Below are 288358 nucleotides of genomic sequence, written 5' to 3'. Positions count from 1 at the left end.
TGAGCTGCCTGGGGAGGACAGTCCGACGACAGCTGGAAAAAAAATTACTCACTTTGGAAAGTGACTCTAATGATCAGTTAAGTAATTAGCCTATCATTTGATATCAATGACGTGCCGCGGGACAGGTGAAAGCGAGGGCTAGAGTACCACTGATAGGATTCAGGAGTTGGAGTGGTAATCAGGCTCTTTGCCTTGTGACGAGATTTTTAACGAAATTTCAATCTCCCACCTACACAGGGAGAGATGACCATCGTAATAAATTCAGCTACATTACCGCATTTATAATGTGTGTATAGTATAAACATGATATTTATAACTTAACTGTGCTGCTACACTAAAAGACTGCATTATGACGAAGCATTTGGTTACTTTAAAATAGTTCGACAGTGATGAAGCATCCTATGACAGAGGTAGAACATGTTCTTAGCACTCCATCAGTCCTGTGGTGCAAGATATAACAGATATTAAGCTGATTAAAGAGATTTTTTTTTACCTGGTGAGAGAAACATAGCCCAAGCCATACTGTTGAATAATTTTCACAGCAAGTAACTGTACTTTAACTATCTGAAAACGCGTGTATCCACTAGATTTTTCTGCCTTCGATAATAACTCGAATGAAAGTGAGTAATCTACATTTCCTGTGAGAAATTCGAGGTGTATGGTCAACAACACCCTTGTCTCGATTGAGTAAAGTGGATTTTTTAAGCTGGGCGATCTATGACAGGGTGGAATTGGTTAGAACTACTGTGTAGGGCCGGCCGCTGTGACTGAGCGGTTCTAGGCGCTTCAATCCAGAACCGCGCGACTGCTACGGTCGCAGATTCGAATCCTGCCTTGGGCATGGATCTGTGTGATTCCTTAGGTTAGTTAGGTTTAAGTAGTTCTAACTTCTCGGGGACTGATGACCTCAGATGTTAAGTCCCATAGTGCTCAGAGTAATTTGAACCATTTTTACTGTGTAGGTCCAAGCCGCTGCTGGTGAGTACGAGGTTTCGGTCCACTGGAAATCATGGATTAGCTTAGCCTCACACGACTAGCAGATACAAAGAATGCTCCGACCTGCCGGTTCTTGCCTGCGGCCACAGGGGCAACTCGCAGCAGCGGCCCTCCGGCGCCATCTGGATCAGTGATAGCGAAGTGACCAGTATGCTGGGTGAACGGCGACAGAAGCGGACGTGTGTGTTGTGCGTGAAGATTCAATATGGCGGGTGTTTGCGCTGGACGATTATTCCCCCATGTAAATTGATCGGTTGACTGTTTGGAGACAGTCTCTCTGGTCTCTGAGCATGCTGTAGGAAAGATTCATTGCTGTCGCAATTTCTCATGTGTTCTATGATTCTCATGCTGAAGTATCGTCCCGTTTGACTGATACAGAAATTAGCGTAATTCTGTATCTGTCAAACTGGAGGAGTTAAAGTATACACAAGAATTTGCGACAGCAATCAATCAAGCTTTTATCTACACGTAAAAAACCAAAATCACAAAGCAGAGCCGGCCGGGGTGGCCGAGCGGTTCTAGGCGCTACAGTCTGGAACCGCGCGACCGCTACGGTCGCAGGTTCGAATCCTGCCTCGGGCGTGGATGTATGTGATGTCCTTAGGTTAGTTAGGTTTAAGTAGTTGTAAGTACTAGGGGACTGATGACCTCAGCAATTAAGTCCCATAGTGCTCAGAGCCATATGTACACAAAGCAGAGCATCACACATTCTACACAAAATAACAATAAGACATCCTATGAGAAATCTGGAAGAATTTGGAATATATATGCACACATAAAATCATCCAAACGATATTCCCAATGAACAAATCGATCTTAAATACAAAAATTATAGAAAATTTTACTGACGTTTCGGAAATCGAGAATGGATAAAACACACAGTTAAAGAAAATATGAAAATGGAGTATTTCATTATACGAGGGCTATTTAGAAAGAAGGGAATGTTTCGGTCTGACGCCGCTAGACGCGCCGATCGCGTATATTTTGGCACTGCGTGCTCGGCAGCTCAGTCGGCATCCAACCGTGACAGTGGGAACGTCTCTCCACATCTGGTTTTTTCGATATTCGAATTTGAAATACACTCTGCAATCGAAAATCCCGCCAGTTGTGAGGTGCGTTCTGTGATACGGTTTTTGTTGGCAAAAATCCTAAAACCTATAGAAATTTACCGTGAACTGTGCGAAGTGTACGGAAACAACGTAATGAGTCAATGTTCTGTCCGGAAATGGTGCATTCGGTTTAAAAATGGCCGAACCAACGTTCATGATGAATAGAAGAGTGGACGCCCGAGCATTGTGACTGACGACCTTGTCGCTAAAGTTGATGAAACGATTCGTAAAAACCGTCGCTTCACAATAATGGAGCTTTCGCTTTCTTTTCCACAAATTTCTCGGACTTTGTTGTGTGAAATTGTTACTCAAAAGCTAGGCGGGCGTGACTCACTGGCTGAAGTGTCAGGCGGCAGAATTTTACGACGAAGGTCTTTCAAAGCTTGTCCACCTCTGTGATAAGTGCCTCAATATTTTTGGTGACTATGTGGAAAAGTAGCATGTCAGTCGCTTTTTCAGATGTACACTCCTGGAAATTGAAATAAGAACACCGTGAATTCATTGTCCCAGGAAGGGGAAACTTTATTGACACATTCCTGGGGTCAGATACATCACATGATCACACTGACAGAACCACAGGCACATAGACACAGGCAACAGAGCATGCACAATGTCGGCACTAGTACAGTGTATATCCACCTTTCGCAGCAATGCAGGCTGCTATTATCCCATGGAGACGATCGTAGAGATGCTGGATGTAGTCGTGTGGAACGGTTTGCCATGCCATTTCCACCTGGCGCCTCAGTTGGACCAGCGTTCGTGCTGGACGTGCAGACCGCGTGAGACGACGCTTCATCCAGTCCCAAACATGCTCAATGGGGGACAGATCCGGAGATCTTGCTGGCCAGGGTAGTTGACTTACACCTTCTAGAGCACGTTGGGTGCCACGGGATACATGCGGACGTGCATTGTCCTGTTGGAACAGCAAGTTCCCTTGCCGGTCTAGGAATGGTAGAACGATGGGTTCGATGACGGTTTGGATGTACCGTGCACTATTCAGTGTCCCCTCGACGATCACCAGTGGTGTACGGCCTGTGTAGGAGATCGCTCCCCACACCATGATGCCGGGTGTTGGCCCTGTGTGCCTCGGTCGTATGCAGTCCTGATTGTGGCGCTCACCTGCACGGCGCCAAACACGCATACGACCATCATTGGCACCAAGGCAGAAGCGACTCTCATCGCTGCAGACGACACGTCTCCATTCGTCCCTCCATTCACGCCTGTCGCGACACCACTGGAGGCGGGCTGCACGATGTTGGGGCGTGAGCGGAAGACGGCCTAACGGTGTGCGGGACCGTAGCCCAGCTTCATGGAGACGGTTGCGAATGGTCCTCGCCGATACCGCAGGAGCAACAGTGTCCCTAATATGCTGGGAAGTGGCGGTGCGGTCCCCTACGGCACTGCGTAGAACCCTACGGTCTTGGCGTGCATCCGTGCGTCGCTGCGGTCCGGTCGCAGGTCGACGGGCACGTGCACCTTCCGCCGACCACTGGCGACAACATCGATGTACTGTGGAGACCTCACGCCCCACGTGTTGAGCAATTCGGCGGTACGTCCACCCGGCCTCCCGCATGCCCACTATACGCCCTCGCTCAAAGTCCGTCAACTGCACATACGGTTCACGTCCACGCTGTCGCGGCATGCTACCAGTGTTAAAGACTGCGATGGAGCTCCGTATGCCACGGCAAACTGGCTGACACGGACGGCGGCGGTGCACAAATGCTGCGCAACTAGCGCCATTCGACGGCCAACACCGCGGTTCCTGGTGTGTCCGCTGTGCCGTGCGTGTGATCATTGCTTGTACAGCCCTCTCGCAGTGTCCGGAGCAAGTATGGTGGGTCTGACACACCGGTGTCAATGTGTTCTTTTTTCCATTTCCAGGAGTGTATGTAATAAAACGTATCTCTTGTACTTCGCATTTTTTAATGCCAAAACGTTCCCTACTTTCTGAATAGCCCTCGTAAAAAATCATATTATGACGTATTCTATGCTGCGCGCCCGGCCCAAAATAGTATTACGTAACTGTTTTTTTGTGTATTGGCAGGTAATGGTAAACACTGAAATCCCGGCACCACATTACCGTTGGATGTAGCTAGGGGAGCCGAAACAAAATGGCGGATATCATTAATTATAAAGTGGAATATCCAGTGGTAATTCGTTGCAGTTGTTCCATGACAATCGAAACGGCTAAGGAAGTGATCTGGATTGGTATGACACAGCTGCAACATTTCTGCTGCCGTCGAAAACGAATTACCGCACGATACACCACTTCATAATTAATAATATCTGCCTTTTTATTTTGGCTCCGCCGCTATTGTGCGGGACTTTAATATCTACCCGAAACGCAAATGTGTAGTAGCAAACAAGTAATTTAATTTTTTCGAGTTATATGACAGGAGGTAGAACCAAAACACACTCAGATGACAAAAGATAGGTGATATATCTTAACATTGTGTCGGACCTCCTTTTGCCCAGTGTAGTGTAGCAACTCGATGTGACATGGACGCAATAAATCGTCGGAAGATCCCTGCAGAAATACTGAATCATGCTGCCTCTATAGCCGTCCATAATTGAGAAGTGTTGCGATGCAGGATTTATGCACGAAATGACTTCTTGATTATTTCCCTTAAGTGTTTGATGAGATTCTTGTTGGGCGAGCTGGGTGGCCAAATAATTCCCTCAAATTTCCGGAATGTCTTCAAACAAATCGTGAATAGCTATTTCCCGGTGACATGGCGCTTGTCATATACAAAAATTCCATCGTTGTTTGGAAACATGAAGTCTATGAACGGCTGCAAATGGTCTCCAAGTAGCTGATCATAACCAGTTCCAGTTAATAATCATTTCAGCTGGACCACAGGACCCAGTACATTCCATGTAAACGCAGCCCACACCATAATACAGCCATCACCAGCTTGCACAGTGCCTTGTTGACACCTTGGCTCCATGGATGCGTGGGATTTGCGCCACACTCTAACCCTACCATTAGCACTTAACAACTGAAATTGGGACTCATCTGGCCAGACCTCGGTTTTTCAGTCGTCTTGGATCCAGCCGATCTGGTTGCGAGCCCAGGAGACGCCCCGCAGGCGGTGCCGCACTGTTAGCAAAGGCACTCGCGTCGGTCGTCTGCTACCACAGCCCAAACACCAAAGTTCGCAGTGCTATTCTGTCACATTCGTTTGTCCTATATCTCACATTGATTTCGGCAGTTATTTCACGCACTCTTGCTTGTCTGTTAGCACTGACAACTCTATGCAAACGCCGCTGCTCTCGGTCGTTAAGTGAAGGCCATCGGCCACTACACTGCACTTGGTGTGAGGCAATGCCTGAAATTTGGTACTCTCAGCACACTCTTGACACGGCAGATATCGAGATAGTGAATTCCCTGGCGAATTCGGAAATGGAATGTTCCATTCACTAGCTCCTACTACCATTCCACAGTCAGAGTAAGTTAATTCCCGTCATGCGGGCATGATCACGTCGGAAACCTGTTAACATGAGTCACCTGGGTACAGGTGAAGCTCCGTTAATGCACTGCCCTTTTATATCTTGTGTATGCGACCCTACCGCCATCTCTATATGTGCATACCGCTGTTGTGTAACTTTTGTCATCTCAGTGTAGGTTTGCAATTCATCTAATTACTGTTTTCTCTTTACGATTGATTCAGCTTAGGAAAAAAAACTGGAATGGTCGTGTGGCACTGATGGCCAGGAGGTCCCATTCGAGAAAGTTCGTCCCCGGGTTGCAAGTCTTATTTCAGGTAACGTCGCATTGGGTGACTTCCGCGTCGATGACGATGAGATGACGACTAGAACGCGACACCCAGTCCACGAGCGGAGAAAATCTCCAAACCGGCCGGGAATCGAACCTGAGTCCGTTGCATGGTAAGCAAACAGGTTACCTACTCAGCTAAGCAGGCGGACTCTGGCTAGATAAAGGTCCAGGGAAGGGAAGGGCATACCACCACCTCACATAGGACCATGTCTAGTAAACGCTTTAGTTCAACTTTCGAGTGGAGACTACTTTAATTATAGATTCCTACTCACGTGGTTATCATTCAGAGTTAAAACTAAAATGGACTCTAGCTAGCATCCTTACTGATGACAGAAGAAACAGAAGAATCCTAAACAAGAACTGCTTACAAAATTTGGTTTGTAGGACATCCACGAGTGAAAAACTTTTTTAATCGAATAACATCCGCTTCACTTCCAATAATGATTTATTGAGTCAACGACTGGTTTAGGAATGTTAAAATCCCATCTTCAGGTGTAAAAAAATTATTGTTCTTCGCCACGCATAACAAACGATCGGGCCAGTCAGCACAAATGCTCCAGATCGCTGCGTCTTGGGACGGGACTGTCCACCGTAGACCAGCCACGCGCTGTGGACGCCAAAAAGTATTTGGGGGAAAGTAGACTTTTCAACAATATCGTACATTAAATTACAAACCTTCCTGCAGTGTCTTATGTCATGATGGAAAGTGCTACTGGTGCTGCTGATCTGCCCGAAAACTGGGGACGTTAAGCTCGTCTATTTGACAGGGCTATTCGAGAGTTGTAAGCTATGTGCCAGCATAAGATTCCATCTCCTCTCTCTCCCTTACTTACGGGTCACCAAACTACGGCCCGCGGGCTGGATCCAGCCTGTGACAACAGTTCATTCCGCCCGCCGATGGTACTTGAATCTGTTTGAAAAACCGTGTGGACCACTAGAAGTACACATTTTTCCTTTTTTTTTCTTTTTAGTCATCTGTCTTCTGACTGGTTTGATGCTCCCCGTCACGAACTCCTCTCCTGTGCCAACCTTTTCATATCAATTACTTGCTGGATATATCCCAATCTCTGTTTTCCTCTACTGTTTTACCCTCTACAGCTCCCTCTAGCACCATGGCAGTTAGTCAGTCATTTCGTAATAACAGACGTTCTATCGTCGCGTTTCTTGTTCTTCTCAGTGTATTCCGTCTATTCCTTACCTCGCCGATTCTGCAGAGAGTCTCCTCAATCCTTACCTTATCAGTCCACCTAAATTTCAACATTCTTTTGTAGTACCAGATTTAAAATGCTTCGATTCTATTATGTTCCGGTTTTCCCACAGTCCATGTTTCACTACAATACAATAATGTGTTCCAAACTTACATTCTCAGAAATTTATTCCTCAGATTAAGGAATGTACAGGGTGAGTCACCTAACGTTACCGCTGGATATATTTCGTAAACCACATCAAATACTGACGAACCGATTCCACAGACCGAACGTGAGGAGAGGGGCTAGTGTAATTGTTTAATACAAACCATACAAAAATGCACGGAAGTATGTTTTTTAACACAAACCTACGTTTTTTTAAATGGAAGCCCGTTAGTTTTGTTAGCACATCTGAACATATAAACAAATACGTAATCAGTGCCGTTTGTTGCATTGTAAAATGTTAATTACATCCGGAGATATTGTAACCTAAAGTTGACGCTTGAAACCTCCGGCGTTCAGTTGCGTGTTGTAACAAACACGGGCCACGGGCGTTTCATAGGATGTGGAGGACGCATAAATTGGCCAGCCCGTTCTCCTGATCTTACACCTCTGGACTTCTTTCTGTGAGATACGTTAAAGGAGAATGTGTACCGTGATGTGCCTACAACCCCAGAGGATATGAAACGACGTATTGTGGCAGTCTGCGGCGACATTACACCAGATGTACTGCGGCGTGTACGACATTCATTACGCCAGAGACTGCAATTGTGTGCAGCAAATGCTGGCCACCACATTGAACATCTATTGGCCTGACATGTCGGGACACACTCTATTCCACTCCGTAATTGAAAACGGAAACCACGTGTGTACGTGTACCTCACCCCTCATGGTAATGTACATGTGCGTCAGTGAAAAAGACCAATAAAAAGGTGTTAGCATGTGGACGTAATATGCTGTTCCAGTCTCTTCTGTACCTAAGGTCCATCACCGTTCCCTTTGGATCCCTAGGTAATTCGGTGCTCTCCGATACACACGATCGAACAGCGGAGGAGTGGTACTCAAGCGTCAACTTTAGGTTACAATATCTCCGGATGTAATTAACATTTTACAATGCAACAAACGGCACTGATTACGTATTTGTTTATATGTTCAGATGTGCTAACAAAACTAACGGGCTTCCATTTAAAAAAACGTAGGTTTGTGTTAAAAAACATACTTCCGTGCATTTTTTTATGGTTTGTATTAACCAATTACACTAGCCCCTCTCCTCACGTTCGGTCTGTGGAATCGATTCGTCAGTATTTGATGTGGTTTACGAAATATATCCAGCGGTAATGTTAGGTGACTCACCTTGTATTTGATACTAGTAAATTTCTCTTGAACAGGAATGGCGTTTTTACCAGTGCTAATGTTTTTTTTATGTCCTCCTTACTGCGTCCGTTATGGGTTATTCTACTGCCTAGGTAGCAGAATTCCTTGATCTGATCTATATCTACAGCTACATAAATACTCCGGAAGCCACCGTAAGGTGCGTGGCGGAGGGTACCCTGTACCACTGCTTGTCATTTCTTTTCCTGTTCCACTCGCAAATAGAGCGGAAGAAAAACGACTATCTGCACGCCTCCATATGAGCCCCAATTTCTCATATCTTATCTTCGTGGTTCTTACGCGCGATGTACGTTGGCGGCAGCAGAATCGTTAAGCAGCCAGCTTCAAATGCCGGTTCTCTAAATTTTCTCAATAGTGTTTTCCGCCTTCCCTCCAGGGATTCCCACCGTTTCGTTCGAACCTACCGGTAACAAATCTAGCAGCCGACCTCTGATTTGCTTCTACGTCTTCCTTCAATCCGACCTGGTACGGATCCCAAACACTCGATCAGTAGTCTAGAATAGGCTGCACTTTTACAGGTGAACCACTCTTTCTTAAAATTCTCCCAATAAACAGAAGTCGACCATTTGCGTACCCCACGACAGTTTTCACATGCTCGCTCCACCTTATAACACTACCCCTGCTACTGTTATACCATAACTTCAAAGGCTGGAGACAGTACGTATAATGAAACTATGTTGTTAAACCAATTATGGAATTTAGAAGCAGTGCAATGTTACCCTCTGAAAGTAATTTTGTAGTTTGACCGTGATGTGTCTAAAGGAGGTTGCCTGTCGGACGTGAAAGTCAGAATTACACAACAAGTAACAGATAATATTTTACCTGTTTAAACAGTTCAAATGATAAAGGAAAATGGTCGCTAGCCTAATTAGGCATAAGAAAGAGAAACATTCCTGTTAAAAAAAAGGTTTAATTAACTTCAATGGATAGACACAGCCTATACTTTCCCACACGAGAGTGCAATGAACCCAGTCACAAGCATATGTTAACGTTAAAGAGAGTCCTGACAGCTATAGCAGAACAAACCTATTTGCATAAGCACAACATATAATGACACACACTTTTGCATTCAGGGCTTAGTCAAACCGAGTAGTTTCAATAACATTACTATTAAAATTTATTGTACAATTATAAAATCGGGCATGAATTTAGTCCCTCTTTATCAAATACTTTTCTACCTGACATGAAAATTAAATAGAGTTCACTAGCAAACAATTTCTCACAGCTCGCTGAAGAAAAGGTAAAGGTAAAGTTGTTTCTGTTAATAATTTTCTATCAGTGAGCACAAAAGACAGAATATGGATCCTGTTAAACTGGTAATATATTCTTTAACACATATAGGGACCAAGAATTTACCAAATATGAATATATAACTTTCAACAGTGATAGTTTTTAACTTTTACTGCACTGGGGGACAAACTGACGTAATTATAAGACAATGACTTACCGTTTTACATTTTTCAACAGGCTGCACTATGATTCTTTACTATGCAAAACACTATGAGCCACAGTTTTGAAAACACTTACTTTTGAAAGTGACAGCATTGTTTCAACATCTTTCATTACTTTAAAATCAGTTATTCACTCCATGATTTTTGAAAGCCCACAAACATTGAAATAAGCAGTTTCAGTTGCAAAAATACCTTCAGAAAACATCATTTACTATCTCACACACTTTCCCACATTATTTTTTAATTTAATTACTTTCTTCTTACTATATTTAAGTGGCATTATTTAGTTAACAATTGGTCTTTAATATTTTCACAACATGGAAACCCGGTAAGCATATTTAGCATGGAAAGGATCTAAGTGCTTATGTGACTGGGGATAATTCAAGGTAAGATCTCAAAGTATAGTTTTTGGATTACCTTATTATTGGAAACAAATAAAACATCCACACAAACTGATCCTTCACTTTACATTTCTACGATTCCTTGTTTCCGTTACAGTGATTGCGCAATGTGGTGGCGAGTACGTCCTGGCAGGTGGATCAGCAGTTTATACTGGTAAAGCTCTGTCATTTCTTGGTGGCAATGACAGATACCGCTTCCAAAACAGAGCTAACTTATTAATCCATCCATCATGGGCTTTGGCACATTGGAAAACGACACAAAAAGCCTCTCTCGGCACCAGCACAATCCACTGTTGTTACGTGAGCTGTTGGCGGTTCAGTAGCTCGTGTCCGACTGACTCCTTGTCCACCTCTTCCTTCATGCCAACCACATTTCGTGGGCGCTGCATGATTCCGTTCCCGAGGGGAACCACAACGTCTTTTATACATACACTCCTGGAAATGGAAAAAAGAACACATTGACACCGGTGTGTCAGACCCACCATACTTGCTCCGGGCACTGCGAGAGGGCTGTACAAGCAATGATCACACGCACGGCACAGCGGACACACCAGGAACCGCGGTGTTGGCCGTCGAATGGCGCTAGTTGCGCAGCATTTGTGCACCGCCGCCGTCAGTGTCAGCCAGTTTGCCGTGGCATACGGAGCTCCATCGCAGTCTTTAACACTGGTAGCATGCCGCGACAGCGTGGACGTGAACCGTATGTGCAGTTGACTGACTTTGAGCGAGGGCGTATAGTGGGCATGCGGGAGGCCGGGTGGACGTACCGCCGAATTGCTCAACACGTGGGGCGTGAGGTCTCCACAGTACATCGATGTTGTCACCAGTGGTCGGCGGAAGGTGCACGTGCCCGTCGACCTGCGACCGGACCGCAGCGACGCACGGATGCACGCCAAGACCGTAGGATCCTACGCAGTGCCGTAGGGGACCACACCGCCACTTCCCAGCAAATTAGGGACACTGTTGCTCCTGCGGTATCGGCGAGGACCATTCGCAACCGTCTCCATGAAGCTGGGCTACGGTCCCGCACACCGTTAGGCCGTCTTCCGCTCACGCCCCAACATCGTGCAGCCCGCCTCCAGTGGTGTCGCGACAGGCGTGAATGGAGGGACGAATGGAGACGTGTCGTCTTCAGCGATGAGAGTCGCTTCTGCCTTGGTGCCAATGATGGTCGTATGCGTGTTTGGCGCCGTGCAGGTGAGCGCCACAATCAGGACTGCATACGACCGAGGCACACAGGGCCAACACCCGGCATCATGGTGTGGGGAGCGATCTCCTACACAGGCCGTACACCACTGGTGATCGTCGAGGGGACACTGAATAGTGCACGGTACATCCAAACCGTCATCGAACCCATCGTTCTACCATTCCTAGACCGGCAAGGGAACTTGCTGTTCCAACAGGACAATGCACGTCCGCATGTATCCCGCGCCACCCAACGTGCTGTAGAAGGTGTAAGTCAACTACCCTGGCCAGCAAGATCTCCGGATCTGTCCCCCATTGAGCATGTTTGGGACTGGATGAAGCGTCGTCTCACGCGGTCTGCACGTCCAGCACGAACGCTGGTCCAACTGAGGCGCCAGGTGGAAATGGCATGGCAAGCCGTTCCACAGGACTACATCCAGCATCTCTACGATCGTCTCCATGGGAGAATAGCAGCCTGCATTGCTGCGAAAGGTGGATATACACTAGTGCCGACATTGTGCATGCTCTGTTGCCTGTGTCTATGTGCCTGTGGTTCTGTCAGTGTGATCATGTGATGTATCTGACCCCAGGAATGTGTCAATAAAGTTTCCCCTTGCTGGGACAATGAATTCACGGTGTTCTTATTTCAATTTCCAGGAGTGTATAAAGAACTAAGAACCCTAAGTGAGGATCAGTGTATACAAAGCAGCAACAAGACATTTTGAACAAAACATATCGTTTGCACATATTGAAAATCAAAGAAAAACTATCAAAACAAATTTTTAGTTATATGTAATAATTTTTGTTTCCCTCCAAGTGAGCCAAAGTAATTAACTAATAAAGACAATACATTACATTGTATTTTACCAAGACATCAAAGTTTTTACAAAGGAAAAAAATAAACACTCTCATGGTATCGATTCAATGCAACAAAATTTACAGAAACTCAACGATATAATATTAAATAAAACAAAAGGCAAAATAAATTAGTAGAGCATTAGAGCTATGGTGTTACAACCTCATGTCCCACTGTAACGTTACGCCCAGATATTTAAACCACTTGACTGTGTCAAGCTGAACGTTAGTCATACTATACCCGAACATTACAGGTTTCTTCTTCCACTCATATGGATTAACTTCCATTTTTCCACATTTAGGGCTAGCTGCTATTCATCACACCAACTCAACTTGAACATCTTACCGTACATCACGGCGTCATTAGCAAACAACAGACTGATGTTTATGTATTGGAGAACAACAGCGGTCCTATCGTACTTTCCTGGGGCACTGTTGACGATACCCTTATCTCTGATGAACACTCGCCGTAGGGGACAACATGCTGGGCTCTATTATTTAAGGAGTCTTCGAGCCACACACATATCTGTGAACTTATTGCATATGCTCGCACCTTCGTCAACAGCCTGCAATGGGGCACCGTGTCAAATGCTTTTCGGAGATCTAGAAATATGGAGTCTGCCTGTTGCCCTCCATCCACAGTTCGCAGTATATCATGTGAGAAAAGGGCAAGCTGAGTTTCAGAAGAGCGATGCTTTCTAAAAACATGCTGATTCGTGGACATAAGCTGCTTAGCCTCAAGAGTTTATTATATTCGAACTGAGAATGTATTCAAGGATTCTGCAGCAAGCAGAAGTTAGGGATGTTGGTGTGTAATTTTGCATGTCCGTTCTTTTACCTTTCTTATATACTGGAGTCACCTGCGCTTTTTTCAGTCGCTTGGGACTTTGTGCTGGGCAAGAGATTCACGATAAATGCAAACTAGGTAAGGAGCCAATGCTGTAGCGTCATCATCATCATCATCATCATTTAACAGTTCCAGTTTCCCAGGTACTGGTAATGAGCTTCTTTCACTTCGTCCTGCCCAAATACACCTGTTCACGGAGAACATTATCCACTGTCCATCCTTTGGTCTCTATATCAGCCTTAATCAAGTCCATCCATCGGGTTCGAGGTCTTTCTTGAGGTCTTTCCCCATCCACCTGTCTTTCCAAATTTATTCTGGCTGTTCTAGTTGGCTCCATTCTCATCACATCCCCGTACCACCGAAGACTAGATGCGCCAATTCAATCTAATAGGGATGTCTTTATTCCGGCTTCTTTCCTCACCTCCTTATTCCTTAACTTGCCCATCTTGGTCTTCTGGATGGTGGACCTAAGAAATTTCATCTATGATGCTTGCAGCCTTGATGATTCTCTTTTTGTGAGGGTACACGTTTCAATACCATAGGTGAATATTGGTATGAAATAGCTTTTGAACATCATCAGTTTGGCCGTTTTTGGAATCAAGTCATCCCATAAAAGTTATCTTACTTGTTGGTAGAATTCAGATCCTTTTTGCACTCTGTTGATGATTTCAATTCTGACCAAAATATCACTGGAGGTTTCACTTCCAAGGTTAGGAAAACTGTCCACACAGTCTAGTTGGTGGTCTCCTAGTTTTACGCTTGCTGATTGTCCATCTCTGTTGACTGCCATCACCACTGTCTTGGTCTTGCTGATGTTGATGTTTTATTTCTGGAACTGATATTTACATTCATCGTGTCTGATCTGTACTTCCTCTTCAGTTTCACACCATATCATGATGTCATCAGCAAAAGCAAATTCATTCAGTTCACCTGACTTCTTCTTGATGTTCTTCATTATAGTATCCATAACAGTGATGAATAGTAGTGGGGACAGTGCACTTCCTTGCTGAACTCTACACTTGGTCGCAAAACATGATGATCGTCCTTCCCCAATTTGTACACAGCTAGTACAGTTTTTGTACAACATCTGAATGCTTTTTATTAGTCCTTCAGGCAAATTCTTTTTCCTCGGGCATTCCCAAATCTTATCTCTTGTAACACTATCAAGGCTTTTTCTATATCCAGGAATGCAATGACCATGTTCTTGCCTTTCTCACAATACTTTTCCATCAACATGCAGGTGCTGTAAATTAGATCAATTGTTGATCTGTTACTTCTGAAGCCATATTGTTCCTCCTCCAGTTGTAGTTCTTAGTTCTCAGTCTCTTTTCTATGATCTTTTAAAGTATTTTCAGCCCATGAGACAATAGGGTTATTCCTCTACAGTTGGTGGGTTTCGGCCTGCTATCATTCTTAAACAAGAGAATTATTACACCCTAGCTCCAATCCGCAAGTATCTCGTTATCTGCCCATATGGCATTCTGTACTCGGTGCAGCCATTGTGTGCTTTAGATACCTGCTGCCTTTACCATGTCTGCGCTCACTTCATCTGCACCTCAAGATTTTCCTTTAGGCAAAGATTTTAAGGCTGCCTCTGTCTTTCTCCAGGTGATGGGAGTTTCCTCATTGTAAGTGAGGATTTCCAGTTCTGTATTTGGTTCTTCAACTGATCTATTTAATAGGTGGTCAAAATGGTTTTTCAGGACTTCTCTCATGTCAGTTTCTGCCCTAACCATTTTCATTTTCAATTGCTTTTATGGTATTCATTGGTTCCTTTTACCTCTGATTACCCTATACAACAGTTTCTTATTGCCTCCTACTGTCTTCCTCCACTTACTGAGTGAATATCTTCCATGCCTTGGTCTTTTCTTCCACAACTTTTCTTTTAACTTCCTGTCTCTTGATTCTGTACATTTGTTTGAGGTTTCTGATCTTTGCCTCATCTCTAATAAGTTCCGGTTTATTTTTCTCCCGATCCTTCTCTTTACTGAAGAGATTTCTTTCCCTGATTACTACTGCTCTCACACTTTCATTCCACCAAGATGTTTCCTTCTCTCTTGTCATCATATTTTTTTTCCACAGACTTCGGTGGCTTCCTTTACCAATGTGTACCTTAGTACTCTTTGTAAAATCAAACTGGGTTCCATCCGGACATGGTGATTTATTTGTTTTCAAATCTTGAAGTTGCTTCTCTATACCAGGTATGCGTATTTCTACGTCGTCCGTACGGGAGGCTGTCCGATGGTCAAATGACGGTATGTTTGTATGGTTCTCCTGCGTGAACGATTTCTTGTCGTGAAATTTAAAAATTCGGCTTTCGTTTTGCTATCTTCAACTGTCACACCAGACTGGCCAGCAAACGACTGATCTCCTTCGTGATCACCAACTATGATGTTAAGTTCCTAACTGTTCTCATTTCTGCTGCTTCTCATTACTTTCGTCTCTCTTCGATTTACTCTCAATCCATATTCTGCACTCACTGGACTGTTCGTTCCGTTCAACAGGTCTTGTAATTGTTCTTCCACTTCATTAAGGACAGCAATGTCATAAGCGAATCTTAATGTTGGTATCCTTTCACCTTGAACTTTAATCCCACTCTTCCTCGGCTTATAGATTGAACAGTAGGGGCGAAAGACTACATCAATGTCTTACACCCTTTTTGTGAAACAATTTAAATTTATATATTATGGTTAGAATACTACAAGATCTTCACATGTGCGGATACCTCCTGGCTGCTTTTTGCCTTAAATATACTATTTCAATTATCAGGGCTCACCTGCAAGATTTGCAATTTCCAGGCGCTCTGTTCATGCACTGCACCGTACATCAGCGAGCACTCTGTGGAAACGCTTAGATCTTCCTTGCGTACTGAAACCAGTGTCTCCGGTCTGAACTTAATTCGGGGACATGCACTCAGTCACAGTCACTTCCAGGTTTTCCTTGAAGAACTTGAGTCTGAATTCTGTGACTTGCTTTACCGTACAGCAATGAGGTGGCTCGGCTGCAGTAAGTCCTGTTTCTTTTTTACGTTCAAACACGACTGGAGGGAGAAAACATTTTTCATTTTCACTCTTTGAAAGAGTTTTGTGCTACAATCCCCGAAGATTTCAACATTGGTTTTCCGTCAAAAATTATTCAGGGCTTGAAGCAGCATTTTTGGAGGAAGTGGCATTCTTCTGTTCTACAATCCATTTGACTGTAATCTTGATGATGTGCTAGTTGATCTACAATTGGATCTCATTGATCTGTAAGCAAATTACTTCTCCTATAATAATTATATTGAATCCAATTGAAAACATTTATCTTCACTATTATCCTCCTTAAGGGGCTCCGGAAAGGCTCAAAATCATGAAAAGTTCAATTTTTACTTTTTTGCGTTTTCTGAATCTGCAGACTATTACCTTTTAATAGATATATAATTTATTCAATTCCGAAGACTACAACTATTTTTAAATTTTTTTTTAAATGTGTTCTACATGGGCGTGACCCACTGTGGCGCTGTTAAACTGCTGTCAAATGGTGTTATTATTAACGTCCGTGTTCATCAGGTACATTTTAGTGATGTGAGATAAAGTATGTGTTGTGGCTAACCTGTGATGGGTCAATATATATCGCTGGTGTGATTGTCGATTGTTTCATGTTTATTTACTCTGTCGTTATCTCGAAAATATTCGTAATTAATTCTGTTTCTTGAGTCTCTGTTTTGTTGAAGTATAATAATGAGTAAAAGTAAAGTTATTAGAAATCCTCTGAAGGCTTTTAAGAAAAGGAGAAATGTTGGAAAGCCAAAGGTATGTGTTATTACTGTAAACAATGAAGATAGGTTCTAACATGGTACGAGCGATGCTTGCTTTAGACAAGGAACGCCTTCGGGCTGCAGACAGGGCTGTAAAGAGTCTAGAAATACAAGCAAGAGTAAACAGGAGGAGGAACAAGAGGAAGCTGGAGGAGGAGTTTGCAGAGGATGAAGATAATCCATCCTATGGACCTGGAATGCACTAAAAAGTTAGTCCAATCTTTGTCGCTCGATTCCCAAAACTTTTATTTTCTCATACTAATTACATGTTTTCTAAGGATCTTCCAAACATATTTGTTTCAAACTTTCAGTAAATGTTACACAGTACTTTCTGCATAATTTAACACAGCCTTTTTCCAAAAAACTGTATATTTTTGAATATATAAATAAAAAATTGCAAAAAAAATGTTGTGAATTTTCATTACAATTGAAAAAAAATCATCTTTAATAACTGAACTAAAATTTTGTAAAATCCCTGTGTTAAGTTGTAGCCCATATTCCAATAAATAATCTGTAAAAAGTTCAACTTCCTACCTCAAATACTTTGTGAGGAAAGATGTAATTTATAAGCGTTATTTTAACATTGCAAGTATAGGGCGTTCCGGAGCCCCTTAAAAAAGTAGAAGAACAAAGAAGAGAAATTTGTTGAATTTTATTGCAGCTTGCTTGACGTTGAGTTTTGAAAATGAAAAAAAAAATTGTTGCCAGCATGGCATTAGTGTTTGGGATGACTTATGCCTGTGAGCAAACCATTTCGTAATGAGGTTTATTAAGTCAGCACATCGAATGAGATTGGCTGATGAGCTTTAGCAAGCACCTATTTCCGACGCTGGCGATCGAGCGCTGTTTGCACTCTCAGTTAGCTACGCATCACTTTTATGGCTTTCCAATCAGATGAGAGAAGCCGAAGGAAAGCTACCGCGCAGACTGGTGGACAGTGATCACAACAGCTGAAGGCCGAAACAGAAGAGACGACAGTCGTTTCTCCTACACATAAAGTGCAGCGCTGGCGTCTTGTTTTTCTGCTGTCGGCAACAAAGCTGGTTACATCCACGACGTAGCATAATCTATATGCTGCCCGAAAAAGTTGTGCACCGTCCTCGTGGCACTTGTACCCCAGTCATAATAACAAACTGGGAGGGGGATGATATTGTCGGTACACCTGTTATGAGCACACATCTGTCGGCAGCAGCAACAGCACGATGTTACGGTTCGGGATACATTCACAAGCTGCCCGATAATGTACGATATTGTGTTTCCTTAACACAGTGGTAACAGTCCTGTCACTCTTCTGCTCACTTTCGCAACTAATTAGGATATTCTGTCGCTTAAAATAATCTCGCCGCACGGAGAAACAATTCAGGCGTAGCGCCTTGCGTCGTGCCAAAGCATGACAGATGCGCTCGGATCCAAATGTCAAGTGGTTACGACTGTGGCCACAAGATGTCAGCATCTTACGGTCAATGAAATAATACATAGATAAAACATATTTAAGAACAAAACTGTTTATTGCAATTGCGGTGACGTTCATTACTAATTTTCTTAATTATTGGTTTGAATGGTGGTGTGAATGCAAAGTATTAAATTAATGAATAATTATATAAATTAACTGTGTATCATTAGCATGAGAACTGGGAACTGAGAGACAATCATACGGTACCCCGTAAAGTGCAACTAGCCAACTTATGGGAATGGGGAAACAAGAAACATTTTACGATAATTTTGTAATTTAAAGAGGGATTTATTTTGACGTTTGTTGATTTTGTGAATCTGTTGTTTTGATCAGTTGTTCATGAAAGCCATTAAGTTGTGACTGTTCAAAAGTAAAGGACGCGAGATTGCGCGGTTTAGTACTGGATTGTTTACGAAGTAGAGATGGGCAAACTGAAACACTTAACTGTTTCGAAACAAATGAAACAGTACAATGTAATGTTTCGATACGCTGTTTCGAAACAGTGAAACAGTTTGTGTTTTGTAATCTAATAAACGTACACATTTAATCATCTTGAATGTCTGCTGTATGAGTATGTCCATATAAACACAAATGAGGTGCGAGAGCGCTAATCATTTCGCAGAAAGTATGAAACTATCACCTGGGCGTCTTGGCAGTTTCGTATTTCCTGCAGCAAATGCGCTGCTTTCGTGTTGTGTGACTTTCATACTTTTCAATTGGCTGAGGACAGCCATAGCTGAAGACAGAAGAACCACCACGAACGGAACTGGACATAGGAGCAAACTGCAGAAACAACGGATATGCTACTGGGATTCCCACATTCCGTTAGTATGGGTAATATACCCATCCTGATAATTTCCATGCACACAAAGGGAATCATTGTGGATAATAGGCACAGTGACTATAGACTCACAAAAAACGCCAAATAATTCGCATAAATAACAAAATATAACAGAAAAAAATTTTGTCTTTCAAGGTGTTTCGAACCTTTACTATAAAGTCACCATGCTTGCCAGCCCTTCCCGTTCACCATTACACTATCAGTGATATGTCAAACAGATTGCTTGCAACTATACCTAGATCAAATTTATGTATATGTCTAATAACTGTCACTCTAAGCCTTTTTGTATTCAAAATGTTGTAGGCTTGCTTGCGTTTCTTATATGATTACTGTACATGAAAAGAGAAGCGTATGTTATAAAAAAAAAAGTGTAATTTAATCGAATGATTTTCACATATTTATTATTTTGAATGGGAATAGTATGCGTTGTTTCATTGTTTGGTTAGTGTTTATAAAGCAGATGTTACGCCATTTCGTAATAGGACAGTCAGCTAGAAACGAAGCTTTATTTTCGGATATCTTAAGCTTCATTCTAGTGCTTGTCAAAAAGAATTCGACAGTCTTGAATGTGTTTCATGAAGTGTTATGTTGTGTTTCAGTATCTGTGCCGAGCCCGAGTATCGTACGACACAGAGCGGAATGAAACATCACTGTTTCGATACAATTAGTCCGTTCCAAGCGCAAGTGGACTGAAACAGCCTTATTTTGAAACAACGATACAGTTTCTGTGTCTGGCTCGAGATCTAATCTGGTGCGGTTATCCGAAACAGGGGCGGAATGAAACACCACTGTTTCGATACAGTGAACCACAGCCGTTCCGAAACACTGAAACAGTTCCACGTATCGATACACTGTATCGAAACATAGAAACAGTGGCCAAGTCTATTACGAAGTATATCAGCCAGTCAGAAGACAGTACGTTCGCGCGTATTTCGTGGACTTAGAGAATTGCTTTGTGAAGCCTAGGTAAGTGCACTTCGAATCACAGTCGTGATGTTCATACGTGGATTACGGAGCTATGAATAGATGTAAAAAATTTTACGGAATAATGGTTAAGACTTGACAGTGAAGTGCTGCAAAGTGGACGCGAACGTGTGAAAAAGACGAACATGTGAAAATTCGATTTTAATATGTAAACTGTGACTCCTGAATAACCTAAATCTACGTGGCATTTTGTACAAGCCGCGACAGCAAACAGAAAATTCATGGTGGTCAAATTGTGCAATACTTGAGCGAGCACTCTGCCACAATCCGCTTGTTAATCCTTCTGGTAATGGGTTTGATTGTTTACCATAAGCTGGCTATGAGGAGTGACTATGAGTGCGAGTTTAAACGAGAACTAAAGAACAGCACGGGCTTGCCAGTGCTTTTTATCTAACAAGTGCCAATACATCAAAGTTTTCATTCACAATCTACCTTTCAATTGATCGCTTAGTTAACCTGATACTGAAAAAACATTCGCTGCACCCGTTGGATTCGTATAATGCTTCTGGTACTGTTACAGCTTTTCCAGGAGAGAAACGTTATTCATTTTTCATGGGGAAGGCGTGTGGAACGGACTGCAGAAGAGGAAATCACCGCAAGGTGAGCGGAACTGTTTTCTGTTGGACAATATACAAATAATCGCGCCATTGCACAGTGCAAGTAACGGAAATGAATCGTGAATTTACCGCTCGGAAGCGTCGTCTGCAACTGAATAGCATGTGGAGCAGCAGAGCAATATAATAACAGTGAACATAAGGGAGGGCGTGGTGACACTCATTCTATGTGTCGTTGTTGCCATTGTAATTGCTGTGTAAACAACTAGCCGTTAGTCAGTTCGTTACTCTGTTTGAAGTTGTAATTATAGTTCCAGTTTGAAAACGCTGTAGAAAGAGAACCACTGCTCACAATGTCGTTTGATTTGAACAACATATTACTGAGGCGGGGAGAGTCTTCGTTGAACAAAAAAAATTTAACGATATCATTATCGAACAAAAAAACTATCGAAAATTTTACCAATAGATGACGCTGTAATCGTCTACAAGTAAATAGAGCCAGCTACAAATGACAGATAAATCACAATATAGATGCTACGGTTTGAGTTACAGCTTGTGGCAGTGTTAGCTAGGTAACCTATCCATTAGGCCAAGGTCGTACCACGTCGGATGGGATGAACAATAAAGAAGTAGGTTGTTAATAACATTCGTTTTATTGAAAAAGCTTGAAGAGTTTTCACATGAAAAAGTTGAAGGCATTACTTTACAGCACGCCCACATACTATTGAGTAAGAAATGAAGTGCACAGGTTATACTGTCGAATCTGTATAAGGAAAACCTGGATAAGCTAGAAAATGCTATGAGATTAATCGTCTGGCCTCTCATTTCTACTTCTCTAACACCTGTAGAGCTGAGAACGTAGGAACTTCTAAAAGTGAGAATCGGTTTTTCATGTCCGGACATCTGCAAGAGGAATTTTATGGAAATGCGGAGAAATAATTTATCTAATCATTTATTTTATCTGGAATTTTGAATAATATGTGTAATAATCATGAGGGTGTTGTTAAACACTTTCGAATGCGAATACATTACGACCACACGTATGTGGATAAGCAGAATGTTTGTTAATTTGAGTAGTGCAGCTTTGTGCATGTCTGGACAGATCAGACACACACGTGGTTATTGTTTCGCTTTATCATGAACAGTGCTTCAGGTGACAAAGACGAATTAGCTGACAAGCATCATTCTTTGAGTCGCGCCGTGTTCTCAGAATGTCAAAGCGAAGAGTTAAAGTGATTTCTTTAAGTGATATAGTAAAAATTTTGATTTTGTTAGAAGACGAGATGTTGCGAAGTGAGATTTTACGTGATTCTGGCTTACTTCAGTCCTCTTTTTAAAAGTTCATAATACACCAAGATACCAGAATCTCTCAGTGTCCTGAGGGACATTTTATGAGAAACAGAGTTGTTAAATGTCCTATCATTGAAATGTGTCTCGTGGAATGGATTAAATAAATCCTTGATAAAAATATTCCTGCATATGTACCATTGTTAAAGAAAAAGCTCGTGATTTGCCAAAAATGTAGGAATACTGATTTTTGGAGCTATTAATGGCCAATCAGATGTTTTTTAAACAATCGGTATGACTTGATTTTTAAGAAAGCGGTGAGGGAAAACAAATCTGTGGATCGAATTGTGTACAAACAATGGAGTGAATATCTGCTGATACTTCACACGTCATCCAAACGACCAAATGGGAAATGTGCTTGCAGTCAGAACTTGGGAATACTGAAATAACAAAGCTACGTATATGGAACGATACTTCCCTCACGACGTTATGTACTTTCTGTACTGTATCGTTATGTTTTTAAACATTCTAAAACTGTACATAATACTAACGTATGATACTGTACTTCGAAGACAACGTCTCTCCTTCACCAAAGACCAGCTTACTTACCCGCGGCCGCTGACACATGCCCGTGTAGTCGCGCTCAACATTAGGATAGCCGGTTCTGAAGAAATATTGGCTACTAAATAGTGCAAAGCTGGTGGCTTGAAGTGCCTGATTGACAAACTTGGTACCAATGTCCTGGTTTCAGTTCCAAACCTCTCCACAGCGTCTCATGGAATGAGGGTATGTGGTGATAGTGAATCGTTCGTTTGATGTGGACGTTTTGCTCTATTCACCTAACACATTGGGTGACACTGAATGATCCACTCCAAATTTTTTTAAATATCGCACTCTCCTGGAAAACGGAGTTTCTCCATTTCTTCCCTGTAGTTAGACATTACAAGGAAAGCTTAGTAAAACACTGCCTGAAATGACGAAACATAACGTCCGTTATTGAAATAAGGAGCTATACTTGCACCATATGAGTTATCAGCATTAAGTATTACAGGTTCTCACTCTATGAGACACTCTGAGAGGTTTGTGACATGACCAAGATACTGGAACAGAAATAATGCGTCAGCACCTCTTCTCGCCTTGTCACCGAATACAGGGGTGGAATTTCTCCAGTCATCAGGTCGCGAACCGGCTTCCTCCGAGTGAGCTGATGCTGCACAAGAGTGCTTTAGAGAGCACAGTTACAGACGCAGGTTACAGTCTAGTAAGCAACCAATAAATCTATACTATCGTTTCAACATCAGTAAACTATCCACCAATGTGTCATTTACAAAGGTGTACGTCTTCATAATTTTAATTTTCATAATAATCCCCTTACATATCGTAATCGAATCTATACTAAATATTCGACAAACAGTTGCATATCTACAAATTCATCTACATACAAGTTCCGCAAGCCAACGCATGGTCGGCGGCAGAGGATACCCTGTACTATTACTGGTCATTTCGTTTCCTGTTCCATTCACAAATAGAGCGAGCTGAAAACGACTGTTTATATGTCTCTGAACGAGCCCTAATCTCTCTAATTTTCTCTTCATGGTACTTACGCGAAATGTATGTTCGGGCAGTAGAATCGTTCTGGAGTCAGTGTCAAATGCCTGTTCTCTAAATTTTCTCAATAGTGCTCCTCGGAAAACAATGTCTCCTTCTCTTCAATGATTCCCATGTCAGTTCCTGAAGCATCTCTGGTAACAAACTTAGCAGCTCGCCTTGTCTAATCAGATTTGGTGCGGATCCCAAACGCTCAACAATGGGTAGCGCCTGTGTCCTATATGAGGTCTCTTTTACAGATGAACCACACTTTCCTAAAATCCTCCGAATAAACTGAGGTCGACAATTCGGCTTCCCTACTACAATCCCTACATGCTCATTCCATTTCATACTGCTTTGCGACCTTACGCCTAGATACTTAATCAACGTAATTGTGTCAAACAACACACTACTAATGCTATACTCGAACATTATGGGTTTCTTTTTCCTAGTCATCTGCGTTAACTTACATTTTTGTACATTTAGAGCTGGCTGCCATTCCTAACACTAGCTAGAAATTTTGTTTAACTCATCTTGTGTCCTCCTATAGTCACTCAACTTGATACCTTACCGTACACCACAGCATCATCAGCAAACAACCGCAAATTTCCCCCCCACCCGGTCCGCCAAATCATTTATGTATATGGAGAGTAATAGCGGTCTTATCACACCTCCCTGGGATACTTAAGACGATACTCTTGTCTCTGATGAACACTCGCCCTTGAGGACTACATTATGGGTTCTGTTACTAAAAAAGTCATTCGCGTACCTGGGAACCTATTCCATATGCTTGTACCTTCGCTAACACCCGGCATAATTGATGCCATTTAATTATTTTCAAACATTTATTACCATTTTAAAAACATTAGCCATAAAAATAACAGGTACTAGATACACAGTAAGATGGCCTACCATCACGAAAGATAACATCCTTGATGGTGTTTACACTCATCAAAAAACAATTGGTCTGTCTTGACAAGTTTCAGATACTACGATATGCTTATATACAAGGCGTACAACTTTGCTTCCGCCGTTTTTCCCTAACATTTGAGGCTTTAATGAAACAAATTGGTTACACATGTATCATTCAAAGTATTTTCCATCTCTGGCCACTACTTTCTCCCATCTTTCGGACAGTGTACGAATCCCGTGTCGAAAAAATTGTTCATGTTTTGAAGCGATCCACGAATCGATCCAATTCATGGCTTCTTCATGAGATCGGAAGTGTTGGTCGTCCAGGCCACGCGCCATTGATCTAAACAGTTGATAGAGGGAGCAATGTCTGGAGAATACGGTGGGTGTGGTAGGACTTCCCATTTTAACATTTCCAAGTACGTTTTGACCTCTTTTGCGACGTGGGTTCGAGCGTTGTCGTGCTGCAAAATCACTTTATCGTGCCTCTCGTTGTATTCTGGCAGTTTGTCTTTTAATGCTCTGCTCACACGCAGTAATTGCATTCGATAACGAGCACCTGTGATTGTTTCACTTGGTTTTAACACCTCGTAATACACGACGCCGAGCCGGTCCCACCAAATACAGAGCATGATCTTGAAGACGTGAATATTTGGTTTGGCCGTCGACGTGGAAGCATGCCCGGGATATCCCGATGATTTTTTGCGTTTAAGGTTATCGTAATGAACCCATTTCCCGTCCCCGGTCACAATGCGATTCAGAAATCCCTTCCGTTTTTGCCTCTGAAGCAACTGTTCACAAACACATGAACGACATTCAACGTCTCTTGGTTTCAGCTCACACGGGACCCAAGTTCCTTCTTTCTGAGTAATGCCCATAACCTTGGGACGTTTTGAAATGGCTTGCTGTGTAACTCACACTAATCGCGCCAATTCTTCTTGAGTTTGACACGAGTCTTCACTCAGCAATGTCTCCAATTCTGCATCTTCGAAGACATTCTCTCTTCCACCACTATGCCGGTCTACGATGTTAAAATCACCGTTCTTGAAGCATTGAAGCCACTCACGACAAGTTCTTTCACTAATAGCGTCCTTACCATACGTACTTGAGAGAATTCTATGAGACTCAGCCGCTGTTTTCTTCATATTGAAACGAAACAGTAACACCTCCCGCAAATGACGAGAATTAGGCTCGTAAACTGACATTTTCAATCAAGAACAACTTTATGATGAAACTTCCTGGCAGATTAAAACTGTGTGCCCGACCGAGACTCGAACTCGGGACCTTTGCCTTTCGCGGGCAAGTGCTCTACCAACTGAGCTACCCAAGCACGACTCACGCCCGGTACTCACAGCTTTACTTCTGCCAGTACCTCGTCTCCTACTTTCCAAACTTTGCAGAAGCTCTCCTGCGAACCTTGCAGAACTAGCACTTCTGAAAGAAAGGATATTGCGGAGACATGGCTTAGCGAAAGCTTTAAACTTTATTATGGAGACACAAATCGACTAATGTTGACCGAGGTCCAAGCTAACTGCCTGACGCCTGCGATCTGTTTCTTCCGACCGCTACTTAGGCTCATAAACTGACATTTTCAATCAAGAACAACTTTATGATGGAGACACAAATCGACTAATGTTGACCGAGGTCCAAGCTAACTGCCTGACGCCTGCGATCTGTTTCTTCCGACCGCTACTTAGGCTCATAAACTGACATTTTCAATCAAGAACAACTTTATGATGGAGACACAAATCGACTAATGTTGACCGAGGTCCAAGCTAACTGCCTGACGCCTGCGATCTGTTTCTTCCGACCGCTACTTACCGTTATCGCCACCTATTGGCAAACGGCGGAAGCAAAGTTGTACACTTTATACTTTTATATTAATGACCACACGAGTTACAGAATATCGCAGAAAGATTTCTCAGATTCAGTGTTTTGCTCATTATGGACAGTGACGCTCCGCGACAGTACTGAACTACAGCTTTTATTGCAACAACAGTAATTAGACGATATACTAGGGGGACTTTATTCCTATAAACCGTGATCTACTTCGAGCTCACTTTGAGTTCTTCCAAAACCACCTACATCGACATCCATACTCTGCAAACCACAGTGACTCGTATGTAGCGCGGGAAGAATGGCTGCTTAAATACCAAGTAGACTGAGGCGTGAAAGGGAATTTCGATTGAGGGAGGGAGGCATGCTAAAATAGTCTGTGCTGTTGTGGAAAGCTACTGTGCCAGAGTGGTGGAATGGTTAGCGCTTCTAGTGAAGGGGAGACCCGGGTTGGAATCCCCCCTTCATAGAAATTTTCATTCGTCGCTTTAGTCTGCATACGTAGTCTACACAAAAATTAAGTCAGCAGTAGCAGATCATGCATTGGGAACAGGGAACTAAATCCGATTTAGTTTTGTCAAGATGCAGTCGTTACCATCTTGAAGAGGCTAACAGTTCAGGTTCTTCAAAAGTTCCATGACACTCTCTGATGGGTCAAACAAACCTGTGACCATTTATTTATTTATTTGGTCCTGTTGATTACATATTATACAACCAGTGTACAAGTAATATAGGACAAGTCAACTGATACAATTACAGTAGCACATGAACATTATACATCACATTGCACAGACATTTGTTTATTTACCAAGAACAATTACATGCATACAGTATTAAAGCCTGCATTATGCCAAAAACAGTTTAAGTGACTGTTTAAAATAGTAGAATAAGTGATAGTGCATATTTTTATGCTACTGACATATATAAGCAAGTAAATTTGCTTCATGGTCATGGTTTTAATACAAATTTTAATTGCATTCCTTAAGAAGACGTCTGTGTGAATGCTCAAGAGTGTGGGATACATGGGAGTTCACATTTTCTCGTAATGATGTAGATAAATTTACATTTTATAACCACAGTTTCAGTTAAACTACGAGTAACAGCATCAAACTTTTATTTCCTTAGGCAGTTTCCCCCACTCGTATACCTTATAACTCTACGTATTCATTCATTTTATAGAAAATTTGTTCGATGAGGAATAATTTTAGTTTCCTTTTGAAAAGCTGTACATTATTTATTTCCTTTTTTATATTGATAGGGAGCTTATTGAAGACCTTTATACCTGACTCAGTAACTCTCTATGTACTTTAGTGAGAGTTGCAGAGCCTTGGTGAAAAGCCGGCCGCGGTGGTCTCGCGGTTAAGGCGCTCAGTTCGGAACCGCGCGACTGCTACGGTCGCAGGTTCGAATCCTGCCTCGGGCATGGATGTGTGTGATGTCCTTAGGTTAGTTAGGTTTAAGTAGTTCTAGGTTCTAGGGGACTAATGACCTCAGATGTTAAGTCCCATAGTGCTCAGAGCCATTTTTGAACCTTGGTGAAAATTTTTTACCTGCCTTGTGTCATGGTTGTGGATGTCACAATTTTTCTGAAGCAATTCCCTGTTATTTGCTACAAATAACATTAGTGAATATATATACTGACCTGTGATGGTCAGTATCCTGAGAGATTTGAAGAGACCTCTGCAAGATGCCCCATTAGGGACCCCACATATTAGTCTCACTGCTCGGGTTTGTATTCTGAAGACTTTTTCAACACCTGCAGCATTTCCGCAGAAGATTATGTAATAGGAGAGAACAGAATGGAAATATGCAAAGTATGCAACATCATTATTTCTCTGTCCACTAACTGATGGAGAGCTCTTAGTTTCAAACACGATGAGCTAGGTTTCTTGACCAGTTGATCAATTTGTTCTTTCCATCTTAGGTGACAGTCTGTCTGGATACCTAGGAATTTTTTGTGTGATTTCATTAATTTTGTGACTGTTAACATGTATTTCAGGAACTTTTTTTTTTATTTTTTGTCGGATATTGTATCATATTGGTTTTTGAAAGATTTAAAGTTAGGCTATCCGCAGTGAACCATTTGTGTACTTGAGTAGAGACTGTCATGGCTGTATGCTGCATTGTGGAGTTGGGTCCTTTTACGAGGATACTTTGTCTCGTTGGTAAACATTACTGTTTTTGTTCTGTTATTAATTGTGATTGGTAGATCATTAATGTAGATTAGGAAAATCAGTGGCCCTTGAATTGAGCCCTGTGGGACTCCATACTTTATATTTACGCAGTCTGATTTTTTCGTGTTGCCGTTTGTTGCGAACTTTCAACATCCCCTGTTAGTCCTATTTATTAGTCATATCTGAGACAGAAACCACACACTTGAGCAACATTGTAGCAAGCCTACACAAGTGCTTTTCAAGCGTTCCCCTTTGTAAACAGATTGCATTTTCCAAATATCCTGGCAAGGAACCGAAGTCTGCTCCCTGCTTTACCGATCAATCCATTTGATAATCCCACAAATGGTTACAACTAGGTTCTTTTTTATGAATGGACTGATTCCAGTAGTGACTCATCGATATTATACCATTTGTTTGCATTTTGTGAAGATTGGTGAAGATTTAAAGTACTATAATTTGCCAATCTTTGCACCAGTGAACCCAGTGCAACGTTTCTGTGGAAGGTCGCTCACAAATCGCCTGTAAGAATCATACGACTGCTACAAGTTTATCGAAAGACCTTGTGATGATTAGCTAAAGGAAATATGACTTTGTTTCTTTCCTATGGTTAAGAGGAAAGTGTTCAAATGTGTACGCTAGCGAACCAGCTTCCATTAAGAAAGTAAGAAACCCACGCTGTTTCGTGACTCAGAAATAGTCACGCGAGCGCTGGGATGTATCTGTTGGCTGTGAAGGTTACGTGGCCGTTACAGCACACGCTCCGGCCGGCTCAGTGGTCTAGGGGTATGATTCCTGCTTTGGGTGCAGGAGGTCCCGGGTTCAAATCCCGGCTGAGCCCTTACATTTTATATTAATAACTTTATTAAACACAATAGCTACATAATACAGCTGAGTCATGCTTTCATCAGTCTTTTGTTAATGTGCTAAATGGTTAAGTTCTGCTTCCACAATTCACTAAGAGGTATTTGGGACATGGCATATTGCATAGTTTACAGATGCAGTCCTGTTTAGGGTCGTGATATGATCCTTTCTGGCATATCTTCCAGTGGAAGCCATGGGCGGCAAAATGTGTGTACAGGTGACGGAGTTGAAAGCTCGATTCTTTCCAGGTATCTGAATTCACCCCTTCTGTTTCCACGACTTCCTTCTGTACCACCCTGGCATTGTTCTGTCGTTCGTATGCTTTCGTCTCTGAAAGATTGAAGCATTGGCTAATACGTTCTATGAAGAAAGATTCCTGCGCTGTTATGTAAGTGTAGCTATTTCTTAGGAATGTTGAGATTGATAGAACTCTTTTTAGGAATCTGGCTTTAACATCCTCTACTTTGTTGACGTTTTTCATCGTCAGGTCGGTCCATATTAGTTGAATTGAGCTTGATCAGTATTACCACAGTTGGCAGGGATTATCTTCTTACCTTGGGGATGTCGTAAATGGCTTTTCTGCGGCTGTCACACGTTCTTTTATAGTGTCCAGAAAGAAAGTATTTTCAATTGTTTGCAGCGTTACTCCCAAGCATTTGAAATTGCATACGAATTCTAATGTTTATCCAGCACACCTGAGACGGCCTTTCTTTGATATTCTACTCCCTCTTCTTAATTTTTTTGATTTCGTCTTTGTGCTCATTTTTTCCATCACGTTTTCTAGTGCCTATTTTCTGATGATCTCCCTGCTTCGTTGTAGGTCTTGTACGCTCCTGGAGAAAGTGATCTATATAAGCAGTTTTACGTTTCTCGTGTCTGTAGCCTGCCCAATATCTGCTGTCATTACATAAAATAGTACCGGACTGATCGGCTCTCCTTGCAGAACACCGATTGTTTAGATAATGTCCCTCGACATCGATATGCCATTGTCTTCATTAATGAGTATCGCTTCGAATTGAGCCCCGATGACTGGTGAAGACTGGTCTGGAAACGTCCCGGACCGCGGTGGGATACTAACTTCACTGTCGACCGCCTTACGGCCAGACAATCAGGAGTGATGGTCTGCTTTTCATAACAGGGCTGTTTGGTTGTCACCCGCGGCACCCTTACACCACAACTGTACGTCGATGACATTCTACGCCCAGTTTTATTGCCCTTCATAGCAAATCATCCTGGTCTTATATCGGTATATGTACATCGCAGCCACTGATTTCCGTCCTATTCGGGAATTCCTTCATAGTGCGACGCTTTTTCTGTCTTAGAGCGCACAACAAGCAGAATTAGGTTTTTGCAGATGACACTAGTATTGTAATCAATTCTAGCATACGTACAGCAACAGAAGAAATGGTAAATAATGTTCTTAAAAGTACTATTGAGAGGTTTTCTGCAAATGGTCTCACTCTCAAATTTAAAAGGACACAACATATTCAGTTCTATACATCTAATGTTTAGCACAAGGTGAGGGATAATAAATAGACTGGAAACTTCAAAAATTTTAGTTGTCCATACTGATGAGATTTAAACTTGAAAAAAAAACGCATATTGGAACTGCTAAAAAATAAATAAATAAAAAACTTTAGTTGAGCAACATTTTCACTTCGAATCATTGCAAATATTGCGGCGGCGCAAATTATAACGTAAATATATTTTGTGTGTTTTCATTTTCAATGCCATATGGAATAATGTCCTGGGGCAAATAATTTTTAAGAAAGAAAATCTTTCATTTTTACTTCTGCTTCAAACATAATCCACCACAGTTCAAAAGAAGCAAAGATGTATATAAATGCAATCCCAAAGAAAAAAATAACATTCATTATTCAACAAGAGGGCTGTCTTAAGGACAAAAAGGGACGCTCAAAGCTGCCACCAACACTTCTGATTTTCTACCCAATGATACAAATCGTCTTGCAGACTGCAAATTTAAATTTATTTTTGTAGCTTGTACATGTGTATTAAAAATAAATAAAAAACACTTGTATATTGCCAGCATGTACCCATATTTACATATGAATATGTAATGTGAACGCAAAATGATTCGTTTCACATCATTATGATTAGTCATACAAATGATCCATGTAACATGAAACTAATAAACTAACCAAAAACTAACAAATTTTCCATCCATTTTTATCTTCATACATGCAATGTAATAGGTAAGGCATGGACACTAAGCGATCATGACCTCAAGGATGTCCTTTTCGGTATTAGAGATCTGGGTCAAAAAAACTGGGAAGTGGCGCGTTCTTTAATATTTCCTCAACATTTTAAACGACCATCACCCAGTTATGTTCTTCACAGAAATTTCTCTCGTGAACTATCTCATTGACGGCGATACTTCAGGTAGCAACACACGCAATCTTAACGTTTATGAGATATTTTCAAGAATGACGTTGAGAACACATAATTTTTGTGACATTAAATCAAGCCGGACATAATATTCGGGCTAATGTAACAAAAATATAGCCATGTCTGTGCTGTCCTGCGTGCTATGATAATAACAGTGTAATGAACAAAAATGGCAACACCAACAATCAAGCTGTCATGTTTGTATTGTGGAAACTAGGGATGAAGAAATCATTATAGCAATATCTGTAAAGGTGCCATCAAACCCCAAACCCCTCCTTTCCCCATCCCCCGCCTAACAGCTGTAGTCTGAGATAATATATTATTTCGGTCTGCCATACAGCTGGCGATAAGTGGAAACAAGAGAGGATTCTCCGAGTGTCATTGTAATTTTAATTTCTGTGACATCATCAAAACCCAGTCTTATTGTGACCAATAGAGACTAGTTCAAAATGGTTCATATGGCTCTGATCACTATGGGACTTAACCTCTGAGATCATCAGTCCCCTAGAACTTAGAACTACGTAAACCTAACTAACCTAAGGACATCACACACATCCATGCCCGAGGCAGGATTCGAACCTGCGACCGCAGCGGACGCGCGGTTCCAGACTGTAGCGCCTAGAACCGCTCGGCCACTCCGTCCGGCAATAGAGACTAGTGATATAATCGATATATATCAGAAAAGTAAACGAGTCCCGGAACGATCAAGGGAGTTACATGGCGTTGTGGTCCTCTATCCCCCATCCATGAGGAAGGTGCCCGTTTTTACCTGAAGGGCGTGCTTTTGAAGATATATTGGCTGGGAAGCTTTGCTCTCTAGAAATTTCTAGAAGATCCCTGAACATTCGAGAGTATTCGAGAACATTCCAGAACATTTAAGAGTATTCAAGAACATTCTACAGCATTCCAGAATGCTCCGGAATGTTCCACAATGATCCGGGATGTTCTAGAAAGTTCGGAAATAGTCTGGAATGTTCGGGAAGATTGCAGAATGTTCGGGAACATCCTGGATCATTTTGGAACATTCCAGAACAGTCTAGAATGTCTTTGAATGTCCTGGTACATTGTGGACCATTCTAAGCCTTACGTTAGTTTCTTATCAGTGACGAAGGAAGGAACCGAAAAAGTAGTGCAGTGAGTAGTGAGTAAATAAAAACGAATAGTGAAGTGTGAGCAGCCCGAGTGATACATTGACTGGATATAAATTGAAAATAAAGAGTGTAAAGTGTACTTAGTGTATTTGTTGATAAAAAGCTGACTAGACAATGCCCATACGTAAAAGAGGAGATCTTGCCAGTTTTGAAGCAAAATGGGGAAAACAGAAACAACAGAGAAAAAACGAAGCATGACGAGCGCGAAGCACGTTTAAGTTCCCAACGAACGACAATGAGCACCGTGAGCTGAAGAGAAAACGCAGAACAATTACATGAACGGAATGAAGAATCAAGAGCTGCGACACAATCTTGTAATAAAAGACTGCGGGCTCAAGCCAAGCCAACCGTGAAAATACGAGAAGCGCGCGAGGGCAAGTAAACATTAGGACCTAACAAATGAAACATTCCACACTGACCAGACGAAAGAATGCCTGATGCCAAATGACTTCTTTCGGTGTCACTTCTATCAACACTAACAGGGATGAAATCAATTATGCTTTTCACATACAAGGATGAATCTGTCACAACTTGGGATCTGTAAGGCAACAGAGATAATATGCTGGGCAAAATAGACCGGAAAATACTTGTTTTGTGTTTTGATGGGCGTTGTATTTCCGTTGCATAGTGTTTTAGTTTTCTATTAATTGCTACGTATTATAAAAGTGTGGTGATAAATGTGTAAAATTATATAATGTATTTAGATTTAAGTATTTAAATATTATAAAATGCTGTAAACGAATTGTGGCCATGTTTAGGGATTATTTTGACTAGTGTGGTGTCATGTGACCCGACTCAGGACTGTGGATATGAGCGGGAAAACGAGGTCTTTTGGTCGTTGGCCGTTGTGGTGGCGAGTTGGGGGCGGCAAAGTGCCGCGAGTGGAAGCATGGACGCGAGTGTATGCGAAGGAACAAAGTGAAAGTGTACGGGTGTGAGGCAAACAGTGTACGAATTGCACCGATTATTATTTGTGAACTTAAAAATGCATGGCCACAACGTTAAAGTGTTTCTTTTGAATAAATAAGTTTCAATCTGAACGTGTATAGTTCAATTCACTGCTCTTCAAAAGCCAGCCTACATCTGACTCAATAATAGGGGCGCAAATGCAACCGTTTACTACCAACCCCCTTTGCAGATGAGCCACGTGAAAAATAGGTACTAAACGAGCCCGAGTTCAGTTGCAGATCGCTATTACCACTAACCAACTAAATTTCTGCAAGTACATTTCATCGGAAATGAAGAAACAGAAATCGATCAACGTTGCACAAATTTCAGTGGACTGAGACGAGAAGTGGTCCTAGATGTACAAAGGATCTTACAATATCGAATGATTCCCATATTCGAAACAGCACTAGACCAAATGATTTCTGATGACTATAATGTTATAATTCGAGCCGACAAAAGACCACCTGGAGAACGCGAACGTCTGTTTAATGCACCTCAGACAGACAAGGTCGCCATCGTAATTGTGGACAATGAAAACACAAGCCATGACGTAATTGTACAACGAAGAAGAGAAAGACTACAACGCATTGCGGAGACACAGCGTTCATGTGATTCCCTCCAATATCCATTAATGTTTTCGCACAGAGAGGGAGGATACCATCGAGACGCAGTCATAAATGACGGCAACATTAATGACATTGGAACGATGGTAATCTTACCCTCATCGTGTATAGGGAGTCCGAGACACATGCACGAGTACACTCAACGTGCCATGACCTAAATAAGAAAATATGGACGACCTGACCTCTTCATAGTACTCACATGCAACTTGTCGTGGCCAGAAATCAAGGAACAACTAAGATACAGACAAGACCCCATGAATGGACACAACATAATAGCCCGAGTTTTCCGGCAAAAACAAATGAGATTTACTGAACTCATCACAACATCTTTGGAACCGTTAGATGCTGGATGTACATAATCGAATGGTAAAAACGAGGACTGCCTCACCACGCAATCTCATATGGCTACACGACAGAATTCATCCCACAGACACCGACAAAATCATCCAAGCTGAATCTCCCAATCCACAAGAAGATCCGGAACTGTACGACATAGTAATGAGAAACATGATTCATGGATCATGCGGGCCATTAAACCCCAATTGACCATGTACGAGTGATGGAAAACGTACAAAAAAATACCCATAACCATACTTGGAGTTGATGGCTATGCCATATGCAGAAGACGATCACAGGGGCAGCGACGAACCGGAATTAAATAATCAATGGGTAGCACCATATAACACACTACTTTTCAAAATGTCCCAAGCACACACAAACGTAGAACACTGCTATTCAGTGAAATCCATCAAATATGTCTGTAAGTATGTGAACAAAGGCTGTGCCATGGCAGTATTTCATACAGCCAAAGACAGAGAACAACAAAACAGAAGCGACGAGATCTTCATGTATCAAATAGGAAAATACATCAACAGTAACGAAGCAGAGTGTCGGATTTTCGGTTTTCTCATATACGAACGCGAACCAACTGTACGTTTTGAGAATGGACAGACAGTTTACTTCACAAAAGACACCGCGAGAAAAATTGCAAGCGAACCACCCCTGAACACATCAACAGTTTTTTACCAACTGTGCCAAACGGATTGATTCTCGAAAATATTACTATATGTCGACACCCCTACCTATTATACGTGGAACACAACAAGAAAAATCATTCAACGACTAAAACAAGGAATTCCAGTGGAAGATCATCCAGGAATCATTAAGACTGGCGCACTAGATCGAGTATACACCGTACATTCGAACAAAGTCGAATGTTTCTATCTCTGGATGCTGCTACAAGAAGCATAGGGACTAACAAGTTTCACAGATCTCAAAACTGTTGACGGTTACCTATGCCAGACGTACAGAGAAGCATGCCAACGCTCAGGACTACTGCAAAACGGGGACCACTGGGAATTAAAACTACACGAAGCCTCACTCACAGCCTCAGCTGAACAAATGAGAGACATCTTCGCCATAATTCTAACATGTAACCCATCGAATCCAAGACAGCTATGGGACTTCTTCAAAGAGAGTATGAGTGGTGACATACTGTACCAAATCCTCCAAGCTCATCGTGAACTGACCATCGAATTCAACGACGACGTGTTCAGTGAAACACTCATTCGCCTAGAAGATAAATGTTTAGCAATAAACAACCAGACCTTGTACAACTTGGGATGCAAGCGCCATGGAAAGATACTATCAGTGTGGTAAACTACGAAATTACAAAGGAAAATAGCCAGGACATCAATGAAGTACTTCAATACATTGCTCCCAACAAATCAATCCTCAGTGAGAACAAAAGGAAATTTTCAGCGATATCGTGGACTGCATCGACAACAAGACGGGCGAAATTATTTACTTGGACGCACCAGACGCCATTGGTAAAACGTTTCTAATAAATATATTGCTGGCGGAAATATGTGCTAAACAATACATCGCACACGCGCTGGCATCATCCGGCACTGCAGCCACATTTAGGAAAGGAGGACGAACTGCCCATTCCGCCCAACATGTTGAATATAGCCGAAGAACAATTTCTGGCATGTAAAATCTCAAGAGCATTTGGACAGGGTGAACTTCTGAAGTAAGCGAAAATTATCTTCTGGGACGAATACACAATGGCACATAAAAGTTCATTCGAAGTCATGGACAGAACATTACAAGACTTGCGAGGAATGTCTGAAGTGATGGGAGGAGCTCTACTCGTAATCTTACGAGATTTTCGACAAACACTTCCAGTTATCCCCAAGTCAATACCAGCACACGAGATCGATGCATGGTTAAAAAAGTCACATCTCTGGCTGCACTTAAGATACTGCGACTAACAAAAAATATGAGAGTTGAACTACCGAAAGACGAAACAACAGCACACTTTGCTCAACAACTTTTACAAACAGGCGAAGGCACATATCATACTGACCCGACGGCCGACCTCATTAAATTCAGTTGTGGTTTCTGCAACATAGCCTCTGCTAAAAGCGATCCCATCTACCAAATTTACCCAAACATTATTCACTAATATACCAATCGGGATTGGCTACTTAAAAGGGTGATTTTGGCAATTAAAAATAATATTGTCGACAATATCAGCTTTAAAATTTAAAAAATTTCCCGTGAAGAGAGAGCATACAAATCGATCGACACGATAGTAAACGTTGAAGAAAGTGTGAACACTTTGTAAGCACCAAAAAACCATTACACTGCCTTCGACTTAAAATTGGATCTCTGATCGTACTACTTAGAAGTCTTAATTCACCAAAAGTGTGTAATGGAACAAGGATGATCGTCAAAGAGCCATTAAATAATGTCATCGAAGCTGAACTTATGACTGGTAAGTAGAAAGGACACTCACTACGTATTCCCAGGATACCACTGATCTTTACTGAACTGCCATTCCAATTTGAAAGACTGCAATTTCCAATCAGATTAGCCTACAGTTTTACAATGAACAAAGCGCAAGGACAAACTTTAAAATATGGTCAACTATACGTACCTTGCTCTCAAGTAGGAAATTGGAAATATTTGTATATATGAACCCCGTATAACAAAATGAAAAATGTTGTTTACTGTGTTGTCGGTAGTCACGACTCCAGAGAGTACCGTACCACAGTCGATAAGCCGCGCTCGAAACACTCGTAGCGCAGCAGCTGTGTGGGTTGGCAGTGCGAACTATACCGAGGTCTACCATGAGGTGCAGCTTCCTACCCTTGGGCATCACACGTGTGGATATCGATTGGTCGATGCCCCGTTAAGTACCGGAGCACTGAGCTATGGCGGACAGTTCTCCTCAGTGTGCCGACTCGTGTACATTCTCCAGTTACCGGCGAGTCTACAAGTTGTCCCCCAGACTTAGGCTCTGCAGACCTCGTAGGCCAGTTCTGGGCTCTACATAGACGACCCTCAGAGGCACAGTGACAGGATTTTAATATTTTATTGGACTCGTAAAAGCTGAGTATTTCTTCATATTTACTGCATATCATTTTATTGCAGATTGTTGGGACCCTTTCTGATTGAAGATAACCTACACTGTCCTCCTGCATTCTCAACACTTATAAACAGATATTCTAAATAGTTAGAATACGTTTTCAATAAATTTATCTTTTATTCCTTAACAAGTGAAATTGCAGTGAAATTGGGATTGTGAGGCCGAAAGTGCAGGAGGTCAGGTCCATATGTAGGAGGATAAGAGTGGAGAAACTTCAGGATAAGGAAATCAGGCACAAGTACATAACAGCGATCTCAGAAAGGTACCAGTTAGTTGAATGTAGTCAATTACAGTCATTGGAAAAGGAATGGACAAGGTACAGGGACACAGTACTAGAAGTGGCTAAAGAATGTCTTGGAACAGTAGTGTGTAAAAGTAGGATGAAGCAAACAGCTTGGTGGAATGATACAGTCAAGGCAGCCTGTAAAAGGAAAAAGAAGGCGTATCAAAAATGGCTACATACCAGAACCCAGGTAGACAGAGAAAGTTATGTTGAAGAAAGAAACAAAGCCAAACAGATAATTGCAGCATCCAAGAAGAAATCGTGGGAAGACTTTGGAAACAGGTTGGAGACTATGGGTCAAGCTGCTGGAAAACCATTCTTGAGTGTAAATAGCAGTCTTCCAAAGGGAGGTAAGAAGGAAATGACAAGTATTTTGGACAGGTCAGGAAAACTGCTGGTGAATCCTGTGGATGCTTTGGGCAGATGGAGGGAATATTTTGAAGAGTTGCTCAATGTAGGTGAAAATGCGATCAGTTATGTTTCAGATTTCGAGGTAGAATGGGATAGGAATGATGATGGAAATAGGATCACATTTGAGGAAGTGGAAAAAATGGTCAATAGATTGCAGTGCAATAAAGCGGCTGGGGTGGATGAAATTAAGTCGGAACTCATCAAATACAGTGGAATGTCAGGTCTTAAATGGCTACACAGGATAATTGAAATGGCCTGGGAGTCGGGACAGGTTCCATCAGACTGGACACAAGCAGTAATCACACCAATCTTTAAACATGGAAACAGAAAAGATTGTAACAACTACAGAGGTATCTAATCAGCGTTGTGGGTAAAATCTTCTTAGGTATTGTTGAAAGGAAAGTGCGAGTATTAGTTGAGGACCAATTGGATGAAAATCAGTGTGGGTTTAGGCCTCTTAGAGGTTGTCAGGACCAGATCTTTAGTTTACGGCAAATAATGGAGAAGTGTTATGAGTGGAACAGGGAATTGTATCTATGCTTTATAGATCTAGAAAAGGCATATGACCGGGTTCCTAGGAGGAAGTTATTGTCTGTTCTACGAGATTATGGAATAGGAGGCAAACTTTTGCAAGCAATTAAAGGCCTTTACATGGATAGGCAGGCAGCAGTTAGAGTTGACGGTAAATTGAGTTCATGGTTCAGAGTAGTTTCAGGGATAAGACAAGGCTGCAACCTGTCTCCATTGTTGTTCATATTATTTATGGATCATATGTTGAAAACAATAGACTGGCTGGGTGAGATTAAGATATGTGAACACAAAATAAGCAGTCTTGCATATGCGGATGACTTAGTTGTGATGGCAGATTCGATTGAAAGTTTGCAAAGTAATATTTCAGAGCTAGATCAGAAATGTAAGGACTATGGTATGAAGATTAGCATCTCCAAAACGAAAGTAATGTCAGTGAGAAAGAAATATAAACGGATTGAGTGCCAAATAGGAGGAACAAAGTTAGAACAGGTGGACGGTTTCAAGTACTTAGGATGCATATTCTCACACGATGGCAACATAGTGAAAGAACTGGAAGCGAGGTGTAGCAAAGCTAATGCAGTGAGCGCTCAGCTACGATCTACTCTCTTCTGCAAGAAGGAAGTCAGTACCAAGACTAAGTTATCTGTGCACCGTTCAATCTTTCGACCAACTTTGTTGTATGGGAGCGAAAGCTGGGTGGATTCAGGTTACCTTATCAACAAAGTTGAGGTTACGGATATGAAAGTACCTAGGATGATTGCAGGTACTAGTAGATGGGAACAATGGCAGGAGGGTGTCCACAATGAGGAAATCAAAGAAAAACTGGGAGTGAACTCTATAGATGTAGCAGTCAGGGCGAACAGGCTTAGATGGTGGGGTCATGTAACACGCATGGGAGAAGCAAGGTTACCCAAGAGACTCATGGATTCAGCAGTAGAGGGTAGGAGGAGTCGGGGCAGACCGATGAGAAGGTATCTGGATTCGGTTAAGAATGATTTTGAAGTAATAGGTTTAACATCAGAAGAGGCACCAATGTGAGCACTGAATAGGGGATCACGGAGGAACTGTATAAGGGGGGCTGTGCTCCTGATTGAACGCTGAAAGGCATAATCAGTCTTAAATGATGATGATGATGATGATGATCCTTAACAAGTATTGCAAATAGAATATGTTTTCAATAAGTATTTTTGCCTCTTATATTTAAAGTTCATCCTTTTATTCCAACTACCACACAATATCATATCAATTCCCTGAGCGAAGCCAGTTACCACAGCTAGCTAAAATTAATTTTTGTACAACGACGTCTTGACATTGTCGTTATGGACAAACTTAATAAATTATGACGTTTACTAAAGCAGAGTAAATATATAATCACCATCTAGTATTGTAGGACATGAAATTAATAGCTCGTGAATATCAGAATAATATTAGTAAAGCTCCAAGGAAGGAAGAAAAGACAGATCTTGTCCATCGATATCGAAGTTATAGGACACTGATCACAAGCGCAGAAACAGAGAGGACAGAGAAAGAATTTGACATTGGTCTTGCTTATAAGTAACCGCTCCAGCATTCTCCGTAACTGACTTAGGGAAAATATAGGAAACAAAAATCTACATGGCTGTATCTGAACCGCTTGCCTCCCGAAAACGTGTGACTGTCTTTGCGCTGCCTCCCAATCACGAAGTTCCAGGGTTTGTTCTAAAAGGATAGTGATTGAGACAGAACTACGTTATTGACTCTTCTCTTCACTGAGAAATCTTTTCTGTTGACGTAAATGCTCATCTTACAGCATTTTGCCCTTATATTATTACAGATATTTTCATGATTACCAATATAAGAAGCGCGATAGGTCTGTGGAAGGAAGCTTAGGATTATTGAGTGGCAACCTATCTCCATTAGCTGGAAGAAGAAGTTCGAATTCTCGTATGAGAAATTAGCCAACGACAGGCAGGAAAATATTGTAACGCGCTTGTGGGAAATGTCATCCATTGTCAAAGCCGAATTTACTTCAGTAAGTTGTTCTTCATTGAAACTTGGAGATTTTTTTTATTTGTTACCTTGTAAAGTACATAACGCGTAACCAGTACCTTACTGCATAAGTGGTATGTCTGATGGTTAAAAAATGTTGCGTAAGGCTCTGTAAAGTACACAATGTTTGATCAGGTTATCATAGTGACACAGGAGACTAGGCAAACTGCATTGAGGTAATACTGTGGCGATCTAGTAAAAACTTATTATATATTTTCCCATCACGTTTCTGAAATGATGTCATGAGAAACAAATCTACTGTCCTTTTCCAATACAGTATGCCTGATACGTGTAACAATGAATAACCTTATAGGTCGGGAAACCACGGTTAAAAACTTGTACAAAATGTGAAGTACAATCAAACAATTTAAAATCTCTATTAAAACTGAGCGACAGTCCAATTCGCAATAGTTGTTTATTGTCTTTTCAGTGTGTGACGACCGGACACTGGAGGTGTATCTTCAGGTCATATCTGCATATAGAATAAAACTACGTAAATGAAAGCACTAGTAGTCAACATAACCTACCGAACAAGTAGGCAGTAAAGCGATGTACACACAAAACTAATACCTTATGTGCCACAAATTCCAAGATATAAGTGCGCTTAAAGACATGTCACTCCTCGGTAAAACCTCTGATAGTTCGGCAGACGGGCATCCGATCCGAACCATGTGTGATCACTAATACATCTCCAAATCACAATCAAAATACGAGTCCGGACAACACATGACAATCCACGTATGCTAGGATAAAACCTGTGAGCACAAAAGATTGCAGAATGAACGTCAGTAACGTATAAAAGAGAAGAAACCTACAATCGTCAAAATCCGCGGAAGAAATAAAGAATTAAAAGACACACAATCTTTGGGGGTCGTCAGATTCTAAAATATTATATATTGGCATGCGTCAAATAGAGCGAAATGTCACAGTTATAGCCACACACTGAATACTGTCAAGCCAAGGTGTACCTCCAGGGTATGAAACCGGTCGTCAGAGAGTGAAAACACAATAAACAGGTATTGCGGATTTGGACTTTCACTCAATTTTAATATAGACTATTTAATCATCTCTGTTGTTAAATTGTTTGATTGTACTTCACATTATGATATGTATCTGACTGTACCTGAGATACTGTATACATTGTCCTGAGAAACTCAAACTGATGAAAGTCATCTGCTGATGAGTTGGTAATAAGTTGAAACCGATAATGATACCATTTGAGTGACTTAAAAGTGAAACATATTATAATGAAGAAATCATGAGAAGTCATGGTTTGCAGTCCGAAGACTGACTTGATGCGGCTCTCCACGTTTGTCTATGCCGTGTAAGCCTTTTAATCTCCGATGATTAATTACTGCAGCCTACAGCAGTTTGAACGTGCTTACTGCATTCATCCCTTGGTCGCTCTCTACAGGTTTTACACCCCACACATCCTTTAGTTACTATATTGACGATTCCTTCAAGACTCAGGATGTATCCTAACAACCGATCACTTCTTTTAGTAAGGCTGTGCCAAATTTCTTTGTTCCTTACCCCACTCTCCCTAAGTTTGGAAACACCTTGCTGCATATTACAACGGAGCAACATGTTAGTGACCTACGTGAGTTACTGATTAGAATACTGAATAGTATGCTGAAATAACGATTAATAATGGCACATTATTTTACACGTCATGTTGCGCCAATAGGCGACAGGAGTGTAGAGGTATGTCGTTTACAGTTCCGATCAGTTGTAGTTTTATATGTATGAAGGTATGTCATGCCGCGAAAGAAAGTAGCATGCGCAGCGAAAGTAATTGAAAATGACCCCACAGTGCCAGGTTCCTTGTGATTCAAGGGCAAGGATAATCACTTTGCACCAAGAAGGCAACAGTACCCGACAAATATCAAAGAAACTGAAGATTTCCATTGTCAGAAATGTCAAGACCATACACCGGCATCGAGATACAGGCTCCCATGATGATTCTCCTCGCTCAGGAGCACCCAGGAAAATATTAGAAAGCAAGGAAAAGCATTAAATAGTGACCAGTAAATGTAACAGATTCACAACTATCCGTGAATTGGCTGCTGAACTAAACACAGCGAGGGGTAAAGCTTTCAGTGGGCTACGGTACACCAACATTGTACAGCAGGTGACTGGGGCAGAGTCTTATTGATTGATGTATCCAAGTTAGAAATATTTGGAAGCAAATGACGTCAATTTGTACGCCTTTTACCCCATGAACACTTGTAATCCTCAGTACGTAATTCCAACCAAGAAGCATGGGCGGGGCTATGTGATAGTATGGGGATGGAACAAAGTCAGAGATTTGGTGAAAGCAGATGGAAAAATGAACGAAAAGGATTATGCCAATCTCCAGCGACATGCCAAGACATCTGGTTATGCTACTGTTTGGGAAGGGTTTGTCTTGCAGCTAGACAACGACCCAAAACATACATCTCGCTTATGTCGGAACTATGTGACGTCTCTAGAGGTTCAGAAAATCGTGAAAAAATGGAATGGTCTCTCCACTCCCCTGGTTGTAACTTAATCGAGCTACTACAGGATGGGTTGGAGAGGAGTATCCGAAAACGTGCAATTATGGGTGGGGACGCACTTGTGGTAAGTCGTGCAGCAAGAATGAAGATTCTTTCCAACTGAAACCCTCGCAGAACTAACCTGTCGCACGCAAGGCAGCGATTAAATCAAAGAGTGGCTATTTTGAGGTATCTAGAATTTAACAGATGCATTTACCTGTGTAGTGTTTGAGCTTAATGAACATATAAACAACAATAAAATGCAATTTTATAATCTACTTCCTTTCCTGTTTCCATAATCACTTGGTGTTTCCAAACTTATGAGGCGAGGGGGAGGGGGGGGGTGTACTTCTATTCAATGCCTCATCATTAGTTAATCTATCCATTTTCTTCGGTATTCTTCTGTTAGCACCACATTTCAAGAGGCTCCATTCTCTTCTTGTGTGAACTGCTTACTGTTCACGTCTCATTTCCGTATAAGGTGTAAAGGGGAAAAGGTTATAACGGGGCTTGGAGCCAGAGATGGAACACAAGGATCGTAATCAGAGCATACTGGGCTCAGCCAAGTGCCACTTCAGAAATCCACGTACTGAATGTACCAACACTTCCTCGTCACACCCTACCACACTAGGAAACCAGGTCAATCACCAGGAAGTACTACGTCCCGAAGCGCTGCCGGTTACGACAGCTGGTCATTGCCTCTACTCCAGATAATTTGCCGTGACACACAAACACCGCCACTGCCGCGGTCAGTGGGGAGATGCAGTATTTAAGATCTCCTGAACCAGCCCTCAAGCATCAGTAGAGCAGTTACGTGACATCGAACGTGTGCTGCTCTGCCGATGACGTAGAGGTATCTACCACTGTCGGGACACGAACCTCTGGCTGCCGCTTAAGCATCTGGGCGTCAGCGCAGTCCCACACTTTTCCGCCATCCTAAGAGTACGACGTGAGGGCCCAGCCGTTCCTGACCTCGTCGGGTATCAACAGAACACCTGCATGCTCTGGGCACTGGAACGTAACGCAGCAGACGTTCTCGCAACAACCACCATAGGTCACATCTTATCCGACAGAGGAATCCGTGAATCCGGCGACGCAGTGGCAACAGCAGGGCGCACGGTCGGCAGCCAGGGACTGACACACTGGGAAACTCCGTGATACTCACCTGGTCCACCGTCGTTACTTGCAGTTCCAACACAATTATTGTGAACAAGCTGCAATAAAGAAGTTACTCTAATTTTTACCGGATCTGCTTCGGCTGTACACCTCAGCCTCCTTCAACAGAGAATCTCAACCAGCAACCAGCCATCCCGCCAATCCCATTGTAATCAACCGTGGAGGAGCCAACCACTCTTGGCACGACTATAAAGGCTACACACCAAACAAATACCTTCGAAAATACCTTCCCTACACTTTAAAGTGTATCAAATGTTAAGGAATTCCTCTTTGTCAGAAACGTGTTTTGTGCTATAGCCAGTTTGCATATTACATCCTCATTACATCGGCCAACATGAGCTATTTTGATACCCAAATAGCAAAACTTATCTATTTTTAGTGTCTCATTTCCTAATCTAATTCCTTTAGCTTTGCCTGCTTTAATTCGACTACATTCCATGACCTTTGAGACATTATCCAACCCATTCAAATGCTCTTGCAAGTATGATGTCTCTAACAGAACGATGATGCCGTTGGCTAATCTCAAAGTTCCATTTCTCCTGTCTGAACTTTCCCTCCTTGGTTTCCTTTACTGCTCGCACAATGTACAGAGTGAATAACATCGGGGACAGAAAAAAAAAACACCGTCCGGACAGGCCTTGAAGGCCCAATGGTACTGACAGGCCGCCGTGTCATTCTCACCCCTTAGGCATCACCAGATGTGGATACGGAGGGGCACGTGGTCAGTACACTGTTCTTCCGGACGTTATCAGTTTTCATGACCGGTGCCGCTACCTCTCAATCAAGCAGCTCCTCAATTGGGCTCACAAGGGCTAAGTGCACCACAATTGCTAACAGCACTCTGCAGACCAGGCCAGCGAACCACCAAGTGATAGACAGGCCCGACAGCGCTTAACTTCGATGATCTGGCGGGAGCCGGTGCTAACACTATGGCAAGGCCGTTTACAACATTGGGGACAGGTTGCAACCAAATCTCACTCCCTTCTGAACCACTGCTTCCCTTTCATGTCCTCTGACTCTTACAAATGCAGCCAGGTTTCTCTACAACAGTGGTTCCCAACCTTTCTGTCGCTCAGTACAATCATCTATTACCTGGTACCCGTCCCTCGCCTCGCCTTACTCCGCCATCACTCATGTTTTCTCTTCACGTCTTTATTTTCTGAAAGATAAACAGTATTTAGTTTTTGTAGGTATTTTGTTAAACCACGAACTAAAGAGTCAAAGAGACAACTGGTAGTGCCTATTTCTAACAACCTTTTTTTTTAATAGGATGTTGTGGAGCATACTTCAAATCAACTAAATTATAATGCATGCAGTATGCGTAGTTCAGATATCTGTAAATAAGCTGATTTGTGGACGTCTTACTTATGAACTGGCTGAAATTGAAAGACTTCAGTCTGCCAATGTGTCTAATCACTATCACTAACAATAACTACGCTAATAATAATAAATAATAAAAAGACAGTATGCGTCCTTCAGCAGTAAAGCAGCCATTGTGTAGTTACCGTTGTGTGGTGCTGTCAATTAGTTCCTGTATTTTTGCTAAGTGAATAATGAAGCAGTTCTGGTCTACTGCAAGAACTACTTACAGATTGGGGAAGACATTTTCATGAAATATTTAAGCATGTCTAATGTATATGTCTTGATGTTACTGTCACAGATGCATGATACAAAGTATGTGTACAGTTGGTGAGCTGTGTGAGGAAGACGTTGGTCATTCATTCGTTTCACAAACTATAACCGGCGCCTCACTGTGTCATGAATTTGGAAAAATGTAGTTATTTAATTATTGGTAACTTATGTAATCAGTACTATAGTCTTATAAAATAATGCCAATATTAATGATCTTTTAAAATTAATTTAATATCCTGACCGAAAAATAATTAAATCTTTTTGTTTTAACCCTTAAGAAAATTACATTTTACCTTTCAGGATGAGATGGGGGAGGGGAGTAATGACGCCCTGGTTGGCAACCACTGCTCTACAAGTTGTAAACTACCATTTGTTCCCTGTGTTTTATACCTAATTGACTCAGAATTTCAAAGAGTATATTCCAATCAACAATGTCATACGCTTCCTCTAAATCTATAAATCCTACAAATGTAGGTTTGTTTTTCCGTAACCTATCTTCTAAGACTAATTGTGGGGACAGTACTGCCTCGTGTGTTCCTACATTTCATTGGAACCAAAATGATATTCCTTGAGGTTGTGTTCTAGGCGTTTTCCAATTCTTCTGTAAATAATTAGTGTCAGTATTTTGCAAGCATAAAACTTGAAATGGGTCCATCTGAAGCGTTCGCGATGGAAACGGCTCTCGCTGTGAGCATTATCTGAAGCTGACGCTACAAATTATCCTTAAATACTTGCTGGTTGTGTTCCAATCTCTGTCTTCCTCTCCAGGTTTTATCCACTAGAGCTCCCTCTAGTACCATGGAATTTATTCCCTAATGCCTTAACAGATATCCTGTCATCCTTCTTCTTGTCAGCGTTTTCCATATATTCCTTTCCTCGCCGATTCTGCGGAAAATCTCTTCATCCCTTACCTTATCAGTCCACCTAATTTTCAACATTCTTTGGGGCACCACATCTCAAATGCATCGATTCTCTTCTGCTCCGGTTTCCCACATTCCATGTTCCACTGATATAGAATACTGTGCTCCAAACGTACATTCTCAGAAATTTCTTCCTGAAATTAAGGTCTATGTTTGATACTAGCAGACTTCTCTTGGCCAGGAATGCCCTTTTTGCCAGTGCTAGACTGCTTTTTATTCCTCCTTGCTCCGTCTGTCGTGGGTTACTTTGCTGCCTAGGTAGCAGTATTCCTTAACTTTATCTACTTCGTGATCACCAGTCCTGATGTTAAGTTTCTCGCTGTTCTCATTTCAGCTACTTCTCATTACCATCGTCTTTCTTTAGTTTACTCTCAACTCATTTTCTGTACTCATTAGACTATTCATTCCATTCAGCAGATTGTGTAATTCTTCCTCACTTTCACTGAAAATAGCAATGTCATCAGCGAATCTTATCATTGGTATCCTTTACCTTGAATTTTAGTTCCACTCCTGAACGTTTCGAAAGACTACATCCCTATTTTACACTCTTTTTAATCCGAGCTCTTCGTTCTTGGTCTCCCATTCTTATTGTTTAGGGTACAGTCTCTTAAATTGTGAATGGCATTTTTGTAAGTGGTTATATAGGGTGCTTCAGAAGTGATGGTCAATACTCAGGGATATGACAGGAATGATCATTCGAAACAAAAAAGTCAAGTAAACATCGGGTCTAAAACGCATACCTTAAGAGGTAAGAGCAATTCTTGATCTTCATAACGGTGAAAAAAATCTCTTCTACTGCAAGCTCCTTGCTTCCCACATTTTGGAAAGTGGTAGTATGGAACAAAGCAACAAAAAAATGTCCAGCAAACATGTGGTCTAAAATGCATACCTTAAGAACTATGAGCACTTGTTCATCTTCGCTATTTTGAAACAAAACTCTTCTAATGAACAAGTGCTCTTAACTTTTAAGGTATGCATTTTGGAGCGCATCTTAACTCGACATTTTTCCCGTTATGGTCCATACTACCACTTCCCAAAATATGGAAAGCAAAGATCCTGTAGTAGAAAAGATTTTGTTCACAGTATCGAAGATCAAGAATTGCTCATAGCTCTTAAGGTATGCGTTTTAGAGCCGATGCTTACTTGACTTTTTTGTTTCGAATGATCATTTTTGTTATATCCCTGAATACTGACCATCACTCCTGAAACACACTGTATATTCCGTTGAGAGGATAGCGTTAATAATTTAGTGAAACTAGTGTTTCAGATTGGTTAGACTCTTGCATAAAGTGAATGGCCGGTTGCGACGCCACCGACAGAAAAACTTCATCTAAATAACTTTCCGATGTTAAGACACACAAGCAAATTGAGAAGACATCAATATCTATTCTGTATAGGAACAGTTTCTATTAGGGAAGCGCATATTTTTTATGGAACTGGGTGCCGGGTACAGCAAGCAGTCCGTAAATCACAATCTTCTGTTGGGAGTAGGTTGCAGGGTTTAGTACAGGCAGCCTCTGTGCAATGTTGTTCCTTCTCTCTCTTCTCGTAGTACATGCCCTACGTAACGCTTAGGGATATGTTTGGATGCGTGAAAATCGGAGTTCAAGAAGTGTCGGTTGAGTTTTGTGTCCTTGTAGACGAGGTCCACATACTCATTTTGTTGAGTGCTTTGATGTCCCACAGTTAAGTTCAACGGAGTTCCATTATCGCTACACCTCAGACACCTTCTGCATTATGTCGGAAAGATAAATGTTGTTGTCTTGAATGGTAGCAGTAATCTTAAAGAATAAGATATGATCACACTCTCAGCTCTAGATGTCTGATGAACTGGGCAGCTTAAATAATGGTCAATTTCTCTGCCATAAACACTGATCTGTACTGAGGGAGGCAGTATGGCCGTTTTGCAAGGAGAAGGCGCTTCCCACATTATACGATATTGTACGATATTGCAGTGCCTGTTCAGGAGTACAATGCAAAGTTCCTTTGAACATGCATTAAAACCTATGTACGTGAATATACATAATGAATGTACGACTGCAGTTTGTAGGCAAATGGTTGACGACATATGGAAACTGGAGTCTGACCGTGAATCGTGGTCGGATAAGGCCACCAATCGCGATAAGCGTGAAATCCGTGTTAGAGTCTCGGTCAGCAGGAATTTTCACTGTCGACATTCCATTGTACAGTTGATGGTTGTCTATATTCGCAATTGCGAACACATTTTGTGTACTCCCCCCATAAAATCGGTCAGATATGAATATTTTCATCGCATCTGGCCATTGGGTTTGCACAGTTGTCCTGAATACGTTATTTATGTTTGATGTGTCACATGTGGTGGAAAAGGGGGGGGGGGGGGGTGAGAAGGTAGTCGGTTTTTGCAGGAAGAAGATAATCTAGGGAAAGGAGTTTCGAAGTACTCATTCAACTTGTGAAATGGATAGTAAGGGAGCGTTCTGGTTAAACAGCAATTAGTATACAGCGGCTCACTTTTTGTTCCCACAGAGAACTGATCATTAATGCGTAGAAGCTCCAATAGGTCTGCTAATTTCTAAATACGTGGGAGCTCCTAATTTTGGGTCCTCGACCACATAAATTTCTCCTCCACGTACTGAAGTCGAATATGGAGAAATGTTTCCACTACTTCCCAGAGCAGAGTCGGTGCTGATACAGATTCTAACACAGCTATACTGCGTTTTGTCCAATTATGTGTGTGCTATCTTGATGCTATGGTAGTAAAAGACTGGGTTAGAATGTAATTAAGGTATATTAACCACGCATGAGCCTGTCTATGGAGAAAATTTATCGCTTGTTCTAGCCTCGCAAGAGGCATACCAAGCCCTGAGGCAGAGATTAGTCCAGGAATGTACAGTCGATGTTACTGTATTCTATGTTCTTCTAACTTCATCTTCGGAACTTGGTGATGCATACGATCATGATTAAACTCCATTACTTTGAATTTACGACTTGATATTGCTATTCAATTTTTTAGTCAATGATATGGCTGTCTGATCTAGTATATGGCACACATATCCGGGAGTGGCGCATCCTTTAAGTAGAGGCATACTATTATCGTCTTTATATTATACCAGTTTAACAGTGGTGGTAGAGAAGATTCGATACTGCAGTATATACGCTGCACATTCTTCTGAGGACCTCCCTTTAAGGGAATGAGGGAAGCGGGCTTCCTAGTAGACCCATATCATTGCTCAAATAGATGTATGCCCATTCAGCAGTCTATAGGTAACTGTGATGAATGTATCTGAAATTCTAAGAGTGTAAAAGTTCTGTATTAGTGTTGGAATTTGTTCTTTATCATGCTCAGCTGTGGCAGAGCCGAGATGTGTTTCTAGAAGCTTGAAGAGTGATGCGCTAATCTGTTGACAATAAGATAGCAAGCCCCTTGCAGGTGAAGCTGATTACCGTAATAAGACACGTGATTATCACGCAGGCAGCTGCAAACACCGTTACTAGGCGGCTGACGAGAGATATGTGACACTGGTAATCAACAGGAGAATTAACGCCATTCCATTTTCTGGTGCTGTGTATTTGAGTGATACTGTAACATTACACATAACAGTCCTGGGTTGACCAGGCAGATTATTGACATTAGCAGTCATTCTTTGGTCCCACCAGTCTCCCCTGACATTTCCTCGTCAGAGTGAGTATGAGGTATGACGTTTGTTGATTCCAATGACGTTCACTGTGTCCAATGAAAACATAGAAGAAAGCTAAAAACCAACTTGACTGTAGTGCGCCGTACGGCCCGGCAGTCAGTCGGGGGTGACATTTCTTTTCACAGTAGAAACCCTTTGATTGTCAGCCACGGAACCCACACAGCACAGCAGATATTTTATGCCCTGTTTTGTTGCCCTTCATGGCAAGCCATCCTGGACTTACATTTCAGCAAGATAATTCCCGCCCAGACACGGTGAGAGTTTGTGCTGCTTGTCTTCGTCCTTGTCAAAACCTACCTTGACCAGCAAGGTCACTGAACCTTATCCCAAGTGAAGGCGTTTGGAGCATTTAGGAAACGGCCCTCCAACCGGCTCGGGGTTTTGACGACCTAACGTGCCAGTTTGACTCAAGACTATCCCTCAAGAGGACAACGAAGAATTCTGTCAATCAATGCCAAGCCGAACAACTGCTTGCATAAGCGCCACATGTGGACCAACGCGTTCTTGATTTGCTCAATTTATGTAGCTCTTTCTCTTGAAAAAATCATCCAATTCTTCTGAAATTACAATAATTTGTTCATCTGTTGATATACGTCACATCTATAGATTTCTGTCTCATTCGGGTAATTACTTAGTGGTACGTCTTTTTTTCTCCTTAGAGTGTATTTACAAATTACTATTAAAACAGACTTGATTACAATTTATTTATTATGGCGACCGGTTTCGACCACTACTGTGGTCATCTTCAGACCTACAAGTCATATACAAAGCTTTAATTAGAGGGCTACATACATTGAAGAAAATACATAAAGTTACAGAGCTATAAAACTATGGATTAGCAATGAGTAGGAACCTCCTTCTGCTGGAGAATCACTACTGGAGAAACCAGTGCACGTCTTACTATATATAATGGAGGCTCCGCCCACTTCTGATGGCATGATGTCATTAGTAACCAATGAGTTATAAGTCGAATAACAATGTAAAATTTCTTAGTTAGAAGAACATTGTCAATAAATAAAAACAAACACACACTAAACTTAGCTTATTTAACAGCTATTGTCAATTAAGAAGCGTTAAAATATTTAAATATGTAGGATAAATGAACTTCGTTTTTACGGTACATGGGTTGCCCTCTCAAGGCCTGTTAGTGAACCATTTGGAACGACTGGTTGCCATGGTGAAATTGGACGCCGTTCCAAAGATGCAGCAGGCTTCTTTCCACTGAAGTTGTTGTAAAGTCGATAGGCAAACTAGTGGTTGCCATGGTGAGGATAAACGCCAGTGCAAAGATGTGGCAGCAGGCTTCTTTCTAACGAAGTTGTTGTGAAAGTGGAATGGTGAACACTGTTACGTCCGGCGATATATTACTGAGCAGCAACATGTCTTTATTTAAACGATTTTCAATGAGTAGGCTGCAATAATCTGTAGCTGACATGTATAGTACATGCTGCACAGAAACGATACGAAATAGTTGTCCATATTTATGAAATACTGTCTATGAGGTTCGTATGTAGATCGCAATTTTTTTTAAATTACATGTGACAATTTTTAAAAAGGCATTGCTATTACTTAAGTTGCATGCCAGTCTTACAAACAAATAAAAATAATGAAAATGGAAGGAATTTAAAATTATAATACTATGAGCCATAGTGTCAAAAATAAAAGGATGTGAATTAGCAATATGCAGTTTAAAAGCATATAAGCAAACATTCTAAAACAGATAGTTAGTCATAAAATAACGCTTCTTAATTGACAATAGCTATTAAATAAGCTAAGTTTAGTGTGTGTTTATTTTTATTTCTTGACAATGTTTTTCTAACTAAGAAATTTTACATTGTTATTCGACTTATAACTCATTGGTTAGTAATGACATCATGCCATCAGAAGTGGGCGGAGCCTCCATTATATATAGTAAGACGTGCACTGGTTTCTCCAGCAGTGATTCTCCAGCAGAAGGAGGTTCCTACTCATTGGTAATTCATAGTTTTATAGCTTTATAACTTTATGTATTTTCTTCAATGTATGTAGCCCTCTAATTAAAGCTTTGTATATGACTTGTAGGTCTGAAGATGACCACAGTAGTGGTCGAAACAGGTCACCATAATAAATAAATTGTGATCAAGACTGTTTTTAATAGTAATAGTAATTATTTGTAACACAATTGATCACTGTCACTCCCATAATGTATTCGAAAGTAATTAATGTATTTACAAATGCTACGCAAGACACGGCCTCATATCTAATAACAGAAAACTTAGAAAATGGTGGAAACTGCTTATGGCGGTCTCTAGTGCCTATTCCTTCATGTGATTCTAAAATCAGTCACTACACTGAAGTATCAACAAAAAGCACCGTCCTCTAGATATAACACTCTCCCCTTCTCTCACTATAATGTGTATGAATCCAAGTTTCATCTAAATAAACTATTACAGCTTTATGTCTGATGATTCACTTTGTTTTATTGAAATCTAATGTCTTGTGCCTTTTTTTGAAACTGTGTCACCTCGTTCGCATATGACCTTTTATTCTGGCACCTTCTAAAACCAAAGCTTAGAGAGAAAATTTTTCTCGGAAATTTCTTTCTGGACTTGATTTCCAGTTCTGTGCAAAACAATTTGTGAACTTCTCGCAAAGTTGGTATTTCCTTGAGATCATCAATTGCATGTACTTGGTCCAGTCACATTAATGTGACCACCTATGTTCGACATCAACTCACAGACGGCAGGTGGCAGCACTAGCAGTGGAGGGTATACTAAGTGTGTCGGGGGGACGCGGCAAACAGTGCAGAGTGTGCGCTGATATGAAATTTCCTGGCAGATTAAAACTGTGTACCGGACCGAGACTCGAACTCGGGGACTTTGCCTTCGTGGGCAAGTGCTCTACCAACTGAGCTACCCAAGCACGACTCACGCCCCGTCCTCACAGCTTCACTTCTGCCAGTACCCCGTCTCCTACCTTCCAAACTTTACAGAAGCTCTCCTGCGATCCTTGCAGAACCTTCTCGGTTCAGCACACAGTTTTAATCTGTCAGGAAGTTTCATATCAGCGCACACTCTGCTGCAGAGTGAAAATCTCATTCTGGAAACATCCCCCAGGCTGTGGATAAGCCATGTTGTTGTTGTTGTTGTTGTTGTGGCCTCCGGTCCAGAGACTGGTTTGATGCAGCTCTCCATGCGGACCATACAGTAAATCTGCATGCCCTCGGGAAAAATGCTGTAGTTTCCCCTTGCTTTCAGCCGTTCGCAGTACCAGCACAGCAAGGCCGTTTTGGTTAGTGTTCCAAGGCCAGATCAGTCAATCATCCAGACTGTTGCCCCTGCAACTACTGAAAAGGCTGCTGCCCCTCTTCAGGAACCACATGTTTGTCTGGCCTCTCAACAGATACCCCTCCGTTGAGGTTGCACCTACGGTACGGCTATCTGTATCGTTGAGGCACGCAAGCCTCCCCACCAACGGCAAGGTCCATGGTTCATGGGGGGGATGTCTCCGCAATATCATTTCCTTCAGGAGTGCTAGTTCTGCAAGGTTCGCAGGAGAGCTTCTGTAAAGTTTGGAAGGTAGGAGACGAGGTACTGGCAAAAGTGAAGCTGTGAGGTCGGGGCGTGAGTCGTGCTTGGATAGCTCAGTTGGTAGAGCACTTGCCCGCGAAAGGCAAAGGTCCTAAGTTCGAGTCTCGGTCCGGCACACAGTTTTAATCTGCCAGGAAGTTTCATGTCGGCGCACACTCCGCTGCAGAGTGAAAATCTCATTCTAGTGCAGTAGTTGTAATACGGAGCGATTTAGCTGACGTCCAAAAAGGCGTGATCATAGGCTTTCAGGCTAACGCTACAAGCATTGCCGAAATGGTCAAGTTTGTAAACTGTTCGCGTGCCGCCTTGTTTAAATTGAGCCGACCATGGCAAAATAGTGATATTCAAAACCAGCGCCGAGGAAACTGTGGTGCACCACGGGTCGTAGATGAGAGGGATGAACGACGGCTCCGGAGATGTGTGCGAGTGAATAGGCGCGCAACTGTTAAGCAGCTGACCCAGATGAAGCAAGGGGCTATCAATAGTGTCTCCTCAACGACTGTTTAGCGAAACGTGCTGACTGCTTTCATCGGCGAAGAACACTAGAATTTGCACGCAATAACGCCAGCTGGACTTCCACTGAGTGGAGGCAGTTGGCTATTGACTATTATTTATTTTATTTCAGTTACACATCAAGTTCAAATGGTTCAAATGGCTCTGAGCACTATGGGACTTAACTTCTGAGGTCATCAGTCCCCTAGAACTTAGAACTACCTAAACCTAACTAACATAAGGACATCACACACATCCACGCCCGAGGCAGGATTCGAACCTGCGACCGTAGCGGTCGCGCGGTTCCAGACTGTAGCGCCTAGAACCGTTCGGCCACCACGGCCGGCCACACGTCAAGTTCCGTAGTACTAAATTGAGGAACAAATGCCCAAGGTCATGTAACGTGTCAGTACATGAAATTACAACATGAAAGTAATAAAAGATAAAAATAAAATGTTTATGAACCCGAAAAAAGTCAGTCCATAAGTTTAAGTAAACGCAATCAACAATACGGCAAGAATCAGCTTAATTTTTCAAGGAACTCTTGGACAGAATCGAAGGTGTGACCTATGAGGAAACTCTTCGGTTTCGATTTGAAAGCGCGTGGATTACTGCTAAGAGTTTTGAATTCGAGTGGTAGCTTATTGTGAATGGCTGCAACAGTATTCTGCACACCTTTCTGCATAAGAGTTAGGGAAGTCCGATCCAAATGCTGGTTTGATTTCTGCCGGGTATTAACCAATATTGTTAACAAGAAATGACAGTATATATCGAGAGGCCAATGTCAAAATACCCAGATTCGTGAATACCGGTCGAAAAGAGGTCCGTGAACTTACACAACTTATTGCCCGAACCGCCCGTTTCTGAGCCAAAAATATCCTTTTAGAATCGGAAGACTTACCTCAAAATATAATACCATACGACATAAGCGAAGGAAAATAGCAAAGTAGACTAGTTTTCGTGTCGAACAATCACTCACTTCAGATACCGTTCGAATAGTAAAAATGGCAGCATCAAGTCTTTGAACACGATCTGGAACGTGGGCTTTCCACGGCATTTTACTATCTATCTGAACACCTAGAAATTTGAACTGTTCAGTTTCACAAATCATATGCCCATTCTGTGAAATTAAAACGTCAGGTTTTGTTGAATTGTCTGAGTCTTACTGTGATTTAGCGTTAGTTTATTTTCTACAAGTCATGAACTTAGGTCATGAACTGCACTATTTGAAACCGAGGCAATGTTGCACACAACATCTCTTACTACCGCCGGCCGAGGTGGCCGAGCGGTTCCAGGCGCCTCAGTCTGGAATCGCGCGACTGCTACGGTCGCAGGATCGAATCCTGCCTCGGACATGGATGTGTGTGATATCCTTAGGTTAGTTAGGTTTAAGTAGTTCTAAGTTCTAGGGGACTGATGACCTCAGATGTTAAGTCCCATAGTGCTTAGAGCCATTTGAACCATTTTGAACTTACTACCAAGCTAGTATCATCAGCAAACAGAAATATTTTCGAGTTACCTGTAATACTGGAGGGCATATCATTTACATAAATAAGGAACAGGAACGGCCCCAACACTGATCCCTGGGGCATGGGGCACCTCTCCCCCCAATTCACTGTACCACACTCAGATCCCACATCACAGCATCACAGCTATTCTCAATATTGCGAATAACGACCTTTTGCTGTCTGTTGCTAAATTAAGAGGTGAACCTATTTTGAGCTACTCCCCGTATTCCGTAATGGTCCAACTTCTGGAGCAATATTTTCTGATCAACACAATCAAACGATTTAGTTAAATCAAATAAATATGCCTAGCGTTCGAAACCTTTTGTGTAACCTCACAGAGAAAAAGAGAACATAGCATTTTCAGCTGTTAAAAGACTTCTAAAGCCAAACTGTACATTTGTTAGCAAATCGTGGGATATAAAATGGTCGAATATCCTTACATACACAGCATTTTCAGTAACTTTAGCGAACACTGATTGGATAAAAATAGGTCTTCAACTGTCTACATTATCCCTTTCTCCATTTTTATAATGCGGTTTTACTACTGAGTACTTTAATCGTTCAAGAAACTGACCATTCCTAAAGGAAAAATTGCAAATATGGCTAAATAGAGGGCTAACATGTGCAGCACAGTACTTTAATATTCTGCTAGGCATTCCATCGTATCCATAAGAGTCCTTAGTCTTCAGTGATTTAATTATTGACTCAATCTCCCCCATATCTGTATGACAGAGGAGTATTTCAGACATGAATCTCGGAAAGGCATTTGCCAAGAAAATTATATGATTCCGTGTATAAACTAAATTTTTATTTAATTCACCAGCAATGCTCAGAAAATGACTGTTAAATTCTGTACATATATCTGGTTTATCAGTAACAGAAATATTTTTACTACGAACTGACTTTATATCGTCGACCTTGTGCTGCTGACCAGACACTTCCTTCACAACTGACCATATGGTTTTAATTTTATCCTGTGAATTAGGTATTCTATTTGCATACCACATCCCCTTGCCTTCCTAATAACATTTTTAAGAAGCTTACAATGCTGTTTGTAATGGGCCACTGTAGCTTGATTGTGACTATTTCTAACATTTTGATATAATTCCCACTGTGTTCTGCATTATATCCTTATCCCACTAGTCAGCTACCTGGGCTGGCTATTACTGCTAGTACCACGTTTAGAACGTTCTAATGGAAAGGAGCTCTCAAAGAGCATGAGAAATGTGTTAAGCAAAGCATTATATTTATCATCTATGTTATCGGCATTATAAACATCTCTTGTTCTTTGACAAGGGTTAAAAAACTCTCTATTGCTGTTGGGTTAACCTTACTACATAGTTTGTAATAATATGTGACATTTGTTTGAGTACTAAAACCTTTTAGCGTTAAAAATTGTGCATCATTGTCTGAAAGGCCCTTTTACTGACAGAATGTCATTCTAGTAATGAAGAATAAATAAACATATTGTCTATGGCTGTGCTACTGTTACTCTTCCCCTGCACCCGAGTTGGAAGAAACACAATCTGCATCAGATAGTATAAATTTAGGAGATCTACCAACATCCTTTTTCTTGCACCATCATATACAAAATTTATATTGAAGTCACCACATATAACTAATTTCTGAATCAAGAGCCCTCTCTAGCTTGAGCAGAAATGCTCTGAAGTTAGAGTTAGGTGCCTATAAACAACAATTAGAAGTTTAGTTTCACTAAATTCAACTGCCCCTGCACAACATTCAAATATCTGTTCAGTGCAGTGTCGTGATACGTCTATGGACTCAAATGGAATACTGTTTTTTACGTACATAGCCACTCCCCCCCCCTAGGAACTCCTTGAAAAACAGCCAGCTAATCTATCTCATATGAATTACGTTTAACGCTCCATCAGACAGATGACTGTCGGCGTGTACGGCCCGAAACGTTTGAAAGCAAACATCCTGCAACCAGGAGGGAGCTCAGGTGTGGGGAATATTTTTTTGCCGCATTCCCTGGGTGATCTCGTGATTCTAGAAGGCACAATGGATCAACCAGATTATGCATCTATCCTTGGGGACCATATCGACACCTACATCAAGACTGTTTTTCCTCAGCATGATGGCATCTACCAGCAGGACAACACAACGTGTCACACAGCTCGCATTGTGCGTGCGTGGTTCGAAGAGCACCAGGATGAGTTTATCGTACTCCCCTGGCCACCAAACTCACCGGATTTAAACCCAGTTGAGAATCTGTGAAACCACCACGATCGAGCTGAGCTCGTCACGGACCCTCAATCGAGAAACGTAGTGCAACTGGCCGTGGCACTGGAATCGGATGGCTTGACACCCCTGTCGCTACCTTTCAGAACCTCATTGGTTCTTTTCCTGCATGTCTCGCAGCGATCCGCATTCCAAAAAAGTGGTTATTAAGTTATTACGTCCAGCATCATCAAATATGGGGTGTCTAGGAATCCTGTGTACTCGGTTTGCTAGACAACATCCAAACAAATCGTATTAATGAGTTTAATTACAATATGTAAAGATGCAATAAATTACAATAAGTAAAGATACAGTACTTAACTTTGCAAGCAAACCTCTTCATTATAAACACTCACAAGTCTGTGCTACATAGCCAGTAGAAATGAAGCAACTAGCGTTCACACAGCTATACAAGTGCCTAGTGTCGAAGCTGATATTCAGCTGGGCCGTCACCAGTCTGTCATGGCACTTATATCCTCTTCACATAAGGGCCGCTGCTGCAGCATTGTCGTTCTGGAGAGGGGTCGGCCAGCATGAGATTGGCTGACGTCATCTCACAGCCATCTCTATCGTTTCCGACTGACGTAACGGCACATGACTTTGCGCCGTAACAGTAGTTATTCAGGCTTTTGACTGGTGGTAACATAAATGTGACTGGTCAGTATATATTGTATACACTTTGTTGTCTTCTTGTCCGGAATAGATACTTAAGTCCCACTCGGCATGCCATCCCTCCTACAACCAGCGCACGAACGACATACGCGGCTTTAACATTTCGCTTGCAGGTTCTACCACCTTTTCCGTTAGTACTGTCATTTCTTCCCTCTTCTCATCAACAATAAATTTAATGATACTGACAGAAAACCATCGCGGCCGCCACACGACATTTTTCGTGATCACTTTCCTTTGTTGTACTCACAGGTAACATCTCGCGCTACTTTGAATTGGAAGGTGGCTGCACGTAGTAATGCCACCGGATTAGACACCACCATGGCCGGGTCTACAGTTTGCACTGTCGAGTAATTCATTACCCTACACAGTTTACTTAATGACTGGCAATCACTTATTTCTTATTTCTTCAGCTCATTGAATGCATAACATTTTGAAACGAACATCTTTTAATTAACTTGCAGTTCATTATGTTTTCAAGTATAACAGCTGTCGTCCACAGCAACATCTTCTAAAAGCACAGTGCTGAATAAAATAAACAATTCTACTGTTATAGGTGACGAATAGTCTCCATTAAAATAGACAAAATAAATATTTGCCCTGTTAGAATTCAAAAAAATCCATAGGCAGTGCATTGCTGTCTTGTGAACATTTTTTTTTTTAATTGCGGCACGCTCCATGACTGTATTGCAAATTACGTAAAACTGCAATTATTGTGAACATTCACTGTTTTACAGGCAGGTAGCGAAATTACTGTGGTCGGGAAATTCGGGGCCAACTAAAGACGAGAAAACTAGACGAAACCGGTAACGGCACAACATATTTCTTCATTTGAAACTGATTGGCGATAGTAAACAGCGATTGGTGGCAACAGGTGGAACATTATTTACTGATAGCTTTCATGCGAATTTTACAAATAATGTTCCGTAATGCTGATTATTCACTGTACATTACGGACAAACAAACTCCTTAAGAACGAAATTAACTGTCATGATAAGGATGCTATCTTTGGAACTGAGGTCCACTTCCTACTCAAGTGTCAGCTTCAGTATTTGAGAAATAGTCCTGTCACCTTGTCTATTTGAAGACGATTTTCGGCAGCCGTCGAGAAGAGCTCTCTGTCGCTTTCAGGTCAGTACCGACGACGAGAGGACAGTGAGAACTAGTGTGGTGGGGGGAAGGATTGCAGTTACAATTGCTTCAATGCTAGGCGTTAGGTCACGGCAAAATACCGTCATGATCATCCATTTTGACAAAACTTGTCACATCGAAAGGGATAATCCAAGGTTGAAAAACAGCCACGCCCTAACACGCTGCGACAAACAGTATCTTAGTGATGATAACTGCCTCGTACCTTCTCGTAGCATCCATGAAGCTTCCAATGTACGCTCCAACGTCTGTGTTCTTTGGTGGTTACAGAATATGGAAGGACGGAAGAGGCTGAAATCTGGCTGAAACATCTAGCCATCTCCACTAGAAACGGCCTGACCCTAAGGATTCCCATCAGTGGTATCATAGTCTACCGGGTGATCAAAAAGTCAGTATAAATTTGAAAACTGAATAAACCACGGAATAATGTAGATAGAGAGGTAAAAATTAACACACATGCTTGCAATGACATGGGGATTTATTAGAACTAAAAAAAAACAAAGTTCACAAAATGTCCGACAGATGGCGCTGGACAGAAAAACGTCAGTGACTGCGCATGGCAATCGTGTATAAAAGGAGCTGTAATGAGAGAGAGAATCATCCCTCCAAAACCCAGGCGACCATTGTAGGCAAAACCACCCCTTCCTTCCGCCTCCTTCATTTCTATCTCACCATCTATGGCCGTCCTATCGCCCTCACTCCCACCCTTAAGTACCTTGGCGTCACCCTCGACCGCCGCCTCTCCTGGACTCCTCACCTCCGGACAATCCAAGCCAAGGCACGCTCCCGACACAGTCTCCTCAAGCTCCTCTCCGGCCGTACGTGGGGTCTGGACCCCTCCACCATCCTCCACACCTATAAATCCCTCATCCGCCCTATCCTTTGTTATGCCCATCCAGCTTGGATCTCCGCCCCCCCTACCTTTTACAAATCCCTCCAAATCCTTGAACGCCATGCTCTCCTCCTCGCCTATCACATCTGTCTCCCCTCCCCCACGCGGATCCTGTAAGATCTCATCCCCTTCCCCCACCTCCTCCTTTTCCTTGAAAGGATACGGATCCTATACACCTCCCGTAAACTCGATCCTCCTCACCCGCTAGTCTCCCCGATCCTCTCTCACCCCCGCTCACTGCCGCGCCTGTATTCCCACGTCCCACCCGGTCTCCATCTCTCCACCCTCCTACCCTCTCCCAAGGTGGCTTCCGCCAGCTCCCTCTCCCTGATGATGTCCTCCTCCCCTCCATCTACCCCTCCTATCAACTTTGATCCTCCCCCCCTTCCTGTGTCCTTTCCTTTAGGCACCCTCCCTCCCTCCCTCCCTGCCTTCCCTTCCCTTCTCTTTCCTTTCCCCCCTTCCTCCTCCCCTCTTCCCCCGGGCTTCCCCTCCCCCTTCCTCCCTCCCCCTCTCTTCTCTGCCCATGGCATCTCTGCTCTCCCCTCTCCCATTCCCCTCCTCCTCCTCCTTCTCCACTCTTGGCAGGTCCCCGGACTCGTGCACGCTCAGTGAACATTCGCGCGCCGGAGATCGTCGCCGTCAGTGTTTCATGTGTGTGCCTTCGTTTGTGTGTAGTGTTGTTCGCCGTCACGCCACCACCGTTCACATGCCGTCGCCATCATCCATGTTCTGTGCACCGTGTCGCCTAGTGTTAGTGCTGTTTCTCGTCCAGCATGAACGGCTCCATGTTTTTTCGATTTTTAGTGTCTATATTTTTTGCCCACCGTTTTGACTGTCCTCTCTGTGCCACCTTTATGTACTACTTGTTGTCAAACTCGAGGCTGAAGAGCGGCGTATTGTGCTGCTGACAGCCCGCCTTTGTATAAGGTGTTTAAAATCACAATAAAGGAAAAAAAGAGAGAGAGAGAGAGAATCAGATGCGCCATCAGTCGGAGTATGTTGACGTTACCTGAAAAGGCGCTTTTAGTGAAGCTGTATTATCAGAATGGGGAATGTGCTAGTTCAGCGTTAGATCCTATCGCCATAGGAAGGGGATTCGAACGGCTAAAGGCCCGTTGACAAACGCAGCTGTGGCGTGAATGATTTCGAAGTTCGAAGCCACGGGTTGTTTAGACGATAGATCCCGTAGTGGCCGACCGAGCACAAGGCGTAATGCTGCTGAGACAGTTTAGGAAGAAATGGTAACTGTTGCGGGTTCGTCTATGCACGGGGAAGTCAGTGCTCCTGCAGTCGCACATCGCACCGGCATTCCATACACTACTGTTTGGTTGGCACTGAGGTGTACCCTCCGGTGCTATCCGTACAAAATCCATCGGCATCATGAACTGTTGCCTGGCGATTTAGTGAAGCGGAGGGCATTTGCAGTGGGAGCCTTTCAAAAGATGGCGGAAGATGACGATTGGTTGAGTAACGTGTTGTGGACAGACGAAGCTCATTTCACGCACCGAGGTTCTGTCAACGCCCACAACTGCAGAACTTGGGCTACCGAAAATCCTAGAATTGTCGTGGAAACTCCATTGCACGACGAGAAAGTCACGGTATGGGTTGGGTTTACCACATCTACCGTTATCGGACCTTTTTTCTTCGAAGAAATGCGTGATTCTGGTTTTGTAACTGATACCGTGACGGGTGAGAGGTACGCCGATATGTTACAGAATCGCATCATCCCCAGCCTGGCTGATGAACACCTGCTGGAGCGTACGATGTTTATGCAGGATGGCGCTCCACCCCATATTGCTAGACCCGTGAAAGATCTCTTGCGCGCGTCGTTTGGTGATGATCGTGTGCTCAGCCGCCATTTTCGTCATGCTTGGCCTCCCAGGTTCCCAGACCTCAGTCCGTGCGATTATTGGCTTTTAGGTTACCTGAAGTCGCAAGTGTATCGTGATCAACCGACATCTCTAGGGATGCTGAAAGACAACATCCGACTTCAATGCCTCACCATAACTCCGGACATACTTTACAGTGCTGTTCACAACATGATTCCTCGACTACAGCTATTGTTGAGGAATGATGGTGGACATATTAAGCATTTCCTGTAAAGAACATCATCTTTGCTTTGTCTTACTTTGTTTTGCTAATTATTGCTATTCTGATCAGCTGAAGCACCATCTGTCGGACATTTTTTGAACGTTTCTATTTTTTCTTTTTTTTGGTTCTAATAAAACCTCATGTCATTCCAAGCATGTGTGTCAATTTGTACCTCTCTATCTACATTATTCCATGATTTATTCAGTTTTCAAATTTATACTGACTTTTTGATCACCCGGTACCTTCTACGTTCCCTCACTGCACGAGACACTCGATACAATACTGGAATTAGCCCAGTACACTGGCGCATAGCATGACGATCAAGTATACACAATCGCATCTCTTTCTATGATCGACCATATACCTGTGATGAAAGTTTCTACTACCAATTAAATTCGAACTCAATACTTCTTGTTCATAAGAGATATTACAATGAACCTGAATCCGCCCGAAGACGGAGCTAATTCTTCGAAACGGGTCGTGACAAGTAAATGTAAATTTTACTGATTATTTCCGGATTTTTTTTCTAAGTGGACCAAGGTTACTTACATAACCATGTTACTACAGAAGAATGCAGAACTAGTTTCCAATAACGCTATCTCCAGGAGTTTTACGCGAACTGGAAACTATTGAAGTAGCGAACGCCACGCGTAGTTGGTCACTGTATGGCGCGTGTGAACATGCGAATAAGTATGCAGGCTCTTCTGTGGGTGCACAGTTATTGCAGAGTTCGCACGCCACATATAGCTCGCAGGTATGACGAATGGTCGATTGTTCAATTCTAACTGCGTCGTTCCGTAACGTACTAGTGCGTGTTTATCGACTAAACAGCAGTAGTGTACCAAACTTTTTATCTTGAAAATAGTAGGCGAAGGCAAAAAAGTAGATTGTTACTTTCAACTAATAAGTGAGATACCATCATAATATTGTCGGAAATACGTGATTGGCTCAACAAACAGGAACACAGCTCGCTCTGTTCGTCCACGAGACCCAGAAAGCAGTAGATACAGGCCCCCAGACAGACGTCGTGTTCTTTTACTTCCAAAAGCCATTCGTCGAGTGAACAAATTACGATCGTATGCAAAGTCAGACCAACTGTGTGACTGGACTGAAGAGTTTCTAGCAAACAGAACACAGCGTGCCATTCTGAACTGAGAGAAGTTTTCAAACGTAAAAGTAACTTCGGGCGTGCGTCAAGGGATTGTTATAGGCCTATTACTTGTCACAATATACATAAATGACCTAGTAGAAAGTGTCGGAAATTATATGAGGCATTTCACAGATTATGCTGTCGTACAGAGAGAAGTTGCGACGCTAGAAAATTGTAGCAAAATGCAGGACCGAAAGAGGTGGTGCAGTGGTTAGAACAATGGGCTCGCTTTCGGGAGGGCGACCGTTAAAACCCGCGTCCGCCCATCCTGGTTTAGGTTTTCCACGATTTTTCTAAATTTCTCCAGGCAAATACCGGAATGTTCAGTATTTACAGCCGAGCTCTTCGCTCTTTATCAGGCCACGGAATACATCCGGCGGCACAGCCTTTTCAGTTGTGTCCTCACTCAGCGTCCTTCAAATTCTACGTGCGCTGTACACTGCTCATCCCTTAATGCAGCGGATCCAGGAAAACTGTCACTTGCTCATTCTTGGTGGAGCCAGTGTGAGGTCTGTGGGTTCCTGGTCACGTCGGTCTGCCAGGAAAAGAGGGTGCTGACGCTGCTGCCAAGGCTGCAGTCCTCGAACCTCAGCCCACTAGTTCCCATATTCCCTCCAGTGATCTCTGTGTTGCCGTCTATCAGGAGGTGGTGTCCCTTTGGCATCGCCATTTGGTCCTCCCTTCATGGGAATAAGCTCCGGATTATTAAGCCTCTCCCAGCGACTTGGACGACGTCCTCTCGGTCCTCCCGCCGGGAGGAGGTCTTTTTAACTAGGCTGCGTATTGGGCACTGCCTTTTTAGCCATCGTCATTTGCTAAGTAGCGCTACCCCACCACTTTGCACACATTGCGCCCAAGTTTTAACTGTCCGCCATTTCCTAACGGAATGCCCATTTTTTTAACCGTTTACGTTCCCGCTTGGGTTTGCTGTCTGAGTTATTGGCCGTTTTAGCAAATGACGCGCGGGCTGTCGATCGCGTTTTACATTTCATCCGCCAAAGCAATATGGCGAAGGCCATCTAATTTTTAGTTTTGGACCTCCGTTTCTGTATGGCGTCTTTTTTAACCCTTTCTCCACGTGCCTGTTTTTAGCTGTCTTATGTCAACTGGGACTGGCGTATAGTCGTTTTTTTTTAACTCCTCTCTGTCTTCGTGTGCTTTAGTTTTGACTTGGACGCGTATGACCCAAGTTCTTTTTTGCGCCCTGAAGCAAAACAAAACCAAACCTTTGAAAGGGCACCGCCGACTTCCTTCCACATACCTCCCTAATCCGACGGAATCGAAGACCTAGCTGTTTGGTCCCCTCCCCCAAATGAACCAACCAACCGAGATGCAAGAACACCTGCAGAGGACCAACGCTCGGTGTAGGGAGTGTCAACTGACGCTCAACATAGACAAATGTAAAGTATTGCGAAGACATATATAGAAAGACCCATTATTGTATGCTTTCAAAATTGTAGAACAATGACTGGAAGCAGTTACTTCTATAAAATATTTAGAGTATGGATACGGAGCGATTTGAAGAGGCACGACCATAAAAAAATAGTCGCGAGTAAGGCAGATGCGAGACAGATTCACTGGGAGAATCCTAGGGAAATGCAGACTGAGGCCTGAATGGTCAAGGGAAGGCAGGATTCGGTTATGATTGTCGACGGGGCCGTAATGAGTTACTATTGGTTGCCTTTTACAGCTATACACATTTATTTTTAAAACAGTAATTTCAGACTCAACAATAAATAAAAAATACCACACATTATTAATGAAGGAATAATATCTGTGTAAATAATAGTGTTTTCAGAGCTTTACATTTTAGCAAATCACCATAAAATACAGATACAGATAATGTTTTTACAAAAAAAAAAAAAAAAGCCACTGTGAACACGGCTGAAGGCCTTACACGCCAAGAATGACAATAAATTAAGAACTTTTAAGAACTCGCTGCAATTACAACTTACAGGTACCGAAATATTAAAAAGTAAGTGGCCACAAACACAGCAGAAGGTATCAGACGCCAAGAATGAAAGTAAATAATGTTTTAAGGCTTACTGCTAAAATACAAATATCGAATTTTTTTAAGCAAATGACCACTATTACGGCTGAAATATTTAGAAACCTGCTGTAAAACAGCAAATAAAAGCAAAGATTAATTAAAGGAAACAAGCAACTGACCACCAAACGGGTGAAATAAGATGATGGTAACCTTGTAGCACAACCCTTACACTGCTAGATTTAGTCCAGAAGGCGACGGGAACCATTAACTAGACATACATAACCCTTTATGTAGGAATTACAAGGTATGGTTATAAATAATACAATAATAAAACACAAGGATCAGTCACAGACGGTGCTCCAGGAGTCGACCTCTGAGAAGGTCTGGCAACAAACACTTTAGCGAGCGATGAGATAAGCAGCCAAGATGGTAACTCAGACTAGTGGCAGTCTAACGAATGACTAATGATAATCTTGCTGCGGCTACCTGACGTCCAATAAGCCAAATGCAAGAATGGAACAACGCGCCAAGGCCGGAACTGGCGGACTGCACTATGTCCCCAGAATACTGTGCTTAGAGCGCCCGAAACGAGAGTAGAGTAGAAGAATCACAAACGGCCTACAATCAAGAAAGATGTCAAATCTACACGCCTTACCGGACAGCAGCGGCAAGGCGAGGAAACGTACACCCCCAGGGCAGGTAACTGGGGCGTTAGCGGCCACCAGGCAGGAAAAATACCGCTGGTTGAACTTAACAAATTGTAACAAGCTGAACGCAGTAAATAGTAATTAGAAGCCGAAGAAAGCTAATCAGATCCGCTTTCCCCAAGCACTCCCCTCGGTGCTCTTCACCTCGGCGACACAATGAGCAGCAACACAAACCCAAGTCACTGGAGAAACGCGAGATGTCACATTGGTAGAGGTTGAGAGGTGGCATTAACCCCCTCTCATATTTCTATCTTACGATTTTCCTCTCTAATTGCATGCAGTGAAAAGTCGCTATTCCTTCACACGCGGACTTCCCACGCAGCGTCTCTCGTCACCCGGGTGGTCCGGTGACAGGCGGGCTCTGCTGATCTGGAAAGCGTTAAGCCGACGGGTGTGAGGAAGTCGAGTGAATGCTTTGCAGACGCCGACATTGTCAAAAGACACGCCCGGAGGGTTCTGAAGTAGCGGCTGGGCTAGAGGTTCCGTTACTTCGCAGAAACTTAGCGAAAACACTTTCTGGCGGGCTACCAGCGAGGCGTGGGAATGACTTGTGTACCCAGGCAGTTGTGGCGGGAAAATTCCCGCGCTTTCTGCAAAATAGTAACTGTGATTGGCTTGCTCAGGGCATAGCTCCGTGACGTAGCAAAATCAGCGCATAAATTGGCGCCAAGAATCTCCATTGGTGGAATGGTAGTGCTCTGGCAATAGAGTGGAATTTTCCGCCGGTTTTCGAGTTGCTGATTGGAACGTTTAACCACGGCCACTGTCGTGGGGGTGGGAATGTTGTGTGTTCGGCCTGTACGGGTGCTCTAGGTAGTCGGCTCTCGCCTTTCGGTCGAGGACGTTGAAGCAACCAGCCATCGCCTCCGGTACGCCAGATCGTGTTCTGGCAGCTAATAAGACAGTTTGGTAATGTATGTCCGCAGCACCGGCAGATAGGGATTTTCCTAGGTGATAATCAGAGCTCAGCAGAGCGCGCCTGTTCGTCTTTTTCTAACTTTGTTCTGTCTTGAGTAGCAGCAATTAATGTTGGGTTAGCTGTGTGTCTCTCTTAAGATTTGAGTGGCAAGGAATTGGCTCCACATACCACTTCGTCTTAAACCTCACAATCTAGTTTAGGGACAACTTCACCTTCATAGCGTTTGTTTGAGTATCCAATTTGAGCCAATTTGATGTATTATAAATGTTTCATGTGTTTTTGTTTATTATTTTGTGTTTAGTCTTAATAAATCATATTGTTATTTTGGACAGAACTTTCATTCTGTTAATCGGTAGAGCAACCCATCATTTCTCACTACGTTAATGAAACCTTCCTTTATTTAACATATTTATCAAATTAAATTATTGCAGGTGCCAAACTCTTTTCTACTCCACTTGCAGGGTTGATTACAGTCAGTTCACGTATATTTTGTAATCCATGTGCAACAGCAAAAGTCGGAGTTAGAATAGGGGGGGCTTAGAGCATCATTTACATATGGAGATTCTAGAAGAATTTAGTGTTAAATACACTGCTTGCCCCGGCACCTCGCAAGGTTTCTGTGCTTGAATTGAAATGCACTCATCTTAAAGCCTGCAGAATATGGTTTACGACGAGGTCGTGCACCCTTGTGACCGCAGGCCTTCCATCCAGCTGTCCATGTACGCCACCAGCGGTCCCGGCGTGTTCACGCACTGTGTGGACCTGACTCCTGAGTCCCCACCCGATCTGCCACACTCACACGACACGGAGAAACGACGACGTCGTCCCAAAGATAGGGCAACAGTTACTACATATCGATAACCGCGGCTGCTGCCACTAGCGGACAGGCAACGAATGCGAAACCGAGTGGCGCCAGTCAACACGAGAAGAAGACGAACAACCGCAACCATGCCAACTAAACGATACCGTCTGGCCTGCAACAGAGGGCGGAAACTTACAAACAGCACCAACACGAGCCGCAGCACGGCTCATAGACCATCAACGAAGGAAGTAGCTTAAAACGCACTCGTGTGACCACTACTTGAACACTGCTCGACAGTATGCGATCCGTTCCAGATTGGATCAGCAGCTGACTGGTTTGATGTGGCCTGCCACGACTTCCTCTCCTGTTCATCTAAGAACATACTGAATTATTTGTTGGATGTATTCCTGTCTAAATTCCTCCCTCTAGTACTTTGGAAGTTATTCCATGATGTTTTAGCTCATGTCCTGTCATTCTGTCCCTTCTTCTTGTCAGTGTTTTCTACATATTACCCTCCTAGTCAAGTGTGCGGAGGACCTCCGCTTAATTTTCGGCGCCCTTCTGTAAGACCACATTTGTACAGCTTTCATTTCGCTCTTTCCCGGACTTCCCACTGCTCATGCTTCGCTTCCATACAATGCTGTCCTCCAAACGCACGGTAATCTGTTTCTTATATTCTCTTTGCTCTGTCCACTATGGGTTATTTTGTTTACAAAGTAAAGTACCGCATTTGTACAGCTTTCATTTCGCTCTTTCCCGGACTTCCCATTGCTCATGATTCGCTTGCATACAATGCTGTCCTCCAAACGCACGGTAATCTGTTTCTTGTATTCTCTTTGCTCTGTCCACTATGGGTTATTTTGTTTACAAAGTAAGAGAATTCCTTCTCCTTATTTTCTACGTGGCGCGCAGTTTTGATCTTCAGTTCACCGCCAATCTCATTTATGCTACTTCCCATTACTTTCGCCCGCATCTCGTGGTCGTGCGGTAGCGTTCCCGCTTCCCACGCCCGGGTTCCCGGGTTCGATTCCCGGCGGGGTCAGGGATTTTCTCTGCCTCGTGATGGCTGGGTGTTGTGTGCTGTCCTTAGGTTGGTTAGGTTTAAGTAGTTCTAAGTTCTAGGGAACTTATGACCACAGCAGTTGAGTCCCATAGTGCTCAGAACCATTTGAACCCATTACTTTCGTCTTTCTATGATTTACTCTCAACCCATATATTGTGTGATCAATGGACTGTTCATTTCACTTAACACCTCCTGTAATTCTTCCTCAGTTTCACTGAGGGTAGTGATGTCATCATCGAATCTTACCACTGATATCCTTTCATCCTTTATTTTAATCCTCCTCCTTATTCTTTATTTTGTTTCCATCAATGTATCTCCGATGTACATAATGAACAGCAGGAAAAAATATTGCTTTCTTGCTATATGACATTTTTAATTTAGGACATTCTTATTACTTCTTCAGACGTCCCTATAGCTATACTGATTACTGGATATCCGCATACGTCTTCCAAATGAAACCTAACTCAAGAATTTCGTTTCATTCAAACAGGCAGTCAGTAGAGCTGTAGAGGCCAGGACACAATTCTTAATAGCGGGCCTATCAGTCGCATGCGGTAACCTTGGAGGTACGCTATATTTGACATTAGTGAATGCTATTTACTTTTATATGACGTCTGTACACTTAATTAGGACAACCATCCAGACATCTGAAGAAGGGACTGAATTTCTGAAATGTATAATGCAATATGTTTATTTTAAACAAAGCTAAACTCTTGATGTACGTCATGTTTAAATATTTAGGGGTAATACAACAAAGCGGTACCAATTCGAACACTTAGAACAAGCGGCAGGGGAGGCGAATGGAAGTGTAGTTCCCCGGTTACGGAGATTGCATCTAAGACTCCAGTGTAGCTTATTCTCGAGTACTGCTACAGTGGAGTCCTCAATACGCCTGGAGGATGATGTCGAAGGATTTCAAGGCCGCGCTGCTAGGATCGAAACAAGGCGCTATAGTCAATAGGAAAGTTTAACAGAGGTGCCCTAACGGACATCGTTGGAAGAACGACACGCTACTCCCGCGGAAACCTACTGGACTAACTTGGAGACCAATCTTTCGAGATAGACTGTGCGACTATTCTTCACCTTAAATCGCATATTTCAAGTATGGATCATGAAATAAGGGGATTCAAACATACAGTCATTTTTCGATGTCTCCAAAGAAGAACAGATGTCATGGCTGTTGAAGTTTGTTAATATAAGAGGTCAAATTTTTATTGTAAGAGGTGTCATGGTTGTCAAATTTTATTAATGTAAGAAGTGGCTTAGTAGTATCCTACGTCATGTACTGCACAGTAGTTCGCAGAAAATCCACTTAGATGTGTGTAGTAAACTACCTTCAAAGAAACGTGAAAACTGTTGGACAGTTACTCCGACAGTTCACATTTGTAAACTGCTGACCGGAATAACATACATAGGAATAGAAAGAAAAATTGTAGGAACTTAGACGAGGATCAGTTTCATTCCATGAATTGTAAACGTAACAGATATGTAGTACTGATATCACGCTTAATAATGTAAGGCAAATTGGGGAAATACTAGGATACTTTTCTCGCATTTGTAGACCTGGAGAAAGTCTACGACAATGTAAGATGAAATAATTTGTTCCTACTCTTTAGAACGTAAAAGCTGAAGTACAGATAGCCGGCCGTAGTGGCCGAGCGGTTCTAGGCGCTTGAGTCTGGAACAGCGCGACCGCTACGGCTGCAGGTTCGAATCCTGCCACGGGAATGGTTGTGTGTGATGTCCTTAGGTTAGTTAGGTTTAAGTCGTTCTAAGTTCTAGGGGACTGATGACCGCAGATGTTAAGTCCCATAGTGCTCAGAGCCATTTGAACCATTTTCGAAGTACAGGTACAGATGAGTGAACTAAAACATTTACAAAACCAAAGAGGGAGCAACAAATCTGGAACGTCAAGAAAGATAAATGCTTATAAAGAACGGTTTAATGTAGGATTATTGAAAGAGTTATTCAACTCGTACGTCGCAGAAGTGCAATCAAATTTCAGAAGAGGAATCTAAGTTCAAGAGGAAAAGATATCGATGGTAAGTGTCGCCAATAACACATCGCTTCTCGCCGGATAAAAGGGAGACTCAAGAGGTCTCTTGAAAAGAATGGAGAGCATATGTAGCAAGGTATCTTAAAGATAAACAAAGCAACGACAAATGTGAAGGAAGGTAGCAGAAAGCGGAATAACGACTTGATCAGCATCAAAATTGGAAACGACACAGCAGTGAAAAATTTGTCCTATCTCGTAAGATTACGCAGGATGAACGAAGCAAACGATGTAACAGTAACAGATTTGCACAGACGAGAAAAGCTTTCTTTAGTAAAAGGTCGTTACTGGTATCAGCTACTGGTGAAAGAAGTGATGGAAGTGTAAGTGCGAAGTGCAACATTGTATGAAAGGGAAACGTGGACCATCTATAACCTGGAAGAAGACGCTGGAAGCATCTCAAATGTGAAGCAATCGGAGAATGTAAAAAAGTAAACAGATAAGGTACGAAATGAAGAAGTGAGCAAAGAATACGTGAGAAAATAAGCCTATGGAAGATAGTTACCAGGAGAAGGAACAGGTTAGAGGGACTTCTTATACGGCATCCAGAAATAGTTAACTTGGCACTGGAGATACCAGTAGAGGGGAAAATGGTAGGAGCAGACAAAGACAACAATATGCAAATAGATGATGTTGGATGTACTTACATAGACATCAACACGGAACTACAGCAGTAAATGAAAAGCACTATGTTGGTTATGTTTAAAGGATTGATGTATTGCGTTAACCGGTTTTCGAATTACAAGGGCATCATTAGACTTTATCTGACCATCGGCGTCAAAGATGTTAAAATGTTAGTAAACAACACTAGAAAAGATGTTACACGTTTACATCGCAGCACGAAGACACAGTAAATGATATCTTTGATAGTGTGGTGGTAAATCGTTTAAAAGAAAGTAGGCTGGCTGACTCGAAAGCTGGTAGTGGTTGCAGAATTGTGATTCCACATCTGCCGAGCGCGCACAGAGTGAGGGCCACAGCTGCCAACCACAGTTTCAAGACCTTCACTCAACAAACAAAGGCCGAACGCTGTCTGCTGGAAGCGCTGTAAATCAACAGGCACCTCGCCCACAGCAGTCCTGATCTAACCTTAAATGACCAAACACACCTTAATACTTTCCATCTTCTAAACTTGACATAATCCTCTGTTTTCTATTACTTCGCACGCTGACTATTCATTCATATCCCTCTAGTTTCCTTTATATATTCATTTCAGTTTATCTTATTGAGGTTGGTTGTGTACTCCATATATTCTGTTGTTACAACTGTTAATTTATTAAATAAAATCTTTTAGGGTAAAAATCTTTTAATGCCTAGACCGCAATTTTCCTATTGCAGTTAAAATACGATAACTAGTTTCGGTTGCTACCTGCAACCATCTTTAGATCGTTGAAAATGTGAAAATGCGGCGAATAAGCACTGGAAAGCTACATTAGCTGTAGTCATACGATAACATACATTCGTAGATAGCAAAATTATAACAGAATGTAGTTTAAAAACATCACCGTGAGCAGGCCGGGTTGTAGATAGTGATCCTGCAGGATGACGGTAATATAGGAACGTGTCCAGTTGCATAAGTAAAAGTTCGATCAAAAGCTGATTACTTGCAATAGTATAGCAAATAATGAGCTTTTGAATCAACTTTTACTCGTGCAATTGGACATGATCCTATATTACCGTCATCCTGCGAAATTATGTTCTACAACCTGCCTTGCTCACGGTGATGTTTTTAAACTACATTCTGTTACTGTTTTGGTACTTACGAATGCATGTTATTGCATGACGACAGCTAATCATGCTTTCCAGTGCTTATTCACCGCCTTTTCACATATTTTACGATGTGAAGATGGTTGCAGGTAGCAAACTACTAGTCACACTTTGATTGTGATAGGAAAATTGCGGTCTAGGGATTAAAAGTTTTTTATTTATTTATTTGATAGACTGCAACAACACCGTCGTCTCCTCCCTGACAATGTCAGGCTTCACTAACAGCTGTTAATTCTTTCTTTTAATTGGTTTTTGTATCACTGTCCATGTTTAATACCTCTTCAGTTAGCCTTTTCGATCACTAATTTTAGTTTACTGTGTTTGTTTAACGTAAACTGTTATTTAGGCACAGTTTTCCAGTTTAGTGTTAACGTTTTTCCTGTTTGCTCCCTTTATATTTATTTATCGTTCAACTACGTATCTTTTAAACTGCATTGCCACCACTTTGCCAAAGATGTCATTTTATGTGTCTTTGTGCCTCACTCTAGATGTGTAACATCTAACTTATTTGCCGACGATATTCAGTTAAAGTCTGATGAATGCTTTACAAGCCGAAAACCGGTTAAAGCAATACATTAATCCTCAAGACGTAAGCAGTATAGCGCCTTTCATTTATTACAAGCTGTTTTACCAAGAACCGATGGAGGACTCAGTTAACATTAGTACAAGGTAGAGAAAGATGAAAGACAACATCAAACCAGTCGATAGGCGGATGCTTAAAGGAAAAGTGCAGACTCTCTGGGAATCATTGTGGCTGTTGGTCAGTTTACAAACTGAACGTATAGTCTGATTAAAATTGCTTGGTAGTTGACACTTCACGCGTTGGAGCTGGTTTCCTCCAACCAAAGAGCTCAACATCACGCTCGAACAGTTCACTGCTGCCAAACTGCCACAACAATTGGTCAGTTCGCTTCCAATTCCTTGTCCGGCATTCTTTCTTGATGTTTATCGGGCACATTTATTACGTACTTCATCATACAAGATAACCACACCACAAACAACACACACACATAACGATGCTAATAAAAGACACACGTTTCATAGACAGCGCTCACTAAACACTATTGGATACTTCCGCACAAGACGCGATTCAGCGTCACATATGCGGTTATCATAATCACAGAGCTCGACTTACATTAGATAAGCGTCGTATGACATTACGTGAAACCGAATTTCTGAAGGCTGCAATTCATCATTGCGACTGGGTGATCGTAGCAAAAAAAACTGAGCTTTGTACTTCAGCGCAATGGTTAACGTAAAAACCTGCGATGTTGTTGATGGTCACATGTCGTGAATTGAATGAAAAAGAGTTTGAGCATCATTTTTATCCAATTTATTGGTTTAAATGTATTTTTTATTTGCAACTCTTTGCCGCTTCATTTTCACTATCAAATACCTTTTTAAATAGTTTTTTTTATTTGCTCTTGTTTATCTATCATTCTTTCTCGTCCGGAATCCGCCTGTGTGGTCTATAATCTGCAGCCAAGGGCCAACGAAGACTGCTCATTGATCGGTAACACAGCAGCTCATGTAACTAATGACAGCTTTTAGCGCTGAAACTTATCTTTTAATTAAAGCGATAGTGATTTTGGTTCTGCCGCAAGCTATTGACCACCCCTTCCCCGGATAATTGCACTTCAGTTGGTTGTAGTTAGCTTAGGACGTGAATTTAAGTTCAGGGCTAAGGCGCTGCAGTCATGGACTGTGCGGCTGGTCTCGGCGGGGGTTCGAGTCCTCCCTCGGGCATGGGTGTGTGTGTGTGTGTGTTTGTCTTTAGGATAATTTAGGTTAAGTAGTGTGTAAGCTTAGGGACTGATGACCCTAGCATTTAAGTCCCATAAGATTTCACACACATTTGAACTTTTTTTTTTTTAAGTTCAGAGCTATGAAATCCGTCTCCTGGCGCAGTTCAGTCATTGGTCACTTAAAACTGGCTGTCGACAGAGTATCTCGCATTTCCGACATACCTGATAAGCCAAAACATTGTGACCGCTGCCCACCACGAGGTTGAATGCGTCCTGGTAGTGTTGCTGGCACCAGACGCAGTAAGGAAAGAACGTTAACGGGAGAGAGACGAAAGAGCTGTCATTATAGCGAAGATACGGGCCGCAAATGCGGAAATCTACTGGCATAAGCGGTTTTGACACACATTGTTGTGGCGCCGCGGCTGGAAACGTGAATATCTCAAAACGGCGAAGCTGGTCGCCTGTTAACGTATTACTGTCGTGAGCACCTTTGGAAAGTGATTGAAGGATGGTGAAACAATCAGCAGGCTGAATGGTATTGGACGACCACGCCTCATCACAAAAGGCAGATGTCGGAGGATCTCCCACTGTGTAATCCAGGGTAGGCAGCGATATGTGGCAGATCTGACGACAGAGTACAATGCTGATGCAGGCACAAATGTTTCGGAGCACGCCGTTCAAAAACCACTGTTGACCATGAAGCTCCACATCAAACGACCCCTACATGTCCCTGTGTTGACCCAATGACATCGTCTACAGTAGGCACAGCAGTTTTCGCCGTGGATCAATAGAAACGTGTCGCTTGTCGAATGAATCGCATTCCTTGTTACACGAGGCCGATGGCTGGGTCCTTACACGCCGTTATCCAGGCGAATGGCTATGCGAAACATGTACCGCGCCACAGAAGTAGGCCGGTGAGGGCACAATTATGCTATGGGGTACTCTGAGTTGGGCTTCCAAGGGATCTGTGGAGGTAATTGAAAGCATCATGACAGCAGTGAACTATGTGAACATTAATGCGGACCACCTGCATTGCTTCGTGCTTGAAGTCTTCCCCTACGGCGATGACATCTTCCAGGACAACTGTCCTTGTTGTAATGTCAGGATCGTACTACAGTGGCTTGAGCGAAAATACATTGATGTCTTGACCAACCAATGAGCCTGATCTGTAACCATTGGAACACCTTTCGGTCGCCAGCTGCGTGCCTGTAACCCACCATCTCGTAATCTGCGTTAAGGGGGGTAAGACGTTAAACGGGCCGACTTGGAGCAGAATAGGCACCACAGGACATTTCAATTTCCACTGTCTATACTTTTACAAATAAATTTCTAAAACTCTGTCAGCATGACCAGGAAGAATTCAGAATTCACACTCTTAGAAATTGAAGTTGTAAAACATAACGAAATAATTTTTTTACATGTGAAATTTCATCATTTTTTTCACTTACTAATGGCAGCATTTGTTGCTATATGTACACTTTTCTTCATAAATAAGAGAGATTCTTCGATGAATTTTGCACAGGATACAAACCATACTTAAAGGCGTATGAAACTCTAGAATTTTTCAAATCTATTAAAAACTGTGGTAAAAAATTGAGGTAATTGATTACAAAATTTGTGTTTTTCCTAAACATGAAGTTTAAAATACAACAGCTCATTCGTTTTTTCATAAATTAAATAAATTCTAGAGTTTCATACACCTGTAAGTACGGTGCAAAATTCATCGAAGAATCTCTCTAACTTGTGAAGAAAAGTGTACCTATAGCAACAAATGCAGGCATAAGTAAGTGAAAAAAATGATGAATTTTCACACGCAAAAAAATTTATTTTGTTATGTTTTCGAACTTCCACTGCAATGAGTGTGAATCCTGAATCCTTCCTGGTGATGCTGACAAAGTTTTATGAAATTATTTGTAAAAGTATAGACACTGTAAATTAAAATGTCCTGTGATGCCTCGCCTCTCCTCCTCCAAGTCGGCCCGTTTGACGTCCTATCCCCCTAAATTGCTTGACCTGTGCGTAGACATCGTATGCCACATACTTCTATGGTTCAAATGGCTCTGAGCACTATGGGACTCAACATCTGAGGTCATCAGTCCCCTAGAACTTAGAACTACTTAAACCTAACTAACCTAAGGACATCACACACACCCATGCCCGAGGCAGGATTCGAACCTGCGACCGTAGCAGTCCCGCGGTTCCGGACTGCAGCGCCAGAACCGCTAGACCACCGCGGCCGGCCCACATACTTCTGGAATCCAGTCAAGACTTACAGAATCCATGCCAAGCAGAATCCCTGTTGTATTGTGTTTGAAAAGTGGAACAAGACGCTATTAGGCAGTTGGTCATAATGGGTTGTTTTGGGGGGAAGAGACCAAACTACGAGGTCATCGGTCTCATCGGATTAGGGAAGGAATTCGGCCGTGCCCTTTCAAAGGAACCATCCCAGCATTTGCCTGGAGCGATTTAGGGAAATCACGGAAAACCTAAATCAGGATGGCCGGACGCGGGATTGAACCGTCGTCCTCCCGAATGCGAGTCCAGTGTGCTAACCACTGCGCCATCTCGCTCGGTGGTCAAAATGTTGTGGCTCATCAATGTACCTGACGGCGGCCACTTCCAACATTGCTTCGCGTTACACATAACATCACTTGTGAGGTGACTTGTGTCTGTGTACGTATTCCCTGTAACCGGGAGGTAGCCGGCTGCCGATGTGACAGACCTCAGCCATCAAGTTATTTTAAACGAAGTATAGTGCTTGAAAGAGGAAGCCGCCTGATAGAGTTTTGCACAGAGCATAACTTAATCATAGATAACACAAGTTCAAGAATCATGAAAGAAGATTGTACACATGGAAGAATCCTGGAGATACTAGAAGGTATCAGATAGATTATATAATGGTAAGACAGAGATTTAGGAGCCAGGTTTTAAATTGTAAGACATTTCCAGGGGCAGATGTGGACTCTGACCACAATCTGTTGGCTATGAACTGCAGATTAAAACTGAAGAATCTGCAAAAAGGTGGGAATTTAAGGAGATGGGACCTGGATAAACTGACTAAACCAGAGGTTGTACAGAGTTTCAGGGAGAGCATAAGGGAACAATTGACAGGAATAGGGGAAAGAAGTACAGTAGTAGAAGAATGGGTAGCTGTGAGGGATGAAGTAGTGAAGGCAGCAGAGGATCAAGTAGGTAAAAAGACGAGCACTAGTAGAAATCCTTGGGTAACAGAAGAAATATTGAATTTAATTGATGAAAGGAGAAAATATAAAAATGCAGTAAATGAAGCAGGCGGAAAGGAATACAAACGTCTCAAAAATGAGATCGACAGAGAGTCCAAAATGGCTAAGCAGGGATGGCTAGAGGACAAATGTAAGGATGTAGAGGCTTATCTCACTAGGGGTAAGATAGATACTGCCTACAGGAAATTTAAAGAGACCTTTGGAGAAAAGAGAACCACTTGTATGAATATCAAGAGCTCAGATGGAAACGCAGTTCTAAGCAAAGAAGGGAAAGCAGACAGGTGGAAGGAGTATATAGAGGGTCTATACAAGGGCGATGTACTTGAGGACAATATTATGGAAATGGAAGAGGAAATAGATGAACATGAAATGGGAGATACGATACTGTGTGAAGAGTTTGACAGAGCACTGAAAGACCTGAGTCGAAACAAGGCCCCGGGAGTAGACAACATTCCATTAGAACTACTGACGGCCTTGGGAGAGCCACTCCTGACAAAACTCTACCATCTGGTGAGCAAGATGTATGAGACAGGCGAAATACCCTCAGACTTCAAGAAGAATATAATAATTCCAATCCCAAAGAAAGCAGGTGTTGACAGATGTGAAAATTACCGAACTATCAGTTTAATAAGTCACAGCTGCAAAATACTAACACGAATTCTTTACAGACGAATGGAAAAACTGGTAGAAATCGACCTCGGGGAAGATCAGTTTGGATTCCGTAGAAATATTGGAACACGTGAGGCAATACTGACCTTACGACTTACCTTAGAAGCTAGATTAAGCAAAGGCAAACCTACGTTTCTAGCATTTGTAGACTTAGAGAAAGCTTTTGACAATGTTGACTGGAATACTCTCTTTCAAATTCTAAAGGTGGCAGGGGTACAATACCGGGAGCGAAAGGCTATTCACAATTTGTACAGAAACCAGATGGCAGTTATAAGAGTTGAGGGACATGAAAGGGAAGCAGTGGTTGGGAAGGGAGTGAGACAGGGTTGTAGCCTCTGCCCGATGTTATTCATTCTGTATATTGAGCAAGCAGTAAAGGAAACAAAACAAAAATTCGGAGTAAGTATTAAAGTCCATGGAGAAGAAATAAAAACGTTGAGGTTCACCGATGACATTGTAATTCTGTCACAGACAGCAAAGGACTTGGAAGAGCTGTTGAAAGGAATGGACAGTTTCTTGAATGGAGGATATAAGATGAGCATCATCAAAAGCAAAACGAAGATAATGGAATGTAGTCGAATTAAGTCGGGTGATGCTGCGGGAATTAGATTAGGAAATGAGAGGCTTAAAGCAGTAAAGGAGTTTTGCTATTTGGGGAGCAAAATAACTGATGATGGTCGAAGTAGAGAAGATATAAAATGTAGACTGGCAATGGCAAGGAAAGCGTTTTTGAAGAAGAGAAATTTATTAACATCGAGTATAGATTTAAGTGTCAGGAAGTCGTTTTTGAAAGTATTTGTATGGAGTGTAGCCATGTATGGAAGTGAAACATGGACGATAAATAGTTTGGACAAGAAGAGAATAAAAGCTTTTGAAATGTGGTGCTACAGAAGAATGCTGAAGATTAGATGGGTCGATCACATAACTAATGTTGAAGTATTGAATAGAATTGGGGAGAAGAGGAGTTTGTGGCACAACTTGACAAAAAGGAGGGACCGGTTAGTAGGACATATTCTGAGGCATCAAGGGATCACAAATTTAGCATTGGAGGCAGCGTGGAGGGTAAAAATCGTAGAGGGAGACCAAGAGATGAATACACTAAGCAGATTCAGAAGGATGGAGATTGCAATAAGTACTGGGAGATGAAGAAGCTTGCACAGGATAGGGTACCATGGAGAGCTGCATCAAACCAGTCTCAAGGCTGAAGACCACAACAACAACAGTGCTCAGTGCGAATTAGTCGACTGGCTCCAAGTTCATGTATCGTGTTGTGGATTTACACAGCTAGGTGACATAGTGCAAAGACCACACTGACGTGTATCGTGTTGTTTTTGCGTGATGATCAGATTGGGCACCTGCGGTCACGTGGTAGGACGTCGCGAGAAACGTGACGCAGGGATCCGCCGCCCTGGCCGCTCCTTATCGCGCACCAGCTGTTTGCGCCCGTGGAGCCGGACGCGGACGCCAGCTCGAGTCGCGTGACGTCACGAGGCCGAGGCTGGTGGCAGGCGCTGGCCGCCGCCAACAGCTGACACTCGCCCGGCGCTCGCCGACCAGACCGCACAGCCAGGGGGACCACTCCAGCAGACAAAGCCCGCCACACCAGCAGCTCCGCCGCCATGACCAAGTTGCTCCACCTCGCCTCTAGGTAAGCACTGCTCCGCCTACGCTCTGCGACCAGCTGTCACCGCGTGGAACTGCGCCGCGCTACGCTCGCTTCGCTGTTTGATACTTTGTTAGCTCATTACCAGCTAGTTCAGCGACTGAATGGATACGCGTTGAAGCTACTTTGTACGCTCACAACTGTTAATACCATCGATGCATACAACTGGTTAGGTTCTGTTATCATCGACCTGCTGTCGGTTTATTTCCCAGCGTCTGCAAACATGCGGTTCCATGTAAACAACGGCCGTCGCGGACAGTCATAACCTATACATTTCAGTCTCAGGGTGGAGAACATTGCTCCTTTGTAAATGATTTACCATCACTGTGTCGACTACCTTGTTCCCATTAATACTTCGAATTTCTTGTACAGAAAACTTGTAGGTTTTACGGCCTACCCAAATCTCCAACTTTTTTTTTTACACGATGGGAAAACATAAGCAGCATTAATCACAAATTGTTTGGACGAATAATGCCAATGCTGGGGCTCGAAATGACGTTAGTTACTAAGCTGGACGTAAATATAATAAGACGGTGAACTCCTAACTATAACATTGTTTTGTGCGTAACATTCGAAAAAAGCCATGTTGTGGAATATTGTCCTTAAAAAAAGTGTCTTAATAATTGAAAGCTACACAGTAATGTCTCAGCTACAGTGTTTTACTCCGTATACAAAACATGCTACAGAAAACTTGGAAGCTTGTATATAACGTTTAATGTAACTTTCTATTTACCGGCAGGATTTCCGAAAACTTGCAGGTAATGTGGGTTCATTCAGTGGGCTATAGTGCACCAGGCGGCTTGTAATGGTAAAGCTACGATAATTATTAAACCGCTATGCCTTCTTGGTCTGGGAATTTCGACGAACAGTAGAAACAGTGCAATCGAACAAATGTTTATGAAACCCGTAGAGTATGGATGAATAAACAGTTCGTTCAGTCGTAATTAGTTTCAGGGGTAATGACAGACGTAGCCAGTGGCAGATATTTCCTCTACAAATTACATATTGAAGGGATTTACTTTTATTATTTTGCATATAACTTCTTCACGCTAATCAATGTGTTACTCGCCCTTGAAATGCTTACCACCGCCTGAAGACAGGTGCAGACTCGAAACCAGTTAGCATAAATAGCATAATATTTAGAGAACATTGCGTCTGTTTTGTGCTTTTCTTCCATAATTATTAAGTAATGAAATTTTGTAGCCAAACCCGAAAAAAATAGATTTTGCAGTATACCTTCGTGCTTCCATCAAATGTCTTGATAATTCCTTTTATGTTAATCTAATTTTTCGAACACATTCATTTATGGACATGGTTGAAACGCTGTCCCAAGTAAGCTACACCCTATCATGGCGGTGGTTAATTCAGTCGACACAATCATGAGAGAAGTTACGGAACTAAGCTGGTATTGTTATATTGACGCGTTCACATCAAGTTTCGGTACTAACGTCCAGATTCTTGAGTCTCTCTTGTGTATTGGCACCCGCGTCTTGCCAGTGACTAAAACCGGAGCGAAGCGAAAGCGCACAGCCAGCCTTCGAACGAAACACCTGGCAGTTGCTACTGCGGCTCCGGTTAAATATACGCTGCACACAGCTGCAATCGGTATGTGGGGGCATTACGTCTACATACTGATTGCGAAAGATAACGTCTGTCCCCTTGTGGGAACGTGACGCAGTGTCTGGCACGCGCTTCGCGCCCCCGTTCCCGCGGAACGTTTTGAGTGAGGACGGACGACAACGCGCTGCGCTACCATTGGTCGGCACTGGGCACTGACCTGCGCAACGTGGCCAATGGCGGGGCGCGCTCTGGCACCCCGCAACAGTGGCGCCAGATTACGAAACCTCCCACGGGGCTAAGGGTCCCCCGGCAACCCCGCAAGTTCACCGCATTTGCCTTTTACGTAAGCTTCCCCTTCCTATCGATTTGCCGAAGTCGGATTGCGGAATGTTGTACGGCTTGTGATGAAAATAATCTTAGTTACGCGACACTAGTTGGTGTATTCAGCTGTCTCGAGCTATTTTCTTCCTGATCTCCAACGTTTTGCTTTGGCAATAGTTAAAGCCTGTGCACGGATCCTTTTAGACTACCACACACTTACCAAAGAAGTACATCAAACGCAAATGTCCATGGTCTCTTTAAGTGTCCCAAGGAGCATCGTTGACGGCCCCACATCCTTACCGTCCGTTCCAGCAACCTGGAGCATTTTACAAGTTGCGCCTCCGGCTGGTCTAAAATTCTTCTCTCAAAGAACCACGGGTTTGCGAAAGAAACTTCGTGGGCACAGATCTCTATGTATGCGCTATCTTGCACGTGAAAGGGTCAACAGAACAGTCAGACACAGTCACAATAGATCTTTTAAAGGCATTCGACTGCACGGCTCGAAACATTTTAAAAGATATTTTTTAACGACTAGCACCACGTAAATCGCTTAATATAGTTTCATTTATAACGCCGTATCGGCTATGCTACATCCGATGTAAAGAGAACTTGAAAACAGAGGTTCAGTGTCAGTTGTAATAATACCAATGCATAAGTGAGTCTTAGATTTTACTGTTTACGTCTGCTTCGATATTCGGCAAACCATTGTGAACTGCACTACAAACAGTACTGTAAGAGACATCAGGGCTGCTTCTCGTTTCATTCACATATGCAGTGCGGAAGCTGGCTGCTTAAACGCCTGTTTGCGATCTGTAATTAGTCTACTCCTATGGGGGCGATGCGTATGGGGTTCTAAGGGTTCTAATATATGCCTAGAATCATTATTTAAAGCTGGTCCTTGAAACTTTGTAAGCAAGCTTACTCGACTTATTTTGCGTCTATCTTAAAGTGTCTGCCTGTTCAGTTGCATATTCATCTCTGTGACACACTACCACGGGCGAAACAAACCTGTAGTCATCCGTACTGTTCTTCTCTGTATACGCTCAGTATTCTGTGTTAGTCCTATTTGGTATGGGTCCCATACACTTGAGCAATATTCTAGGATGGGTCGCACGCGAAACTTGTAAGCAAACTCCTTTGTAAACTAACTCCATTTCCTTGGTATTCTATCGCTGAACCGTAATCTGCCATCTGCTTTACTATAAATGGAGGCTTTGTGATCGTTCCATTTCATATCCCTGTAGTGCTATACCCTGGTAATCGTACGAGTTAACCAGTTCAAACTGTGACTCGTTGATATTGTAATCATGAGATAGTATGTTTTTCGTTTGTGAAGTGCAAAATTTTACATTTCTGGACGTTTAAAGCAAGTTTTCAGTCTTTGCACCACTTTCACACCTCCTCAAGGTCTAACTGAATACATGTGCAGCCTTTTTCAGACAGTATTTCATTACAAATAACTGCATCGTCTGTACAGTTCGAGCTTACTATTAATATTGACTGCAAAAGTCATTAATATAACATGAGCAGCAAGACTCCCAATACATTTTTCTGTGACACACCTGATGTATGTCTGTTGATGACTCTCCATCCAAGACAGTGCTGCGTCCTTCCTGTTGCACAGGCTGATCCAGGCTACATTAAGTTAATTTTAAATAACTTTGCTTACATACAGACTACCTGAAGAAAAAATAAAGTTTGCGGTACTGAAACACATTAAACATTGGATAACTCGAGGAACATGCACACAGATCTTACGCATGTACCTCAGTGAACGGTTCAATCAGAAGTTTAGCTTTTCTCCAAATGAAACCAACATGATTTCGAGGGAACGATGTGGTATTTTTGTTTAGAAGCGCAGGTAATTCACAGAACAATAATTTATACTCCCATAATCCCGTTTGCGAGATAGTTCTTTGGTGGTCATAGTCACGTACTGAAAATGCATGGGCCGGCCGTAGTGGCCGAGCGGTTCTAGGCGCTACAGTCTGGAACCGCGCGACCGCAACGGTCGCAGGTTCGAATCCTGCCTCGGGCATGGATGTGTGTGATGTCCTTAGGTTAGTTAGGTTGAAGTAGTTCTAAGTTATAGGGGACTGATGACCTCAGAAGTTGAGTCCAATAGTGCTCAGAGCCATTTGAATCATTTTTGAAAATACATGGGTCTGTAGTATTGTGCCCTCGGTTTCTTTTTGAAGACGATGGCAGAGTGACTTGTCGAAAGCTCGAGAATTCTAATTTGAAATGGCCGAGTAATTGTTATTATGTCTAAAAATATTGTCTTAAATCGTTCAGTTCCATAAGTATTAAGTTACAACACACGGTGGCATTTTGGACATATCACCTTTCACACTAATTTCGTTACAGCCACATAAGTCGATGTGAGCGCCTTTTTTTAGCATAAAAAATTAGCATAAAGTTTTGTCAAATGGTGAACAAGTATTTCTTCGTAACGATACAAAAACAAAACACATGAGAAACAGTAGCAGTTGCGTTCTTTAATTTTTATTTATTTACATTTTTTGTAGTTCATAATTTCTTACGAAAGAACATAGTAGAATAAAATTATAGAAGGCACTAGAGCTTTCTAAAAGTGAGAAACAAATCAGTGCAGTAATTAATGTTTCTGGTGTGTCAGTCTATTAAAAGCATTCCTGCCTGAAATGATTTTCTGTCCATTCTTAAATTTTTATTCCTGTATTGTGACTCAGGAGTATTCTTGAAGATCCCATAAAAGAGTGAGACTATTTGTCTGTAGGAGAGAAAAAGAGGCGAAAAACTTCGGAAGCTATTATTACTAAAGAAACTCCTCGCTGTATTCTGCTGCCATCTTACAAGCGTTATCAGACCTAACTGTACCCCACTGACACGAAATAAAGAGCTGTCGTCTTGTGGGCCGTTTGTATTGAGTGTAACTTCATACCATTAGGCAAAGCAGGTGACACCGCAGCGACTACCAAATATGCTGAGCGTGAATTCCTCCGTGCCTAACTGTTTCTCCCAGAACCTAACAACGAATAAAATTTCATCTTCCGTTGTTTTATAACCGATAAATAATCCTACACCTTGGTTAAAAATATTGCGAAGTTCTTCCAAACACCTCGTTCGTATTTGTCACGTAAAGGCGAAACCCTCCCCCTTTTCTCGATGCCTCTGAGTAACTTCTGCTGATCAGTCTTTCGTTAAACTCAACGAATGTATCATTTCTTTGCTAAAATAAATAAGATATTTCGTATTCTGGTCCCACCAGCGGTCTACTTCAAAGGGTGAATTTAATTTTCTTTATGAATGAAAAAGAAAACACGCAACACGCAACACTTGTGTAATATTCTATTGTAGGATATTACACCACTGTCAGGTGTTTTTTCATTCACAAATATTAAAATATTCTACCAAGAAAAGACGGAACAGGCAGTTAATGCTACCAGTTTGCAAAAGTAACACTTGTTAGTACAGAAAATTAGCATTAACTGTACTAACAAGAGTTTGTGCAGTTTGGTTAGCATCTAAGACTGATAATTTTATTTTATGAATATTCACTACTCACATACAAGAATACTATCATGTTTTGGACACTGCAGAATGCCACTAACGATGGATAGAAATAATAATGCATGGATACAAAATAAATTTGTTGACCTACGACAGATGTGATAGCAAAAAAGATCTATTTTTTATTGTTCTTGAGCAATGCTTTCTGAACAGCACTGGCAGCGATTCTTTACTTTCTCGCGAAATGAAACGTACGAAAATCAACATCTCTTCCAGGGGCAAATGTAGTTCGATGTGACCAGTCTTTTAGAGAGTATTTGCTTCTTTCGTCTAGCGATAGACGCCGGCTGAAGTGCCCGTGCGGTTCTAGGCGCTGCAGTCTGGAACCGCGAGACCGCTACGGTCGCAGGTCCGAATCCTGCCTCGGGCATGGATGTGTGTGATGTCCTTAGGTTAGTTAGGTTTAACTAGTTCTAAGTTCTAAGGGACTAATGACCTCAGAAGTTGAGTCCCATAGTGCTTAGAGCCATTTGAACCATTTTGTAGCGATAAACGTCCAAGATGTTGTACTGAGGCAGAGCAGGCAACTAATTTTTAATAGAGGTTCCGTGATACGTGCTGGACATAATCTGGTTTGATAACAAATTTATCCGTTCTGAACTCTGAGAGAAGACGTTGAATACGTATATTACAATACAGGAAGTTAGCTACATTTATGAAAGAGAAAGTAATCATCCACCATACAGTTAAATGCTGACATTTCCCTCTAGAAAATTAAACAACGTAGCTTGTCGATGTGCTGGTGAAGTCACGCGTCATGTCGACTGAAGAATACTGTCGAACAGTGAGTTACATTGTGAAGATATCGTTGATTCCAGCTGTATTTGGTGTGACTCGCACACACAGAGATGACATTTCCCACGCATCGGAGGTCTGTGGACACAGGATAACGAACTTGTATTGTACAAAATCGTTTATCTGTGTTCAGTTACGTAGTTCCAATCTTAAATGTTTCCAGAAGCATGACCTCTGTCATTGAACTGAATACCTGTAGCAACTAACATCTGGTAAACGGAAGCATAGCACGTGGAAGGCATTCTGAATTTGGAATTGTAGCTTTTACACCGAAAAAAAATAAGCCTTATAAAGTTGTTAAGTAATATGCGACCATACAAATTATTCAAAGTGATTTATTGTAGAGGCTCAGTAGCGTTACTTTCGTATGCCAGCTGACTTACTTGTTTTTGTAGCCCATGTTTCGGTGATAAACAGCAAATTGTTACGACAGGAATACTCTTAAAAACTTATACTTGAGGGTCAGATAAGGCAGATACAAGATAACGTCAGTATTTTTGATTCAGATCATAATAATTATCATAATGTCAGTTTGTTCACCTTTATCTTAAATGGAACTTCTTGAGTACAAGGATCACAGGTCACCTCAACCGTTCGGTACAGAAGTACACCATGAAAAAGGGGCAAAATACAGGGCAACATGTATGTGAGTCATTGTTACCATGTCGTGAATGAACGCTTTTCAGTAGTACCAGTACCAGATTCCCAAAGAATTCTTGACGCGTTGATTTACTTTTGATTATATTGCAACCATAGGTGCGCACTGGTTGAGTTTTGACAAAAAAGATGGGCACGAATGGGACCTTCTCGGAGAGAGCTAGGCGCCGTATTCAGCTAGAGGCAAAACCTGACGCAAATTGTTGTACAGGAAGTGGAACTAGGGTCGCCTATGTTTCTGAAAGGAGGGTGGGAAAAAGGAGGGAATAAACGTAATGATCATACGAGTGCAGGGTGTAGACTTGGTTGACATTGTGAAAGTGTGCGTGTGCCCGTGAGGCGTGCTTGGGTAGCGTAATGGAAAGGAGACCGCTCGCGATAAGTGGGAATTCCGGGTTCGAGTCTCGGTGTCGTACACATTTCCACTGTCGTCATTCTATTATATAGCTGATGGTGGTCCCTATTCACAACTGCAAATACCTTTCATGTAGTGTACACATCAGTCTTTACTATTCTAATGTAAAAGGGCCAGTCGATTAAAAACGGGACAGAAGGACAAAATGTAAGTTAACCATTTATTATATCAAAAGTATTCGCTTTAAATATATCCCTCTGTTAGACGAGACGGTTATTACCTCCATGGAAAAATGTTTGCGGTTACGTACAGAACCATGACTGTACTCAGACTTGCACAGCTTCGAAGTAAATCGGGGTCCACGAATATCTTTCTTCAGGGCTCCAAAAATATTAACATCTCATAAGGAGATATCAGGACTGCATGAAGGATGTGTAAGGGCTTCCCAACAGAATTTCTGCTGGGAATTTGTTTAGAATACGCTGCTGAAGTGTCGCAGGAACGCCCTTACGCATCTTCCATGCAGTCCCGATCCCTCCTTATGCGATTTTAATATTTTTGGAGCCCTGAAGGAGGACGTTAGTGGCTCTAGATTTACTTCGGACGAAGAAGTACACCTGGCGAGGCGGCGCAGTGGTTAGCACACTGGACTCTCATTCCGGAGGTCGACGGTTCAAACCCGCGTCCGGCCATCCTGATTTTGGTTTTCCGTGATTTCCCTAAATCGGTTCAGGCAAACGCCGGGATGATTCCTTTGAAAGGGTACGGCCGACTTCTCCAACCTTCCGTAATCCGATTGGACCGATGACCTCGCTGTTTGGTCCCCTCCTCCGAATCAACCAACCAACGAAGAGGTGCACTCCTGGATATAACCAAGGTTCCTTAGGTAACCGCCAACTTTTTCCGTGGAGTCACTGACCGTCTTTTCACGCATTTGGATACATGTATTAACAGTTATGACGATAACTGTTAAATAATACTGTTAACTTATTTCATTTCGTCATTTGACTGACCCTTATAGCCAGCTGGAGTGGCCGAGCGGTTCTAGGCGCTTCAGTCTGAATCCGCGCGATCGCTACGGTCGCAGGTTCGAATCCTGACTCGGGCATGGATGTGTGTGATGTCATTAGGTTAGTTAGGTTTAAGTAGTTCTAAGTTCTAGGGGACTGATGACCTCAGATGTTAAGTCCCATAGTGCTCAGAGCCATTTGAACCATTGCCTCAGTGCGCAATGCAGTCACTCCAGTCGGGTCTTCGCGGACACTACGGGAATGATATTCGCTGGTTTTAGTATATTCCTAGATTCCTCACTTAATACTGCTGCGTTAAATTCTGTGAGTAGGCTTTCGCTGGACAGTTGGCTCCCATGTTCAAACGTCTGCCAGCTCTGGCTTTTCAGTATCTCCGTTACGCTCTCACATGCGTCAAACACCCGATCATACGTGCTGTCCCTCTTTACACACCTGCAGTATGCCCTGTTAGTGCTATTCGGTACGGGTCCCACGCACTTGAGCAGTATTCTGGGATTGATAGCACGTGTGGTTTGTAAGCAATTTTCTCTGTAAACTGATAGCATTTTCCGCAGTATCCTGCCACCTGCTTTAACTACGTCAGAGGCTGTCGTCTTTCCATGTCATATTCCTGAAAATCGTTACACCCAAGTATTTGAGCACATAACAGATAAATGCTTCAACTGCAAAAAGTATGAGGCTGTTATTAACACAGGGCGTTTGAAAACGAATATCGGGGTTGTAAGGATTTGTAGCATTTATTACATTCATCTTACAGTTATAAATAATATATCAGATGAAAGAACTCAGTCTTTCTTACAAGGGTTCAGTGTGAGCAACATTTTTCACACGGCACACATCAAGTCGATAGGCGAGTTCTTCCCAAACCTTCATCAGTGTGTCTGGAATAATTGTTAAAACTGCTCCAGTCGTGTTTCTTAAATCGGTTAGATCAGCTGATAGCGGACGTACATAACATGCATTTTTGAACCCCAAAGGTAAAAATCCTATGGCGTCAGATAGGGTGAACGTGGAGGCTACCTAACCCCTTGCGGCCAAACCAGTGGTCGGGTATAATGCCATTTAACCAGTCGCCTATTGAGTTACGCCGAATAAAGCGCCGCACCGTCTAAGTGCCAAATAGTTCTGTGGTTCAACCTCTTACAGTTAAGGAAACAGCCATCGTACTAGCGCAATAACAGAAGAAACATCAGTTACACTTGCTTCACCGGAAAAGAATGGCCCATAAACTTTCTGCCGAGATATGACACAAAAAACATTCAATTTAGTAGAGAATCGTTGCAGCTGTCCCAAATCGTGGTGATTTCCTAACCCTCCAGATTCGCGCATTATGTGGGTTCACATTTCCACTAAGGTGAAACGTCGACCCATCACCAGAGACGACACAGTCCAGAAAATCTTCGTCATGAAGCAATATTTCATTTGCAAAGTTGGCACGTAAACCATATCCTGTAGGCTCTAGAGTATGTGACAGGTCTACTAACAAAACTCTTGGATTTGCTCTTTCATTTCATGTATTATTTATGATTAGGAAACGAGACACTTGAAGTAGTAAATGAGTTTTGCTATTTGAGCAGTAAAAGAACTGATGACGGAACGAAGTAGAGAGGATATAAATGTAGACTGGCAATGGCAAGAAAAGCATTTCTGAAGAAGAGAAACATGTCAACATCGAAAGTAGTTAGGAAGTCTTTTCTAAAGGTATTTGTCTGGATTGCAGCCATGTATGGAAGTGAAACATGGACGATAAATAGTTAAATCAAAAAGATAATAGATGCATTCGAAATGCGGTGCTACAGAATAATGTTGAAGATTAAATGGGTCTATCACGTAACTAATGAGAAGGTACGAACAGAATTGGGGAGACACTTGATCAAAAGAAAGGATCGGATGATAGGACATATTCTGAAACATCAAGGGATCACCAATTTAGTATTGGAGGGAAGTGTGAGTGGGAGGGAGGTGGAGGGGGGGGGGGTAAAAACCGTAGAGGGAGAGCAAGAGATGAATTCCGTAAGCATATTCAGAAGGATGTAAGTTCCAGTAATTAGTCGTAGATAAAGGATAAAGAGGCTCGCGCAGGATAGATTAGTTCGGAGAGCTGCATCTAATCAGTCTTTGGACTGAAGATCACAACAACAAGACTGAATGTAATAAATGATACTATAAGCTCCCCACTATATGTTTCTGTACGAAACATGGCCCAAATTAACCTCCGACTCTACAAAAATCTACGTATTATCAAAACTATGTACCCACAAACTGTTATTCAACTTGAACTCGTATACTAACTTTTGGCTACACGGAATCTAACTTGAATTGAACTGCACTTGATCTGAATACAATTTGTTTTTATGTTAAATGCGCAACTGAAGTAAAACAATGATTTGGCCCTGATCAAAATTTCCACTTACCTCGCGTCTTGACAACATTGTTGCAGATGTCAGGAAAACATAAGAGCAAACAGCAAGCAGGCAGCGGCTAATCTAGATTCCTGTTTTAAAATAAAATTTGCAAACAATACTCAAACTGTTGCTTACCATATGGTGCAATGTGATGATGCGTAATTGTAAGCCTTTTTTTAAACAGTGGGCTGGGGAGAGTAACTATTCCTATGAAACACATTTCTTGTAGTGGCCATTTTCGCAGGAGCTGTATATAAATTGCAGTTGTTTCAAAGAAAATGCCTTTTTTGGATGCTGCACATCGAACTTTTTATTTTTATTCATGCACCCAGACGCGTTATGCCTTTTTTACAAGGCATCTTCAATGGCTGTCCTGAAATATTACATGATTGGTCCATTTCTACATATAGGTTATGGTTCATATCTAGGTTATAGATTTAAACAGTTTTTAACTTTTTTTATTGGAAAGGTACTTACAGGTAACTTCTAAGTCATTGCATCTAAGCAAACTGCTTTTTCTCATCTGGCAACCAGGTGGACATCTTACAGTTCACTTTCTTTTCACTGTTTACGTTACACATCACCGTAACTGCCATCTTTTTAATACAGAGTTTCAATTGTTTTTCAAAGTGTTACCAACATTCTCAGTTTTCTGCATTCAACACACACACATTCACAAAACAGCTGTGCCACAACAAGACCAAAGATTGTTTAACAGTAACATAACTTGCTTTCTCTCTGACGTGCGCATCGATGATATGCCGGCCGGCCGGAGTGGCCGTGCTGTTCTGGGCGCTACAGTCTGGAGCCGAGCGACCGCTACGGTCGCAGGTTCGAATCCTGCCTCGGGCATGGATGTGTGTGATGTCCTTAGGTTAGTTAGGTTTAATTAGTTCTAAGTCCTAGGCGACTGATGCCCTCAGCATTAAGTCTCATAGTGCTCAGAGCCATTTGAACCGTTTTGATGATATGCCAACCTTACAATGCAAAGCCTTAAAACCTTGATATTCATTTTTAAACACCCGGCGTTATCTGCCAAATCATTAATATAACATGAGCAGCAAGTAGCATACTTGCAAAAGGCACGCCTAAAGTTACTTCTACATGTGTCGATGACTCCCAAAAAACATACTGGGCCTTGCTTAGCGACGTAGTGGTACGCCAATACGTACAAATTTCTTTGCACTGGTGGAACAGTCCCGCCGCTTGACCAACGCCTTACGTCGCCCGAGAGAGATCTGGCAGTGGACAACTTGTGTATGATCGCGGTTCAAGGTCGCCTAACGGGACTGGCGTAGCAACAAGTGTGAACAGTCCGGTCCAGGCGTGGCAGCGATTCGCCACACAGCTGTGGGCCGCGACGCCGCCTCGCAACTTCTACTGGACCGTTACGGCAGTAGAACACACACAATACTTATAGACAACCTACAAGGGTTAAAAATTGTGGGAGGTTGCACAGGACACCACAACAAACATTTTTCTCTAATGTCTTAATTACCTGTGAGCATTTTTTAATCCGGTAGAGGGCGTAATCGTTCTAAGCAGTCGTGGAATTGCCCACAATATGGGGACGAATCAACCTGGAACCAGACGATTATCCACTCAGAGCAGTTTTCACAGTGGTACCTGGAGCAGTGTCAGATGAATCCTGCACTTCCGGCCTCTATGCTGTTTATAGCTGAAGCAACGTTCGGGCGAAATGGGGTCTTTAACATCCACAATTCGCATGTGTTTGACTGAGGTTAATCAACATGCTACATTCAGTAGCGCTCTTCAAGTGTGGTTCTACTTGACCGCGTGGATAAGTGTTCTTGGTGACAGCCTAATTGGGCCGTATCTCCTACTTAGGCCATTAAATGGCATGCATTATTACAATTTCCTCGCCTGAGCATTGCCACTCGCTACAAGAGAGCGCATGTGGATACAGCAAGATGAAACGCTGATACATTTTACTCTCCCTGTGCATCGATTCCTGAACCGACAGTTTCCAGGATAGTGAACTGGGAGTGGTGGTCCTGTACCGAGGCCTACTCGATCCCTTGGTTTGACTCCTCTGCACATTTTTGTGTGAGGAGAGAGATGCAACCTTTTTCATAAAACCCCTGTTGAATCAGAAGAACATCTGATTGCCCGGACAGCAGCAGCAGCAATGAGAAAAAACACATCAGAAGAAGTGTTCTCGCCATATCACGCAATCTCCCAGTGTTCGTTAGCTTAATTAAATTTCATCTAGTGATAAATCTTTCTACCGGTTTAAAAAAATCCTCACTGGAAAACGCGGCATTAGCGAAAAATATTTACACTACTGGCCATTAAAATTTCTACACCTATTCATTGGACAAATATATTATACTAGATTACAACATGTGATTACATTTTCACCCAATTTGGGTACATAGATCCTGAGAAATCAGTACCCAGAACAACCACCTCTGGCTGTAATAACGACCTTGATACGCCTGAGTATTGAGTCAAACAGAGCTTGGATGGCGTGTATAGGTACAGCTGCCCATGCAGCTTCAACACGATACCATAGTTCATCAACAGTAGTGACTGGCGTATTGTGACGAGCCAGTTGCTCGGCTACCATTGACCAGACGTTTTCAATTGGTGAGAGATCTGGAGAATCTGTTATCCAGGGCAGCAGTCGAACATTTTCTGTATCCAGAAAGGCCCCTACAGGACCTGCAACATGCGGTCGTGCATTATCCTGCTGAAATGTAGGGTTTCGCATGGATCGAATGAATGGTTGAGCCACGGGTCGTAACACATCTGAAATGTAGCGTCCACTGTTCACAGTACCGTCAATGCGAACAAGAGGTGATAGAGACGTGTAACCAATGGCACCCCATACCATCACGCCGGGTGATACGCCAGTATGGCGATGACGAATACACGCTTCCAATGTGCGTTCACCACGATGTCGCCAAACACGGATGCGACCATCATGATGCTGTAAACAGAGCCTGGATTCATACGAAAAAATGACGTTTTGCCATTCGTGCACCCAGGTTCGTCGTTGAGTACACCATCGCAGGCGCTCCTGTCTGTGATGCAGCGTCAAGGGTAACCGCAGCCATGGTCTCCGAGCTGATAGTCCATGCTGCTGCAAACGTCGTCGAACTGTTCCTGCAGATGGTGGTTGTCTTGCAAACTTCCCCATCTGTTGACTCAGGGATCGAGACGTGTCTGCACGATCCGTTACTGCCATGCGGATAAGATGACTTTCATCTCGACTGCTAGTGATACGCGGCCGTTGGGATCCAGCACGGCGTTCCGTATTACCCTCCTGAACCCACCGATCCAATATTCTGCTAACAGTCATTGGATCTCGACCAACGCGAGCAGCAATGTCGCGATACGATAAACCGCAATCGCGATAGGCTACAATCCGACCTTTCTTTCAAAGTCGAAAACGTGATGGTACGCATTTCTCCTCCTTACACGAAGCATCACAACAACGTTTCACCACGCAACACCGATCAACTGCTGTTTGTGTATGAGAAATCGGTTGGAAACTTTCCTCATGTCAGCACGTTTTAGGTGTCGCCACCGGCGCCAAATTTGTGTGAATGCTCTGTAAAGCTAATTATTTGCATATCACAGCATCTTCTTCCTGTCGGTTAAATTTCGCGTCTGTAGCACGTCATCTTCGTGGTGTAGCAATTTTAATGGCTAGTAGAGTATTTCGGTGTCCCGTGCAACCTCCTAGAGTTTCTCGGCTTAAATAATTTTCTCTCTCTATATTTGATCACTCCACTAAGATACTCGGCTTGTAGGGCGAGGGGGGGGGGGGGGGGGGGGAGGAATACTAGCGCTGAATGGATACGAAGTCATCGAATGCACTCGATCGGCATTGGCAGCTTTCCCTCGATGCTAACCTAATATACTTTCTTACTAGATAGCTGTCGAGTTCACCATCTCGTCTGCTTTTGTATACGAAAGCAGAGGTGACGCGTCGAGCTGAACGGCACACCAAATAGAATTTAGCACACGGACGGCAACACAGAATGGCGAAATCATTGCGGTCTACACTGTGTTGTATGCTCGGCCAAGGTTGGTAGTGGCCCGAAACAATTGAATGTCGGTCCACAGTAGTACACTGTGTTTAAGGGGGGGGGGGGGGGGGGGGGAGAGAAAGGTTAGAGTTTAACTTCCCGTTGACAACGAGATCATTAGAGGCGATCCACAAGGCCGGATTAGGGAAGGACGAGGAAGGAAATCGGCCGCGCTCCATCCAAGAAAACGTTGTCTTCTCTACCAACCTACTGGTATACCAGCATGTGCTACATTTCTTCGCATAGGTAGAACAGTCCCGCCGCTTGACCAACGCCTTGGCATCGGTGGAAGGAGAACTGCCACACATGTACAATGTGACACATGTAAAAGTCATTTTATATGCTCGGGCTGGCCCAAATTTATTCATTTAGGAGACCTGTTGATACTGAGTTGAAGACTAGGAGAAATGCCAAAAGCAACACTTCTATTTATTACTTGACAACAGATTAAAGCAAACGCCATTCCTATTTGGCAGTAAACGAAGCAGTTTGTTGTTAAGCAGCGTACATGTTCGGTGACAGCCATAATTACGAAAAATCAGTCGCGTTATTCAATGTTATGGAAATAATGAGAACCATCCAGAAAGAAGATTAATTTGCATCATTTCAGAGGAATTAATGCAATTTCAATTTCTTCTGCTTTGACATTCATCGTTCAAGCTAGTATCAAATAAATTCTTAAAATCTGTTTTAGCAGTCTGAGTCTGCGTGTATTATTGCGTCTTCAATAACGCGTTGTACTGAGGAAATCCAGGTACAGTTTTCCTGTACTTCTATTAGGAATCACTAAACCATAAAAATCGTGATGAGTACACAGCCAAAGGTAACAAAAATATATAGTTAAGAGCTACAAATTTAATCCTGCTGGAGTAAAACTGTCTTATCGACGTTAAATTACATTTAATGGTTTTGATGCGAGACATGCAGTGGTGAGGCGAGAAGTACCCTATTTCCATTCACAATTAATATACGAAGTAATCGGTACGTGAAGCACTGTAACAGTCTACAACGGTAGCGCTAGCAAGACAAACTGACAGAAACAAACGACAGGTAGAAACATCGCATCCGGAGCTCTCAGTTGATCAGGGGCGGTATCTCCGCTGACCACACTGACTATATAGGCTGTCCCTTCACGCGTGATGTCTTCCACGACATCGGTGGCATCTGTCATCAGTGCAATTTGCACGTGATATCCTGCCAAATGTGTAGTATCGGAATCAATTTGTTATGTACACTAGGAAGCAGACCGATATAAGTACCTTAAGACATAACTATCCGTTATTTCCGAAACGACCAAGGCCCTAGCGTCTAGGGGCAAATGGTCTAGAAAATAACCTGATAAGCCAGCAGTAGCTAGGAGACTAGTTAATGGTACAATAATACTCATCGTACTAAAAAATAGTGTTTGCATGTTATACGTACATAAACCGCCAAGATACATTTAGCTCTTTGAAACAAACTGCCATGCGATTATGTTGTGACATATCCGAAGGTAATTTAGTTTCCTAGAACAAATATGCTCGGGCCGGCCCGGTTTTCTTGGTTTAGTAGACTTGTAGACACTGGATTGAAGACAAGGAGCCAATGAAAGTTTCACGTAAGTTTCCGGAAATGGCGAAGAATCGTATTTTGCAGAAGTTGATTGCATCATGCATTGTAGTAGGACCACACGATAAGCGTATTACCCCAAAATCGACAGCGTTTTCGACCATATAGAACAGTAATGAAAACAGGTTGAGTGAAAGTACTAAAAGCGAACAACCTCCTGTTGTGTACTCCCTCCATAACAGAGCATGTCAAATTGAATGTTCATATAGTCGTGTAATTCTCTAATGGTGATATTTCATTTCAAAGTATTGTTGTATATTTATGGGCACTAGAAGATTTCTCTGACCTTTTGTTGTACATTTGTGTTGCCTTACAGAGAAGCTCCATTTTATGAAGCTATTTGCAATGTAACTACTCCATAACAAATTTATCACTGTTGTTACTGCTGCTCTCTTTTCATAGAGGGCGCCTGCGTCCCGTCACGCGTGACGTCTTCCAAGACATCCCTTCCCTTTCCGAAGTCCCCTTACAAACATGTAACATTAGAGTATAACGCTGATGATTTCCAACGTGCTTTCCGCTTTCAGCGACACAGTCACACAAATTTGCTTCTAAAATATTGTAAGATGTACAGTTATAAACAACACGCATAAAAAATTTACATAACTATTTTTGACAATTGTTGAACGTTGCCACAGAATGGAAAGATCGTTCCTTTTTACACTGAAACGAGCAGCAGAGGGCGAATTTGTGATGTTAGACCCGTATTAGACTACACAAAACAGGTTTTCGATAATGGGGTGTGGAGTCGTTGTCCAGAGCTAGAACGGTTAGCAAAAGAGTAATGACTGAAGACTGATGACAAAAAATGTAAAAGCTCTCCAGATTCACCTACATAATCACGGATGTCTTGTCTCGCTACACTGCGACATCGTTGTCCATCTTTGACAGTGATCATAAGTTTGTGTGTGTGTGTGTGTGTGTGTGTGTGTGTGTGTGTGTGTGTGTGTTTTAAGAAGGACTTTGCTACAACTTGCTTGCTTTTTTTTTAAGATATACTTGCATCAGAAAATGCTAATACTGAGTGATAGAATTTGTGGGATTATTCACTCGCAATGTTATCACTTAAATACTGACGCAAGATCGTTGGAGTTCCTTCGAATAGCAACAGTTTCGCCACTGCTTTTGTTTTCGTTGTCAGCGTTCCTCTTGGTGTAATGCAATGTTCTGTTAGTCAACTCCGAAGATACCTTGCAAGCTTTGTTTCCGACATTTTATTTCTGTAGTATAATCTTCGTTGTCAGCGTTCCTCTTGGTGTAATGCAATGTTCTGTTAGTCAACTCCGAAGATACCTTGCAAGCTTTGTTTCCGACATTTTATTTCTGTAGTATAATCTTTGTTTACAACATTTGTTAACACCACCTGTCCATCCACAATGCTAAGAGATTAACAAAGTTTACAGTGGTAATCAACCGAACTAGTACAATTTGACAATGATTTTGGCACCAATCTAACGTAATCATTCCGCTCTCCTAATGTTTGTAAAGTTTTACGGACGTCTCTATTTGCTGAAAACCTTGCCAGGTTGTTAGGATTTAAGGTCTTGTCGGTATACGAAGTCTTTGGATGTTTCTGTCCGCCTCTTAATCACCAAAGAATCATAGCCAGCGGCCGCAGCTGTCGTTCAGGCTGCCCTTGTTTACGTGGCCTTGTGAGCCATTATGGTCGGTCAAAGAACCCTGCTGTTGTTACAGTCGAAATTCTCATACCTCTCCTTGCTCTGCGCCAACCACTAATATCTACCAGTAGTAATGTGTGAGACCTCTGAAGGGGGGGCGGGGGGGGGGGGGGGGGTGCACGGCCCCCAAATTGAATTTTTCTGCCATTGAAGTAGTTGACACTATTCATTCGCATGATGCTGAGACGTGGGATGAGCCTAAGCTACTGATGATGAAAACTATTGACAAGGTAGATAAAAGCGGCCAGTCCATGGGCTGCCCTGGAAATCCCCTAACATTGCCTCCAAACTCATCGCCGCAATGTATAACTGATGATCACAAACAGTGTATGATGTCCTTACTACACATTGCGTTGTTGGGGAGTGGGGATTTGGATATCGAGAAATTGATTTAGACGTCGATAAATGCTCACTGTCCCCATTCCTTCGCATGTACGCGGAAATTTAGGTGATTCCCCGACTGGGATTCGAAATGAATCCAAAGTCTGTAGCTTCACACGTCTCAGGTTGGTTGGTTGATGTGGGAAAGGGGATCAAACAGCGAGGAGGGAGGGAAGGACGGGGAAGGAAATCGGCTGTGCCCTTTCAAAGGAACCATCCCAGCATTTGCCTGAAGTGATTTAAGGAAATCACGGAAAACCTAAATCTGGATGGCCGGACGCGGGTTTAAACCGTCGCCCTCCCGAATGCCACGTCTGAGGGACCTCGCGCATATGACGGCTAGGTATTTATATCGTAGAGGAAAACTGAGACATCGGATTCGTTTCTGATGTTACTGTCTTTACCTCTCAGCTCCTTAGCTGAGACTAAGATAATGCCACAGAACATCAGTACATCGGATATAATGTGCTTTTTTGCGACTGGTGAGTTACAAATTTCCGAAGAACTGACTATGAACGGGGGTGTGGGGGTGGGCGGGGGTGTGAAGTGGGAAGGGGAAATGCAAACTGATAAGATTGTAGTTTTGTGGTGCGCATAATATACGCCACACACAAATATGGAGGTCTGGTTCATGTATCTGTTACAGCGTTAGGTCGAGGACTTGCTCGACATTTATAGTAGTGTACCTCTTATTGTTATAAGAACACAGAGGTATGCAGTTTGTGTGCTGTAACGAGAACGGAAGTCCATCATTTACGTGACGTATTTTTATTTATTTATTTTCTTAATTGGACCCCCCTGCTAATGTGGAGAGATGTGGGAGGAGACCCACCCTCCTCAACACGTGAAGTTCCCTATAATTTTTAAATAATTAAATTTATTAGATATGTTGTTGTTTTTGCTTCATACCTCTAAAAGTACCTATTAAGTTGCTGTGAAATAATTTTGTAAAACAAACTGTTATCCATTACAATAATAGATATACTCTGAATATTCTCTGCCATTTGGGAGCTTTCAAGAGAATTAATTCAATTAAAACTCTTTAAATTGCTTCTTAAATGTAGTTATCGTTTTCACCTCTAATTTCACAGAAGAAACGTAGAAGCTAGATTCGGAAAGTGTACTGAACGGTGTAGTCGGAGAGACACACAAAAAGTCTTCGTAAAAATACTATTGACTGTTTTCACGAAAAAAACGGACCATTTATTGATACTTTATGTACATTAAATGTCACTGAACCTTTAGTTTGCAGATGAAACTTTCCTTTGAACCGTACGATTACTGAGCTTTTCAGTCTCTTGATTTATATGATCCTTAAGAAAATTCTGCTCGGCTAACTTCAGCTTAGTACCTTCCACAAACGATTAACTTCTTGCTGGTGCATTAGCTTAGGCTCGTCGCCATGCCGCTTAACACACGCATTGTAAAAGTTTTGATGCAAATTCGTTTTGAACACAGTAACATCGGCTTTATATCCTTTGCAGAATATCACGACTGACTCGATGACTGACACGCAGTGACTCCGACTGACGCGGCAGGAAATTACTCTACTGAAATCTGATAGATCTTCGTCTTGTGCGACAGTTGTTTCAAATCAGGGAATGCTGGGAAAGCACACGTGTAAAGCGTCCAGTTTAGAGAGGCCACAAAGACTTGTGGGTACTTTAATACTGTCTGTGCTCGGAATTAATGTTATAAAGCAAAATATTATCCGTTATAATAAAGTATGTTCACTGAGTTAAAAGGTGACGTGGGGTTTTCAGCTCCCATGCCTCCTCCCTCCTCTCTCCTACCCCCTCTCTCCTACACCCTCTCTCCTCCCCCCGCTTCCCCTTAAATGAGAATTCGTGAGATTTTGCCAGACCCTTCACCTAAATTTTGGTGTCATGTAATTAAAGGACACCACCTAAGCAGTTATAGTGCTGGGAGCAGAACAGCGCAGAAAATCCCGTGCACATGAAAAAGTAAAATCAACACAAACTACCTCAGAAAATGCTTCAAATAAACTGAGGCCATATTCTACCAATCTGTCCCTGCTGATACAAATTTTTCAGGCTAATACAGTCTTTACCATAAAAGTCGTTGTAGACTGACACTTAAATGAAGTTATTTATAAGGTCCATGTCGGTACTTAATACTAGTCCAGTTCTTTTGTTGAAAGATCGTTCGCTGCCACTGTTGCGATCACTTCGGTCACTTAGCATAATTGTGCTTCCCGTTTGACGAAGTAGTTTACACCCCCCCCCCCCTGCTACCCCCCCCTCCCACACACACACACACACACACACACACACACACACACACACACTATAGTGATGCAAAATTGGTAGAAACCAAGCTATACCCATCCACGAGTAGCTAGAGGGAATACAAGTGATAAATAGCGTGTACATTACTTGCAGCTTTCTTCGCGTGCTCTGCAGTTGTTAGGTTAACCGTTTTCGCTGGCTCATTACCTCTGCACTGATGTAATAGCATTTCTTTCTTACGGTGTTGCGCAACTATCCGTAAACAGCGCAGTTGCCGGAGGCGCTGACAGTCCGTCTGAGTTTTTGTTTACGGAAGCGTTCCAGTAAACGTCTGGAGTGACGCGGCAGACACGGCTCATTCCCATTGTCAGCGGCAGCGGCACCTTGAACTCTTACACACTGTTTGCCACACAGCTAGACGAGGGCCACGTAGCCTGCGGAAGATAGTTTCCTTGTGGCGTGTCAGAACTTTGACGATCTGCTTCGGTGCACCTGTCGCTGTAGAGTGAGACATTTCGTTCTGAACCCACACTTTCACTATAACTATGCCGCTCTCCATTATGCCTTTACTCTCAATGGAAAGCATGGAGGTTAGTGCTTAGAATCTGATACACAATGAGAGGATTAGGGCCTGACCAGTAGTTGAGACAAAGCGGTGTATGCCTGTTGGGTGGAGCAAATGGCCATGGCCTTGCCGATGGAATCCGTCCGGGATTCACCTTGAGTGATTTGGGAAACAGTTAAAAATAGTGAGGGAGGTCTATAGGAAGTCGAACTGCGCTCTTCCCGATCCTTCAGATTGTTAAACACTGTGAAGACTTGAATGAAATTTTCACTGTGCAGCGGAGTGTGCGCTGATATGAAACTTCCTGCCAGATTAAAACTGTGTACCGGACGGAGACTCGAACTCGGGACCTTTGCCTTTCGCGGACAAGTGCTGAGCTACCCACGCACGACTCACGACCCCTCATCACAGCTTCAATTCTGCCAGTATCTCGTCTCGTACCTTCCAAACTTCACAGAAGCTCATCTTTATTGTGAAGACTTACTCGGTTGCTCCAAAAAGCACGTGCTACAATGACACTTATTAATTTAATTTTCCAGTATGACGAGGCATTCGTATTCCATTATGATACCGCCTGCTGAAGCGTATGCGCCTAGAATCAGCCGGAGCAACGACGGCTATGCCTCAAGAAATGGTCAGTGAATTTGACATGTGCGCTAGAGTTCTGGTGCATCACCAAGTTGTCTGCCCTGAATGTTCACATTCTAGGGTGCCTGTGTTGGTTCTGTAAAAGAAAAATCCTCTTAAAGTGACAACAAAGGTATACAGTATTCAGTTACAAACATTTATAAACTTGTTAATGGCATTTACTAAGCTCGTTTATAAATGTATTAGCCGGCCGGAGTGGCCGTGCGGTTCTAGGCGCTACAGTCTAGAACCGCGTGACCGCTACGGTCGCAGGTTCGAATCCTGCCTCGGGCATGGATGTGTGTGATATCCTTAGGTTAGTTAGGTTTAAGTAGTTCTAAGCTCTAGGGGACTGATGACCACAGCAGTTAAGTCCCATAGTGCTCAGCCATTTGAACCATTTTTATAAATTTATTAGTCACGGCCTGTTTAGGAAACTTAGCTTTATCCTCAGTTGGGAATCGTGGATGGAGCTAAGACTGAAAGACTAATAATTTTTTGTAGCTGATTACAGTGGGAATTTGCTACTTTAACTGTTTAAATACAGTTGTTGACATAATCATCATATTGGATATATGTGAAGACGACATATAAAGTCTGGAATGTCATGGCACACTGACGCTCTTCGAAACGTAGGAAGCTTATGTTGCGTCATAAAACCGCCCCGTTTGAGTAAGAATTTGTTGTCTTTATTAGGTCTACAACTTTGCTTCAACTCTTTAGTAAGAGATGGCAGCAGCGGGAATTGGGGATGGGAGTGGCAGGTCGCAAGTGGCATACAAGAAGCTTAGGCATTTGTAAACATAGCACCATTAAAGTAATAGTCGATTGGTGAGTGCACGATTCACGACTGAATATGTCAACTTATGAGCCCAACATTCGTCATTTGCGGGATGTTTTAATTTTCAGCTTTAAGATCAAGAAATCTGCGGCTGAGGTTCATAATACAGGGTGATTCAAAAAGAATACCACAACTTTAGGAATTTAAAACTCTGCAACGACAAAAGGCAGAGCTAAGCACTATTTGTCGGCGAATTAAGGGAGCTATAAAGTTTCATTTAGTTGTACATTTGTTCGCTTGAGGCGCTGTTGACTAGGCGTCAGCGTCAGTTGATGCTAAGATGGCGACCGCTCAACAGAAAGCTTTTTGTGTTATTGAGTACGGCAGAAGTGAATCGACGACAGTTGTTCAGCGTGCACTGAGAATCCGCGGGAAACAACTCAGTATGAACGTGACTCGCCTAAGGTGAAAGTTTTCTGTGCCATTTCAGCCAATAAAGTTTTTGGTCCCTTTTTCTTCGAAGGTGCTACTGTAACTGGACTACAGTATCTGGAGATGTTAGAGAATTGGCTGTTCCCTCAGCTCGAACAAGAACCACAATAATTCATATTTCAGCAGGATGGAACGCCACCACATTGGCACTTATCTGTCCGTAACTACCTGAACGTCAACTACCCGAGGCGATGGATCGGCCGCCAGGCAGCCCGTGACAGAGCACTTCATCACTGGCCTCCAAGAAGCCCTGATCTTACCCCTGCGATTTTTTCTTATGGGGGTATGTTAAGGATATGGTGTTTCGGCCACCTCTCCCAGCCACCATTGATGATTTGAAACGAGAAATAACAGCAGCTATCCAAACTGTTACGCCTGATATGCTACAGAGAGTGTGGAACGAGTTGGAGTATCGGGTTGATATTGCTCGAGTGTCTGGAGGGGGCCATATTGAACATCTCTGAACTTGTTTTTGAGTGAAAAAAAAACCTTTTTAAATACTCTTTGTAACGATGTATAACAGAAGGTTATATTATGTTTCTTTCATTAAATACACATTTTTAAAGTTGTGGTATTCTTTTTGAATCACCCTGAATAATGGATAATACCCACGGTGAGGCACCTATTACTGAAAGAACCTGCAGAGAATGGTTTCAACGCTTCAAGAACTTCGGAGGCTGGTATGGCAGTGGAAGAGAGAATGTTTTCGAAGCTACTGAAACCGACGGGATCACAGGAGATCGTTATCGAAAGCAACTGATGCATGTGAACGGAGCACCGAAAGACAAACGGCCACAATACAGCGATAGACACGAGAAGGTGATTTTGAAGCATGACAGTCCTGGACCCCATGTCGCAGAACCCGATGAAACATACTTGGAAACGTTGCAGTGGGAAGTCCTAACCTGACCGCTGTGTTCTCCACACATTGCTACCTCTGAATGCCATCTGTTTGGATCAGTGGTCATATGAACAAACGCAAAATTGGATCGATTCGTGGATCCCTTCAAAAGATGCCCAGTTTTTCCGCCACGGAATTCGTATCCTATCCGAAGGATTGGAGAAAGTATGACCAGCGATGGCAAGTACTTTGAATAGTGTATGTCTGTCAGTTGTATTCACCGTTCCGGCTTTGACAAGCTTCTGGTGATACCATGTTCATTTCTACAGCACTGCTTTTAAAAACTTGTTCTCTTGCAAGTCATCTCGGAAGAGCACTTCACAGCCATCTAAAAGTTCACGAGAGAATCCGTTGTGGTAGAGCCAGAGTTACAGAAACGTTTTTCTTTTTTCCATGTTGGTCAAAGGTAAGGGGACGTCAGCGGCTCAATATTACGGAAATATTTCATTCTTTTTTTTTTCCTGCTGATGTATAATCGAAAGCGTGTAAAACTAACACCAATAAACACAGCTGAAGGAAAAGAACAAAATTTTATCTTTAGTCACAGTAAGAACGGTTGGTCTGATTTCTGTGTATGCGGAGAAGTGAACATTTTGTACGTGGCGGTCCACTCCCGTGGCCTGTCAGACCAGGGAACGCCCAACATGCTTAACGGCGAAGATAGTCCTCTCAAGGTCAACAAGCACGTCACGTGACGAGGCGGCTGCTGGAGCCAGGCACGCACACGCACGAAAGCAGAATCACGATCACGACCGCACTGCGTTTCATTTTACCATATACCAGAACGCAGTACTCACTATCGCTGCTACAGATGAATTACACAGGGGCTGTAGAGCGGAATTAGTAGATAGTTTTGATAAGCAATCCGTGTCCGAAAACGTTCTGTCTGGTTGTAAAATAAGTTGGACGAAAGGAATCTGCTTTCAAATCTCCCGCTTCACGGCACGCACACAGCGGAGACAAAGGAAGAGCTCTGACCTGTGTGCGGTACAGGAGCCGATGGCATGGGCGGTGTTTAGAGTATTCGTCGGCCGGGTTCGCTTCTACGTGACGAAGGACCTTTTCTGCAGAATCTGCGGAGTACCACAGTCAAGCCGCCTGGGCGCTAAAGCACCAGTTTCTCGCAGCCGTTGCTGCATTCGGACGAAAATTGTATTTGATATCGTCAATACAACAGGGACTAACGACAGCGGCCTCTTCTCGGTTTGTGTGTTTACCGTGAAGCGGGAGACTTGAAAGTGGTCCGATCTTCGAACTTCTTTTATATCCAAACGGTATATTTCCGGATAAGGGTTCCTTATCAAAAATTTATCTACTAATTCCTCTCTACAGCCCTCAGAAGCCTGTAACAGAAATTGTGAAACTCCCTGTATATCTAGCCGGTTTTGAACCTTGTCGAAGACTTCATGATAGACAATGCGGTATCCAGACACAATATCCAAAGAGTCGGACGCTGATATGAAACATCCTGGCAGATTAAAACTGTGTGCCGGACCTAGACTCGAACTCGGGAACTTTGCTTTACGCTGGCAAGTGCTCTACCTACTGTCGGAATTAGGGCTGTGAGGACGGGTCGTGAGTCGTGCTTGGGTAGCTCAGGTGGTAGAGCACCAGCCCGCGAAAGGCAAAGGTCCCTAATTCGAGTTTCAGTCCGGCGCGCAGTTTTAATCTGCCAGGAAGTTTCGAAGAGTCAGGTGTTACTAGAACTAGACTTACGAAAAACTATTAGTGCGCAATCACAACGTCCGCTAAGTAATGATAGCTTACGAAGGATCCACATTTCTTTGATCGATCATGAAACATAGAATCCGTAAACAGAAGGACAACGTGAATGATAACACACTCATTTGTCTAACGCCAGCGCGTCACAGAAATCGTGGGAAGTCTGAATTGTTATACACGCGAAAAAAGACATTCAGTATTCGTGGAAACGTTTTGAAAATCCATACAATGGATGTTCAGGACGTAATCTTTAAACATCTAGTGTTTCAGTGGCGGATACAAAGAAATAATTAGTGTAATCAGAGCTTTGACCTTTCAATAAGCTGGCGAGCATATTTAAACGGCTGGGGGAACAACACTTAATGATACGGTGCGAAATAACACCGGTGTCTCATCTTCTGGTGCGCAGACATCGTTTCTGTGATGTGTCTTGTACTTTTTTTTTCACCTGTACTTTTCAGCCGGCCAGGGTGGCCGAGCGGTTCTAGGCGCTACAGTCTGGAACCGCGCGACCGCTACGGTCGCAGGTTCGAATCCTGCCTCGGGCATGGATGTGTGTGATGTCCTTAGGTTAATTAGGTTTAAGTAGTTCTAGGTGACTGATGACTGATGACCTCAGAAGTTAAGTCCCATAGTACTCAGAGCCATTTGAACCATTTTTTGTACTTTTCAGAAGAATGTCCAAAGGCAAATAGAATATCGATTTACGCCCCACAGTACAGTACTTGTCTCTTATGATAAAGTACTTCTCCTTGCTTTGCTCTGATAACCGGGTCACCCCATTGGTTAGTCGTTATGCAGAATCCTGCACATTGTGTGATAAAAAATTTTCACATATTCGAAATATAGCCCGAGAGTAATTTGACAAAAGACTCGGAAGTTAGAAGAATCTGTTTAGCAGCGCTTAGCAACTCTCTCTGCCTCATGGCGTGCCATAGACTCCCTGAGACATCCTGGTCAATGAAAGTTCAACCCCTCACACCTCCTAAACAAATGACGGAAACTGGTTGAATTAGGATCAGAGACGCTCACATTAATCTCGATGATATTACAAATGTGTTCAGCACCAACATTTGCACAACTAATTGTACTGGACACGAGACTATGTGAATAATTTCGCAAAGGTGCGTTCCTTCTTCTAGCAACGACATGGCACGCTCAGAGAATACAAAATATTTGTTACGGAAAAAAGACTTTAGATGTACAGAGTGATTCCAAAACATTTACACACTGACACGGGACGTCGGGGATACCAAAAACACCACTAAACACACAGGAATTGGGGGGGGGGGGGGAGGGGGGGCCACATACGCCGCGAGAGGGCGCTACGCTCACTAGAGGGCTTTGCATTTAATTGGTCCGTTCATTCTCCCGGACCGACTTGAAGCGGTCGCACGTATCTCTTATTTCTGCGAGAGGTTCAGCCGGACACGATGAATGATTTTCCGATGCCTGTTCATCGTCGCTTTCTATTTCAGCACGACAGAGCCCTCCCCCGCGCACTTGAGCAGACAATTGAGGGCACATGGCAGGCAACCTTTCCCGGCCGTTGGATTGGTCATGGTGGACCAGTCATACGGACACCATGAACAACCGGTCTGTCTCAAACTGATTTTTTCCTATGGGGTATCTGAAGGTCCTTGTGTATGAAACACCAGTTACATTGCTGGAGGACCTAGTGTGTAGGAGTGTTACGGTTAGCAGGATGTCTTAGAGATACACCAGATATCTTTGAGAAGGTGCGTCTCCATTGCTGCGTTTGTTCATGTTAGATGCACTATAGTTTTTTAGTGGTTTGGAGTTGGCCATGAGCCGCGCGGGGTAGCCGCGCGGTCCGAGGCGTCTTGTCACGGTTAGCGCGGCTCCCCCCGTGGGAGGTTCGAGTCCTTTCTCTGGCGCGCGCGCGTGCGCGTGTGCCCGCTTGTGTGTGTGTGTGTGTGTGTGTGTGTGTGTGTGTGTGTGTGTGTGTGTGTGTGTGTGTGTGGTCCTTAGCGTAAGTTAGTTTAAGTTAGGTTAAGTAGTGTGTAAGCTTAGGGACCGATGACCTCAGCAGTTTGGTGCCATAGGACCATACCAGCAAAAAAAAAAAAAAAAAAAAAAAAATTGGCCATGTATGTTCTATATTTAACGTAAACCCAGCACCGTACTTATCTCCCATCGTCGGGAACACAGTCCTGCTGTCGTTTCTCTGCCAACCTCTCTATCAGTAAATCATATTATCCGTTCCCCATGTAACGTTAACTACCTCTCCCTCCCAGACTGTGACATCACCCTGAGATCTACCTACCAGCCAAACCCCGTCTTCCAATCAAAGAAAAAGGCACTATTCGAACATTTCCCTGCTCAGTATATTTCCAGTATCTAGCTTCCATCCGTTAGGAGTTCCCCATGTATGCATCTAAGATATTTCTTAAAACATTCTGTCAGCTCTCACAACTCCCGCCTTGGACTACCACGAGATCATGCAATTATCATCTCTATAGAAGAGAGGCAACTGAAATCACTACCCTCACGTCATGAGCTGAAGACCATTTCGTTCCGTTAAAACTGATAAAAAGTTACGTCTACTTCCGTTCAGCAAAATCTGAGAACCAGCAACCTAGCCGCTGCCAACCCGCTCCGTATAGGCGAAATGTAAATGGTGACTACAAAACAATATAAATGGCAATCATTAGGCGAAGAAGTTAGTAAAACACCTCGTTGTTTCATTAAGTAGGATCGTATCGGAGACTAGAACTTTCCCTTCTTCCGAATTGACTGGCTCAGTCAGCCAGTAGCGATGGCTGTGCAGTTTAACGAGGAATCTGCGTTGGGCGCGAAGTTGGGGCACAAATATTACCAGATTAAATATAGTCCGTAACAGAGCCAGGAATTTTACGCGATTGCTACATGCATGATGTAACAGAACGTCGAAGATTTAGCATAAGAGCAAAAGAAACGGTCTTTTTATGGCACGCAGCGCAAAACGTGAGCTTATTAAGACCAGAGCCGTGCCCTCCGTGCGTCTACATGCGGCGGCCTTATCTCCGATAGCAACAAGAAGGCCTGTACACTAACGTATTGGGGCGTGGTGGCACGTAGCCAACGCTTGCGAAACATATCGCACATTCGCTGATTGTCACTGCGCTGTAAACACCGTGACGTCATGGTACCGGTTGTCCGCGTCGGAAAACATCTCCCACGTCGCTGCATTTTCGCAATCACTATCGTCAAGGAACACACACACACACACACACACACACACACACACACACCCATGCACAAGAAGTACGTCTGCCTGGCAACAGCAAACGGTCATCAATCATGCCGATCAAATCCAATTTTTTTGTTAGTTTTATTTTCAGTGCACCTAAGAGTCAATCTGAGCTAAATTTCATTTATCATACCAAGTAATATATCACTGCTGCGGAGGTTATCAGATGGACGACAATTAACACTGATGTTCAACGAATTAGGTGGATTTTTAGAAGAGGGAATGTTGGGAGAGAACTGGAATATTCATGGCTAAGCCTAATCTGAGCCTGTGCATTTTTCTCATCAGAAACATTAATCTGGAATAAAACTGCCGTCATCCATATTCTTTTGGAAAGATTAATGTTTATTTTTCCGTAACTAGTTGCGGTCCTAGGCCTATCATCGGCCACCAGCGAGGATATCTCCTGCAAATAACACATTCTGTCCTATACATCTGTTCGCCGTATTGTCTTCAGTTTAGAATATGTTTCAGCACACCAATGAAGCAGACGTCTAGGTCGTAATACTCACAGAAAATTTTGGTCGATTGATTTGGGGCAGGGGACCAAACTGCGAGGTCATCGGTCCCATTGGATTAGGGAAGGATGTGGAAGGAAGTCGGCCGTGCCTCTTCAGAGGAACAATCCCGACATTTCCTGAAGCGATTTAGGGAATTTAGGCAAAACCTAAATCAGGATGGCCGGAAGCGGGTTTTGAACCCTCGTCCTCCCGAATGTGCTAACCACTGCGCCACCTTGCTCGGTAGAAAATGTTGCCTCAAGTAAGGGGGCCGTAAAGACTAGCATACTGTAAAAAGCATCTTTAAGCCACAAAACCAATCACACTCTTTCATATTACAGATCAAAAAGCGAAATTTATACATTAAATCCTAGCTGCCGTCGCATTATGGGGTTAATCCTGAAACTAGTTACGGAGAAATTCATTCATTGTGGCTGGTAACAGTTTTATTCCTCACTTAAATTTCTTAAGAGAGAGATGGACCAGCTGAAATTACACTTAGCAAATATTACTGAATTGTTCAAATGGTTCAAATGGCTCTGAGCACTATGGGACTCAACATCTTAGGTCATAAGACCCCTAGAACTTAGAACTACTTAAACCTAACTAACCTAAGGACATCACACACACCCATGCCCGAGGCAGGGTTCGAACCTGCGACCGTAGCAGTCCCGCGGTTCCGGACTGCAGAGCCAGAACCGCTAGACCACCGCGGCCGGAGTTTCTGAATTGAAAAGGAAGAGGACAAAGCAGAGTAATAACAGCATCGGCTGATGGAGTAAAGTTACAAAGAGCCACACAACGACCAAATTACTAATCTTAAGATTGAAATTAAAGGAACTCTGACTATTGTACGGATTTACATGGGCCAAGCTGCTGATGTAATAGAAAGAGAAAAAACGACAGAGATAACTCCGGAAATAATTCGGTTATTGACGAAAGAAGAAGATATAGGAAAGCAAAAGATGAGACTCAGTTTGCTTAGATGTGAAAGTAGCAGGAATTACAAAGAAAAGTCTGAATTAACAAGACACACACTCAAAAAAATCAAGGAAGAGACGGTACCAGAAAAATTAAGTTTTGGTATTCTTGTAGTAAAAGTATTTTCGGCAAAGTAAAAAGTAATATTGTTAATCTGAGACAAGCAGGTTAGAACTTCGAAAGGCCTGAAGGAAACACTTACACACTCCCGATATACATCGAAGATCTGTTCAACAGAAATAAGCTGCAGCAGAGTGGGATAGGGAAGAAGATCGAAATATAGGTTTTAGGAGCTGATTTTTTTATGCTCAGCATTCGACATGATATTGAACGATAAAATAACTCAGCGGTAAGGACCTGAGAGCCGCGATATGTTGACCGGTTGCCGTGTCATCATCGGCCTTTCTACGGATTAGGATGCGGTTTATGGTCAGCTCACCGCTACCCATGCCGTTGTTAGTGTTTCAAACATTTGAGCCGTTACTTCTTATTCAAGTAACTCCTCAATTGCTTCAAGAGGTTCTGTGAACATCGTTTCTGTCCTCTCTCGAAGAAAAAAATCCCTGGCAGTATCCGGAATCGAACCTAGATCCTCCTTATGGCAGTCAGACACGGTGACAGCTCAGTTACCGAGGTGAGCTGACATTGAATTATATGCGTTCAAATACGCTAATCGATGAAGTCCTCTTCGGATGTAGTAAAATTAGGAGGGTATAATCACTAGACTGCTCTGTGGTATAAAAAATCTGAGACAGCAGAACAGCCGTCAGCAAAGTGCTATCGTTGTACTAGCGAAGAAGCCCGAGCTGGTAAACATGAAAAATAACGGGCGGCTTGTCTGGCAGCTCTCGCTTATTTATGGCTCAAAAGAATGATACACGTAGGAATAAAATAATTTGTGATGTGCAAGAAGTGGTTCGTGCCATAGAAACATGTTGAATTTGTGGTTAGACATGAAAGGGAGAATGAAGAACATGATTTATTAATTTAATCTGATCTGATTTGGGCTACCAGGCCACCAGCGTTCCACACATACAGTACCTTTTTTACATCATGATTGCCTAAGAAATAAGTTTTAATATGACAAATAGTTCAAATGGTTCTGAGCACTATGGGATTTAACATCTGAGGTCATCAGTCCCCTAGAACTTAGAACTACTTAAACCTAACTAACCTAAGGACATCACACACATCCATGCCCGAGGCAGGATTCGAACCTGCGACCGTAGCGGTCGCACGGTTTCAGACTGAAGCGCCTAGAACCGCTCGGCCACATCGGCCGGCTGACAAATAGTATTAAAATGATTTGAGTGTGTATAGAAACACTGTGACTTGAATAATACTAACTAGGAACTAATAAAGTTAATACTGGCACCGTACTTCTTCTACTACTACTACTACTGCCAATAATAATAATAAGAGCAGATATTAAAAAATTATAGGTGTACAAAATAGTTCTTTCCTGTTAAAGCGATTTCTGGGAAAGGGATATTTAAGGAGGCTGCACCAGCTAAGAATACTGGGAAATGAGGAAGACCTGGTTCGAAAGAAGATTCAGAAGATATGTCATTAACTATCTTCTGAGCTGGAGATGTTATTCAGTTCTCAAATACAATGCGAGAAATTATTTCAGAGTTGGATTCCTGCTAATGAGGAGGACTTCGTGAAAGTGGCTGAAGGATGGACTGGAACAGAAACTATTTTGCTCTAATGGGAACGGATGTTTAGGCCATGTTGTTCAGACAGAAGGGCTACGTTCTATTAAGGATATGAGGAACAGAGTAAGTTGATAAGAGTAAAGAAGACAGAGGGTAAAGAAATGGCTGCCTGTCTGCACGCAGCCACGGTACATGCATATGATGGTGAACATCACAGATATAACGAACACAGGCGTTCATAAACAGTATCTGACGCAGTGAGCTTTCCTGAGAAAGACCTTGCAGGATAACACCGCTGTAATATGTAACTGGAAGTAAACATGTTTATACAAGTTTCTTCGTTAGCTCAAGAAGGAAGAGATTTTTAATTTTTGTAGTGCACGGAGAGGTGCTGATGTGTTCTTGCACACTGCAGTTACGTGCTCAGCCCAATGAAGATTTTAATCTGTTATTACTTCTAGACATCTTGCTGATGGACATCCGTTCCATTTAGGATTAAAGTTGATAGGGATTTCAGATGTTTCGAACTAATGAGCCTAGTAGGGCCAACCAGTAGTACCGCTTGGGTCTTGGATGGGTTGAGCTTTAACCCTGTATTGTGTGTGCGCACAGGTCATTATTGGGATCCTCGACAGCTGCCTTCAGGTTTCTTCCTTTTGCACTAAGACACAACTGGAGGTCATGTCGTTTGTGGACCTACAGGAAGACTTTCAAAATGTAGGATGCTCGAAATTCTGTAAATGCTTAAAATCAAACAGATGAAGGACAAATAATGAAATTAGACGATTAAGAAAAACAAAGGAGTATCTACACTGAGGAGCCAAAGAAACTGTTACACCTGCTTAATATCGTGTAGGGCCCCCGCGAGCACACAGAAGTGCCGCAACACGACGTGGCATGGACTAATGTCTGAAGTAGTGCTGGAGGGAAATTGACTCCATGAAATCTGCAGGCTGTCCATAAATCCGTAGGAGTACGACGGAGTGGAGATCTCTTCTGAACAGCACGTTGCAAGGCATCCCAGATAACCTCAATAATGTTCATGTCTGGGGAGTTTGGTGGCCAGCGGAAGTGTTTAAGCTCAGACGAGTGTTCCTGGAGCCACTCTGTAGCAATTCCAGACCTGTGGCGTGTCGCATTGTCCTGTAGGAAGTGCACAAGTCCGTCGCAGTGCAAAATGGGCATGAATGGATGCAGGTGATCAGACAGAATGCTTTAAGTACGTGTCACCTGTCAGAGTCGTATCTAAACGTATCAGTGGTCCCATATCACTCCAACTGCATACGCTCCACACCATTACAGAGCCTCCACCAGCCTGAACAGTCCCCTGATGACATGGAGGGTCCGTGGATTCATAAGATTGTCTCCATACCCGTACACGTCCATCCGCTCGATACATTTTCAAACGAGACTCGCCCGACGAGGCAACATGTTTACAGTTATCAACAGTCCAATGTCGGTGTTGACAGGCCCACGCGAGGCGTAAAGCTTTGTGTCGTGCAGTCGTCAAGGGTACACAAGTGGGCCTTCGGCTCCGAAAGCCCATATCGATGATGTTTCGTTGAATGGTTCGCACGTTGATACTTGTTGATGACCCAGCATTGAAATCTGTAGCAATTTGTGGAAGGGCTGCACCTCTGTCACGTTGAACGATTCTCTTTAGTCGTTGTTGGTCTCGTTCGTGCAGAAACTTTTTCCGGCCGCAGCGATGTCGGAGATCTGATGTTTTACCGGATTCCTGATATTCACGGTACACTCGTGAAATGGTGGTACGGGAAAATACCCACTTCATCTCTACCTCGGAGATGCTGTGCCCCATCGCTCGTGCGCCGACTATAATATCACATTCAAACTCGCTTAAATCTTGATAACGTGCCATTGTAGCAGCAGTACTGCGTCAGGCACTTATTGTCTTATATAGACAGTGCCGACCGCAGCACCGTATTCTGCCTGTTTACATACCTCTGTATTTGAATACGCTTGCCTAAACCAGTTTCTTTGGCGCTCCAGTGTATAATGGCTGATACCGTCCTCCTACGATGTGCTGCTCAAAGGCGTGTCCCTTTTGGTACTTTGTAATCTAAATGCTATGAATTTGTTACAAGGTAGCTGTATCAGCCGGCCGACTGTACGAACCAGAACGGGAGTCTTCCCAGACTCTGAGGTGAAGGGCGTTCCTCACGGGCTTACGTTTCGAGCTGGCGAGTTACGTCAGGCGTCGGGCAGCGAGTGGCTCCGCAGCGATTTCTCCGGTTTCAGGGCATCCGGGTCAGGGCAGCTGGTTCGGCGCTGGAGATAACGTCGGCGTAGAGCGTCTGCGACCCGACCCGCTGTCTGAGGGCACATCCCCGCTCCAAACAACAGGAGAATTTCCCGAGAAACCGCTGCCGATATCTTCGCGAAATTATCTGCCCCTCTAGATTAGCTGTTTACGTCCGTTTCTCTAACAATTTCCCGCTGAGTAATTATCGTGCTCACCTCTGGGTGATGCGAATTAAAAGCAGCGCGACTTGTGATATTCTAAAATCTTCTACTGAAGTAACTGTTCTTCTATTTAGATGTTTTAAATTCTGATCAGTCTGGAACCGCGCGACCGCTACGGTCGCAGGTTCGAATCCTGCCTCGGGCATGGATGTGTGTGATGTCCTTAGGTTAGTTAGGTTTAAGTAGTTCTAAGTTCTAGGGGACTGATGACCTTAGAAGTTAAGTCACATAGTGCTCAGAGCCAATTCTGATCAATGAAATCTATTGAAAAGTTAACGCAAGATGATACAATTAAGTATCACACCTGTTGCACATTATTACGAATACCTCTACACAAATGCGGATAGGTCTTAGTTAGAGATACAAAATCCAAAACATTTACAATGGTTAATTTTTGCACATACCTACAAAATACGCTAGCACAGACGTGGGCTTCCGTGATAGAGAATGGGTGAATGAAGACGTGTTTCCGCTGCGACTGTAATTTTACGTAGTATTTTTATTTGCCGTTGGCGAATTTCAACGTAATGGTCATTATGAAGCATTTATCTATTAACACAAAACGGACAAACACGAACCAAAAATGAAATTTAAAAAGATAAATCCTAGTTGTTAAGTCTCAGGTAATACATTAATAATAACACTAGAAACGTGACCATACTTCTACTCTCTGTAGACCATACGTAACTCAGAAAAATAAAATACTGGAAAGAAAGTCCAGGTATGTTCCAGCCAACATTGTCGAACCTGTTCACAACGCAGTCATGCTCAATGTTTTGACGATTATGAATTACATGCACGTTCAGTTGTAGTACTGCAGTTATAAATCGCATACCATGGCACATCGAAAGGTATTATTGAACATTTGCGCACCTAAGTGCAATAAGCCTGATAACAGCGTATCGCTGTTGGTTCGCGCGGGAAGTGATCAAAACGTTGCCCCTAAGGGCTATTCCATTTCAAATCGGAATTTCAAATAGGAATAAATAACGCCGTTACAGGTTTCGAACCGACAGGTTCAACTTCAGATGGCTGTAGATATTTACAGCACAATGTAATTTCAAACATGAACGACCATCTGAAGATGAACCTATTTGTTCGGAACCGGTAACGGCGCTATCTGTTAATAAAAAATAGCGTTATCAACAGTGGTTGCTTGCTGATTTTACGTTATTTTAAGAATCAATCCGTAATCAAAAAAACGCCCGTCGATGTATTTTAGTGATAGGATATTCGCAGAGTATTTTACTTAAGATAGATCCCAAATTGAAAGGAGGATATAAGATGAGCATTAACAAAAGCAAAACAAGGATAATGGAATGCAGTCAAATTAAATCAGCCGGCCGGAGTGGCGGAGCGGTTCTAGGCGCTTCAGTCTGGAACCGCGCGACCGCTAAGATGGCAGGTTCGAATCCTGCCTCGGTAATGGATGTGTGTGATGTCCTTAGGTTAGTTAGGTTTAAGTAGTTCTAAGTTCTAGGGCACTGATGACCTCAGATGTTAAGTCACATAGTGCTCAGAGCCATTTGAACCATTTTTTTGAAATTAAATACGGGGATGCTGAGGGAATTAGATCAGGAAATGAGTCACTTAAAATAGTAAATGACTTTTGCTGTTAGAGAGGATATAAAATGTAGACTGGCTGTGGAAAGGAAAACGTTTCTGAAGAAGAGAAGTTTGTTAACATAGAGTGCAGATTGAAGTGTCAGAAAGTGTCTTCTGAAAGTATTTGTATGGAGCGTAGCCATATATGGAAGTGAAACATGGACGATAAACAGTTTAGACAAGAAGAGAATAGAAGCTTTCGAAATGTGGTGCTACAAAAGAATGCTGAAGATTAGATTGGTAGATCACGTAACTAATGAGGAGGTACTGAAAAGAATTGGAGAGAAGAGGAATTTGTGGCACAACTTGACTAGAAGAAGGGATCGGCAGGTAGGACACGTTCTGAGGCATCAAGGGATCATCAAATTAGTATTGGAGGGAAGGGTGGAGGGTAAAAATCGTAGAGGGAGACCAAGAGATGAATACACTAAGCAGATTCAGAAGGATATAAGTTGCAGTAGTTATTCGGAGATGAAGAGGCTCTGGACTGAAAACCACATCACAACAGCAGCAGATCCCAAATGGCTGTTTTCGTGAAAAATTTTGCGATTTGAATTCAATGAGTCAAGTCATATTTGAACTTTCTCGTTGAGAGTTGGTATAAAATAAAGAGCACACATTTTAAGCATTTTTTTAAATCAGATGTATACAAATAATTGTAAGAAAACTATACGACTATAACTTACGCAATTAAGATGAAAATTGAAACATGGACTGCATTTTTAATGGAAGGAGGAAGTTCGCCGTACTCGTAAGTAACAGGTCTGACTTGCTCCTGTAGTGGAGCTGCACAGACGCCTCAATGCTATCGGATGCAGGTTACCTTTGTTTTGACTACTGCTATTTCTGTACCTTTTTTAGTATTGCCGCTTTTCTAAGTTGTATTTCATACTTCGGAAAGTGAAATTCGTTCATAAAAAGTCTTATTACCGAAAAGAATCTCTAATTCTGGAATTTTATTTCGAGACATTTAATAGCCCTGTAATAAAAGGGTCAAGAGAATTTCAGGAAAAAAGAGCTGGCGGTCAAAGCGAATTTTACTGCAGTAGCGTTTCAGAACATAGTCGATGATTCACGGTAGAAATGCAGATATTCTTTTGCATTTCTCTTAGTGTTATGTCTGTAACAGTTTCGTCTTCTTATTCGTAATTTTTGAATGATCACTTCCAAGAGTTTAGGCATACACATTAAAGTACTAATCCTTACATCTAACTCGAGCCATCAAAATTATTAACAGACAGGTAAGCTCATTCAAATTGACAGTGAGTGAGTGATCGGTGTATGCGGTTTCTCGCGCCTTACGTTTACAGTTGTTGCATTAGGTCAATGTGTACTGCCGAGGCCACGTTTTTACCGTATCTTTGCAATCTAGCATTCCTTATGTCACAGGGTATTGCGTGGGCACGAGCACCAACTACCTGATATTACACAAGTCGTCTGTGTTGCGCGAAAGGCTGTTGACCCAGTCTTTAAACGCGCTTTATTCATTCACAGCGATACGGTGTACCGTCGCCTTTCACTATCGTGAAAATTTTGTTCAGCCGGTTCAGGTTGCTTTAAGGAAGTGGTTTTTAGATGTAATAAAGAGTCTCGGCGCATACAATTGAGCGATATACTGATCGATTTTCTTGTAAGACGAAAAATGGAATAAGATCTTTCCATTTTCATCTGTTTTCGTTATTCATCTTCTTGCGTTAGTCTTCTAAGGACCACGTTCCAATTGCAGTTCTTAATTCTTCGTTTTCTTTCTCCTCCTCCCAGTTTTCCTTCATTGTCTCACTAAGTTTCTTTTCCTTATCTTCACACCACTTTGTGCCAGATCTTTTTTCCTACTTGCTTTGGAGTCCTTTCTGTTTTAAATCTTTTTCCCTAAAAATCTGTTTCCAGTACTTCTCTTATGTTATTCCTTTCCAAGCCTTTCCTAACCTCTTGAATCCAGGTGGTTTTTCTTTTTCTAAGATATCTGAAGATCTGCATGGTGGATCTATTGTCGCACATTCTGTAAATATGTCCAAAAACTTTAATCTCCTCATTATTATTGTTTCTGATACTTTTCTATGCTCTGACGAATTTCATCGTTACTTCTCAATTTCCTAAATGCTTCATGTTGCTCAGGAACTAAAACTTTCCGTATAATTCTTCTTTCTAATACTTCTAACTGATCAAGTTTATAATTTAGTACTAGACATCCGCCAGCATAGAGGCATTCTGGTTTCACTACTGTGTCGTTGTGCTTAAAGTTTTTTAGGTTCATTTCGTCTAAACATATTATAAAAATCTATTGTCTCAAATACTTGAATATTTCTTTACCTTCCCTGCCCAGTATCTGTTGTTAAATACTTTTTATATTTGTCGTTACAAAGTTTTTTTCTGCAAAAATTCTTAAGCGTGTCATGTTGGCTGTGTCTACCAGAAGACTGAGTTTCGTCTCGCATTTGTCAGGCTTTTAGTTTTTATTAAAACGATGGCTTAGGAACGAAATGATACACGGTCATAACATCCGTTGTGCGCATTATTTACCAATTGGTAAGAAAATAACCAGCGAATAAGCAATGTCCTGCTGTCTGACTATAATACCTCGCATAATGCACGCAAAGAGTGAGACATAAAATGACGTGAATGATTTTTCACGAGCGCTTGTTCTTACATGAGTGCGTGACAGATACGAAGTGTAGGTTCAAATGGCTCTGAGCACTGTGGGACTTAACTTCTGAGGTCATCAGTCCCCTAGAACTTAGAACTACTTAAACCAACTAACCTAAGGACATCACACACATCCATATCCGAGGCAGGATTCGAACCTGCGACCGTAGCGGTCGCGCGGTTCCAGACTGTAGCGCCTAGAACCGCTCGGCCACTCCGGCCGGCGATACGAACTGTATTTCGCGTTACACTGAACAGCAGCTTCCCGCATTACGCATGGATGAAGAAAGGCATAGATCAAAGTTAGATTTCCAGGTCTAGCACACTTATTTTTTATCAATTTAGAAGTTTTGTTTTCTTTGTTTATAAAAAATATAGTCAGAAACTAACAAAATGCAATTAATTGCAAAAAAATAAAGGTGACGTCTGTTTATGGATGAAACTTTAAGCTTTCTTACAAGTAAAAAAATTGTTCATTTAGACTCGTTTTATTGTAATTGACACTAAAAGGAGGATATTGTTCTCCCCAGGCATGGATAGTAACATGTTACTTGCTAGTTGCCATTCTCAGTACCTTCGCAAGGAAAGCCTGCACACGTAGAATTTCTTTCTTTCTTTGGGCCTTGTCCCGCGGCAACGCGGGGTCGGCCATGTTATTACGGATTTGTCAGTGTTAGTTGTAGAGGCTGGCCGGATGCCCTTCCTACCGCCACCCCGAACCCCCCAGGACGGAAGTAGTGTACCCCAGCTGTCTGCGTGTAGTGTAAGCCATGAAATATTGCGAACATCTGCAGATGTCTGTGAGCCGTGTAACTGAGGCGGAATGTGGGGACCAGCCCGGTATTCACCTAGCGGTATGTGGAAAACCTCCATCCAGATCGGCTGGCGGACTGGCCCTCGTCGTTAACCCGCTGGGCGGATTCGATCCGGAGCCGGCGCGCCTAGTCGAGTCCAGGAAGCAGCATTAGCACTCTCGGCTACCCTGGCGGGTAGCCTGCACACGTAGAATAAAGGCAGTGTAATTTAACCTGAAAACATGGACTAAACTGCTGTAATATTTTTATTTTGGCATCCATTTAATTTTCGGTTTTCTCGCTGATCGCATGTAATTTCTGTTCATTGTCTGTGCACAAGTCATAACGATTCATGAAGTTCCGTCTTCATATTGGGCTAAAGGGCTCTAAGCATTTTGTTAGAGAGTATTTCCTTAGCTTGTACTAGGCCGCTTTCTGCCTTCACTGCTTTGGACGTCTTCCGTACTTCTGAATATTGTTGACTAGTATTTCTTCCTTCGTTCCTTGTGTCCTTTTCAGTTCTGACATTTAGCAGATTTTCTTTAATTCATTTGTTGTAATCCGTGTTGAGGAGCCTCTCGTGTGATTCCAACATTTGACGACAACAGCTCGTGGCGTACAGTAATTTGGGCATATACAAGTTTCGTAAAAATAGTTTTAAAAATTCAATTTTTAACCCAAGCACTCCGAACGATTCTTTCTCAATGAGCGCGAATTATCAAAACAATGTAAAGATATGTGCACATCATTGGTAGCACAAGGTTGACATTGATTCTGGTTAGTCGGAAGTCGACTAACCAGATTCGGGAGGACGACGGTTCAATCCCGTCTCCGGCCATCCTGATTTCGGTTTTCCGTGATTTCCCTAAATCGTTTCAGGCAAATGCCGGAATGGTTCCTTTGAAAGGGCACGGCTGATTTCCTTCCCAATCCTTCCCTAACACGAGTTTGCGCTCCGTCTCTAATGACCTCGTTGTCGACGGGACGTTAAACACTAACCACCACCACATCGACTAACCAGAATCAAGAGATACAAACTGCAACTCTGGAAGGGCTGGTCTATTGAATTTATGTAAATTGATAATAAATAATTTCTCCAAATCCACGCTCTTAATATTTTTATTTTTACATGGGCGACTTCGAGATCTCTCTCAAATGTCCTATGGCATATTACCGCGGGTGGCCAAAAATTAGCTGCTGAACGCATTTTCTGTGTTCTGTCGTCAACCAGACTCAATATTTTGAAAATAACTGCTTCCCATCGATAAATGTGTCTGTAAAACACACTAAACTGTATAACAATTTGTTTCTTATGCACGCTTCGCGAAAGATAACGCTGAACGAGAACGTCGTAGTGATTCAGACACTGAACCCGTTTTCGTGTAGACTGTGATTAAAATCCTCCAAAGCCCATTTAGATTTACATATTCTGTTGTCCTTGTCTGCTTCCATAGCTGAGTGGTTAGGATATCGGACTACCAAGCAGAGGACCCAGGTTCGACTCGCGGTAGTGGGAGGGATTTTTCGTTGGTGGTATGTCTTAACAGTGAACACAGCCCCGTGAGGACAACTGAGGAGCTGCTTTGACAAAGAAAGTCGACAGCGATGACGTCATTCGCATAGGATGACACGGTGGGCGGGCGGAAGGGGGCGTTCTGAGTTGCCTTATTACAAACTTTTTCATTGTTGTGAAGTTACTTCTCAATAAATAAAAGTAACGGGATACCAACTGGATAAATCATACTTCAATCACTGCTCTGTAACGAGCCACCGAAGAGCACTTTAGCTGCCAACATGAGTAACGTAGAAGTAAATATCCTTGGAGTAGTGAAGCAACTTAACAAGTCTTCTGGTCCATACTGTAAACCAATTAGGTTCCTTTCGGAGTAGGCAGATGCATTAGCTCCATACTTTTCATATACAACCGTTCGCTCGGCGAAAGATCCGTACCCAAAGACTGGAAATGTGCACAGGTCACACCAATATTCAAGAAAGATAGTAGGAGTAATCCACTACATTGCAGGCCCATATCGTTAAAGTCGATATGCAGCAGGATTTTGGAACATATATTGTTCGAACATTATGAATTACCTCGAAGAAAATTGTCTATTGGCACACATTCAACATGGGTTTAGGAAACATCGTTCCTGTGAAACACAACTAACTCTTTATTCAAATGAAGTGTTGAGTGCTATTGACAAGGGATTTCAGATCGATTCCATATTTCCAGATTTCCGGAAGGCTTTTGACACTGTACCACACAAGCGGCTCGTAGTGAAATTGTGTGCTTATGGATTATCGTCTCAGTTATTGTGATTTCCTATCAGAGGGGTCACAGTTCGCAGTAATTGACGGAAAGTCATCGAGTAAAACAGAAGTGATTTCTGCCGTTCCCCGAGGTAGTGTTATAGGCTTTTTGCTGTTCCTTATCTATATAAACGATTTGGGAGACAATCTGAGTAGCCGTCTTCGGTTGTTTGCAGATGACGCTGTCGTTTATCGACTAATAAAATCATCAGAAGATCAGAACAAACTGCAAAACGGTTTAGAAAAGATATCTGAAAGGTGCGTAAAGTAGCAGTTGACCTTAAACAACGAAAAGTGTGAGGTCATCCATATGAGTGCGAAAAGGAACTCGTTAAACTTCGGTTACACGATAAATCAGTCTAATCTAAAAGCCGTAAATTCGACTAAATACCTAGGTATTACAATTACGAACAACTTAAATTGGAAGGGACACATAGAAAATGTTGTTGGTAAGGCTAACCAAAGACTGCGTTTTATTGGCAGGACACTTAGAAAATGTAACAGACCTGCTAAGGAGACTGTACGCTTGTCCGTCCTCTTTTAGAATACTGCTGCGTGGTGTGGGACCAGATAGGACTGACGGAGTACATCGAAAACGTTCAAAGAAAGGCAGCACGTTTTGTATTATCGTGAAATATGGAAGAGAGTGTCACAGAAATGATACAGGATTTGGGCTGGACATCATTAAAAGAAAGGTGTTTTTCGTTGCGACCGGATCTTCTCACGAAATTTCAATCACCAACTTTCTCCTCGGAATGCGAAAATATTTTGTTGACACCGACCTACATAAGGAGGAACGATCATCACAGTAAAATAAGGGAAATCAGAGCTCGTACGGAAAGATACAGGTGTTCTTTCTTTCCGCGCGCTATACGAGACTGGAATAATAGAGAATTGTGAAGGTGGTTCGATGAACCCTCTGCCAGGCACTTAAATGTAATTTGCAGAGTATCCATGTAGCTGCAGATGTAGTTGAATTTATGGCCTTTAGATCTGACTGATATATCGTATAACCGAAGTTGAACAGATTCCTTTCACCACTCATGTGGATTATCTTAAAATTTTCATTATTTAGGGCCAATTGCCTATTTTCGCCTCATACAGATATCTTATCTAAGTCGTTTTGCAATTGGCTTTGATTTTCTGATGACTTAACTAGACTATAAGCGATAGCATCATCTGCAAACAACATAAGACTGCTGCTCAGATTGTCTCCTAAATCGTTTATAAAAATAAGGTACTGCTGAGGGTCTACCTTGGGAACGCTCAAAACCACTTGTTTTACCCGATGACTTTCTACGAACTGTGACCTCTCTGGCAGGAAATTACGAATCCAGTCGCATAACTGAGACGGCAGTATCAAATTGTACACAGCAGAAACTTCTGCCTATTTTGTGACTAGTAGAAAAAGTAAAGAGTTAATTTTCATTGCCTAATCCCGGATGTCTGTCTGCCTCTCATGGCAGCAGATTTTTGGGAATTTATCCAATTTTTTGGTTAGGACTGCGTTAATCCGTTGATATAATCCTATAAGCGTTGACAGAACTCATGCAATCAAAAAGGAAAGGAAGACCTCCACGTCCCATTACTGTTTCCGTCATTTGCGACAAAGCTCAGTGTCACCTTCGCTGAAGGGTTCGTGGGTATTTTCCGTGGCTGACCGTTAAATGTCTGTCTGCCTGTCATGGCAGCAGATTTTTGGGAATTTATCCAATTTTTTGGTTAGGACTGCGTTAATCTGTTGATATAATCCTATAAGCGTTGACAGAACTCGTGCAATCAAAAAGGAAAGGAAGACCTCCACGTCCCATTACTGTTTCCGTCATTTGCGACAAAGCTCAGGGTCACCTTCGCTGAAGGGTTCGTGGGTATTTTCCGTGGCTGACCGTTAAATGTCAAAGACCCACATATCGAGCCAATAAAAAGCAGCACATTATTCTTGGCCGGATTGCTCAACACAGGGTCTCCGCGGAGGCCGCAGGAATGTTGTTATCGATAACCCGGGACCTCCCACGGCTGGTGTGCCGTGGCGGCGTCGCGTCAGCCGCTGATGCAAGAGCCGGGAGGTCGCCGGCGTGACGTCACGTGCGTGGCGAGCCCCCACTGGCCGCTTATTGCCGATGAACTTGGCCGCCGCGCCGCGCCGGGCCGCGACCCGCACACGTCACAGCTGCGCTCCGTGGGGTTCATTTGTCAGGCCAAAGAAAGCCTGAAGGTCAGCGCAGTATCGTGTCTGGCACTGTGGCGTGACAGGTGCTCCTGACACTGGTCTAGATTACGAGGCACTACCTGAGCGGAAAGAAATTATTACGGACAAGTATAGACTCTGCTGAGTTTGAAAGCGTGCGAAAAGATTAGGCTTGTCCGTGACCGCTATAAATATCAATTAAAATAACAAAAGGAGGTTCAGCATTGGTCGTTGAAGTAGAAATCTTTATTTCTGTTGCAAATCGATTTCATTCACTGCTTGACCATCATCAGTGCTGTAGATAAAACAAGAATAAAATAATCAGAATGCACTATAACATACAGTATCTGCCCAATTATGCAAGTAAGAACATGTAGAAGAGGTCGTTTGCATCAAAATACCTAGTATTAAAGTCCTTTAGGCTCTTGATTACGAGCCGTTAAACTATAATATTTTCACATATCAATTAAGAGTACTTGTTAGTACGTGGCCGAGCGGTTCTAGGCGCTACAGTTTGGAACCGCGCGACCGCTACGGTCGCAGGTTCGAATCCTGCCTCAGGCGTGGATGTATGTGATGTCCTTTGATTAGTTTGGTTTAAGTAGTTCTAAGTTCTAGGGGACTGATGACCTCAGAAGTTAAGTCCCATAGTGCTCAGAGCCATTTGAACCAGTACTTGTTATACCGAAGGTACAAAAGCTGATGATGATGATGATGATGATGATGATGATGATGATGATGATGATGATGATGATGATGATGATTGGTTTGTGGGGCGCTCAACTGCGTGGTTATCAGCGCCCGTACAATTTCCCAACCTGTGCTCAGTCCAATTTCGCCACTTTCCTGGATGATGATGATGAAATGATAAGGACAACACAAACACCCAGTCATCTCGAGGCAGGTGAAAATCCCTGACCCCGCCGGGAATCGAACCCGGGACCCCGTGCTCGGGAAACGAGGTACAAAATCAACTGGGCTAGTTGCATACATGGACCTATGTAGGTATGCTCATTGCCAATATCGGACGCAACAGCGTCCTCTTTAATTATCATTATTACAAAATTTTGTATTGATGAAAATAGAACACAAACGAAATATAGTCTCTAATCCATGCACATATCGGGAACCGTAAACGTAAAAAATCTGTAAAATTAATAGTGAAATCATGAAACTGGCGGTGTTCACGCCTTCTGGTGTGTGTTGCAGCAGCCATGTCTCTACAGACATGATGTAGCATGAACCACACTAGAAGATAGTTTTGCATCCATTATATCAATGTAACGCTGAAATAATTCCAGCGAAACCAAAAGACTTGGACTACGGTATTATGTCCTTTGACCTTAATTTTTATCGTCATACATTCTTGAACGGCGTATAAAGTTCATGTAATTATAAACATGTATACACCACCACCTTAAGCCTTTTAAAAAACGTTTTAAAACCAGCACAGAAAATTCTGTCATATTTAGATATAAGTATTGTTATAGCACGCTGTTGGCGTTTCAGTCTGAAGAATCATTACTCCCATTTACTGGAACTGAGATTCGATCATCAACATAACATTACAGTTTGCTATTATGACTTGTTTCTGATCTAAACATAAAACGAAACAAAATAATTGTGTACAGTCATTCCAAATAGATTTTGTTCTCGTACGGTGTTCTGCTACAGTGGCATGAGATAAGGGAAACAACGCAAACTTTGTCTGTAGCCAGCATCGTGTTTGTGATCGACGCCTGCTCGTTTTGCAGCGTACGTCTGGCCGCATTCTTGCTATTAAATATATCCGTCCCCTCCTGCTGGAGGCCCCGTGCGGAGATTATCCCTCCATCATCAGGCAAATATATGACAATTAGCACTTTTTTCCACAAAGTGCCACATGTTTCCCAAAGGCACTATACACAAATCCTTCATACCTTATTGATTGACCAAGGAAGATGGCGCAGTGCTTAGCACACTGCACTCGCATTCTGAAGGACTAAGGTTCAAATCCCCGCCTGGCCATCCGGATTTACATTTTCCGTAGTTACCCGAAATTGCTTAAGATAAATGCCCTGATGGTTCCATTGAAAACATCACCGCCGATTTCCTTAAGATATCCGAACCTGAGCTCTCTCTCTAATGATGATAAATTCTAATCTTCCTTGCTTTATACAGGGTACAGCAATTTCTTATTTCCCCTTCTTCTCCCTCTTCATTCTCCTTTAGCTTAGCATGGTTTTGGAGAGAAAGGTGATGCAAGTGAAATGAATGCGAGAGAGAAAGAAGCATCGTATTTTGGATGTAGTTCCTTCTGTACCATTGTCCATTATCTTAAAATTATATCTCTGCCAAACACATGAGATGTTGCAACACGCATCAACAAACTGACAGTAACAGGGTAAAAATCTATATTTATAACACAAGAACTGTGATTAACAAACTCAATAATTTTAGTGGCACACTATCTGATCAAAAGTATCCGGACATCAATTACAGGACATTAATATGGGGTGCGTCCACTCTTCAGTTTCACAACGCCTTGAACTATGCTGGGGATAATTTAAATGACGTGTCTGGATGTCTGTGGAAGAATGGCAGCCTATTCTTCCTGAAGAGCCACAACCAAAGAAGAAAGTGACGTTGGACGCTCGGTTCTGGAACAAACACGGCCTTGTAAATCGTCAAAAAGGTGTTCCATTAGGTTCAGGCCGGGACTCTGTGCAAGTCAGTCCATTTCAGGAATGTTACTGCCCACAAACCATTCCCTCAGAATGCTGGTTGATGACAGGATGCATTGTCATGCTGATTCAATCATTCATCATTCCCGAACTATTTATATACTGTACGCAGTACGTAATGCTGTAAAATGTCTTCATCCCCTTCCGCATTTAGCATTTTCTTAAGCGCAATAAGGGTACAATACCTAAGCACGAAAGCACCACCGTATCGTAACACCATCTCATCTGTGCTTCAGCGCTGGCACTACACCTGATGGTGGGCAGTCGCCAAAGCCAAACCTTTCCATCGGACTGCGTGACTGATCACACCTGATCACTCGTTTCCAGACATCCACTTCAAACTGCGTCGCTTTTCGAACCATCGTAGCTTAGCACTGACTGCAGATATGCGTGGCTTAGGAAGAGCTGTTCGAAAATTGTGCCGCGCGGGATTAGCCGAGCGGTCTCAGGCGCTGCAGTCATGGACTGTGCGGTTGCTCCCGGCGGAGGTTCGAATCCTCCCTCGGGCATGGGTGTGTGTGTTTGTCCTTACAATAATTTAGGTTAAGTAGTGTGTTAGCTTAGGGACTGATGACCTTTGCAGTTAAGTCCCATAAGATTTCACACACATTTGAACATTTTTCGAACATTGTACTCCGATCTTTTTAACTCCCTACGCACAGTCATTGCGCTAGCTAGACTGCTGGTAACAGTCTGGAAATGACGAATGGTTCCTAACATGTTGTGAGTCATGTTTGGTGTCGGACGGCAAAGTACTCCACAAATTGTTGAAGAAGTTACTATTGCCATGGCTAAGAATTCTGGAGGCAACGTGCGCTCTTCAAGCAGTGCACGAGCTGTGTCACAACTGAACATTCAGTGATCCATCGTTGTTTCGGGCAGCAGAAGAGTAGTCTCTAGCTCGGTTCCAGGCTGTAGTAGACGCAGACTGTAGCCACTCTGGGACACGTTTGTAGCCTGGAACGTAAGCATGGACCGCAATGGTACACAAAAATGTTACCCTCTTATTTGGTAATTAGTGTTTCTTTCTGTGGTTTATTTGACATTTCTCTTCCGCGTGTCCTTATAAATTTTTCCATAAAGTTCCAGTACCTTACGATCACTCGTTTGTCACGGGAGCTCTCAAGTAGCGAAAGTTTAACTATAATCACACTGTACGTTACTAAACGACTATGCGGGAGACACTGTGCCCTAAGCACTGCTGCAGGTTGCCTATCTAACGGCTTCCAGCGGCGAAATAAACGATTTATAGCATTTCATATACACTCCTGGAAATGGAAAAAAGAACACATTGACACCGGTGTGTCAGACCCACCATACTTGCTCCGGACACTGCGAGAGGGCTGTACAAGCAATGATCACACGCACGGCACAGCGGACACACCAGGAACCGCGGTGTTGGCCGTCGAATGGCGCTAGCTGCGCAGCATTTGTGCACCGCCGCCGTCAGTGTCAGCCAGTTTGCCGTGGCATACGGAGCTCCATCGCAGTCTTTAACACTGGTAGCATGCCGCGACAGCGTGGACGTGAGTCGTATGTGCAGTTGACGGACTTTGAGCGAGGGCGTATAGTGGGCATGCGGGAGGCCGGGTGGACGTACCGCCGAATTGCTCAACACGTGGGGCGTGAGGTCTCCACAGTACATCGATGTTGTCGCCAGTGGTCGGCGGAAGGTGCACGTGCCCGTTGACCTGGGACCAGACCGCAGCGACGCACGGATGCACGCCAAGACCGTAGGATCCTACGCAGTGCCGTAGGGGACCGCACCGCCACTTCCCAGCAAATTAGGGACACTATTGCTCCTGGGGTATCGGCGAGGACCATTCGCAACCGTCTCCATGAAGCTGGGCTACGGTCCCGCACACCGTTAGGCCGTCTTCCGCTCACGCCCCAACATCGTGCAGCCCGCCTCCAGTGGTGTCGCGACAGGCGTGAATGGAGGGACGAATGGAGACGTGTCGTCTTCAGCGATGAGAGTCGCTTCTGCCTTGGTGCCAATGATGGTCGTATGCGTGTTTGGCGCCGTGCAGGTGAGCGCCACAATCAGGACTGCATACGACCGAGGCACACAGGGCCAACACCCGGCATCATGGTGTGGGGAGCGATCTCCTACACTGGCCGTACACCACTGGTGATCGTCGAGGGGACACTGAATAGTGCACGGTACATCCAAACCGTCATCGAACCCATCGTTCTACCATTCCTAGACCGGCAAGGGAACTTGCTGTTCCAACAGGACAATGCACGTCCGCATGTATCCCGTGCCACCCAACGTGCTCTAGAAGGTGTAAGTCAACTACCCTGGCCAGCAAGATCTCCGGATCTGTCCCCCATTGAGCATGTTTGGGACTGGATGAAGCGTCGTCTCACGCGGTCTGCACGTCCAGCACGACCGCTGGACCAACTGAGGCGCCAGGTGGAAATGGCATGGCAAGCCGTTCCACAGGACTACATCCAGCATCTCTACGATCGTCTCCATGGGAGAATAGCAGCCTGCATTGCTGCGAAAGGTGGATATACACTGTACTAGTGCCGACATTGTGCATGCTCTGTTGCGTGTGTCTATGTGCCTGTGGTTCTGTCAGTGTGATCATGTGATGTATCTGACCCCAGGAATGTGTCAATAAAGTTTCCCCTTCCTGGGACAATGAATTCACGGTGTTCTTATTTCAATTTCCAGGAGTGTAATTATTCACCAAATTTAAAAATTTAAAAATCTGTCGTAATGTAATCATTAAGAAGTACAATCTTATGCCAAAAGTTTAACATAGTAAGAAAAGTATTACAGTTAGGCTGTGTACATATTTTGGGGCAGCGAATTACCCTGAATATAGTAGAGTATTTGAAAACGAGAGCAGTTAATGACCCTCAACAGACTTGCACATAATTTCATACCTTTTCTAAACTCATCCTCGATGACACCCGGTACAAAATAACTGTAAAAAAAGTTTGTCGCTTACGACATTTCGCTGTTCATTCAGCAGTGCTTAAGCATCAGGTTTGACATTTTAATTCATTGCTTCTCTACTACTAGCTCTAACCGTCACAGATTTTACAGACAGTATCCACATGTACCACTGAATGTACCTACACAATTATATCATTGTACGATACACAGTTCAGGACATATGACGTCATTAACAGTGAGGTGCTGAAACACCAGCTTTTGCTTAAAACGAAGCGCAAAGTACCCACACTCTGCTCGTTCAGTGTTTCAGAATGAGAGCACATATCGACTTACAACAGATTTTGATTTAATTTCGAACCTTTTGTACAGTTTTTTCCGCTTCATGCTTAATGTAAAGTATTTCACACATGAACTCATTTGTAAAGCAATCAGAAATTTGAAATTTCCATTTATGGGCTACAAGAGAGTTAGATTGTTTAAAGAATCGGTGGTTTACTAGCGTAATAGAATGCAGGAAACTTAGATATAGGTATTGATATGAGACGTTGATGTTGAGAAGAACTGACCGAAGGCAGTAAATGCTTGTTACTGGGAATACATAGTTCGGAAGTTTTGTGTTTTTCAGTGCACTCTTGTGTATGCAATTTCCACCTTTATACGCACTAGAATTCGAGAACGGGTCGTTCCGAAACCGTGTTCCGCTTTGTGCATGCGACAGTAAGTACGTTTATGGGCTCCCTACAGTTGCCTTGGTCGATAGGAGCCTCGTCTGAACACGGGCGGAGCTGTTTACCCATTCGCTTCCCGGGCAAGTAAACAGGTGACGAAGTGGTGTTGACGCCACGCGCGAGCGCTCGCTAGTGTGTGTATATGTATTTAAGGACACCTAGAGGAGACGCGGCAGTACACGTTGCTGGGTGCTCATGCCAGAGAGGATCCAGGCTGATCCACTTCGCGATGGTTGTTTGTTTTCCTTGGGGCTGGAAATGAGCTGTTCGTTACGTGTTTTCTACTGTACTGTTTGTTGCCCCGACCCGCCAAGTTTGTATACTACGCAACAGTCATATACTGTTGCCGTTGTCCACAGCGCTACGTAAGGTGCTAGGAACCATATTCGTCCCACTTGTATGTTGAATTCCAGGATAATGCGTTGCTCATGTCTTCCGCTGTCGTCCAATTTCTGATACCTTGTCCTTGAGCAAGGCATTTGAGAGGGCAGAAAATGATTTCATTATGATGGTTGAATCTTAAAATTGGAGGACAGTAATTCGCTGTAAAGACATCAGCGTTCGTTACAAGTTCCTAGTTTAAAATTTATTCATTGTGATTGACGTTTTCCGATTCACTAATCTCAACATTGACGAATTTAGTGGGGAGTGTCTCGGCCCTCTTCCACCCCTAGGAAACGCGAATGGTTATCAAATATAAGAAAACCGATATCACTATAGATTTGTTATCATTATTACTGATAATTTGCATAATTTTTCGAAACAAGTACAGTGTCTGTGCAGTGTCGTCTGTAAGGTTATTGTGGACTAAATGATAATGTAACGACAGCAATACGTTCCAGTCTATTCAAAAAATGTACGTAACCACTTTTCATCTCCTTGCCAGGTAGGTAAAGCTGATAAATACACGTAGTTTGAGGGAATGTGTCCAGTTACCATCGCCTAAATCAGCCAACACTTCGACGGGTAGCCAGCCAGAGTGGCCAAGCGGTTCTAGGCGCTACAGTCTGGAACAGCGCGACCGCTACGGTCGCAGGTTCGAATCCTGCCTCGGGCATGGATGTGTGTGCTGTCCTTAGGTTAGTTAGGTTTAAGTAGTTCTAAGTTCGAGGGGACTGATGACCTCAGAAGTTAAGTCCCATAGTGCTCAGAGCCATTTGAACCTTTTTTTTTTTTTCCGACGCGTAACCTTCCCATCATTCTATAGGCAGAAAGTTCAGTGGCATTTGTCAGGACTCTGCAATTCCAGTCCACGGTGGGCGGTTGTACCGCCATACAGAAAAGGAGAGCATGCAGGACAGATTACACAGTGTGGACTCTAGCGTCACCTGCCAACCATAAATAATCTCTGATAACCTAAATCTGGATGACCGGGCGAGAATTTGAACTGCCTTCGGCCCGATTAAGAGTCCAATGGTTTCTCACTCAAGCACTTGGCTACATAGTAAGGAGTGGGGCTTCTTGATGTGTGTGTGTTGAGGGGGGGCAGGAGGGGGAACGGGGGGGGGAGGGAGCTGGTTCCCTCGCCGATTTCAAACAATACTATCCATACCTGTTTATAAAGCATCGAGGTAGTGTCTCAATAGTCAGGAACGGAGAACAAAATCTTGCTACTGCCGTACTCCTTCGTGTGGCCAATGTCGATACAATTTCTGGCAATAGATTTGCTTAGCGGTTATAAGCGAAAGTTAGCTTATGTTCACTATACGTTCCTAGTTGACCTGTATATACCACGCCACCACTCCAACGAATACAGCTGGCTTGTGTAGACCTAAGTTGTCTTTCACGGACTCTGAAAGTCATCTTGTTTTCGATGTAGGTTGGTCCCTGATGGTCGTCCGAGGTTGTGGCGAGATAGACCCCACAAGGAGCGTAGGCCCAGGGAGGGTGGTGGGGGAGAGGATGCAAAAACTAAGCGGCAAAAACGAGAAATACAGTTTAAACCTCGCAGTACCAACGCGTCTTGCATAACGCACATTACCAGGCGGGAGGGGGAGGGGGGGTGTCACTTCTACAGCATCATTTCGTCCATATAAAATCATAAACAAATGACTACTACCAAAAAGATGCCCGTCGCTAACATGATTAATGTGGCCACACTGTGCTTCGTTCACACAACTGCCACCTACTCAGTTCTCTCATATTTAACAGTGGAGTTCTTGGTACTGCTTCGCTACGGTGTTGTTGGCTCTCAAAGATCGGCGAGCCATTTGACCGACGGTTTCCCGTATCTACTGACTTCTATCAAGTGGTAACTGGGGCGAGACGCGACGGTATAGGAAGAAATCAAGAGGTGGTGGGGAATCTATTTTACTTGCCTCTCCAGCCAGCACTGTTGCTTCCCCCACATTTCCATTGGCTCGATCTGCTGTGTAAATAAAAGATAATTCAAGAATAAGCCTTCTGTGTATGATAATACTGCAGGAGTTTTTTGTCGTTGTTGTTATAGACGGCTAAGCTATGTTCACCTATGTTGATTCCTCGTGGAAAACAACAGGTGCTCTGCCGTTAGTTAACGACTGCATTATTCAAGCATCTGGCGTCGTAAGACCACTGGATTATCCAGAAAAACCTTGCAGGGAGATAGTTTTAGAGGGAGGGGACGCAGCTTTGGCAATTCTGCCAGTGGCCGGGAACGCCTCGGAAAGGCCATGGTCGGAATACATATGTCGCTTTATATTTCCTGCCAGACGCTATAGAGGTAAATCGCGTACCTGGAAACTGGAAGGTCGCTGGATAGGATCCCAGTCTGTCTTCGGACCTTTTTAGTTTACCTTTAATCCAGCCTTCATCTCTCAACGATATGAAGATTCGCTAGGAAGGGCACGTGGTTCGGATGCCACGTTAAATTGTAGGTCCCATATCTCCTAGCGGATTACTGGCGTAGGTTATGGACAAGCAAGGTGGCGAAGCGGCGTCCAATTGGAAGACCTATTATGTAGATTGAAGATGGTGGGTTAGAGAGAGAGAGGGGGGGGGGGAGGAGAAGGGAATGGACTGTGGATTTCAGGTGCATCGGGACTTCATGGAATTAGCGACGACGAATAGTGGATTCATTGTCCATCGTGGCGAATCAGTTATATGAATGCGTGGCGTCTGTTATTTCAGACACATTTGAAGTAAGGCACCACGCATTCATATGAAAGATCTGTTTTAGACTGTTGAGCCACACGAAGTTGTTATATTTCATCGATATGCGTTTGACCCCTCAAGAAACCGCTTCCTCAGTAGGGTAGAAAACTACTTACGGAGTCGTCTCCTTGTGTTTCCTGGAACACTCGAAGAAAAAGAGAGATGTAAATTAGAGAGCGCCTCGTAGCACCGTTTCGGTGTGACCCTATGTAATTACTGTTTACAGCCATGTAATTAGCGGCCGCAAGAAACTTCCACGTACTCTGGCATGAACGTCACGGAATGGGATCCCAGATGGTGTTTTCGATCGAAAGCGAGGGAGCGCCGTCGCCGTATAATAAGGAATCGGATGCCGCATCGCCACGCTTGGCTCGCCTGTGGTCGGCTACACGGGTGCTGAGAGCCAGCAGAGAGGGAAGTGGGGTGAACGACTGGCTGGCTGCAATTACCGCGCCCCGCTGTGCACAGCCGTGGAACAAAGGCAGGCGGCAGTCCTGCTCGGTGGTGCTCTGTCAGCATTGTCTCGCGCTGATTGAGTCATCGCTGCTATCACACGGCGGTTCTGTACCAGCGACCACAGCGCGACGACGATTAAAATACTCTATTCATTTCATTCATTTACTTTTCATTTGGTATGACCCTTGGTCTGTGGCGCACTGTCATAGAACAAATCATAACATCCTCAGCACTTATAAAAATAAATTAGAATAATAAAACGTCAAAGAAGTTCATCTCTAAAAAATACAGAATTAATCCGCTATACTATAATGGTAAAGCCGAAATATTTACATGGAATGCGAGAGCTTGACACTGAACTGCAAGTTGGATGAGCTAGGGATACATGTATGACAGATGGTTCAAATGACTCTGAGCACTATGGGACGTAACTGCTCAGGTCATCAGTCCCCTATAACTTAGAACTACTTAAACCTAACTAACTTATGGACATCACACACATCCATGCACGAGGCAGGATTCGAACCTACGACCGTAGCGGCCGAGCGGTTCCAGACTGTAGCGCCTAGAACCGCTCGGCCACTCCGGCCGGCCACTTGTATGACAGATTACTAGAAATGTATGGGTGGAATACATACAAAATGGGGCTCGAATGTGAGGACTAATGAAGAATTCCTCTGAAATTATCGTAAAACGTGAGAGGTAATGCCAAAGCGAACATCATTTTTTAAAGAGTTGTAAAACAACTATTTCTGTAAGAATTAACGATAAAAAGTTTTCGATAGTGTTGAGCCACAGTCACGTAAAATTTTTTGAAAGAGTAAGTCGCCATTTGACAGTGTATTACTATATTTATCTTCTATAGTATCTAGTTAACGATGGCCTGGATCACATAAATAAGGAAAGATCTACCAAGAAACGACATGAAAGAAACAAAAACAACTTTAACTCCTTTAGAATTACGGTCGTCAATTCATGAGACTGACAAGCAGGAAAAATGCAAAAAGTACGGACAACATATACGGAAGAAAAAAAAAGGCAACATGGAACAGCATGGGCGACTATTGAAAAAAAAAGGTAAACAAAGAGTAGCAAAAATGAATTTGTTACTCGGTACCAGCTGAACAATGTGAAGATGAAAAAGAAAGTTAAACTATGTAAAACGACTACTGCAACAAGAAAACACGTCCGCTTGCACTAGAAAGGAATTATTATATATTAGTGCTGGAATCTTTTACGAAGTAACCAACGTGGTCTTGCTCTTTGTCGGAATGCAAAACCTGTCTTACAAAAAATGACAGGCACAATGTTCGGAGCAATGGAAGGATGGATTGCAGACGTGTGAGGGTACAAATGTGTGTTACTTCGAAGATGACTACTGTTTGAACACAGTCTGCATGATTACGCTAGCTGAAACTAGATGAAGAAACATTTTCTTTTATATTAGATTAAGGATGTATTTTATAGTAATAAATCTCTTTCGGTCACAACGTTTTATTTCTCTGTTAAAGTTCATCTCATTTAGTCTCTACGCTGAACATGCAGTAAAGGAAACCCAAAACGATTATGAAAATGAATTAAAGTTCAAGGAGAAAAAATAAAAACAGGATTTCGATGACATTAACCCTGTTACAGATAACAAAGGACTTGGCATATCGGATGAACTGTATGGATAATGAGATGAGAGCATGTGCAGTGTGCTTACAGTATAGATTATGTGCAGAGAAATGTTCAAATATATTGTATCAGCTGGAAGAAATCTGTACTATGTGAATGTAGTACATACAGAACAGCAACTCGATCTATCACTAGGACATAAAATGTATGATGTAAGCGTAAAAAAAAAACAAAACCACATAGTTGTAAATAAAAATAGATTTAAATAAGCTGCGAAGAAACACAATAATTTCATACCAAAATATGTATTGTCAAGTTATTTTATTTGCATTATGGGCTGCTGAAGATATTTAGCATGAATAGCTGAAACATGTTTGGTAAACACAAGCTGATACACTTGAAAAAGACAGAACTTTTTTTATGAACGTGATAAAGCATAACTGAAGTAGTGACAGAAAAAACGGCTGCAAGTATTAGCAGTATTCTTGAATTATTTAAATAAAAAACTTTTTAATGTAATAGAATTTTAAAACTGACTAAAGCTGTAAAATAATTTCTCCTGGTCCCATACAAATTCCTGATTCCCATACCGATAGTTCTGAAAATCTGTGCCCGTGACACTTTAATAGCTATGACAAAACTATGTACGGGAATACTGAGAAACCATACATGCCAAAAAAAAACTAAACTTTTTAGGAGATATAAAAAACTTTCCATGTCTTACAATTATGCTGAAATTCCGGTTTCCTTCGCATTTTTCGCTAAAATGTAGAGAAAAGGATGCCAATGTGCTGTACACAATCCTGAAACGTTTTGCTTTACGTTCTTATTTATTTAGTAAACATGTGGGAGGAGGAGGAGGAGATTAGTGTTTAACGTCCCGTCGACAATGAGCTCATTAGAGACCGAGCGCAAGCTCGGGTAAGGGAAGGATGGGGAAGGAAATCGGCCGTGCCCTTTCAAAGGAACCATCTCGGCATTTGCCTGAAGCGATTTAGGGAAATCACGGAAAACCTAAATCAGGATGGCCGGAGACGGGATTGATAAACATGTGGGATTTTTCAAATTTTGTAAAAGAAAAAAAGACATAAGAGTTCCTCAATATTTCCATTCACTTGTAAACGTTAAATCGAGAAACGTAAAGCACATGTAGTACAAGTAGATAACTGATGTGTAAATAGTTCACTGAAAACGCTAACAATTTTCTTGTACTGCAAATGACATGAACTGTTATGTGATTTTTCTCAACGTTAGATACACTTTTCGTTATTATCTACTGCATGCGCCCTATGCTTACGGTTTTGAGTTTTACAAGTATAGTCATAGCTATTAAAAATTCAAAAACAAAAATTTTCGTGACTAACTGCATGGGGTTGGCAATCCGAGGAGAAACTATTTTATACTTTTTAGTCGATGTTAAAAACTTGTTATATTGAAAAGTTTTTTATTAAATAATTATTTTCGGCTTTTTAGTCTTGTATGTGTGGAATTTTTCAAACATCTTGATGCGATTATTACAGACACGTGGTAAATTTCAGGTTTATTTCAGTTTTTATTCACCTCTGTCAAATATATTGCTTTCTCTTACGTGATCTCGCGAAGGGACCGTGAAGTCGAATACCATAGAATCGAAAAAAATGGTTCAAATGGCTCTGAGTACTATGGGAGGTTATCAGTCCCTATAGAATCGAGCTCACACGGAAGCTTACAAGCAATCGTTCTTACAGCGAAACTTTCGCGACTGGAACAGGGAAAGGGAAAATACCAGTGGTGCACAAAGTACCCATCGCCATACACCAGACAAGAAGACGGGTTAACGTAGCATTGTATCCAGTTCTGGGCTGTGGTGAAAGTTTCAGGTCTCTAGCTCATCGGAAAGTTAGTTTGAAATCAATCGCAAAATTTGTACCAAACAAACAGACAAGAAAGCGGCCTAATAAAAACGTGTTAAAAATTGGCTATAAGATGGTCGTCAACAACCGAGGCTATTAGATCGGTAGTAGACGAATTCTGCTATTTGGGCAACAAAATAGCTGACGATGTCGTTTTGCATTTTTAATGCAGACTGGAAACAAAACAAAATGGTTCAAATGGCTCTGAGCACTATGGCTCTGAGCACTATGGGACTCAACATCTGAGGTCATCAGTCGCCTAGAACTCTGAACTACTTAAACCTAAACAACCTAAGGACATCACACACATCCATGCCCGAGGCCGGATTCGAACCTGCGACCGTAGCGGTCGCGTGGTTCCAGACTGTAGCGCCTAGAACCGCTCGGCCACTCCGGCCGGCCCGAGGCAGGATTCGAACCTGCAACCGTATCGGTCGCGCGGTTCCAGACTGAAGTGCGTAGAACCGCTCGGCCACACCTGCCGGCCAACGAAACAAAGGAATATTTAACATCTAATATCAATTTAAATGTCAGGAATGTTCTGAATGTATTTAGAGTGTAGCCCCATACGGAAATGTAATATGGACGCAAATGGTACAGACGGGAAGGAAGCAGAAACTTCTGGAGTGTGGTATTACAGAAGGAAGCTAAAGATTAGGTGGATAGATCGTGTAACTAATGTAGAGGTACTCGGCAGAATCGGGCAGAACAGAGATTTATGGCACAACTTTCTTATCAGAAGGGATCGGATGAGAGGACACATACTGAGGCATCAACTTGGTAGCGGAGGGATGTGAGGGAGGTAATTGCGGAGGGACATCAGGGATTGACGACAGTAAGCAGGTCGTAGGTTGCGGTAGTTTTGCAGATACGAAAAGGGGAACCGGATAGACTGGCATGTAGAGTTGCATTAAACCAGTCTTAGAGACTGAAGACGACTTAGACAACGACGGCTAGACAAACATTCACCGAATTAAAATCTCGATCGGATGATTCTCTACTCTGAAAACACGCTTCCTCAAGACTCTGAAACTATACGTTACTGAAGGAAGATCACACTCTGTCAGAGATTGTATTGCAGATACACCGCGGAAGTCTACTGAGAGAAAAGAGTCGCCCTTTGATCGCTTAGATTCCCGGCATACGCACTCTCTCGTTTTCCGCGTCGCTTTGCGCGCGTTTCTCGCGGTATCTTTCCTTTCCTTTTTTGGCCGTGACGAGACGGCTGCGGGGCCTGCAGACAACATCGCATCGATCTCTGCGTCTGCAGGGCCCCGCCTAGCAACAGCTGCGGCACCCACCCATAGCTCGCTGCCCACTGCGCTAATTGCTCGACTGGCGTCCTTGTCGGTCGCCTAGAGACGGCGATCACTCGGTTTGAGGATCCTGCTAATGTAAGGAAACATGGTTGTTGTTGTTGTTGTTGTTGTTGTTGTCTTCAGTCCTGAGACTGGTTTGATGCAACTATCCTGTGCAAGCTTCATCATCTCCCAATACTCACTGCAACCCACATCCTTCTGAATCTGTTTAGTGTATTCATCTCTTGGTCTCCCTCTACGATTTTTACCCTCCACGCTGCCCTCCAATACTAAATTGGTGATCCCTTGATGTCTCACAACATGTCCTGCCAACCGATCCCTTCTTCTAGTCAAGTTGTGCCACAACCTCCTCTTCTTCCCAATTCTATTCAATACCTCCTCATTAGTTATGTGATCTTCCCCTCTAATCTTCAGCATTCTTCTATAGCACCACATTTCGAAAGCTTCTATTCTCTTCTTGTCTAAACTATTTATCGTCCATGTTTCACTTCTATACATGGCTACACTCCATACAAATACTTTCAGAAACGACTTCCTGGCATTTAAATCTATACTCGAAGTTAACAAATTTTTCTTCTGCAGAAACGCTTTCCTTGCCAATGCCAGTCTACATTTTATATCCTCTCTACTTCGACCATCATTAGTTATTTTGCTCCCCAAATAGCAAAACTCATTTACTACTTTAAGCCTCTCATTTCCTAATCTAATTCCCGCAGCATCACCCGATTTAATTCGACTACATTCCATTATCCTCGTTTTGCTTTCGTTGATGTTCATCTTATATCCTCCTTTCAAGACACTGTCCATTCCGTTCAGCTGCTCTTCCAAGTCCTTTGCTGTCTCTGACAGAATTACAATGTCATCGGCGAACCTCAAAGTTTTTATTTCTTCTCCGTGGATTTTAATACCTACTCCGAATTTTTCTTTTGTTTCCTTTACTGCTTGCTCAATATACAGATTGAAAAACATCGGAGATAGGCTACAACCCTGTCTCACTCCCTTCCCAGCCACTGCTTCCCTTTCATGTACCTTGACTCTTATAACTGCCATCTGGTTTCTGTACAAATTGTAAATAGCCTTGCGCTCCCTGTATTTTACCGCTGCCACCTTCAGAATTTGAATGACAGTATTCCAGTCAGATGATTGTATGGTTCTGATAAGAACCTTTCTCCTGGGATAGTAAGAAATTGAGTTAATGTCCAGCCGACGACGAAGTCACGATCGAGCACAAACTCGGCTTGGGGAAGAATGGAGAGGCTCACAAAGACCATCCTGCCATCTTCCTCAGGTGATTTAGGAAACCGTCGGAAGCCTAAATCTGGGTGGTCAGATTGGGATTTGAACTGCTTCCCTTCCAAATACAAGTTCAGTGGGCCAACCAACGTGTCACGGTTCACCCTCCAGATCCTCGGGCTTGGTGTGGTGGCTCCTGTACCTTACTATGGATGCCGAGGTCTCAGATTCGACTTCTGGTGGATGCCTTCTGTTTTGACCAGGTGAAACTACTTTCGTCCGGCCACAGCTGTGGGATCTTTCATTGCTTGCTGAGGCGCCACATCAAACGAGAACACACGAAACATTAGTTAACTTTATTACACAAATGAATAAAAGATTTGCTTAACTTTGACACACTTCTTTGCCACAGGAGTGCTGGATAATTTAAATCTGCCATGAACTAACAAAGCAACACTTGGTCCACTAATTAACAATCTGTTCTCTTGAGGTACAGTGTTCAACACTACGTCTGAAACTCAAGCTATCATTGTCCTACTGGATGATGCTGACTGCTGTATCTAGGGTCTCGAACTGGGTTGAGCTCTTGCATGCTCAAAACTATATTGACCTCAGTGTGTGGTCGCTGTTGTTCCTCAGAGGGAGGCGTGGTCTTCTGGAGCGCCTCCTACACACCGTTGCGGATTGCAGCAAGCCCTAGCTAATGCTTGCGGTATCGATTCACGTTGCCGACTTTGCTGCGACACAGCGATTTCTGGATAATACTACACCTCGGAATGTTGAGGGTCGAGAAGGCCTGGAATAGCATCTATACAGCCTCACAAAACTTTATTAAACTACTTGTCTACAAACAGGTGAATGTTAATATACAAGTTGTCAAATTGAGTACGTCAAGGAGTTGCGTTTTCCTCGTTGGTGTATAAGGAATTGTTTTGAAGTGCCATTCTTTTAACTTCGGGAATTGTATAGTGGAGGCACGATAGTTCCAACGATGAAATATCGATGGTAGGCAATAAAAACCCCGTACCTCCATCTGTCTGTGAAAACTCTTAATTCCAGTAAATGGTAGCTTCACAGTAAAAAACAGATTTTAAAGTGCATGGATTTCTCTAACCTGCCAATAATCATGCTTCTGCTATACAGTTACACATCTAGCAGCTTCCTTTCTCACTTAATATTATTTTTTAGGTAGCGGTTTCTGCTTCACTTGCAAAATTTAACAGAATGGATTTAAGAGGTTTTCATTGCCTACCATCGATAAAAAGTGTAATGACCTAGCATCAGAGAATGATGCTGCAGTGGCTCAAAAGTTACTTAAAGGAAGAATAAAAATGTTTTAAAAAAGGCATTATAAAGCGATTGATCGTTGTATCAATACAAAAAAATATTCAGTTTTTTAACCGTAATCGCAGGTTCAACGTCCGTAATGCATAATCCTACAGAAAATGAGGAACACTATATGCAGTGTGCAACAGGAAAGGCTATACGATATGAATTGTGACATACTGTTAGTTGGAAATGGTAAACCTGTACAATGAGTATCTAGTGACTAAATAACATCATAAAGAAAAATAATGGAAAAATTACTCAGGGATAAATTACAGCCGTATGTATCTTAAACAGTTGGATAATTTAAATGGGCTGCTAAGAAACTCTACAGATTTCCTAACAAAATACGCATAACTAAATAATTTTTATTATATTATAGACCACGGATGATTCCTGATATGAACCAGTAAATCCCGGTTCTTTAAAAAATGGAACATCCACGTATAAAACAGCTTCAAACTTGTGACTTAATGTGTTACATATTTGACGTTAAGAACGTAAATGGAAAAAAAGTTTTTAAATGTCTGAAATTTTATTTAAAGTTTTTTTGGGAGTCGTTAGTGCTCTCCTTTTCAAATACTGGGTTAACGTAGTGTTTGGATTAATACAGTTTGAGTTTGCACTGCTTCAAGAAAAATATACATAAATATATATAGATAAATATACATAAATATTGTATTATGTTCATAAAGGAGGAATTCTGATCTCTACTGCATTTGAGCAATGAAAGAATTCATTGGCGACAAATGAAAACGTGCACCAACGCCAGGATTCGAACTCGCGTCTCCTGCATACTAGGCAGTTGAGTTACCAATTTAAGCCACATTCGCACAGTGATTACGCACAGCTATACGGACTACCCATGCACGCTTACCCCCTCAATCCCATTTGCCACACACCACCAGAGTTGCATCCCCTAGCCCTTTATCTTCTGTTTACTCGTTGCATCTCACGAAGTGCCACGCGAGATGGAGTGGAGAATGCTTTGCAGTGAACGATCATATTAGCCTTCACGGCGCATATATGTCAATATGAGTGGTGTCTGTACTTCCGTACATGGCCAAAAGAACAATTACAATTTATTTCTGTTATAGTTGCCTTACTATGTTAAATCTTTGAGGCCAGATTATACCTCTTCATGAGTAGATTGACACCATTTTACATTTTTAAATTTAGTTGATAACTGTATGAAATACTGAAAATCAAATTTTTGTTGTCCCAGGAAGTAGTTAGATAGGCAACTTACAACTGGACGGGAGTACCGTGCAACAGGTTAGCCGTTTAGTAATATTGATAGGTGAAACATGTTTGTTTAGAACAAAATTAGCTTTCAGTTGCAAAAGACTGAGTTTTCGTTATCTGCACCATGAACACAATTGAAGCAGCAACTGAGGAAGAAAGGCTCCAATTACTGACAATATTACGAGTAATGCAATAGATACATTTTCTCTACCAATTGCAGTTTAAAAATGCGGACTTTACTGTAGGACATCGTGGAATATTCCCGGTTCAGTCCCTAAAGTTACATGAAGTTCCGATAGGTGGTAACGCTGTACGGTCTTCAAAATGACGTCAATAACAGTGGTGCGTTCGAAGCAGAGAGCTGTCATTGAGTTTGTTTTGACGAAAAACCAGAGCACTGCAGAATTCATAGGCGCTTGCCGAAGGTCTGCTAAGACCCGGCAGTCAACAAAAGCACGCCGATTCGATGGGCGAGGCACCCTTCATCATCGCGACAGTCGCCCACACCTGTCCGATCTCCCGCGTGCCGTGCGACCGCATTTAGTTGTGACTGCTGCAGTGTTGTAGCGCGCAGACAGACACTCATTCGAGGTGATCTACGGATCATGAGCACCTCGCTGCTCATGATCTACGGATCATGAGCACCTCGCTGCTCAACTGGACCTCTGTGTTGGTGGTGCTGACACGCTCTTCCACCAGCTTGGGTACTCAAAGGTATGTGCCAGCTGGGTTCCTCGTCGCATAAAAGCAGACTAAAATGAGCAGCGAGGGGCCATCTGTACGGAATTGCTTGCGCGTTACGAGGCTGATGGTGACAATCTTTTGTAGAACATCGTCACAGGCGATAAAACATGGGTCCATGACTTCGAACTGGAAACAAAACGGCACTCCATGGAATGGCGTAACACCACCTCTCTTCCGAAGAAAAAGAAGCTGATAAAGTAATGGCGACGGTCTTCTTGGGGCTCTGAAGGGGTTATTTTGTTGGCATCCTTCCTGTATTGTGCTACCAACATCAAATTGAAGAAACGTCTTCAGCGTGTTCGTCACCACAAAAATGAAAACGAAATTCTCGTTCTCCGTGACAACGCAGTGCCTCACACGAGTCAGCGCATCGGATCGTCCTTCCTCATCCACCCTACAGCCCTGAGCTCGCACCTTGCAATTTCCATCTGCTTGGCCCAATGAAGGGTGCACTCCGCGGGAATCAGTACGTGGATGATGGGGGAGATTATTGATGCAGCAAGTCGTTAGCTCCAACGTCGACCAGTAGAGTGGTACCACGCGGTTATAAAGGCCCTCCCAGCAAGGTGGCTTAAGGCCGTAGCATTGAACTGAGAGTATGTTGGAAAATATGGTTTTGTAGCCAAAAGATTGGGGAATAATGTGGTGTATTGGAATCCTGAAAAGAACCAACCCGCTTTCAGATAAAAAATATTGCATTACTTACTCAACGCCCCTCGTACATGAATTTTTATCTGTTTCAATTGCTGATCACTGTTTATAAGAAGACCTGTGAATGTGTCTTTGAAGGGAAAAAGATCAGGACACGTGCAGAAAAATTTCGTAAAAATTACGCCTCTACCTCGACTTCGTATGAAGTTAATTCATTGACTTTGAGTCAAGTTAATAAAGCTCACGGCACCTATTTGTGTTACAGGGAAGTGCGCAAGTCAAGGCGTCAAGGCCAACAGCTGGGCGAAGGCAAATCCAGTGACACTGACCGCCGGCATTTAGCAGCTTAAGCCACGGTCCGGAGTTGAAGTATCAGGAAAACTTATTATTGTCCTTGCTTTGATCTCTTGTCCCTGACTTCTGTTCGCCTGCAGGTATGCCCTCCGACTGGTATTTCCGCGTCCATAGAGGCCACGCCTTTGTGAATTTCAGATGCTACTAGATTCATTCGAGACTTTCAAAGAAATGTGGCAATGATAACTGCACACAGTGCAGTTTATTCCATGCAGATGGGGACGCTGAGACCGAAATACTTCCAAAACGAGGAATCCATCCAGGACTAACAGAAAATTATAGCTGTTGATTGCCTAATAGCTCACGAAAGCGAATCCGATTGGGTGGTGTTTCAACTTCGCCCATTAGCAATTATTTGTGAAAAAGCGATTAGAACCAAGCCATCAAGATCCAGATGATGGTCGGCTACTTTTTTAATGGCCAAAATACAAAAAAAGTTGTGTCTATGGACTCGTCCTGCAAATTGCGTTTGTGGTAGCATCAGCAACACGGAAAGGCTCTCCTGTACTAACCTATTAGCCCCTGCTCGAATAGGAGCATCTACACACATCAAAAAAGTTTTTCGTCACCTCGGTTCCGAGAGTTCCGCAACCTGTACAGAAAATTCTAATAGAGATCAACATAAACATCATTTCCGCCCTTTTTATTGCTCATGAAAACCACACATTGCATGTTGTTCCACCATACTGAGAGACCTCCAGAGGTGGTGGTACAGATTGCTGTACACACCGGTACCTCTAATACCCAGTAGCACGTCCTGTTGCATTGATGCATTCCTGTATTCGTCGTGACATACTATTGACAAGTTAATCAACGCACTGTTGGTCCAAATTGTCCCACTCCTCAACGGCGATTCGGCGTAGATCCCTCAGAGTGGTTGGTGGGTCATGTCGTCCATAAACCGACCTTTTCAAACCATCCCAGGCCTGTTCGATAGGGTTCATGTCAGGAGAACATGCTGGCCACTCTAGTCTAGCGATGTCGTTATCCTGAAGGAAGTCATTCACAAGTGGTGCACGATGTGGACGCGAATTGTCGTCCATGAAGACGAATGCCTCGCCAATATGCTGCCGATATGGTTGCACTATCGGTCGTAGGATGGCATTCACGTATCGTACAGCCATTACGGCGCCTTCCATGTCCGACAGTCGCGTACGTCGGCCCCCACATAATGCCACCCCAAAACAGCAGGGAACCTCCACCTTGCTGCACTTGCTGGACATTGTGTCTAAGGTGTTCAGCCTGACCGGGTTGCCTCCAAACACGTCTCCGACTATTGTTTGGTTGAAGGCATATGCGACACTCATCGGTGAACAGAACGTGATGCCAATCGTGAGCGGTCCATTCGGCATGTTGTTGGGCCCATCTGTACCGCACTGAATGGTGTCGTGGTTGCAAAGATGGACCGCACCACGAGCGTCGGGAGCGAAGTTACACATCATGCAGCCTATTGCGCACAGTTTGAGTCGTAACACGACGTCCTGTGGCTGCACGAAAAGCATTATTCAACAGTCAGGTTTCCTCCGAACCATAATCCGTAGGTAGCGGTCATCCACTGCAGTAGTAGCGCTTGGGTGGCCTGAGTGGGGGGTGTCATCGACAGTTCCTGTCTCTCTGTATCTCCTCCATGTCCGAACAAGATCGCTTTGGTTCACTCCGAGACGCCTGGACACTTCCGTCGTTGAGAGCCTTTCTTGGCTGCCCTTCCTGGCACTAAGTAACAATGCGGACGCGATCGAACCGCGGTATTGACCGTCTAGGCATGGTTGAATCACAGGCAACACGAGCCCTGCGCCTCCCTCCTGGTGTATGACTGGAACTGATCGGTTGTGGACCGTCTATTAGGCGCTACTCATGCATGGTTGTTTACATCTTTGGGCGGATTTAGTGACATCTCTGAACAGCCAAAGGGACTGTGTCTGTGACACAATATCCACAGTCAACTATCTTCAGTCGTTCTGGGAACCGGGGTGATGCAAAACTTTTTTGATGTGTGTATAAAGTGATGCCAACAATATGGGAGGTGTTACGAAACACTGCTCACGCTACCAATATTCAGTTCTGCACTGTTCATTCTCTACTATGTTTCCTCAATCTTCTTTTGGTAATAGTACATCATCAGAAAACCACCTAACGCTTTCACAATAAGGTGGTGTCTTCAGAATATTAAGTCATATTGTGATGACGTTTTCTGTAACCGAGATAAGAAAAATAGTACTATTATTAACACTCCCACCTTTAACCAACTGGGACATAGTCACGAATAAAGACTGTGGTCAAGAAAGTACAGAAGTACTTTCTTTAGTTCCAGTCAATGATCACAACCAAATAGTCATAACTCTAGCGATGTCGCTGCATAGTAACCATCGTCAAATCCCCCAGAAGAGGAAAAGCATATACAACTGCTGGGCAGTCTATACCATGTAAAAAGTAAATTAAAGTACTAATTTTATCTATGTATAAAACAGGAGCTTAAAATGTGATTAAATATACCTGATTAACAAAGAATTATTCTTATGTTATTCAAATATGTTTAAGCCAAAGTCGATATAAACAGAATTAGCTTGGCATCGTAGAAAATGTATAATAATGAAGTGCAAACCAAGCCACACTGCTGGACGAATCATATTGTGAACGCAGTTGCTGCTCATAGCTAATTAGATGAAACTGACACTCGAAAAACATATGTTCAAAAGTCTGTATGCACAGTTATGTGAAAAGAGTACACTTAGGTAAAACCATAGCGTAACTAAAATGTGTTTATAGTAAAACACATCAAAGTAGGTAAATAAATTATTTTTTTGGGTTATTGAAACGGAATTTGGTGAGTGACAATGTGTGATGATGCCGAACAACTGTGGTGGTAGCTGTAGATGACGATAATAATATACACATGTGTCAAGTTCAAGTAGCTAACTTCCTCTGTTGTGTGTTTTAAGCTCCTGTTTTCCACATGTATGAAATTAGTACTTTTCATTATTTTATAGTTTATTGTTTACAATACGTCCACTGTACAGCAGTGGTATTTGGTTTCGCTTTTCCTCGCAGATCTGATGACGGTCATTGTGGACCGAAAGCAATAATCTGACCACAGCGGTAGTATCGTTTACCGAAATTAAAGAAATAAATAATGCTCTTACCATCGTGTGGTCAGTTCGTGCACAGCTGTTAGCCATATTTATTTAAAGTTTAATATTAATTCCTACGTGGAGCTATTTCAAAATACGGTGAACGAAACAGGCTTAAAGTTATACTTCCAACAATCAAGAAGAATTTGTTGAATGAAATGTGGAGCTTGCGCGTCTTATTCTCATTTGTTTTTTCTCAAGCATTTAAAATTATGTACACTCCGCTTTTCTAGCGCAAGTACAGAATAGTACCACAGTTGAGTCCTGCTCCGTGTTAAAAATAAACAGCGTAATATCAGACCAGAAAGTGTGTTACATGGTGATGAGACTGATTGCCATATGTAGACCACGCTGCCGGAAAGTACTTTCTCTTGTTTTGACACTTGCCAGCTGCGTGATAAGCCAATATAAACATGGCAGGTGCAGTTAGCGCACAGAAGTTCATTTGCGAAACACTCGAGTGAGTGGGCTATATTGGCACTTCAACGGATCTATCGTGATAAGCAAGCTGTATGAACCTGATAACGAAACATAATCAGCTACAGTCCTAAGACTTTCCTGTTTGTGCTGTTGCATCTCTGATGAATGAGTCGAACGTGTACGAGTACAGTGAGAGCAGCCGTTTATGCTCTTGGGACTGCCGTTACTTTACAGTCCTTACAGAAATCATAACCAGTCACAGTCTCTGTGTTCCATAGAGCTGCTTTTCACATCCTCAGACAGAAAAGACAGACATGGTTTCTATGTAACGTCTCCATCGTTTACGTGATAGTCATCTTGGTTGCCATCGTTTGTGTTATTTACAAATACTATATGCGATATGGAATTGTAGGTTACAGTTTCTTTCACCTATATGACAAGATTTCAGTATCAACGTTACCGATCAAATACGTGTATACGTAGCAATGCAAGAACTTGCGCATTACCGAAACCATCGGGAATGGAAAGATTCACCAAGCACCATTAGAAGGAATTGGGCGCGACCAAGTGGGAGAATTCATCCTACACTTTGCTTTGAAAATTTGTTAAAATCAAAGTAAACGTAATGAGACTTTTTCTAATGTAGATCTGTGAAAACGCTGTCAAGGCTGTCTTTATTCTGACATGGCAGCTCGTGGGTCTCAAGTCACGTAGCGACATTTCTGCACAGTCTGAAGAGTGTCTCTGTATCATATGCAGGAGATAGCAGAATGCGTGCCGATTCTTCTGCTTATGACATTCATGTAGTACCTGCATGAACGTCTTAGGTCAGAATATCACATGGTAATATCCGCCCTGCTAACCGCTGGCGTTAGCACGTCGTTTCCGGGATTCGGGCGAATACGCATTGTGGATTAAGGACGAAGGCCGGTGTGTCGACCAGCCCAGATGTGGCTTTTAGGCGGTCTCCCACATCCGATTAGGTGAATACCAGGCTGATATCTACGCCCCGCCTCAGTTACATGACTTGCAAATATTTCGAAAACGTTGCCACACTAGTTGTTGCTGCTGTTGTGATCTTCAGACAGGAGACTGGTTTTATGCAGCTCTCCATGCTACTCTGTCCTGTGCAAGCATATTCATCTGCAACTCCTCTGAATCTGCTTAGTGTATTCATCTCTTGGTCCCCCTCTACGATTTTTACCCTCCACACTTCCCTCCAATACTAAATTGGTGATCCATTGATGCCTCAGAACGTGTCCTACCAACCGATCCCTTTTGCTAATCACGTTGTGCCACAAAATCCTCTTTTCCCCAATTCTGTTAAGTACCTCCCCGTTAGTTACATGATCTACCCATCTAACCTTCAGCATTCTTCTATGGCACCACACTTCGAAAGCATCTGTTCTCGTCTTCTCTGAACTATTTATCGTTCATGTTTCACTTCCATACATGGCTACACTCCATACAAATACTTTTGAAAGGACTCCCTGACCCTTCAATCTATATTCGATTTTAACATATTTCTCTTCTTCAGAAACCCTTTCTTTGCCATAGCCAGTCTACATTTTATATCGTCTCTACTTCGACCATCTTCAGTTATTTTGCTTCCCATTAGCAAAACTCATCTACTACTTTAAATGTCTCATTTCCCTGATATAATTCGTTCAGCATCACCTGATTTAATTCGACAACATTCCATTATCCTCGTCTTGCTTTTTTTTGTGTTCATGTCATATCCTCCTCTCAAGACACTGTCCATTCCGTTCAACTGCTCTTCCAAGTCCTTTCTCTGACAAAATTACAATGTCATCGGCAAACCTCAAAGTTTTTATTTCCTCTTCGTGAACTTTAATTCCTATTCCGAATTTTTCTTTTGTTTCCTTTTCTGCTTGGCCGGCCGGTGTGGCCGCGCGGTTCTAAGCGCTTCAGTTTGGAACCGCGTGACCGCTACGGTCGCAGGTTCGAATCCTGCCTCGGGCATGGATGTGTGTGATGTCCTTAGGTTAGTTAGGTTTAAGTAGTTCTAAGTTCTATGGGACTGATGGCCTGAGTAGTTAAGTCCTATAGTGCTCAGAGCCATTTGAACCATTTGAATCCTTTTCTGCTTGCTCAATATACAGATTGAAAAACATCGGGGACAGGCTATAACCCTGTCTCACTCGCTTCTCAATCACTGCTTCGCTTTAGTGTCCCTCGACTCATAACTGCCATCTGGTTTTTGTACAAATTGTAAATAGCGTTTCGCTCCCTGTATTTTACCCCTGCCACCTTTAGAATTTGAAAGAGAGTATTCCAGTCAACATTGTCAAAAGCTTAATCTAAGTCTACAAATGCTCTAAACGTAGGTTTGCTTACCTTAAACTATGTTCTAAGATAAGTCGTAGGGTCAGTATTGCCTCATGTGTTCCAACATTTATACGGAATCGAAACTAATCTTCCCTAAGGCCGGCTTCTAACCAGTTTTTCCATTCGCCTGCAAAAAATTCGAGTTAGTACTTTCAACCGTGACTTATTAAACTGATAGTTCGGTAATTTTCACACCTGTCAACATTTGCTTTCTTTGGTTTTGTTGTTATTATATTGTTCTTGAAGTCTGAGGGTATTTCGCCTGTCTCATACATCTTGCTCACCGGGGGCCGAACCGCACAATAACCCTGAAAGTAAAGTGGACTGCGGTAGTCGTCGTGGGGTTGGGGACCACTGCGGCTGCGGCGGCGACGGAGCCTCTCCGTCGTTTCCAAGCTCCCGGTTAACATACAATACAATACAATACATATACACACACACACACACACACACACACACTCAGAGAGAGAGAGAGGCTAAAGTAAAGTAAAACAAAAGCATGAAATGGAATGGACTTGGAACTTACGCGTTGCCCGAGGCTAAACCGAGTATGGAAAATATTGTTAAAAATAAGCAGCACTAACCATCTCATGACTCACTATTTCTTTGTTTCCTAAAAAACTCAAAAACAGTTGTTTTCTTTGTCTGAACGCTAACTATGTCATATTTACAAGAGAAGAGTTGTGTATCCCAGAGGGAGCGAGTTCCGACAGCGTATTTTCCACCTTAATGTATCAGTCAAAAAGGGGCAGGGGGGCGGTGGGGAGGGGGGGAGGGGGGGGAGATGTAACGGTACCAGAAGTACCCTCCACCACGTCTCATAAGGTGATTTGCAGAGTGCAACTGTATTTGCATTTTCCATCTTTTTAGGAATAGTGGAATTAATTATTTTCCAGTACATATGTGCTTTACTGTGCTGTATGAGATTATAGTGTGATCTCGTTCACGGGTAATGTTTCAGCTATGTTAGGAACCCCTGCTGTGTGAAGGCGACAAATCTTTTGCAGGTTCCACTGTTGCGTGTGCGGAATATGAAAAGGGCCGTACTGGCAGCTGTCAGCGCACTGCTTTGCCACACGTTTCACTGTGCCCGTGAAACATTCGCACGCAATCTGCCACATAGACACGCCTCTCAAAGAAATATGTGTGTCTATATTAGTCACTTTATCGTGGACCGTTCTCGTTTACAGCACACAGTTACACCATTCCTTTCTCAGCCACACAACTGTGTACAGAGGATATCGGGAATGCAGTAAGAGACATTTGAATTCTTCAGATTTCAGCCTCTTTAAAAAAGGAAGTATTTCCAATGGGGTGAATTTATTCACCCTTGAACATTATCCGTGTAACTGGTGTCATAGTTTCAACGCAGCTGCAACTACAGTAATACAGCACCTTTATGCCGTACTGTGATCATGTTTGAAATAACTTAGTAACTCACTAGCTTAAATACAACTGGAAACACTATGACTATGTTTTCAAAAACCTATGATCTGGGTGACAGTTTTAATGCAATACATTGCGTCATTTATGTCGTCCAATAGTACACACTGCGAAATTAAACTTAGTGCACATTACATACTGATTAGTTTCATATTATACGTTTATGTACTGTACCTATTGACACGTATCGCATTTGCTTTAAATAGATCAACATCTTAAAAGTAGGCCCTTTTGCCTTGAAATTCTTGCCCTGTGTAGTATATAATTCACTTTCAGTCCACTTTCCTATCTTGTTTCTGAATGTTAGCAGACATTGTAGAGGCATTCTGTTGGAGTTCGTTAAAAGCACGACGGAAAGATGTTTTGGTGGATCATCCCTAATCTGATGTATGGCATGTACATATGCATTTCTTGTATTATGATAACATACTGACTTTTTAAGGTTTAAGTGTTTCCGATTTTCTTCAGCAGAGACCACGCACCTATAAATATAAACGATATACTGTTATAACATAGAGTTCCTTAAAGTAACTCCTGCAAGTTTCCTGTGGTGCAAGTCCTGCCATATACCAATCGCCTTGATACAATTTAAATATTGTTTTTGCACCACTGAAATTTTCTCATCCCGTAGGTCAGATGAGAATGGAAAAAAGCCAAGTATGCTTTTGCTGATCTGACCTCTCAGTTCGAGTAAAAGGTATTTTACCTGACAGAGTGTTGGATAGTTTGTGTCAATATCTACTGTAAGTCTTTGGTCAGTAGTGGACCCCCAGGAATATTGACTTACTGGTCTGTGCCGTTGGGAGGAGGTTACTTAAACTGAGCATATCGTCAGTTTCTGTATCACCGTCGTGCGTCTACTGCTGTTCCTACAATAAGCTGTAATTATTCTAGGCTGGTATCTTGTGCAATTAATGCACTGTCATCTGCATAGAGGACTGTTTCACAAATCCACACTTTCTTTATAGGTTTTCCCTTTAGCAAAAATAATTCTTTCTTTCTTTTCTACCCAGACATGTTTCGATGAAGTTACATCGTCATCAGGTGGATTTCTTTGTATTAATAAACAGGAAAAATTGGTTGACCCTATCTGTACATACATAATTTCAAAGTATATTATTCACGAAACTGAAAACAGATAATTTTATGATACATGTTATGATTCCTATGTCTGTCTTAATGTAGCGTTATAGCTGTTTCTTACAAAGTTGGTCATTTCCAGCCATAGACTGCGTAATTTAGGAAGGTTTACTGGTTGGCTGATTTTGGGGAGGGAACCAAACAGTGAGGTCATCGCTCCCATCGCATTAGGGAAGGATGGGGAAGGAAGTTGGCCGTGTCCTTTCAATGGATCCATCCTGGCATTTGCCTGAAGCTATTGCCTGCTGAAAACCTAAATCAAGCTGGCCGGACGCTGGTTTGAACCGTCGTCCTCCCGAATACGAAAAGCTTTATTACCTCAAAAATTTGCGACTAGTGAGCTTCAACCGCACGATGAGTGTGTCATTCGTATATATAGTAGATTTACTTTCAGTATTTCAAATCGGCTTCAGATCGCTGTTATAGCGCAGATCGCTGTGGCTGCAGCAGTACGGCCGATTGTGGAAGAATACGTGAGGCAGGACACGCAGAGTGTGCCGACAACCTGTGCGGCGTTGCGGCGGCGTCTCGTAGACACAGGATGATGAAGGGGAACAAAGCGACCCTTGAGGGACTGCGAGGGAGCTCGCCCGGCACTTAGGCGGCAGGGTTGCCACAACACGAACCGCCTTGCCCACCACAGGCGCCGCTCTTCCCTCCTACCTAGAGGTTGCCCTCGACGCTGGCGGACAACAGATAACCCAATATATAGTCCTGCAATGGTCCGCACACAGTTTCATACAAGTTTTGTTTGCCTTGATCGCACGATACAGTTTGATTACCAGTTGGGTTAGTTGATCACCTTCAGATCATAAAAGCAACAGTGACATAATAAACATAGCGAAAAAAATTACAGTGTCCCCCAGGAGAAAGCACGGAAATACCGTGTAGCAGCGCCAGTAAGCCTTGATAAGGCCACTAATTTGGCAGGGAAGAGAGTGCACCAGTCTTTTCAGGTATGGCATACCTAGCTGAAAACACTCATTGACGATTAAATCCCTTAGAGCAACGAAATACGGTGGTGGTGATTGCTACGCACCACCCAGCTATGCCAAACAGTTCCAGATATTTTCTGTGGTAGTAAGGTCGGGTGTTTGGCAGGTTAGTCGAGTAGCGATAGAGCGTCCGAGTGTTCCCAAAACCAGGGAAGTACGCTTCCAGCACATTGAACACGGCTGTTCTCTCTGAAAAACGGCAGTGTCCACAGCATACTCATCATGAACGTGCAGGAGGAATTTGGAACGCTTGGTGACTGAGAATAGTGAAATAATCATCCTGCTTCATGTTAACGGTAATCGAACGGGTGGTCACAAGTCGTGGTACGAAAATCAACCCTAAACGTCACAGAATCGCCTTGGTCTGAACTGCACTCTCCACGCCCTCCGGTTTAAAGGCCTCATTCGGCCGCCGGTGTATTCAACGCCTTGTATCAGTCTAAAAGAGGCGAAATCGCGACTCTGTGAGCCACGCTACAAGTCTCCAGTCAGCTCCTGTCCAGTTTGCGTGTTATTTGTCCACCGAAGATATAGAATATTATCTGGCGCTGCCAGTATTGGTCTTTTGCTCGATACCCGACAACTGCATACGGTTTCCTTCGCAATGTCCGTTCGGAAACTGGTTGAGATGGACCTGCAATCATTGAAAGCAGCAATTCGTTTCGGTTGGGATCTTTTTATTGTCACTATTCGTATGCCATGACATACGACTGAGTGATACACTATTCCTCCGAGACACGTTGGACATTCTGCATTAATAGGGCTACACAAACAAAACGTGTTAATTTATCCACAGTGTGGTCAAAACAGGATAGCTTCTTTCTGTCACTTCTCCGTGTCGATCCGTCTTACCGCGCTGATTTCATAAGTAACTGGGGCGCGCGCCTGAAACATGTTCTGAGGAAACATATTATTTCTTTCCATATAAATTTTACGAAGTGTTCATATCGGTAAAATCAGAGCAATTCGTACTCATACGTAGGCTTTCACAGCGTTGTTTTGTCCGTGCGCCATTCGCGAGTGTAACAGGAAAACGGCAAAGTGATAGTGGTACCCAAAATTCCCTGTACTATGAGATGGCTTGCGAAGTACGGATTTCTTGTGAACCCTCATCAATTCTGATGGTAATTTTGTACATACTCAATCACACTAAATTTTGTTAAAAGGGCACGTGACAGTCTATGGAAGGAAGCATGTAGGTGCCTTAGAGTCTAGAACATCTGGAGATAGATACGCAGGGCCCGAAATGACATGGTGTATGATTTAAAACATTTATTTGTTTCTGAAAGGAGGAATTTAAAAGCGCAGGCGCCTGATTTGCTATATTCGTAGCTGTTTCGAACAATATGAGCAAAATATTTAGCATAATTTTATTGTATCTGTTTCTTTTAGCAAGTATATGACCATCATTCTTAGAAAAACATAATACCTCGAATGTCACACATATATGTCTGGACAAATCACTAAATAGTGTAACCGGTGATATTTTTTCTTTTAAAATCTTTTTTTTTGCGTGTGTCCGTAATAAATTGTCAAATAAATTTGTCCAAGTTCCTTCGAGAAAAAAAAAGTTGACATTGTTCTGGAGTACATTTATGACGTCTTTTATTAGAGAGTTGTTCAGCTAGCGTAAGAGATTTATCAAAGATCTTAGTGAAGGTTCGAAGATAGGAACACGTTGCTGTGTATGTTGGCATGCTATTATTGGTAGCATTTCATGAGTTTTGATAATAGGTGTAACAACAGTGTCTGAAATGGCAGCCGTTGATGGATTCTAGGCAGATTGGAAAATGGGTAGCTCATAAAATCCAGAAAAAAGACTATTGGCGTGAGCGCAAATGAAGAGTCGGGGTGAAGGCAGCATTCGAGTGGGCATGTATGCCGACGTGGTCGTCTGTGTGTGACATGCGTGCTCCGGCCTTGGCATCTGCTTAGCAATCGAGCAGTAAATCCCGTTCAATCCGGTTCTGTGACGGCGGCTGTTGACAGAGCTGATCCGGGCGGGGCAAAGATGTTTGCCAATTACCAGACAACTTGAGTTTCTTGCAGGGTCGCACGCAATCTTCTGTCCACGTATTTCTTCTGCGAGCCACAATACTTCTGTCTTTATTCTTCTACAGTGGTAGTTCCTAACCCCTTGTCACGTTCTTTTCAATTTTGTACGTGAGAGACAAACTGCTCGTTCCTATGGTAAATTCGTCGAACTTTATTTAGCATTAACATGGTTTTTATACGTTATTGCACTGTAGTGTTCCTTAAAATATATCCTACCTTATTTCATTCCATTACTCATTGCATTCGGAAATCCTGTCTCTATGTGACCTCATTGAAAACTGAATGATGGCGTTCATTTGAACTCCGTTTCGGATTGGTAGAGCACTGCTACGGATCCGAGGCCACGGTGGCGGTTTTTTGAGACCTCTTTCCCTTTATTCGGTTTGTTCTTACCCTGGTACCGTCCCCTCCGTTCACGGCACGTCGTACCGTTCTGCCCTGGCCGCGAGTTAGGTGGCCAGTATGTTCTCATTTGGTTGTCTATGAGAAAATTGGAGCTACCGCTGTCAAGAGGACGAATTTGTCCTCATCGCGCAATCCGTCGATGATGGAATACTGGGAAATGAAAGCAAACTGTACCTAAACGTTCCGTAAATGTCGAGGTCATTAGGGATAGTACCCTTCACACGCAACATGTGGTTAATTGCGAAGTACCGATGTACACTAACTGATGAAAAGTACCAAGACACCTCTGTGTATTATGGAACTGACCACTAGAGGCTGACTCTGCAGTGTAAAAGGAGGCGGAGAGCGTTGTGTTGTTAGTAGAATTTAACGATTCTGGAATACTTGATACTCAATGTCGTGTATTATACTGTGAACACCAACTAAATTTATTTGTATGTGTAATTGAACTATATTGACTGTAATTGAGTTGATGTGTTATGTTTAGATAATTTACTACGCACAGGAGGTAATTTTCAGAACGCAAGTATTCCTAGAATCAAGACATCACAATTTTACTCTGGTAAAAGTTATTAGTTCAGTGGCAAGCATTTAATAAGACTATTTAAAATAGGTTAGAACCTTTCGATCGGGAGTAATTTTTTAGTTATTTGTTGACTAATTAAAAAGGCATTGTCAATGAACTAAAGTTTATGTAATTTTACGTGTTTTATTTGCGTAATGAACACAACCAACCGAAGAAATTATTTTCTCATTCTCCAATTTTAAATATGTATAACTTGTATAAATTCTGTTGTACTTTTACGATAACACTTAAGTAACAATACGGAATTATGAATGTGATAGTTAAATTGCAAGCGACACTGCAGAAGCCACATTATCTGCCTTATTGCAGTTCTTCTAAGTCAGTCTTGTAACAGTTTTGTAGTTCATTCTTGTTCCAATTTAATTCATGAATATACTGGATGATTACGATCAAAAATGTGTTGCTGTTTATTACACAATTAGTTAGCATACAAAGAAAAAGGGTCTAAGATGGTGGGATGAAGAATCACATGAAACAAATTTTATTAAACAATTAGTGAATCAAGCAATGCTTCGTAATTGCCGAATATGTATGGGAACTGTGTATGCGTTATAACTTTTCTCTCTCTCCCCCCCCTCCCTTCGTCTCTCTCTCTCTCTCTCTCTCTCTCTCTCTCTCTCTCTCTCTCTCCGTCCATCTCCTCCTTCCCCCTCTGTATGTCAGTTTCCTCTAACTCCCCTTGTACCCTTCTTCTGACCTTAAGTCTTGCCTATTGTTATTGAAAACGAAACCTTGATTGGACTTGAGTTAGGGCAGCAATTCCAGTGGGAGGATTCCACATATCTTTAATCTGCGAATGGGCAGGACTGCAAAGTTTTGGAGGATTCAGATTCGATAGTAACATCATAATCATAAGCCAAAAATACAGCAGTTATTTAAAAATATATAGCCTGTCTTATGATGGTGTAATGGGTACCAGTGCAAATATTTTTGTGTGTGTACCTACATACGCTAGTGTTTTCGTTGGCTTTTCTCTTCATCGAACAGCCTTCCCACAATCGCGTCACATCATGATCTGATGTTGAAACTGAAATTGAAATTTGTGGTAAGTTCCTATGGGATCAAAATGCTGAGGTCATCGGTCCGTAGAACTACACACTACTTAATCTGACGTAAACTAACTTGCAGTAAGGACAAAAAACACACACACACACACACACACACACACACACACACACACACACACACACACATGCTCGAGGGAGGACTCGAATCTCCGACGGAGGGAGCAGCGCGAACCGTGACAAGGCCCCCCCCCCCCCCCCTTAGACAGCGCGGCACATGATGTTTTCTGCACGGTTGTACTGCACCATTAAGTGGACTGCGCCTGTCAGTATAGATTTCCCGTTTTGCGTCCATACTTCTGACCTGCTGCCCAGACGAAAATAAGATTTAATGTCTTATTCTGTCGCGCGGGATTAGCCGAGCGGTCTCAGGCGCTATAGTCACGGACTGTGCGGCTGGTCCCGGCGGAGGTTCGAGTCCTCCCTAGGACATCGGTGTGTGTGTGTGTGTGTGTGTGTGTGTGTGTGTGTGTGTGTGTGTGTTTGTTTGTCCTTAGGATAATTTAAGTTAAGCAGTGTGTAAGCTTAGGGACTGATGACCTTAGCAGTTAAGTCCCATAACATTTCACACACATTTGAACATTCGTCTTCTTCTTGAGACTTGCTTAGATACTAACCAACGTAAAAACATACGACTTTTAATTACTATAATTAATTAGTCCGTCGAGTGTAAATAGTGATATAACCTTGTTCAGTGCACCATCCCTCTGTCACCAATAGAAATATCTGCATTTATATCCATTATATCCTGTATATTAAAGATTTATAGCCTGTGTATGTCTGAATGTTTATTAAAATATCGTGTAAAAATTGGAAGCTAATCGGTCAAGTACTTTTCGAGATTTTTGGTAATTAATTTAAAAGAAAACTAGCCTCTGTATAGTAGTATAGACTTACGCATTTCGGAAAAACTGATGTACAACAGCTATTGAAGGGCAAATTTAAGTAAATATGGCACTGTGTGGGTTCCAACTGGACCAGGGTGACAGACCCTATACTAATGTCCACTAATGTGGATCAGTTAGTGTAGGTTCAAATGGCTCTGAGCACTTTGGGACTTAACATCTGTGCTCATCAGTTCCCTAGAACTTAGAACTACTTAAACCTAACTAACCTAATGACATCACATACATCCATGCCCGAGAAGTTAGTGTAGGTGTAGTGGCTCGGATTGGACAGGTAAGTGGGAATAAACCGACTGTGGCTACTTCAGTGTATTCGCAGGAGCGTGGTTGGATTACGAAACGGCAAGTGTACGGGCGTGTCCGGATAAGAGTGGCCGCTGGCCCCGGCTCGCAGATAGCGGTAACTGCGCGGCCAGCCAGACCCCCGCAGCGTTGCATCAGCGGCGGCGCACGTGAGCCGGCGCACGTGTCCTGCCGCCGTCTGGAGGGGCAGGTCGCTACCTCACAGGGCCTGGGGTCTGGCCAGCTTTCCTTATGAGACAGTAATTGAATCCAGGACTTCCTTACAATACAACATCGCACACAATCCTTAAGTAAAGCTGTCACCAACGCGATATTGGTTCGAACATCAACAGTGCTTTACTGGGCATGGTCCTATTGGAGGTCGTAAACTGTTGCCTTAGTCCGACGTTTAAACTGATTAGCCCAACCAGCTATAGGGTGACTTACACTTTTACGTGGACTCTGAACTACGATGTAATTCGGGATTGGTCACTACAGCAAGTATTGCCAGGGGTGAAAGACACATAAAAATCATAGGACTGACCGGTGATCGAACTCGTGATCTTTGAATCCGTAGTATATCATTTTAACACTGACATGGGGAAGGCCTCGGGTACACCCAACCGACTAGGCTCATATTTTGCTACTCGCTGATGTACAACCTAAAATGAGACTATAAAATATTTTTGACTACCCCCTCCTCAAACCCCCCCCCCTTTTTGAGAAAACCACCTCTAAATTTCGTGACGGAATCGATAGATAATTGGAAACTGAGCATTTTCCATTATCGTATGTCGAAGACTCAAACCCGCATTTTTTAGAAGTCGAGGAAAGGGACCGTTATGATTGCCGCTCATATATCCGTAAGGTAAACCACGTTCAACGAAAGCGTCGCTGGTATAGCGACCAAGGCATTTGGCTCGGGAGCAGACAACCTGTGTTAGACTCTCAAATGCATCCTGCAATTTTTTTATTGCTATTTTTTCTCGATCGAATTTGGCAGGATTACTAAGGTTATCAATACGGGTTATAACGAGGTAGGCAAATAAATTTCTCAAACGACGTATATTAGTAAGAAAAAGTTTTAAGCCTCGTTGTATGAAAACAATTCTGAGTGATACTGCTGCGAATTCGTTACGAGGGACGACAGACGGCCGCTAAATACACTCCTGGAAATGGAAAAAAGAACACATTGACAACGGTGTGTCAGACCCACCATATTTGCTCCGGACACTGCGAGAGGGCTGTACAAGCAACGATCACACGCACGGCACAGCGGACACACCAGGAACCGCGGTGTTGGCCGTCGAATGGCGCTAGCTGCGCAGCATTTGTGCACCGCCGCCGTCAGTGTCAGCCAGTTTGCCGTGGCATACGGAGCTCCATCGCAGTCTTTAACACTGGTAGCATGCCGCGACAGCGTGGACGTGAACCGTATATGCAGTTGACGGACTTTGAGCGAGGGTGTATAGTGGGCATGCGGGAGGCCGGGTGGACGTACCGCCGAATTGCTCAACACGTGGGGCGTGAGGTCTCCACAGTACATCGATGTTGTCGCCAGTGGTCGGCGGAAGGTGCACGTGCCCGTCGACCTGGGACCGGACCGCAGCGACGCACGGATGCACGCCAAGACCGTAGGATCCTACGCAGTGCCGTAGGGGACCGCACCGCCACTTCCCAGCAAATTAGGGACACTGTTGCTCCTGGGGTATCGGCGAGGACCATTCGCAACCGTCTCCATGAAGCTGGGCTACGGTCCCGCACACCGTTAGGCCGTCTCCCGCTCACGCCCCAACATCGTGCAGCCCGCCACCAGTGGTGTCGCGACAGGCGTGAATGGAGGGACGAATGGAGACGTGTCGTCTTCAGCGATGAGAGTCGCTTCTGCCTTGGAGCCAATGATGGTCGTATGCGTGTTTGGCGCCGTGCAGGTGAGCGCCACAATCAGGACTGCATACGACCGAGGCACACAGGGCCAACACCCGGCATCATGGTGTGGGGAGCGATCTCCTACACTGGTCGTACACCACTGGTGATCGTCGAGGGGACACTGAATAGTGCACGGTACGTCCAAACCGTCATCGAACCCATCGTTCTACCATTCCTAGACCGGCAAGGGAACTTGCTGTTCCAACAGGACAATGCACGTCCGCATGTATCCCGTGCCACCCAACGTGCTCTAGAAGGTGTAAGTCAACTACCCTGGCCAGCAAGATCTCCGGATCTGTCCCCCATTGAGCATGTTTGGGACTGGATGAAGCGTCGTCTCACGCGGTCTGCACGTCCAGCACGAACGCTGGTCCAACTGAGGCGCCAGGTGGAAATGGCATGGCAAGCCGTTCCACAGGACTACATCCAGCATCTCTACGATCGTCTCCATGGGAGAATAGCAGCCTGCATTGCTGCGAAAGGTGGATATACACTGTACTAGTGCCGACATTGGGCATGCTCTGTTGCCTGTGTCTATGTGCCTGTGGTTCTGTCAGTGTGATCATGTGATGTATCTGACCCCAGGAATGTGTCAATAAAGTTTCCCCTTCCTGGGACAATGAATTCACGGTGTTCTTATTTCAATTTCCAGGAGTGTATGAGCGGAATCGGCTGGCCGTGTCTGACGCCCTCCTTGTGAATCAGTGATAACAAAACAAACTCGGCTAATGTAAAGGTAATTCGTAGAGCGCCCCATGACTGTGTTGCAGGACCCGTTCACAATATACAGAGCGAATCAGCACAGACTTGCATCCCTTTTAGTTCGTGAATCGTTCTTGCGTATTTAATCCATTTAACACTTACATCAATCGAGTAACTGAAGCAAATACGTCTTTTTTTAGTGACATGTTGAACTTGTTTTTGAAAGGCATTCGAAAGCACTGAAAAGACAAGTAAAGCGACGCTGTGCTTGTTAATGATATCGAAACTTTTTGACAGGAGTATCTGAGAAATGAAAAAAAAATCGAAACTAAAGGCGGTCAGAATCTGCCATGGCGGCGGAAACACCGTCACGTGAGGTCTTGTATCAAGCTCCGTCGTCATACGAGTATGTGACAAAGAAGATAAGCCTACGCTACTGCCCTATTTTGTACAGCAAAGATACAAGGTCAGCTAAGATCGTTGTAACCGGTGAAGTATGTGCTGACTTTCACCATATCAGAAGCGGATTAGGAAAACTATATCAGATGTATGTACGTACTTACCTTGTGTGGAAACAAGTAAACAATCGAAAAAGGCTTGATACAACGATAGGACCTAATAATCTTCGGTATTGGTTCTGCCATGTGGTGGTAGTCTCTACGCACCACACTAAAGGTGAAACCAGTCTTACTCTCTTTCATATACTTTTACCGTTTTCCAGCGTTTCGACTTCTCATACTTCTAGGACAATCTGGGATGAATCCATTTTTCTGCTACTCCCATGAAACGTCGGAGCAACTCGATTTCAGTTGCGTTTGAACACGTCTAAACACATTTGAGCAATATGCGCATTTGGTCCATGGTTAACAGACGCAGCGCTCGTGAATCGGGAAGCTTGAGTCACAGCCTATCGAGATCTCTGCAGCGCCAGGAAGCTACCGTACCTTTTATAATCTGCGATCGTTGAGTCTTTTGGAACAGTGTCACAATGTTGTCGGTAACTTGTATTTTGGATGCTGTGAACGCTCGTAATCTTCTGTGGATGCACGATCAAACTTGACTTCAGCGTTCTTAATGGACGCCAACGATGCTGGGAAGGGGTGAGGAAGGGAGGAAGACTAATTTCGAAATTATCTTATCTTTCACATTATTTAGAATTAATTCTTTTTAAACAATGTATTTTATCACAATTTCGTAATAACCTTAACATTTTTCACGAAGCTCTTACTTCTTGAGTGTTTACATCAGGTTCAAATGGCTCTAAGCGCTATGAGACTTAACATCTGAGATCATCAGTCCCCTAGACATAGAACTACTTAAACCTAACTAACCTAAGGACGTCACACACATCCATGCCGGAGGCAGGATTCGAACCTGCGACCGCAGCAGCAGCGCGGTTCCGGACAGAAGCGCCTAGAGCCCCTTGGCCACAGCGGCCGGCTGTTTACATCAGGGATGCAGGGATCGCGGCTCGCCATTGATTGGATGGTGGCCTGTCCCTCACAGTTCTTGTAAGTTTTTTACTCACCTTTCATTCCTTCCCAGAAAGGAAGGGGGGAGAGCCCTTGCATAACTTGTTTCTTTTGAGCCACGCCACTCTGGCTGGCATCGAGGCAGGGGGATCCCAACTCGGAATAATAAACTTGCCTCATGGCATTTTTTTCCTCCCCTTGCGGCCCTTACGAACTCAGTGAGGCGTTTGCGGCCTGGGGTACTAGCAAGCCTTATATAGTTTACATGGTCGCCTTACACTAGCAACTAACCTACAACTTTGTGCCATCTGCAGCATCATGACTTCCAAAAATTATTACTCTTTGGACACATTAATGACATTTCTGAGTTAGGCCGAGTAATTGTAAACGTCCGTCGTATCATTGACGAAAGTTAAGGCACTAAATGGGAACGAAAGTCCCATTCACATTTTACGTTCAAAAATGGTTCAAATGGCTCTGAGCACTATGGAACTTGACATCTGAGGTCTTCAGTCCCCTAGAACTTAGAACTAATTAAACATAACTAACCTAAGGACATCGCACACATCCATACCCGTGGCAGGATTCGAAAATGCGACCGTATCAGTCGCGCGGTTCTGGACTGAAGCGGCCGGCACATTTTACGTGATAAAAGCGATACCGCTTTCTCATGCTATTAAATGATGGACTTAATTTTATCCTATTCTCTTGACCTGTACCATCCTCAACTCGCCACCGTAACCGTGCTCTGGACAACACGTGTTAACGTCATGGTGGTGTTCGACCTGTAGATAGCCGATACGAGACTTGGTGTTAAACGAAATTTTCATACAATATTTTGTATTCAGTCAGTTTTCACATGGCTGTGCGGCTGCATCATGGATTAAGCCCCAAATTTCCCCACAATATTTCAGAGAATGAAGGCACATGACGGCGATTCGTCCATCGCACAGGGTCGATGACACTCCTGGTTCCTATGCTGTATCGATGCCTCCGATCAGTACTTGTGTAGTATAATGTTGTTCAAACCGTTATTGGAGTACTCGTGCAAGTTCTAACACACTGCATGGATAATATTTCATGACTGCTTGAAGACCTTTCAAATGGTAGCTGACAGGTCCATATGCAATGTCTTGGTGTTTGCTTGGAACACTTTTTCTTAACAGAGGTGGAGCCCCTCCACGCTCACACCGGCATGATGGCCAACTCAAAAGGTCTACAGCCATCTCTGCATAAGGGTTAGTTTTCACTAAAGTGAGGTGTCGCAGGATGTGGGTATTGCGATGTTTGCGTACGTCTGGTTAAGGTTAACCATTAATCTTCGCTCATCTGGAGATAGATTGGATCGAAGTCGAACGAAGGGTAGCGGTTTGAAGGGCAGAGGGAAAAAAGTACAAGGCAAGAGCCAAGGAAAAAAAAACCTCTGCGATAGTTAGGTCGGGTGGTAAGAGCAGTAGCGGATGCCTTGCTGCCTGCGATCGGTCGTGCAAGGGTAGGCTTTGTTGGTAGTGGGTATCATGCATGTCGATACCTTTGACGTTGTGCGGTGCTGTTGCTCGGCTGCCGCCGCTGGGTGCCGGTGTTGAACTCTCGATCAGCGTCAGCAAACCTGTAACAGTTAGGCTCATCATCGTTTTTGTGTCCGATAGGTCATATACCGGATGCACAGTGTAGGGTGATGTTGGCGAATTGTTTGTGCGTCAGTGGGCAATCTCGTCGGTTTCCCTGCTGCGGCATGTTGGTCGGCTCTAATAGCAGCTGGTAATTTCCAGTCAGTGTTGCTGATATGCAGGGGCTTGCCAACGTTTGTCGCTTGTTGGTGTATGTTAGCTTACCATAGGTGGCTAGCTAGTAGTGTCTTTGGTCGCTTGTGCTTCCACCTATGGAACACCTATCGTCAAATTAAGTTGACAGTCAGGTGCGTGATTTGCTCAAATGGTTTACACTGACTGAGTAAATGGCAGTGCTGATAGTTGGCGGCTCGCACTCTGCTAAAATGTAAATCTTTGAACGGTTATTTATGAACACGATTGACGGGTTACACAAACAGAGAATACCTGCTGTTTTCCTCTCTTGGATGCCAGTTGGAACCAGTGAGCTAAGAACTGAGGATCCTTACCGCTTCGCAGTCAAAGAAACTGCATTAAAAAAAACTAAGGTTTCATGAAACTGACAAGAGTGAAGTCGGGAAAATTCTTGTGGGGATGGAAGTGAAAAGTTTGCAAAACTTCTCTTGATAATATCTTTAACAAAGAGCTCACTTTTCATAAAACGATGCGTCAACGGATCTCTGTCGCATTCAAGGTTTAGAAGTGTGGATGAAGCATCTTTTTCCTGAGAGGAATATTTTTGAGGCTATACACAACTCATTGTCGTTTTAGAGATTTCAGCTCTTTTTGTCCACGTGTTCCACATTTACTTCATATAATATTTGAAACATCCACGTGTGTCATAATAGAAACCCGTCTTGACATTGCAATAAATGTATAAAATATTCCTCTAGACATTACAAAAAATGATGACTTTAGTGACACGAATATTTCTTTGACAAAACCTCACTGCTCATAAAAACATCTCCAGCAGACTTACTTCGATAATTAATATGGCCGATAAGAGCTACCAATAATGCCGAGTAAACTAGTCGAAGTCCTCTGAATCTACCGAATCGGTGACCATCAGTTGGTGTTACGTGAGTCATCCATTTAGTTGTGAAGTCAGCAACAGACTTACTCAGTGTGAAGATTACATTTTGAGATGGTACAAGGAATAACCATTTGATATCTTTGGTTCGGTTCCCACAAGCACTATTGATATCTGAAACAAAAATTGCGAGAAAAAATTATGAGCAGTGAAAAGTTACGAAATCAGTGAACTAATGAATTTATTAATCTCTTATCGCAAAGATGTTTCAGTCCTGTGCAAAGAACTGTATAGAACGACTTAAAATAAATAAAACAGGAGATCCAAATAGTTAAGAAACGGCCTACGGATTTCTTTTCTTATTGCTCACCCATCGTCAAGATTACTGACATTCTAACGAGGAGAGCAGTTTTCTGGAAACGTACGGTCTTGTAAACAAAAAAATAAACAAACAAATTACGTCTAAACGTGAACACATGAGTGCTATCCGGACGATAAGCAACGTATTCCACGTCGTCTCGTAATCTTGGCGTACTCTCCGCACGCGGACACAGTGGCTCGTAAAACTCCTTAAAAATCATAGTCAGCGTGATATTTTATTCAGAAAATAAGCGACGTGGTTGCATACACTGTCCCCCGAACCAGAGAATTGAATGCTACTGTACTACTTCAGTGAAATTCTTTTGATTGTGAGATCACATCATGTGATAAAACTGTCAACGTTTAGGTCATTGTTTTCCTGCATTGGTATGCGAAACTTTAGTATTTTTGTCACATCATGGCGCCGTTACACACACAGAATTTTGTTGAAATGGACTGCAATGAGCGAAGCCTACGCTCATAGGAAACTATTCGACTACACGGCAGGCGTCAGATGAACGTAAGAGGAGCGTTCAATAAGCAGGGCAACATATTTTTTCTAGGCCAGTTTCGGATGAAGAAATGAGGAATCTGTTGTGGGACATCGTGGAATATTCCCGCTTTAGCCCCTACAGTTTCATGAAGTTCAGATTGGTGGAGGTGCTATACGTAGTGTTCAAAATGGCGTCTGTTACGGAGGTGCGTTCCAAACACAGAGCTGTCTTTGAACTTCTTTTGGCAGAAAACAAGAGCATCACAGATATTCATTATCGTTTGCACAATAACTACAGAGACCTGGCAGTGAAAAATGGACGCTGAGTCGTTGGGCGAGGCGTTTGTCATCATCGCAACAAGGTCGGGCAAACCTGTCTGAACTCCCGCGTACCGGCCGGTCGCACAATGCCGTGACTCCCGCAGTGATGGAACGTGCGGACACTCTCATTCAAAGTAACCGAGGGATCACAATCAAACACCTCGTTGCTCAGCTGGACATCTCTGTTGGTAGTGCTGACACACTCGTCCAAATTGGTGTTTTGCAGCCAGGACATTGTGGAGTAATAGGGTGTATTGGCATCCTGAACGTAACCAACCTACTTTCAGTAAAAAGTATTGCATTACTTCCTGGAAGCCCCTCGTAGCTATTTGTCTTCTCCCTGTCAGCTAAGAACCAGTTCCCTTGGCGACTGACCTTGGTAACAGAGTAACTGCTGGGATGCAGCTCTCGTGAGAGGCTCGCTAAGGTGTTCAGGTATAGTGTCCCCTGTCTGGAGCTGGTCATCCAACAATTGGAATTTTATTTCTCTCTAACCCAGGGTCAGAAAAGTCGTCACATTTAACTTCAGGCAATAAATATACAACGTGAACAAGAACTCCACCGATACACTTTCAGAGGTGCTTCGGGAAATTACCCCAAAGTCTCAGGTAGCTCTCTGGAGAATAATAATTACATTGTGATTTATTCAGGTTGTTACCCCTCTCACGTTTGTTTCTGTGAAAATGCCTTTATATACATGAAAATTATGTAATACGCAATCATTCTAACACGGAAGGAACCAGTTTCTCGAGGGCGCCGGTGTACAGATGCAAAAGTACTGTGACGAGGTTGCTCTCTATGCAGGGACAGCTCAGACCACGCGCTCTGCCGATCGTCCACTGCCTTCAGTGAACCGACACACGAGACTTACGCTTCATCAATAAATCTGTCCCTACTGCTCTGTATCAGTGTTAACATGCAACTAACACTGTCGGAAAAACAAACCCGAGACATAACAGAGCAGTGCTGAAAGCAAGCTTGACGACGTAGACTAAAGTTGACATTACTGTTGTCGGCAGCAAGTGCCATGCTTGAGTGGAAGAACTTTGCTTCAAAGCAAGATACGCAACACATATCGTCGACTGTTGTGCATTATTTTCGTATGTTAAAAAGTAAGTGGACTGGTTGCATCTCAGACACTTCGATTCTCTTCTTTTACGGTTTCGTATAGTTAATTCACTTCTGTACAACACTGAGCTCCAGATCTACAGTTCCAGAAATTTCCTCCCCAAATTGTGGTCTATATTTGATACTAGCAGACTTCCTCTGATGACGATGAATGCCCTCTTTGCTGGTGCTAATCTCCTTCTTATATTTTCCTTTCTTTCGTTCGCCAGGCTTTATTTTGCTTCCACGGTAGCATAATTCTTTCACTTCATCCCCAGTTTCTATGAGTTTGTCGCTAAACTCATATCTACTACTCCTCATCACTTTAGTCTTTCTTTGACTTACTCTCAATCAGTATTACGGGCACGTTAGACTGTAATTCTTTGTCACTTTCACTGGCGATATCAATGTCCTAAGCAAATCTTACCATTAAGAGTTCTGAGAGTAGAGTTCGACTAATCGTATGCCAAGCAGTGGGGGCAGTAGTGAGAAGTGCTGTGCTCAGGAGTAAACGTCTACTTGGGGCAAATGAAAAACGGTGTACTAACCGTCATCACTTATACCTCGTTTTGTTCTCACGAGGGGGTATACAAACGGACATGAAATTAAGACAGTCTGAATATGATAACTCACCTCGTTCCAAGATTCACCTTTATTCTTCCCAGCGTACATTTCCGCCGACAGTGCTACAGCGTTGGTGTTTTATATAAATTACGAAGCTATCGTTACGAAAGAGTGAGCTGTATCTATTACATGCAGCTATCCTTCCTTACTCATATCATTCACTGCGAAAATCTGTGGCTTGTTAGATGATGTAAATTCACATATCCAACGCAGTAACTTCCAAGAAATTTGGGTCATAAATCATTTCTTTCCTTATTTTCTGTTTACACATTACCAGAAATATTATCACTTAATTGATTCTGCACATACGTCTACTAATGTCTTCTGTTTCTTCATAACTGTTTTTTTTTATCGATGAGATATATATCAAGGAGCCAACGCCCACTGCGCGTCATCGAATACGATAGAGGAAAAAATAATACGATACCGCTTAGTAAACAACTGCTATCTGCTTCTGTTCTGATTTTGTATCAGAGCAGGATTACTTAGTACAAGGACAATGACGTAAGAAACAGACTGTGTCATCCTATAATCAGTGTACAAACGAGGAACGTAGAAGAGAATTCCATTTCTTCGGAAAGAAGGGCGGTAGCCATGTGTCTCGGATACGCACTATTTAGGAGGAGTTGCCCAGCGATCACCCTTGCAAAATCGTCGTTTATTAGGATGCTTGTTTTCGTACACAGTTTCACTTGTTCGGAAAATTTTGGCACTTTCTAGATGTGTTAAAGACATCTGGGGATTGAGGAAAAGTCAGATGCAGCAGGATTATTTGAATATAGAGGATGTGAAACAGTCAATGCAGTAAGACGAGGTACTTTGTTGTGGAAGAGAACATTTTTCCATCTCCAAAATTTAGACCTTCTTCCACACTGTGGGGGCTTGTGGAGCCACGGTTTCTAGGTCATACCTGTGATGATTTTTTGACAGAAACTTGATGTTAGCATGTTGTTTTTGCCATTGTGCAACTGCAAAAGTCCGAAAAATTTACTCGGCAAAATTAACTAAAAAGCGACTACTGTTTTAGCAGCACAAATCTTGGTTTATTCGCCGTGACGACACTCCTACCCGTACAGCCTTGTCTATTCATGAGATTTGTGCCACACTCACATAACATACTTTTCCTTGTTCCCAAATTCAATCAGTGCTTTAGGTTCACCGTTTTGATATCCTTGTTGACATAAAGGGCCAGATGGTTGTTGCAAAAGAAGCTTTCCACGGTGGCAACAACGATGATTCTGAAGGAGACAAGGACTAAACATATGTATCTTGAGTAAAAATATTATTATAAAAGGTGTTTTTATGAACTAGAGGATAGTGCATAACGAGACCTGGGTCTATATATTTACCTTGGTTATGGAAGACATTAGATACATGGCCGCACTGCTTACTAGTGAACAAAATATGAGCTTACTGAATCCAGAACCAGCTTTGTGGCTGTATTAAGGACTTTCTAAAAGATAAAATTTAATGAAAATGGGACGAAATAGTAGGAGGTAAAGTAATTTTTGAAATACCCCAAGGAGGCGTTATAGATTTCTTACTGTCCAAAGTATACATAAATGATCTTGTAGATAACGTTGGTAGCTTCGTGAGAATGTTCGTCGATGAGGCCATTGTAAGTAGGTAAATTGCAATGCCAGAACACCAGCGAAATGCTGGAAGAGGTTGGGTGCGTGCGTGCGTGCGTGTGTGTGTGTGTGTGTGGGGGGGGGGGGCGGGGGCGGAAGGACCCACTACTAATATATTACCAAATTTTCGATAAGTCACTGGAAACGGTAACAATCACAAATTACCTGTAACCATCTTGAATTACCTTTTGTGCAACGATAGCGAAAAACTGGTTGCAGGGAAACTGAGACTAACTAAAAGAATTTTAAGGTAATAAGTCATCCACGAAAGATGTACCTTACAAACTCTTGTTAGAACGATTATTGGGAACTGAACGTTAGTCTGAGAACCTTACGAGGTCACAGCAATAGAATAGACAGACAACGTCCAAAGAAGAGCGGTGCGTTTCGCCACACGTTCGTATACTAAGAGTGAGACAGGTTTGGAGATGCTCACCAAACTTTAGTGGCAGATATTACAAGTAAAGCGTTGTGCATCAAGGAGAAATTCACTGTCATAACTGCGAGGAACGTATGTTCCTTCATCCCATTTACGTATCGCGAAGTGAAGAACAGAGAAAACCGGAGAAATAAGAGCTGAGATCTTAAAGCACCCTACAGACAGGTGTTCGTCCCACACCATTCGCAAAGCGAACAGCAAAAAGGGGCAGGAAAATAATAGTTATGCCAAAAGTACCTTCCACCACACATCCTGAAAAGTGGTTTTCGGAGTAAAGATGAAGGTGCAAATAAACAACAAACAGTTGAGGGCGTTCGGTGTAAGTGCTACTCGAATATCAAGAGGCTGTCACATGAGTGGAAGTTGTGGTGCTGCGCATCACACTAGACAGAAGACTAATCAAGACAAAAAAAAAGAAAAAGAAATCAACTGGTATGTGCAGGGGGTATGTTGAACAGAGAAGACAAGGCAGTTTCCGATCACTGGTGCAGTCCGTGGGTAGAGAAACGCTGCGCGTGCTGGCGGACACGTCTCCGTCGTCCTGGAACACACCTACCCTTCTCCTTGTGACGTCACGAGCGATACAGCAGGACCGGTTCCGGCACCGCCCCGTAACGACGGCCGTTGGTTACGTCAGCCGAGTCTCAGCTGGTCAGCACGCGATTCGCGGAAGGCGCTTTTCAACCGCTACCTGCTTATACTGTTTTGACGGGACCCCACAATGTAATTCACATTTGCTAGTCCTTCGGTCTTCTTTCTTCATCGTTGTTTCACAGATCGTATACGTAACTTATTTGAAATACAGGCAACTATAAATGATTCATTCGTTTTAAAAGCTCTATATTTTCCAAAATATTGCCTGTACAAATATGACTGATGGGTGAACAGAACTCAGGAAGTTTTCATTTTACACTCTACAAATCTTCTATGAGTGCACCTCTGGTCACAAGACATACGTCCAGGAGTATAAGCCCAAAAAGTTAGCGTCAAGAGCATCACTTCTTTTATACTCAGCTTCGTGTTGCAAACTTTAAGTGTTAAATACAGCGATTTTGTAGTTTAAGGGCTTAGCTGAATCCCACATATTACCAAATGTCATTAACACTCCCAGTTTTAATATGTTAGGAATCTTCAAATCAGTGGACAGTCCACAGCAGAGTAAAAATCTATTCTGGCAAAGTGGCTGTTCTTGGCAAACCTTGATAGAGAAATCAATGGAAATTTAATGAAATGTTTGTGTCTTTTCATAGTGTTTTTGCAATGCCAAAGTACATTTCGAAGCACCAGCTTCATCATCAGGTTTTAATTTATTCTGTAAGTACCTTCACTGATACGTCAACACGGCAGAAACGCGTATATTTCGTTTATTTTATGTGTGATACCACAGTGAAGGCCTCGGACAAGGGGATGCTCTCACATGTGTTCTGTTCAATGTCAGCTTAAAGAAAGTAAGAAGGAAGTATAGGCAACAGGAATGGGCTGGAGTACTCGTACAGATAGATGGTAGTTTCAGTTCTCCCGCATATGCAGATGGTATAGTATTGCCAAGCGGATCAATCCATGCGTTGAAAGAAATGTACCAGAAAATTGACAACTACGCACAGAAAGTTGGGCTAAAGGTGAATAAAGATAAAACGAAGTTCTTGCAGTTAGGAAGAAAAGAGCAGCAAAAATTTCTTGACGGGTGGCATGAGGTTCAAGGAAGATCACCATTTCAAATATTTGGGATCTTGGTTTACCAGCAATAATAACATAAAAATGGACCTTAGGGAAAGAACAACAGTGGGAATGAAATGCATGTATTCCTCAGGGAAACGCTCAGCTCAAAATCTCTACCAGCGAATGAGAATCTATAAACACAGTGATATGGAGAAGGGGAACGACTGACGAAATCCACCTCTTGATGCAACAAGCAACGATACTACAGAAGCTGAAGAGCAAAAAAATCCAGTGGGAAGACCATGTAACCCGACGCCAGAAGAAAGACAGGCGAAGAAAGCATTTGAGGGGAAACTAAACACCAGACGCCCCATAGGACGACCAAGGCAGCGCTGAATGGACGACCCGGCGGAGGATCTGGTACCCCTGGAGACTGCAGACATCTGGAGGAGCCGAGAGCAAAATGGAGAGGAATGGAGGCGGTTTCTGGGAGCAGCGTGTGGTGTGTAGGGCCTGTGACTGCTGGAGACGTATGTATGTATCACAATGAAGCAGCTGTCACATGCTCAACATACACACTTATCATCTTTAACATCTGTGTATGCTAAACATGTGGGAGTTGCTTCGTTGTGATGGCAGATACTGAAGAAATCAGAACAACTCGCTCGTTGACATTGTAAGTGAAGGCCTTTACATAGCAATGGAAGCCCTAATAATGAAGCTGTGCCGTTGAAATGTACCGGGTGATCAAAAAGTCAGTAAAAATTTGAAAACTTAATAAACCACGGAATAATGTAGATAGAGAGATAAAAATTGATACATACTTGGAATAACATGGGGTTTTATTAGAACCAAAAAAAAAGTTCACAAAATGTCCGACAGATGGCGCTGGACAGCAAAACTGCTGCCGTGACGGGTGAGAGGTACGCCGATATGTTACAGAATCGCATCATCCCCAGCCTGGCTGATAAACACCTGCTGGAACGTACGATGTTTCTGCAGGATGGCGCTCCACCCCATATTACTAGACTCGTGAAAGATCTCTTGCGCGCGTCGTTTGGTAATGATCGTGTGCTCAGCCGCCACTTCCGTCATGCTTGGCCTCCCAGGTCCCCAGACCTCAGTCGGTGCGATTATTGGCTTTGGGGTTACCTGAAGTCGCAAGTATATCGAGATCGACCGACATCTCTAGGGATGCTGAAAGACAACATCCGATGCCAATGCCTTATCGTAACTCCGGACATGCTTTACAGTGCTGTTCACAACATTATTCCTCGACTACAGCTATTGTTGAGGAGTGATGGTGGACATGACAAACTGCCTATTGGCTTCTGTCTCGGGTTCTTCGGCCGACGTTCATCTAATGATTTTTCTGACGTTTCGCCAGCACGAGTGGCTGGCATTGTCAAAGCTTCACCCTCCATTGATACACATACTTGGAACGACATGGGGTTTTATTAGGCAATGGAGTGTGAAGCTTTGACAATGCCAGCCACTCGTGCTGGCGAAACGTCAGAAAAATCATTAGATTAACGTCGGCCGAAGAACCCGAGACAGAAGCAAATAGGCAGTTTGTCAACAAGTGACCACGAAAGCCTTAACAATTTTGTATGGTGGACATATTGAGCATTTCCTGTAAAGAACATCATCTTTGCTTTTCTTACTTTGATATGATAATTATTGCTGTTCTGATCAGATGAAGTGCCACCTGTCGGACATTTTTGAACTTTTGAATTTTTTTTGTTTGTTTGTTTGTTCTAATAAAACCCCATGTCATTGCAAGCATGTGTGTCAATTTGTACCGCTCTATCTACATTATTCCTTGATTTATTCAGTTTTAAAATTTATACTGACTTTTTGATCACCAGGTACATTAGAGTGATAAAAACACTACGAAAAATTCAAAGACTGGTTTTATTATTGAGTCTTCCAACTGTTACTGCATTTTTTATTTTCAAAAAGTGTTCAAGCAATTGTCGATAAGGGCTGTTCTGTCATAATTCGCTGGCTATTAATTGAGTATGCGGGAAAGCTTCTGGCGACGGTGTGTTTACTTTGCACTGCGTAAATTGAAAACAGAGAAAGCGCATGACAATGTGGTCCTGTTCCACCGAATTTCGCAACACTCCTGCGGGGCACTCCCGCCTGCCAGGTGGTTAGTTGCCGTCGTGAAAGGGCAAAACTGCCCACAGGGTAATTGCCTCTTGCTGGCTTGCATACCTTGCTCCACAGAGCGCCTTTATGGCCACGTGTATGTCCTATTGTCTCCTAGGCCACATCTTGTTAAGCGTGCAGTAACAAAGATGACAATCGTTCCTTTCTCCCCCTCCTCCTACCTGCAGAGGAGTTAAGATGAGCAGGGAAATGCCATCCTACCTCCAGACATCACGGCATGAGAAGTACCAGCACTCAGCTGGTAGACCACTCTGGGTAAGTAACGCTCACTTATCCAACTCCCGGGTGCAAGTTGATCGATTAATTTGTTACATCATTTTACGTAGCTTTAGTGTCTTCATTTCATATCACTCACGAAAAAAGACAGTAGGATAATGCTTCATTTGACTGCTATAATGGTGTTCATTCTTCTGACAAAAGTCCACGTAGCCAATGCGGTTACTCAGAAAGTAACAATACCAGTTAATATCAAAAATACCTTTTTTTTAAATTTTATAACTGAGTGTAGCATAGCCGTACTTTCGTTTCGTACTTTGTTTCACATACCTATGATATCCTCGACACTAGGGTCATGTTGAATTTGTTGTTATTCGATTGTCACTTATCCATTGTGCCACGCTACAGACCCTGCCCTTGAATCTAAATGTTTCTCCATCCAATTAACGAAAAGCCTCTTCTTTTGTTGGTTGGTTGGTTGTTTCGGGGAAGGAGACCAGACAGCGAGGTCATCGGTCTCATCGGATTAGGGAAGGACGGGGAAGGAAGTCGGCCGTGCCCTTTGAAAGGAACCATCCCGGCATTTGCCTGGAGCGATTTACGGAAAGCACGGAAAACCTAAATCAGCATGGCCGGACGCGGGATTGAACCGTCGTCCTCCCGAATGCGACTCCAGTGTCTAACCACTGCGCCACCTCGCTCGGTCTTACTTTATTAACTCAAATACCGGTTGCAACCTTTACAATCAATCCAATTTCAAGCAGATCTGGAACTGCCATTGTTCATCCGTAGTAAGATGGGTATGTAAATATTTTACGTGACAGGAGATGGAAAAAAGAAGCTTACATATGTGCAGAATCAATGTACAACTTACATTACGCTGTTGACAAGTAACGTCAAATGATAAAAAAGTAAAGAGAAGATGGATTTCTATATTCCCAATGATACCGTGAGAGAAATGGACTTGTATGACTACAAAAACGGAGCATTTCGATACATTAAAAGTAAACAACTGAAGGTACTTCTTTCCACAGAATATCATTGGGTAAATAGCTTTTTAATCTTTCAGTTTTTTAGCGTTTGATGTTGCTTCTTAAAAGCTCAAGCCTCCCGTACTTATATACGTAAACTTCATTTTACATCTCGTGTTATGTAAAACATTTAGATATGCATTGTGTTATGCTCTAATAATAGCAGTTTCAGGTCCACTTGAAAATGGCCTGACTGTAAAGGCCGAAATTGGCCGTGGACTTAATAAGGAACCCATTAAGAAATCAAATAGGCCTTTCATTAGTTAAATACAGTTGCGGAATAACAGCACCTTGTGAACGAGGAATGGCGGTTACCACTCAAACAACCGGTTTTCGGTAATACCGTTTTTATCCTCTCCAGTGTGACTGTCAAAAGCTCATAAAATAATCGGTTTCTGAAATAATCGATGTTTAGTTTTTTGTTGCAGTTATTTTAAGTTATAAATGAAGACACCGAATAAAGACTGAAAAATTCTAAGACTGTCTGATACTTTTGCATTATACGTTTCAAGATACGCAGAATCAAAATATCAAATAAAATAAGTAAATAACAGGAAACGTAGTCCTTCCATCCTTTGCTGCTTCTCACGAAACGTAATGAGGGATTGAAAACCACAAAAATTACCAGTATTCTCCTGTCTTTTAAATGTCTGCGCAAAATTCACTATTTGCAGTTAATGCACTATTAGGACATTCCGAATAGCCGTTGTTAAAGCGTGACACTATGGTTACAGAACTCCATTTTTCGTATCTTTTTGTCCGTTTCCGCCGGCCAGAGTGGCCGAGCGGTTCTAGGCGCTACAGTCTGGAACCGCGCGACCGCTACGGTCGCAGGTTCGAATCCTGCCTCGGGCAAGGATGTGTGTGCTCTCCTTAGGTTAGTTAGGGTTAAGTAGTTCTAAGTTCTAGGTGACTGATGACCTCAGAAGTTAAGTCCCATAGTGCTCAGAGCCATTTTTGTCCGTTTCCGAAGGCTAGAAGTCCCGTCTAACAGGCCGCGCTACACTGTACAATAATACTGTCTCAGCAATGCTATACTTAATCTTACGTCATATTGTTCGTTTCTAACCATAGGCGTTATAATTATTAAAGTAGCACTGATCGCTTTTCTCATTCTCGATAATAATCGAATATTTCAAAGCAATGGGAAAATAGGAATAAACATTACTCGTTTCTTAAAAAGTTCCATGCAAAAACTAAAAATTTTGGTACCTCTGCAATACCAAACTGATGTCCGGTTTTGTACACTGTTATTATTTTAAAAAAAGTTGCAACCGCAACCATACAAATATCGTAAAAAATGGTTCAAATGGCTCTGAGCACTTTGGGACTTAACTGCTGTGGTCATCAGTCCCCTAGACTTAGAACTACTTAAACCTAACTAACCTAAGGACATCACACACATCCATGCCCGAGGCAGGATTCGAGCTTGCGGCCGTAGCGGTCGCGCGATTCCAGACTGTAGCGCCTAGAACCGCTCGGCCACTCCGGCCGACATATCGTAAAATACAGGTTATTCGTAACTAAAATACCGGTATAGAGTTTCTCCAATCGGGTTTTTTCCCATTCCTGCTCTGAACATGGAGAAACTATTAGTCTTTTCTGTTCGTCGTACGGCGACACCAATTTAGGTGAGATAGTGTTAAATCAAAATATATATTTGCCTGCAGTCACGAACTGACGCAGGGAATGGATATGAGGAACGAGTAACGTTTACATTCATCACAGCGAACTAGGTGACACACTGTTTACGTCAGCGGGCACGCACAGGGAAATAACGGTCTTCAAATCCCCGCCCGGGCATACAGATATAGTGTTTTCGTGGTTCCCCGAAGCAGACTTAAAACAAAAGACAGGATGGTTCCTTTTCAAAAGGACACTGTCGATTTATTTTCCTCCAAACCGATCTTAGGCTCAGTCTCTTTCTTAGTCCCTTATTGCTGGAACTTGGTGTTTGATGGCTTTCAAAGATATAGCAAATTGAATGAAGAGTATCTAACTAACGTTCATTGACAGTAAGTCCGCAGTTTCAAGAAGAATATATATATATTTGTCTCTCTCCCTCCCTCCCTTTCTTCCTCCCTACCTGACCTTTTTTCCTCGTAGAGGAAGTTATCGTAATGATACGGTATTTTCTCAGATGCCATTGTAGCTTAGCTTTTAGGAAGGAATTAATTATTGTGAGTGGCGGAAAGAAAAATTACACCACATGAAGTATCTGACTTGGCGAGCCGACATTGTAAATGGCAACAGATTTTTTGTTACATATTTACGGCTGTTAAAGCATAACTCGAAAAATATGCCATCAGACAAAGCAATAAAAATCCTACGAATTTGGCGGCGATCGTCTATGGATACAGAGCAGTTTAAGGTGTCGCCGACGTCGCGAATGGTATAGACACGTAATTGAAAGAAATTTTGGAAGAGTTACACTCCGGTTCTTCTCAAGTGAGATGGAGTGACGGCGAAAACCTGAAGCATGATAACCCGCAGGCAATTCGATACCAGTTGTAACCTAAAAGAACCAATGCCATAACTGATGCAGCGTGTTGCTTGGTTAGATACTTTGAATGCTTGAGCTTTCGGAATTCAGACGTGTGTTACAGAGTCTATTTTTTAACAGACAACAGCATCTGCAGAAATTGGTGCCACATGAAAACATTAAACTATTCCCAAATCAGGAAATATTGAGTTTATTATTTTAAGGCAATGCATTTTATGTTAAAATGGCGAGATGCAACTGAGATGGCTAACATCTTTCGTTACATAGATGTTTTGATCTACAGTATGTCGTCTAAAAATGGGCGTGCTAGCCCGAAACAGGTTATGGCACTAAAATAAAACATTTAAGAAGTTTTTGTGGCTGGTTGCGTCAGTCACCAACTATCATTAACGGCCGCGGACTTCACAAGATCCAAAATCGATAAAACAACATTATAAAATATTGTTGTGCTTCAAAGACCTTCAGAAATTATTAGACAGTTGACCATGAGAATCTGCTCAAGCGGGTTTAATGCAAACTGTAGTGTTTTTCTATGAAGCATTATTATTAGGAATGACAATAAACGTGTACACGTGCTGTTGCACGTGGAAGCAAGGACAGGGGCAAGATTGCGAAAGAATCACCAGTAAAACGCGAGTCTCTGGTAACAACAAAGGAAACATTTAGCACTTACATGCAGACGGATTTCTTAATTTTCACATTCCTATTAACAGATTACAAAAGTGCTTGCTGAAAGTTTCGGGTAGAAACATATCAACACCACTCTTTCACATTGCAGCTGATGCTGTTGTTTCACTTGATGTACCGAAAACCAACCACCTTTAACTGTGGATAAATGTAAAATAGTGTCCATATACAAGAAGAAAAAACTTGACGGTATCTAACTGAATTTTCTCATTCTGAGAAGACCGAAGGAGCGATCTGTTTTACTTGCTAAAAACATTCAACAGCCGAAATCACATAAATACACTCCTGGAAATTGAAATAAGAACACCGTGAATTCATTGTCCCAGGAAGGGGAAACTTTATTGACACATTCCTGGGGTCAGATACATCACATGATCACACTGACAGAACCACAGGCACATAGACACAGGCAACAGAGCATGCACAATGTCGGCACTAGTACAGTGTATATCCACCTTTCGCAGCAATGCAGGCTGCTATTCTCCCATGGAGACGATCGTAGAGATGCTGGATGTAGTCCTGTGGAACGGCTTGCCATGCCATTTCCACCTGGCGCCTCAGTTGGACCAGCGTTCGTGCTGGACGTGCAGACCGCGTGAGACGACGCTTCATCCAGTCCCAAACATGCTCAATGGGGGACAGATCCGGAGATCTTGCTGGCCAGGGTAGTTGACTTACACCTTCTAGAGCACGTTGGGTGGCACGGGATACATGCGGACGTGCATTGTCCTGTTGGAACAGCAAGTTCCCTTGCCGGTCTAGGAATGGTAGAACGATGGGTTCGATGACGGTTTGGATGTACCGTGCACTATTCAGTGTCCCCTCGACGATCACCAGTGGTGTACGGCCAGTGTAGGAGATCGCTCCCCACACCATGATGCCGGGTGTTGGCCCTGTGTGCCTCGGTCGTATGCAGTCCTGATTGTGGCGCTCACCTGCACGGCACCAAACACGCATACGACCATCATTGGCACCAAGGCAGGAGCGACTCTCATCGCTGAAGACGACACGTCTCCATTCGTCCCTCCATTCACGCCTGTCGCGACACCACTGGAGGCGGGCTGCACGATGTTGGGGCGTGAGCGGGAGACGGCCTAACGGTGTGCGGGACCGTAGCCCAGCTTCATGGAGACGGTTGCGAATGGTCCTCGCCGATACCCCAGGAGCAACAGTGTCCCTAATTTGCTGGGAAGTGGCGGTGCGGTCCGCTACGGCACTGCGTAGGATCCTACGGTCTTGGCGTGCATCCGTGCGTCGCTGCGGTCCGGTCCCAGGTCGACGGGCACGTGCACCTTCCGCCGACCACTGGCGACAACATCGATGTACTGTGGAGACCTCACGCCCCACGTGTTGAGCAATTCGGCGGTACGTCCACCCGGCCTCCCGCATGCCCACTATACGCCCTCGCTCAAAGTCCGTCAACTGCACATACGGTTCACGTCCACGCTGTCGCGGCATGCTACCAGTGTTAAAGACTGCGATGGAGCTCCGTATGCCACGGCAAACTGGCTGAGACGGCGGCGGTGCACAAATGCTGCGCAGCTAGCGCCATTCGACGGCCAACACCGCGGTTCCTGGTGTGTTCGCTGTGCCGTGCGTGTGATCATTGCTTGTACAGCCCTCTCGCAGTGTCCGGAGCAAGTATGGTGGGTCTGACACACCGGTGTCAATGTGTTCTTTTTTCCATTTCCAGGAGTGTATTTCTTTACTTAAAACAACCAGTTTCGACAGACTTTGCTATTATCTTAAGGTCTTGACTTGTCAGTTGTACCTTATACGCCGTTCAAAGTGCATTTTTAATTTTTAGAAAAAGTCTAGCTCATTTAAACACATGTGCTACTCTATACTGTTTACTGTGATGTAACAAGCATCTGTGGTGTGTGTGTGTGTGTGTGTGTGTGTGTGTGTGTGTGTGTGTGTGTGTGTGTTTGCGGGAGGTGCTTTATGTTTTTATATATTTTAGTTACATCTATTATGATGTGTCGATTTTTATCCACATGACAACTTGGCGTGAGGTCCAGCGTAAAATGAACACGTTTCAACAAAACGATTAAGACCTGAAGATGACAGCAAAGTCTGTCGAAGCAGATTGTTTGAAATAAATACATATTTATGCGGCCTTAGCTGTTGGTCGTTTTTAGTTTGAAAATATCCGATTACAACAATCGTGGTAAACTTAGTGTCCGTCATACTGTCTATTAACCTGTGTCTCACACTATGGAGCGACGTGAAGAGTAACGAACACGTCCGTAGCAGGAGAGATGGCGACTGGAATATTTGTCTTTTCCGAGCGGATTCAAATAAAGCGTGCAGGAAACCGCATGTGAGACTTTGCTGCTTCCTGTTCTAAGAGTACGTTCCATCGTTTGGAGTCAGTAAACAGCAAAATAAAACAGGATCGAATAAGCTTGACTTGGTCCACATGCAAGCGTAACATGTACTCTAGGATCGTAAATAGGAATCTTTCAAAAAAAAAAAAGCGTTTGCTCTCCAAAAATTATGTCTGTAAATTTAAAGAACTGTAACTGAAGGTAGACAGATCAACAACTTTACAACATCAGTGTAAATTTCGCGTAGGGGAAATAAGAATAATGTGGAGATTAACGTTCGTGGGGAGGCTTTTACAGCTGCTTTTCCATCGTTCTCCGCGCTAGTGGATCATCGCAGGGAGTGTGAGAACATTGGTGTAAGGCACTCTCCGCCAAGCACTTTATTGTGGGATGAGTGGAGTATTCTTGGAACCTTGGATTATTAAATGAAGTTCAGTGCAGCTCCCCCAGGGAGGTGAGCTTCCCTGCTGGCACCTAGGAAAAGCCGTCCGCAGTGAATCAGTCGGCGCCGTGACGTCGTAGCTGCCTGAGTGGCGCCGCCGTGTCTGCCGGCGGCTAGCCGATGACGTCACACGACGACCGCGTTTCACGTCACACGAAGCAAGCCTGACGAACGGGCTGCATAGCTACAGGCGGACGGCACAGAGGTAGCGCCGCTTCTGACTACCCGTCCCCAGGACTTCGATAATGCGAATAAATGTACAAAACATGTTTTGTAGCACGTGCTCTACAGTTCTTATATATTTACAGAAAATTTATATTACCATCACAAGCTTCTTTTATTGAATAAACCGATGTAAAAATACATTACTAACGCCTTGGTTGGGTAAGTTAACACGTAAAATGTCATATCCAAGTTAGCAGTTGCCTTCGTCAATAAAATTCACATCAAAACCTGAGAGTGAATACTGTTCATTCTAAAGATGTAAACTAAAAGTCGAAGCCATCGATAGACTTCTAATTCACGTTTCAAGAACGAGCAGCACTCAGTTTCAAGTTTTGGTGTAAATCTTCCTGACAAAGACAACAGCTAACTTGAATATACATTTTATGTAGTAACCTAGCCTACCAAGATATTTTTATTGTAACTCATTTTTCGTCGATTTGAGAATGATATTTTTACCGAAGTCGATCGACCATAAAAAGAGACTTACGGTGGTAATATGGATTTCTTAGAATACTTGTTACTTTCTCTTGGCAAAATGTAAAGTGGCACGACTAGTATCTGAATACCAGTGATAATTATTCGCATGTGTAGCTCAAACACTACTATTTCCATTCCAATAAATGTTTCATAGAAACTACGCTTTCTTTCTCTTTAGAGTTATTGGTACATGTTTCCTGCTCACTACATCATCACACATCTGTACCACATAATGAACGTTACGGTAAAATTAGAGAAAAACCAGGCCTCCAGGACGCTTACGTAAAGTCGCCCTTCCCATACGCCATTCACGAATGGAGCAGGAAGACTTCAAAATGACACTTTTGCAAAATGTGGTGGTTTGCGAAATACTGATGTAGACAGTGTCATAAACTCACAATGTAGCCAGTATGTCATCATTCGCCATTGCGTCAAAGACAGTTGTTTACAGAAAGAAGCGAAGTATTTTCACACACGAATGTGAAGCAACGGGTCAGGTTCGTAGCAAATGACGCGCGAGATAAAGCGAACGGAAAGAAGTGCCATCTGCTCTTGCACAAACTCTTGCGGTGTACTTTAGATAAGTATTCTTTCGATCGACATTGTCAGATTATCGAAATAGTGTTTACGCTTGTCTCTGTAAACACGTCTTTCGATTACACACGACCTCTCACTGGTTGGTAACGGGAGAATTTAAGTGGGGCCAATAGGATTTAATTCGTTTTATTCCAAATTTAGCAGTCTTGGAGGTAGTAGAAGTTTAAAAATAACTTCATGTTTTCTGAAATTTCGAGAACAAGTTATAATTCTACCCTAATCTGTGACGCACAGGAGAACTTAAATGACGTGTGAAAATGTAGGGAAATTGTAGACATAGACTGAAACTGCACATCTTTACGAGACACGCTAGTATAGGTCGCGCAGCAATAATGGTGACGATTTGGTTTGGCCAGGATGACCATATCGAATTGTACTCCGCTTGGGTGTACATACTGATGAAAACTTGTACTGGAATAAGCAGGTCACTAAGCTTCCCGAACAATTAAGTGCAGCTGCTTTTGATCTTCGCACTATTGATAATTTGGGAAGAAAGTATTAATCTCCTGACATGTTTTGCATGTTTCCACTCACTGTCGTACGGAATAATTTTCTGGAGAAACGTACCACTTAGAAACGAAGTACTGATTGCACAAAAGCGAGCAGTAAGAATATGTGGTGGTTACCCCACGGACGTCATGACGGGGTACCTCTTCCAGAGCTATGCATCGTAACTGCGCCATCACAATACACATATTCGTTAATGAAATTCGTCATAAACAATCACAATTCGAAAAGAACGTTGCTGTACATACCTACAGCACTAGAGGGGAAAAGGATCGTTACTACCCATTGTTAAAGCTGTCAGTGGCTCAGAAAGGAGTTGCATAAGCAGCAACAAAAAATTTTGATAATTTTTCCAATAACGAAGCTGCCTGACAGGTAGTGAGGCAAGTTTTGAATCTACTTTAAAATCGTCTCCTGTTACATTGATGAATTTCTACTTGAAAGCTCGTATCCATTAAAAAAAATTACGTGTATTTGCATGAATGGAACTAAAAATGTGTTCATTAATGTAAATACTAATCATGTTTATATATCCTGTAAACTGACTCGTTGCACCTCATATCGAAAACAGAATCGTTCAAATGCTATACGGAACATGTTACTATATAAGAGATTTGATTAAAAAATCAAAATATTTGGATTATTACCTAACGCAGAAAACGTAGAGGTGTTGCTGGTAGCTAACATTGTTCTCTCTCCTTTTGTTCTCTCTCCTTTTGTTTTCTCTCGTCGTAAAAAAATTTCCACTCGTCTCACGTGAAAACAGCTGCAATGATAGATACACCTCAGGGCAATGGCAACTAAGCGAGCATATGGGTTGGTCCCCTCGTTCTGAGTACAGAGCCTGTCATCTCTGATTGTACTCATTGATGTCATCTCTGATGCTACTCCATTCGGCGGGAATATTGAATATGGGACACAGTTACATGTTGGTCTTTCCACGGTGCACAGTCAATCAAGATATGCCGGCAAATGGGAGCATGTAACATAATGTTTGTGTTTTGTTGCTTGATAAAGTCCCATGAGGGAGTAATTAGTAATCGCTAATGAAATAAAGTTTGTTCCAAACAATAAAAATGAAAAAGGTCTATTGTAAGAAAAAGACTTTCTTCAGGCAAGACGTAGGCGTTAGCTGGGGTAGGGCTCAGACTTTCAGATTTTTCGGACTGTTTTATATTGACTCGTTCCAGCCTATACGACATTTTATGAAACCAGTTGCTCGCTGGAAGTCTCACTCTCTTGGTAGATCTTGTATCACGCTGGTGAAGCTATACGAGAAAGCCCCTTCAGTTGTAAAGTGCAGTCGGGACTATCTAGCTCAAGGGTTATTTCCTGAGACCGAAAACTCAGGGTGGGAAAAACCGACCAGTTAAAACCGGTACCGGTATTTTAGGACTGATAATCGGTATTTTTTGATATTTGTTTGTTCTCGGTTGTAACAGGTTGTTTCTATTTTCTGTTAATAACTAGGTTGAAACGTCAGCAAATCACTTTGCCATAGCAGTAGTGTTTAAATTTTTGGTTTTCAAATAAAACTTTTTTTGAAGTGTAATGTTTATTCGTAAACTTTCCATTGCTTTGAATTATTATAGAAATTGGCAAAAGTGATTAGCACTATTTCGGTAACAGCTCGTACAGTTAGAGGCCAGTAACAAACAAATGACATAACAATTGGTACAGCGCTGCAAAGACATTGTACCAGTTGCAGTGTTGCCTATTAGACGGTACGTATGCATGTGCGGTGTGCAAGAGCCTATACGGTGGTTCCTTGCTGCCGTCCTTGGACATCAGTTGTGTTGCAAAATGTTACCACCCCAAGTTTGGAAATATTTTATGAAGTGCGGTAGCAATGAAGAAGAATGCTCCATTTGATTTGAAAGATTACAAACTGGAGGGGACACAACAAACTTAAGACATCAGATAAAACAAATATCCACATCGTTCCTTGCCAGAGAAGGTAAATTTGATTGATGTACCTATAATTTTACTGACTTGCTATAAACTTGGAATAACAACTCAACCTATAATTTTGTCGTTGCTTCAGGGTGGAAAACTGATACCATCTCAAAGTAACGATGCAGGGACGTCATCGTCTTGTGACCTTTCGCTCTGGCTGTCTCCGCGTCCGTTTCCTTCAGCTTCGCAGTCTTTGCTGGAGACAGTGAGACCAATTTCTGCCGCAGCCTCAACCACGTATCGACCGTGATCTCCGACTCCATCACATTAATTAGAAATTTTCAATCTTTTCTCGAGGTGTACCCTTATTAGTAGAAGTAACAGCAATCAGAAACCGAAAATAGATTTTTCAGAAACCTGTTATTTTTAGCAGTTTCAACAGTAAAGTTAAACTGAAGACTAAAAGAACCGGTGTAACTGAGAACCGTTTCTTTCAGCAATAACCACCATTCTTACCGTTAACCTCTGCGCCGTTCAAGCACGAGAGGAAGTGTAATAACGCGTTTTGGCTATTGATATTATTGCAGTTACAAGACCAGTGTTTTCTACAAATACTTTTGATTTCACGATCCAACCCTCGATGTTCGGGTCATAAACGAATGTGATGTGTTAGAGCTTCAGTGTCACTTGTTTTGAAATCTGTCGAAGTTTTCCGTTCACTGTTTTAATGTAAAATTCAATTCATTATCGATATATATTACGAATCTAGACTTTCTACTGTCTTTTAACACAATAATGCATAACCAGAAGATATTTTCTCCGCCACTACAAATATGAAATATTTGACTGTATCTTGGTCCAGAATAAAAAAAGACGATAGGAACTGAAGTTCGTCGTTATTTCTCCGTTTATTTACTTATTTTATTATTATTTACTATTTATTACTAATCACTGTGCGGGTACACATTTTAGATGTGTGAATTATTGTTTCATACTTATGAGCATCTTGCTTAAAAATGTATATTGGCTATTAATCGGCCTTCAGAAAAGAATCTGAAATGCTCCCCCCCTCTTGAAATGCACTGACGCACTTTTCATAAGAACACAATGTATATTTGTAACAGATTTCTTACAACGAGTCTCGGGGAACGCTTCCATACTTTCTCCTTGCGATAAAAAATATCACAAAATTCAGAGTTCAGATCATTTGCATTCACTACCGATCCGATAGCAGCTAGCCAGAAAAAGACTAAAAGTACGTAATCACTGGGAAAACATAATTGTATCAGTTCATCAAACAATTCAATGTTTTGCGCGTGATTGAGAAGTTAGGTTGTTTCTCACGACTAAAGTAATTTCACAAAGGCCAGTCCCATGGGCTTGCATGTTCCTAAAACAGATGAAGCACCAAAAATTCGAATGTTTACTTCTGAAAGAGAGAAAGTGAATCATTCCCATTTACGTTTTCCTCAGCATTACCTTATGTAATAGGCGTTTTTAGTATTAATATGTTATACGAGGGTTGACTGAAAAGCAATGCCTACACCTTCTTAACTCTTCAACAGTTGGCAGCATTGGCATGAGGCAAGTACTTGCTTGTTCCGTAGCCTCTTCTCTACAGCTCCAGTTGGCGGGAAGCCTTAGCATTGAAGGGTTGTGTTGTTACAGTGTTAAGTATGGAACCCTGCACAGACGGTCGGTCAATGCGATTTAAGCAAGGTGCAGTCATTGAATTCTTGACACCGGAATGTGCCACCCCAAAGAAGATTCATCAGAGGAAGAAAGCAGCTTATGGTGATTGTGTTGATGTGAGTACTGTGCGTCTTCATTCTCGTAACGCGAGAAGAGTTCATGGAAATATCAAGTCTGTGCGCTTTCATTTCAGGAGTCAGCATCCGGGGTACCCACCGTGCCCGGATCTTCAGATAGCCAAGCAAAGCAATAATGTGACCAACACGTTCTTGTGAAATGCCGATTTTGCTTGCAGTTTCTGAGTGATACGACGATCGTCCTGAATCAATCTGTCAACATTTTGCTTGTGAAACTTGGTAGTTGCTGTCACAGAACGTCCAACTCGTTGTTCGTCACGCAGGTCAGATGTTTCCGCCTCAACATCTTTAAACTTACTCGCCCAACGACGCACAATACTCACATCAGCACAGTCACTATAAACTGCTTTCATTCTCTGATGAATCTCCTTTGGGGTGACACCTCCTGTGAAGAATTCAATGACTGCACGTTGCTTAAATCGCATTGACCTACCGTCAGCTCAGGGTTCCATGCTTTACACTGTAGCAACACAACCGTTCAGTAATAGGCTTCCCGCTAACTGGAGCTGTAGGGAAGGGGATACAGAACAAGCCATTACCTGCCGCATACCAATGCTGCCAACTGTTGAAGACTAACAAAGGTGGAGGCATTATTTTCAGTCAACCCTCGTGTATTTTCCGCAAGCTCCTTACGGTCTATATAATAGTGTGTCTAACTCAGACTAAGTTGCAATGCATTGATCTATTTTTCTACTATTTATGGAAGTACATTCCGACGCCGCACAGATTAACGTTGGGATTCGAACCCCTATACCTGCTTTTTTCAAACTTAGAGATGGCCCACGAAGCATGTAGATTGTTGTGAACTCTCCATGAAAAGCAGACAACATATCACATATGTAGAATCTACGTACAACTGCAATGGCCATCCTTTTGCTATTCCCATATTCCTGATTATAAAACTGTCAGTCAATGTAAAGTTTATTCGAGTGTCTGCTTTCCTGAAGCCACTGGGTACTCTCATCTGAGGCAGAACGTCATTTCATTCACTTCGTTCACGAGCACAGATTAGATAGGCGGTCACTGAGGCGGTGGATGATTCCACGTGTTTCACTTTCCTGGCAACAGAAAACATCTCTTATCTGGCGATATCAGTCTACAAACATATAAAAAGCTGCTGGCGCCTGGTCTACCTACAGCACACGTGCCCGTGACGTGATAAAATCCATCAGCCGATTTCGGAACGACGTACTACCGACGTAACAGAAAAGTATTGGCGTATTTACCTACAGGAGTGCGTCGCAGTTCAATAGGTGACGCTATGACGAAGTTAGACGACACTATGGTTCATACTTTCGAATAGTTAGGAGAAGCAGGGCTCTGTTTTAGGCTTCCTGTAGTTTCTGTAAATCGTTGAGGGCCAATGTCGAAGTTGTTCCTCTGAATAGTAAACTGTCGGTTTTGCTCTCCTCTTGCGATCAGGTCGAGGTTAGATTGTCTCTCTGTAATTACCCCATGGTCGTATTAATATATTTCTTTTTTCAAAGGCTCCCTTATGGAAAAATCATCGTTTCTTCAATAAATTGGTAACCAGTGAAGCTACAAGTAATATACATAAAAGTAATCGCCTTTTATTTACGTTATGAACTGCCTGAAACTTATCCGGTATTACTTTCTTCGTGCTGAGGGTGCAGACAACGTGGCAGCAACGTACAGCTTGAACTACACGAATGTTAGCAGTACACCACCTCGGCCGCAAAAGAAATGTCTTCAGTAACGTCACTGGTTTCGGAATGTGTTCATCCTTTCTTCGCAAAATACAATCTGCATACGAGTAAGGGAGCGCTAGCACCTCGCACATCATACTCATACTTTAGCAGACAGGCTTGCCAGCTCATAAAAGAGGAACGTCATTGACGTCCGCAATTTCTACACCTAACACTAGTGCCTCTTGCAGTTTTCGTAACGTACTCAAAAGTTTGAGGTTTTCAAAGGCAATTAAGAACACAAAAAAGACGCAAAAATCTAATGTTTCCTGCTTTGTCATTCCCTTTTGTTTCGTTGTTGTTAATTGCCATTAAATATTTTTTAAGGCCATCGTTTTGTAAAATTTCATTAAGGCTGATGATGATTCGAGTGACAGTGACCTATCTAACGCTGAAAGGGCCAATGCAGTAGAGCTCGAAGAAAGCGTCGGAGTTTTCTTAGCTCTTTTGCCAGCAAGTTAGTCCACAAAGGTGAAAGCCACCTAGCCACAGGGCGATATATAACCTCTGAGATGGCAAATTCTCGTTTTCTAACACCTTAAAACCAAATCATTTCAGATAAGAGGAATGAAAAACTAAAGCTAAACTCCGCCCGAATGCATCACTGGATGCAGATGTGGACGGGCATTTGGTCAGCACACCGCTCTCCCGGCCGTACGTCAGTTTACGAGACCCGGCTCAATCAAGTAGCTCCTTAGTTTGCCTCACAGGGGCTGAGTGCACCCCGACAAACTCGGGAAGACCCAAGACGGGAATTCGAACAGTTCAGTAAGCTACCCTTTCTTATGAGTGGATAAAAGATTACGCTTCTCACAAGCTTCGAAAGAACACAACACCAAATTCTGTAATGTAGTTTCGGCTAAGCAAAGTGTGTGGCCGATAGTGAAGATGGTTCTATAAAGCGATGCGACGCCACGTGAGAGTTGGGTACTCATCACGCAAGGAAAATGTAACGGTCGATATTATTCTCCTCTGTCACGTAGGAATGCAAACGTGTAAGGAACGAAGGCATTTTCGAATAACTTGGCACAAAGAAAAAAAAATATTAGCAATGAATCACTTACACACACACACACACACACACACACACACACACACACACACACACCTTTTAGTAAATATAAATAAAGCATCATCGTCATGATCTTGATGTTAGTCGATAGCGTATGCAGTAACTGGAGACGATGGATCCTCTAATCTCCACCCCCTCATCCTCATTTAATTTTCCATGATTTCCCTACATGTCTTCAAGGAAGTACCTACCATAAGGCCAACGACTTCAAGGAAGTTCCTACCATAGAGCCAACGCCGACTATATCGCATTTCCATACTTGTCAAACTAGACCTATAACTATATAAATGCCTCTGTGCATCAATTATATTTTTTGTTCTTAAACTGAAATACCTCAATGTGTGTCCTTGCAAATGTGAACCACAGTTAAATAAAATAACCTTGCTAAATAGTAAATACCGCGCGTTACAGTGAACAGCAGAGTCACAAGTTGTAGATAGAAACTCTGATCTTCCCTTGATAGCCCCCTGTTAGTCCCCATCACTAATACTGGTATCTAAAATGGCGTTAAAGATTTCAAAAACGTAAGGCGGCGTGCAGGTCTTTCCTCGTAGCGCCCGGGACCTACGCAGGCAAGTCCAGCAACGTCAGTAACTGCTGCTATTGGATAATTTTGTTGTTGACGAGCAGCGAAGGCATGTCTTGAAATATGGTGTGAAGGTGTCGTCACGAAATCACATGCCTCGAACTGTGCCTGTAACGGCCCTTGCCCCCAGCAACAGGTCCAACCTTAGCATGACGAGGACAACTTCCAACTGCTTCACGCAACAAGCACGAGGCTGTTGCTTGCCAACTCTGGTGAAAACACTTGAGACCACCCGACGTCACCTGTAATGGCCCCTGTCACGTCAATCAATATTCATTGCTAGCTAATTAGACCCGTTTCCATGGGCAAGCCATGCATTGTGCGCGTGCCTGTTGGACCCGCACGGAGATAAGCGAGCACCTGTGCTGCTACCGTAATATGGAATCGTCCCCAATCGGCTGTTTGTCAGCTGTTAACGTGAAGCCTTCTGGAAAGGTTATTAGCCGAGAACAGAGCATCCTCTCCCAATACGACAGCTGTCTGCTAGAAGCGCCACCGAGAATTCAGCAGAAATCCTCTGTTTATAAGAGGAAAACACACAGTTTTGATTACTCTTTCAAACTGGAAGTGTCACTAACGTGACACAGAGTATAAATCATACGAAATGGAAGGTAGTATACAAGAAGATTCTGTAATAAATGGCCGGGCGGTGTGGCCGAGCGGTTCTAGGCGCTTCAGTCAGGAACCGCGCGCCCGCTATGGTCGCAGGTTCGAATCCTGCCTCGGGCATGGATGTGTGTGATGTCCTTAGGTTAGTTAGGTTTAAGTAGTTCTCAGTTCTAGGGGACCTATGACCTCAGATGTTAAGTTCCATAGTGCTCAGAGCCATTCTGTAATTTGATGACGCCTACTTAAAGGTGCATTTTAAACATTGTTCCATTGAGAATCAATTTGAAGAAGAAATTACTGTTCTGTGTTCCCTTTGTAACGAGGTTCGAGTCAGTAGTTACTGGGTCTTTGAACCTGGACCCTGATTTTGTAACTGAATGCCCTTTCTGCGCTACTATGATTTTTGGTGCGAAGCGTAGAATACGCTCTCTCAGCGAGCTACGTGAACTAAGATATATGTGTGCTAGTATTTTTACTGTTAGTGAGTTTTGTTTCTGGGGCGTAGAGGTGTAAGTGAGGAGGACAACTCGATAGTCGCCTAAAACTAAAACCACGCTAGCAGATTTACCACAAAACTAAAACCACGCTAGCAGATTTACCACACCAACTGTCGTCAGTTCTCTGTGTAGATAAGATTCTGATCTGGATAATCTCTCCTGTCCCTAAATCTAGGACTCTCCAAAAGGAACAGCTGACGTCACATTATTTACTCAAGAGTGAAGGTTGAGTCATAGATTTAAAAAAAAATAATTTTTTTTTCAATGTTAGAACTGAGTTAGAAACAGTATGGATATCGTCACAACAAGATGGGATAGGGTGCTGACCTAATGAAACATACAGTTTTCGTTAATTATGTGAATTCATGGTGTCTGTTCTTTCGGGTATTCATATAACTTGAGTGGTCTAGCTGGGCAATGGAAACATCTTCTTCAGTGCGGATGCACAAATACGTCCGACCTACTGTGGGAATCTCAGAGAGCGAATATGGAGGAAATGGGCAGGGATTGCGGATAGGTGGCGCTCGATGGGAATGTGAATCGGCAGTGAGGGATGCCGAGGTAGTCGGCGCAGTTACGATAACGCTGGGTCCAAATGGTTCAAATGGCTCTGAGCACTATGGGACTTAACATATGAGGTCATCAGTCCCCTAGAACTTAGAACTACTTAAACCTAACCAACCTAAGGACATCACACACATCCATGCCCGAGGCAGGATTCTAACCTGCGACCGTAACAGCCGCGTGGTTCCAGACTGTAGCGCCTAGAACCGCGCGACCACTTCGGCCAGCGTTCTGGGTTCGAATACGTGTCCAACACAAAGCTTTACCTGTACCATGTACAGCGTGTGCAGGCACTATCAGCAGCTGATTGGCCTCCACGGGCACACTTCTGCGAATGGTTCATCCAACAATGTGTCAATCCTCATTTCAGTGCAAATTTTCTCTTTACGGATGAGGCTTCATTCCAACGTGATCAAATTGTAAATTTTCACCATCGACATGTGTGGGCTCACGAGAATCCGCACGCAGTTGTGCAACCACGTCACCAACACAGATTTTCTGTGAACGTTTGGGCAGTCATTGTTGGTGATGTCTTGATTGGGCCCCATGTTCTTCCAACTACGCTCAATGGAGCATGTTATCATGATTTCATACGGGATACTCTACCTGTGCTACTAGAACATGTGCCTTTACAAGTACGACGCAACATGTGGTTCATGCACGATGGAGCTCCTGCACATTTCAGTCGAAGTGTTCGTACGCTTCTCAACAACAGATTCGGTGACCGATGGATTGGTAGAGGCGGACCAATTCCATGGCCTCCACGCTCTCCTGAGCTCAACCCTCTTGACTTTCATTTATGGGGGCATTTGAAAGCTCTTGTCTACGCAACCCCGGTACCAAATTAGAGACTCTTCGTGCTCGTATTGTGGACGGCTGTGATACAATACGCCATTCTCCAGGGCTGCATCAGCGCATCAGGGATTCCATGCGACGGAGGGTGGATGCATGTATCTTCGGTAACGGAGGACATTTTGAACATTTCCTGTAACAAAGTGTTTGAAGTCACGCTGGTACGTTCTGTTGCTGTGTGTTTCCATTCCATGATTAATGTGATTTGAAGAGAAGTAATAAAATGAGCTCAACACGGAAAGTAAGCGTTTCCGGACACATGTCCACATAACATATTTTCTTTCTTTGTGTGTGAGGAATGTTTCCTGAAAGTTTGGCCGTACCTTTTTGTAACACCCTGTATATGAATGACGCCAAAAATTACAGATAATTTATTCGGTAGACAAAAAACATTATGGATTGAAAACAATGGAATAAGCTCTTTTTTGGAAGGACAGTCATATTTACAAAGAATAAAGGAAGTCACAGAGTTTATCCGTGACCTAATTAGAAATCTGATGTAATACGGCTCGGCGATCAAGGAGGCAGGCTGTCCACTGATAGCAGGTAAGAAGGACGTCCGCCGACCGCTCCTCCGTACATCAGATTTGAAAATATGTGCAGCTACTAAAACTCTCCAGTGTTGAAGAATAATGCCATGGCCTACTGACGCAACCTTTCCATACTCGCCTCACGATGTTCAGGGAAATGACACAAACCGATAACAAGACGTATTTTACGTAGAATATAGTCCAAGGGTCCGCTGCTCGTGGTCTCGCGGTAGCGTTCTCGCTTCCCGGGTTAGATTCCCGGCGGGGTCAGGGATTTTTCCTGCCTCGAGATGACTGGTCGGAGGTTCAAATGGTTCAAATGGCTCTGAGCACTATGGGACTCAACATCTTAGGTCATAAGTCCCCTAGAACTTAGAACTACTTAAACCTCACTAACCTAAGGACATCACACACACCCATGCCCGAGGCAGGATTCGAACCTGCGACCGTTGCAGTCCCGCGGTTCCGGACTGCAGCGCCAGAACCGCTAGATCACCGCGGCCGGCAATGGTCGGAGGAAGGCAATGGCAAACCACCTCCACTAGGACCTTGCCTAGTACGGCGGTGCGGGTCTCCCGCATCGTTCCCCTACGCTCCGTCACGGAGTATGGGACATCATCATCATCATCATCATCATCATCATCATCATCATCATCATCATAGTCCAAGGGGCTATTTTCTTGTCAATTGCAACGTAAAGTGTCAACTTCGGACAATGCATTTTATTACTGAAGTCACTTCCAACGTATTAATCGTCCATAGAGCTACCTTCCGTTTCAATAAAGGAAAAAATTATGGGATAGAGTAGCCGTCTACTTGGGGTGGTTTTCTTCCTCCGTGCACAATGGCACGTTTCTTTCACGAAGTGCGATTTGTCTCTTAGATATGTCAGTTGTGTGTCGGTAACTGTAGTGAGTGCGTGCAGTAATTACTGATGCGCTTGTGTTTCAAAGACGGTTATAGAGAGGAGTGAGTGAGTAAACCTCTGGCACCGGACATAGCCTCCACCTCTTGAATAGCGCCAAGAAGGTCAACAAGCCTTGTTACCATCCGACGGACGAATCACTTCCAACATTGTCCCACGCTTTCACGCTAAAGGGATGATTGCAGTTTCATCCACGACACTGGCGCTAAGTCAAGTGATGAAAAGCTACACACCACCGTCTCTTCTCCCTTGTCGGACAAATACTAGCGGTAAAAATTCCTCGCATGATCGGGAATAGACCTGGCTACCCCCGAGTCGTGGGCCGCGGTAAATGTGTGCGTTAGCGATCTCAGCTACGGAGGCGGGCATGGTATGTTAAGATTGCGTTATTAAAATGAAACATCCGTTCAGTTACTACTGGCACGCTTCCAGGAAGAACTGCGTCATTTTCATACTGGGACAGTTAGGTGAAGACTGCATAATTTTTAACTCTAAACGCCGACCTCTGTGGCCGAGTGGTTCTAGGCGCTTCAGTCCGGAATCGCGCTGCTGCTACGGTCGCAGGTTCGAATCGTGCCTCGGGCATGGGTGTGTGTGATGTCCTTAGGTTAGTTAGGTGTAAGTAGTACTAAGTCTAGGGGACTGATGCCCTCAGCTTTTAAGTCCCATAGTGCTTAGAGCCATTTGAACCATTTTTAGAGCAGCATCAAACCAGTCTCTGGGCTAAAGATCACAACAACAAAATTCCCTTAAAAAGCAAATGCAGCACCAAAGTTTCTTTCACAGGTCTGAAACAGCGTCCAAGGAAGGTGGCCGGGAGGCAGTGATCAAGCACGAGCGGTGTTCACCTCCTGAGCCCTCTCGCTGTTCGATTTATGAGCGCAGAGCGACTTGCTGCTGCTAATTTTGGACTTTGTTATTTGCGCTGGTCGAATAACTGTGCTGCACTACTTAACCACTAGCGTGCTTTAGTTAATAAATGTTATGGGCCTATTTCACTACTTTTTCATCTTTGTCTATTAAAAACAATTACACATCCTAAAACGTATCGCTTCGCGGGATTAGCCGAGCGGTCTCAGGCGCTGCAGTCATGGACTGTGCGGCTGGTCCCGGCGGAGGTTAGAGTCCTCCTTCGGGCATGGGTGTGTGTGTTTGTCCTTAGGATAATTTAGGTTAAGTAGTGTGTAAGCTTAGGGACTGATGACCTTAGCAGTTAAGTCCTGTAAGATTTCACACACATAAAACGTATCGGCTTAGGCCATTAACAGAATCGCAATAAATTAATACCTGCACTCTGCGTCACGTCAGAATTCCAAGTACAACTGTTACACGATCATTAGAGTTGTAACAGTCGTTTGAAAACTAATGAATCTATTGGAAAGAAATTATGTTGAGCCCGATCTTATTAGTTTAAATCAGTACATGGTTTTCAGTACACTTTTAACCAGCAACCAGTAAACCACCAGCGTGACTCTGGAATGACGATCTAGAAGAAGTCACCTCATTCCGTGTCTCTCCCCCGCACGAAACGGCAAGATTTACCTCAAAATTTCGAGTTAGTGCTGCTCGTGGTCTCGCGGTAGCGTTCTCGCTTCCCGAGCACGGGGTCCCGGGTTCGATTCCCGGCGGGGTCAGGGATTTTTCCTGCCTCGAGATGACTGGGTGTTGTTGTCGTCTTTATCATCATTCATCCCCAATACGGTCGGAGGAAGGCAATGGCAAACCACCTCCACTAGGACCTTGCCTAGTACGGCGGTGCGGGTCTCCCGCATCGTTCCCTTACGCTCCGTCTCGGAGTATGGGACTTCACCATCATCATCACATTTTAAATAAATTTCCAGTGGCTAATTTGCTGGATAGAAGTTACGTTCAAAATTATTAATTCGGGGTGACTGCTCGCGGACTCTCAAACCGTCATCTGTCTTGACCATTGCGAAAACTAGCCCAGCGTAAAATTCGGATTTAAGTTTATACTGGCTAAAGGTGATTTGGGTTCTTCAAAGTGAAGGGCAGTAATTCCGTCTACTGCACGGCCAAGTGTATATCCGCAGGTAAACAGAGGATAAAATGACCAAATGTGACGTAATACTAGTGTTTCTAAGAATAAAATTGTAAAATTGTATCGGTTGTACAGCAGTTTTTAGGAGATAATGAATGTCATTACCGATAGTAGATCCCTGCTTCCAAAGTCCTTTATCTCCAATGGAACGTATGTAATATTCGACGAAAATTTCCTCTCTGTAGTCATCTGAGAGTCATTGGGAATGTTATAGGACGTTTCGGACTTTCGTCTTTGCCAAGGTGAATTAAAATATTGCCTTGTTAGAAAAAATTAAGGCAGGCCGCCCTAAAACTAAACCGGAAACAGCCGTCGTGTGTGAGCTATTGAATCTTATTGCGTAGACAGCGATCGGTCTGCACCGTCCGTGACCGACGGAACTATTCGCTGGCTCGCCACGATCGGAAATCGAAGTCCGCGTGATATGCAATCACTGCGCCAGTGAGGCGAGGACGGAATGCGAGTGGGTGAAGGCCGGCGCTCTGGCCGCTTATCTTCCTGGACCGGATTTCCCTGTGCTCCTCGCAGCAGGTGAAGATCACACGCCACCATCGTGCGCGTAAACAAGTTGTCTCCGTCCTTTGTACTCTAGAGAATTACCTAAAGGGAAAACAAAGAGATTGAAGGATTCTCATCTGACGCTATTCGTGTTGGCGATAGTCGCTTTAAGACACTACGCTTCGTTTTCTAGAAAGAACATTTGCTCTCACGCGCTGAGAGCAGAGTCGCAACGTTATGCCTATTGCTTGTATATTCAACTGCCAATGGAAGACTGTTCCGTATCAAAAATTACTGTGAAGCCTGGAGCCTTGTTTTCTTCGACTGACCCTCCTCCCCTTCACACCTTTTACAGTATTGGTAAATGGTTCCAGCTTTCAAGGATGGTGGTAGAAGTTAATATTAGCGTGTCATTCAAGAAGGAATAGATATACTGCTTCATCGATACGGATCCACATACCGTTACCAGATTGCAATAAAAACAAATGGACAATGATTAGTTACACACATAATGATGAGAAACCATGACACAAAAACGAGGGTTGCTCAGGAAATAACGCGCCGCATTTTTTTCTTCAACAGTTCTTTATTGAACATAATGAGTTGACACACACGAAAGTAAGGTGTTTTATCTACACGCTCTATTTCTCCACGTAATCTCCATCCCGTCCTATGGCCCTCCTCCAGAACGAAACACGGGCGTGTATGCCATGACGGTACCAATCCTTGTCCTGGTGGCGGAGCCAGTGCTTCACTATGTGAATCACCTCCTCATCGTCCTCAAAATTTCTTCCACGAACGGCATCCTTTAATGGCGAATGACAATGTCAGCTCGCAGCGACATGTCAGGTGTGACAGCCATGGATGATCTCCCCGACCGCTGCAAATCGTGGAGCTCCGCCGAACCGCCTTCTGATGACCTCACCCTCCGTGCCTAGCTACTAACTGTACTGCTGTCGACAGAAGATGCTCCATAGACTTTGCACAGGCGTTTGTGAATATTCCCCACAGATTCTTCCTCTGCAGTGAGAAATTCAATGACGGCACGTTTCTTGTAACGTACATCATCTACAAACGCCATTTTGAAGCTGTCCTGCAGCTGCTATCTGTCGAAAGTGACGAAATCTTGGCGCGCTCACTCGGGAAACTTCAAATAATACGTACGTAACGTTTCGCATTCGTAGCATTGTTTTCAGTTGAGAAAACAAAATGCGGTGCATTACTTTCTGGGCAACCCTCGCAGAAAATTAATAAACTAAAATTTCTGTAGAATCTGGATTTCTTGTTATTTAATCTGGACGACTGCTGTTCTATTAAACAAGAACTTTTATTAGTATTCGTGTATTCTTTTGCAGTGAATTTCTGCAGGGCGCCTTCCAAATAAGATACTCTTAAATGTACAAACTGCGTATCATATAGCGATCTCATATGAATGCATCTGTGATTCAGACTGAAGTATTTATTTCCTCACTTCTCAATGGAAACACAACTTTTCAGAACCACCTAATTAATTATGAATTCCTCCCTCAGTAAATATGAAGGCAACACTTCGGTTTCCGCCATCGAAATTTCTTTTTCATTCTGTCACAACTCATAATTTCTATATTCCTTTACTACAATACATCTCTCCTATTTTATTGAATTATGTTGACAGGTCTTGTACACTGAAGCATGTAATCTGGACACTCAGAATTTTTAAACTACTGGAAGTTAATGTCGTGCAGATACATACCTTGCCGAATACTCAAATGAAGTAATTTGACGCAGCGACTGCATTACGAACAAACAGCGAGACTGCAAGCTTGAGGGACGCAGTGCATGGGTACTACGGTGAGTGCGAGCTGTCAGGAACAAACCTAGTTTGATACAACGTATCGTGGAAGCGGATATCTGCTGACGTTCTTTACCCGCATTCTTTGTCCGACTTGGTGACTGACTTATGGACTCTGGTAACCAAGAAGGCGGACCGTATCGCTCCACGGACTGAACTATGTACGACCCTCAGACGTAAGTTTCCGCGGACCGAAAACTTCTGGCGATATTACTCGAAACGGAGGGATGAACCTCGGGCGATGAAACAGACTTTCCTATCTAATACGAGTCTTCACATTCGCAGTTTACTTCCTTGATAATACATACTTCTGAATTCTTATGCTGCAGCGTTATACAAAATCTGCTAACGTTTCGTCTCTCGTTGTGAGGGGCTCTGCCAGTGACTGTGGGTATGGGTATTTAAATTCTTCTACCTTGGTTTTCATAATACTTTACGTGCGGGAACTTAAATATTTATCCCCCCAACCACTGCAGTAGAAGGCAAAACGGGCATCAGTAATCCATTGTTTGTCTGTCTGACATTTTCATAAGCTCTCTATCATGCAATTCACTGTCTGATAAAGAAACATATGTATTCCAGAAATAGTTTATGCCATGTTGCTATGCTGTTAAGTCATGTTTTGCGTACTTCTTTGACTTCACCGGAATCTTGGAAACTTGCTTTATCGGTATGACGCACGTAATAGAAGCAAAAGCTAACGAGTTTTCCTTATTTGTACATCCGTTGTTGAGTTCGTTAGTTACAGGTTTGGACCAAACATTCCAGAGATTAAATTATTGGTAGATCAGTCTGTCCTGAATGCAGCTCTACTGATAAAGTAGTTCTATGACACCCGAGGCTAAAGGAAACAGTTTACATCAGAGTGATTGTGTACATGATTGGAAATTTATTAGCTTCGTGAATCCCATTTTCATAAAAGGAAAAGCGCTGTTTCAGTTCAAAATCGCCGTTAAGATGCATTTTCTAAGTTCCAGAGGTAATGAAAGTAGTAATTTTTGACAGCGACACCGCGTCCGAGCCGGCCGGTGTGGCCGTGCGGTTAAAGGCGCTTCAGTCTGGAACCGCGTGACCGCTACGGTCGCAGGTTCGAATCCTGCCACGGGCATGGATGTGTGTGATGTCCTTAGGTTAGTTAGGTTTAATTAGTTCTAAGTTCTAGGCGACTGATGACCTCAGAAGTTAAGTCGCATAGTGCTCAGAGCCATTTGAACCATTTTTTTTTTTAACCGCGTCCGACATTTGTGCTAGTTTCTCTGATTGACTCGAGAAGTTCCGAATGCATAGTGCGAATATACCGAACGAGGTAGTGAACAGGTTGATACTAGAGCCGTAATGGCTAATACTGGTCTTCACATCCCCACTCGACCATCCTGACATACCATGTCAGTTGTTCCCCAGTCAATTTCTTCCAGTACCTTCACGGACGTTTCATTCTGTACGCTCGTTGCGGCCGTGTTGTCGATGGCATGTTGACGTCGTACCCCCGTTTTTGGCTACTCAGACGCGTGTTTTCCGAAGTACGAGATTTGAAGAACGAACCCGAACAATTTGCGGTTGAATTCCATACTTATTTAGGCGAATACTAGAGGATGGTTTTAAGTTCTAATGCTCCGATCAAAGGAACACGCATCTGGTTTCAGGAGTGCCGAACCAGCACTGCTCTTTGGCGTACATGCACTCAAAAACATACACGGTTTCGCGTAAATTACTGTTCTCGAGATAGCCGTACATGTCTCTTTTTGCCGCGTTATATGCGATAACAAGGTCCGACATCTATGATTGGTGCAAAATAGTAGTTCTCGTTGATAACAAATATTCTGCCGAAAACGAGAGACTGGCAAAATTCGGCAATGATTGTGACCTTTGCAGTGGGTTTCTGATCAAACGCCTCAACTTAAATTGGCTAGCCTGTTCACTGTAAATACGTTGTAATATTCACGCTTAAGTTTGCTTTTGTGTTCAGCGTAAACACGCTGTTACGCTCGTACTTGAGTAGCTTAGTTACCTTAGTTACCCTGTTCATAGTCAACACAAGTAGAGCTCGGTGTTGTGACGGTATGAGTTCATAAAAACAAGTGCCATTGTTTTCTTGTGTTTTCGTCAACGTGCCTGTTAATTGCTTAATGATAGTCACATACCACCACAACTTAAATAAAATCAAACTTCAACACGCTTGCAGCATGTTTCACTCACAGAAACGTTTAAAGAGAGGCCCAGAGGCGTTGTACGTTATATGTATATAACAGAAAATGTTCTCCTGACCGTAAGGAGTTCAAAATGCATGAGACCTGTTTTTTGCACCTTTTTCGCTTTGTACAAAATTTCAGTTTCTCGCATACAAGTAGTGTATTTGTCACTCGTAGAACACTAGCGAGACAGGAGGAAAAGATCAGCTGTCGTTCCATTTAGTCAGGAATATTATGGAAAGTCCTGCTCAGGAGCATAAGGTAGAAATTTAAATCCAGATCTGGCCGTCTATGACTCCAGCTACTTCATCACCACACTTCTTGTCGCTCACTCCGATCCGAACAGCTTAAAATAACAGCTACGGCTCAGTTGTTGACCCATTCCTTGTATACCTACGTCTTATTTCGTTCCGTATTGTTCTTAGACATTCCATTCGTCAGTTTTTCGGTTCTATAGTGACTGACACCTGTGGTTTTATTAACAAATGGACGAGCGTACTGAATTTGGGGTCATTATGTGATCTATCTCATGATGTAAAACTGAATATGTGAAAACAGTGGTTAGCAAACAATATGCTTTTGTGTTTAATACCTCGAAGGACATTACCAACGGGTGATATGAATTTGAAAACTGAATACTTGACTGTACTTGTAGCAGACCAAACTCTTCCAAAACGGACTTTGAAGAAAAATAATACATTGGTCACGAAATGGCTTCGAGTTAAACCGGAAATAACGTAATTTACTTGCTGTGAAATACTGAGACGTCTTTCGTCGCTGTCAGTGACGTCACGTAACTGAAGAGTTAATAGCGTACCGAGGAAGGCCACGTGAGAGCAAAGTCTCCAGTCGATACACGGGAAAAAATGGACAACCAGTAAATGCTGGCAGTAGTCAGTTTACAGGTCTTCCGTTGATCCTCTGGCCTATCTCAACGCGGACGTCATCTACCGCTCCGCCCCCCCCCCCCCCGTCTCCTCCTCCACCCAAACCTCCATCCATGCCCTCCCCCCTCTTTTCCCCCTCAGTACCACACCGGCCGCGTATAAAACTGCAACGTCGTTGAGCGGTTACAGTCAGGAGCAACTCGAGGGACATCCCTGCCTCTTCTCCAGGACACAGGACCACAGTCCACCATCGGCAGCCACCATGCCAGACTTCATCGCGGACAAGGCCCCTCGCGATCAGTGAGTAGTGTAGACGGTATTTTCCCCTGTGTTTAACACAGTGTCCAATTAATTATAGGCAGCAAGTTACTGGAAATGAACTGACGATCTTGGCAAGACTCACGTCGTAGTCATACACTTTACAACGTACTGACAGGTTTCCTCATTGTCAGCGGTAACTAAAGACTGGCAATGAGATATATGATGATCTTGGAAAGGAACTATCCCAGTATTCACTAGAAGCGATTTTCCTAAATCGCGGCAACCCGATGTTATACAGCAGTACACATTTGGATCGAGTTATTTCGGAATAAGATGTACGTATCTTCGGCAGTAGACCAGCTTCTGGGTAGCGACTTAGGACGTCGGAAATCGATTGTGTTAGTGCTATCCTCTGGATCTTGATCTTGAACTTTGTCAACGCGAGCAGGTCTACGTCTACGACCTCGCCAATCTGCTTAGCCTCAGTTACGTTTCTATGATTGTCTTTAGAGACTCCAACGAACACCCTTTTCCACATGATGTAGCCGCACGAACATTGCTGCTAAAAGTGTAACAGAAGGCAGTATCCAGATTTCCCGCAACAGCGAGAGTGGCTTCCAACAGTACCAACGCTAAGGTGCTGGCTTATCTCTCTAGAATACGTTACTCTTCCTGTTTTCTTTCCGTGAATGACACGTATACGAGGAAACTACTCGGAGATATTTACTTCCAGAAAGGCGTACAAATCCTGGCTTCAGTCTTTCTTACCAATGAGTCGATATTCTCTTCCTGACTTGGACTGCTGTCTTTGTCGTAGACTTGGGAAAATTAGTGCAATTCCGAAACTCTTTTCTGTCGGCCTTGTACGTACATCAGAACAGCGTGAAAGTGAATTCATATTAGTTACTTGTCAAAATGCGGTTTATGACGATACCACTAGACGTTATGGATCCATGCAGACGTGACAGTGACTGGGGCTTGTCATCCACGGTCTGCATAAATTTACCACGGGCAGCCAGTTGATTGGGGGTATGGAAACCGTTAACATCCTCTTGTATCTGGCCTGTCTGAGAAAAACTGGGAGCGCTTATAAACTGTGTTGCCATCATAATTTTGATATTTAGGAACGTGGAGTATGACGGGAAGATAAGTGTCTTCTGTGACGCAGTTTCCATTGTTCGAAAACTATTATCAATGTGTGAAAGTTCGATACGAGTTCAGACGTAACGAAGGAGCAATGTAAACACCGAAGAGAGGCAGTACATGACGAACGGTACTTTATATGTGTTAGCCACTCAGTTTGCAAGCTACGGAGAAATGGATGCCTGTATGCTTCCGCTCCAAATCTTTCATTCCCATGATCCGTACATGAGGTTCAAGGTGGAGGCAATACAATCGTTCCACGATCTACTTCGCATCCCGGTTCTCTACATCTACATCTACATCCATACTCCGCAAGCCACCTGACGGTGTGTGGCGGAGGGTACCTTCAGTACCTCTATCGGTTCTCCCTTCTATTCCAGTATCGTATTGTTCGTGGAAAGAAGGATTGTCGGTATGCCTCTGTGTGGGCTCTAATCTCTCTGATTTTATACTCATGGTCTCTTCGCGAGATATACGTAGGGGGGAGCAATATACTGCTTGACTCTTCGGTGAAGGTATGTTCTCGAAACTTTGACAAAAGCCCGTACCGAGCTACTGAGCGTCTCTCCTGCAGAGTCTTCCACTGGAGTTTATCTATCATCTCCGTAACGCTTTCGCGATTACTAAATGATCCTGTAACGAAGCGCGCTGATCTCCGTTGGATCTTCTCTGTGTCTTGTATCTACCCTATCTGGTACGGATCCCACACTGCTGAGCAGTATTCAAGCAGTGGGCGAACAAGCGTACTGTAACCTCGTAAACTCACAAATGCTTCCCGACCGGTCGCCCTCTTCCAGAGGGTTTCATGAAAATTATCTGGGTATCTACGTTATACTTTTATGTTGGCTGTAGCGACCTCGTACGTGCTGCAGCGTCATCTGAATTCCTTTTTATGGTGTCAAGTCTATGTTATGAGGACTCCAATTACTACAGCAGTATTCTAGAATGAGTCATACTAGCACCTTGTATGATGATTCCTTGCCGTAAGGACTGCCCTTTCCAGAAGGACTAGAAGAGTGAATTGTGTTTGCGTTGAGACTTACGAGGAATGATTGCGAAAGGGGAGGAGTTCATTTTTCGATCATACATGTCGCACTGAAAATATAACACAAGCTCGGTGAAGAGAGACTAAGGAAGGACTCACCTGACTTTAGGGAATCAGCTCAAAATTGCCCTGAAGCTTTTTAGAGGGGCCACGGAAACAAGAGATGAGAATCGGCCAGACGAAAGATCTGCAGCATTCGCTTCCTGCACGAAAGCCCGGTGTCACAAGCACTCAGACATTGCTTGGTAGACTGTTTTTCAGTGGAAACAACAGGAGAGTAAATAATTCTACGAGCTGCCAGAGAAATAGCCCCGAGTAAATTATTGCAAAACCATTGTCGAAGATTCACTGAAGCATTAACTGTTCAGACAAACTGTTGCACATGTCACGCACTAGCATATATCTTTCATCTACGTATGTTTCTGTGAAATTCCTCGTAAAATAATAATAATAATAATAATAATTGGAGAAGGGCTGTTTTGATATCTAACTGAAATGTTACCATTGCGAGAATTGTAAAGTACAGGGCGCAGAACCAGATGACAATTGATGAATTCCCATCAATCTTCACCTGCCTGTCTTACTATTGACAGAACTGCATATAATCCACAGCCATTATCAGAATCTCCGTATCTAGCCAGTAACCCTTTCGCGTAGATGTTCGACATATTGATAATGTGGCTGATGTAACGAACTGCTCAGTGAAGCAAGTGACTTTATTTACGTGGCTGTTCGATGTTTGTGTTTCGCTGCCTTCCATTATCATTTCGCGAGAACCAGGTAACCTGCTGCAAAATAAGGAAAAATTACGCAGGAAAGGAAATCTGCGCGTATTTCTTTTTTGCGTTCACTTCAAGGTAAAGGCATCCAGAATTACTACAAGCGGTTGTTTGTGGAATTCGAAATATAAGAATTCTCACTACCGCCTTTTAAGCTTTTTAGTTGTGCGGCATTTAGCAATTATTTCAAACTGTCTTGAATGGTTCCAAATGTTGATAACTTTTGCGTCAACTCAATGTAGTTGTTTATGGATGTATAAAAATAGTCATTACTGCCTGAAAAGATCCAAATGAACGTTTAGAAGTGTATATTATAGGTGACCCTGCAAAATTGGAAATTTGTGGTAAGGTCTTATGGGACCAAACTGCTGAGGTCATCGGTCCCTAAGCTTACACACTACTTACTCTAACTTAAACTAACTTACGCTAAGGACGACACACACACACACACACACACACACACACACACACACACACACACACACACACACACTCACACACACACACACCCATGCCCGAGGAAGGACTCTAACCTCCGACGGGGGAAAGCGCGGACCGTGACAAGACGCCCCAAGACCGCTCGGCCCTCTGCAAAATCTCTCACAAGATAGTCAAAAGGAAAACTACGAGATTTTATACCGTGTCCAGTATGATACACGACATGTACATCCTTGTCTCACGCATTCCTTGTGCTGCCAAGCAGAATGTGAAACCCATCTTTAGTTATATCTCGCGTATCCTTTTCGAACCGTCGTGAACACATCGGTGCACTATAAGTAGGAGATTTAACAACGAAGTTATTCCATTTCTACTTGGTAGTCGTCCACTTTATCTAGGCTCTCTCAGAAGCTAAGCATATTTATAAAAACTCAGAGAAGCTTAATTTATTTTATCCTGGCCAACGCCCCCTTCCCCTTTTACTTCATTCCCATCTCATTTACGGGATTACTCTGAACGATGTGAAGAAGAATATAAACTCTCGTCGTTTCATGTAATTTACCTTCACATTTTCTCAAATGAGGTAATGAAGGCAGCACAATATTGCGTCTTATAAAAATGATTTCATTTTCGTTTGGGATAGGAATGTAATCAAATAGGGCCGTGTGTAAGATGTCTACACTCGAAGCTCCACAAGAAATACTTGTGTTATTGGTCAACTATGAGCAGGCGTGTTATTGTGATGAAACAAAGTCCCAAATGGCTCCACTTGTAGCCACTCTTGGATTTTTCGGGAAGCTTGGGAATGTTTTTTCAGCAGATCTATCAACAGTTAATGTCTCGCCTTCTTCAGGCATGTTCACGTTAACTTATCTACTTGAAGTGAAGAAAGTGCAGACAGTTTCTTTGTACGCATCTGCTCACAGTACGACCAACAATACAAGTATTTCCTGTGGAACGTTGAGTGCAAGCACTTCCGCAACCCCCTTACATTAAGCCCTAATTTTTATCCCAAACGCAACTGCAATTACACGCGTACTTATATCACATTACATTAAATTTGGTTCTTTTTGCTGAACATCGAAAGTTGTACAACATTCAAAGCAGACAGCAGATGCACACCTCCATTTGCTGTATTGACACCTCGAACTCGAAGGCTGCTGAAAAGATCAACATTGGGTTGCGATAGTTCCATCTCACGGTATTATGTTCTGCCACCTTATTCTTCCCCTTTGATGGACGAGCATAATTAGGGAAGATGCTGACGCATTACAGCGCAGCCTCATATTTGAGTCAGATACATAAATACACACACCCCTTCATGAGTTAGGAGGCGGAGTACAGATTTTTGTGTAATGTTCCCAAGTTAGTGTGGTATGCACACACTCAGGGCCGGTTTAAAAGCCCAGGCGACACAACCCTTCACTCGTACAACTGCACGATTTCTATGCAGTTCATTTGACAATTAGTGGCGAAAACTGACACTGGTGAAAATGTAAGCGGAGAAAAGGTGGGAAAGGGGTGAGGCTGGGGGAGGGAGAGGGGGGGGGGGGTTCCGGCCGTGCACATACTACATCCCTTTCCAGTATGAAGCAGTTTGCGTAGAATATTAGAAATAGTGTGCTGCTGATAGAGCGAGGGTATTTTTAAATCTCCGAATACTTATTCAGTAATATCTATCACTGGTGCCCAGACTGACTTTGCCTACAAAACAATTTCTTTCATTTCTGATTTCCTTCCACCAGTGAAAAAGACATCACAAAAAATCACCGGATGCGATCATTCAAGACACTAGATTGCACTCAAAGCTTCCCTCAAATTGCAAGAAGACTTTCCAACTACTACTACTACTAAGATATTGCAAAAACACAGTGTAATGGTTTAGCACTCCAGACTCATATTCTGGAGGAGTGATGCTCAAATCTCTGTCAAGCCATCCATGGCCTTTCTGCTATTTTTCACAGACCAGTTTCAGCGAATGCTAGGGCGACTCGTTCGAAAAAAAGATATGGTAGGTTTCCTGCACTCTTTGTCTAGTCAGAACTGTAAGCCCCCTCTTAACTATTCGCCAAAACGGCCATGAACCCTAAACTTCTTTTCTGGTTCTGACAGTGTGCGGAGCGTGACGAGAGAAGGTCCTCCAGTATTTGAAACTTACGCATTGACTATATGAAATAGACATTCAGACGCTGTACTGAAAAACAGACGCTTTAATAATGGTCAGCGATTCGCGTAACCTCTGTGTTAAAGCTGATGCCTCTTCGTAGAAGGATCACCAGTCAGGTGAATGACCACTCACGTTCTCCCCATCTTAATTTAGAACAGAGTGTATTTAACAATGGAAACGAAGGCGCAAGGAAGACCGCTTAGTGTGTCACGAAAGTGCTAATTACCGTACTAACAGCAGTTTTAGCATAACGACACGCGCATGAGAATTCAAGAAGCCCACATTTGTGTCTAGCGACAGTGTATGTAGAGCAGTAGCTGAACAGCATTTTGTTTCAGCTTATCAGCAGATAGCTAAAGTATAATTCATACTGCATCTTTTAAGAAGAGATGTATCAAAATTCGCCGAGCAGCCTAGTGCCAAGCAAACGTGTATAAAGAATCTAAACACTTCTTAGGATGGTCTCAAATGTCACATCTCTAAATTGAAATATCATTTGCCCCAATTACAGCAAGAAAAGATCTAGTTAAAGATGTATACATCATTCTATTCTAGCTATATGGAGTACCAGCCATTTTCACAAAGACGAGTGTGGAAAAATCGTCCTTGGAATTACATTCAAATTGCCTACTACGTGCTCAGATGATAAGCCTCTCTTTGTCAGCTCGCAGGATAAAGTGCTGTTGAACAGTCTACCCAACGACATTTTGTAAGGAAAGAAACGTGAAAAACAGCGGCATTATTCCACTGTATCAAGCAAGTCGTGAACGTTACTGTTATCTTCATACACAACACACGAGACGAATCATTTGTATTTTATGACTGATGCTTACCTCTGCTCAAAAATAAAGTTGTAATCGGTGATCGTATCACTATTTAGGCATTACGAGTAGTCAGTCCTGAAGGCTGAAAATAGGCTGAAGAACTCCGTTTTTCGTGTTAATTTCTCCGTATTTGAGGGCTACAAGCAGATAAAAGCATACCATGTAGACACAGGTAGCAGATCAGCTACTTTCTATTTTTATTGTATACTGTGAATTAACTGTTAAGCTTTTAATTTATTACTGTTGCCAAATTTCCTTTCTTTATTATTTCGTAAAAATGACAGATAAATCTTCAGTCTTTTAAAGCAAATGAAGCATTGTAGTTCACTGTCACGTCACGTCCTAAAAACATTTCCAGGCTAAGGTTGGTGGGATTCTACAATGTACAGCAAGTGTCCGGCGCAGACAGCGAGAAACTACTCTAGCGACCCAATGGGGTCTTATACACGGCTCGTAAACGCGTGCCTTAAGCCGCGACACACGGTGAAAGGGACAGTATTGTGTCACTAGTGCTTTACCAATTCTTATGCCGTGTTTTTGTGCTTGCATCTGTCGGCATTGTTATTATAATAACACTGATCACTTTTCCCATTTTATATAATAACACAGTATTTCAACTCAGTGCAAATTTTAAGAATAAAAATTACTTTTTTTTTCAATGTCGTGTTTAAAAATGGAAAAATTTTAGCACTGCTACTATGGCTAATTGATATTTCGTTTTTTTTTTACTCAGTTATTAATGAAAATAAGAAAATATCTGTTATAACCGACACCAAACAAATGCCGAAAAATATCGGCTTAAAACACTGTTATGGGTTTTAACGGGGCTTTCCTGTACCTACAGTCGAGTCGGCATCTCTATGGCAAAGCCACAGTGTTGTCGCAGGAATATAGACAGCTACTGTATTGTTTTCACCTGCAACCATTATGGCTATGTAGGTAATGGCAACAGCGTTGTTATCAGTCAGGGATCTACTTGTATTGGCTAGATTACAGACTATAAAGCCTCAAAGGAAAGAAACTTATTTCTTCAGAAAGGCAGTAGACTAATGGCGACAGTGGAGTTAGTCAAGCAACTTCATTATTAGTGCGGTGGCTGCAGATTCCAACTGATCCTTGCTTATGCATAATAACGGTTAATGGTAAAGAACTGACAAGAGGACTGAATTATTTCCAGTCAAACTTAACAGTTGTTTTCTAAATGATGGATATGATCAAATCAAGGAACTAGTGCAATGTTTCTGGAACGAAATTTTACTTAGCATCAGAATGAAAACACATGTAAAACTTCCTGGCAGAGAAAGATTGCACCCTGGACCATGACTCGGTCCCAAACTTTGCCATTCATACACTATGCTGAGGAGTGAAAGATACATTCTGGAAGCAATCCCTGGGCTGTGGCTATTTCAACATAATTTCTTTCTTCCAGGAGTGCTGGCCGTACAAGGCATGCAAGGAGAACTTTTGTGAAGTTTGGAAGGTAGCACAGAGATATCGGCAGAAGTAAATCTGTGGGGGCAGGTTATGTGTGAGACCTGAGCAGCTCAGTTAGTAGAGCAGTTGACTGTGAAAGGCAGAGGTTTTGTGATCAGGTTTGTGTTCCAGTCTGGCACAAACTTTCAAATTATTGCAATGTTTTGACATCTTGAGGTGTCAGGTGCTCTGCCAGATATCAGTGTCATCCATGCACAATATTTTGACATCATGACTTGTCTCCATCAGGTATTACCTGCAGCTCAGCACATGATGAAGACTAGTCATATTGTCAAAATATTGTACATGGACAATACTGCTAACCAACAGAACAACTGTCACCTCAAGATGTCAACAAATTGCAGGGAAAGCCAGAAGAATTACATTTAGTGCAATGTTGTTGAAGGACTGAAATGTTAACTACCCATGCATTTTATATTTACCAGTTTCAAACTGGGTTAATATGGAGTGGAGAGAGTAAGCTACGGCCAGCAGTAGTGTGTCGTGGGAAGTGTGATGCTAGGTGGTAAAGTCTGTCTTACTTATTTAGTGTTGCCAATCACAGCATGTGCTTTCTTACTTACCTGTATCACCTACTACACAGAGATTCATGCAGACATAGAAAGTAGATAAACACACAAGTTTTTCATGTAGATGAAATAAATCAGTTGAATAAATAAAAAGTTCAGAAGTTCAACAATGCTACTGTATTTGTTATTGCCCTAACATACTGTTTAACTATGGAGGTTAGCGTTTGTGATTTCTTCTTATTCTTGTCCAGATGTCATATTAGCACACAGGAAACAGCCAATTACTTCTATATCTGGGCAGTTGTCTGGTACTGATGTTTTGCCAAAAGCAATAAGAAACTGAATAAAATCAATTTTTAGCTGAATATTTGAGGGAACAAAGTTGAAAAATTCCAGAATTTCTTCTGTATCAACTGTAAGTGAACTTAGAACTCAGTGTTTGATCCACTGACACCAAGTGCCTCATGTAAAATGCTCTGCACACAATTTAATGAAGCATCACAGAATTATAATATGCACAAAAAATTGCATTTTTTTTGGTTCACTTCTTCCATGCTCTGTTCCAGATGTACTGCCCTTGTGTCACGATATGCGAAGACACTATCACAACCAAATGTTGGTCTCTTCAACCACCTGAGAGGTGTTAATGTGACAAATGGAGATGTGCATCTGCTATCGCCCAAGGTAAGAAATGTACACAAATTCATCTTCGACTGAAAGTCCATTGCAAGTAACTAAACTTAAGAGATAATATAAATATAAAGATGAATTGTACTGTGTGCCACTAGACAATCAAATGAATTTTAATTGGTACGCAATGCCAGTAGAGAGCATACAAGAGTTTCACACTAACTATTAAAGTAACAGTGACAGTAACAGGCATGTAAAACTGCGAAAGAGATACATGGATGTCATTATGTTCACCTGTCCGTGATAAGATAACCAACCCCCTGTGAACACAAGCTTTAATACCATCCTTTTTTTCGTAGCACTATTACAAGAGAAGAAATAAACATATTCACATAAAGTAAAACTGCTGTTGAAATATTGAATTTGTTTGAATACTACTTTCTAATAACAACTTAAAAAATTGATACATTTACATTTTAAATCTCTGTATAAATAGCATGAATTCTGATGTCCCCAGATACTTGTTTTAATTTGCTAGGTAACTTGACAAAGGTACAACATATCTTCATTAAAATACTTTATCACTGTAAGGCTTTTAGGGACAAGGGTCATGGTGTTATTTTCAAAAGCAATAAGTAAGAATGTGGATAAGATGTTTGTACCTCTTTGACTTTGCACATTATTACTACTTTGGAAGTGACTAGACATAATTATAAAGAAAGAATGTGCCCACTTGCAGTAAAAAAAAATGTGAAACAAAGTCAAATGGGTTTTAAATTTTTGACAAGTGTAGCAAAACATACAACTGTAAAATGGAAGAAACAAAACAACAATGGCCCCACGCATGCCTTGCCGTGTACGCATCAACCGGCTGTGGTGTTCTGCACAGGCTCTACTTAAATTATATTTTTTGCTATACAGATCTGAAAGTGACTGTACAGAGCTAAAAGAAACAATTGTAGTGGAATTTTTGCAATCATTGATAGAAATTAATTATTTTTAAATTAATGACCTTAGATTGCTTTCATATGTGAGCACTAAATTATGTAAGCTATCTTCTATAAAACAATTGTAAACAAAATAAAAGGTTATGAGTATATGTATATAGTCTGCCACCCAGTGTCGAGTCAGAGTATGCAGTATGCAAGATGATCACTGCCCCAGTATTTCCAAAGTCATGCATGTCAGCACAGTATTAGCAAAGTGAACCTCTAAGTGCAATGTGTTATGGAGAACTTTTCCGCCTTCACACAGCACACTTAGCAACTGCTATAAAATGCTGAACCCCTTTGCAAGCTGCAGTACTGCTTTCAGGTCCATACTGTTATCACTAATTGTTGTCTGTATTATGACAGCAGCAGACAAAAATAGTATGGTTTGGAAGGGGAAAATGAATGCTGTCAGGTCCTAACTAGGCACCACAGACAGTAGGACAGCATAAACACTGTGCTAGAGAGCACGCTGACATTTAGTGTAGCGACTATGCACACGAACGAGGGCCATTCTGCACATGCTGCCTACATTAATTGTGTGCTGATGTTTAGTGGTGACTGATTACAATATCAAATTTCCCCATGTTTACTATTGTAGCATTGACAATTCTAATGGAAAAAAGTATTAAACATTATTTACGTTTCTTTTTCAAACAAAGAATATGACACTTTGGCTGCTGTCAGAATTTGGCTGCGTGTATAAATGCACAAATTGCCCACCTGCTAGTATCAAGCCTGTACAAGCAAACTGCATTTCTGTGACTTGTTGAATGTGACAGATAACATAATGTAAAAAAAAAATATGTTCACTTTAAAGGTGCGTGCCTACTTGGAAGAGACGGTGTCCCTGTGTCAACCAGAGAACATCCACATCTGTGATGGCTCTGAAAGGGAGAATGTGCACCTCCTCAACCTAATGCAGAGGCAGGGAACGATACAAAAGCTTGCTAAATATGAGAACTGGTAAGTTTTAATTTGGCTTTTGTTATTAATCTGTATTTGCAAATCTCAGTAACAATGCTATCACACCATAAACTTCCTGACAAAGGGAATTAAATTAAACTTTCATTTTAGTTGCTATGAAATTTCTTGAATTCTTTGATGGAATGTGCATACATTGAATGTTTAACTTTAATTCCCCTCTTGATTTGCATTCTCCAGAAAGTAATCTAAAACTTTCCTAAATTTACGTTAAATTATGTCTAACATTCTGTTATTTATAGCTTTACATGCAGTCTTCAATCAAATTAATAATATTTTATCATTTTATTTTGCATTGCTTACTTACAAAGATCTGAATACAACATTGTTCTTATCTCAAAATCTGAGTTAATTCAGGAATGATTCTCAGACATTATTTTTTTTAAATTTTGGAGTGTACTGTGTAGAAGATGTGCATTTTTCTTTAGATCTATTTAATTTTTCACATTCTAATGTGAATCATCTACATCAGTGTGTTTACTCTACTATACACAATAAAGTGCCTGACAGAGGGTTCAATGAACCACCTTCAAGCTCTCTCTCTACCATACCACTCTCAAACGCCATGTGTAAAAAATGAGCATTTAAATTTTTATCTGTGAGCCCTGATTTCTCTTATTTTATCATGATTATCATATCTCCCAAAGTAGGTAGATGCCAACAGAATGTTTTCACAATCGGAAGAGAAAAATGGTGATTGAAATTTCATGAGAAGATCTCGTTGCAATGAAAAACACCTTTGTTTTAAGGATTGCCACTCCAATTCACATATCATGTCTGTGGCACTATCTCCCCTATTTCGCAATAATACAAAACGAGTTGCCTTTCTTTGAACTTTTTCGATGTCATCCGTCAGTCCCACCTGATGCGGATCCCACACCACACAGCAATACTCCAGAAAAGGGTGGACAGATGTGGTGTAAGCAGCCTCTTTAGTAGACCTGTTGCACCTTTTTAGTGTTCTGCCAATGAATCAGTCTTTGGTTTGATCTACCCACAACATTATCTATGTGATCATTCCAGTTTAGGTTACTTGTAATTGTAATCCCTAAGTATTTAATTGAATTTACAACCTTTAGGTTAGTGTGACTTATAGCATAATGGAAATTTAGTGGATTTCTCTTAGTACTCATGTGAATAACTTCACACTTTTCGTTGTTCAGGGTCAATTTCCACTTTTCACACCATACAGATATCTTATCAAAATCATCTGTTATGTTCTACTTTCAATTCATGTTTCAAGCACAAGTTTCATTGCTTTATAGTCATATCTGCAGATAAATGTTCTTCACATAGAAACTAAATGTGGCGGAAAAGTCACAAAAGTTTGCACGATTAACAAAAGAACATTTACTATTTCCTCCTTTGCTAACATCATTGTCCATCAATGGGTGGAGCTAGTAAAAGCCTTCAGTAAAAGAAGTGCACTTGGGACTAAAATTTCCTTACATTATAAATTGTTCCACAATGACTTGCTGAAGTTCACTATTATATTTACAGTACCAAAAATGTAAATTGTTATTTTAAAAAATGTTTGTTTGTTCAGTTGGCTGGCCAGGACAAACCCGGCTGATGTTGCCAGGGTAGAAAGTCGCACCTTTGTCTGCACAACCAACCGATCTGAAACAATTCCTGATGTAGCTCCAGGTGTCAAAGGAGTTTTGGGAAACTGGATGTCACCAGGTCAGATGGAGGAAGCCATTGGTGAAAGGTTTCCAGGCTGTATGCGAGGTAAGTGCAGCACATTTGTACCATTTTTAAGTATATACTAATGGAACTGTGATTAAATTAGGTAAAACCAGTTTTCATTTATGCCAAATATTATTTACCTATGTATAGAACATGGAGGTTCTTCACTGCTTTTCTACATATTTATTATGTGAACAATAAAGATAAGCTTGTCTTCAGCAAAGATAACTTAAATATGACACTTTTGTGTAATTTGTGTGTACATATCTTTTTTATTGTACTTTCTACCATTTCTTGTCTGCTATGACATAACTTTCTTTGTAACATATGCACTGTACATTATTAAACTGAACTTTCTCATACCGTCATGATAGATCTAACAAATTTGTCATATTGGTCTTGAGATCAAATAAACAGAGCTCACTTATAAAAGCAATCATTATTCCCATTCCTAATATTTCTACTGAATCTTTAAAAAGCTGATAGTTCTTACCAAATCTGCTTTCATGCTAAAATCTAATGTTTCTCATTTTGCAGGTCGGACTATGTATGTCATTCCTTTCAGTATGGGTCCTATTGGTTCCCCTCTGTCAAAGATTGGTATTGAAGTTACTGACTCACCCTATGTTGTGTCCTCAATGAGAATAATGACGCGAATGGGAACCCCTGTGTTGGATCTTTTGGCAGAAGGAGCAGATTTTGTAAAATGCTTGCATTCTGTTGGCAGCCCAGCAAAACCAACAAATGAGTATGCTAGTTGGCCATGTGACCCAGAAAGAACAATCATTCTACAGAGGTATGATTAACTTTTTTGTGGTAGCTTATTTAGAAATTTACTGTTCAAACATTACAGTACCACTAGATAGAAAAATATAACAAGAAAAGAGAAGAAAATAAAAAGTTTAAACAAAATGTGATGGACTTACAGAAACACAATGACTAATTAGTCAGAATTATAGGTGTTTATAAATTTATGAGGGTCACCACTGGGGTAGTTATTATATATATTCATTATGTTTACTGCATGTGTAATAAATTTATGTAGTGAAAATGGAGACCAATAAGCTGTTCACAGAAATAGTAATTGCTATATTTACTATTTAAACATGAGAAGGGCAATAAAATAATTTATTTATAGATTTACAAGCATAATATGGTTTACAGAAATCAAATGTTCAGTTTATTTGTTTGCCATAGGCCTGACAACAATGAGATAGTTTCTTATGGCAGTGGTTATGGTGGAAATTCTCTTTTGGGCAAGAAGTGCTTCGCCTTGCGTATTGGATCAACCATTGCAAAACGAGAGGGTTGGCTTGCAGAGCATATGCTTGTAAGTGTCAACAATACTTTCCAGATGTAAAGAATCTGGCAAATCATGGGATATAGCTTCTCCCTTAACTCTACTATCTCATTTCAGATACTGGGTATCACAAATCCAGCAGGGAAAAAGCGTTACATAGCAGCAGCTTTCCCCAGCGCATGTGGGAAAACAAACCTTGCTATGATGAATCCAACATTACCAGGATACAAAGTAGAATGTGTAGGTGATGACATTGCCTGGATGAAATTTGATGAAAACGGGCAGCTTCGTGCCATAAATCCAGAAAATGGTTTCTTTGGGGTTGCTCCAGGTACTGTTTTATTTCTCATTTGTTATACGTAGCAGAGGGTGTGTGTGTGTGTGTGTGTGTGTGTGTGTGTGTGTGTGTGTGTGTGTGTGTGTGACACATTTTTATTACTACCAATGCTTCTTTTTTAATAACAGGAACATCAAGTCAGACCAACCCAAATGCAATGAAGACCATATTCAGAAACACCATTTTCACCAATGTTGCTGCCACTAATGATGGAGGAGTATTCTGGGAAGGACTTGAGAAAGAAACAGACCTAACCATGGAGATCACCGACTGGTTGGGGAAACCATGGGACAAAAACAGTGGAAAGCCTGCTGCGCATCCTAATTCAAGGTATAAACTTTACTAAGCGTGGAGGAATGACTGTAGGTGTTTACAGTCAATTACTTATGCATGAAATGCTGGGTATCCCCTATAGATTCTTGAACTATGCAATCAATCATAATGAATTGGTATGGTGGCATTTATATTGAGAGCAATTTCAATGACTACTAATTGTAGTAACTGAAAATTTTTTTGAAGTCTTTTCTCTTATAATTTCTGGAGATATCCTTTTTTGCATCAGTTACAGAAAAAAGTGTAGCTTACCTCAGTGAAATATAAAATTGTCCATCATAATTTCAGTAGTCATGTTGTGAGCTCTTAATATATAATGACATTGGGTGAAACAGAGAAGCAAAGATGACATACGTTCTACAGTAAGTACTAGTGCACATTATTGTGTAAAGTGGTGAATGAAAGGGAATCTTTACAGGCCACTTAATGTATGTCAGCTGGGATTTGTCTGAAATGTAAAAAGTGTAAAACAAATAAATTATACATAATGTTGCATGGTTGCTTATTCTGAGACATTTCTGGGATAAAATTAATAATGTGGCAAAGAAAAGGACACGTAGAATGAATCTGATGTCGAGTTATGGAAGGAAAACTTCTATTTACTTCATGATAGCTAAAATAAACCTGCATGACAAATGGCAAACAACTACAGGGTCTTCCATTCTGCAGAATATGGAAACTGACTGAGGAAATAATCACTCAGGGCCCCAAGTCAATAGAAACACAACAAAACAGAACAATATATATCATTATATTTAGTTGTGCTTGTAAAGCTTCAATTCCTCTTTCTAAATGAAAGAACTTCCACTTCCAAAATTTAGCAATCTGTGTATGTTCACTCTTAAGTAATCACTGATCCATACACATGAATCTCTGTCACACATTTTCTTGCCTTTTTATTTTCGTGAAAAGTAGTATCACTACAGATGGCAGGAGTTCTAGTGTGTGGCGTATATCTGTCTGGATTATACAGCTTTTTGTATATTGTAAACAGCAGCTGCTGCCTACCACTATATGCATTACCATAACTTCAAATTCATCTACTGGTAACACATTTCTTATTGGACAACTGCTTCTGCCTTTCTTGATGCAAGGTTATTTAATTTGTTTGCTTTTCTTGTTGCTGTCCCCTGGCCCCTGGCCCCTGTGGCTCTTTATAGCCCAGATAAATTCCTGATGAAATAAATGTTTATTCCAAAAGACAAAATTGGTAATTTAGTTCATTTTGGCATCAGAGTAAGATAGTGAAGGATGACTGACAGAAAAATACATCAGTAATGAATCTTATACTTCAGTAATCCATTTTTCATTTACAAATGCTAAAAGAAAAAAAAATGAGAGAGCTGTAGACACATTGCAAAGATGGTAGTTATAAGGTGTGGACCAGATAAGACACACAATGAGTGAGGTGGTGCAGTGGTCAGGATACTGGACTCACATTTGGGAGGACAATGGTTTAAACCTGTGTCCAGCCATCCCGATTCAGGTTTTCTGTAATTTCCCTGAATCACTTTTGGCAAATGCCAGGATGGTTCCTTTGGAAGGGCACGGCTGATTTCCTTCCCTAACCCCATGGGGCCAATGACTCCCTGTTTGGTCCCCTCCCCCAAATCAACCAACCAACCAACTAAGAGAGACACATTTTAGAAAATGAGTTAAAACAAAATTCCTTGCAATCTACAGTAGTCATTTACATTTAAAGCATCTAAATGTTCAAAGATAAGTAATTATAGTCAGATGGCCTGAAAGGTCAAATGAACACAATGATTTAAATGAGAACTATATGGAATTTGGGGAGAATAATTATATTTTAATGTCTGTCACCCAGTTATCAGAAAGTTAATGAAATTCTTTGTAACAATTGTTGCAGGTTTTGCTCACCAGCAGACCAGTGTCCCATCATTGATCCTGCTTGGGAAGATCCAGCTGGAGTGCCCATTGATGCCATATTGTTTGGAGGGCGCAGACCTCAGGGTGTCCCTCTTGTGTATGAAGCATTTAACTGGAAACATGGTGTATTTGTTGGTGCTTCTATGAGATCAGAATCTACAGCAGCAGCTGAACATAAAGTAAGCCCTTGTTATTTATGTTCAGCAGCAATTTTATGCAATAGAGTACCAAATTCTTATATGCCACCGCAATATGACGATAATCTCAGTACATATGTAATACTTACATTTTGATTTTCAATTTGAATTTTATCTTGGGAATATTCGGAAAACTTGATAGTAAAGTTTCATTATCTAATGTGGTGCATAACATGCATTTTAAAAATCTTCTTCACTGAAAGTAACATAGCTACTTCTTTATTTCTTGGAGTTGTAATTCAGTCTCACATTTTGGATATTTTTTTCTTCTTGCACCAAATCTTCTCAGTATTCTTTTAGCGGTAAGAAAGAATAACTTTTTCACACTAAACAGTTGTCTGTGATTGAAAATAATAAGTACTGCTGCTTAAAAAAATTCTGCTAATTACTTAAAAGCAAAACATAATGGAATGCAGACCCAGTAATTTTGAATCCTGTTCTCAATATGTCACTTAATCTTCACCATAGAGCAATAAAATCTTTTAAGTTGCTTATTGTTTTAGATTCATATGCAGTGATTCATTTACAATACCCACATAATCAAAATAGACGTGAAAAAGCCAAATATTTGTAATGAAAGATATGGTTGAGTACCATCCTATGTTGCGTTAGGAAGTATCCTTTATTTATTGATGGTGACTAATGAAGAGAGCTCTTCACATTGCTCATTGTAACTTGTCTCCTACATGATAAAGTATCTGTATTGCCATTTTGATTATTTACTATGCTTGTTCCACACATGCATACATAACTGTACTCCATCACTTAAGTCACCATCAATATATAAGGGACATCCTAATGCTACTTACAACAGAGCTCCAACATTTCTTTCATTAAAGCTGTGGTCCCATGTCACCTTCAGTATGCTGGAGATCTCCACATATTTGCAGTGGTAAAATGTTCAGTTTGTGACAATTTATTTTTTGTGAGTGAAATTAACTACACATAACAATTAAAGAGGAAATGACACTGTCAATCATTTCTTGCAGGGGAAAGTTGTGATGCATGATCCCTTCGCAATGAGACCATTCTTTGGCTACAACTTTGGGCACTACCTCTCACACTGGCTGAGCATGGAGGCACGTAAAGGTGCTAAGTTACCAAAAATATTTCATGTCAACTGGTTTAGGAAAAGCAGTGAGGTGAGTATCATTTCTTCAGATTATATTGTATTCATTAATAATATTACTCTTGAATAATTCTCATGATTATTTTCATTTACTGTTAATGCATTTTTCATCGTTCCTTTTCAAATTTCACTGTGATAAATTATGAAGACCTGTTGGACAGAATGGTTCATAAGTTAATTTTATGACCATGTGCTAAATAGTGCGTAACTTACAGAAACAGTTTTACATTATTTTTTGACAAGGTCCTGTTTTTTTTTAACTGTGGTTGGTTTACTAAGAATAAGCTAAAAGAAAGAACATGGTGTTTTCCGCTAAAGTATCTCGTTCCATAGTCAACAAACTACACAACTTTACAAGAAACAAAATACAATGTAAGTCAGAAATGACGATGAATTCTGTTTGTAGTTAAGGATATGCATAAAGGATTTGTAAACATTTTATTTACCAGTTTCAATACTGAAACACACTTATTTTTCGTGACATGAGGCACATGATTCTTTTTTAAATTTTTAAAAAATTGTTCTGTATTACACTCACATGTTTGAATGAAGTATTGTGATGTAACACGACTTCTAAAAATAAATATTTATGGATTTTTGTAGGGCAAATTTCTATGGCCTGGATTCGGTGAAAATTCTCGTGTACTTGACTGGATTCTGCGTCGTATTGAGAATGAAGATATTGCTGAGCAAACAGCTATTGGTTACATTCCAAAGAGTGGAACACTCAGATTGGATGGACTTTCAGAAAAAGTCAATCTGGAAGAACTATTTAGGATTCCAAAGGACTTTTGGCTTCAAGAGGTAATGATACTCAACTGCAATAACATTTTTCCATACAAATACACATTAAAATAAGCAGAATACTGTGATTGAAAAGCAATGTTTTTCTCCTCTTGTTGTATGTTCATAACCATATCTCCCAAGTATTTCTCCATTTAATCCCTGTTTAGTCTATTTTCCATCAACTTTTACCCCTCTTTAGCATTAAAGGATTTGTGCTTCCAAATGACTGTGAGTGTTCGTCACTGTTCCCAATTGCTAAGTAAAATATAATTGTCCATATCTACTTCATTTAATTGGCATTCTTTTTATAAATATTGGTATAAATAATGTTAAGATTTTATGTAGGGTGGATGATGTTTCAGGTTCATGATGTTGAAAAATACTTCAGAGAACAAGTTGGAAAAGACCTACCCTCAGCAATTGCTGAAGAACTTAACCGATTGAGGGAAAGAGTACAAACAATGTGATGAAGACTAGGATTTAAAATAAATGCTACATGCTGCCCTATGGAGTGCCAAGTGCCCAAAAGCCTCAGGAGAAATGTTTCCCACTAAACATCTCATCAACTATATTTTTTTATGATGATTGTGTTATGTGTTTTTATACTGCTACATTGTCCTTTGTAAAATGGAAAAAAGGTTTTTGTGTGTGTGTGTGTGTGTGTGTGTGTGTGTGTGTGTGTGTGTGTGTGTGTGTGTGTGTGTGAAAGAAAATTTTGTGGTAATGCCAAACCCCGTAAGCAAGACTGAGTGTTAGCGTGCAAGTGGAAAAACAAGAAGGCATATGAAAATAACGTGTGCCGAATGACTTGTTATTGTTAATGAAAGTATTTCACTTTGTGAAAAAGATATTTACAGTATTCAGTTACAGTTCGTTTTGTAATAAGAGTTTGAACAATTGTGTTTTGTGTTACATGTGAAACGATCTGAATTTGTCCTTTTATTTGTACCTTGGTTGAGAAAAGTGTGTAAATTGTACCAAATGTATAATAAATGTGTTAAAATCTGGTAAAATGAATGAGTTTCAGTATTCCTACATTATGTTCCATAGAAGATAAGAATTACAAGCAAATGCACATGACATGACAAAAGGAAGAACAGATTAAAATGTAGTCTGTAAACCTGCATACAGCTCTGTTCAAATTTGAAAATTCCAGACATAAACTGTAGATACTAAGTTTCTCATTGATAGATTTATAGTGGCTGAAGTACTACTTTAAGTAATTTACAGACAGAATGCAATGTATATAAGCAAATCTTAAGCAAATAGTAATCTATTTCCCTTGCAATAGGCTGTAGGTTGAGTTAAGAACACTGGGGCTCTCGCTATTGGATTGGAACTGCAACACTTGTGCTTTACAAAAGCTTAAAAATGTCATATTTCCTTCTCAGGTCCTTAGGAGTGATAGCACTAAACTGTAATCCAAAGCGATAATGGACAGTGCATCAGTTGAAAGGCAGCTGCATGAACCAGTAATGGAGTAAACTGTGACAAGTGTCACTCGTGAAATCATTAATGATCAAGAATTCAGAGAAGGGCAGTTACATTAGATATGTGTATGAGTGAGGGGCTTTTCTCAATGAATTGTGTCTCCCTTACAAAGTAATAAAAATCATATGTTTTAATAAACGTAAATTTACTTCATTTAACTAGCTGCTGCAACTAGTGTCAAGAGTGGCTTTCTGCAGAGCAAGCTTGTGGCTCACGAGAGGTCTGGCTGTGTGATGCTACCTCGATTGCTGGGGGCATGTTAAGAAGTAAAGCCTTACCCGTTCCCAGGCGTCGTTGACATCTCAACATGTATCCGCCTGCCTTTCTCATAGTGCTGTGGCTGTGTTTTCTTACACTACGTGCTCATACTCAGTGTGCTATGGATGCATTCAGGCACAGTACCAAGAATTTCTTAAGACACACAGCTATATTTCTGCCCAGTTCACCTAGCAACTCAAAGATTCAGTTGCTTAGTTTTTGAGAGTGCTGTTTGGGTCTCCTGTTGATGTTTGACTTCTCTGTTCTTCAGTTTTGGCATTAAAGTACAGTTCTCTTTGTTATTGTGTTACATACAGGTGGAAAAAATTTAATTTTGCAATGAGAATGCAAAACTTTCAAGTCCAGGTACACTAGATACTCCACTACCACCTCTCACTATGGCAACAGTGAACCATCCATTCCCATGAGAGAAGGTATCGTTTATGTCCAAGCTAAAATTAAGTGAACATCCAAGAAATAAACAAGGTCCATCGACGAGGGCATGGGCTGCAACACTCTTGACTGGAATGCAATTTTTCTTGTCTCCTGATGTTGTAGTAAGTTCAATGTTTTCTATATTTTTGTAAACCGGGGCGCGCCGCCAAGGCCATGCGTCAAGCGTGATTACGTAACAAAACTGTTGCATCCTTGAGCCCCCGGTTCTAGATGTACCCTTGTCCGGTTAGTGGCTGACGCTACAGATCTTCATTTATGAAAATATACAGTACAATCAGATACAAATTTTACATATTCACATACACCTTTACCTTTTATCCAAATATATATAGATTCATTAGGATTTAGTTTTCATTTGTTACATGTATACAATACAAGTGGTGACGTAGAGTCATAAGCTGATTTACCAAAATCTTTATTAGCAATTTCAAACATATGATAGGTACTTGGACTTGAAAGTTATGTTGATAGAGACATTATGGCCTATTGTACCTACCATATGGCAGAACTTGCTAATAAGGACTTCGGTAAATCTGCTTATATGTCGCCTTCTGCATTGTCTTTGTATATCGACCTCATCGTCGCACAACAGTTTACAAAAATATAGAAAACATTGAACTTACTACAACATCAGGAGACAAGAAAAATCACATTCCAATCCTAGAGACTGTGGTTAATAGAGAGATATTGATTTTTCAGTATCAAAATCCATAACAGTTCTTCTACAGAAGATCAAAGTAACAGGCCTGAATTGTGTATTTAGCAGATACAGAACACCAAATTATTTGACCTACAAAGATGCAATTTATTGTCCATAATACAAAGACTGAAATAAGTGAGATGGCTCATATCAAAAGAAACGCTTTAGCATCACCTTTGGTTGAGATAAAAAGCAATTTCCATTCTTTTAAACAAGAATTTTCATGATCGGACTTACATACACAAGCGTCAGCTAGGTAACAGGGTTATCTTGAAAGATATATCGTATACAGTACCAGTGACACAGTACCTAAAGCCAATAAATTTCATCCATAAACCCTATATACAAGAATAAGTTAGTTCTCAACTTGCAAAGTAGAAAGATGTGAAATCTAACACTGATTCATTACTGTTTGTCTCTCTATGGCTCAGGCAAAATATTAGTGACGATTTTTGCTTCAGAGACATATTTTTAATACACCGGTTTTCAATGAAATTATGGCCTAACAGTACACTCTGTTCGGTTTTCAGAAGGCTTAACTTCAGTGACAACTCTGTTAGTACTGGAAAAGAATGTTTATTCAAAATAAGAACATAAAGTTACTGGGGTACCTGTCTGAGTTTTATTAATATTTTCATGCTATAACCACACTAAAGACCAAATCCAAAAGCAGGGTTGTCAATGAAGTACAACACTTAGCACTGAAAGTGCATTTTTAGTGGGACTGAAAGATCCTCACATTCTGGTCACATTGTTATATCCTCTTCAACATGAGCAGCAAGAAGGTAGCCCCTCCCACTGAAGCTTTACATTTGTCAAATGTGTCTTTAAGTTTATTTGTATCCCCCATTTTTGATCTACGCCTCTGGACTGTAGCAGTGCTTCATACAAAGGACATGGATGATGTTTGTGCTCTTTTTTTCTTCTTAATGAAGGGTCATAATTCTCAACTTCATATGTGACATTGAAAAAGTGACAGATATGATACAGCCCAAATTAGCTCTTTAGTAACTTTTCTGATACCCACTTTTCGAACAGGCATAAAAATTCATACTAAGTTTTCTAGCCTGTATCTCACTGGCTGGTGCTTGGTATTATAACGCTCTCATCTTTCTCCTGGATGTCCAGGATCCGTGTGTGAGCCACTTGCCTTACTTCTTTGGTCCTGGTGATTAGGTATTTCACATAGATATCCTATCATCTGGTTGAAACAACAATAGGGTATCCATTGTCATTTCATTCTCATGACCAAAGAGCAGAAAGAATAGTTAAAGCCTAAGTGTCTTGCTTCACCATGTAGTCTGTAGAACTGGTTGAGGGTCCATACAATCTTGAGGTACTCTCTCACAATTGCAGGGCAGTTCATCACAGACTTGAAGACTATTCAGAAAGCATAAGCTATCATCATCTCAGCACCTTCCTGAATTTGTATTAGAACTGCATCCACTCATAAATCCTAGCATTGGTGTGAAGTTCTGTCTCAGCTTTCTCATTACGCAATGCCAGTACTGGAGTTGCACCTCATTTCAGGAAAATTTGGTGTCTTCCTGCAGTAATTTTTGCAATGGATTTGCCTGGTTACAGAAGTGTACAGCTATATCTACACAGGAAGTCTGCAAGTCACCGTATGTTGCATGGTGCAGGGTACCCTGTACCACCACTAGTCATTTCCTTTCCTGTTCCACTCACTGATAGAGCAAGGGAACCTAGAATTCTAAAACAAATTGATGTCAAGTATATATGAAGGTGGCAGGGGTAAAATACAGGGAGCGAAAGGCTATTTACAATTTGTACAGAAACCAGATGGCAGTTATAAGAGTCGAGGGGCATGAAAGGGAAGCAGTGGTTGGGAAAGGAGTGAGACAGGGTTGTAGCCTCTCCCCGATGTTATTCAATCTGTATATTGAGCAAGCAGTAAAGGAAACAAAAGAAAAATTCGCAGTAGGTATTAAAATTCATGGAGAAGAAGTAAAAACTTTGAGGTTCGCCGATGACATTGTAATTCTGTCAGAGACAGCAAAGGACTTGGAAGAGCAGTTGAACGGAATGGACATTGTCTTGAAAGGAGGATATAAGATGAACATCAACAAAAGCAAAACGAGGATAATGGAATGTAGTCAAATTAAGTCGGGTGATGCTGAGGGAATTAGATTAGGAAATGAGACACTTAAAGTAGTAAAGGAGTTTTGCTATTTAGGGAGTAAAATAACCGATGATGGTCGAAGTAGAGAGGATATAAAATGTAGACTGGCAATGGCAAGGAAAGCGTTTCTCAAGAAGAGAAATTTGTTAACATCGAATATAGATTTAGGTGTCAGGAAGTCGTTTCTGAAAGTATTTGTATGGAGTGTAGCCATGTATGGAAGTGAGACATGGACGATAACTAGTTTGGACAAGAAGAGAATAGAAGCTTTCGAAATGTGGTGCTACAGAAGAATGCTGAAGATAAGGTGGGTAGATCACGTAACTAATGAGGAGGTATTGAATAGGATTGGGGAGAAGAGAAGTTTGTGGCACAACTTGACTAGAAGAAGGGATCGGTTGGTAGGACATGTTCTGAGGCATCGAGGGATCACAAATTTAGCATTGGAGGGCAGCGTGGAGGATAAAAATCGTAGAGGGAGACCAAGAGATCAATACACTAAGCAGATTCAGAAGGATGTAGGTTGCAGTAGGTACTGGGAGATGAAGACTCTTGCACAGGATAGAGTAGCATGGAGAGCTGCATCAAACTAGTCTCAGGACTGAAGACAACAACAACAACAACATATATGATTGTAGTTTTGTGGATCACTTCTACTACCCTTCCTGTAGATGGGTGTGACCTGAGCTTTTTTCTAAGAACTGGGCACATTTTTTTGTTCAAGGGATCTACAATAGATTATAGTTAGAAGAGCGGCTAACTCAGCCACAAATTCAGTATACAATCTGACAGGGATTCCATCAAGTTCCGGAGCTTTGTTTAATTTTAATTATCTCAGCTGTTTCTCAACCCCCACTGACACTAATGCTTATTTCATTCATCTTTTTAGTTATATGAGGATCAAATTGGGGCAATTTTCTTGGGTTTTCCATTGTAAAGGGACATATGAAAATGGAGTTAAGCATTTCAGTTTTTGCTTTGGTGCCCTCCATTTCAGTTCCTGTCTCATTTTCTAAGGACTGGACACTAATTTTGGCGCACTGACAGCCTTTATGTATGACCAGAATGTCTTTGAGTTCTGCAAAAGATCATTGGCAACATTCTGCTATGGTAGTCACTGAAGCCATCACGCATTACTCTCTTGATAGCCAAATGCATTTCATTCAGTATCTCTCTATATATAGCCCTATGCTTTCTTTTACACCCATTGTGCTATAATATCTGTTTCTTTAGAAGTTTCTTTACAGTGACTGTATACCATGGAGGTTCCCCTCCCATTGTGGACTGCTGTACCAGTAGACTATCCAGTGTGTGGTCAACTATTCTTTTTAACTTGAGCCTTAGTTCCTCTACAGGCCCCTGTGCTGTACTGAAAGTTTCAAGTTTCTCTTTGAGATATGACACTATTGATCTTTTTATCTAGTTTATTGAGCATATATATCTTTCTGCTTGGTTTAGTTGTCCTTTGTACTTTGGTAATCATTGTTGCCACAACTGCATCATTGTCACTGATACCTGAAACAATGTGGACATCATGAAAGAGGTCAAGTCTATCTGTTGCTATTGGATCCACTATGTTTCCATCATGAGTGGGGTACCTAACTATCTGTTCAATGTAGCTTTCAGAGAAGGCATTTAGTACTGTTTCACAGGAGCCTTATCATGGCCACCACTATCAAAACTGCAATTTTACCAATTAACTGTTGGATGATTATAGCCTCCACCAATGATTACAGTATGATTGTGGAACTCACATACATATGAACTGAGATTTTATCTAAAGCTTTCTGTAACATCAGTAGATGAATCTTGTGGGAGATAGAAGGATCCAATTTTAATCAGTCTCACATGCAGCTTCAGTTTCTATCTTGCCTGAATTTGAGTTCCTTGTCTATTGTGACAAATACAAGACCTCCATTTGTCATTTTCCTATCCTTTCAATGTACACTTAAATTGTCCCCAAAAATCTCCCTGCTGTCAGTTTCAGGTTTCAATCAGCTTTCTATATCCAGTATCATGTGAGTTTCATTGGTTGTCAGGAGCACCTTTGACATCTCTGGCTCAGTCCTTCCACTCAACTTGGAAACAAAGATTCACAATCAATTCTGGGGAAAACGCTGCAAATTGTGAGCTCTGATGAAATTCCATGTCAAGGCTGGTCCTCTCACTCTTCTTTGTCAGTCACTGGAATGATCCAAGTATGACCTCAGAGCCAAGATGAGACACACCAGGGTACTAACAATCAAAATCTTAATGTAAATTCAGTAAATTGGAAAATAAAACTGAAAATTAATTATTCATGATTAGCAATAAAGTACCTAGTTAAGGTAGAAAAAGCTACAACTAGCAATGTGGATGTATGAAGTAATGTATGCAATGTTTGTAACAGATCAGCTGAAATGGAAGAAAGGTTTGGCACAAACACTTTCAAAAGTAACGGCAGTGGAATGTCAGCCAATGTACCTATTACAAATTTTCCCAGAGGCATATAAACTGCACTCAGTTGATTTTCTACAACACTGTCATGATAATTTCATAGTGGTATAAATGATATGTCCAAAATTAAGTTTGTAAAACAGGTTTCGGATGGTGACACACTCTTATGCTCTTAAGACTAAACAGTGATTTTGAGAAATGGTTCCTGAATAAAGTTTGGTCAGAAACAAAACAAGCTAGAATTAAAAGGGTTTTATTAATGGAACACACTATAGAGAGGTTAGAATTAAAAGGGCTTTATTAATGGGGTACATTATAAAGAAGAAACGGCAGTGTGAAAGGTTTCTGTGAAATGCAACTAAGAAAATTAATACATTTAGGCAAATTGTTTGATAAGCTTACACAGATAGATCCATTAAAGAGGAATTTACCAGGAAAAGTGCAGTGAGGTTTGGTATATGGACCAGATGACTGTACAGAAAAATTCTTAAAATATGTAGACAAACTAGACAGGCATCAGAAAGAAATTAGAGATATAAATTCAATCAAAATAGATTTAGTGGCATTCAGAATGGGGTTGAAATCAAAGTTATAATCACACTGGCAATTATGGAAAGGTAGAGGGGGAGGAAATTTCAGAAACAGTAATTTCCATGGAAAAATGGAGAGAAGAGAACCACAATGGAATGATAGAAATAAAAGTCATAATAGGCAACGTGACAGTAGAAACAGACCTTTGAAAGGGATAACAGACCATTTAAACACAACAGATATGCAAACAGGGGTAATAACCTAGTAAACTAAATGTCATCCCATTGGGAGCCTGTCAGTCTGGGGTGAAGAGAAACAGATGAAATCAGGCTAACTACGTTAACAGTAACATGGATAGGAATTTGGGAGGGTGAGATAATTTTACCATGTTGGCACCAAAGCAAATATATGAATAAATATAGAATGAATAGACTACCTTATGACAGGGAGGTTATAAATATAGATATGTGAGAAGAAAATCAGAAAAAGGTTACTCAAAGTGTGGAAATAGAACCAGATGCAGGATCTGTAGCAAATCTTTATAGAGTATATGAACTGATGAAATTCTAGAGGAGAAGGAGACATTAGTAGTAAGGAAAATGAGGAATATGTCAATACAGGATTGTGGGTAGGTTGGTGATGAAGATACAACTGTTACTAGAAACACTGCTTAGTTCGTTTCTATTTCCATGGATAATTTTGTTTGATAAATCATAATGGTGTTGAATGAATCATTTTTACATTCACACCCCAAACTGTAATTCGTAAAAATTGTTACATGCTGAAAATTTATAAGGTTTCCTTTATCTCTCTTGGAGAAAAAAAAAACACATTTCAGCTTTCTGTTAGTAATTACTACCCACCACCTTTTACTCATTACAATAACAGAAATTTATTTCTATGGAACAGAAGGAGCTGCGGAGAGAAACTTTCTCAATTTGTTTTCAAATTTTATTTTTCTGTCTGTCAGACATATTATATCCCTAGGTAAGTGATCAAAATTTTTAGTTGCAGCATTGTGCACACATTTTTCTGCTGAAGACAACCTTCCTGTGGAGTGATGAATGTCATTTTTTTCTCTGGTGTTGTAATTATGTACACTGTCATTCCTTTCGAACTGCAGTGGATTGTTTTAAATAGACATTTGGAAATGACATATTTCAGTTTTTGTGGGAAAATGCGTTGGGATAGTGATGCATTACATAGTTCAGACAAGACTGCATTTATTGTATCAGAACAAATATTTATTGTGCTACTGGAAACACCATCAGAGCTAGATGAACCTTTATTCTTTAGAGGATATATAATTTTCTTAATTTCAGAAGAACTGAATTTTGTGAGAGTTATCTTTTCAATGTACTGCTGTAATTTTTCTCTTGAACTGTTTATTCCTATACTTTCTACTATATTTAAGAAAGGATTATTAAATATATTTGCCACCTGTGACTCATCATTTATAACCCTTTCACTCAGTTCAATAGTGATGTTATCCTATTTTGCGGCTGCTTGTCCTGTCTCTCATTTCACTACATTCCATATAGCCATATGCCTGTTGTAAGAGACTGATGACCATAGATGTTAAGTCCCATAGTGCTCAGCCTGTTGTAAGAATTACTGATTTCTGACATTATGTGAATGTTCCTTGAATTTTCAATAACCTTCCTTAGTAATTTTGTGTCATTTTTGTAGTGTGCAACTACTGCAGGATTTCTACTCATTTCTGCCAACAGATACCTTTCCCTTTTCTTTTCATAAGGTACTAGTGATCCATGGCTTTTTACATGGCTGTTTAACATCCTTTCTGATTAGCTTATGTGAAAATCTATTTTCAAACAATGACATTAATTTATCATGTAACAGATTAAATTTTGTGTTAGTGTTTGGTTCATCATAAATTTCATTCCAGGTTATCTCTTGAAAACTATTCTTACAAACATTTGCCCTAGAGTAATGGCATGGCATGTATGTTATTCACCATTGGAAAGCTGAGAAATCAATCTATTTAGCAATGTTCGACATACTTGATTTCTTTCAATATTTTGTCAGTTGTAAGCAATCACTTTTAGGTTTTGTTAGGTTTATCATCCCCAGTGCTGTCAAGGAAACACACTCCAGAAACTGTATAGCATGCAAAGCAAGGAAGAAGAAAAGCGGTACATGGTATAAGTGTGAGAAATGTCTAGTGGATATTCCATTACAACAAAAACTTCTAAAACAGTATTATCTTCACTCCTCAGCACTTCAATAAATAGTAAGGATAGATTTATAAAGAACTCCTATTAAAAATTATATGATTTTGAGAAAAATGTGTAAGACGAAATACATTGAGTTTCGCAAAATTTAAATAGTAAACATAGGTTCTACTATGGATAAAAATATTTGTACATCAATGGGTTAATGTCGAAGTACCTCATTTAATAATTCACAGTGCTCACTCCAAGTGGATGTGGCAATCAGTAAGTCACCAATACACACAGTATTTTTTGGACTCAGCTCTAGTGCCAGTATTTAGTCTAAGGTTCTGACAAAAAAACACACACTAGTGCTCAGCCCAAATGACAATAATTTGAAATAATTATGATTGTGTTGAGCACCATAGCTGAAAAATTTTAATGGTTAATGAAAACCACTTCACCTATATAATTACACATTTATTGTGCTATAACGTTTTCACGGTGTCGAGTTATGCTAAATTCAAGATATAAGTAGTCTGGCTGCTGTATGTAATTTTAAACACCACATGCAGAAACAATGATTACAAACATTCTGTCGAGCACCTGATGGAAGTATAGTGAGCAAACACAGTATGCTACCTACAGTAAACTTATAAATTTCGCGGTACATAGTTTACTTTATGCAGTTTACTGTATGCAGTATGCCATGACTGCTTGCCATACATCTGCCAGGCAGTTGGCAGAATGTTTGTGATCTCTGTTTCTGGTAACACAATGAACATGTAACTATGCAGCTGATGTGGTTTGCATTAATCACTGCAACATCTTGAAATGGTAGGTCTTGTTCCTCTCTCCCCCTGAAAAAAAAAAGCAGTATACTTTCAGTATGCTTCTCCTACTTGTATTTGCCGGTAACTTGCAGTAAATCTAGGCTTGTTAAATATTTACAATATAAGGGAAAAGACAGATCACTACTCACCTTAAAGATGGCATGTAGAGATACAGACAGGCACAACAAAAAGACTGTTACACACTTAGCTTCCAGCCAAAGTCGTCATCAGAAAAGGAACACACACACTTCCATTCACACAAGCAAGTACCCTTCATGCACACAACTTCCACCCTCACCAGCTTGAACTGCAATGCATTGTCATATGGAATGAAAGCAGCAGTTTGAAAGGGGGCAGGGAAAGGGAAGGGATAGCAGGGTATGGGTGGGGGAGAGAAGAACGCTGCCTGATGGAGTGTGCAGGGACTAGATGGAGGCATGACAAGACTGCCATTAGGTGAAAGCTTGGGAAACTGTGGGAGTCAAGGAAGGGAGGGAGGGAGGAACTGGGAGCAGAAAAGGGTAGGAGAAGGGAAGGGGAAAGATGGTCGAGGAAGTTGGCAGAGGGTAGCACACATTGATGGTGGAAGGACATGAAATGGGAGGAGGTGATACGACAGAGGGGGTAGAAACTGTTGGTTGTAGGGTGTGGGTACAGTAGGTTACTGTAGGTTACTGTAGGCAGAGGAAGGGATAATTTCAGGAGTGAAGGACATGTTGTAAGGGCAACCTCCACTGGTAGAGTTCAGAGATGCTGCAGGTGGAGGGGAGGAACCAAATGGCCTGGGCTGTGAAGCAGCCATTGAAACCAAGCATGGCATTCAGATGCATGTTGTGCCGCAGGTGGTCTACTTTGCTCTTAGAAATCCTGGGGGGGGGGGGGGGGGCAGATGGGTGATAATCACATGAATATAACAAGCTGTGCAATGACTGCAGCAGAAATTGTATGTGGCATGGCTGCTTCCACAGGTTGTCCAGCCTCTGATGGAGTACAATAAGCCTGTAACAGGACTGGAATAAGAAGTGCTGGATGGCTGGATTGGGTAGGTTTTTCACATGGGTCTTCCACAGGAATATGATTCCTGTGGTGAGGGGTTGTCACTGGGAGTGACATAGGGATGGACTAGTGGTTGACAAAAATGGTTGTCAAATGAAGTATTCGTATGGCTTGTGGCTATCAATCATTTATTATAGCAACATGGATGTAGCAACTCACTGCTGAATCCAAAAATGTCAGCTAATGTTAGAAGCTTCTTAAGAGTGTAGTTTTCTCACTCAGTAACAAAAAAAATTGAAGAAACAGTAATATTTTGGCATGTGCTTCATTTCAATTAACGTTGGTGGATCCCACTGTGAACTAGGTAATGCTGGCCACTTCCCTCACAGGCAGGGGTAAAGTAGCATGGCCACTGCAGAGTTAGTGGCTGTAAGAGGGGAAATGTTTTATTGTTTGTCTTCCAGTACTGACAACTCATGGGAATTCCCAACTCAAACCAATCAGTTGCTATGCTGTAAATTTCAAATGGAAGTAACGATATCTGTAACACAGAAATTATGGTTGCCGGAATACAATGCAATGAGTAGAAGAGACATGATGTTCAAAACATTTAATAAACATTTGTGACATTGTCTCATATTGTGTGGTGCATTTAAATATAAGTACAATTACTACCATTAATCAATTAATTAACTGTTCATATGGACAAAACAACAATGCTTCATCAGGAAATCACAAAGTCACAACTCTGGAGTCACTGATATTGGCAGGAACATGATACAGACCACAGTCAATACAAAGTGTTCTGAATGACACCAGTTTTTAGTGATGAGTACCTGGAGGGCAGCCGCTAACTTATCATGCCCTTACTATAACTAGTCTACAGGGCACTCATAGCATACTAATTTATGTGGGCTACCAATTAATAATCAGACCAAAGTGCCCCCCTCCCCCTCCCGCGCTCTCAGTATTGGCTCTTAGCAAAATATCTTTGATTACCTCTGTTTTATAGAATACATATTGTTTGTGACATTCAGTTCCCTTCACGCAATCCACTTGCACCTTCATCTCCTTACTCAAATACATGTAACTCAGACTTGTCACCATCATATTCACTCCTCTGCACCTTCTGAAATTATTTCACTGATTTCATTTTTAAAGCCTACTACTTTCTCTTTAAATCCTCTTAGTTTTTCTTCTTTTTTATTATTAACCAACTTCTTTATCTTAAATTTAAATATTTTCCATGACTTTTTGGTCTCTATCAATTGCTCACTCAATTCTTTCATAGATCCCTTGGGCCTTCATTCCAGATTTCACTGATGATTTTTATACTGAACACCACTGACTTTAGAATCAACTACCTTTCACTGCAGGTGTAATCTCATGAATTATCTGTAATAATGTATGTAGCGTATCATCCATACCATTTTTCTCACCATACTTTGCACTGGTATTTCATTTCTATACCATTACTGATAATTTGCTTGTTGTCACTTGCTGCTTTATTTCCTACACGTCTTGAAAACTAGGTCTCCTTTCTTCTTCACTAATATTGGCTTTCAACAATCAGTGTCAAACCTAACAAGTGTCTCTATAATCCACTCAACAGTACCTGAATGCTCCCCTTGAACTACAAGTTCAAGACTGTCGAACATAAAATTCTCAAGTCCTGTCACACGCAGTGCCACGTACAACTCGATGGGTTGGTCGACTTAGTTTTAAATAGTGTAAATCAAGTGGTGACCTACACTGAATGCACATAAGTGTCTTAATTAACAGTGAATAAGGTGTGGCACCCTGTAATACCAGCAAATGTATAAAGTGTACCTGTTAAGTGATTACTGGACAGTGGTAGAGATTTAAATTGCATTTCACAAACATTTTTTGAGTCTATTAAAAATACAAATGGTATAGTAGTGATGCATGTCTCAGTAATAAGGATCATAAGTGCTACTGGTAAGTTGTCAGAGAGTATTAAACAAGAAGTACTGTTGACTGTTGAATTAGCAAAACAACAGTCGGAGTGCAAGTTCTTGGTGACACAAAATCTCAGCTTCGATATCACATTCAGGACTAATTTCTTATGTAAATAGTGTGTAAATATTGACAATAAAAAAAAGAATGGCATGTATTTTGAATCGAGAGTGACACATAGAAAGTAGGAGGTTCATTGCTCTATATTAAATTCATTATGTGGTGATAATGCATCCCCAAACGGGCTGTCAAAATCCTTTTTGTTTCCTGAAACACTCAACCTCTCCTACTATCTTGTCTGTAACTTGTAAGTGGATCAGTAATTTTCTTCAAGTTTTGTGTGATTCTTTGTGCAGTAACAAATTTCAGTATTTTTTTTTCAATGCTATTATAAAATTGTGTTGGATTAGTGATTTTGAGTAATGGACCTGTAAGAGGATTGAAGCAAAGACGATATGCAAGACGTCTATGGTATGTGGTAAAACTGATGGCCTGCTGTATTTAGTCTGCTTTTAAAAGCGATCATGAGAATTATTTTGTTCCATCATTAGTAGATCTGTCAGGCAAACGATAAGATGAATGGAAATTGAAAAATGTGTCAGGATATGTGAAAAACGTGCAAGTATCTGAAAGTCATATTTAAGATCTAAAGTAATCAGCTCTTGTGTGGAATGATTAAGAATTGAATCAGCTCATGTGTGGAATGATTAGGAATTTGTGCAGCAGCAGAAGCAACATAGAGAGAACATCTGGAATATGTGGTTTGGTGTTATCTGTGGTAACATAAAAGAAAGAGTTTGGGCTCAGTGCTATTAGTATTTGTGATAACCATTCTTATGAATCTATATACATAGTGAATATTTTCTTCTAGACTATGTATCATTATGCATCCATGTTCATAGGTCTTGTCCTCTATACTTAAAGTTAACAGTATTTGACATTTTACACACTTGCTTTGCTTACCAATAGCACCTCTTATCTTTACACATGCAATGGACATTTCAACAAAATTCTTACTATACTGTATCTTGTCTCTAAATTGTTCAGATATACCACAAATTGGACTATCAGTATTAATCAAACAGTTCCCTTCCCACTGATCAATCTTAATCTTAGCGTAAGGACATCCAAAATCTGAATCATCATCTCTGTTATCTAAACAAAACAGAATTCAACACAATCAAGCTCAGCATTTCAGATCATGAGGGACTATGGCTCAGACAATCTCTTAACAGTACAGCAGCTGAAACTTCCACAGTCTGCAGAAAAACTATAAGACAAATTAACGAATCAAAGCTACACAAGTTGATAAGTAAATTTAATTTAATAAAATGGGATAAAATAATAACCAGTGCAGGTAGAAATGAATCTACCAACGAATTTCTAGAACTGTTAACTGAAAATTTTGAAGCATGTTGTCCTAAATGCTGCAAAAAAATATCAAAGCAAAATTTTTACACCAAACCACAAAATCTAAAATGCTGGTACACCCAACGCCTAAGTAGAATAAGAATCATAATGCTACTTTATCATGATAGGTCCAAGCACAGTAATGCTGACAAGGAAATGTATATGAAAGTGAAAAAGATTTACAGGTCTAAAATCAAGGCAGCTAAGTGCAAAGCAAATGATACATATATACTGAACTCAGTAAATAAATGCAAAGCTGCATGGGAAATTATTAAAACAGAAACTAACTGTGATGATAAGGTATACCAGACACCAATTCCACCTGATATTCTAAAAGTGCATTTTGTCAGTCCTCAATCAGATAACAGCATAATGGAGAACGTGAGCTAGGCAGAGGCACAGCTGCTAGAAATGAACAGTAAGCAGACAGACAGCTTTCACTGGTCTTGTGTAACTGAGTAAATGGTCAATGAATCAATGGCTAATCTCAGTATTTCTAGAGCAGAGGATTAGTATGGTCTCTCAAATTATGTTACCGGTATTAAATACATCAGAAATCAAATTGTAACACCACTGACTACAATAATAAACATTTTAAATGAAGGTAATTATCAAGAATGTTTGAAAGTGTCTGTAGTTAAACCAGTACATAAGAAAGGAGATATAGCATCACCAGATAACTATCAACCAATATCACTTATACCCATAATATCGAAAGTAACAGAATACTGCTTGCATAAACAGATGAGTCAATATTTTGAACGTAATGATATACTCACCTCCTCACAGTATGGTTTCAGTTCCACCCTTTCTACAGTCAAAGCAGTTGAGAATATGGTAGCAAAAATACACAATTATTTTGAAAATAAAGATATTATCTGTGCATCACTGTTGGATCTCAGGAAAGCTTTTGATACGGTCTCACACAATATTCTCATAAAAAAAACTCTACCACTATGGAGTGAGAGAGAATGCTCTATGCCTAATGCAGTCATACTTGGACAATAGAAAGTGTCATACCTGGACAATAGAAAGCAGTTAGTTAAGGTAAATAATTAAATATCATAATGTCTCCCAGTTGTAACAGGCAAACCTTAAGGATCTGTTCTTGGACTTTTCCTTTTCATTATTTATATTAATGATTTACCTGCAGTTGTATCATGTGATGCAATGCTATATGCTGATGAAACTACACTCATCACATGTGATACCAATCTTGAAAATGTGCAACACAGCATGGCAGTGGCAACGGTGAAGTGCACTACCTGGTTTGAGGCAAATGTACTGCAGAAGAATGACAGTAAAACTGAAGCTATTATATTCAATCTCAATGCTCCCAGTTATGATAACAAAACAGTAAACTTATTACAAATACAAAATACAAATTCAAATGTTTTATTCCACTGTTGAGCATATATACATGCAATTGGTTTCTTCGGTGTTAACATAATAATAATAATAATAATAATAATAATAATAATAATAATAATATAAACTTCAACATTGCAAATGTTATTAACTACAATAAAATAATCCAATATGAATACAATACATATTTGGGCAAATGTCAATAACAACAAGAAGTTTCCTAGTAGATCAATTACAAGTTCAGTGAATGGCAAATAAATAATCAAACAGATAATTAACAATAAGTACATGAAACAGTAATAAAATAGTTGCATATTGTGATATATGTATAGTTTGTAGATACTTTACAGTTCATTCTCATAAGGATTTCATATAGATCAAAAGCTCTTCTGGGATACTGACACAGGGAAGACATGTGGCAAATTGGCATGTGCCATATATCTGCTGTACAAGCTGAGGAGCAGTGTCAGTAAAGAACTTCTGTTATATGCATATTTTACATTCTTCCATTTGCACCTGAATTAGGGAATACTATTATGGGGAAATTCCATAGGCTCAAAATTAGTGTTTAAATGCAAAAGAAAGCCATAAGGTGCATAGTAGAACTTAGCCCATATGAATCATGTTGAGAATATTTTAAGAAACTAAATATAATGACAATGCCTGGCCTGTATATTTACAACTGCCTTGTCTTCACTAAAGAGAATCTGAGTAAATTTGACTTAAGGAGAACAGTGCATGAACATAACATAAGAATTGGTCATACAATTAATATGCCATATGCTAGGCTTCCAAAGACACATAACAGCTACAAATATCTTGGTCCTGTATACTTTGATAAATTACCTGGAAATGCCTACACAGTGCCAGTAAATAATTTAAAACTAGTCTTACAAGGTGGATCAAGTAAAGTAATTTACTCTGCTCAAGATTTCCTTGAGTATGGGGCAAATGACACACTTTCCTTATGAGAATGAACTATAAATGTACTGCAAACTATACATATGCCACAGTAGTTCATTTATCTTGTAATTGATCTATTAGTAAACTTCTTGTTGTTATTGACATTTGTGCAAATATGTATTGTATCCATCTTGGATTATTATATCATAGTTAATAACATTTGTCATGTCGAAGTTTATATAATTATTATTGTTATTATTATGATGTTAACACTGATGACACCAATTGCATGTAAATATATTCAATGGTGGAATAAAACATTTGTATTTGTATTTGTTATTAGATACTTCATGTAAAACATCACTTTCAGTTTCATCAAATGCTACATCCACATTACTCTTACAGGGTTTTATGAGGGTCAGTGGAAAAAACTGTTAGTAGGGCAAGTTTGGTACTTTTATGGCTTTAAGTTGGCATCACTTTGTTTATAACCTCAAAAATACATTTCAAGATGGCAAGACCACTTGAAACGTCCACATTAGTTGAACAATGTTCTGTTATTTATTTTTTACTTGCTGAAGGTGAGAAACCAGTGCATATATACTGTAGAATGTCTAAAGATTGTTATCGTTGTCTGATCTTATTTAAGTTACCTGCTCATTCACTGCATTAAATTTGGTATTGTTATCTGTTTTTATTTCTGTTAACTGATCATTAACTGCACAAAATTTGCTATTGTTATCTGACTTTATTTCTGGTAACTAATCATTAACTGCACTCAATTTTGCCAAAATCAACTGCATAACATCAGTTTTAACTATTTCTTTGCTGACTTCAAATGGCTCTGAGCACTGTGGGACTTAACAGCTGAGGTGATCAGTCTCCTAGAACTTAGAACTACTTGAACCTCAGCAATCTAAGGACATCACACACATCCATGCCTGAGGCAGGATTTGAACCTGCGACAGTAGTGGTCACGTGGCTCCAGATTGAGGCGCCTAGAACCACTCGGCCTCCCCAGCCGGCTCCACTGAAAAATAATAATAATAATTTCACAGATAGTTTGTACTTATCTTTTCTGATGTCCTTTGTCATATTTGTAAAGTCCTCTTTCAAATCATCCAGTCCATCATTATTGATATTATCTCATCACTGTTGATACGACTTTGTTGGGCAGCTTTCAGGTCTTCTTTCTTTGAGTGATTCTAATTTCATTTATATGTAAACTGTAAATGACATGAATCCAAAATCCATTCTTCTTCTGTAACAGACAAAATTTCGTTATCAGTCAACAGATCCCATCTGATGCCCACACTTGTAATCTTACCCTTCCACATATCATTATTAAAATTTTCTGTCTCTATACAAGTTTTGAAGGCTTCATAGGGCATAAGCCATACAAAAGAAAAACTTTCTATTCTTGTTGTTGTTTGCAGTTATTGCATCTGGGGGTTCACTCTTGAGGCTGACATTTTTATTTTATAGGTCCTTGTTGAACTGAATACTGATAGAATCCTTACTAAGCCACATCATTATTCTATAAATGAATCCAGAAATAAATTTAATAATTAGTGTTACATTGTGCAATTAATAATACAAATTTTAAATATGCCAGATGTTTTGTAATTTAAAATATTTTTAAAAGAAGGGTAATTTTAACTGTACATACGTAGTACTAACAAATTAATTTCTTTTTATACTTATTTGCCTGAAACATAAGACATCATAAACAAAATCATATGAAGTTCAATCAGTTAAACAGCTGATATAATGTTCACCTGTACAAGAATCAATAGTATACATGGTATCGGTTATTTCCACAAAGAAAGGTGGTGCTAGAAGAGGGTGTCCCATTACATCATCCATCTGTGTGGTAATGTCATGATATAGCCTTTCTCAGATTTAGTACTATAGAATAAAGTTAAGATACTGTTGCCTACAGTAATGTGTGGAATGAAAAAGAAGGTTTATGTATGTAGTGCCCTTCTCGACAGATTATCAAGTAACACAGGGTGTTTCAAAATGAATATATGGGTTTTAAGGCTTTGTAGCACATATTACATTCGCCTTAAAGTTATAAATAAAACACCAAATGAAAGAGAAACACAAACAGTTTTTTTTTACAATTATTCAGTGTGAACATCAATCACACATCGAGTTGATAAGTGCTTTGTTCTGAAACCTTGATCAATGTGTCAAGAGTAGCTGTTGCAATAACTCTGTTTCTAAAGTCGAACAATGGAAAATCCAGGATGGAATGTAACAATACCAGAGCAGGAAAGATGCTACTCACCATATAGTGGAGATGACGAGTCGTGATAGGGACAACAAAAAGATTCACACAATTATAGCTTTAGGCCATTGCCTTTGTCAGCAGTAGACACACATACACACACGCACATACACACACACACACACTCAAACAAATGCAACTTGCACACACATCTGCAGTCTCAGAGAGCTGAAACCACACTATGAGCAGCAGCACCAGTTCATTATGGGAGTGGCAACTGGGTGGGGGTAAAGAGGAGGCTGGGGCGGGGAGGGGGAGGGATGGTATGTTGGGAGTGGCGGACAGTGAATTGTTGCAGTTTAGATGGAGGGCAGGAGAGAAGGTGCAGAGGGGGGAGGCTGTAAGTAGTGGAAAGGAGAGAAATAAAAAGAAATTAAAAGACTAGGTGTGGCAGTGAAATGACGGCTGTGTTGTGCTGGAATGGAAACAGGGAGGGGGCTGGATGCATGGGGACAGTGACTAATGAAGGTTGAGGCCAGGAGGGTTACGGGAACGCAGGATGTATTGCAGGGAAAGTTCCCACCTGCGCAATTCAGAAAAGCTGGTGTTGGTGGGAAGGATCCAAATGGCACAGGCTATGAAGCAGTCATTGAGATAAGAAATATGTTTGACAGCATGTTCAGCAAAAAGGTGATCCACTTGTTTCTTGGCCACAGTTTGTTGGTGGCCATTCATGTGGATAGACAGCGTGTCGGCTGTCATACCTACATAGAATGCAGCACTGTGGTTGCAGCTTAGCTTGTAAATCACATGACTGGTTTCACAGGTAGCCCTGCTTTTGATGGGATAGGTGATGTTAGTGACTGGACTGGAGTAGGTGGTTGTAGGAGGATGTATGGGACAGGTCTTGCATCTAGGTCTATTACAGGGGCATGGGCCATGAGGTAAGGTATTGGTAGCAGGGGTTGTGTAAGGATGGATGAGTATATTGTGTAGGTTCAGTGGACGGTGGAATACCACAGTAGGAGGGGTGGGAAGGATAGTGGGCAGGACATTTCTCATTTCAGGGCAATACGAAAGGTAATCTAAACCCTGGTGGAGAATGTAATTCAGTTGCTCCAGTCCTGGATGGTACTGAGTTACGAGGGGAATACTCCTCTGTGGCCGGACTGTTGGACTTTGGGAGGTAGTAGGAGACTGGAAAGATAAGGCACAGAAATTTGATTTGTCCACGGATGTGAGAATAATTACGGTCAGTGAAGGCTTCAGTGAGACACTCGGTATATTTTGAGAGGGGCTGCTTGGCACTGCAGATACGATGACCACTGGAGGCTAGGCTGTACGGAAGGGACTTCTAGGTATGGAATGGGTGGCAGCTGTTGTAGTGGAGGTATTGCTGGTGGTTAGTAGGTTTGATATGGACGGAGGTACTGATGTAGCCATCTCTGAGGTGAAGATCAACATCTAGGAGGTGTTGGGTTGAGTAAGACCAGGTGAAGCAAATGGGGGAGAAGTTGTTGAGGTTCTGGAGGAAAGTGAATAAGGTGTCCTCACCTTCCATCCAGATAGCAAAGACATGCAGTGACAAGCAGTCCCTCTCAAAATATACCGAGTGTCTCACTGAAGACTTCACTGACTGTAATTATCCTCCCATCCTTGTACAAAAACAAATCTCCCCTGCCTTATCTTTCCAGTCTCCCACCACCTCCCAAAGTCCCACAGTATGACCACAGATGAGCATTCCCGTCGTAACTCAGTACCATCCGGGACTGGAGCAACTGAATTACATTCTCCGCCAGGTTTTTGATTACCTCTCATCATGCCCTGAAATGAGAAATGTCCTGCCCACTATCCTTCCCACACCTTCTACTGTGGTATTCTGCCGTCCACTGAACCTACACAATATACTCATCCATCCTTACACAACCCCTGCTACCAATACCTTACCTCATGGCCCATACCCCTGTAATAGACCTGGATGCAAGACCTGTCCCATACATCCTCCTACCACCACCTACTCCAGGCCGGTCACTAACATCACCTATCCCATCAAAGGCAGGGCTAACTGTGAAACCAGTCATACGACTTACAAGCTAAGCTGCAACCACAGTGCTGCATTCTGTGCAGGCATGACAACCAACAAGCTGTCTGTCTACATGAACGGCCACCAACAAATTGTGGCCAAAAAACAAGTGGACCCTCTGTTGCTGAACACACACCCAAACATGATATCCCTCATCTCAATGACTGCTTCATAGCCTGTGCCATTTGGATCCTTCCCACAAACACCAGCTTTTCTGAACTGCGCAGGTGGTAACTTTCCCTGCAATAAATCCTACATTCCTGTAACCCTCCTGGCCTCAACCTTCATTAGTCACTGTCCTCACTCATCCAGCCCCCTCCCTGTTCCCATTCCAGCACAACACAGCCGTCATTTCACCGCGACATTTAATCGTTTTTTTTATTTCTCTCCTTTCTGATACTTAGCCCCTCTCCCCTCTGCACCTTCTCTCCTGCCCTCCATCTAAACTGCAACAATTCACTGTCCACCACTCCCAACATACTATCCCTCCCCCTCCCCATCCCAGCCTCCTCTTTACCCCACCCAGTTGCCACTCCCATAATGAACTGGTGCTGCTGCTCGCAGTGTGGTTTCAGCTCTCTGGGACTGCAGACGTGTGTGCAAGTTGTGCGTTTGTGTGAGTGTGTGTGTGTGTGTGTGTGTGTGTGTGTGTGCGTATGTGTATGTGTGTCTACTGCTGACAAAGGCAATGGCCAAAAGCTATAATTGTATGAATCTTTTTGTTGTGCTTATCACGACTCGGCATCTCCGCTATATGGTGAGTAGCAACTTTCCTTCTCTGGTATTGTTTCTAAAGTCACATAGATTAGCTGTTATCAGAGAAACAACACATGATCACAACAGATCATGTGTGTACGTGATCACGCATAAAATGCTGTGTCAGCTGGCCCTTTGCATCCAATCCACCGGTCGGATACAATGTATTTAACTAGTCGCGTACTGAGTTATGCCAGTGAGGCAATGCACCATCTTGCTCCCACATAAAGATGTGTTGTTCAGCTTCTTCCCATTGAGGCATGGGTCATAGCTGTAGCACATCAAAATAAGAAACATCAGTTACAGTCAATTCACCAAAAAAGAAACGCCCACAAACTTTCCATGGGGATATTTCTTGGGGCTAAGCGTGAAAGACTTGCACTCGTTCAACACATTTTTCAGTCAGTCTTTGTCATTCCATACTCTTCCCATTGCACACATGTATACTAAAAAACTGTTTGAGTTGCTCTTTCATTTGTTGTATTATTTGCAATTGTAAGTTGAACATAAGAAATGCTACAATGCCTTAAAACCAGTATGTTAATTTTGAAACACTCTGTGTTATGGAATACAGTGAGGTAATAATTTTTGCAAATGGTGTTTTCGCTGTTATGTAATGAAGGTAAAGTTTACATACAGTATTAGAACTTGTTAACTGTGGAGTGTTGATCTGTAGATTCATTTTTTACATTTGAGACGCAAAGCAGCTGTTTATTTCTTAGTTAATGCAGTAATGAGGTATAATGATGCAGTGATGAAATAATAAAAATTTATGAGAAATGTTCTAGGATATTAATTGTTATGGAGCCTGTCTTTGCAGTAGTGTAATTTTTGAGACTGCACTCCCCTAGACAACAAGTTAACAATAAAAAATAGATGATGGATCTAATGGATATGACAGAGTAATGTAATGGTAAGTGTTCACAGGTATGTTTGGTTTGGTTATAGTGAAAATCCTTTTGAGTTAGGCAACATCTGGTAATATATATGTGTGTAATTCATAACACTGTGACTGGAATATTACAGCAGTATTTTAGTGAAGTACTGGTTATATACTGCTGCAGATTTGGCTTTTACGTGCTACTGGTAATTCTATTTGTGTTCAAATGGTTCAAATGGCTCTGAGCACTATGGGACTTAACATCTAAGGTCATCAGTCCACTAGAACTTAGAACTACTTAAACCTAACTAACCTAAGGACATCACACACATCCATGCCTGAGGCAGGATTCAAACCTGTGACTGTAGCAGTCGCGCGGTTCTGGACTGAAGCGCCTAAGACCACTCAGCCACAGCGGCCGGCTTCTATTTGTGTTCTGGGTAATGATTAGCCTAAGGTAGTGATGATGAATTGAAGAAAATAATTTTGCTACTGATAACAGTAATTCAAAAGTAAAGTGAATATTCTGACAATGCTCAACTTTTGTGGTGACATTTTAGGAATTTTATGAGGATTTTTGGTTGAAGACGAAAGCATTACTCAAATCTGAGTGAAGTAATGTAACAATTTGAAACTTCTTCCATTCCCTTAATTTAATTTACTTAGTAATTATGTAATGTTATTGTGATAAGGATTTTAATATTTTTGATAATGTAATGAATGATGAATTTATACTGCTGCACACCTTGATTTCTTGCTGGGGGAATGTCTGTTTTTGTGAACATATTAAGTGTTGAAAAAATAAAATTCTATTGATTGAAGTATTAACTGTTGGAATGGATAAACAGAAGTGTTTCACAACCCATATTTGACACTATTGAAAAAAGGTAGTTCAAAGGTGTAATATTTGGCAATTTTTCTAATAAAACTGAGAGGGTTGACTTTCAAGTTTAATTAGTTTGAGACAGATTTAAGCAGGAGTAAAGTAATGTGAATCAGATTTTATTTTAATTTTTTTCTTACTGTTGAACAGATCCCAGTTTCTTAGTATAGTCAGATGAGAAATAATTATTTTAACATTGTGAGAAAATTGTATATAAATGTGTTTAATATTAGGTAATGATCGTTGGATATTATAAGAATTAAAACATTTTTTCTTGTAGTTAGCTGGAGTAAATATACATGTACTGAAGTAGGGTATTTTGTTTGTTTTTCATCTATTGTGGTGGAGAAGAAACACCTTCAAGGGCTCTGGCAGCACACCTCCAAGGACATGGATAGCAATTATTTCCACACCCATTACTGCTTAGGCCTGACATATGTATGGACTAACTGGTGGCAAATGCAGTGTGTGTGATCTTTTATGTGACTACACAATATTCAATCTGTATATCTTTATATTGGGGTTTATGGCCAGTCCTGACAATCAGATTGGCGTCAAATGTGTATGTTGTATTTCTGTGAAAAATATTCTCTATATATGTATCACCCTTTGTATAACCTTATGTGTATTCTTCATGCTTTGTTTTTGGTCACTGAATTTCCCAGTCATCTCTTTTCAATATATATCTAGTCAATTCAACAAGGGGGTTATGTAGCAAAGCAAGCTGAGACCCATTCCCATTCTGTTTTGTTATTTGGATCTGAAAATGCCAATGTTTTTGCCTTCTTAGTTATCATCAGTGTTAATGAGAGAAGTACTATAAGATAAAGCTGTCATTCTCTAGTTCCGAGTATAAGACGAGACCGAATGCTAGATTACATTAGTCAGAATAATTTCCTAATTAATTTGAACCATTTCAATTAACTAGTTTTATTATGAAGCACAGTTCAATTAACTAGCAGTAATTATTACATATTCCAGTCACATTGTTGACATGTAAACAGATGTAATTACTATATTACTAATAAATTTAGGAAGATAACTAATAGAAATCCTTAAAGCATTAATATAGCTAATTTCCAAAACATGGCAGGAACATTGGCAATTAATTATTTTCAAAAATTAAACTTTTATGTGTGGCAGTGTCTATCTAGCTATTTTTGCAGTTTTCATCATCAAGAAGGCTTATTTCCATTGAAACTCTTATTGTAACACAAAGTTCAGACTAAAACCAATTTTCATACACTATTTAATTAATTTGAGATGTAAAATTGTTGAAATTACATATTTAACAATGTTATTTAATTGTATAGATAAAAAGATGATTCACCAAGCGGTGGCAGAACACATGCATAAAAGACAGTTGTAATAGGCAAGTTTTTGGAGCCAGTGGCTCTTTCTTTAGGCAGAAGGATTGAAGGGGAAGGAATAAGGATGAATTAAAAGGACTGAAGAGGTCTGGGAAAAGGCTTAGATTTCAGTAAAGTCACTCAGAACTGCAGGTCGGGGGAGACTTACCATACGGGATGAGAAGGAAAGACTGATTGTTGGGGACTACATTGGACGAGATTTTAAAACCTGGCAGCTTAAAGGTGGAAGACAGGGTAATATGCACATAGAGATTAATGTTTAAACATCATGTGTGAGTTAATAAGAGTGTAATCTGTGTCTGCATATTACCCTGACTTACACTTACAAGGTCTGAGGTTTTCAAATCTCGTCTGATGCAGTCCCCAACAGTCTTTCCTTCTCATCCCGTACAGTAAGTCTCCCATGCCCCCAGGTTCTGAGTGACTTTCCCAAAATCTACCCCTTTTCTTTGGCCTCTCCAGTCCTTTTCCTTCACTCTTTTTCCTTTCCCTTCAACCTTTCTGCCTGAAGAAGGACCCACTGACTCTGGAAGCTTGCCACTTACAACCATCTTTTACATGTGTGTTCTGTCACCGCTTGGTGAGCAGATTTTTTTATCTAACCAATTAAGTAATTTTATGAATAATTGATTGTTTTTGTTGTTGTATTTAACAATGAGAAATTTTAGTAGCAATTTTTGCAAAACTATATCGGCACTGATCCTAAAACCATTTTGGAATCAGTCTCTTCTGAGATTTTGAGAGTGGTACCCGTGTCAATCAGAAATGTAACAACGTAGTGGTGTAATGATATGTTGTGATGAATTAGAATATGGACAGTGAAGAAGGACAATTAACAATGATTGCTGGTTAACTATACTACAAAAGTGCCTCGCTTATTGTTCATCACAGTGAGCTGTTGTAGGATGGTTAGGTTATACTGAACAGTGATTATTGTTGTATAATTAGAAGGTGCAGTACATGAATACCTGGCAAATGAGACTTAATTATGTAATTAAGACACGGACGGGCCATAACTAATTCAGTGAGGGGTCCATCGTTTGTGGAAGTTAAAACTGTGAAACCAAATAAGTGTGTGGATGCGGATAGTATCGTACCCACCCACATTTAAAGCCAGTTTTTGTCATGATCGCTGCCATGATGAACTAAAAGGTGATTTATGACCAGGTATGTCACAAACTAATCATCTTTTTGCCCTAAAACATGTTTTTTGGCATCAATACACAGAACCAGGTTCCCTAACACAAGATACAACAACTTACATTCTAATCCAGTCAATGAATTGAAAGCATTAGAATTAATAGATAAATATGTTGAAAATTATGTGAGGTGAAATTTCTTAACAGTATTATGCAAAGTCTGTGACAATATAGACATTGTCATTCAGCACTTATAGAGAATGTTTTTATGTGTGCAGTTCAATAGTTTAAATACATTCAAATGATACTCAACAACTACAAGTGTACACAGAACTTATGTGCAAGAATTTTCCATGGCATTTAAATAAAGATGAAATACAGTACATTTACTAAAGTTTGAATGTGCAGCTCAGTGCTTAGTCACGGTAGAACTGACACAAATGAAATGGCAAAATGCATCCCAAAACTAATATTATTAATAATGAGAGACAAAACAACTTAAAAGTTCTTTGTAAGCTTGAGAAGATAGTATTAAATGTAAAATATGTAACTAACTACAATGGACTACAATGGTAGTTCACATAAAAACATAGTAAATATTGAAATTGTAATAAATATTAATTGAAGAAGGAAGTAAATCTTACAACCACCATCTCCAGCAGCTCTGATCAGAATTCTGATCTGAGCTGCTGGAGATGGCAATTATGTGAGTGTGAGGTGCGCGTGCTTGTGTGAATGAATGTGTATATGTTTACCTTTCAGCCAAAGGCAGTGACCGAAAGATAATGTGTAAGTGCATTTAGTTGTACTTGCCGGCATCTTAACATGTTATCTTTGTGGTAAGTAGAAATCTATGTTTTCCTTATATTGTAAATGTTCAGTTATGTTTGTTCATGGGTAAAAGTTCCTTGAATCATCTATTAATTTACAGTAGTGTATGTTTGTGTCCTTGCTCAACAATGTCAGAACAGTATAAATCTGATGTACTAGCTGACCTTTATATAGCATATTCTACTGAATTCTTTGACTTTTCACATAGTATTAATAGATAATTCAGTTTTTCATGATTCGCAGATGTTCTCAATCTTGGTTAATAGTGTCAATGTTCATCACTGTTCCCATGACCTAAAATGCTACATGCACTTGGAAAGACATATGTTACACAGTTTATTTAAATAGAGAAAACAATTAAAACTGTATAGGTGCATTTAAATACGTTTTTCTTAAACAAAATATCATCTACAACAAACACATGAAAAAATGTCCACAGTGAGAAGTTTTCCTTTTGATCAAAAACAATTTTTTTGGCCTCAGTTCATGTAAGTAACCAATCAATAAGTTTTCTGAATATAGGGCTTCAGAACATCAAATAACTTTTTAACTCAAGAGTTATCTCTTGGGCCTTAACTCTCTTGTTTTCAACTGTGTTAATTTTAACCCTAGCATCATGTACCTTCTATTTTTCTTTGCCTTGTTTCTTCATTACTTATTTCACAACAGCTTCTCTCTCTCGTGAAACAGGTTTACATTCTGGAAATTCATTGAGCTCACTAATGATGGTTAGTTAGTTTTTTTGTCAAATAATATATCATGTGGTGAAAGACCTGTGGATGAATGTTGCTAACTGTTTGTCACGTCATCAAAATTAGCTATCCGTCCAATACAGGATGGGTGTTTATGACTGCAGTTAAGTCCTGCACAACCCAGTAATCTCTCTCTCTCTCTCTCTCTCTCTCTGCCAGATTCATGGCTGTGTGGCAAGTAGATGTTAAACTGTATTCTATTCTTGTTCTCTCAATACACGCTTTCCATTTGGAAACAGACTGTGATCCATCATCAGACATCATTGCTTCAGGTGGACCTACCTGTGTAAAATAGTCCTTTTCTATTTTTGAAATCAATATTTTACTTGTTAGTTTTCTAACACGGTATGAACTGATATACTTAGAAAACTGTCCACTGTGACAAATATAAATGAGTGCCCCCATTTTATATAGGTAATGAACTGTTTAAACCAATAGTAACCAGGCTCATGGGCTGCTGCACCATTATTATCACACTCATAGGTTTCTCAGGTACTATGTTTTGTAACTGATCCTGACAAGTCCTGTTACTTAATTTCACTTATTGGTATCTGCCACAAGCTGATATTTGTTTTCTTACCCTTTTTCCCTATTGCAAAAATATACATTTTCCTGTCAACCATTTAAGCATTTCTGAGCACCAAGGTGTCCATAATTTTCATGAGTGTATATAATAAGTTTATCAGTATACTGTTCTGGCCAATACAATCTCCAATGGTCTGAGTATAAATTCACTCTTCTAAATACATTCTCTTGCATATTTAGTAATATTTGTCCACTTTATCACTATCCTTTTACCAAAGCAATTTTTCACTAGTTTCCAACTGTCATCATGATTCCTGTTTCTATGAATATCACTACAGATAGTCTTAATTACCTTCTCATTTTTCACCCCTTTCTGATACATAATCCTCAACTCTTCTTCTTCTTCCTCAATATTACATTTGTAATATGTTAACTATAAGAATAATAATAATATTTATTATTATTTTCTCCTAATGGTAATCAAGACAGTGTCCTGCAACTAGATTCTCAGATCCCTTAACATACTTAATTTCATAGTCAAACTGTTCTAAAAATATGGCCCAACTTGACAACCTACTGTGATACAGCTTGCAGTATTTTAAATAGCTTAAGGCCTTGTGGTCTGAGAACACAATAGTTTTATAGCCTGGCAAAAGGTTTGTGAATTTAGTAAACACCAAGTGTACAGCTAGCATTTGCTTCTCAATTAGTGTTGAGTTCTTTTGTGTTTCTGGAGCATCCTACTTGTGAAGGCAATTGTCTGTATGTATCTTCCCCTTTTACAGTTCTTGTCTACAGCAGATACGTACCAAGCCCATAACTACTAGCATCACCTGACATTCAAAATGGTAAGGATAAGTCTGGTCTATATAGTACGTTACAACTACACAAATCACATTTTATAACATCAAAAGCTTCCTGACATTCCTTGTCCCAGATCCAAACAGAATTCTTTGTCTAGAAGTTACACAAACATGGTGCATTCATACTCCATCTATTACAGTGCATTCAATAATATCCTTACTTTACATTCCAAAAATGGATTGCAGTTGTTTTGTTTATTTTTTGGTACTGGAAACTTGACAATGGCTCTACTTTTGTCAAAATCTGGTAATATACTTTTCCCAGTAATATTAAGTCTCAAAAATTTCATTTCATTAACCACAAATTTACATTCTTCCAGTTTTAATGTCATCCCACCTGATCTCAATTTGTCCATCACTTCCTTTAGTAACAATGTTCATCCAAATTCTAATTGCAAAGCAAAATTTCTTCAATATATATAGTTAATTTAGAAGATAATTCCTGACCTATAACTTGTTCAAGAACTCTGATGAACTCAGCTACAGATACATTTAAACCAAAAAGTACAACACAATACTGATAGCATTTACCATTATACAAAAATTCTGTGTATTTTGTAGATCCTAAAGCAAGTGGAGCTCACTGAAATCAGGACATTAAATATAAGCTTGTCATCAGTTTAATATTCTCAAACTTATGTGACAGGTAGTTTATGTTCTCAGTATGATTGTTTTCTCTATGTATAAATTTGTTCAAAGGTGAATCTTGGGAACCTGAGGAATCCTATGGAAGATCAGGTAGCCAACCTCAGTGGGAAACAGGGTCAGGGCAGAGGAAAGCAGGAGAAATGCTCCTCTGAAGAATAGGGGGTTGGGCTACAAGTTGGCAATTCATATCTGGAGAAACTCTTATTATGAAAGCTCAAGGACATATAGCTGAAGTGACCCTAAGGCATGGCAAAGTAACAAGGAATATGCAAACTAATTCATGGAAAGTATAGGCATTACATAGAAGCCTGACTGAAATAGTGAAAACATGAAAAGTGGATATCATGGCTTGCAAGAGATAAGATGCACTGGACATACCTTCCAGAGATAACAATAAACTATGCACTACAGTGGCCACAATGGTGAACACGTATTTGGTGTGGATTCATAGTCAGAGCACTGGAAAACTAGTGATAGGATTTAAAGCAATAAGTCTTATGATATGTTATAGGAAAATAAAGGGTAAATTTTAACTACAATCTCCTAATGCGCCTGCCCCTGCTGAGGAGAAGACAGCAGAACAGAAAGATACCTCCAATGAGGAACTGGGGCAAATTTATAAACAGTTCCAAAAAAATGACATAAAGATGGTGATAGGTGATATGAATGCTAAGGCAGCACAGTAGTGGGTATTCTCCTCTACCACAGTTAAATAAAACTTCCATAAGGAGAGTAATAACAATGGATTCCTCCTGGTAAATTTTACAGCATCACTTAACACAACAGTTTCTAGCACATGGTTCCAGCATAAGAATACACAGACCTGTTGTACATCTGTCACAGGTTACAATTGGACCCTTGCACTGTTGCTGATGTTCTCATGAGCTTGATGTCATGGAACTGAAGCTTTAGTGTGTCTATAATTTGAAATTCGCAGCACTGACATATTTACAGAGTACATTCCTCTATACAATGTCCTAATCCATGACACCTGTGAAAAAGTTTCAGTTCAGTGATAGATAAAACACAATTCAAAGTCTATTCACATCGAAGCACTGTCTTGAAATTTTCAAACCTGACATTGAGCACACAATGTGCTTCACTAGTGACCCACCAAAATGTGTCCATGTAACACGCAAATCTGTCTTAGTTCATCTATACTTGAAAACAGAAAGTAGAGTTTACAGTTTACCCAATATTAATGACTGTCTTTCTGCATTTCACATCAATATGGTACACATATTAATCTAAATGATTTACCCAGGTCCTCACATCAGATGTACCTTCATGTCAACAGCCTCATTCTCATGACCACTTGATTAAAAAAATATTTACATAGGCTCCCTAGAGCCTTTAAACTATGACTACAGTCACCTTCGACAAATACCTAGGTGTAACAGTTTATAAGGGTACAAGACAGAGAGCTTTCATATGCTCAGTGGTAGGTAAAGCAGGTGATAGGCTTCGGTTCACTGGTAGGGTACTGGGGAAATGCAATCAATCTACAAAGTAGACTGCTTACAACGCACATGTGCAACCCATCCTAAAATATTGCCAAATGTTTGGAACTCATACCACATTGGTGGTGATGATTATATATAAGGAAGGTCAGTGGTGTGGCCATATCATTGTTTGACTCATGGAAGTGCATCACTGAAATGATGTATAACCTGAACTAACAGAAACTTGAAGATAAATGCCAGATGTCCTGAGAAATCCTACTTACTACATTTAAGTGACTAGTATGAAGTGAGGAATTTAGGAATATTCTGGAATCTCTTATGTACTGTTCCCAGAGGAACAGCTAAGACAAGACTGAACTAATTACAGTGGTCACAAAGACACAAGTAATCCATTCTTCCAATGCTCCATATCAAAATAGAATGGGGAGAAGCCCTAATAAGTGATACCCTTTGCCATGCATTTCACAGTTGTTTGGGGAGTACAGGTGTGGATTTTTACATTTATGTGCTAATAAATACTCCCTAACATTAATTGTTAGACTTTACAAATGTAATCAACACAGGGTGAAGCCAATTGCTTTACATCAGCTGTAGACAGCCTGTGGTGCACTGGAGGATACTCAAAATGTAAGAAATCATTTTATTAGCTATGAAATACCATGACAAAAGCTGTGCCTTAAGTGTAATGTTTACACTAATGGTGATTTATGTGTGCCCTTCAGCAAATAGTACATGGAACTATGTGAAATGTGTTTTATTCATCTTATAACACACATAACTTCACAACATAAGTCTCACAGGTGTCTGTGTATGTGCGGATGGATGTGTGTGTGTGCGAGTGTATACCCATCCTTTTTTCCCCCTAAGGTAAGTCTTTCCGCTCCCGGGATTGGAATGACTCCTTACCCTCTCCCTTAAAACCCACATCCTTTCGTCTTTCCCTCTCCTTCCCTCTTTCCTGACGAAGCAGCCGTTGGTTGCGAAAGCTAGAATTTTGTGTGTATGTTTGTGTTTGTTTGTGTGTCTATTGACCTGCCAGCCCTCTTGTTTGGTAAGTCTCATCATCTTTGTTTTTAGATATATTTTTCCCACGTGGAATGTTTCCCTCTATTATATTCACAACATAAGTCCCATGTACAGAAGACATATAATACTACTTGATGAAGAATATACTTAATTAAAATTCATCAAACTTACAATATTACTTATTGAAGAATTTATACAAGGTTCTTTGTAATGATATTTTAGAATTTGCATCCACTGTAACTGGTATAGCAGGTCCTTTATAATCCAGTATGCTCAAGGATCTCTCAATGCCGAATTACCAAACACACCAGATTATCAAATATATCAGATCATCAAGCCTAATTTTATAAATCTGGTTTAAAAAGGATACATTGAAAACCTATAATTTTATCACACAAAATAAAATAAGCACCACTGATTTGAAAAGATCAAGAACAAGCTAATTTATAAAATTTGGCACCAAGAATTTGGTGCAGTTTTTGAAATCAATGTCTTTAGGAGTAGCACTGATAACTGACATTGCTGAAGGTGTAGAATATTATCTGCTGCTGGTGGTTTAGCAGAGACTTTGTTCTGAGTCCTCTAGAACACGGCAGAAAACCTGATGTATTACATGGGTTGAGATCATTTTTGACAACAATTATTTATTATGATGTGCAGATTCATAACTTCAGAGTGTTGCATTTTGGACACTCTCATCAAATTTTACAAAAGTGTTTAAAGTTTCTGAAGCCTCGCCCCAAGAGATGTGGATTTTAGGCATTTCTTCTTTGTCACTCTCAGTTTCTGGTGCCTCCTCTGGTTTGAAAACACAGCAATATCACACCATTATTCACCTCTTCTTCCATAGCTAAATTATTTTCTGTCAACATAGATCCATTTATCAACTTCTTCTACTGAAAACACATTCATTTCATTAGTGGAAGCACAATTTACTACTCATACAATTTCAGAGTGATCAGCTGTCAACTCATAATTGACGGCGCTTTCCACTGCAGTTTCTTTGACCAGTTTAGGGTATAATTTCCTTCAGCCACTGTTCAATGTTGTATTTTTCACAAAATTTGGGAAATATTGTCTTAAATGTTAAGATTGCATTTGAACTCTTTGATGCTGCAATCTGGATTTAATATTTTAGCAGCTGGTTTATCTTGGTGACAATATACTCTTCCAGTGAGGATAATTGCTACTGATGAGACACTGCACCAAACAGTTTTGATGTTTCTTGAAGGTGTCCATGGTACTACCAACTACACAGAGCCAAAAATATGTGAAAATTTCTTAAGCATGCTGGACTACTGGGTCTACTGTATTATTAAGTGCCAGATTATCATGGTCATACCATATAAATTTTTATTTCATTTTAAGGATCCAGCTCAAAGTATCACCTCATCCTTCATGAAATCTTCCACTGAGTAGCATCAGCTGTCAATTAGAAATCATGTAATTTGCTTTTTAAAATATTTAGCTTCATATTCATTACGTCACATCCCCCTATTTTGTTTACAAATTTTTGTGGCTATATACTGAGGAGTCTGAGCACACAATTTTAAGTAATGTGAGGCAGTCACAAAGATTTCTTTATGTCTTGTATTGTACAAGTGTTCAAAATGACCTTTTTTTTTTAATAGATCGGCTATAGTGTGTAGAAAATGAATCTACATCTATACTCTGCATACCACTGTAAGGTGCATGGCAGAAGGTATGTCCCAATGCACCAGTTATTAGGGTTTTTTCCTGTTCCATTCACATAAGGAGCACAGGAAGAGCAATTGTTTGAATGCCTCTGCAGATGCAGTAATTATTTGAATCATACCATCATGATCCTTGTGTGAGTGATACATAGGGGGTCCTAGTTTATCACTAGAGTAATCACTTAAAGCCGGTTCTAGAAACTTGGTTAACAGGCATTCTCAGGACAATTTATATCTGTCTTCAAGAGCCTGACACTTCAGCTCCTTCAGTATCTCTGTGACACTCTCCCATGGATTAAACAAATCTCTGAACATATGTGCTGTCCTTCTCTGTAATATATTCAACATCCCGTGTTAATCCTATCTGGTATGGGTCCCACATACTTGAGCAATATACTAGGCTGGGTTGTACAAGTGATTTGTAAACATTCTCTTTAATGGGATGATTGCACTTCCCCAGTATTCTATCAATAATTCGAAGTCTACCACCTGCTTTACCCATGACTGAACCTACGTGATCATTCCATTCCATATACCTACAAAGTGTTACACCCAGATATTTGTACTGAGTTGGCCAATTCAAACAGTGATGCACCAATATTATAGTCATAGGATATTACATTTTTCCATTTTTCGAAGTGCATTCTTGTACATCTCTAAACATTCAGAGAAAGTTGCCAATCTTTGCAGAATGTTGAAATCTTATAGGTAACTGCACCATCTGCAAAAAACCTGATTTTACTATTAATATTGCCTGCATGGTCATTAACACACATCATGAACAGCAAGGGTCCCAACACACTTCCCTGGGGCAAACCCGAAGTTACTTCTATATGACAATAACTCTCCATCCAAGATAACATGCTGTGTCCTCCCTACCAAAAAGCCCTCAATCTGGTCACAAAAATCATTTGATATGCCATATGATCATACTTTTGACAATAAGCACCATCTCTGTTTATTTAGAAGTTTATTTCTGGTGGCTGTATACCGTGGAAGTTCCGTCCCGTTATGAACTGTTCTACTAGGTACATATTTATCCATGTGTGAGCCAGAGTTCCCCTATATGGTCACCTCAAAGATGTGGAAAGAGGGGGACATTTAATGTTTTTAGGTCCTTAAATAATGGTCGACATAATGCCCTTGGCTGTGTGGTGTACATGTTACAAATGATTCTTTTTCGCTGTTTTAAGGTTTGTGTAATGCTTCCTGAGTTTCTCCAAAAAATTATGCTATATCTGAGAATGGATCCAAAATAACTACAGTATGTTACTATCCTGGTGTCCATATAAGTAGCACTGGCTAAAATTTCCTTCGCGAATGAAAGGCTGTTTTATTTGTTTGTTAGATATTCTACATTCCTATCTAAGCTTATTAAGTTCCTCCATTTTTTGATTACTATCACAATACAGATTTCTTCAGTTTTTGACTGTTTGGTTTTAAAACTCATCATAGGGGTTTTTGAAATGTTTAGACCAAAGCAAGTTTTCAAGCTACTAAATGTATTCATGACACTCTGTGGCATATTGCCAGCATTTTCATTTTCAATTATGGCAGATGTATTATCCCCAAACAAGGTTAGATGGGTATTTATATTGAGAAGTGAGTCATTTGTACATAACAGGAATAAAATTCTCCCAAGGACTGAATCTTGAGGAACACCTTGTGACACAGATGTCCACTCTGAGAAGTAATGTGCTCCATTTGAGGTGATTATTACCCTTTGCTTCCCCTCCATGAGACATGATTCAAAACAGTTCAAACAAATATCACTTACTCCGTACCTGTTGAAATTGAAAAACAGCAAGACATGCTTAAGAGCATCAAATAATTTTGTAAGATCACTTTAATTTTCCTATCTAACAATGAATGTTGCTACCTGTGGCTTTATATGTATGAGCAGCCCATAGTGGCTTGCCTTTCATGTATCCTTTTAAAAATTTTTGTGACTAAAGCCCTTCTGGCTTGTTTAATTTATACATGACATTCCACTTTAAATATTTAAATTCTGATGAATACACTGTTAGAAGTGTTGAAGCCTGGTCAAAAAGACTAAAAATTTTGACTGAGGGCTTATTTAGTTCAAATTTAATTTTTTCAAATATTTTTGATATGATTGGGAGTGTAGAAATGGGGCAATAATTTCCCTTACCATCTTCTGAACCTTTTCTAAAAATGGTTTTACTTCTGAAGGTTTTAAAAGATCAGGGAAGTAACCTTTTTCAAAAAATTTGTTTATTATCAGAGATAGAGGGTACACTATCATGTTGTAAACTTTTTAACTTTTTTAATTACTTTGGTGGGTATCCCATCCCAACCTGCAGGGTCATCTTTTCAACAACTTTTGTTGAGACTGCACAGCATTTTTAAGACGTTCACTGTATTGAGTTTCAATCCAAAACTATTTACTTTCTGCTCATAATTTGTTACATCTAAATCTGATCAAGTGCTCAGATATTTGAGCTGGATTTACAACAGATTTTTCCATGAGTTTAATTTTTGAAATGTCTTGCCTGTAATTTTTGACATCTAGTTCAGACTTATCTACAGACCACACTGACGTTGTTTTATTTTTTAAACTAGAATGAATGTATTATTTTCTATTTATTTTGAAGCTTTCACACCTTTTTAAAATAGTTTTATAGTTTCTAATATATTTTACAAAATCAGGATCTTTGTTGTGCTTCAGTTGATTGTGTAATTTTCTTTTCCTCTAACTGAAAATTTTTATTCCTGGTGTGATCCACTTTATCTTATTTGATGCTTTACTGCAATATAGTGGTAAAGTTCCTTTACATACTTCAAGAATACTATTTAAAAATTTACTAAGTTTTCATTTGTTAAATCATCATCCTCAAGAGACCACTTAACTTTACTTAGCTTCCAGAGGATATTTCTCCAAACAAACCTCATTCTACAGATATTATTGTGGATCACAATCAGCATCAGTGTAATAGAACAAGACCATAAATAGCCCCTATATATCTCATTCACTGCAACTTGATAGGACACTATGCAGAAGGGTTACAAAAATCATTCAAAAGTAAGCCATAATGTGGATGGTCCTCAACCCACACAGGCAATGTAGCAAACCATATAATTTGCACTCTATAAAACAATAGCCTATGACAACCGATTAAAAACTATCCACAAGACAAGTAACAGTTTTACTCATTTCTTGAAATATTACAGTAAAAAATACATGCAGAACAGCAGGTTTTATAATTAGGCAGCAATGAAGGAAAAGTAACAACAAAAATGAATCAAAGTGACAATCCACTTTTCTCACATCTTACTAAAGTCATCTAGGGAAGTTTCAAAAACTGTGTAATTATTCAGGAAACAAAATCAGTTTTAAGAACTCAGTGGTTTTTCATTGCAGTAACCAGTTTCAGATTAAGTATCAAATGCAGAAATAAATTTTGTATTTAATTTTTACAGTTACAGTATTTAGTTTTTCTTGTCACTAACAAAACTTGAGTGAACAGAGTTGTCACTATTGGTGCAAGTTAGTGACCCAAACACAAAGCCTTCAGCACAGATGGCTGGATTACATGATAATGACTTAGTGCTCAAGAGAGTGTGTAGTAACTGTCCCTGTGATAATCACAGTCTTAAATGGCAACTAAAGTGAGATTAAATGTTGAATTTTTGTACTGGTAATGGGAAAGTTTTAGTGGCATGCTGTGAATTACCTGTGAAAGAAATGTTGAGTGGGCTTGATGCTTGATGAAAATGTAATTGGGGGAGGGGGGATAAACCCTAAGAGGCCTTGAAGTCAGAGGATGGATTAGCAGAAAAACGGTTGAAAATAGCCATCAAAACAAAACAATGGAGGTTCTTGAGAAGACATTCGAGTTTATGCTCACTTATTCCTTTCAAAGGTTTCTCTTGGGCCTTCATTCCAGATTTCACTCATGAAATTTAGATTAAACACCACTGCTTTTAGATTCAGCATCACTGATTTTAAATACAACCACCTTTCACTTGGATGTGATCTCACGAATTGCCTATAATAATGCCTGTAGTAATATCCTTTTTCTAATCATGACTTGTATTGGTATCTGATCTTATTTCTATGTCTTTACTAATAGCTTCCTTGTCGTCCCCTACTACTTTATCACCTACTTCTTGAGAACTAGGTCTCCTCTCTTCTTCACTGATAGTCAATTTGAACAACAGATGTAAACTGTGACAAAAGTGTTTCTGTGTTCCACTACATAGTACTTGACTTCTCCCCTTCCACTAAAACTTCAAGACTTTTGAATGTAAAATTCTCAAGTCCTATTACACTCAGTGTCATATATAACATAACAGCTTGACTGACCTGAGGTTAAACAATGTAAATCAACTGGAGACCTAATTTCATTTCTACACTAAATGAAATTAAGTGTCTTACAAGGGAACTGTGCAATCAGACATGTTGAAATCTGCCTTGTAAATTTTCATACTGGAAAAATACACAAAAAAAAAAAAAAAAAAAAACACAATAAAAATCAATCAATCAATCAAAAATCAATCAATCAATCAAAAATCAATCAATCAATGTTGTAACTTTAAGTGCAAAGACACACTGCAAGTGTTTTTAAAAAAAATGTTGAAATTTGCCAAATTCCTTGCTCACCAGGCAGACAGAGACATCTGAACCCCTCTGTAGCACAGTGAATGCACAACACAGCAGGCACATATACTTGGTTGATCACAGAGTGATAAGCAGATAACATGGCACAATGCAATCACAATTTGTACAGATAAATTCAGTTCCCATTGGTAGTTTTGGTTCTATTCACCTAAATTTGCACTTCATGTAATATCCATAATAGTTACTAGTTGCCTTTGCAATGTCACTAAGCATTAACAATGGATATAAAACTGAATTAATTTTCTTTCTGTCTCTTTGCAGTTTCCAGTGTTTCCCAGTAATGTGAAATATAATTAATGTTTTCAGCCTTGAAAAGATGAAATAGAAAAACATGGTATGCAACCAATGCAATCAAAATAACCCAATTTACCTGAAAACCTACATATAAGTTATTTATTAGTTAATTCCTTGGACACTGATTCAAATGACACTGACATTTCATTAGAAATTGTGAAAACATTAAATGAAACAGAAAATGACTTGGTAAATTCCATGAATTGTGGTTGGAATGATGATTATTGTACTAATTACAGTCCATGACAAAAATAGAGTACCTTCCAAGCCCAAAGAAAACATGTACAGTAACAGTCTTCAGTGAGAAAGCAAAGCTTTAAATTTTTTGTTAAATGAAGGAAGGAGAAAACGCTTAAACTTAAGTAGTAAGCATTTTTTGGAAATTAATCAGACACTATAATTTCTGATAGCTCTTTGTCAATTTGTGTTTATTGGTGACATTTCAGCACTGTCAGTTTACATCACCACACTTCAGGAATTTGATCAAATATTCCTGGTATGCACCACAATATGCAGAACAACGGCCATGAGTATTTCTTACTTGAGTCTAGTCCTGTCTAAATAATACTAATAATTACTGTGAAGTGCATGACTGAATAATTTTTCTTTTTTTTTCTTTTCAGGTGTGCCTAGTGTAGGAAAAACATTTGTTTTCATCATCCAATAGACACTTCATATTTTTGTGATGACTATAGGGAATAAACAAGGAACTGCTTCATTGTTAGGAAAACACACATTATTCAAAACTTATCATAAGAACTGTGCTAAATGAATTATTATAAACTATTTCATCTCAACGAATTAAAGTTTCAACTGATGGAAGTCTTCTGTAATGTAACATCATACACTGTCTTGATTTTCTTTCCTCTGCTAGTCACTTGGATAAAAATTACATCAGCAGCGGTTTATCTACTGATTAGAACTGCATGTTATTCAAAACATAAAAGATCTGAGGCATTTTTGGTATGGTTTAATTGCTTAAAATTCACGTCTTAGCACTTTGTACTTCGCACTATGTGGCGCTATATTCTCTCATGGCAGCATCTGCTTATTCACCAAATTGCATGCTAGGTAGGTAGGGCTGTACAAACTGCTGTTATAAGCAGTTCTCATTTGGCAAAAATAAGTGATTTAACATTTTTTTTAAATAGTTGCAGTGTGCCTTAGCAGCTAAAATTTTGACAGTGCATTTCTTTTGGTGTATTCTTCCTGTGTGTAAAATTTCAAAGCAAATTTTGTCATGTCAAATTGGACCATTCTCTTGTCAGTTAACAATGATTAACTTCACATTTGAAATTCTCAGGGGAAAATAATGAAATTAAATTTAATGTGCAACTCAATAGCAATAGCTGTATACTTGTCCTGTACCTTTACTCAAACACACAAAAAAATCGTACCAAGAAAACTGAATAAAGTATATACTGCATGATGCTGAATAATAAGTGTGCATGGACACAGAAACGAACTTAATTACTCAAAATACAGACCTGTCTAAACCACAATCAAGTCCAAATCCAAAGGCAGGGTTCTCAATGAAGTTCAGCACTTAGTATTGGAAACACATTTATTATTGAATCAGTACACATGTATGCAAACATCAAATATTTAGTATTTATACAAATATAAATATTCCAGAATATATAAACATTACAAACACAAGATATTTCAAGAACCTTCTAGAAATTATAGAAACTACAAAACAAATAATTGCTGTTGGTCAGGTTTGAACTGGTGACCACAGCACACCAAACGACAACGCTAATCCTTACATCACACTGCTTGCACCAAAGCATGCAGCACTGTTCCCTCCCCTGGAGAAACAGTGACCCTTTGTTCCAGAAGTTCTCACTGGAGCTGACTAGGGCACCCTGTATCCCAATCTTCCTGCGTATGGTGGTTCTGGTGAATTCTTGGATCATAGTTGTATTGTTACATCATCTCCTGTCAAATCTTTGCAATTGTAATGTGGGTCTTCAGTTTCCTTGAACAATCCATCATCGATCTGCGCCTCTGGGCTATGGTAGATTTTCATACAAGGGGATGGATCTATGTTTTCGTCTTCAAATCCTCAATTTCATTTTTCATGTCTGCCAATGATGTGGCCCAGAATAGCACTTTAATAACTTTCCCAGTAGTTCTACTTTCCTAAACAGGTGTAAAAATCCGTACCAAGTCTCACAGGCTGTATCTCACTGAGTGCTTGGCATTATATACTGAGGTGACAAAAGTCATAAGATACCTCATAATATTGAGTCGGATCTCCTTCTGTACAGCATACCACAACAACTCAACATAGCATGGACTCAAGTTGTTGGAAGTCCCCTGCAGAAATATTGGGCCACGTTGCCTCTATAGCCATCCATAATTGTGAAAGTGTTACCAGTGCAAGATTTTGTGCATGAACTGACCTCTCAACTGTCACATAAATGTTCAGTGGGAGTCATGACAGGCAATCTGGGTGGCCAAATCATTCATTCGAATTGTCCAAAATATTTTTCAGACCAATCATAAACCATAGGGTATTTGACTGTTTTCTGGAAAGTGTTTTAAATTATTAATTACTGGTATGTGATTTTATGTTCCTAATATGCTTTTCTTCTGTTTGAATTTCAGTATTCTTTTACAAAAATGGAAATTAAATTCAAGTATTTGGAAGCCCACTAAAATGCTCAATTTGAGTCATTTGGTGCCTATGACATCACTGGCTAGCTTACTGCTCCTTCTGTCATAATGCTAGTTCACAGTGATGTTTTGGAATTTACATTTTGGAAAATGGATTGCAAATGGTGTGTAGTACCATATTTTACAAGTACATCTATAAAAACTCCTGAAAAGTTGCTTTTGCACATTCTAGAGAATGAGAAGGTACATAAAATGTGGTTGCACTGTACTGGCAAATTGCTACCTCATCAACGCGCAAGTTCACTAACTTATAAAAAATGTGTTGCACTGCAAAGTTAATGTTAACTTACCTTTGAAATGTGCTCTCACACTATTACAACAGGGTTAGTGTCATTCAACAAAACTGAACTGCTGCTGAAAATTTTCATTTTACCCAGCTACACCCCAATTACTCAGCAGCACAGTTGTTAGAGTGGTAGACCCTTATATTTTATGATGTCCATAGAACACTGGTTTGAACCTAACCTTATTTGTAAAATGACTCAACAGTCCTCTCATATGAAAACCAAATCACAATTACAAAACTTCACCACACCAATCAGAAACAGAATATTATTGTGTGTTCCAGGTTGTTTACATGCACTTACATTTGCAATCACTGTTCACACACATCGTGTTCAATAAGATATTTTGTAGACAATGTGACCACACTTTTTACATTATTAGAAACAATGTTTTTACCTTTGTACTGTCCAGCTAGACTCCTTATTGTTTAAACCTTTGCAGTTTCATCATCGTACATAAAGATGAAGTAAGTCTGCTTCAGATGGTAACATTAGTTTACACTCAAAAACATCACAGCCCTTATGTTTGTGTCACCTGCATGTTGTACACACTTTCTATCTCTCCCTATACCTCATTGTACTGTGGGTATTTGGTGATATCTTCACTACTAACAATACTTTCCAAAATATAAATTCTTTGTTCGCACAGTAAATCCATTTATTCTCTGTTTTTATTTCTCAGACTAAGACTAATGTGAAGCAATATATAATACATCCTGCAGTTGAAAGAACTGCTGCAGTCAGTTCTTGCTAATGCAATTTTCATATTTCATGTAAAACTTTAAAAAAAAAATGGCTCTTCCAGTATCTGAGTATCGATCACTTCATTTGCCATCAGATGTGCCATCCATTACACCACCAAATGCTTGCTGTAGGTAGAAACTCTGCTGACTGTATTCTACAGAGGAAATCAGCACAATGCTTTGCATTGTAGCTCGTAGCTGGTAGTCAACAATCAAGTTACAATATATGGATCCATTTCCAAAAGTTCTACAATTCCTTATTTTTGAGCAAGTTTAATGATGTTCCAGGAAACAAGAAAAGAACGTCCATTGTTGCACATATCGTCACTCTAAATGGATGGAGCATAAACACATCAACTTCTGCAAGGCTTCCACTATCAGCGTTCACAAAATTCCTTTCTATTGTTACTTCAGATTGCAGAAAAATAATGTAAAAAACCTCATAACTTTGGCTGATGCTCCTATAACACATGTATAGCTTCATCTTGCTCCTAGTCTTTGACGTAACCAGAGCATCAGCGAATAACAGAGCATTTTCAATCACATGACCAGACCTTGAAATTTTTTGCTTTAATTACACAGAAATAATGATATTTTGCAAGAATATTGACTGTAAATGCTATTTCAGTGTTATAATCAATCAGAAGAACAACAATCTGAACCATATTTTTAACACAGGAAAATAGTCTATTGTGACCTGACAACATGTCACATTCCCAGCCATAAAAATTCCATTATTATTTGGGAACATGAAGTACATGAATGGCTGCAAATCGTCTTCAAGTTGCAGACAGTAAACATTTCCAGTCAGTGATTGGTTCAGTTGGACCAGAGAACCCAAATCATTCCATGTAAACACAGCCCACACCGTATGGAGCCACCACCAGCTTGCACAGTGCTTTGTTAACAGCTTGGCTCCAGAGCTTCATGAGTCTGTGCCACAGTCAAAGCTTACCATCAGCTCTTACCAAATGAAACTGGGACTCATCTGACCAGGCCACAGTTATCCAGTTGTATAGGGTCCTATTGATGTGGTGATGAGCCCAGGAGAGTTGCTGCAGGCAATTTCATGCTGTTACCAAAGGCTCTCCCGTCAGTCGTCTGCTGCCATAGTCCATTAACATCAAATTTCACCACATTGCCCTAAAGGATACATTCATCACACATCCAACATTGATTTCAGTGTTTATTTCAAACAGTTTTGCTTGTCTTTTAGCACTGACAACTACGCACACACTGCTGCTCTCAGTTGTTAAATGAAGGCTGTTGGCCAATGCGTTGCCTGTGGTGAGAGGTGATGCCTGAAATTCGGTATTCTCAGTACATCCTTCATACTATGCATCTTGGAATACTGAATTTCCTAATGATTTCCAAACTGGAATGTTTCATGCGTCCAGCTCCAAGTACCATTCCATGTCCAAAGTTTGTTAATTCCTATTATGAGGTCATAATCATATTTGAAACCTTTTCACATGAATCACTCAAGTACAAATGACAGCTCCAGCTATGCACGGACCATTTATACTTTATGCACATGATACTATCACCATCTGCACACATGAATATTGCTCTCCCATGACTTTTTGTCACCTCATTGTAGTGCTCCTAGGCTTACTCCGGGGCATCCAGAGTCCGTATGCGAACCAGCTACCTTGCTTCTTCAGCATGGTTATGAGGTATTTCATATAGTCATTGAAACAGGAACAGAGTATCCATTGTCATTCTGACCTCCTGACCATGGAGCAGAAATAATAGTGTGAAGCCTGCAGTGTCTTGCTTCACTATGTTGTATGTGAATGTCACAAGAGGCAATATTGTATACCAGTCTTTCTGTTTGACATCAAAGCACATTGAGAGCATATCTTACAATGTCTAATTAAAAAGTTTTGTGTGACCATTTGTCTGTTGATAGTATGCAATTGTCATCCTGTGGGTGATATCCCAGTGTGAAATTACCTCTGATGCTCGTCTCGATTGGAAAACTTTCCCATGAACAGAAATCATCACACAGGTTATTTCATGCTTCCAAATGGTGTCTGCTACAAGGAATTATGCAATTTCCAGAGCTTTGGTAGTCAGTACAGTTTTGGTGACAGCATCGTAGTCAGTGCACATTATTACTCATTGATTCCCATTTGTCAACTATGGGAACCTCTCCAAGAGGTCAATTTGAATTTGATGGAATGGCACTGCTGAAGACAGGACTGGCACCAGATTTCTCGGAGGTAATTGTACAAAAACAAATCTCCTGTGCCTCATCTTTTCAGCCTCCCACCACCTCCAGAAGCCCCACCCTCCAGCCACAGAGGAGTATTCCCCTCGTAACTAAGTACCACCCAAGACTGGAGCAACTAAATTACATTCTCCACCAGGGTTTTGACTACCTCTCACCATCTCCTGAAAAGAGAAATGTCCTGCCCACTATCCTTACCACCCCTCCCACAGTGGTATTCCACCATCCACTGAACCTACACAATATCCTCGTCCATCCCTACACAACCCCTGCTCCCAACCCCTTATCTCATGGCTCATGTCCCTTTAATAGACCTATTGTTATGTCAGATGGTCACTTGTTACGACTTCTGCAGTACTTGTTATGGCCGTTTGCTACTTGCTATGACTTCTGCAGTACTTGTTAGCAGCAGACACAGTGGCTGCAACAAAGACTGAGACGGCATGGAGTTTTACAATTATTTATTGAGCTTTCTTTACAATTTCTCCCTCATCGTCGCTGCCCAGCCCTGGCTGCTGCTGTGTAGATTCTCCAACAATGCGCACAACGCGCGCCACCAGTGCACTGCTGAAGTCAGGATGCCCTGTGGTTGAGATGAACTCATCGCCGCTCGGCAGCCCAGTATGGCACCCCCACGGAGCCGCATCGCCGTGAGGTCAGCTGCTGCCGCCTGCTGCACCGGCGGCTGGGAAGCCGTCAGTCGCAATGTCTGCGAGCTCCCATCATGGACGGACCACGCGTTGTGGGGCCAGGGTGCGGTGGAGTCCAGTCCCCGGTGGCGCCTGTGCCCAAGACGACGCTGCGGCCGGTCCTGCTGGAAGTTCTCTCTCTATTTAGTCAGCCATGGTGCCGACTGGACTCGAGCTGACCCCCCAGAGCTGAAGGTGACATCTGGCAGCAAACAGATGACTCCTACGAGCTGGAACAGACTTCCGGAATTGTCACCTACGGAGATTGAACATTCGGACATGGACCACATCCGTTCTCAGATCCGAACTGCTTCCTAATGGCTTCTGTGCATTGCTGCCTGTGCTCCACTATTTATATCCGGCAGGAGGACGTTTTTTACACTCCGTCGCAGCTTCTTGTTATTACTCCTGGAGTATACTGCAGCGTAACTTAGCGTGCTGGCCTCACTTCCCTTACTCAGCACTCTCCAGGCTTCACTTGGCGCTCGATCTGTGGGTGTCCTTGCATCAGCCAGTTGGTAGACTGCAACTGTCAGCAAGGCTACCTGTGCCGTGCCTACTTCGCAATGCCGCGATCGCCGGCTGCCTCTGTTTTGCCATTCTCCACTGTGTGAAGCAACGCTTACTACATGTGGCTGCAACACTATACATCCTCCCACCACTCCAGTCCAGTCACAAACATTACCTATTCCAGCAAAGGCAGGGCTATCTGTGAAACCAGTCATGTGATCTACAAGCTAAGCTGCAACCACTGTGCTGCATTCTATGTGGACGTTACAACCAACAAGCTGTCTGTCTGCATGAATTGCCATCGAAAAACTGTGACCAAGAAATGAGTGGACCACTTGGTTGCTGAGCATGCTGACAAACATGACATCCTTCATTTCGATGATTGCTTCACAGCCTGTGTCGTATGGATCCTTCCCACCAACACCAGATTTTCTGAATTACGCAGGTGAGAACTTTCCCTGCAATATATCCTACATTCCCATAATCCTCCTGGCCTCAACCTTTGTTAGTCACTGTCCTCACCCATCCAGCCTCCTTGTTCCCATTCCAGCACTACACAGCCCTCATTCCACTGTTGCACCCAGTCTTTTTACTTCTCTTCTTTTCTGCTACCCCTGCCCCTCCCCACCTCTCCATTGCCTGTCATCTAACCTCCTGGTTGCATATAGCTGCCCTGTCCTCTCTCCATCTTGTCCCTGCGCACTCCCCAGCAGCACTGCTCTGTCCGTCACCCTTACCCAACTATTCCTCCTCCTCCCCACCCCAGCCTCCTTCTTACCCCCACCCAGTTGCCACTCCCATCATGCACTGTTGCTACTGCTCACAGTGTGGCTACAGTTACCTGCCTTAGTGGCTGAAAGTTTTATTTGTGACAGTCTTTTTGCTGTGCCTATCTGTGACTCAGCATCTCCACTATGTGACGAGTGGCAATTTTTCTTTTCATAATATTGTTACATTTCTCACGATAGAAGTCACAAGTTGGCAAATAAAGTTAAAATATCTGTGGAGTGTTAGCAAAATCTTTTTGTCATACATGTTTATTAATAGTAGATGTTCACCATCAACTGAACTGCATTAATCCCATAACATTAATATGCATTTATACTCTTTAAACCACTATAAAGTGGATGAGTATTTCCCATTGTACCATGTATTATAGTTTCTTCTTCTTCTATTTGCATATGGGATGATGGAGGAATTATTGCTTAGACAACTTGTGCACACTGTTGTTAGTCTTTTACTCTCTTTGCAATACCTACAGAGCAATACGGAGAGAGTTGTGGCATATTCCTTACTTAATACTGGTTCTACGTTGTATGTAGGCTTTTACAAGTTGGTTGTAGTTCATCTTCTAGTGACAACCAATTCTGGTTTTTCAGCATCTTCGTGACACTCTCCCACGAGACAAATAAATCTGTGAACATTCAGGCCACCCTTCTTGCTGTATGCTCAATATATTCTGTTAGTTCTATTTTGTATGGGTTCCACAGACATGAACAATATTCTTGAATGAGTTGCAAGAGTGTTTGGTAAACACTCCCCTTCACACACTCTCCTTCAAGACTGAGCACATTTTTCTGACATCCTATAAAATATGTGCCACATGCTTGCTCTATAACTGGTCTTATCTGGTTACTTCATTTCATACCCATATAAGTTGCTACACTCATGTATTTGTATGAGATTGCCGATTTCAATTGTAACACTGGTATTATAACCATAGGAGACTATGTTGTTGCATTTTGTGAAGGTCACAATTTTATATTTCCGAACATTTAAAGCAAATTGTCAATCTTTGTACCATTTTCGGATCTTATGAAGAGCTGACTAGACATTGTGGAGTTTTTTCAGATGATGCTTTGTTACAGATAACTGCCTCATCTGCAAAATCTGTCAGGTCATTAACATGCAACATGAACCACAAGGGACCCAACACACTTCGTTGGGGAGAAATTAAAGAAATTATCAACTAGAGGCATCAAACACTCAAAAGGAAAATCATCCTGGATTTGCCCCCCCCACCCCACCCCCCCAATATTTGAAGGAAACAATGCCAGCAAGGCCTCACTAACCAACATCAACAACAACAAAAGAAGGAATAAGGTGCCTCCAATATTTAGTCGCAGCACAAACAATGAATGCAGTAACAGCTCCACCAATTGCAGACCCAGCTCTAACACCAGCAGCAAAATCATCAACAGTAGCATCAGCAGCAGAATCAACAACTGGAGCAGCTGAACAACTAACAGGGGTGCTAGACGCAGAAGAAAATTCTACAGTAGATTATAATAGAAGAATAAGTGCAGTAGGGAAAAGAAAACCAGTACTTCCAGTACACCTGCATTATTGTTATTGACAAGGTAAAGGTAGTGATCAATTAAATATGCCAAAAGTCCAACAAATCCTTTAATTTCATGCTGATTCATCAAAATGTCCAATCATTGCTAAACAAATTAAGTGAACTTGAAATTTTATTTACTGATGAGTTAAAAAACACTTCTGTAATGTGTATAACTGAACACTGGCTGCCTAAAGATGCAATGTCAGTCACAAAACTTGCAGACTTCATCCTTTCATCATCATTCTCTAGAATTACATCCAGTCATGGAGGGTCATGTATATTTGTTAAAACTGGTATTGATTATTGGAACATAAAACCCAGCGGGTTGCATGTCTTTTAACTTGTTCACTAAGTCAACTGAATTTAGGATACCATGACTAGGTTTGAATTTAGTTTTGATCTTGATCAGGACATTTAACTCTCTGGCTAATTTGTAACATGTAGCCTTGAGGATGGATTGGGATATTATCTTATATGGAGTTTAGGGAATTTACAAAAAAATGTGAAGCAGTAGTCACAGTGCCCAACTCCTTAAAGAGATGTCTACAGGATGATCATGGCTGAGCCCTACATATTATTCTTACAGCATGTTTCTCAGCACTTAAGACTTTCTTCCTTAAAGATGAGACCCCAGAACCCTGTTCTACATGACATTATCAATTGAAAATATGAGAAATATGTCAACTTCCTGATTTGTCTCTCCCCAAGATTTGCAATGATTCTAAGTACAAATGTAGCTGAACTAAATTATTTTAGGAGCTTCAAGATGTGCTTCTTCCAGTTTAAATTCTCATTGATATGAATACCCAAAAACATTGAAGATTCCACCCTACATATTGTTTCCTCACCATGTGTTGAACGTATCACTCATGTAGTAACCCATGACTTGCATAAATTAATATATTGTGTCTTTTATATTGAAGGTGAGACCATTCACAGAAAACCAGTCAATAATAATTTTATGAATTTTGTTTGCATTTTTCCTGTTTCTGTATGTATGCTTGGACTACAATACTAGTATTATATGCAAAAAAACTAATTCTGCTTGTTGTTGAGTCAGGCTCGACCTCTCATCTGATATATCACTACAGAGTGGCAAGTTAAGTGTTTATCTTTTTCTGTGTTTTCCCTTAGGATATTTATTAAAGTTCATGTGAGCTTTTTCTGTTTATGAGGTTTAATCTCATTTTTTTGTAAGTATAAATTCATTCACTCTATAGCACAGTAGTTGCTCATTTCTTTTGTTGTGAAAGCAATTGTCCATTCATTTAGTAAGCCAGCTTGTCCAGCTCCAGCTGTCAGCTGATGTACGACTACAGAGCAGGAAGTTTTTTTCTCTGTTTCCCTCATAGTATATTTATTAAATTTCATGCTTGTTTTTCTGTTTAAGAGGTTTAATCTCATGTTTTTGTAAATGTAAATTCAATCAGTCTGTAGTGCAGTAGTTGCTCATCAAACAGCCAGTTATATAACTCATTAATGCATCAACGCCCACTGGTGCTGCATCAGGAGGACAGCTAGTTGCATATCTAGGATTCTGTCTACCTTTTATAGTTTACTTCTTCATTTAATCTTGCTAGGGAGGTTATGATGTGTGCATGCTGTGTGCAGGATCAGCTGGTCGCAGTTCGCGAACAGTTGTGTGTGCTTTTGGCTATGGTCAGTCACCTTCTGGCTGCTGTCTTAGGGTGTGGCAGTGGTGGAGAATCTGGAGCATTGCATGGGATGCCTCAGGTATCGATTGTTTTGCCCACAGGCTTTGCTTCAGAGGCAGCTCCCAGTGCACTTGATGTGGTTGAGTCACCCTCACAGTGGGGTGATTGGAGAGTAGTAACGCGTTCGTGTCACTTGAGATGGAGGGCCAATGTTAAGACTGGCACCTTGCCTCACCCATTCACCCTGTGAGTGTGCAGAATGGCCACTTCTTCAACAGGGTCTGAGCAGGCACACAAGGCGGAGGGGTTTACTACTTATTGCGAGCTCCACCATTAGGCTCATTATGGAGCCTCTTAGGCAAATAGTGTTCAGGCTGGAAAGAAAGCCATAGTGCACTTGGTATGTCTGTTGGGAGGTGTCATCTGAGATGTGGAGGCAGCCTGGCTTGCAGCTATCAAGTATGCAGGGCGCAGTTGTCTGCAAGCTGTGGCTCGCATTGGCACCAATGACACCTGTAGCGTGGGTTCTGAGGCCATCCCCAGTTTGTACAGGAAACTGGCAGAGATGGCGAAGACCTGTGCAGTGCAAGTAGAGTTTGCAATTTGCAGCACTGCTCAGAGAGTTGATCAGGGTCCTCTGGTTTGGAGCCAAGAGCAGAGTCTCAACCAAAGGCTTCATGGACTCTGTGATAGTCTGGGCTGCAAGTTCCTAGACTTGCATTATCACATGGGGACTTGTAAGACTCCCCTTGATAGGTCATGGGTGCACTACACAAAGGAAGCAGCTGCTCTGCTAGCAGAGTGCTTGTGAAGGGAACATGAGGGTTTTTTAGGCTAGGCAGTAGTCCGAGATGCTCTGACAAATACTCAAGTCAATAAACTGCATTCAGAAAAAAGACACTTTGGCTGTCAAAGTAGAAGTGTTTGCAATAAAGTTCCTAAATTTGCTGCTCTCCAGGAAAGGTCTCACACTCAAACTATTCTTGGGACCGAGAACTGGCTGAAACCCAAAGTGGAAAGCTCTGAGATATTTAGTGAGTCATGGAATGTACATTGAAAAGGTAGATTAGAGGCCATAGGAGGGGGAGTATTCATTAGAGAGGAGGAGGAGATTAGTGTTTAACGTCCCGTCGACAACGAGGTCATTAGAGACGGAGCGCAAGCTCGGGTGAGGGAAGGATGTGGAAGGAAATCGGCCGTGCCCTTTCAAAGGAACCATCCTGGCATTTGCCTGAAGCAATTTAGGGAAATCACGGAAAACTTAAATCTGGATGGCCGGAGACGGGATTGAACCGTCGTCCTCCCGAATGCGAGTCCAGTGTGTATTCATTAGAGTTGAGAAAAATATTGTCTGTATTGAGGTCCAAGTTGAGTGTGACAGTGATGTTATCTGGTCACATATAACAGGTGTAGTTGAAACCAAGCTAATTTTGAATGTATTTATCAGCCACCCAATTCTGCTGTGACAGTTCTAGAGTCATTCAAAGAAAGTCTATGGTCAACAGCATGTTAATTTAGATGTGACAGGAAAAAGAACAGGTGATTCCAATATATAAGAAAGGTAAAACAAAGGACCCACAAAATGACAGACCAATATCCCTAACTTCGGTTTGCTGCAGAATCCTTGAACATACTCTCAGTTGGAAATTAATAAGCTTTCTTGAGATTGAGAAGCTTATTTCTATGAATCACTATTGTTTTATAAAGTATCACTTGTCCAAACCTCAGCTCCCCATTTTCTCGCACGATATACTGTGAACAATGGACGAAGAGCCAGAGGCAGATTTCATATTTCTTGATTTCCGGAAAGTATTTGACACACAGCCCCATTGCAGGCTGTTAACCAAGGTACGAGCATATGGAATAAGTTCTCAGATATGTGAGTGGCTCAGTGTATTGTCCTCGATGGCGAGTGTTCATCAGAGACAAGGATATTGTCAGGAGTGCCCCAGGGAAGTGTGATAGGACAACTGTTCTCTAAATACATAAATGATTTGGCGGACAGGGTGAGCAACAGTCTGCGGTTGTTTGCTGATGATTCCGTGGTGTATCATAAGGTGTTGAAAGTGAGTGACTGTAAGAAGATACAAGGCAACTTACACAAAATTTCCAGTTGGTGTGATGAATGGCAGCTAGCTCTAAATGTGAAAAAATGTAAGTTAATGTGGATGAATAAGAAGAAAAAACCTGTGATGTTCAGATGCAATATTACTAGTGTCCTGATTGACACAGTCAAGTTGTTTAAATGTCTGTGTGTAACATTGCAAAGTGATATGAAATGGAGTGAGCATGTGACACCTGTGGTAGGGAAGGTGAATGGTCAACTTTGGTGTGTTGGAAGAATTTTAGGAAAGAGTGGTTCACCTGTAAAGGAGTATGCATGTAGGATGCTGGTGTGACCTATTCTTGAGTACTGATTGAGTGTCTGGGATCCTTACCAGGTCAGGCTGAAGGAAGACATTGAACCATTTCACAGGTGGGCTTGATTTGTTGCTGTTAGGTGTGAACAACATGTAAGTGTTACAGAGATGCTTTGGGAACTCAAATGAGAATGTGTGTGTGTGTGAAATCTTATGGGTCTTAACTGCTAAGGTCATCAGTCCCTAAGCTTAGACACTATTTAACCTAGATTATCCTAAGGACAAACACAAACACCCATGCCCGAGGGAGGACTCAAACCTCTGCCGGGACCAGCCGCACAGTCCATGACTGCAGCACCTTAGACCACTCGGCTAATCCCGTGCGGCTCAAATGAGAATGCCTGGAGGGAAGGCGGCGGTATTTTCAAGAAACACTATTGAGAAAATTTAGGGAACTGTCATTTAAAGCTGACTGCCAAACTATTCTACTGTCCTCAATATACATAGCATGTAAGGAGCATGAAGATATGATACGATAAATCAGAGCTCATACAGAGGCACATAGACAGTTATTTTTCCCTTGCTCCATTTGTGAGTGGAACATGAAAGAAAATGACTATTAATGGTAAAGGGTACCCTCTACCATGCACCATATGGTGCCTAGAAGAGTATCTATGTAGATATACATGTTGATGTAGATATTAGACAGAAGATCATTTACATATGTGAAGAAGAACAGTGGACATAAGATTGAGCCTTGAGGAGCCCCCTATGTAATTTCTCCCCAGTTGTAATTACGTCACTAGACTATTGGCTGCAATCTTTTGATTAGATACGATATTATCCTGTGGTTGGCTACAATCCAATAAAACTTCAATTTATCTAGGAGAATACTGTGATTAATACAGTCAAATGTCTTAGAGATAGGTTGCAGAAAATACCAACTGGATAGCTCAAGTCACAAATTCTGTATAGGATCTGATAAGTATTCCTTCAGAGTCTTGTGCTTTGTTCATTTTTTGGGATTTCAGCTATTTCTTAATGCCAGTGACACTGTGGGGTGGCGTGTGGAGAATTTTTCTATTGTTGCCATTCTCAACACAAGCTCTCTCTAACTACAATGTTGGCAACCAGAAAGTGATTAGCAAAAACGTGATGCCTGTAATTAAAGCTCACTGTGCCCACTCTCATTGATCATTGAAGTTCATTATGCTGAGGATTTACGATGATGTCTGGGATTCATAGAAAATGCAGTTTATTATAACAATTTGCACTATATTCTGAAAACAATAAAGCATAAAGTTTCAGACAAATGTTTACCCAAGCAATGCTACTATCAGCTATTGTACTGTCAGAGCTGTTCAGATTCTATTGCGCGGATCCTGTTATCCCTAGATAATGAAACTGTTCAATAATCGTTATCGATGTAAATGTTCAAAGTGAATCCTCGCCAAAATTTGATGTTAATACTCATCAAATGCCACGCTAGTAATGGTAGAAGGTCTGTCCTGCGGTGACATGTGAAAATATGATATACGCAAACTGAGAATACTTCACTGAAGTTGTTCTGCAATTAACACTTTACCACAATGCAAACTCATTGTTACGTGCACACCATGTTACATAATACGGCATCCAAAGCTGTTCCTTGCAACTGCACAGACGCGACACGGCTTCCGACACAGAGTGTGCGCTGATACGAGTCTAGAAGAGAACTGGGGCCTGGCTCTAGCTCTCAGTGCTCTTATTTATATAGCCGCGTTGCGGACAGCCAAAGGCGCAGCCAACAACATTTGCCTGCCTGACTAGCCGCTGGGGCTAGCAGAACACCACTTCAAGTTACTAAATAATTAATTGCTTCATTCGCCGAAGGCCAATGAAGCTCTCAGTTTAATTGTGCTATCAGCACATAGGCACATATCTGTAATAAAATTCTGATGTGGCTAGGTTAAATACTTTTGGCGAGAGAATTATTTCAGTTATACTGCATGCAATAGATGAGCTGTGAACTTGCCCTTTGGAGAGTCGCTACATGTATAGTTTTACAGCTACCTTTTGGAAACTTATCACATCTTTGTTATTATAGAATATCTCCATTCTACCTATATCTAAGCATCCTAGCTTTATGTAATCACTTACTTAATCTATCTTGCTTCTGTTCTTTTAGGACACAAAAACAGAAAATCATGAATTTCAAATAAAATATTACTTTGTGAGATCCAGCATGCTGTTTCCATTAATCTGAATATAAATTTTTGAGTTTCTAGCTCCTTCCTGTTGTGCTGATGATTTTATGTAAAAGGTCCAAAATTCGAAAACTGTTGAAATTACTAAACTAAAAATAACACTTTATTATTTTAGCATCACTTCTGACATGCTATTAACTTTTCAAATGATTTACTTTACTTTTAAGGTATTGTGCAACATTTGTGACATCATAGCTGGTTAGAGCAGAGGAGTCTGGCACACAGTGGAAAGCATATGAATTCTATATGGCATGAGTAGGCTCCTTCCCTACATCGCCCTCTACTTAATTTTCTTAAATGTAAATGAAAAAAATTAATTACAAAAGGGGAAGCAAGAGTACAGCTTAACTCCTACAAAAATATAAAAAATTGAAATTTAAACATTTAGAAATATTAAAAGAAAACTTATTACCTACTCCAATTATTTAGATTGCTGGCATGTTCACTGCCTCTTAAGCAAAATTGCGAAACTGATAAGAACATCTATAAAATACATAAATTGCAAGCCTGCAGAATCCATGACACTAATGCCTTGCATATTAAATTATTCATGAAACAGGTATTAAATGGACGGCATGATACTGCCTAGAAAATCACTCAAAATTTTAAGTAGTTTCGAAAATCATTGAAACAATTTGGCGTACATATTGCTTCAAATCCATAAACACATAAACATGTAAAATTATCAAAATGTTTGACCCAAGTTTCACTTGTTGTTGTTGTGGTCTTCAGTCCTGAGACTGGTTTGATGCGGCTCTCCATGCTACTCTATCCTGTGCAAGCTTCTTCATCTCCCAGTACCTACTGCAACCTACATCCTTCTGAATCTGCTTAGTGTATTCATCTCTTGGTCTCCCCCTACGATTTTTACCCCCCACGCTGCCCTCCAATACTAAATTGGTGATCCCTTGATGCCTCAGAACATGTCCTACCAACCGATCTCTTCTTCTGGTCAAGTTGTGCCACAAACTTCTCTTCTCCCCAATCCTATTCAATACTTCCTCATTAGTTATGTGATCTACCCATCTAATCTTCAGCATTCTTCTGTAGCACCACATTTCGAAAGCTTCTATTCTCTTCTTGTCCAAACTATTTACCGTCCATGTTTCACTTCCATACATGGCTACACTCCATACAAATACTTTCAGAAACGACTTCCTGACACTTAAATCTATACTCAATGTTAACAAATTTCTCTTCTTCAGAAACGCTATCCTTGCCATTGCCAGTCTACATTTTATATCCTCTCTACTTCGACCATCATCAGTTATTTTGCTCCCCAAATAGCAAAACTCCTTTACTACTTTAAGTGTCTCATTTCCTAATCTAATTCCCTCAACATCACCCGACTTTATTCGACTACATTCCATTATCCTCGTTTTGCTTTTGTTGATGTTCATCTTATATCCTCCTTTCAAGACACCATCCATTCCGTTCAACTGCTCTTCCAAATCCTTTGCTGTCTCTGATAGAATTACAATGTCATCGGCGAACCTCAAAGTTTTTATTTCTTCTCCATGGATTTTAATACCTACTCCGAATTTTTCTTTTGTTTCCTTTACTGCTTGCTCAATATACAGATTGAATAACATCGGGGAGAGGCTACAACCCTGTCTTACTCCCTTCCCAACCACTGATTCTCTTTCATGTCCCTCGACTCTTATAACTCCCATCTGGTTTCTGTACAAATTGTAAATAGTGTTTTGCTCCCTGTATTTTACCCCTTCCACCTTTAGAATTTGAAAGAGAGTATGGAGTCAACATTGTCAAAAGCCTTCTCCAAGTCTACAAATGCTAGAAACGTAGGTTTGCCTTGCCTTAATCTTTCTTCTAAGATAAGTCGTAAGGTCAGTATTGCCTCACATGTTCCCATTTTTCTACGGAATCCAAACTGATCTTCCCCGAGGTCGGCTTCTACTAGTTTTTCCATTCGTCTGTAAAGAATTCGTGTTAGTATTTTGCAGCTGTGGCTTATTAAACTGATAGTTCGATAATTTTCACATCTGTCAACACCCGCTTTCTTTGGGATTGGAATTATTATATTCTTCCTGAAGTCTGAGGGTACCTCGCCTGTTTCATACATCTTGCTCACCAGATGGTAGAGTTTTGTCAGGACTGGCTCTCCCAAGGCCGTCAGTAGTTCCAATGGAATGTTGTCTACTCCGGGGGCCTTGTTTCGACTCAGGTCTTTCAGTGCTCTGTCAAACTCTTCAGGCAGTATCGTATCTCCCATTTCATCTTCATCTACATCCTCTTCCATTTCCATAATATTGTCCTCAAGTACATCACCCTTGTATAGACCCTCTATATACTCCTTCCACCTTTCTGCTTTCCCTTCTTTGCTTAGAACTGGGTTTCCATCTGAGCTCTTGATGTTCATGCAAGTGGTTCTCTTATCTCCAAAGGTCTCTTTAATTTTCCTGTAGGCAGTATCTATCTTACCCCTAGTGAGATAAGCCTCTACATCCTTACATTTGTCCTCTAGCCATCCCTGCTTAGCCATTTTGCACTTCCTGTCGATCTCATTTTTGAGACGTTTGTATTCCTTTTTGCCTGCTTCATTTACTGCATTTTTATATTTTCTCCTTTCATCAATTAAATTCAATATTTCTTCTGTTACCCAAGGATTTCTACTAGCCCTCGTCTTTTTACCTACTTGATCCTCTGCTGCCTTCACTACTTCATCCCTCAAAGCTACCCATTCTTCTTCTACTGTATTTCTTTCCCCCATTCCTGTCAATTGTTCCCTTATGCTCTCCCTGAAACTCTGTACAACCTCTGGTTCTTTCAGTTTATCCAGGTCCCATCTCCTTAAATTCCCACCTTTTTGCAGTTTCTTCAGTTTTAATCTACAGGTCATAACCAATAGATTGTGGTCAGAGTCCACATCTGCCCCTGGAAATATCTTACAATTTAAAACCTGGTTCCTAAATCTCTGTCTTACCATTATATAATCTATCTGATACCTTTTAATATCTCCAGGGTTCTTCCATGTATACAACCTTCTATCGTGATTCTTAAACCAAGTGTTAGCTATGATTAAGTTGTGCTCTGTGCAAAATTCTACCAGGCGGCTTCCTCTTTCATTTCTTAGCCCCAATCCATATTCACCTACTACGTTTCCTTCTCTCCCTTTTCCTACACTCGAATTCCAGTCACCCATGACTATTAAATTTTCATCTCCCTTCACTATCTGAATAATTTATTTTATTTCATCATACATTTCTTCAATTTCTTCATCATCTGCAGAGCTAGTTGGCATATAAACTTGTACTACTGTAGTAGGTGTGGGCTTCGTATCTATCTTGGCCACAATAATGCGTTCACTATGCTGTTTGTAGTAGCTTACCCGCATTCCTATTTTCCTATTCATTATTAAACCTACTCCTGCCTTACCCCTATTTGACTTTTTATTTATAACCCTGTATTTGCCTGACCAGAAGTCTTGTTCTTCCTGCCACCAAACTTCACTAATTCCCACTATATCTAACTTTAACCTATCCATTTCCCTTTTTAAATTTTCTAACCTTCTTGCCCAATTAAGTGATCTGACATTCCACGCTCCGATCCGTAGAACACCAGTTTTCTTTCTCCTGATAACGACGTCCTCCTGAGTAGTCCCCGCCTGGAGATCCAAATGGGGGACTATTTTACCTCTGGAATATTTTACCCAAGAGGACGCCATCATCATTTAATCATACAGTAAAGCTGCATGCCCTCGGGAAAAATTACGGCCATAGTTTCCCCTTGCTTTCAGCCGTTCGCAGTACCAGCACAGCAAGGCCGTTTTGGTTATTGTTACAAGGCCAGATCAGTCAATCATCCAGACTGTTGCCCTTACAACTACTGAAAAGGCTGCTGCCCCTCTTCAGGAACCACACGTTTGTCTGGCCTCTCAACAGATACCCCTCCGTTGTGGTTGTACCTACGGTACGGCTATCTGTATCGTTGAGGCACGCAAGCCTCCCCACCAACGACAAGGTCCATGGTTCATGGGGGGGAAGTTTCACTTAATTAGGTGAAAATCTTAAACCTATTAAATTGTCTGTAGGTATTTTTACATACCTAGGTACAAAGAAAATGACATGATTATTCTTGTTACATAAATAAATAATGAAATGTTGGCAGTCTTTTCTACACCTGAAAGAGAATTTCACTAATCATAACACTTCCACTTTTACATACATTGTTGTAGCCACTTTGGCATTTCAATTCACAAGGGTAGAGGGGGGAAGTTGCTACGGTGTGCGTCCTTCACGTCCACTCTATACTACAATGGGGAAAGGGGTGGGGTCACTGTGAGTTGCGTCCAAGTCACTCCACACTTTCACACAGCTACCAGGCTGCCATTATCTGGTTTGTCCTGTAGAACAAACAAAAAGAGTGCCTCAGACTCCATTCACTTAATAACTAAGGGATGGTCACAATGAAATGGGGATATATACATTTTACCTCTCACTTGTTACTGAAACAAAAGTTAACAGAACGGTTTTCTGTTTCAATCTCATGCTTACTTTACTGTAGTTAAATCGGTAAACAAATGGCTCAACACACCATTAATCATGTATTAAAGAAAATTTCATGCCCAAGGCAAACAATCATGAAACCTTAAATCTCAAATTATTATTTCTGGGCAAGATCGCTGAACCAATGCTTGGTACATCCCTGACACATCTGTATTTATTTACAGGCTGATTCATAGTCAACTATTTCATTCTTAGATACGGTATGAGTATACTTAATTATTAGTTGTCATTTTTAGCTTCTCTGTACATTTGAGTAACTTGTGGTAATAGGAGTACAATTGCTGAGTGTTCAAAACACACTATGATTAGTCGATTACTAAATTAACTTATTGGTCCTTTGCTGCTGTGTCAGTTCCACATTTCATTGAAGTTTAATTATGCTGAGCTATTAATAATTTTTCATGTCTACAGTTATGTTATTCAATTACGTTGCTAGTGTATGTACTTATGTAATACTCACTCTAGTAACAATTTAAAGCACATGATAGCACATTGATTTCATTTCTATGGTGTATTGCAGCTGATCAGTTTGCTCATGTCGCAATCCATTTCCACTTGATCGGATGCTGAAACCACAGGTAGTCTGTCTTGACTTACCACGAAAGTGCATTAAGTAATCATGGATATGCATTATGCTAAATTCCTTAAACCTATAGGACACCATGTCTCATGTAACATAAGGGTACCTACGTATTTTCCATTGTTTGATAAGGATACCTACGGTCGCATTCACACCTCCAACTCATAACCTTAATGTGTGTAGGCGTGTCCTAGCACACACTACACCAAAATAATGGCCAGCTCCAACCTTATAAATACTTTAAGGACATGTCCTTCATGTCTCAACCACAAATACTGTTCAATTCCATTATTACTGCCATTCCTTGCTATACAAGGTGAGTTCATCATTACAACTTATCTGTATATATTCCATAACACTTAGCAACCTCTTCTACTATATACACCCTCCCACCACCACTTACTCCAGTCCTGTAACCCGGAAGGTGTACACGATCAAAGGCAGAGCCACGTGTGAAAGCACCCACGTGATTTACCAACTGACCTGCCTACACTGTGACGCATTCTATGTGGGAATGACCAGCAACAAACTGTCCATTCGCATGAATGGACACCAGCAGACAGTGTTTGTTGGTAATGAGGATCACCCTGTGGCTAAACATGCCTTGGTGCACGGCCAGCACATCTTGGCACAGTGTTACGCCGTCCGGGTTATCTGGATACTTCCCACTAACACCAACCTATCCGAACTCCGGAGATGGGAACTTGCCCTTCAATATATCCTCTCTTCCTGTTATCCACCAGGCCTCAATCTCCACTAATTTCAAGTTGCCGTCACTCATACCTCACCTGTCATTCAACAACATCTTTGCCTCTGCACTTCCGCTTCAACTGACATCTCTGCCCAAACTCTTTGCCTTTTAATATGTCTGCTTGTGTCTGTATATGTGTGGATGGATATGTGTGTGTGTGCGAGAGTATACCCGTCCTTTTTTCCCCCTAAGGTAAGTCTTTCCGCTCCCGGGATTGGAATGACTCCTTACCCTCTCCCATAAAACCCACATCCTTTCGTCTTTCCCTCTCCTTCCCTCTTTCCTGACGAAGCAACTGTTTGTTGCGAAAGCTTGAATTGAATTTTGTGTGTATGTTTGTGTTTGTTTGTGTGTCTATCGACCTGCCAGCACTTTTGTTTGGTAAGTCTCATCATCTTTCTTTTTAGATATATTTTTCCCACGTGGAAAATATATATATATATATATATATATATATATATATATATATATATATATATATATATATATATTTATTTATATTTATATTTATATTTATGTCTAAAAACAAAGATGATGTGACTTACCAAATGAAAGTGCTGACAGGTCGACAGACACACAAACGAACACAAACATACACACAAAATTCAAGCTTTCGCAACAAAATGTTGCCTCATCAGGAAAGAGGGAAGGAGAGGGAAAGACAAAAGGATGTGGGTTTTAAGGGAGAGGGCAAGGAGTCATTCCAATCCCGGGAGCGGAAAGACTTACCTTAGGGGGAAAAAAGGACAGTTATATTAGGTTTGTCACATCCAGTAGTTTCTTCACTAATTGGTGTATAGAATGGTTACAGAGTTCATGGTTTGTTTCTGGCAATATTTGCAGAATTTGTTATGGGAAGAAGAAATATAAATCTTGGGGATAGGAAAGATGAAGAATGAGTGAGACATGAAAAGGGGGGAAGACAATCTCGCACAGCTGGGACTGCACAGCTGCCACACTGCGTAGAGGTTACAGAACAACCTCCTCCCTACAGAATTCATTCACTACCTATGAATTTCTTTAGGTTGATCACATTTCTGAGACCTAATACTTTTTTTACTCTTTGGGTAGTCCAGCCTATACATATTTGCATGCGGTTTTCCTATAATCCTGAAAGGTCCTTGGTATACGAACATGATTTTTTTTGTTTCTCCTTCTGCTGTGTTCGGCCTACCTTTACTAAGATTAACATCTTCATCCAAATACCTTCTATTTTTCAGAAATCATATAGGCAGCTCCCAAGTCTCATCACTAGTTACTGTGCATTTGTCAATAAATGGTACCGTAATTACTCCAGTTATTGGCAAGACCATTTTTAACTGGCTTCTCTCAAAGTCAACAACGGCCTGATACTTTGACAATAAATCTATGCCAATTAGAACCTCAATACTTAGATAGTTTACTATTAAGCATGGATGATCAATTACATTACCATTAATATTAAAGGGCAGCAAAGCTTCTTGCTTTACCGTTTTTGACAGCTTGCCAGTAGCACCAATTATTCTCAGTCCTGATACCCTCCTTACTGTGAGCTTATCTTTACTAGGTAATGCATCAAAGAAGGACTGAGACAACACACTCACCTCACTGCCACTGTCCAGCTAAACCACTTTCATTATTATTGTCGGGTTCCTTCTCAAGTGACAACTGGTCACAGCCACACCCACAACAGGCTACCCTCTACATTTTCACTTACCTCCCGCCTAAATCTATCAGCACAGTATCAACATCTTGCACAGGCATTTTAGATAAGAGAACATCATTCTCATAATAGATATAGGCATGAATTTCTTCTGCTTCTTCACCTGACAATTCAGTACTTTGCAGCTCTTCCCTAACACTATGTTGCTGTGCCTTCTCTTGCTCTTCCCATTTAGAAAGCATCTATAACATGGTATCAATTGAATACTGTGAGTGGTTTAATATTTTTGCTGTATCATTGGAGGCTACCAGCTCATAATCCGAATGCTCAGTTTGAGTATTCTGATCTATCTTACGAATCGGTGCAATTACTGGCTTAGGAAATGTAACCGCCTGGTGAGTGCTGGTGTCCTCATAGATGGGAACTAGTTTTCCTGCCCCTGCCAACTACTGTTTCCCTTATTGCCATTATTGTTAACTGGAACAGCATTGCTTTCAGTACTGTTGTTTACCTGCACATTTTCGTTATGAACAAAATTACTATCATCAGATTGCCATTGTTGGTTATGGTTATTATTTCTCCATTGCCTACCTTTCTTAGGATGGTGAACACCTAATGTTTGGATGTTTACATTGCCATTCTGCTGATTCTTAAAATTACTATTAGTGCTATTACAATTTCTATTATTACATGCCTGCTCCTCATTGGCAGCAACACACTCTAAATGTTCCAAATATTCAATGAAATGGTCAAGATTGTCTCTGTGTAAGCCAAATAACATAATATTCATATTCATGGTAAATGGCAATATACAACTGCATGATATTCAAACACCTCCATTCATATGCTAAAACAGATTTTGAGGAATAACTATTGTATATAGTTATGTACAAGAACTTTTTTGTTCATAATAATGGTTATTATTAGTTATATTTTGATATTTACATATGGTATCTTATGATTAACTTTTATTGCTTTGTATTTTCAACCATATGAAAGTAATTAATGTTCAGAATTTGTTTTTCTCTATGATTTCTGGCTGATTGGATATCCTTGATCTTTTTAAATATTTGTTGAGTATATGTATGTATGTTGAACATGTAAATGAGATTAACTTTTGATAGAAGCATATGTTTTTAGGAAATGATGGAGATAATCTGAGAGGTGTACAATTGTGATATTAAGGAGACTATGCATTGAAAACCCTTAACGATCACTTAGAAAAATATGTACAAAGAACTGCCTTCTGTAGCCTTGCATTTGTGAAGCAAAATGTTTATTTATCACTGGTATGTTGTTTCAATTTAAAATTGTATCTCCATTCATAACTCCTTTAATTTTGTCATACTTAATTTCTCAAGAACTTTTATATGATCAAAAATTAGAATGAATGGTACTAAATTTCAAAAAATTTTGATGTTTCTTTGAAATAATATTTTGTCAGACAGAAATTTTAAAAGAAACCTGTCACAGATATTGGTGTTGCCTCTGTACTAAAATATTTTAAAGCAAATGCGCAGGTTGCAGACTTCCATCCTTCGTGGAATACGTATGGAATTCGGGGGGAGGTGAAAGGTGGGAGACGAGGGGGGAGGGGGGATTTTATACTGTAATATAATCATTTAGACTGTATCAGTTACTATGACATAAAGTTGTTCCAAAAACACTAGAAAAAGGTGCATAAAAAATAATATACATATCTTCATACATTCCATAGAACTCACAACCCAGGAAAACCTTGTTGACTGCAACCACTTCATGAAAACACTGAAATAAACAAATCGTTCTTACATAAAATAGGTACAGCCATGTATGTGACACCAATAAAAACCTTAACTGTTATTCTTTATTGTTCATGGCGGGCAAATGAGACTTGAATCATGACAATCATATAAGTAGTTAAGTATAAACAATCTATTTGATGGAATATTGATAAGTTTAGACTCTGCAAAACCACATGGTCATAAAATTTGGATCCCACTTATATTACAGTATAAAATCCCCCCCCCCTCTCCCACCTTTCACCTCCCCGAATTCCATTCATATTCCACGACAGATGGAAGTCTGCAACCTGCACCATTGCTTTAAAATATTTTAGTATAGAGGCAACAGCAATATCTGTTTTATGATTGCCAAACCTTACATGAATGGCCTCATTTGCTTCCTTGTAAAAAAATCTTGTCTTGTTTCATAAAATTTAAACACCACTCACAGATTAGGCCCCAGGCCTGTTCCGACTGGCCGAGCACCATCTACAAGGTGGTATGAGGAGCGATCTATGACTATGGAACATGAGATTAACATGTCATCAATCCTTCCAGACATTATTACCGGTAGATGAATCCTGAGGATGCTGCTACTTTGTTATTCAAACAGCTCCTCAGTTGACCTTACAAGGGCTGAGTGGATCCTGTGCCAGACCTCCCTGTCTCAGAAAAAAATCTGAGTAGTACTGGGTATCAAACTCAGCTCCTTCTGCACCA

The 288358-nt window shown here is 41.5% G+C and overlaps 1 protein-coding gene and 1 non-coding gene across 3 annotated transcripts; both read left to right on the top strand.

Moving 5' to 3' along the window:
• Positions 1-29391: 29391 nt before the first annotated feature.
• Trnap-ugg (transfer RNA proline (anticodon UGG)) lies at positions 29392-29463 on the top strand. Its single transcript has one exon. It is a non-coding gene; the product is annotated as a tRNA-Pro (tRNA).
• A 51984-nt stretch (positions 29464-81447) lies between these two features.
• On the top strand, positions 81448-223582 carry LOC126092225 (phosphoenolpyruvate carboxykinase [GTP]-like). 2 transcript variants are annotated; one of them, XM_049907719.1, is made up of 12 exons: positions 81448-81590; positions 213181-213298; positions 215054-215199; positions 216764-216948; positions 217444-217702; positions 218104-218236; positions 218324-218537; positions 218672-218873; positions 220747-220945; positions 221953-222105; positions 222696-222896; positions 223241-223582. In XM_049907719.1, exons 1-12 carry the CDS (start codon positions 81562-81564, stop codon positions 223343-223345), a joined length of 1944 nt encoding a protein of 647 aa, XP_049763676.1. In that variant the 5' UTR covers positions 81448-81561; the 3' UTR covers positions 223346-223582. The 2 variants fall into 2 exon arrangements, with proteins under 2 accessions (XP_049763676.1, XP_049763675.1); XM_049907718.1 differs by lacking the exon at positions 81448-81590 and adding an exon at positions 204148-204254.
• Positions 223583-288358: the final 64776 nt, after the last annotated feature.

Source organism: Schistocerca cancellata, chromosome 7, assembly GCF_023864275.1.
Source record: "Schistocerca cancellata isolate TAMUIC-IGC-003103 chromosome 7, iqSchCanc2.1, whole genome shotgun sequence".
Taxonomy (NCBI): domain Eukaryota; kingdom Metazoa; phylum Arthropoda; class Insecta; order Orthoptera; family Acrididae; genus Schistocerca; species Schistocerca cancellata.
The sequence above is the reverse complement of the archived record's forward strand: the minus strand, read 5'-3'. Positions and strand labels throughout refer to the sequence as shown.

What these genes read in the sequence shown, in the direction of transcription:
- LOC126092225 (XM_049907718.1), top strand. Translation starts at nt 204,217, where the DNA reads ATGCCAGACTTCATCGCGGACAAGGCCCCTCGCGATCA. An exon ending in TTTCTTTGGGGTTGCTCCAG is followed by an intron (nt 218,538 to 218,671) that starts GTACTGTTTTAT and finishes TTTTAATAACAG; the next exon opens with GAACATCAAGTCAGACCAAC. An exon ending in AGGACTTTTGGCTTCAAGAG is followed by an intron (nt 222,897 to 223,240) that starts GTAATGATACTC and finishes ATGATGTTTCAG; the next exon opens with GTTCATGATGTTGAAAAATA.